The sequence below is a fragment of the Crinia signifera genome, chromosome 1 (assembly GCF_055691185.1).
Source record: "Crinia signifera chromosome 1, ASM5569118v1, whole genome shotgun sequence".
Lineage (NCBI taxonomy): Eukaryota > Metazoa > Chordata > Amphibia > Anura > Myobatrachidae > Crinia > Crinia signifera.
Window position 1 is genome coordinate 182,057,968 of NC_139217.1, and position 229,986 is coordinate 182,287,953.

Here is a 229,986-nt window from a genome sequence, read left to right on the forward strand (position 1 = left end):
CAGTACGAATAATGTCCTTCTCCCCCATTTCTATGGTCACCCAAAGGGCCTCAGTTTTTTCTTCAATGTTTTGTATTAAAGTAGCATTTATGCTTTTCTTTACATACATTGCTACCCCTCCTCCGATTCTTCCCATTCTGTCCTTCCTAAATAAATTGTAACCTGGTATAGCTATGTCCCAGCCATGGTTCTCATTACACCATGTCTCTGTGATAGCCACAATGTCTAGGTCATCCCTTGTCATTATTGCAATTAGATCAGGAATTTTGTCTCCTAGGCTTCTAGCGTTTGCACACATAGTTTTAAAAAATTTGCCTGTGCATCTGTTATTCCTAGCCATGTTCATACAGTACAAAATCAAAATCTAAAGTTGAAATTACCTGTTTTATGATGTTGTTCAATGTCTGTTTTTATTTTTTTACTGTTCAGAAAAGCTGCAGGTCACTAATTCTAAGAATATAGTGAGTCTGTTCAGGTCAGGCTACACCTGAACACTAACGGCCAAATGGTCAAAGGAGATAATTTGCACTGTGTTTGAGTAGACATCAGGCAGAATGCAACACTAAACTATGCTTCACTGAACAACGTCCCCAAACAAGTAATAATAATTACATCAATTCATTAAATCAGAACTTTTCAAATCATACAAGAGTTTGCATAACACAGAAATAAAGAGAGCATATTGGAGATGAATTACATACTCTTGAGGTATCAATGCAGTCCATGTGTGTTTTTGTTGATTTGTAGTAGTTTGCCTTCAGTTTTCCTTCGGTGTAACGCAGGTATAACGCTCGTAGTTATGACTCCGTTTTCGCACTTTAAAACGGCCCACTTCTATACAGGGCCACAGCTAAACTATGGCCACAGCCTATCCGGCCACAGCCGTATGCAATGAGAACTTATACTCTAACAATGCCTTCTTCCCAATTTCCAATAATTGGAATCTACACCCTCAGTCCCCACCCACTGCTATACAGAGCAATAAAAGTGGCTTACAAAAACAGTTCTGGCATTCCAGGATACTATATCTCATTTAGAATAAAAAATACATGCCTCACTACACACAGGCAAGGTACTGTTGTTATTTACACAAATCAGATATTTGGTTGAATTTACCTATAAAACAATCCCACACACAAGGGATGCAATGTTCTGCAGTGAAGACACTTGGTTGCAAATGTACCCAGTAGAGTTCAAAAGCATGTGGATGTTACAGCAGAGAGAGATAGTCTGCACGTATGCCTGTGATAAAGTTGAATTTACCTATAAGACAATCCCACACACAAGGGATGCAATGTTCTGCAGTGAAGACACTTGGTTGCAAATGTACCCAGTAGAGTTCAAAAGCATGTGGATGTTACAGCAGAGAGAGATAGTCTGCACCTATGCCTGTGATAAAGTTGAATTTACCTATAAGACAATCCCACACACAAGGGATGCAATGTTCTGCAGTGAAGACACTTGGGGGGGACATTTACCAAAATGGATTCGTAGAAAAAAGGTGTATTCGTAGGGAGAAATACACCTTTTTTTTACGAATTTGTATTTTCGGGATTTACAATCCCAAAAATACAACAATTCGTATTCCTAAAGATGGAACATTCGTATTTGTATTTACAAATACGAATGTCTACACTATCGATAGGATACGACAGAAATCACCATTCAAAAGAATGGTGGTTTCTGATTTACTAAGCAGCCGTACTGATAATACGGCTGCTTAGTGGTGTAAAACAGGCATGCAAATACGACAGGAAAATAGAACACCATTTTCCTGTTCTATTTGCTTTAAGCCTGCACGGATCAGTCAGATCCGTGCAGGCTTCAGTGTAAAAAAATAGAAAAATTAAATAAATAAATAAAAAAAACGGCGTGGGGTCCCCCCCACAGCCGAAACCAGCACCAGGCTGAAGGAGCCGGGGCCGGTAATTAAAAATCAGGGAACCCGACAAATAGGGGTTCCCCGATTTTTAACAACCAGCCCCAGGCTCCAGGTCCGGGGCTGGTTCCCAAAATACGGGGGACAAAATGACTAGGGGTCCCCCGTATTTCAAGAACCAGTCCCAGGCACAACCAGCCAGCAGGGTAATGTCACAGCCGGGGTACACTTATAATATAAGGTCCTGCGGCCAAAACATTAACCCTACTGACCAGTCAGCCTGACCAGGGGCCCTGGGGGAGTGGGGACCCCCCCAATGAAGGGGTCCCCCCCCTCCAGGACTTACCTGACCAGGCTGAAGCCTGGTACTGTCCCCGATGCCCCTGGGCGGTGGGCATCGGGCTGATTATGGTGTAAAAAAAAGACTAATCTATTGTTTTTTTACTGTGGCACTACAAGTGCCAGCAAGCCTCCCCAGCAAGCTGGGACTTGGAGAACCACAAGTCCCAGCCTGCTGGGCATTAAAGGGCCCGCTGGCACTTGTAGTTCCACAGTTAAAAAAATAGTACACAAAACACACTGACACACTTTTAAAATAAAACTTTAATACATACAAAGCCCAAACATACTAATACTTACCTATCTTCTTTCCTTAGGTATCCCTGGTCCTGTGTCGTCTTCTGGTCCATGTCGACGTCTTCTGGATCCATGTCGTCCTCGCTGTCGGCGGTCCGGAGTCCGACGAAATCCATGGAGGAAGCTGTGGAAGGAAACCATACTCACCTGTCCCAGCGCGACGTAGTCCAGGTAAGTGTCTTGGCAAAAAAACAAACCGAACACCCCGAAACCAGCCGGACTGAGGGAGTCGCACAGTACTCTGTGTACATCGTGCGGCTCCGCCTCCCGAATGCCGCTATTGGCCGCCTTGCGGCCTAGCGGCCAATCAGGAGCCGCTAGGCCGCAAGGTGGCCAATAGCGGCATTCGGGGGCGGAGCCGCACGATGTAAACAAACACCATGCGTCTCCCTGTCCGGCTGGTTTCGGGGTGTTCGGTTTGTTTTTTTGCCAAGACACTTACCTGGACTACGTCGCGCTGGGACAGGTGAGTATGGTTTCCTTCCACAGCTTCCTCCATGGATTTCGTCGGACTCCGGACTGCCGACAGCGAGGACGACATGGATCCAGAAGACGTCGACATGGACCAGAAGACGACACAGGACCAGGGATACCTACGGAAAGAAGATAGGTAAGTATTAGTATGTGTGGGCTTTGTATGTATTAAAGTTTTATTTTAAAAGTGTATCAGTGTGTTTTGTGTACTATTTTTTTAACTGTGGAACTACAAGTGCCAGCGGGCCCTTTAATGCCCAGCAGGCTGGGACTTGTGGTTCTCCAAGTCCCAGCTTGCTGGGGAGGCTTGCTGGCACTTGTAGTGCCACAGTAAAAAACAATAGATTAGTCTTTTTTTTACACCATAATCAGCCCGATGCCCACCGCCCAGGGGCATTGGGGACAGTACCAGGCTTCAGCCTGCTCAGGTAAGTCCTGGAGGGGGGGGACCCCTTCATTGGGGGGGTCCCCACTCCCCCAGGGCCCCTGGCCAGGCTGACTGGTCGGTAGGGTTAATGTTTTGGCCGCGGCAAAAAAACAAACCGAACACCCCGAAACCAGCCGGACTGAGGGAGTCGCACAGTACTCTGTGTACATCGTGCGGCTCCGCCTCCCGAATGCCGCTATTGGCCGCCTTGCGGCCTAGCGGCCAATCAGGAGCCGCTAGGCCGCAAGGCGGCCAATAGCGGCATTCGGGGGCGGAGCCGCACGATGTAAACAAACACCGTGCGTCTCCCTGTCCGGCTGGTTTCGGGGTGTTCGGTTTGTTTTTTTGCCAAGACACTTACCTGGACTACGTCGCGCTGGGACAGGTGAGTATGGTTTCCTTCCACAGCTTCCTCCATGGATTTCGTCGGACTCCGGACTGCCGACAGCGAGGACGACATGGATCCAGAAGACGTCGACATGGACCAGAAGACGACACAGGACCAGGGATACCTACGGAAAGAAGATAGGTAAGTATTAGTATGTGTGGGCTTTGTATGTATTAAAGTTTTATTTTAAAAGTGTATCAGTGTGTTTTGTGTACTATTTTTTTAACTGTGGAACTACAAGTGCCAGCGGGCCCTTTAATGCCCAGCAGGCTGGGACTTGTGGTTCTCCAAGTCCCAGCTTGCTGGGGAGGCTTGCTGGCACTTGTAGTGCCACAGTAAAAAACAATAGATTAGTCTTTTTTTTACACCATAATCAGCCCGATGCCCACCGCCCAGGGGCATCGGGGACAGTACCAGGCTTCAGCCTGCTCAGGTAAGTCCTGGAGGGGGGGGACCCCTTCATTGGGGGGGTCCCCACTCCCCCAGGGCCCCTGGCCAGGCTGACTGGTCGGTAGGGTTAATGTTTTGGCCGCGGGACCTTATATTATAAGTGTCCCCCGGCTGTGACATTACCCTGCTGGCTGGTTGTGCCTGGGACTGGTTCTTGAAATACGGGGGACCCCTAGTCATTTTGTCCCCCGTATTTTGGGAACCAGCCCCGGACCTGGAGCCTGGGGCTGGTTGTTAAAAATCGGGGAACCCCTATTTGGCGGGTTCCCTGATTTTTAATTACCGGCTCCAGGCTCCGTCAGCCTGGTGCTGGTTTTGGCTGTGGGGGGGACCCCACGCCGTTTTTTTTTCCTTTTTTTTTAATTTTTTTTACACCTTGCAGCCTGCACGGATCTGACTGATCCGTGCAGACTGCTACAAATAATTCGTATTAGCAGCCGTATATACGGCCGCTAATACGAATTCCTACGACATCGGTGGGTTACAAAGCAGTCGTATCTGACTGCTTTGTAAATGACCCTCCGGAACACGACTTTGCATACGACTGAAACAGTCGTATGCAGTCGTAGGGAAAATACTAATACGAAAAACTCGGTTTTTCATATTAGTAAATTTCCCCCTTGGTTGCAAATGTACCCAGTAGAGTTCAAAAGCATGTGGATGTGCTCCTTGTCCTCATGCACCAGCTGCTGTTCCCAGGAGGCTCTGAGTGGCCACAGTCAATACACTGGAACCTTTTATATTTGTATTGTGACAGATCTCACACACACTGGATAAACATAAGTAATTTTCTTTATTTGTATCAGGTAGTCAGCATACAGGTTCGACAGCACGCAGTGGCAGCCCGTACCTGGGCTGCCTCTGGCCGCATCCCCAGCCGCCGTGGGGGTCCTAGGATGCAGGCACCCCCCCCTCATCTCCGCCGCCGGCGCTGCTCCTGGTCCCTGCTGTAGAAAGTACCCGGCACCTCTGCAATGAATGATCACTGATCGAATGCGCAGAACACCTGTACTGCGCATGTGGCCAGCTTCTATGGGCTGCTTCGGCAGCAGCCCACAGAAGGGAATCATGGTCCCGGGGGCTGTATAATACAGATAACAGGCACCGGGACCAGCGCATGCACAGTACTGATATAGGTACTGCGCATGCGCAATCGGGGACTGAGCACGGCAGCCCACAGAAAGGCATCTCGGAGGGAGGGAACACCTCCCAATGGGACTGCCTTTGTGAGTGGCAGGTCGGACTTCCAATAGGAAGTCCCTGCCAGTCACAGTGAAGCCAGTGCAGTTTCACAGGCTGCATCTGGGTTCACTTCAGTGGCAGATTTTTCCTGGGTAAAAACCATAGGTAAAAACCGCCACTGACAGCATGGCAATTCACAGGCTACAGCACAGCAGGTTTTTCCAGAAGGCAATACACAGGCTTCACAAATGGGTACAACGCTCCAGAGGTCCTAGCATAATCCCCACACACCAAGCCTATTGCCCAGCCACTAACTGGCATTGGAAACTCTGACAAATTGGCCCTTAGCAGACATTTAGGGGGAAATTTACTAATATGAAAAACCTAGTTTCTCATATTAGTATTTCCCCTACGACTGCATACGACTGTTTCAGTCGTATGCAAAGTCGTGTTCCGGAGGGGGATTTACAAAGCAGTCATATACGACTGCTTTGTAATCCTCCGATGTCGTACTAATTCGTATTAGCTGGCCATATATACGGCCGCTAATACGAATTAGTAGAGGCAGTCTGCACGGATCAGTCAGATATTTTTTTCCAATCAGGAGCCAACTTTCTTGGCTCCTCTAAACCCTGATCCTGCTGTTCCACATAAACTTCATGTAGAACTATGCTGTTCCTGCCACAGTATTTGTACTGCACAAGTCTTCTGCCCCAGAATCGCTGTTCTATATTATATGATTATTAATGAAAACATCTGTAATGGCAAAAAAGTATTATAGTTAACCAGTGGCAGTTATTACTGTATATTTCCAGGATTACCGAAATCTCGCATTTCTAGGCTCTGCTAAACAATTTTAACTTTGACAGGCCAGGGAAATGTTATACATTTATTGTGTTACAATCTTGTTGACACGCTGTATAATGTTACAGCATGGGAAAAAGGTAGATTGGGAAAAAGAACCCGTGCACCAGTACCACTTTAAAATTGTGTAGGTTGTGTATATGGTATATTTATATAGTAAAGTCCACTATTAGATAGTATCAACTATGCGTTATGCATTGGTAGGTAATGTGGAGGTGCTCCCCTGAGAGTAAAAAATGATGCAAGAAGGGAAAAGAGAAAGTACTCTCTGTTTTTGGGGGCACGCTTTTAATTTTAAAACTTAACGTTTATTTATTAGTTCATTAAAATAAATTTAGACATAACAGGACAGACATACAAAAAACATGTACAATTCCTGAGACTCCAATACACAGAATTCTCTGTTAGTTATTGAGGTACCACAATATATGGAGTGGACCGCGAATATTTGTTATTATGGTAAAATACCTTATTTAGCACCGGAAAATCTTTAGTTTTTCAGGCCATAAGAGTTTTCTATTGACAGGAAGATTTTTGATGTAAGAAAAAAGAGAGAGAAAAGGAAAAAGAAAAAGGGGGAAAGAAAGAAGAAAAGGAAAAAAGGGAAGGGAGGGAGAGAAGAAACGAGGCAAAGAAGAAAGAGAGTACAAAGAAAAAGTAGATAATAGCCAATAAGGTGTCAGTACACCCCTGCAGTTTGTTTGTTGTCACGGTGACTGCTGCTGATTGCTCTGTATGTCTGGCTAAACCAGACTGTGCAATTGAGCGGGTCTTACCATGCGACAGTTGCAGATAAGGGTGTTAAATAGTTGGACTTAATTCCCTCTCTGTTAGAGTGGGCGACTCCCTGATTGGCTGAGCCCTTGCAGGGAAATCTACCCTCAATCAGTGAGGTTTTGAGCCCAGAAAGTGTGTAGTTTAAGAGAACAAAGTTAATTGCTTTGTAGGGTGTATGTGCACGCTGCTATCTCCCACTTGCTTTACAGTATTGGTGGGCGATGAGCGGTGAACACCACCTTTGAAGACAATTTTGGAATTTCCCAGTTATGTAGAAAAAGATATTTTTTAGAAGATAAAAGAATTTAGATAACAGGTGAAAGCAGTGATATATATAGTATGTGATATCACCAAGGATCAAGGGAATAGTCCTTCGGTCACAGTATCATTATATACACCTGTATATCAAATGAAAACTATCATACATAAAATTAATAACCTGTGTTTCCAAACATGGAAAATATTCCTGTCACTAATTATATAATTTTTACTAAGAAAAAGTAATCATGAATCTCATCCCTAAACATAAAGAGTATCACTCTAGGTGATTTTAGTGGTTCTAAACCAATCAGAGCAGATAACGACAGAACAAGAAGGGAAACCAATGTAGCCCTTTTCCAAAAAATGATGGAAAAACAGTATAGTTTCTATGGGGTCGTATACACAATTATATACAAATGGTTTGTAATGTTAGCTACCCCTTAATAGGGGTCTTACCACCACCCAGATAGTTGTCTGCTCTAATCTCAAGGACAGTCCGTCTGCTGCCAAGGGAAAGAGATTTTTTCTTAGGTATGGACCTGATTGTAGTAAAGGGGAGTCTGGTATCTCCTCAATAGCTCAAGGTGCAAAGAAATGGTTGTGGGATAATTTGTTATTATGGTAAAATACCTTATTTAGCACCGGAAAATCTTTAGTTTTTCAGGCCATAAGAGTTTTCTATTGACAGGAAGATTTTTGATGTAAGAAAAAAGAGAGAGAAAAGGAAAAAGAAAAAGGGAGAAAGAAAGAAGAAAAGGAAAAAAGGGAAGGGAGGGAGAGAAGAAACGAGGCAAAGAAGAAAGAGAGTACAAAGAAAAAGTAGATAATAGCCAATAAGGTGTCAGTACACCCCTGCAGTTTGTTTGTTGTCACGGTGACTGCTGCTGATTGCTCTGTATGTCTGGCTAAACCAGACTGTGCAATTGAGCGGGTCTTACCATGCGACAGTTGCAGATAAGGGTGTTAAATAGTTGGACTTAATTCCCTCTCTGTTAGAGTGGGCGACTCCCTGATTGGCTGAGCCCTTGCAGGGAAATCTACCCTCAATCAGTGAGGTTTTGAGCCCAGAAAGTGTGTAGTTTAAGAGAACAAAGTTAATTGCTTTGTAGGGTGTATGTGCACGCTGCTATCTCCCACTTGCTTTACAGTATTGGTGGGCGATGAGCGGTGAACACCACCTTTGAAGACAATTTTGGAATTTCCCAGTTATGTAGAAAAAGATATTTTTTAGAAGATAAAAGAATTTAGATAACAGGTGAAAGCAGTGATATATATAGTATGTGATATCACCAAGGATCAAGGGAATAGTCCTTCGGTCACAGTATCATTATATACACCTGTATATCAAATGAAAACTATCATACATAAAATTAATAACCTGTGTTTCCAAACATGGAAAATATTCCTGTCACTAATTATATAATTTTTACTAAGAAAAAGTAATCATGAATCTCATCCCTAAACATAAAGAGTATCACTCTAGGTGATTTTAGTGGTTCTAAACCAATCAGAGCAGATAACGACAGAACAAGAAGGGAAACCAATGTAGCCCTTTTCCAAAAAATGATGGAAAAACAGTATAGTTTCTATGGGGTCGTATACACAATTATATACAAATGGTTTGTAATGTTAGCTACCCCTTAATAGGGGTCTTACCACCACCCAGATAGTTGTCTGCTCTAATCTCAAGGACAGTCCGTCTGCTGCCAAGGGAAAGAGATTTTTTCTTAGGTATGGACCTGATTGTAGTAAAGGGGAGTCTGGTATCTCCTCAATAGCTCAAGGTGCAAAGAAATGGTTGTGGGATAGACAGCTGTTTCGCGGAGGTCCCGCTTCCTCAGTATCCTACTGCTGTCTGGTTTGTGCTAGGTTTTATTTGGTCTTACACCTAAGATCATGACACACCTATAATTTCTATTGGTGATAGATCCACCTTACGTCATGACACACCCACATCTCTCATTGGTGTAAGACCAAATAAAACCTAGCACAAACCAGACAGCAGTAGGATACTGAGGAAGCGGGACCTCCGCGAAACAGCTGTCTATCCCACAACCATTTCTTTGCACCTTGAGCTATTGAGGAGATACCAGACTCCCCTTTACTACAATCAGGTCCATACCTAAGAAAAAATCTCTTTCCCTTGGCAGCAGACGGACTGTCCTTGAGATTAGAGCAGACAACTATCTGGGTGGTGGTAAGACCCCTATTAAGGGGTAGCTAACATTACAAACCATTTGTATATAATTGTGTATACGACCCCATAGAAACTATACTGTTTTTCCATCATTTTTTGGAAAAGGGCTACATTGGTTTCCCTTCTTGTTCTGTCGTTATCTGCTCTGATTGGTTTAGAACCACTAAAATCACCTAGAGTGATACTCTTTATGTTTAGGGATGAGATTCATGATTACTTTTTCTTAGTAAAAATTATATAATTAGTGACAGGAATATTTTCCATGTTTGGAAACACAGGTTATTAATTTTATGTATGATAGTTTTCATTTGATATACAGGTGTATATAATGATACTGTGACCGAAGGACTATTCCCTTGATCCTTGGTGATATCACATACTATATATATCACTGCTTTCACCTGTTATCTAAATTCTTTTATCTTCTAAAAAATATCTTTTTCTACATAACTGGGAAATTCCAAAATTGTCTTCAAAGGTGGTGTTCACCGCTCATCGCCCACCAATACTGTAAAGCAAGTGGGAGATAGCAGCGTGCACATACACCCTACAAAGCAATTAACTTTGTTCTCTTAAACTACACACTTTCTGGGCTCAAAACCTCACTGATTGAGGGTAGATTTCCCTGCAAGGGCTCAGCCAATCAGGGAGTCGCCCACTCTAACAGAGAGGGAATTAAGTCCAACTATTTAACACCCTTATCTGCAACTGTCGCATGGTAAGACCCGCTCAATTGCACAGTCTGGTTTAGCCAGACATACAGAGCAATCAGCAGCAGTCACCGTGACAACAAACAAACTGCAGGGGTGTACTGACACCTTATTGGCTATTATCTACTTTTTCTTTGTACTCTCTTTCTTCTTTGCCTCGTTTCTTCTCTCCCTCCCTTCCCTTTTTTCCTTTTCTTCTTTCTTTCTCCCTTTTTCTTTTTCCTTTTCTCTCTCTTTTTTCTTACATCAAAAATCTTCCTGTCAATAGAAAACTCTTATGGCCTGAAAAACTAAAGATTTTCCGGTGCTAAATAAGGTATTTTACCATAATAACAAATTATCCCACAACCATTTCTTTGCACCTTGAGCTATTGAGGAGATACCAGACTCCCCTTTACTACAATCAGGTCCATACCTAAGAAAAAATCTCTTTCCCTTGGCAGCAGACGGACTGTCCTTGAGATTAGAGCAGACAACTATCTGGGTGGTGGTAAGACCCCTATTAAGGGGTAGCTAACATTACAAACCATTTGTATATAATTGTGTATACGACCCCATAGAAACTATACTGTTTTTCCATCATTTTTTGGAAAAGGGCTACATTGGTTTCCCTTCTTGTTCTGTCGTTATCTGCTCTGATTGGTTTAGAACCACTAAAATCACCTAGAGTGATACTCTTTATGTTTAGGGATGAGATTCATGATTACTTTTTCTTAGTAAAAATTATATAATTAGTGACAGGAATATTTTCCATGTTTGGAAACACAGGTTATTAATTTTATGTATGATAGTTTTCATTTGATATACAGGTGTATATAATGATACTGTGACCGAAGGACTATTCCCTTGATCCTTGGTGATATCACATACTATATATATCACTGCTTTCACCTGTTATCTAAATTCTTTTATCTTCTAAAAAATATCTTTTTCTACATAACTGGGAAATTCCAAAATTGTCTTCAAAGGTGGTGTTCACCGCTCATCGCCCACCAATACTGTAAAGCAAGTGGGAGATAGCAGCGTGCACATACACCCTACAAAGCAATTAACTTTGTTCTCTTAAACTACACACTTTCTGGGCTCAAAACCTCACTGATTGAGGGTAGATTTCCCTGCAAGGGCTCAGCCAATCAGGGAGTCGCCCACTCTAACAGAGAGGGAATTAAGTCCAACTATTTAACACCCTTATCTGCAACTGTCGCATGGTAAGACCCGCTCAATTGCACAGTCTGGTTTAGCCAGACATACAGAGCAATCAGCAGCAGTCACCGTGACAACAAACAAACTGCAGGGGTGTACTGACACCTTATTGGCTATTATCTACTTTTTCTTTGTACTCTCTTTCTTCTTTGCCTCGTTTCTTCTCTCCCTCCCTTCCCTTTTTTCCTTTTCTTCTTTCTTTCCCCCTTTTTCTTTTTCCTTTTCTCTCTCTTTTTTCTTACATCAAAAATCTTCCTGTCAATAGAAAACTCTTATGGCCTGAAAAACTAAAGATTTTCCGGTGCTAAATAAGGTATTTTACCATAATAACAAATATTCGCGGTCCACTCCATATATTGTGGTACCTCAATAACTAACAGAGAATTCTGTGTATTGGAGTCTCAGGAATTGTACATGTTTTTTGTATGTCTGTCCTGTTATGTCTAAATTTATTTTAATGAACTAATAAATAAACGTTAAGTTTTAAAATTAAAAGCGTGCCCCCAAAAACAGAGAGTACTTTCTCTTTTCCCTTCTTGCACGCTGTATAATGTATCACATTTTATTTTCCACAAAAATTTGATTAATATTAAATATATTACATTAGTTAAATAATATTTTACTATACTAAATTAAGCACCATTGCTTGAAACTTTAGTGCTGGGTCTCTGGCATCTGTGCATTCTCCATTGATACAGTTTTTCAAAAAGCACTTAATTCTTTCCAAATGTTTGATTGTTTCTCATTTTGCATTGATCTGCATATTAAGCGAGCATATCTAGCATGCTCATTTTACTAACATCTTATCTCCTTTACCACTATCTTCGCACCTTCAGCTTACTTTATTTTATGTTTTTCATAAAATACAAAATCAATGAAATGTAAATAAATATGGTGGAATTTAATTAGCTGCAGCAAATTACCTCCAAAGGGCAATTCAATTATCCCAATAGCCATCACTATCAATGATTTTCACATAAGTAATTGAATGACCACTAAAAAGAGGCAGAAAGAATTTACCGCAAATTTTTACTTCAAAAATCTATTGCAAACAATTAAATTCGTAATTAATTCTGTAAACTTTGACAATTTCACATTAGCAAATACTGTTTTTAATTACAGTAGTTATTAGATAATTCTATGCAGATTGGGAAAGCAATGGTAGCATGCATACTGCGCCTGGCAATGTCCTCATCACCCACCAGGTCATATTTGCTGCATACAGAAAGATATACTAAAGCTGTTAGAAAAATTAGCTGCTGTAAGGACAAGAGCAAAGCAACATGTCTTCCTTGGCTCATAAGAAGTAAGCCACCCGTGACCGTCCTCTTACATCATGTGTCAGCAGAATCAGCTGTCTGCTACAGCAGCTACTGGCAGCGATTGTCCTGGATTATTGAAGCAAGAATATTGAACTCCAGACAGACAGGTGAACGGATACAAAATGACTACATGGAGAACAATATCCATAGAGACAAGTATTCTTGTAAAATTCCTGTGAAGCAGAGCAATAAATACTTCAGAAATATACAGTCTGTGCCTATAAGAGGAATGTAAAATATGACAAGGCCCGAGGAAAGGCCTAAATTGTCTGGAACGCTTTCATCTAAAAAAAAAATGATACGCTATAAAAAGTATCATCATCATCAAACCATTTGTCATTTCCTTTAATAAAATATATTTTCTTTGTGATACATGAAAGCCTCCGTACATGATCTTCCGATTCTATTTTAGGCAAACCTAACACATCTCCTACAACTTATACCATACTTGAAACATCAAACTGTTTATTTGAATCTAGTTGTAATGACCTATAAAAGATGAATAGTCATTTGTAAAGAAAAGGTTATAGGCAGACCAAGGGACTTATACCAGACTCCGAGGCACCATTATATGCCTTATCACTATCTTGCTTATACATTTTCCGCTTGTAGAACAAGTAATGGTTTGCAGACCTTTCGGCATACTGTTTACCTAACATTTCTTTTCAAGAACTGCCTTCTCCACGACATGTAGTATGAAAATCAAAAGTTTGTAAAAGAGGACTTGAAAACCAATAATCTTTTTTTTTTTGCTGCACTGTGGTAGAAATAAAGCACATGCTAATTCTGTTTAATATATTTCTCTTTCTGCATTATGGTAGAAATAAAGAACATGCTAATTCAGTTTTAACACATTTCTTAGTCTGTGTCAGAATCAAATTGTCGTATGTTAATTGGTGAATTTAAATAGACAGTGGGGGCTTTTACAGCCTTATACCTTCTCTAGGATTGATTTATTAATAAAACAGACCTTGCCAATAGTTACTCTTAATACTACATTAAAGGTAATACACTTAAATGCAGTTTTCCAACCAGCAGGTGATTAATTTTTTTTTATAAATCATCTTATTATTTATACAGAAGGTTACAATTTAGTGCATTTTTGCTGCCTAAGCTAAAGGCTGAGAAGGGTATAGTTATTATTCTTGAGAACATTATATTCATTATTTACATTTTACACAATTCTTACAGTAAGAAATTTGGGGTTAAAATAAATTCAGAATCATTAAAAGGTTTATATCAGTCAACCCTCCAGAGAGGCATGTTGAACGTTTATATCAATCACCAGTGATTTAAAGTTCTATAAGCTGATCTATAATTAGCACTCAAACTGAAGTTATATCAATCACCAATAAGCTTATTTCAGTCTCTACTGATGGAATTAAACCCTGTTTGATTTTTACTTTACAAACTCAAACACCTTTTCTTTGCCACACTGAGGAGACATGATTAAATGTAATTCAGACTAGGGCAGTATTCAATGAGAATACTCGGCCTGTACAGCAAATCCTGTTTAAGATTTGCTGCACAGTCGCCGTGTTCCGGAGGGCTGGAGCATTCACTGCCAGCCCTCCCTGTCACCGTTTTCAATGCCGCAGGGGCTCGCTGCCCATGACGGCAATTCTTAACCCCTACGGCGTTCCCTGCCGGGAGCCGGACGGCCTCTCTGCCTGCACCGGACACTGTAGGGCAGAAGCAGGGCTCCCAGGGACACAGGTAGCAGAAGCTGCCCCCCCCCCCCCGGAGAGCTAGCAAAGGACACGGGTAGGGAGCTGCTTGCACTGTTCCCGATCCTGCATATGTAATGATCGGGAGCAGTGAATATATGAATATCTAATGAGCGGCTCTCGCTCCCGCCCCCCTGCTGGCGGTTATGTGTAATATATATATATTTTTTAATTAAATATATATTCATGTGCTGTAATTAAAAAAAAAAACACTTTATTTTAAAAGTTCACATTCCAGTTCACCATAAAAAGATGGCGATTTCGATTGCTACACGTGACACACAGCGAAAATCACTTAGAAAGCAATTCCTCATCTGATCATTGAATACACTCACGGCGAATCACATTGAAAAACCCAATGAAAAATCACAGCGAATTGTGGTGACTATCAGACGGTGAATTGTCCGTCATTCACTGTTCGCCATTGGCGAATATTGCACGTTGAATAGGGTGAATCATTTTTTCAGTGAAAAGACTCACCTTAGAGCACATTCGCCGTAGAACATGGCGAATCAGCCTCATTGAATACTGCCCTAAGATACTGCGCAAGTGCAAGTACATTCTTACCCTCATCATAACATTTTACATGACACAGAACAGTTTAGTGAAATGCAGTAGTTTTTAGGACATCACTGTTGTTTCAGTATGGCCTCAGGACAGGGCCGGTGCTAGGGTGTTCGGATCCCTCCTGCAAACTATAAATCTGCACCCTCCTATACTTTAGCATAAGAAAGACAGAAAAAGGACTCTCTCTTTTTTAGGGGCACAACTTGTTAGTAATGTGATTTGAATTAGTTAAAAATTAACTTTTATTATTTTTAGTTAAAATATATGAGCCGACTTATAACACACAAACGTTTACACATACCAAACATTAAACATATAAATACTTGCCAGGGTAAATATCTTTCCCTATTTGGAGCAAGAAAGTTAGAAAAAGAGCAAGATCACCTATTATATCTTCCTGCCTCTATAATTGGTTTCGGGCAGGTGGGCTAGCTCTTACTAATGAAAAATACAGCGAAATGTTACCTTATGTGTTCCTCGGATGTCTGATTATGCTCCTCTAAACTTCAATTGGGAGTCTTACTTTAGTAAATTGTTTGATTCAGACATACCCAATTACACCCAACATAAATTTCTTATGAGTCACTATAGTTAACACATGGCGTACGTTTAACTAGAAATAAACAGTGTTCTTTGCGTAAGGGTAAATAGTTGATAAAAGATAAATGTAAAGGAGAGGAGAAAAAAGAGGAATCTCCTTCCAATCTGTAGCTACTGCTGCTGCTTGCTGTGTTTGAACCGATACCTATGTGGCAAGTGAGCGAGTGCTTTCAGATTAATCGCCCACTAAAGGAGTAAGCGGGCTTCTGCTGTTGGGGCCCGAATATGTGCAGCCGCTTGGTTAACCGAAAGGTCCTTGCAGGCGAGCTACACACACAAGGAATCCAATGAGAGAGCCCGGAAATTAGATATAGGATATGTGGGTGATCCCTCTTCCTAACCCTAGACGCTGCTATTCACCCATTTGCCTGTGGCATTGATGGGAAAATGAGCGATCCTGGGTAGGAGGTGAACACTCGGAAGGATTGGGACCTAGTTATGGTCTCACAAGTAGTTTGAGATAAAAAGAGTGGGAGCAGAAAAATAATTTAGAAACACTCGCCTAGTGCTTGAAGTTAGTGAAGAGAATATTAAATTTTACTCATTCTTATGGCTTTTAATTGCATCTGAGATATATATGCTGGGCTATCTGTTTCATTACAAATACGTGGTTACTATCACCCACTATTCAGAAAGGAGATTGTCAGATACAGGGCTGCTTCCCTGTTATGGCTAATCTGCCCTCAATAAATTAACACAATTTAGTTAACCACAATTATCAAAGGCTGCTTGTGGCTGATTTAGAGATTTTAGTGTCTTCCAAACCGTCCATCTGATGCAGCCCGTCTGTAGTTAGCTTTGTAACTCAATATTCTAGAACATGTGCACAAAATTCAGCATATATCCAAACAATAATTAGTGTCCTGCTCTTAAAGGTAAAGGCTTAGTCTAATCTAGCCCAATTAAACCTGTTAGCACAGTGTTATAAGCCGTGTATCTTTCAGGCTGTCACACAAATGTGGTAAGCTAGTACTTGGCCCAACGACACAGTGCTATCGCACAGAATACAATGTCAGCCTAGTTACTATGCATATTAAGGAAAGTGTTATCAATCACAGTTACCATTGGTCAGACATTGCATAATTTTTCTGCCCTATATCTCTCAGGCTGCTTGTTCTTATGTACCAATTATTAGAGAAAAAAACGTTTATTAGCTGGGTACAGTCTCCCTCACTCAATCCCTTTCCAGGGGAGAGTATGAAGACATTAATTAGCCTCCTATACTTTACAAAGGGACAGCGCACCCCGAAAAAAAGACATGTGATCTCACAAGGAAGGGGCATGGCCACACAATAATAGTACTCCCATTCCAAATTACACCACACAGTAGCACAACAGAACCAGTGCCGTAACTAGACATTCTGTTACCCTGTGCCAGAAAGGGAATTGATGACTGCCCCACCACCACAGGCAAAATAGAGAGAGAGTGCGCGCCAAAAATGTAGGAGCATGGCTTCATGGGGAAGTGGTGCGGCCATATACAAGTTATCATAACACTGTAATGCCCTAAACACATTATACCACAAACAGTAATGCCCATTATGCCACATATCATGATGCCCCTTACACAATATGCAGCCCACCGTAATGCCCCTTACATAATATGCCACACACCATAATGCCCGTATGATATAATGACACACATTATGCTCCACACAATGCCCCAAGTACTCCTGCATCTGCCTGCAGTAGTAGCGCTACTTATACATAACGCCCACAGTTACCGACAGTAGCAGCACAACTCATACTGTACATAATGCCTATACCAGTTGTCCACAGTAGTAGCGCAACTTATACATAATGCCCACCCCATTTGCCAACAGAAATAGCACTGCTTATAGGCAATTTCCACACCAGTTGCTGACAGTAGTAGTGCTGCTTATACATAACCCCCACACCAGTTGCCGACAGTAGAATAGCTGCCTATACATATGCCCACACCAGTTGGAGTGCACTATTATTTCACTCACCTAGTTCAGGCTGGCAGCTCATACTCTCCTGCTTCCTTTTTTCATCAGTCTTGCTCCCCATGTAGCTCCACCCCCTCCATCAGTGTAGCTCTGTCCCCTCTGTCCGTGTAGCCCAGCCACTTCTCTGTCCCTGCTGCTGACCTGATGGTTAGAATCCTGGAGGCAGCTCTGTGCTGCTGGCGCCACTACCTGTCATGCAGTGTGACAAGCACAGCAGCACCCGGCAGCCACAGAGGACAGCAGGGGATGTAGAGCAGGGAGAGCGCCTCTACTGCCAGTGGCGTAACTACATTTTGGGCGCCCCCCCGCCGTTAAAGGGAGGGCGCCCAGCCACTCACCCGCCCCTTCGCCCGCCGCACCAACCCCCGCAGTCTAGATGTTCAGATCCGATATATCTGTGGGTACCTGGGGGAGCGGCAGGCGAGGACCGCAGGCGGCGCAGATGGAGACCGGGGCGCGGCGGGAGAATAGGAAGAAATCCTATTCAAAAGACCGGGCGGCCGCTGATTGGCTGAGCTCTCAGCCAATCAGCGGCCGCCCGGTCTTTTGAATAAGATTTCTTTATATTCTCCCGCCGCGCCCCCGGTCTCCATCTGCGCCGCCTGCCGCTCCCCCAGGTAGCCGTCAATGCAGGTGGGGGGGACGCTGCGAGGCGGCTGGGGGGACGGACGCTGCGGGGGACGGACGCTGCGGGGGACACAGAGGCGGCAATTATTTACAGCTGAGCCGGGCAGGGGGAGCCGGGAGCTGTCACTGTCAGTACGGAAAAAAAAAGCCCATACAATGATTCGGCAGCCTGTGATTGGCCGAGCGCTCTCTCAGCCAGTCAGCAATTGGCTGAGAGAGCGCTCAGCAGCCAATCACAGGCTGCCTATTCATTGTATGGGCTTTTTTATCTTCAGTACATACAGCTCCCGCCTCCTCCTGCCCGGCTCAGCTGTAAGTAATTGCCGTCTCTGTGTCCCCCGCAGCTTCCGTCCCCCGCAGCGTCCGTCCCCCCAGCCGCCTCAATGCCCCCCTGCTCCCTTCACATTGCAGCTAACGTAACTATAGCACTGCAGCCCCCGGCGCCCGCACATGCATAGCGCCCCCCCCCGCGGTCGCGGGGGCTGCGGTGCTATAGTTACGCCCCTGTCTACTGCCCAGTGCCTCCCTGCCCTGCATCCTCTGAAAAAGAAAAAAAAAAAGCCATCCACTGATAAAGTTGCAAGATTTTTTTTCTTTTAACAAAAGTTTATAATATAGCGCACACATATTCTGCAGCGCTTTACAGAGAATATTTGAACATTCACATTAGTCCCTGCCCCCAGTAGAGCTTAAAAACTAGGGGGTTAATTTATTAAGCTCGGTGAAGTGATAAAGTGTGTGGTTTTTATCACCATCCAATCAGCTCCTACCTGTCATTTTTCAAACCAAGCCTGTCATTTTAAAGTTAGGAGCTGATTGGCCGGTGATAAAAACCAGACACTTTATCACTTCACCGAGCTTAATAAATCTGTCCCTAAATTCCCTACCACATGTACACACACACACAGACATTCTAGGGTTAATTTTTTGGGAGCCAATTAGCCTACCAGTATATTTTTGGATTGTGGGAGGAAACCGGAGTACCCGGAGAAAACCCACGCAAGTATGGGGAGAATATACAAAATACACACAGTTAGGGCCATGGTGGGAATCTAACTCATGACCTCAGTGCTGCGAGGCAGTAATGCTAACCATTACACCATCCGTACTGCCCAAGATGATTGCTTTTGAGTGGTTTTCAGAATTTTGTGTGTGGGAGACGATTCCTGGAAGACAAGGAGCTCTGCAGACAAATTATGTTCATTGTTGCTGCCATGAAGACCATAGTTGAGCCAGATGGAGTAGATATGCATTTCAACATGAACCATTCATACTTCATGAAAAGCTTGGCAAGAGCAAAGTTTCTGCATGCTGGGTGCTGCATCATCTGACTTTAGAGCAGAAGGAGGCTCGTAAGATTTGGTGCCACAGCATGCTGACCAGGTTTGATGGAGGCTGCTCATTCTCTGTTTGGGAGATTATTAGTGGTCATGAATCTTTGATCTACAACTGAGATGCCACAAAAGTTCCTCCAAGCAGATGTTGGCTGGTTTTATGGCCAAGACTGCAGTGCACCATCACTGGGGACTGGAATGCCAACCAATGGCTGCAACAAGAGATGGAAGCCAAAAACTAGTGCTCCTGATGCCCTTCTCCATCACTACAATGCACCTGCCCACAATGTCCTGGAAAGTGGTGGATTTTATGGCCCATAAATGCATCCAGGAGCTTGGTCATCCACCATACAGCTTAGACCTATCCCACTGTGACTTCTTTGTGTCCCCACAAATCAAGTGCAAGATTCATTTTATGCGTAGGCAAATTGATATTTTAACCATTCAATATACTGGGTCTAAGGTTTACCCCCACATCCAACACAAATTTTATGTAATAAGGGCCATTGGCATCTATATCAGAAGTCAAAATTTGCAGTCACATGGTTTGGGATCTACAAAATCATAACAATTCTGAAGAAGATTGCTGGGAAATATTTTTCCTGTCTGTAATGACATAAGTGTCTAAGATACAAGAACTATATATCCAATGCAATTAAGATTATTCCACAATAGTAACATTTTTAGGTGTGCTGAAAGTAAAGCTACAATGCTAGGAGACAGAGGAGTAATAGTGAAAGATAGCTTAGAGCAGGGGTGTCAAACTCAAATTCATCGGGGGCCGCATCAGCAGTTTGGTCACCCTCAAAGGGCCGGTTGTATCTGTAGGACTATGTGTCCACTCTTTATTATCATAAATTATTGTCACTGCATTCAATTATTGTATACTCAGCAGTAGCATTTCCCTCCTGCTATTGCTGTGAACTGCAGTGCATTAGGGCACACGCTGCCTGCACAGGGGGGCAGCACTCAGTCTTAGTGCATATGTCCTGCTTATTATCATGGGACACAGCAATTAATGATGGGCTGCAATGTGCCAGTGCACACACACACACACACATAGAAAGAGAGTTTGACACTTACCCGCTCTGATGCGTCTACTCCAGTCTGAGCTGCTCCACCACCAAGGACACAGCTGCGGTCTCACACAGACCCTCCTGTTAGTAGCGCTCCTCGCACTATCTATCCAGGAGTGGGGGGCAGCGTGCTCCTGGTCACTGTGCAGTGCACACTCAGCAATAAGTGACCGGGAGCGCACAGCAGCACCATTCACCACGACGGACCTGCTCTTTCCTCTCTCTGGCTCCTATACAGCAGGTGGGAGCGGAGGAGGGGTTGACGACCGGCGGCACTGCGCTAGAGGGCAGACGTTCTCTGGCTTGTAGGCTGCCATGCATGCGCTGAAGAGGCGGCTTTCTTTTTTTTTTTGCAACATTTCACGTACAATACATATATTACATACATTACACTCAGAATTCATGAATATAGTTTATTCCTATACCGTTATTCTAGGTGGTCGCACCTATCTTCTCTCTAACTAAAATCTCTTATTTATCTATTTCTTTGAAGCCTCATTTGAGCCCTGTAGAAATCTCCTATTATTTTATTTTTTTATTACTACCATGTTGACATTTATTTTTCTGTCCTTTCTCAGAATGGGTCTCTTCCTTTTAAAGTCACCTCCTCGTTATACCATTTTGTTAATGTAATTGCCTTCTTCAGCAAACTTTTTGTATATGGGGATAGCGTTTTGACATAAGGAAGCCATAGATCAAAGAATTTTTTGATCTTTTTCTCTTTATTATTATTCATTTCTATCCAGTCCATTTTAAATAGATATTCGATTCTAGGAGTTAGTAGTGTTAATGTTAATGTGTCTCTCAGTATCCACTGAGAGAGAATTGTTTTTCTTGTTGCTGCAGCAATTTTAGCTATAAAAAGCTGCTGTCCCTGAGGTAATTTTGTTTGACTATAATCTGGGTCTATATCCCATATTGCCCATTCCGGCCTAAGAGGAATTTTAATATCATATGTGTATCCCAAAAATTCTTTACCTCCCCGCAACCCCACATACAATGTAATAAGTTTGCATCTGGAGCTGAGCATTTAAAGCAATTAGCATCTGTGGCTATACCCATTTGGTGTCTCCTTTTAGGAGTATAATACACTCTATGCAGCAATTTATATTGCATTTCTATGTAAGATGACTCCACCAAGGACACAGCTGCGCTCTCACACAGGCGCATTTCCCCCTCCCTCCTGTGAGTAGCGCTCCTCGCACTATCTATCCAGGAGTGGGGGGCAGCGTGCACACTCAGCAGTAAGTGACCTGGAGCGCACAGCAGCAGCAGCACCATTCACCACGACGGACCTGCTCTTTCCTCTCTCTGGCTCCTATACAGCAGGTGGGAGCGGAGGAGGGGTTGACGACCGGCGGCACTGCGCTAGAGGGCAGACGTTCTCTGGCTTGTAGGCTGCCGCGCATGCGCTAAAGAGGCGGCTTTCTTGTTTTTTTTTTTTTTTTAATAAAGTTTTTTTATTTTGCAGGTAGTAAATACAGAGCAAAACAGCGAATCAGACACTGTGCATATGAATCAATTGGTCCAAATCAGTCAAAATAAAACATCAGAATGTACATTGCGTTCACATACAGTATTGTTATTTTACAAAAGAATACCTCAACTAATTAATAAAGGATAAAAGTAATTTCGCCAATTTTCTCTGACTGAGTAGCCTTCTTATTTTCTATTTTTTAAAGATTACATAGTTAAAGAGGCAAACAATAGAGGGAAGAAAAGGAAAGAAGAAGAGAAAAAAAGTGGATAGAAAGTAAAGAATCTTTAGTCACTAATGAGTGTGCATATATGGGGGTTCGGTTTCACCCAGAATAGCATGTCAGTGGGCATCATTGATTACATCGTACTTAGATGGATATTAGCCTTATGGTTATCAGCATCCACATCCCGCGATATATACTGGCCCTGGCTTCATCGAGTATGAGCGGAGTGCGGGGATTCCAACCACCTGCCCCATATCTTGTCAAATTTAGGAAGAGTGCCCCTAGACATGTATACGTATTTTTCATGCTGTACTGTGGTGTTGACCAGTGCCCTCCACTCCGCCACCGTGGGTCCCAGGTCAGCCATCCAATGCCTAGCTATGACAACTTTAGCAAGGGAACATAAGTTGATCACATATTGACCCTCAGTGTTGTTTAGTGAAGTGCTTGCTTTACTACCCAGAATACACATCTTAGGGGTCAGGGCCTGTCCAGATACTCCAGTAGATGTTATAGTCAACTTAACCGCCACCCAAAATGAGCTAACTAGGGGGCATTCCCAGAGGGGATGCCACAGGTTCCCCTGCAGATTCCCACACTTTGGGCAGGCCGAAGAAGCCCATCCTCCAAATTTAACCAGGGTGGATGGAGTCAGGTATGTTCTGTGTGTGATAAATATCTGAACCTGCTGAAACCTTGCGGAGACCGTGGCATGCCGTGACGAAGCCAATGCCTCCTCCCACTCCTCCTCCTCAAAGGTTCCAACATCGTTCTCCCACTTGGCCCTTAGGGCGGGAAGTGAGTCTTTATGTATGAAGGACAACAGGAATGAATAGGCCAGAGAGATGGTTTTGACTTGTCCGAGATTGACCAGGAATATTTTTGCTGGGGAAGCTAGTAGTTCAGGAGGGCCATTGTTAAACTGGGTATTTAGGGCATGGCGTAACTGCAGGTACCTGAAGAAGTGCACCCGGGGCAACCCAAACTCCTCCCTCAACTGCTGGAAGGACTTCAGCACAGCTGCCTCATATATTTGTCCAATCGTCACTACTCCCCCAGACGACCACAGACTCCTACCCGACAAGCAGGCAAGTTCAGGTAATTTGGAGGAATGCCAGAGGGGGGCTCCAGGGTCTATAGCTGTGTATCCCATCAAGGATTGGACTTCCTGCCATATCTTAACGGCCTGGACCACCAAGGGAGGGGCGCCCCTTGGCACCCTCCCACCCAGTAATAGCTGTGTGGGTGTGATACCGGGGCATATTTGGTGCAAAAAAGTGATCGGGAGTGAACTTTGATCGGTGTCCTGCGCCCAATGCCTAAGGAGTGAGAACTGGCCAGCATAGTAATATAGTCTGAATTGTGGTAGAGCCAGGCCCCCTTCTGCCCGTGGCCTGGTAAGGGTGCTAATACTAATTCTGGGGCGTTTATTGGCCCATATCAATGAAGACAGTAAGCTGTTTAAGTGTCTGAAAAAGGAGGCAGGCACGTACACCGGGGACTGATTAAGGACATACGTTATTTTAGGCTGTAGGATCATTTTGACCAAATTGACTCTACCAATAACATTTAGGGGTAACTTGGTCCATACCGACAGTTTATCCTTAACCATGGACAGCAACGGATCTAGATTCCTAGGTATAAAATCTTGACTAGTATTAGTGATAATAATCCCCAGGTACTTGAAGTGGGAGACCCAACTAAGTGGAAGAGGGGTGCTCATGGTCACAGGTGGTGGACCTCTCAGGGGCATGATGGAGGATTTGGACCAGTTCACCGTAAGTCCGGAGAAGCCGCCAAAGTCCCCCATCAGTCGCAGGGCAGTCGGCACAGACAATCTATAATCTTTTAAAAACAGGAGTAGGTCGTCAGCATAAAGTGCTACTGTGTCCGTTCTCTGACCCAGTTGGAGCCCAACTATATCTCGGTGTGTCCTAAGCAGACAGGCAAGTGGTTCTACTGCTATGGCGAAAAGACCAGGAGAGAGGGGGCATCCCTGTCTGGTGCCCCTTCCCAGTGCGAAGGGAGGTGAAACATGACTGTTGACAGAGATCCTGGCCATCGGGCAGACGTATAACAACTGGACCCACCTTAAATATTGTGGACCGAAGCCCATACGTTTCATTACCTGCCATAGATAAGGCCACTCGACAGAGTCGAAGGCCTTTTTTGCGTCGAACGAAACAATGGCTGAGTAGGTTTCCTCACTATGGGTGGCCTGAATATGAGTGAACAGCCGTCTTAAATTTATACTGGTGGACATACCCGGCATGAAGCCGGTTTGATCCGGGTGGATGATTGATAATATTACATTATTTAACCGAATGGCCAGGATCTTTGCCAAGATTTAAACATCCGTGGTAATCAAGGAGATGGGTCTGTATGAGTCAGGGTACTCGGGGTCTTTCCCGGGCTTGGGTATAACCACTATAACCGCCTCGGACATAGAGTCCGGTAACACATTGAGGTCGAAGAGCTCGTTAAATAGCTTCAAAAGCTTAGGGGCAAATGAGTCTAGATGCGTCCTGTACAGTTCCACTGGGACTCCGTCCACCCCCGGGGCCTTACCCCCGGGGAACGACCGAATCGCAGTCTCTATCTCAGTAGTTGTGATGGGCGCCTCGAGGGAAGACTTAGCCTCCTCAGACAGTGTGGGTAAGTCAATATGGTCCAGGTATTCAGTGAGTTCCTCCTGCGTGCATGTTAGGCGTGTGCGGTACAACTCCCTATAGAAGTCTAGAAATACATCTGCTATTTCTTGGGGGGATGTCCTCAGTACTCCGTCAGAGTCAAATATTTGGGCCACAGAGTTTGCGGGGCGATCCAGGTGTACCAGGTGAGCCAGGAGGCTGCCTGTTTTGTCGGCATTCATGTACAGTCTATGGGATCTAAACAATAGACTACGAGCATTGCGCTCCTCCAAGTGAGAGACCCAGGTGTTTTGTGCTAGCTCCCATTTTGCCCTGGACTCCTCTGACCCCTCCTCCAAATGAGTAATCTCTGTGTTCCGACATTCGTCCTCCAGTGCAATACCCTTTGCCTTATATGCTCGTTTAGTGGAGGCTATTTTAGATATAAGGGTGCCTCGTAGGTATGCTTTAAATGCCTCCCACACTATCGGGGCAGGGGCCGTGCCTGTGTTCATGTCAAAGTACCCGTCCCACAGGTTCTGGAGGTCCGAAGATTCTCCAAACTGCAGTAGCCAGGAGGGATGCAGCTTCCAAAAGGACTGTCCCCTCTGGCATTCCATCTCCACCGTCAATAACAGAGGAGAGTGGTCTGAGACGCCCCTTGCCTTATAGCAAATGTTCTGGAGCCTGGGCAGTACTGAGGGAGTGACGAGGGCCAAATCAATACGCGAAAAGGAGTGGTGAGACTTTGAAAAGCAGGAGTACTGGGTGACCGCCGGGTGTTTTAGTCGCCAGGCATCTCTGTAGCCAATTGACTCTACATATTTAGCAAAACCTGTGGAGCGGTCATCAGGGGGGACGGAGTCGGGGGGCCACCATCTGTCTAGCCTTGGATTCATTAGCTTATTAAAGTCCCCGAGACATATGACTGGCGTGTCGGGGGATTGAGCCACATAGGCAGCCGCTTGTTTTAAAACGTCATAGTTGAAAGGAGGTGGGACGTAAACCGCTAGAATAAAGAAGGGCTGGGAGTATAGCTTACATTGGAGGAAAACGTATCTGCCCAATGGGTCGGTCTTAACGTCAATCAGCACAAATTGCACAGACTTGTTTATTAGTACTGAGACCCCTCTAGAGTGAGTAGAGTGTGAGCTATGGTACACCCACCCCACCCAGGGCCTACGTAGTGACATTAGTTTGTTTCCTTCCAGATGGGTCTCAATCAGGCAGGTGATGTCCGATCTATACTGCTTAACCATTTTGAGAACTAGAGAGCGTTTAACTCTATCATTCAACCCCCGGACATTCCAGGCTAGAATATTAAGTTGCGTCATGTTGGAGTATCGGGAATGGGCCGTGCGGAATTGTGGTGGTGACACTGCCACTTTGCGGGTCTGAGTAAACTACAGCTAACATCTGGGCAAACCTCGTATCCTCCAATTTCATGCAAAATAAGTCATAGCATTTAGTGTGACTAATAGAAAGAAAGGGAAAAGAAAAACAAGAAAAAATGGAAAAAACAATCCCAACATAGTACACCCCCTCCCTGTATACCTCCCCCAACCTAGGCATACTTATATCCCTAAACCTTGTACCTAAGAAACTACCAAACTATGGGAGCAATCAGTTAATAGCTACCAATGCAAGCTCCGGGGCCCCCTGGCCATCTGTTGTCTATACTTGCCTACAACATTATATGTGCGAAGAGAAAAACAGATACATAGTATATATCAATGTATCCCCCCTGCCTCCCCCCCCCCCCACCCCGTCTATAGTATAATATATTAATCAATAACACAGTTCTATTCATATTCACGGTAATCAGCAACAACAGCTCCACTCGGGTGGCTTGGGACCGTCTGATGAGCTCAAGTGAAATGAGAGAAATGTCTAAATAGATGAGGATTAATTCTTGCTTCTGGCAGCTTGGGGTATCAGGCTGGGGCCATCTGGCGGGCACCTGGTGCAAAACGATCAAGCCATGCTGCCACCTCACGAGGACTATTGAAGAATTTAGTCTCTCCCTCTGCTACCACCCTTAGCCGGGCCGGGAACAGCATAGAGTATGGGAGGTCCAGTTCGCGTAATCTGCGCTTCACGGGAACAAATGAGGCCCTCTCCTTCTGCACTTCGATAGCAAAGTCAGGGAATGTGGAAATGGTAGCGCCATTTCTATTCATAGGGCCTTTGGTGCGGTTCAGGCGCAGGATTGTGTCCCGGTCCTTATAGTGTAGAAGTTTAGCTATGAGGGTTCTGGGTGGAGCGCCCGGAGGGAGTGGGCGAGTAGGGATTCTGTGTGCCCTTTCGACAGCGAATTGGGAGGTAAAAGATTCTCTGCCAAAAGTCTCAATAAGCCAGGCCTCCAGGAATGCCTCTGGCGCCGTGCCCTCCTCCTTTTCTGGCAGGCCTACGAAGCGGACATTGTTTCTCCTCAGACGGCCCTCCATGTCCATTAATTTATTCTGGATGCTTGTGACCTGTTGAGTCAGTGTGGATACCGTGGTTTTCATAGGATCAATTGCATCCTCCACTGTTGAGACCCGGGTCTCGACCTCCCCCACCCGCTCCCTAATACGCTGCACATCCTGTCTAAGGAGGGATAGATCACACTGTACCTTCTCCATTTTGTCAGATAAACGTTTCTCAGTGCCAGCAATGGCCTCCAAGATTTGTTGGAGAGAGGGGGGTGCAGGTAAAACATCGTCACCAGGAGGGGCTTCAGAGCCGGTTGAGTTGCCAGAGTTCTGTCCGGAGTCCCCTGGGGGTGGCTGTGGGCCCTGCGCCTCTTGTCCTCTTGCAAATTTGGCCAGCTTTGCTGCAGAGGTACTGTGGTTCTGTTTCACCATAATTAATAGATGTCAGGCTGGTATGTCCCTTCTCCAGCTAAGGCAAAATCTGTTGATGTGGATTATATCGCTTGCTCAGGAAGTGGGTTGCTAAGAGAATGCAGTGCAGGGCAATGGGTGTTCTGTGGTGGTATATACAGGGCGGTTCAGCAGGGGTGAAATATAAGGCTCCACTCAGGGGCTACAACAGGCCTGTGTCCCAGTGTGCTTGTGTGTGCACTGATGATCACGAAATGGCGCCCGTAGCACAGGGCTCAGCTAGCCTCGGGGTAGCGGAAGCAGGCTGTCCAGCCCCCTGGAGACACCCTTTTGGGTGAGGGGTGTCCACTGGTCTGCGGATCTGCGTTGCCCTCAGCTGGGCATATAATGAAGGGTAGTGGCAGCTTATGGTGGTGTTCCCTGGGCGGGTGCAGCGGGCTGGGGATGCGGAGTCTCGCTGGAGGGGTCTCTGCGGGCAGTGTGCTACCAGCGCCAAGATGGCGGCCGCAGCACAGAACTCACCGCGCTCCAGACAGGTGCTGGGACTCAGGATTTCCCCCTCGTCGTGGGCGCCGCTGGTAGTTGCCGGCGGGCGGGTGCTCCAAGGGGATCTCCTCCGCTACGCCGTCTCAACAGTAGGCGTGCGGGCAGGCGCAGGCTGTATGGCGTGGGGAGGTAGGCCGCAGTCCTCACCTCGGTCCGGCGGGCTGAACAACGGCGCCGGGACCTGATTTTCCGGGCGGGCTGCTCGTGCGGGGTGTTGTGGGGTCGCCTGGCAGCTATCTGCGGTGGTGTTGGGTGAGTTAGTAGGCACAGGATGGGTATTCGGATGGGCAGCCAGGGAGCTCCTGCCGGACACGTCCTACCCGCTCGCCGCCGTAGCCACGCCCCCCGGCTTTCTTGTTTAAAAAAAAAAAAATTGAGAATAAAAGGTGGCTGCGCGGGCCACATGAAGCGGTCTGGCGAGACGGATTTGGCCCGCGGGCCTTGTGTTTGACACCCCTGGCTTAGAGCATGGAGCTACAGTATGCAGTAGGTAGATAATATACTTAGCCATCAATGATTCCCTTTTGTTTAGCCCGTTGAGTGCCAACATCTGTGAGAGATGTTCAAAATATTGAAATAAAATTCAAAAAATGCCAGTGTTGCTCACATTTGTTATATAAATTCAAATATATATATATTTTTTAAAAGATTATATTTAATATATAAGGTAAACATTACAGGTCATTATGATGAATAAGAATGTTTTCTTGGCAATTTTTTTACACCTATTTAGACAAATTAACTTGGCTCTCAAAGGCTTAAGATGGTGAAAGCTACAAAACAATCTATGCTAGGTGAATTTTTGTGAAAGATATATTTTGGGATAGTGTGCCCCCACTCCCTTCTTTGTATGTCTGTGGAGGAAGTTCAGAATTCTACCTAGCAGAACTGTTTTTAAATCAGTTGTAGATTTATAAATATGTTAGATGGGATATACATGGAGTGAGCATGGAGCTTGTAGAGTATAACACATTTGAAAGGTTCTAGTCTTTCCCATTTAGGAAACAATGACCTCCTTAGTTATTCCTGTCTGTTTTCAATATATATACATATATTTATATCCATCTATAGATAGATAGGAACCAAATAGCCACATGGTAGCTATTTGGATTACCCATGACTGAAAAACCATGGTAATGTACAGCAGTTAATATAATTCCCCCTAAAACTTTAAGGTTAGTATTGTATGTGAGTCAATATATAAAGTCAACGTCCTATAACTGCTCATAAAACTAAAAACATAAACTGAATATACTTCCCATTACATGTATAGGCAGAATGGACATTGTCAGAATTAAATAGCTATTGTCCTCTACTCATTTCATGCTCTCACTCTCACGCTAATTACACTAGACATGGTCTTCTATCCCAGATAGCTAGAAAAATTTAAAATACAAATACCAATTATTAGACATTGTTTCCTATAACTGTAGAGAAAGGAATAGCTTGATTAATATAATTAAATTTTACTTTGTGGCACCATTTTATGTTCTATGCTGGCATCCACCACATGGCACTAAATATTAGGAGGATTAAAAGGCCCACTGAGACTACAGGGTCTCAGTAACTGATATCTCAGTTACTGTATAGAACTCACACTGAATGAACTCACTATTTGGGGCTTGTCAAATAAACATGATTTATTTAAATCGAACACTCATGACCTCATTGTTTTAAAATCCTGCATTCCATCTATAAGTCTTCTTTTCCAGTTCAGTGCTTGGATAATGAAAGGCTGACTTGCATAAAGCACTTTACTTTATTTGATAATATACAAAGTATTGATGATCCAATGTAATTTCCATGAGCCTAAAGTGTTACCGTACATCCAGCTATACAATTTTATATTTAAATACTACTAAGGCCAGTATTCAATGCTCTTGATTCACCTCTTTTTTTCAGGGCTATTTTTTCAGCAAAACAGTGATTTTTTTTCACTGAAAATGATATTCACTGTATTCAATGATAACTGTTCACCGAAAGTGAACAGTGAATGCCGACCAATTCACCGTTTGAAATTCGCTGCAATTAGCTGGTGTATTTCAATGGGGATTTGACTCTAATTCGCCAAAAGTGTATTCAGTGCTAAAATGGAGAACTGCTATCACCATGATTTTCACAGAGTTTCATCATTTTGCATTCAACATCTTTTTTTGGAGAACTGAAATGTGTACTTATAAAATAAATGTTTTCTTTTCATTTTTTTGGGTGTAGAAAAATCAGTTTATTTATTATTTGCAGGATCTTGCTATTTTTTTGTGTTTGACAAGCATCACATTAATATATTTAGAATTTGTAGTGGAGGGTGGGGACCCGTTTATTAGACATTCACCGCGCTGGATCCCGCTCATTACATATGCACGGAGCAGCACCAGCGTAGTGCTCAAAGCACCTCCCCTCCAGCAGCTTCATTTAGATGCTCTTGTGTGCTCTGTCTCTCCGCCACCCTCCTTCTCCATTTTCGCCATCATGGGCAGCAAGCCCCTGACGAGTTGAATAAGGAGAAAAGGAGGGGTGGCGGCGGACAGGGAAGACGGTGAAAGTCCGGCGAGCGAGGGTGAAAGCATAACAGTGTTCGCTGCCCCTCTGCTCGCTGGAGCATTGAATACACAACTGTCCGCAGCATGCACATCTGAATTCACCCTCTTGGGCTTACAGCACAGAGCAAGCCTGAAGAGACACTTGAGAGGTAGGAAAGTGTTTCTAACTCTTCTCCTCTATGTAACACTTTAAGCACATACAGTAGCTACTATTTCTTAATGTATTATTTAATAACACTCAAACTACTACTTCGCGCTAGTGTGATGCCTTGGGTGGTTAGGTTGTGCTATGCTGTGGATTTAAACCTCAGGAATGTTAGGGCCCTTCCTGATACCATGGGGATTATTAACTTGATTGATGTTGTTTGAATTCACAAGCTGATCGATTGTCAAATTATTGTGCACAGGTATGGATTGTAGTGTGCATGCACTAGGCGAAACAGCAACAACAAGCGATTATTTTTTTCACAATCCCCTCGCAACTTGAGTGACAAAAGCCGGCGCCATATTTGAAAATCAATTCAGTGCCTCTACAGGCTCTGCTGGGCTCAGGGCTAGACAGGACTGAATTACACAGTGAGCAGTACTGGGGGGCATACTGCAATGGGCACTTCTCTGGGCATTATGTAAGGGGCACTACTGGTGGCATTATGTGTATAAGCAGGAGTACTTGGGGCATTACGCATAGCATAATGTGTGGCATAATGTCATATGGGCATTAAAGTGTGCAGCATATTGTGTAAGGGAAATAACACAGTGGCATAATGTGTAATGGGCATTACGTTGTGTGGCATAATGTGTAATAGGCAGTACTGTGAGGCATAATGTGTAATGGGCATTACAGTGTGTGCCATAATGTGTAATGGGCATTACGGTGTTAATGGTACTGTTATGTGGCCACAACCCTTCCCCATGAAGCCACTACCCTAAAAAATTGTGCGCACCCCCTTTGCAATTGTAGATTTTAAATCTGACAAACAGCATCTCTAAAATGGCAGTTTTCAGACCTCCAATAAGCTACATTACAGCAAAATATACATCAGGAATTTTTTCTCCTTAAAACCAACATTACATTATTACCTCAATCTTACATTTACACTTAAAAAGAATAAAAAGTCTTATCACATGACAATGGATCTAACCACAGTGGTATAACGCAACTGAGCCATACATTGTACATATGCTACCAAAAGTCCTGGACCTACAGTAATAATATCTGAAATGGCTGATTATGGACTAGAAGAAATGTTATACTTATGACTGGTAAGGATCTAAGTTATATAGTTTTCTTCAGGATTAGGGGGATAAAGAACATTTTACTGGTGATGTGCAGCAAATGATAAATATCAGTTTCTTGCCAGTCTACACCACAAATGTAAGTGAATGTGAATTCTATTACCAACCCTCCAAAACCCTATTAAAATATTATTAGAGATCTGTACTGCTTACATGATAATTTTCATATCATTTGATATACAGTAGCTATATACTGTATTGCATATTTGTGGCATTTGAAATTCCTGAGCCATGTATACTGTATCTGCTACTTAAATTTCCTTCTGTCTTATAAAGGCCCATATACACGATTTCACCCTAGTCGAACGGATCGGGCCGAAAATCAGGTAAAAACCTCCTGTACATGAGCTGAATGAGAATCGCAGCCGTCAGTGCACATTGCGGCTTCATCCGATTTCCCTTGGTCTCTCTGGCAGCTCCCCGGAGTCCTTCAGCGCTATTTTAACATGCTAGAAATTGCTGGTAAAAATGGCACATCAAGTGCCAAATCAGATCAAGAGTTGTTTATACTGTATGATTAGGTAATGTGGTATCTATCTAAAATGCACTTTTATACACTTACAAATCATACTAATTTTGAAACAATAAAAGATGCCCACTTTTAACCAAGTCAGAGGTTTCTGTGAGGAGGCACAAACAGGCTGCACATATGGTACACATATAAGGCTCTGGTTTAAGATGCTGTATTCTGAGGCATTACTTTTTGTTTGTATGTGTGGGGACCAACAAGTTACATTTACCCTCTCATCTTCCAGCTGTTCCAGTATGGGTGGTCGTTACAGTAGTGAAGAAAGTGCATGAACAGGTACAGTATGATTGTACATTGTGAATGCCATCGTGAATGGCATATGCTGAGATGAAAATGTGCATTCGAAGAGACGCCTCCACAACAAGGTAAAGAGAGAAGGGATTTGTGACCAGGGTAAGTGAAGGTTTTTTGGAAGGAGGGGAGAGGAGACACCCCCTAACCACACATTTGCCAGGTACAATATACAAGCAATCAATAATTTCTTAGCTTAAGGTAATAAGAGCAATGAATTATTATAAGCAGAATTAGCTAATTATTGACGTTGTATTTGAATAATGAACCGTGTCCCTCAAGCAAATGATTAATACAATGTTCTCATATATACAGCATCATAACTCATCATTTAACATCAGAAAATTTGGCAACCCAACTAAACGTGCATAATATCTGGCTCCGGGCTCTGTCATAAGATGTGGGGTGTGGATAAAGTCCTAAGGTGGGGGCAAGTGGAAGCTAAAACTTAATTTCTAACATAATTAAGAGCTAGAAATCACTGACACCATTATTTTATTACTCCTTAACATTCATTATATAAGATTATAGAAAAATATAGTACCTGTACTGAGGTTCACATAAGGTCAAATCTGACATTTTACCATAATTGGAATTCAACTGACCATAACTAATTGCTTTCAAATAAATTACAGATCATTGCGTACTTAATAATATACTCATAGGGGTAATGAGGGAGCAAGCTTAACCCTTATTACCGCTATTCCATTTTAATAAACGTTATTAAAAATGTATTGTGCAGACTGTATTGTGATGACGGTTGCCATTTAAATCCCAGTGTCCATATTAATGAACAAAAATACAAAAGATTCTAGCAAATGCTAGTGTATCAAAAGATCAAATTAGAACTGAATTGCAATGTTTTGTTGTACAAGCTACAATGCTTTATGTACTAAGAATTAAAGTGAAAAAAATGACCAATCTTTTGGATAACATAGGGCCTCCTTCATACTAGTGATGTCACTGGGATACACCAGAAAATGCATAGGGTAATAAAGGGTTAAAAGAAACCAGCTTTAAATAAAAAAAATATGTAAAAAGAAATATTGTTTTTTTAAACTGTAAACATGGGTGAAATACAAAGAGAAAAAATGGCTAATGGGTGGTGGGAGGAACATGGCAGGCAGAAGATAAACAAAGAAATATATGAGGAAATGCAACTGAGACCAATGGAGGCCAGGGCAACCCAAAAACCTAGGTACAATAAGATCAATTGCATGCACACATGACAGACTTTTGCAGATATATACAGGGTATCAATAGAATTCATTGGCCGATATTCTACTATCAGTGGTAATTTACTGCTGCTAATTGTTTTGCGGCTATCCAATTAGCCCCGATAACCAGCACTTATCGGGGATCAGGCTGTGATAAGCAGCCACTGGAAACGAGATAACACATGGGATCGGAAATTTATCCCACATCGCATGTGTTGGCGCATGATTGAAGGTCTTTTTTTGGCTAATTACAACAGCCTGCATATGAATAGAGTGATAATGACCATAGTTTAAAAATGTCATTAACAGATTGTTTTAAACAGGAGTGCAAATAATTAGATAACCATATAGTGATGGATAAAACATATAGAAATCCAGAGGTCTGAAGACCAAATTCTTGTCAAAATATTCTTTTTCGAATCTATAAATTATTTTTTTCTTTTAATGAAAAAGCCTGCAATGTTCTCACTATTATAGCTGCAGGTATTGTCTCTAGCAATGAAGCCACCCATGGGTTTGGATAAATTAATTTGGCATCACCACTCCTGTGCATGGGAATTCCACTGCTTAACCAGACTTGCAGCGAATAACTTCTTCATATGCTAGTCCCATGTGTACTTGTCAGCTGCAAGTTATTCTAAACACTCTATAATTTCCCCTTGTACAATGGGGTGCAAATCAGAACCAGAGAGAACAGATACTCCTATAACTGCTTGAAATAAACAAAAACAATAGAAAAACATTATTCTGTGGAAGAAGCATAGGCAGTAGGCTGTATCTTTATTTGTAAAGTTTAATATCTCATTATGTAAATATATATACATTTGCATTTTGTTAATGAAAATGAAGATTTTACATGACCATTCTTTTAGCTGCCTTGACATACAAATAGAACACAATAAAAACAAATGTTACCGCTCTCAATTTTTTAAATATTTAGTTTGTCGTGATAGATGGGAAGTCCAAAGCAAGATAACCCACATAGTGGACAATTCAATTCATTCCAATGGCCAAAGTTGCTCGTGTTCAGAACATTCCCTCAGAAAACTGTAGTCACTATCACAATATAATTTAATTCTCAGAGCAAGTCTAATGCTAGCCACATATGGAACAAGTGCCAAGCTCAAAATGTTTAATTTGGCATCACATGTATGTATCCAAATTACAGGAGTTCTTCTGTCCCTCAGGCTGTGTCACCACCTCCAGGCCTTGTTTAGGGTAGGAAAATGAGGTATCCGGACTCATGATAGATTGACATTAGGTCGACCACTAATGGTCGACAGTGGGTCGGTTGACATAGACACCAAAAAACAGGAAAAACTCGTGTCCACCATGTCTATGTCAACCTTGAGTATGACGACCATCTAAAGGTGTCGACCTACCCATTGCCGACCATTAGCGGTCGATCTAATGACTGTCACCCTAGAGTCAATATATGATTTATACCATAACTGGAAAATTAATGTAAACAGATGAATAGTTGTTGTCTTCTGACCTTGATATGGCTGATTTTAATTGGATTATTGTTATACAATTGTTATACAAAAATAATTAACAGGGAGACCCCACAATCAAATTATTCTTAGGTGAGCAGCTTTCTGGTTCCATTGAAATAACCATGGCTTTGTAGCCGCATTGTTCAGCAGCCCATGCGCGATCCAAATCCACCAAACCCATACAATGTTTCCCTGTGGTACAATACATAGAGAAAATTTGGGTTAAGTTATTAATAACAAACACATATATAAGCTCTCACGGGCAGGGCCCTCTCTCCTCATGTGCCTTTCTTAGAATATATAAACCACTGCCACCCTGATAATTGCTTCAGTGTCCTGTCCCCTGATGCAACTATCTGTATTAACCATGTACTTGTCCTAAACTGTCTTGTAATGTAATTTTGTTTTGTGTTTGCTCATAACTATGCTCTGTAGAGCGCTGCAGAATTTGTATGCGCTATATAAGAAACTGTTAATAAATAAATAAATAAATATACCTTGCTACATACACAATCTATACAGATAATTTAAACGGAATCTTACATTTAAAAATAAAATACATTAATTTTGGCATTGGAAACAAAGTGCTAAATTACTATTTAACATCAGTATAGAATAAAAAAGGAAATTTGTGAGTGTGAATAAGAAGAACGAATCTATACAGTTTCAAAACAGAATGGTTATAAGTTAAACATATGCGATTACATTGAGTGGAGTAAGCTTATTTCAGAAAAAAATAATCAAAAAAATAAAAGATACAACAGATATGGTTTAAAAAATTATAATATTGCTTTAACTAAGGTAAAATGTACCTTTGCATCCAGCATTGATACTGTCTAAGCACAAGCATAGCTGCAGTTCAGTGATTGGTCTGGGCAGAAATTCATTTGACACTGATTTCATATAGAACCAGTCTATCCCCGACTATCTATTTTTTTTTGCATAATCTTGGCCAAGATTATGGGCTTACCTACCACATACACATAACCTTATTGGGTAAATAAGTCCCTAACATTCTAAAGCCCCGTACACACGGGGGGATATATTGCAGAGCGATATATCGCTCAGTGTCCCGTTTGCATCAGCGACCAGAGATGGTCGCTGATAAAAAAGAAACTGCCGGGGGGAGCCCGGCAGTGGAAATCAGCTGGTCGCAGGAGCATGTTCCTGCGACCAGCGATCACTACGGGGGAGAAAACGGGAGTGCGCACCCGGCGATATATCGCGGTGCACACTCCCATCGCGGGAGTCCCTAAGCCTCCCCCGCAAGCTAGGACTTGGAGAACCACAAGTCCCAGCCTGCGGGGCATTAAAGGGCCTGCTGGGTCTTGTAGTTCCACAGTAAAAAAAATAGTTAAATAAATACACACTGACACATTAGAAAAATAAAAGTTTAATACATACATTACACAAACACACTGATACTTACCTATCTTGAGCCCGTTGGTAGGTCCCAGGGTCCGGTCCGGTGGCTTAGTCCCGGGACCTTGGTTCCGGGCTCCAGGGCTGAAGAGTCCGGGGTCCAGGATCCGTAGTAATCCAAAGGAGTACCTGGGGAAGGAAATCCTACTCACCTGCTCCTCTGGCGACCACCCCGGCATCTTCTGTTCAAGTCGCGCTGCTCCCGGCTGCTGGTACCAGCTCCGCCTCCGCTGGACACTGGAGAGACACAGAGACCCTTCTTCCTCTGCGTCTCTACTCAGAATGATTTCTGGCCAATCAGGAGCCGAGAAAGTCGGCTTCTGATTGGCCAGAAATCATTCTGAGTAGAGACGCAGAGGAAGAAGGATCTCTGCGTCTCTACAGTCCAGTGGAGGCAGAGCGGGTACCAGCAGCCGGGAGCAGCGCGACTTGAACAGAAGATGTCGGGGTGGTCGCCAGAGGAGCAGGTGAGTAGGATTTCCTTCCCCAGGTACCCCTTTGGATTGCTACGGATCCTGGACCCCGGACTCTTCAGCCCTGGAGCCCCGGACCCGGACCAGCCCCGGAACCAAGGCACCGGACCGGACCCTGGGACCTACCGACGGGCTCAAGATAGGTAAGTATCAGTGTGTTTGTGTAATGTATGTATTAAAATTTTATTTTTCTAATGTGCCAGTGTGTATTTATTTAACTATTTTTTTTTTACTGTGGAACTAGAAGACCCAGCGTGCCCTTTAATGCCCCGCAGGCTGGGACTTGTGGTTCTCCAAGTCCCAGCTTGCGGGGGAGGCTTGCTGGGACTCATAGTTCCACAGTTTAAAACAATAGTTTTTTCATCTACTTTTTTTACACCAGTATCAGCTCGATGCCCACCACCCAGGGGCATCGAGGACAGCACCAGGCTTCAGCCTGGTCAGATAAGTCCTGGAGGGGGGGGGACCCCTTAATTGGGGGGGTCCCCACTCCCCCAGGACCCCTGGCCAGGCTAACCGGTCAGAGGGTTAAATGCTTTGGCCGGGGGGACTTGTATAAAAAGTCTCCCCCCGGCTGTGGCATTATCCTGCTGGCTGGTTTGGCCTGGGGCTGGTTCTTAAAATACGGGGGACCCCTAGTCATTTTGTCCCCCTTATTTTGGGAACCAGCCCCGGACCTGGAGCCTGGGTCTGGTTTTAAAAAATCAGCGAAGCCCTATTTGTCGGGTTTCCTGATTTTTTAATACCAGCCCCGGCTCTTTCAGCCTGGTGCTGGTTACGGCTGGTTTTTTAATAGGTAAAAGGGTGACAAAAATGTTTGCTATAATTATGCCCTAACCCAGCTCATTATGATAATTTTGGACACAGGTCACGTGTCAATAGCCCAAATCGAGACAGTGTGTACGGTGGTACAATCTTTTTATTGCGACTGTTTGGACGGGAGTACATCGGACGTCGCAAGTAAAATTGTACAGGTGTGTACACGCATGATCGGCTGTTGTTTGTGGACGGTCTGACAGGAGTACGGTCGGCCGAGCGGTTGCAAGAAATAGGGATTGTATAGATGTGTACCCAGCTTTACTCAGACTGCATTCTGAAAAAATGGCATTGGGAGTCTAACCTTATATATCTCATTTTTGTCCAAATATTTTTTTATCCTGTCAAAAAACATTAAAGGAACTTTGGGGATGTGGGTAGGTCCATGTGACGTCATAACATTGTATTGAAAAATGTATTACCATTCAGATTAGTAACATTTGAATAGTGCACCTACATCCCTTTTGTGTCATTATAAGCCTCAGCAAGGTAGCACTAATTACATAGAAAAAAAAGGCATATTAAAGCATAATTATTCTCCCAAACTAAAGCTTCATTAATCATAACATGAACAAAATACATTTTTATGAAACATAGAAAATGTCAGACATGCTCAGCTGCATGTTATATTTCAGATACATTTTGAATTAATCAAAAAAGAGATGGAGTTAAATGGTATTTCATGGAATAGTTGCCAAGTACAGATGTGTCCTCATACATCAAGCCCAGTGGTCAGGGAACTCGGTCCTCATTACCCCACGCAGTGCATGTTTTGCTGGTCTCCTCACAGAATCACAAGTGAAATAATAAACTCCACCTGCGGACCTTATAAAATGTGTCTGTGAGTAATTAGTACACCTGTGCACCTGCTGGGTTACCAGCAAAACATGCACTGTGTGGGGTAATGAGGGCCGAGTTCCCTGACCACTGATCTAGCCTAAGTGAGCTGAGAGGACCTGTGCAACTCCGCTAGCATCAGGTGACAAATGTAACTCAGATGCAGATATGTTTTTAAGCAGGGAACCAGCATGGACTGCACTGAGACAGTGGGCAGTATTCAATGAGGATAATTCGCCCTGTTTCACTGCGAATTTGTGCTACTTTCGCGTTGGAAGGTGATTTTTTTGGGTCAGAAAGCGAATCACCCTATTCAACGTGCACTTCTCGCCATCTTTCTGTAGTGATTTTCGCCGTGTGTCACCATGTAGCAAATCTCCATCTTTTCATGGTGAAGTGGAAAGTGAACTTTTAAAATAAAGTTGTTGTTGTTTTACATTTGGTGTAAAAAAATCTGGAATTTTATTTTGTGAAGGGGCATGCTATTTTTATTCATGTGCTTATAGCACATGAATTCTGGGGCAGGCAGGGAGACTTCCATCTCCCTGCCTGCCACCGTCCTCAGGCTCCCTGTGGTGTCCGCCGCAGGGGTTCACACTCGCCGTCAGGGGCAGTGAGCCCCCTGCGACGTTGAATAGGGGGGGCGGCGAGGCTCCGGAACACGGCGGGCAGTGACGAGTGTGCAGGATTCGCTGCACGCTGTCAATATTCACATTGAATACGGCCCAGAGGCATAATTCCAAGTAAGTCCTATTTATTTGTACATAGTGTCAGAAAATTTGGGGTTAGCATCTGGGCGTGGGGGCCCCCGGGCTCCTCTGGCTGGACTGTCTCAGGGCATCACAACTTAAATACACAGTCACTTTTTACATCATGTGTGTCTATTATTTATGTATGCACTCTTTATTTCACATACTCTACCTCCATGTTTCGGGGTTCCCTGCGTCCCAGGTGGTGACCCCATAGTGTTAGGGACCTGCTCGACAAGAGTTGACCTGGACGATTGGTGGGCAGGCCAATATCACTGGCCAATGATATACCAACAACCTCTTATTATATATTATATATTATAATGTAATGATTGCATAGTGCATTTGCACCCTCTCTCTCTGTGTAAACCATTTTATTCTCAGCAGATGGCACCTTTCATTACTGAGGGTGTGCAATTTACAGCCACTGTTCCCAACTCCGCTAGCATCAGGTGACAAATGTAACTCAGATACAATGTGATGTGACTAGAACGCACCAGGGGACTGTGCTGCTTAATTTGATATGACACTTGCACAGTATATCTGTGTGACTGAGTCTATCAGTGTTCCTGATGAAGACTTGTTAACACGTCAAAACGCGTTGAGCTACCATCCGTTTCAGCTCCAGTTGCACCTGTTACCAGACCACCTGGACAGGCTTCAATAACCTACAGGATTCCACAGTCTCAGTTTCTGATGCAGAGATCAAGTTGGGTGTACTGATACCATCCAACCCGAAAAACCGTGCTATTCCCTCTGAGTTAATCCGGATCCAAATGCTGGACAATTCTCCGGGATCTTCCTAAAATCTCCTCCAAAACATAGGAGATGTACCATCAAATTCTACATCTGGTAACTATCCAATCAATATTGGTGCATTTGAACTGTTGCTTTAACCATACCCACTGTAGCAATACTTACTAAGACTGTTTTTTATACCCCCCATTTTTTATTTCCTATTCATCATGAGAATTCTCTATAGATAGTATTTTTAATTGTCTTGTTTATTGGTGTATAATAAATGTATGGTACTTGTGTATTATCACGGCGCCCACCTTTTCCATCGTAGGGCATTGTACAACCAAAAAATCGCATCGCATTGGACCCGATCGCACAGGCACCCAGATGCCTGATTTAACATAGACATTACCCATCAGGGTGGGTATACAATTAAAAATCGGGTCTGGGGGGCATTTAACATGGGAATAAGCCCAAATCGGGCATGATCGCGTTGCATCGCATGACACGATTTTAAAATTGTATGATCACGCCCGGGAAAAGGCTGAAATCGGGTCCCATCGCATGCATCGCATACCTTAATTAGTGGCATGCGATGCGATGTGATGGGCGCCGTGATAATACACAAGTACCAAATGTATTTATTGGTTAATTGTGTTAGCCTTTTTCATTCAGTCAAACCCTAGTGCTGTATAATTCTTCTTCTTTGTATACTTTTTATATAGGGAGCTTTACACACTCCCATATACAGCTGCTTTAACTGTACTGTGGTTCTCCAGTTCTCTATCGAAAAAACAGCGTGCTGCATTGTCGCACTTCATATGCAGATTTAGACTCAGATACACAAGTGGCAAATACTAATCAGCAGTATCTCCTTCTGCTTCTTACCCACATCACATTACGAATAAGATTTATATTTGCAAAAAAGAAATGCAAAAACCATACAGTATAATACTCTACTAGCAGAGTATTTGGGGACCTGCTGTGGCAAGAAGAACTGTTTGTTTTTTATGTACCCCGTGTCTTTCCCTGTTGTGTCCTTTATCTCTACTGCTACTTGTATTGCCTATCTGGCAGTTGCAGCGACCAAGTGGCACCGCTGAATGGCTGCCTTGGTGCTGTGCAGCTCAGCAAATATATGTTCCCCATGTCCGTGTTCTAACCCTCCCCAGGGTACATATCTGTAAGTGTTAGATATACTGTATATCTGTACTGTCACTGTTTGCTTGTTACCTACCTGGCTTTGCACAGCAATCCAAAACAAATTCCTAGTATACTGTACGTAAGTATACCTGGCCAATAAAGCTGATTCTGATTGGCGTGACTGTAGTACAGATGTATGAGGACATTTGTGCACTTCAAAAGTATAAACTTCTGTTTCAGTATATTACAGCTTGAGTATTATCAATATAAATAAAATAATTAAAAACAGTCTTTATATTTAAATAAAGTTGCTAAGTATGCTATCCAACATATTCTCTTGCTCAAAGATGACTTGCCGAATTAGCGAGTTACCACTGCCACTGGAATGGTTAGAAATTGCTGTGTCTCTAACAACCCTGGGCATAGTAAGTAAATTTGATGGTCACCGACCATCGAATGATTTTTACCCTATTCGCACATCTAAGTCAGTCTGGACTGAAGTAGTCTTGTGGTGTCCTGGTCCGAGAATGGGGCCCCCTGCCCTCCTTCATCCGCCCCCCCTATGCGAACACAGTGAATTAACATTGGTCCCCGATGGGAACACACCAGGCACCATTCAGATTAGAATCAGGCTCTTTGTCTGTTTGCAGTATTAGATAACAAACCCAAAAGAGTCTGTGACTCGGTGACTACTCAGTGTGACCTAGGAATCCTGTGATATCTGGGATTAATGTTTATAATCTTGTGTATTCCCTGTCCCAATCCCTAGTTCTGATGAATAGAAGTGCTTTCCACTCCAATAGCATGTAACATACAAACTATAAGCAAACTACACAGCAGATGCATACCTATCATCCTTCGCTCTGGGGGAAGCTTGACCTCAGTCTGATCCGCAAATCTACACAGAACCATGTGTTCCTGAAAAGCACAAAGAACATCCACTAAGAAACAAGTTACTTCACTAATTCATCATTTCATGATAAATCGTTCCGCCCCCATCGCCACCCCATATCTATTTAAACTGTTTATAAATAAATAAACATCACTATGCTATGAATACTAAATATACAAAGTTTCTTATATAGCACAGCATATTCCGTTGCGCTTTACAATGGGAGACAGCGATACAACAAACCAGGTATTTACAGATAGTCAAAAAGGTAGAAGGGCCCTGCTCGCAAGCTTACAACCTATTTTTTTCACATGTGAAGGGGTCAACGTTTGTGCCTTTTTTCGGGGTGGACCTCTTCATATTTATTTGTCTTCTGTGTAATAATTTGTTTTATTAAAAGCTAGGAAATATTTATTTTTGTGAAATAAAATATGATTTATGCATAAAGTTTGGACTGGGGGAGGAAGGGGGTGCTACGAAATATCTTGCACTTCTGAAGAGACGTTAGTATCTTATGTTTGTGTAGAAGTCTTCATATATAGCAAGATGCATATTTTCCTGGGCGCATTTAATTGTTTGTGCTTATATGCAAATTGCATCTACCTCAATAAATACCAATATATTTTTCTTAAAATATAGAAGGTAAAGGCATCTTAGTACACACCTTGCAATTCATTCCAAATAAATTGTAATTTGCATTATTGATGGACTACAAATCTACTGAAATTCACAATTCTAGCAAATTCACAGGCAATGTCTACCAATGAGCTATAAGACAGTGTTGAATTCTTAGTTGCCCATTAATTGGCCTAGAAACATATAAATAAGTCAAATCCATTTAGGCAAAGAAAATATTCAGGAATATGTCTGAATTGCTTGCCACTCTCTTCTGAAGAGTAGGAATAAAGAAAAATCTTTAATCTGTGTAACTCCATCAAAGTAGGGTTTAGTATAGGTAATTAACAGACAAGAGGACTAAATCTGCATGGGCCAGCAGGAAAACAACGTCTAGCTATTACGCTGAACATGGTACAAGCAGCTAATTATCTTGGCTAAGTGCATAAACAGGACTAGTAAAAGTACCAGAGATCCCTAACTGACTATTGTCTGTAGATTAAGACATTCTTTTCTGCAGACTGACCCTCTCCATATTTGTGTAAATAGCGTCTAAAGATAGATTTATAGAGAGAACAAGGAATGTGCGCAATCTAAACTCACAATACAAACGAGATTTTTCTTCAACGCTCATAAACTGAAATGAGGAAAACTTGGCAGCAGTTACCATTTGCACTTTTACTCCTTACATTTTTGAAGACAAATATTAGCAAATTGTCTTAAAAGTGAGCTTTGAAGTTGGTAGCTGACAGTAATAATGAATTCCTGCCACACTTGTTATGTTTTCTGGAAATACGTGGTAGCATTCTGTATAGGCTATTAAGTTAGAAGCAAGTAAAACAAATTTACTCAGGCAAATAAATAATGTGCACCCTTATCTTATTCTATTTATCAGGTAGGCAATGTTTTTCTGTGGAAGCTTAGGTGGAAGACACATTTGAGGGAGGGAGTCCATTCCTATATGGTGAAGCACACTAATCTTTAAAAAAAAAATTTTTTAAAAGATTCATGGAAATAAATTAGATTTTAATGAAAGGTTATGGTATATATTGTGTGGAATACTTTAAGACTTAAAAAGTACATATGATATACCAAATTAAGTTAAGATTCACCCCTCTTTCAATAGAATCACCCCCTTTTCTCTTTTTATTGTGTAGCTGTGCTACTCATGTTGACTATGCTACTAACCAATCACTGATCGAGAATGTAACATGACATTATTATCACACAGCAGCAATTACTTGTTTAGATAATTGGATTCTACATGGCCACATGTGACAAGACTACACACGGTGAGATTTCACTTTCTATTCGACCCCTATCCGATCTGGGTCTGTGACTGGATCTAGGTTATTTAGTGTTCACATTATATTTTGACTAAGTAGTACAGATCAGTGCTATATAGTCTTGCCTGCCAATACTATTCTTCTATTCGATTCACACCACACAGAGCGTGCATCGGGATCGAATCTGCATGGAATGTAGAAAAACCATTCAATGCCCATTCGATTTTCTATTAGATTCAATTTTGCTTCTATAAGCAAAATTAAATAGAAAAATATTGGAAATCTCGCAGTGTGTACCCTCTATTAGTATATTATCATGAAAAATAAAAAATATATATATCCACGGAGGCTTCTACCTTCCATCTTATACAAATTACTGAGATATTGCGTAGAACACATTATGATGCCGATTTAGAGTTAGGTGCAAATCCAACTACTGGACTGGACTTCAGAATTTAAGCTGGATGCAAAGAGCATAATGTACTTCTCTTCTATGTATGTGTATAATTTTATGGGGGTATTATGGGAGAACCTAAACTGCTCCCATGGGAAGCTATATACAGATGGAGAAGCTTGATCGGGTTTGTGCAAATTTCTATGGTGCGACTGATGGAAGCTGACAGTAAGCATATCTCAGTCTTTGCACATTTAAGGGCTTTATACTCAAATTATTTTCTTTGAAAAATAAGAGAAGAGCATGCAACCTAAATTGCATGCACTTGGCGCTGATGTGCTTAGTATATATACAAAAATAATAGACACATAAAGTGCTACAATAGCACAATTTATTTAAAATAAATTAGCATAAAAATAAGAAGTGCACTTCAATTTACAATATTCAATAAGGACAAACAAGACACACAACATAAAACATATAGAGGCTTTTATCGATTAGATGGCTGGTATGAGGATGAGAATAGGCTCGAATCTATAGGCATAAGAATATCATATTATCAAGGCATAGAACATAGTTAGAAGTCCCACATAATTTAATGGGTCATCTTTAGTGGCAGTAAAGGTTGTATTCCCCTGGTATGTCGATCCTCTATGAATTGGGTCAGGATACAAGAGTCCTCCCTCTGTTTTATCAGAGGTGCTTTTCCAGCTAATTGTTGGAGGGAGGTGTCCGCAGCCACAGATGTAATTTTAAGAGACCGCTTCTAATTAAGAGTCCTTGCTCGGATGGAAGAGTAGGAAGCCATGTCCCAAAAGCAGTGTCTGAAACAGAGGCAGAAGAGGAGGTGCTGGAGAGTGTTGTGGAGCAACCTGCTGCATCTGACCCTGGCAAGACCAGGTCAGGCGGCAATTTGCAGTTTTCCTATAAAGAAAACTGTACAAAGGCTATTGCAATGGTGCAGGTTAAACCACACCTGCTGGGTGACCAAGTGTACAGAACTTCTGCTTCTCAGAAGTAGGCCATGTTGAGGATGGTCCTGGACGCAGTAAATGTGGTCAGCTCCAGCCATCGGGACATCAAAGAAGAAGAGGGACAGGACATCAAACCTGTCCTGGAGGCTAAGATGGCTGCAGTGCACCACAAGGGTTGCAGGACAGGAGGGGGGGAAGAGCTGCACCGATCCACTACATGGGGTTGGAGGGTGCTCCCAGGAGAGCATGTGGTGGACACAGACCACCCAGCGTTTACACCTCATCCTGTTCAGTAAATTTAAGAAAAATTCCCTTAAACTGTAACCATCTATGTTGTGTGCGGGGTTTAAACACACCAACCTCTTGTTTTGTGTTGGCAAGGCCGGTACTTATGTAGTATCTGGGCGTCCGATTTAGAAATCGGATGGATCGCATCGCATCGCATGCGACCAAATCGTATGCGATGCGATGGTCAAGATTTTTCCATAGGATTCAATGTTAAAATGGTCTGAGTCCATTTTAACATATAATTCAATGGGAAAAAGGGGTCCTTTTCCTTTCCCCACTATCCAAGTGGGCATGGAGTTGGATATAAACCTGTGGCGAGCGTAGCGAGCCACCGAGCCCGAAGCGTGGCGAGCCCCGCGAGGGGACACAGAATACTTTTTAAGAAATATGCGTCCCCTCGCGGGGCTCGCTGCGCTCACCACGCTATATAAAATCAACTCTATGCCCACTTGGATAGTGGGGAAATGAACAGGACCTTCTTAACATTGAATCCTATGCAAAATCGCATCGAATCGCATCGCATCTGATTGTATGCCTTAAGGTAAGGCATACAATCACAAAATCGGACGCCCAGATACTACATAAGTACTGCAAGGCCATTTGTACATTATGTAAATAATTATTTAGACTGTATAATGCTTTATGAAAAAATGTGCTTTTAAATAATAATAAAACTTGAATTTGTATATTCTCCCCGTATTTCCATGTGTTTTCTCCAGGTACTCTGGTTTCCTCCCACAATCCAAAACATATACTGTTAGGTTAATTGGCTCCTAACAAAAATGAACCCTAGAATGAATGTGTGCATGCATGTGGTAGGGAATATAGATTGTAAGCTCCACTTAGTGGCGGAACTCCGGGAGACAACGGAGGCACTAAGCCCTGTAGGGGCACTTCTGCTCCACAGTTCTGGACGGCTCAGAATGTTATTTTTTATTTGTATTTAATATATTGCCGCCGAGCTGTGTGGGTTAGGCCGAGGGTGAAGTTATTCTATAGCAGAGGGACCTGCTGGCGCTGGACTGAGCCGCTCTGTGAGGAGGGAGGGAAGGGTATCTCGCAGCCGCTGTGCGGAGCCGCTCTATAGCGGGGGAGGGAGGAAAGGGGGTACTGCAGTTGATGCAAGGAGCTGCTCCATGGGGAGGGAAGTGGGACCTGCACTCGCTGCAAGGAGCCGTTCTGTGGGGAGGGAGGGGAGCAAGCTGCTCCATGGTGGTAGGAGATGACTGGCTGCTGCTGCCTATCGACTGTTGAGTCAATGGAGGAGGAGCCGCTGATTCTGCCAAGAGCCACGTCATAGAAGATGCTATAAACTGCTGTTGGATACCTGGTGATGGTGAAAGCCCTCCCTCCTCCCCCCAGCCAGTCTATTTGTCAGGCTGTCCAGTGTCCCCCCATATGGTGATCTGTCTCCCACCCTTCTGTCAATCTATTCTGCCTTTTCCCCCTATCTGTTTGTCAGTCTGTCCCCCTATATCCTTGATGGCTAACCTTGACACTCCAGATGTTTTTAAACTACACATCCCAGCATGCTCTGCTTCAGTTTTGCTATTTTGGCCATGCTAAATCCGATGCAGAGCATGCTGGGATGTGTTGTTCAACAAAAGCTGGTGTCAAGGTTAGCCATCAAGGCCCTATATTATACTCTGTCATTCTGTCTAAGCCCCCAATCTTCTGTCCATCTATGCTGACCCCTTCCCTTCGGTATGTGCCCCCATATGTGCTCTGGCTGTCCATCCATACTCCCCCTGTCCATCTTTCAGTTTATGCTCACATATGGTGCTCTGTCCCAGTCCGTCTATGCCCATCACCCATCAGTCTCTTTCCACCTATGCCCCCATATGGTGTTCGGTACTTGTGTAGTTTCACGGCGCCAGCATGGCGCCGTGCTACTTCCGTTTTCTACGCTCTGCAAACTATCTAAAATAAACTAACTTAACTCCATGCCAACATGGATAGTTCATACCCCCACTATCCATGTTGGCATGGAGTTGATTTTAGATAGCGTGGCGAGCGTAGCAAGCCACCGAGCCCGCAGCGTGGGCGAGCGAAGCGAGCCCCGCAAGGGGACTCAGACACTAGATTTGGTCCATCTGTCCACCCACCCCCCCCACATTAATCCGTTCGTCTGTCAGTCAGTCTATGCCCCCATATTGTGTTGTTTGCCTGTTTGTCTGGCCTTTTTCCTATCCACACTGTCTTCTCTCTCTCATCCTCCCTCCCACTCTTTCTCACTGAGGTCTCCCTAACTCTTTCCCTGTCTCTGCCACATTCCCTCTCATTCACTGACACCCACTCTCTCTCTTCCTAGACTTGACACTCTCAATATCTCTTACTGCCCTCTTTCTCTCTCCCTCTCTGACATTCTCTCTCACCCCAGCTAGCACTCCTCTCTCTCGCTCCTTGCTCCCTCTCTTTCTGACAACCTCTCTCTTCCCTCTCCTCTCATTTCCTCTTTTTTTCATAAAGCTTTCTTTCTCACTGACCACCAATCTCTCTCTCACTTTACTTATTCTCTCTCTTTCCCCAATACCCGCTTTGTCTGTCACTTTGTCCCTGGGCCCCCCGTCACCCGCTGCTGATCACAATGGCAGGGCAGGAACTGTTGTGAGGTCTGGATGGCATATACAGCAGAGCCAGCTGCACATGGTGGGAAGACGTCTGCGGCCGAGCACACAGAGCGCTGAAGACACAGGGAGTTTTGTTGCTCACTGCAGGTCCTGCGGCTGCCGTGACACAGTGGCTTCAGCGGTGCCGCTAAGGTGAGGGCTGCTGGCGGGGGTCTTGCAGCAGTACCCTCTCCCATCAGGTAACTCTGGCATGCATGTTACCGACCTGACCCCGCCCCCTTCTCTCTGCCTCACTCCCTCTCTCCCGCTGCCTGACCCTTCCTTTCTCTATTTGCCTGACCCCCCTCTCACCCCTCCCTCTCTCTGACACTCCTCTCTCTCTCTCTGCTTGACCCCACTCCCCCCTCTCTCTAGCTCTCTCTGCCTGACCCTGCTCTCTCACTCATCTCTCTTTGTCTAACCTCCCCTCTCTCTCTCTCTGCCTAACCCCCACTCTGACACCCATCTCTCTACCTGATCCCCCTATTTCTCACTCATCTCTCTGTCTGACCTCCCTTCTCACCCCTCTCTCTGTTCCTGACGCCCCTCTCTCTTATCCCTTGTCTCTATCCCTTAAAACCTCTCTCACCCTTCTCTCTATCTTTGACACCATCTCTCTCACACCCCTTTTTCTCTATACCCGACTTCATCTCTCACCCCCTCTCTATACCTGACACCCTCTTACCCCTCTCTATCCCTGACACCATCTCTCACCCCCTCCTTTCTTTCTTTACATCTGACACCCTCTCTCTCTCTTTTCCTGACATCCTCTCTCACCCCTCCTCGTCCAACTTCCTCCTCTCTTCCCCTTCTCTCTCACCCCCTAACCTGTCTTTCTATCCATGACACTGTATCTTTCACCCTCTCTTCTCTCTCTCTCTATCCCCGGCACCCTCTCTTTCTATCCTTGACACTCTCTCGCTCACCTCTTTCTATCCCTGACACCCTCTCTCTTTATCCCTGACACTCTCTTGCTCTCCCCTCTCATTTACTTACTTTCGCTGACTCCCTAGTATCGCCCTGAAATTCTTTCTTTCTCTCTCTGACACTCTCTTGTTTCTATCTTTCTCCATGATTTCTGATCTCTCAGTCTCTCTCTTTTTCCTCCTCTCTTTTTCTCCCTTATTCCCCTATCTCATTCTCCCTCTCTCTAGCTATCTATCCATTGGGGGGGCACCAACTTTTATGTTGCTTTCAGGCAACATGAACAAACTTATGCCACTGGCTCCACTAGTGCAAGGACTGATGTGAATGTTCAAATATTCTATGTAAAGCGCTGAGGAATATGTGTGCGCTATACAAATAACTGTTAATAAATAAAATAAACATATATATATCACACTAATACATATTTTTGATTTGCATATGTCTTGAGGAGTTATACATGATTATTTGAGGATAAGCACCTGTAACTATAAGTGTTTGTGTCGAGTGTCAGCATAAAGTGGACATATCTATATATATATATATATATACAAAACGTACGAGGTCACTCACAAGATTTGAAATGCTGCACGGCGGCAGACTTGCAATAAAACAAACAATTGACACAAGGCTGTGTGAGTCAACGTTTCGGGCTGGTAACCCTTTATCAAGACATGTCTTGATAAAGGGTTACCAGCCCGAAACGTTGACTCACACAGCCTTGTGTCAATTGTTTGTTTTATTGCAAGTCTGCCGCCGTGCAGCATTTCAAATCTTGTGAGTGACCTCGTACGTTTTGTATATACCCATCCTTCCTGGATTGAGGTGCACCCAAGTCTTTGTCTTTTCTGCCGAGTGCCTGGACTCCCCATATATATATATATATATATATATATATATATATATATACACACACACACACACACACACACACACACACAAATATCCTGAAAAAAATAGAAACAATATTAACCAAGCTGGTATATTTGCCTATTTTATAAAAAAACTCTCAAAATAGCAAACTGGTTAATACTGTAACAAGACCATTTTCCCATGGTGCCTGCATATCTGGCAGCAGTATTGCGTCATTAGAATAGTACTAGGTGGAGAAACGCTTGGCTACACATAACTGTAAGACACAAATCCTATGAGTGTAGTAACTGTGAGAATATGACCTGGGTGACTTGCTAAGACAACAACAAAATAGCTTAAGCTGCCTAAAGAGCTCCTCGTTTCAGAATTAATTAGCCAGAAGGTTGCTGACCCTACAGGAAAATGAAACCTCCCACACTGCTTTAAAGGATTAAAAAGAAGCCTGCTCTGACGGTACATTTTTCTTTTAATTATATATTCGGGGAGGAATTATGTTCATTAAGCTATAATTGTGTAACAGAGTTTGACCGGAGATACAATTTAAACCACAATATTACAGCTATGGATTGAGCGTTTGTGTGGAAAGCATAGATTACTTTGTAAGCTATTAAATGTCCTATATGATCAACTATTAAAACAGTTGTTTATTAATAAATATATGGTCACGTGTTACTGTAGGTAGAATGGTATATTTGGGACAGGGAAGGCTTATCAGGGATTGCTAGTGCCCCAGACTACTCATTACTGGTGCCACAAGTGGGCTCTGGGGCCCGGAGCAGAGTTACACGAGTAGCTTTGTGGACAGGGCTTGTGTATTTCAAAAGGTGCATACTCCATATCCAAGCTCACTCATCTACTGGTGATTCAGTCATCCGTAGCGCAGTTTCATCTACACTGGGAGCGGATAGAATGTAGCTAGGTGGTTATGGGAGTATGTAGGCTGCTTAGTGAGGGTGTGTAAATGGAATTATGCACTATAAACAGTTGGGCATACACAATTGTCCATGTGTTTTCAGATGGATCTGCTGCAAGTGCGCACAGATAATTATGACAGCAATTAAACCAAATGTATGTAGAACTGGAGAAGTCAACAATAATTCAGGTGAATATCCATCTTTAGTTACAGACGGAGCTCCCCGCCATCGCCGTCCCCCACCGCCACCCCGAATCCCCCCAGCGGAGACGGGCAGGGTCCCGCTGCCCAGCCGGCGAGAGACTGGGACATGCGTGCGCGTTCCAGTCTGATGGAGTCCCTGTGTACAATACAATTTGGTGCTCCCCAACCGTGCGCACAGCAGCCTATCTAGTTGTGTAAAGAGGGTTTTTCCCTTTTTAATTACCGGCCCCGGCTCTTTCAGCCTGGTGCTGGTTACGGCTGTGGGGGGGGGGGGGGACCCCACGCTGTTTTTTTATTTATTTTTCTATTTTTTTTTACAAACTGCAGCCTGCACGGATCTGACTGATCCGTGCAGACTGCCTGCACTAATTCATATTAGCGGCCGTATATATAGCCGTTAATATGAATTACTACGACATCGGAGGGTTACAAAGCAGTCGTATATGACTGCTTTGTAAATTCCCCTCCGGAACAGGACTTTACATACGGCTAAAACAGCCGTATGCAGTCATAGGAAAAATACTAATACGAAATTCTAGGTTTTTCATATTAGTAAATTTCCCCCATATGTAACTGGCACTAAATATTTGCAAGAAAATGATTGCTTGGCATTCACATTTAGTATCGGAGATAGAACACAAACTTTGTTTCATGTTCTGGAACCTTGTATTATGCACAAATAAAATACATTTGTATGTATTTCATGTGTTTGTACAACATAAATGCAAGTTACCTCAAGATACCTCATTGAAATATAAAAATATTCTGAAATACTGATTAATCCGGTATCCAATATTCTTCCAGTCCCAAGAATTTTGGATAAGGGATACTCAACCTGTATAGTAATAGTAGACAGATTACATAGGCTACTATCAATTATTTTACACACAGTTTTACACACATGTCTAGCTGTGCCAAACTACTGGATATCAGGTTATTTGCCTGAATATGAAATCACAGGACAAGGGCCTTTTCCTTTTATATATGTGCAACTATGTTTGTTCCTGATGGCTATCACCTGGGTGGGTCCTTTGGTGACTACACTCTTACCGGCTGCATCTGGTTGTGCACCACACCTACTTCTCTTTAGCATGACTCATACCCCATTCACACCAGCCTAAATTCCCGGGTTGAATCCGGGAACAACCCGGTACTAGCGCTGGTGTGAAAGGTTCCCGGACAAAATCCCGGGCTAATTTGCCGGCAATCCAACCCGGCTAGGTACCAGGGTTACTCCCGGGTCCTTCCCGGACTACTGGCTGGTGTGAAAGGTGCAGGGACATGTCACTGCTTCCCGTGTTGCCTCTGCTGATGTCAGCTAACGCTGATTTGCTAGCAGGGCAACTTCCTGTTGTGCTGGACGCTCCCAGACACGCCCAGAAGCAGCAAACAGCGTGCAGGGAGATACAGCGTGAACGTGCTGTGGGCAAAGTGCATTTTAAACCCTGCAACTCGGGCAAAGTGGGTTTTAACCCTTGCAAGTGTGGCTGCCATGTCTTGGACGAATGAAGAGGTGAGGGAGCTGTTAGCCATCAGAGGGGAAGAGGAGATCCGGCACCAGATTACAGGCACTGTGAAGGATGCCCAGATATACCACAACATTGCCAAGGCCCTGGCATCGCGGGGCTTCGTCCGCAGCCAGCAGCAAGTGGTGAACAAGTTAAAGGGGCTGAAGAAACAATTCCACCGCATACATGACCGCAATCGGAATAAGAGCGGGGCTGCAAGGCAAGATTGGATCTTTTATGAGCTGTGCACAGCATGTTTTGGCCACACTGCGCTGAGTGACCCCGTCAGCCTGTTATCCTCCAGCTTGGTCACTCTCTCATCGGTGGTTGATGAAGACAATCAGTCGATGGACAGTACCCAACCTGGGCCAATATCACCTGGGCCAACATCACCGATACTAGTCCCAGATGACACCAATTTAAACTCCTCCGTTAACTCCTCCGTTAACCATGCAGATGACAGCATAAGCGGCACCAGTGTAGAAACCATCCAAGAGAGTGATGTGCCCGCCACACCCAAAGCGACACCCCAGAAAGTTCTCCCTGTGATGCGCACCAATAGTAAGTATTTATCCTTGCTTAAATGTCCTAAGCACTTGCATTCCAATACACAGTAATGCTGCACTATAGGCCACCATAACCATCCACTGCAAAGTTTGGTGTCGCAGAGTGTATCAAGTGTAGGTGGGAGTAGGCCACAAACACATACGATCACACCACTGCTTTTTCTTATGCCTTTTTCTCCTTCTTTTACTCCCCTTGCAGTATATACAGTTCCACCGCGGAAGCGCAAAGCCACCAAAGTAGAGCTCGCAGCACGGGAAATGACCAGGGTGCTCTGTAAAGAACTGCGCGACATGGACAACAACAAGCAGACAGGCGGATGCCGGGCAAATCCGTTTCATCGAGGCGGAAAGAGAGGTGCAGCAGACCTTCATAACGCAGATAATGGGTCGCCAAGAGCGCATCTTGCACAGCTACCAAGACAGTCAATTCCAGTTCCTGGAACACATCCTGCCTCGCTTTGTGGGTAACAACATGCTCCCAGCTAACCAAGGCCCTATTGCCCCTGAGCATAGCTACCAGCCGTATTCCAGAGGTCAATACTATGATCCTCCTAACCCGCCACCATCCTCGCCTGAATACCCTGTATACAGACAATTGCAATAGGCAGTTTAAAATAGTATTGCTGTTTTAAGGGCACATTTCATTTTGAAATAGTATTGCTGCTTTAAGGGCACTTTTGTAGGTAGGGGGGCGGGGGCACTTTATATGCCTGTGCACTTAACAGGTTTGATGTTTACAATGGCCGACCGATGTTTGCCGAGCACTTTTCAAGTTTACAAAAAAGTTGTCCTGATTCATAAGGTCAAAAGTTATGTTCCTGTTTAGGGGGCGGGGGGGATGTTTGATGCTTGTGGGGGGCAGGGGCGGGGGTGGGATGTTTGATGATTGTGGGGGGCGGGGGTGGGGGGGTTGTTTGATTTGTGTAATGTGCCTTTATATTTTTTGTATTTATCTTGCACTATTGTGCCTAGAAATAAGCAAAGTTTTATACTTTTATATATGCCTTCTCATTTGTTTTCTTGAAGTAAACAAGGTTGAAACACTACAACTGTTTGGTGTCTAATTTTTAATAATCAATAATGTAATGTGGGCCTAAAAAAGGCCATTTTCAATGATAAATGCAGGGTCAACCCGGGTTTGGTATGAAAGGTACCGACCCGGGTTGTCCCTGCTTCAAAAGCATGTGTGAATGTCCCTGCTTGTCCCGGGTTTGTCTCTGCATTTCTGGTGTGAATGGGGTATCAGAGAGGCATGTTAAACCCTAGTAATTACGTTACATGTTCTGAAGTAAAACTGGATTTCGGGCATGTATGCCGAGTTGGCGGTATCATACAGCATCACACCCATCATCATCACCGCACATGTGTAGCAACTCTATCAAGAGATGCTGCACACCTCTGCATACACTCATTAGGCCTAATTCAGACCTGATTGCTGGACAATTTTATCCTCAAAATAGGCAAAACCATGTGCACTGCACGGGGGTGGGGGGCAGATGTAACATGTGCAGAGAGAGTTAGGGTAAATGCAGGGTAAATACTGGCTGCTTTATTCTTGTTAAGAAAAACTTTGCCTGCAATCAAGTCTGAATTATCTTACAATTAAAACAACATGACCATAGGAAACTTATGCTTTCCTCCCTTTGACATCCAGGGCCAGATTTATTAAGCTGGGTGAAGTGATAATGTGGCTGGTACTTTATCACCGGCCAATCAGCTCCTAACTGTGAAGTTACAGGCTTGGTTTGAAAAATTACAGGTAGGAGCTGATTGGCCAGTAATAAAATACCAGACCCTTTATCACTTCACCCCCCAGTTACATGCATCCACAAGTGAAGATACAGCATACTGTATATGTGTATTAACCTTTATTGCCTCTAATAGCTCAAAGTTGTGAATTTCAAGATACAGTACCAGATATACTACATGGTGTTTAGCTCTCTCAGGCTAAACATGCTATCAGTACTCAATATTTGTCTGTGTGTATAAGTACTTAAAGAAGCAGAAAGTTCTATTTGCTAATCTTGTAAATGATAAAACTTACACAGCCATTAATAAGAAACAGCTGTTGTACATTCACACCTCAGAGGACTGTTGTTAGCAGGTCTTTGCAATATACAAGGCTGCCTTGTGACTGACTGATGGAAACGTGGGTGCCACATACTTATTAAATAATATATAGAGAGGGTAGGATGTATTAAGCTTGAAAAGTGATAAAATAGAGAGTGATAAACCACCAGCCAATCAGCTGTTAACTGCTATGTTACAGTCTTTGCAAAAGGACAGGTAGGAGCTGATTGGTTGGTGGTTTATCACTCTCCGTGTTATCACTTTTTAAGGCTAAGTAAATCTCCCCAAGAGAGACAGAGATATTATTTTAGCAGTGATAGATAAGTTTCTATATCTCCATCCCCTCTATGTAACCCATAAATTACATACATAATGTTGTTTTGTGGAGTTATTCTATACTGCAAGCTGTACGCAGAAAGGGGAAAGCCTTTTTTATGTATGGACCATACTGTACAATCATCAATAGCAATACATAATCACAGTGTATAAATCAATAATACAGTTATGCACATAATAAAAAGGAAAATTACCTTATAAGATAGAGCTTTCTGAAAGCGGGAACTGAAATGAAAGATAAGTAAAATGTAATGCATGAAAAATGTTAAAGTGTATACTTTATAATCAAACATTAATACATATAAAAACCGGAGTTAATGAACACACATTACTGAACATACTGTATGTTAGAATGGGAAATATATCATTAGCGCACATGGTGCTACTGCTTTGTCCTGTCAATCAAATGCTAGATTAGTCATTGCTCTGTCTCCTACAGTATTTCCAAAAAAGTAAACCTATATTTATGTCCCAGCTGAAAAATGTACATACATATAACTTTTGTCACTCACACTACTTGGAAATGGCCCTTACAGGATGTGCCCATTAGTTTTAAACAAAATCCCAAGAAAAGACTAATAAGTATCCTATAAGGCAGTGGCATGAAGCCCATGAGGAAACGAATACCCATAATGGCAATAAATGTTTTGGGTGACTAAACCCCTCTTCCCCTACTAGCAGACTAATGATACTCAATATAAGCAAGGTGCGCACTAATGGGGGTTTCATGTTGCCCAGTATATCCCTAATGTGTGCATCATGTCCACCTAGATACATAGAAATGGTTAGTATTTACCCCTGTTGCTCCTTTACAGGTGACGCCTGTCCTGCTAAAAAGAAAAATCATTCATCGTAGCTCCCACATCCAACCATCTAAATTTCAGTGGTACCGCACTACATACCCCGGGACACATTGAAAGACTGTAAGAGTGTGATAGAGTCATAATTGAACCTGCAATCATAATGAATTAATTGGGGAAATATGTGCTGGGAGAGCATGAGAAATATCAAAGAGAGGGAGGGGGTCACCTGTGATCTGGATGAGAACAAAGTGCAGAAAATTTGGAGCGTCAGGTTTACTATCACACCAAAAGGGGTTTGCAGGGGTCAGATATGATCTAAGAGTAAAATCATTGTGGTGTAGGGATCAGCTTTGATTTGAGGTGTAAATACCTGAAAGGGGTTGTCCCACATGATATGAATGGGTTGGTGGCTGAGCATCCAAGATTTAGTGGAGAATCATTTAGAGGCATTGCATATTAATCGCTTTACAATACTTTTTATAAATTGCCTCAGTTATTCTAATCCAAAGACCATTTTGGTAAAGGGTACTAAGGGGAATATTGTTTTCATTTTGTATGCTACAGTATATGGAAAAAGACATGTGGAAATATATTTTATGTGGCCTGCATTTCAGCTGTTAAGTGAAGAGGCATCCTGTATTTCAGGTAGTATAGGATGGCAAAATTTGTAATAATCAGAATTATTATACCACCGACGGATCTGTACCAATACCCTCTGCATGACCCCCGTATGCTTTGGTCTCCTACTACCGAAATTGCATTCTCCATCCATATACATGTTTTTGCTGATAAAGTACCAAATCAATGACATTTTTGAAAACTTGATTTAGCATCTCACAGCTATTCATTTTGTGGATTTCCTACAAAGGCATAATTGTGCTTTTTGCTTTACACAGACTTCACAAACATCATACTAGTAGTGATAAAAAAAAATAAAAAAATTACATTAAATGAAGATACATTTTTTATTTTTACCTCCGTGGAAATGTAGTCTTGACGGTATTTTGGATAAAGCCATAGCAGCATGGGCAGACGATGAATGCAGCTCTAGAAATGATGCAGTGGTCAATGACCATATCTGTTGCTACTCCGCATGCGTGCAGGGCTACCTAAAAAGGAGCAAACACTTCCATTTATTACAAGTTCAATAAAACAATGAAGGTAGTCCAAATGAGGAATACAGAAATAATCCTCATTTGGACTACCTTGCAGTAAATATATCTACATCACACAACTAAGGAGACCTTGTTGCTTTTCCGGAGAATTAGGCGGTACACTAGGAATGGGCCATTGATTGTAGGCAGCTAATTTATTTAGGTGCTGGTGTAAATGTTTATTTTAATATGTATGTGCACTATATGTCTTTATTAAATTTGTAAATTTTATTATTGTTCAGCGCTAGTATTTTTTTGTATTTTTGTCTTTTCCTAAGGGACTCTCAATCCCTTGATTAGTACCAGCTTCACATCACATCCCATCCCACTACAGCGCCCATCTGTGTTGTTTTTACAACCACCTTTGCCGAAAGCATTAGGTCTGCTTATACATAAAACCCTAGGCTGCCGACAGCAGTACTCTCGCACCTACTTTTTTTTACCTTACTCTGGCTGACCGCTCATTCCCTCCTTCTTACTTTCAGCAGCCCTGCTCCCCTTTAGCCCCGCCCCTTTATCCCATGTAGCTCCCCCCTACCCCCGCAACTTTTTCAGCCCCTGCTGCTGATGCTGCCACAGCCACACTTGGAGCAGGGAGTGGGCTTCATGCTTCCAGTGCCGCTGCCTGTTATACAGAGCAACAGGTACAGCTGGCAGCCACTGAGAACAGCAGCGGGGATGCAAAACGGGGACAGTGGCTTACCTCTCTGCACTGCATCCTCTTATAAGAAAAGTGACTTTTGGAAAATGGCTGCCCCCATACGAAAGACAGTTTTTTTAAACAGGTTTTCCTATGGGGCAGCCATTTTCTGAAAGACACTTTTTTTTCATAAGTGCTTCCGACCACACTGAACTGCAGTGCCGGGATCCACAACGGAGGTACCGGCTGCACGGGGGGTAGGTTGACGCGGGGGGGATCGACACGCGCGGGGGGAGGGGTGTCGACATGGGGGGCGTCGACGCGTGCGGGGGGAGGGGTGTCGACACGCGCGGGGTCGGCACGCGCGCTGGGGGAAGGGGGGAGTTGCACGGAGGGGAGGGCTGAAGGCTGCACTGGCTTTGACCCTGTATTTGGAAAGTTTCCAAAAACGGGTCTGCCAGTGTCAAAAAATCGGCACTTAAACGGTAATATTCCGTTTAAGAGCTGCGGTGTGAAAGGGGTTTTATCTGGCAGACCCGTTTTTGGAAACGTTTTCAAATACAGGGTCAAAGCCAGTTATGCGGTCTGAAAGCAGCATTACAGGATTATGCCAAATGCATAGCATAGTGCGGTGCGCCAGCCCTATGTAACAAAATAATAGCTCTGGGATTCATGCTGAACTCTTTAAGCAGATAAACGCATGTTAACTATTCATAATATCCAGGGACAGATACCCATTCTGTATATTTGGTGTCAACTCACAACACTATCTGGTATTCTGATTTAGAACACAACAGTGATTATAAAAGTATTTTAATGTTAAAAACTGCAGCATAATAATATTCAGGATTCATTAGTTGTGTCCATATCAGTGAATTACACAAGATATAAAATAGTATATTTGGAGTTAATATTGGGCTCCAACAGCTACAATGCTGACAGCAGCATCCCGATGGTTAAAATCCCAACAGGGTGAATGCGTGCGGCACAAGTCTTGTCTACTTTCCTGGGGGCTGGGAGAGTCAACTGATTTTTTGAAGCCTACCAGCCAGTCCTGTTGAGTTAGCAAATTGATTTTTTGGGAACCTCTGTGGATGTATTTGAAGCTTTTCTAGATCATTGATCATACCACTAGGGATTGCTATGATTTCAATCCATGCAATATAAAAGAGGAGGAGGAAGTCTTTAGATCTGACTTGCTCATTATAGTGCACTAGCACATATATATATATATATATATATCAAACATAAACTCACATGCACGATGGACCATGTGATCTATATGCTCACATGTCCCTGTGGACTGTACTATATTGGACTTACGACCCGCAATTTTCGTGATCGGATGGCGAACCACAGATTGTCTATAAGATCTGCCTTTGAAACTGGTAACTCTGATAAACCTGTCGCCCGCCATTTCCTCAAACTCAAACACCAGACATCATCTCTTCGGTGCATGTTAATAGATCATGTGCCCAAACCGCCCAGAGGTGGCAATAGAGAACTAATTCTCAAAAAGAAGGAAGCACGATGGATCTTTACACTCAACACTATCGACCCTAATGGGTTGAATGAGAATAACCCCCTTAATGTGTTTTTGCAATAGTTGGTTTAGTTGGTAGGCAACTGGTCTGTAGACACACCACACATGGCCTCCCATCATTTGCCACGGTTCCCTTAGTGGCATGTGGGGTGTCATGTGTGATTTTTAATATATACATGTGATGCATTATTTTGTATAACACTCCTACTATTGGTGTGATATTTGTATATACTGCCATAGTGCACCCATCTTTACCTGGCGTAGTTGAATTATTATAGCTGCCCCTATACTATATGCCCCATTTCAAACTCTGTGGGTGAATCTATGCAACCCCCCCTGTGCCAATTCTTTTATCATGCGTGCTGTCTATGTTCTATTATATTTAGTGATGCTCTGTTCTGTTCAAGTGAGAGATGCACCTACTTGTGGCCATATATATGTTTTATGTTGTCTGTTTTTACTTTAGAAGTATGTCTTGCCCTTAATATCCCTGGATGACGATTGGCTTCTATTATGCCTATACTGACTCGGTAGTAATGACACGGTGATTTGATATATCAACCGTTTGTGGTCTGAATCCAGACATATTGGAGTCATACAACATATGCACATGTTCTTTTTATAAGTATGTCTATTTTCTGAAATAATAACAGACTTGCGGGTGTTCATTGAGGCTGATGCCGCTGACACGCAAATGGACCGCAAGCCCTAACACTGGGTGGACGGACGTCATGTGATTGAACCCAGCTGACTCCACTACCCAATCCGCCGTCCGGGACAGGTGGAACGCAGCTGATACGCACACTTCCGGGTCCGGGTGCCGTGTGTGATTGCGTGCGGCCCTGGACGCCGATGGTACTGCGGCAGAGTGCGTATCTACACGATCTCGGCGGTTATGGTAGTATACACTTATATTTAACTTCTTCTGTGTTTTGTTGTACGTGAGATGACTGGCTGCTGTTATTATCATATGGCTAGAAGGTGGTTGGTTGCTGATTCACGTCACAGGCGCAGTCTAATGACTGTGGCCTATTAGAATTGCCACACGCACCTGATGGATAAATAATTAGTGGGAGTTCCTTTCCCTGATTGGCTATGGTATATATGGGGCACTTTGGCAGACTCAGTGTATGCTTGGCTTACCTGGGTGATACTTTGAAAAGCATATCCTGTCTTGACAAAGACCCTTCGGGGGTCGAAACGTCGACCATGACTTTACGTTCCTAATAAAAGCATCTATTTTATCTGCAAATTGGTGAGTGCCCTCTCTGGTTTATAAATCAGGACTTTGTGAATAAATATATATATATATATATATATATATATATATAGCTTTGTGGGAGAAAAGACCATGACAGATTGCTTTCATCACTGAGCTAAAGCACAATGTAGGTCAGCATTCCTCCAACATCTCAGAGCACTATGTTTACCCAAGCCAGGCCTCAGATGAGAAATTCCACCTTGAAATAAGGGTGCACATCACCGGCTGAACAACACAAAATAAATGTTTGTTTTTCTTTACAAAGTAAAGAAACTCTGCTCTGCTATGTAAAAATGTCAAGTATGTCTGTAAAATACATACACTTTTCAAATTGGTTGTTTTGCAATGTAGAGAACATTTTTGGCATATAATTTGTAAAATCTTGTGTAACATTTATTGTCAAGAAATTCCATGAAGTAAAAATGAAACTCCTCAATGTACTTCTATTCTGAGCTACTAAGCAAACAATAGAAGGAATGACATAAGGGACTAGATCCATTTCACCTGCTATCTTTTCTGTTATACTATTCTGCTGCAGGTGTGATATGATGTCATTGAGGCAAATACGTGATGGGAGGTCTAGATGTGTGTGTGATTATAAACACTGACCAGCAGGACCTGCTTATTGAATATACTTTATCACACAGGAGGATTAGACAAATGAAGCATAGCTGGTTTAAAAGACAATAGCGATACTACATTTTATCCTGAGTTAATGTAGGCCAGTTCTAAGATTGAATGTACTCATGATAGTTACAACTCTAGAGCTGCATACTATATGAATTTAACTTTTTACAGTTGTGTATCCCTTATCCAAAATGCTCGGGACCAGAAGCATTTTGGATAATGGATTATTCCGTATTTCAGAATATGGTACTTGTTTCCTAGCAGGGCGGCCAGTACGCATTTAGCGTACTGGGCTATTCACCGTAGTGAAAACGCATCGAATCACATGCCGCGTTATAGTAGCATGCAATGCGATGTCCATATAAAGTGCACAGGAGTGCTTATACAATGAAATATCAGTGCACCAAATGCAATATTTCATTGTACAAGCAATGAGATGTGATGGTATGAGATGTGTGCATAGTATGAGATGTGATGGGTGCTTACAATTGTAAGCACCTTGCACCTATGCCATTGTTTAGCATCAACCCCAGTATCAATGCCACCCCGAAGCGTGGCGAGTGCAGTGAGCCCCGCGTGGGGCAGCGGAACGTGTCCTCCGACCTCTTCATACCCCCACTATCCACGTGGGCGTGGAGTTGATGTTATATAGTGTGGTGAGCGCAGCGAGCCACCTAGCCCGAAGCATGGTGAGCGCAGTGAGCCCCGCGAGGGGACGCAGAATACATGTAAAGTAATCCGCGATAGATGTATGAACTGTAGATCAGGGGAATATGCGGTTTCCCCATGCATTATGGCAGGGGATAGCACTTCCCCTGATTGGCTCAGGTATTATTTAAATAGTACCTCTAATGTATGAACCGCTGATGTGCATGCCCATATCGCCGTCGTCTTCACCATCTTGATGTGGCGCTGTGGGTTTCCAGCCTTCTGTGGGGCTTGCTGGTCTTCAGCGTCTTGAAATTAAAACAGCGCATGCACTGTTTTAATTGCAAGACACCGAAGACCAGCAAGCCCCACAGAGTGTTAGAAAGCTGGAGACACATCACACATCTGATATGGGAGAATGCGTATCCCCACTGGGGGGGGGGGGGTAAGTTAACTCACTCACATAAATAATACATTCAGCCGATAAAACGACCCTCTTCACCACGATAATGTGGTGAAGCGGTTCCTGATACTTAAGGAATGAAAGGTCCCTGTTAATAAATTTAACCCTAAGTGAACAATGGGGTGGACGAAGCAACATGGGAAGGTGGGCCCCTCTCAGCTTTGGGCCCCATAGCAGCTGAACTCCTTGCACCTATGGTAGTTACGCACGTGTTTATTGTTACAGTGATAATCATTAAATGTAATCTTATACTTATTCTGTGTATGTTTTAGCTAGTGATGCACTTTCTTCAGGTTATGAGGGAAATGAATCAACGCTTGGAGAGAGATAAATTGGATAGAGATAAAGTACTAATCAGCGTCTGTGTCGTTTTACAGGCTGTGTTTGAAAAATGACAGGAGCTGATTGGACGGTATTTTATCTTTCTCCAAACTCTGAAAAGAATCACTATATCTTTGATAAGTACTTTACCTAAGTAGGAACTACAACAATACAATTCAGATACTGCATGTCCAGGCCACTGTACCAATGTTGACACAATGCGATTTAGACGATACAAGGCTGGTAACTTGTACATCTTTGGCATTGTCACGCTCTCTTATTATCTGCATTTTCTAGCTCTTGAAAGATGTAGATGTTAAAATCTATGCACAATGCTGATTCCACTGTCAGGTTTTTGCAAGGAAGACGGAAAAACAGGGGCAAGAGAAAGGAAAGGGTGGAAAGGGAAAAGGGTGGACAGAGATAAGAAGTGAAAATCAAATAAATAAATTATGGCATACTTTATTTGAATTGACAATTTTTAATTATAACTTATTATCATATGTTCTAGAACAATGTGTACTGTGATTGACATCTGAATGCTGTAAGTATCATATATATATTCATTAAAGTGAACCAGTAACCATGATACTGCACAACCAAGTTAAATAGTATTTTTTTTAACACAAAACACTATACTACTATATATATAATTTTTAAATGTTTTGTTGTTATTATTATCATTATTATTATTATCTGCCACTTGCCTGGATAATTGCAGTTCAAATGAAAAAAATTCCTAGTAATTTATACTTGTTCCATATACTCTCATTTTAGTTTACTGCCTCAAATACTTTGGCTCAGCAATCCAAAATCTATTAATTCTTGCAAAAGGGATCAAAATGCATCTGTTACTCCTTCTTTCGAGGCTTAGCACTGCTCAATCGCCTTAAATATTGGCAAACACCACAAAGTTAACCACCATGCCCATTGACATCTTCCCTCTAGAAACAACATCAAAAACTCGGAGTAAATTGTATGTTATTTCCACATAGGGCCTGTTTCAGAGTTGCTCGCTTATTCAAAAAGTAGCAGATGACTGTGGGCAGTTAGCAGCCACCCAGACAAAAAGAAAACCTGCCCCGTGCAAGTCTGGGAGTAAATTGCTAAATTACTGAAAGAGTTTCCCAGTTTGCGCAAATGTAAGCCTGACCTTCCACAGAGGCATGTTGATCAAGGCCAGTGCTGAAGACACATACCCTCCCTGAAAATGCCTCCCTTTCACTCCCAGAAAATGGCAGGTCACCACTCCCAAACACTGAGTTCCTGTCAGACAAATTGCGAGGGGATTTATAGATTCTTTTCCTATTTGGGCTTGCGCATGCACGCAGCGATCTGTGCACATGAGCAGTCATACGATAATTGAATGGATTGTGAACATCGATCAACTTTGGATCAGGCCCATATTTGCTTATGCCCTCCCCATCCCCCCCTTATATTCTTGAATCCTTTCCTTTGTATGCTAAAAATGTCTTTAATAAAAAGATATTTGAAAAAGATCCCAAAACTCTACACTTACAAATATTGAAATAAGAAATATGTTATAGATCTGAATAGGCAAATGCAGGGGGGTTTCTGGTTGCCTAGAAACCCCCTCCTCTTGTCAAGTGTCTCAAATTAGTAATAGTATATAATAAGATTACTAGAGCTACCGCCACATCATGCAGTATATGGGACAGGGTAGAGCTGCTGCATATGACTGGTGGTAGTAGCTTCTGCTACCAAGGAGACCAGGGAGTAGCTACCAGGAAGAAGAGACAGGAACCTTACCATGAGGTGGGAGTATATGTGCTTAGAAAGTGCAATACTGGTTCTACAGCATTATGTTTGTGTATTTATTATGGTATGATTAACCTTTTCCTGACCACTTATTTATATTATTTAAATGTTTGATACAGCCAATACTATAGACCATTTATAGTGTTAGCTATTATTACTGTATTCCACAGGTTCTCAAAGTCGGTGCTCAGGACCCCATACAGTGCATGTTTTGCAGGTCTCCTTACAGAACCAAGTGAAATAATTAGCTCCACCTGTGGATCTTTTAAAATGTATCAGTCAGTCAGTAATGAATGCACCTGTCGGGTGACCTGGATAACGTGAACTGTGAGGGGTCCGAATGTAAGAACCACTGCTGTATTCAGGATCCAGTGTATATAAAAAAAAATTTACATTAATGTCCAGGATCGCTACTGATTCTTCTACCACTCTACCAGACTCCCACACTTGTATCGATGTTCTGTAGAGTGGGTGATTGTGGACTATATTTGGGAACCCCTCTCTAGAAATCCTGCATTTGCCACTGCCTATGTAACAATTAGCTAGTAAGTGTGATCCTAATTTGAGTCATGATGCCTGATTATGGGACACACTTTCTCATGGGTATGACTATTAAATGCCTGAGTGAACCTCAGAAAAGGACATAACTACAGTGTTTGCGGTCATACAATTGGGTTCCACCTGCATTGGCTCAAGTTACTACAGTGTTTTCCTTGCTTAGAAGGAAAATTGGGAAAATGCAAATATAAAATAATATTATTAAAAAGAATACTATTAATGAGGATCTTCAATACATAATATCTTCAATAGTACATATATATATATATATATATATTTATATATATATATATATATATATATATATATATATATATATATATATATATATATATATATATATATATATATATATATATATATATATGAAAAGCACTTACCCCCCTTGGTTGTAGAAGGATAGGAACCGGCACACGGGTGGATGGTGAAGAAAAGTTGATTTATTGTACAAACATGATTGCACACAACGACAGCTGTACACCTGACAGCTGTTTCAACCGAAATAAACGGTTTTCATCAGAGGTGAGGCACACAGTAAAAGAGCCTGCTTAAATAGCTGAAAATTGCGCCAAAATGCATATGTAAATTGGACCAACCAGGCCTCCACTGATTAGCAGCTGACTTCAATTACAGTGAGTGACAGCTGTAGTGGGGGGCGCGGCTCAGGCAGCATCATTGGGATTTCCCAGAGTGTAAGCACTAGGCTAGCTCCAGGAGTCCCATATCTGCCAGTGTGTGGCGGACGGCAGCTGTCTGTGTGCGTACAGACAATGCCGCTTGACACGCCAAGAGAGGTGGTGACGGGGCTGGTGGGGACAGTGGGTGTCAACCGTGGTGTTGGGCTATAACACCGCTGTACAGGACCACCTAGGTCTGGTCCTGGGGTGCGCGCAGTATTGGTTGTCCATTAAACATTGACAGTGTGTACAGAAATAAACATTGCGTGGGTGTGTAGACAGTTTAGCATGTCGACTACCATAATAATACATGGTATTTGTAGACTCTGAGGCATCTCGTATTAGGAGACATAACAATGGCATATGAGCAACATGTTTTGCATAGATGAGCCGTCAACATGGATGCATGCCGGCTATATACTCTCAGCCTAATAGTATCTTCGTGTTCACTCAATTGAATAATATATGCATGTAGCTCCAGGCTCCAGGGCACTCTGAGCCTTAAAGTCTCCTGATCACTCATATGAGTCATACTGTGTCAACACTCATGGTATGTCGACCATGTAAAAGCTACAACACTGTGTCAACACTCATGGTATGTCGACCATGTAAAAGCTACAACACTCGGCGGTGTCGGAAAACCGTTACACAGGATCTTTAATTCCACAATGACTACAACACTCGGAGGTGTCAACATACACTTATAGTCAACTATATGGATGCTTGTACAACCTGCATAGAAGGCGCTAGGTAGCGATATGAACAGATGTCAATATACAATAGTATATTTATGCATGATCTCAATCATGCCAACAGAGATAAATAGCACTCGGCGGTGCAGAAGATAAACATATACAATATATACAATAAGCCACCTCATTAGCACACGGCGGTGCATGGTGGTGCAGATATATATATGATGCAATAGAACAGTTCTGTTAATGGAAAGTCCACAGTCACAGAAAGCAGCCCATCTTGAAGTCTTCATTCAAGCCCAGCGGGGCTTGGCACTTCAATTTAAATATCCAAGAGAGCTCTCTTTGGAGAAGTAGTCTCTCTCTGTCGCCACCATATCTTAGTGGTGGTATGTGGTCAAGGATGGTGCACTTTAAATCCACAACCTTGTGGCAGCGTTCCAAAAAAGGTCTTGCGACAGGGAGATTCTTAAGGTCACTTTGGGCAATGTTGGGGTCAGTACTTTTCTTGATGGACGACCGATGTTGGTTAAGTCTCTCCTTTAACATGCGGGATGTCTTACCCACATATAGCATTTTACAGGGGCACTGAAGGGCATAGACGACAAACTTGCTGTTGCAATCCAGGTGGAACTTTATGTTGAACTCTTCGCCATTAGATGGATTTGTGAATTTACTGCCAGTCAGTAGGAACTGGCAGTTGACACATCCCCCACACTTGAAAGTACCTTTTCTTAATTTGAGCCAGTTATGTCTAGAACCCACGCTGGGGTTAGACTTAGTCTTGACCAGTAGATCCCTGAGGTTAGGGCCTCTTCGGTAGGCAAATCTGGGTGGTCCTGTGATCTCTTTCGAAAGGACCGGATCACTCGACACTATGTGCCAATGTTCATTAATTTTCTTTCTAATCTGCTTGGAGGCCACCGTATAGGTGCTCACGAAATTCATTCTGTCACTTTTCTCTTGTGTTGTGGTCTCCTTAGCCTTCAGGAGATCATCACGTTTAAGCTTCAGGACTTTGGTGTATGCTTCTTCCACTTCTATGGTGTCATATCCCCTCTCCAGAAACCTCTTTTTCATCAACTCCATGGCTGTTTTGGCATGTTCTTGATTAGATGTAATTCTGGCCACTCTCAATAATTGTGAGAATGGTAACCCACGTTTCAGTGGCTCAGGGTGGTAGCTTGATGCAAGAAGTAGGGTGTTTTTGTCGGAGTCCTTATGATAGATTTTGGTGGCTATCAGGCCTTTCTCAATCATAACGGTAACGTCCAGGTAGTTGATGCATTTGTTGCTGAAGCTGTTGGTGAATTTAATGGTCCCTGGGACAGCATTAAGATAGTCAATAAATGCCAGAAGCTTCTCCTCTCCTCCAGTCCAGATCAGGAACAGATCATCTATATACCTTACGTACAGAGAGATGTCCTTGCTCACTGCACTGTTGCCGCTGATATGCTTGTCCTCATAAGCCGCCATCACAATATTGGCATAAGATGGCGCCATGTTAGAGCCCATGGCGGTCCCCTGGCGCTGTAGGAAAAAGCGGCCCTCAAATAAAAAGTAATTTTTAGTGAGAATTGTTTCAATGAGCAACAGTACAAATTCTGTCGGAGGACCAGTATATGCTTCGCTGGTGTGTAGAGCTTCTCTGCATGCTGCAAGACCTAGCTCATGGGGAATGTTAGTGTAAAGACTAGTTACATCAAGTGTAACTAGTATCGCTCCCTCTGGTACCTGCTTGATTGCCTGTAATTTCCGCAAAAAGTCACTTGTGTCGGAGATGTAGCTCTTGATGCCCTTCACGACTGGCTGGAGGTAGAAATCTACCAACTGTGATAGAGGTTGGCACAGTGATCCCCTGGCCGAGATAATTGGCCTCCCTGGTGGTGTAGTGAGGGATTTGTGCACTTTAGGTAATGTGTAAAGAAAGGGTATACGTGGATGAGGTTGCGTCAGGAATTTCGCTGTATCCTCGCCGATATGTTGGTTAGTTGTGCCCATTTTGATGATCTGGTCGATTGACTGCTTGAACCTCCAGGTGGGATCTGAGTCCAGTTGCTGGTAGCAGGTGGCATCTGATAATTGTGTCATTGCCTCGGCAATGTAGTATTTTCTATTCAGTAGGACAATCCCACCCCCCTTATCCGCGGGTCTGATGACAAGATCCGCATCTTCTGATAGGGTTCTAATGGCAAGCTTTTCTTCCTTAGTGGTGTTATGGAAGGAGATTTTTTGCTTTTCGATGAAGGCATTGGTGTCCCTCTTGAGGACCCTGTTAAATGTATTGATCGAGGAATTGATGGACGGGGGGTCAAAGGTGCTTTTACATCTCAGGGCCGGCTTATTGGACAATGTGTTGTTGACTGTCGTGTTGACAACTGGGTTCCTGATGAAGTGGTCCCTCAGTCTCAATTGTCTGCCGAGACGATACATGTCTATTTGCCACTGAAATAAATTTTGTGTCAGAGTGGGGACGAATGACAGTCCGCGTGTTAGGATCTCCTGTGCCACGCTGTCTGGCGAGACACCACGTGACACTGGCTGGAAGGAGATAGTGACAGGACCAGGGCAGCCTCGCCAACCTGACTCCGTTGTACTCAGATGGAGTTGACGTGTGTGTGCGGGGTGCTAGGCTTCACCAATAATAGCCGCGTTCGTGGGAGCCCGTTAGTCAGGCTCCCACCTCGATGCCACCTGGTCTTATGTTAAGGACAACACACACGCCAAGGCCAGTGATGAACAAGGGGAAACCTATCTACAAACAAAGAGGCGAGAACCACCCTGCCCTGCGGAGAGGGGTGCCAGTGGATAGCACTCTAAACTGGAACCCGCTATGCTAATGCTAAACAGGTGTAACCATACACAGTATGCTGACACACTAAGAACTGCTGACGGGTGTATCAATACACGATATGCTGACACACTACGAACTGCTGACGGGTGTAACAATACACTATATGCTGACACAATAAGTACTGCTGACAGGTGTAACAATACACTATATGCTGACACAATAAGTACTGCTGACAGGTGTAACAATACACTATACGCTGACACAATAAGCAAATGATTAGTAAGGAGACAAAGAGGGGGAATCTCCCAACTTATCTGAACACCGAGGGATATCAACTTAGCTGGAGCTGAGATGCTGCGGACAAGGCAGGGAACCAGCCGAAGGAAGCACCACGCTGGAGAAGGGATCCCACAAAGACCAACAGGAGCTGCAGGGACCGGGAGACGGATAAAGGACGACACACGGACACCGGGAGGACAGGAGACTGAACGGAGGACACAGCTGGGAATCAACGACAGGATGCAGGATGACAGGGAACAGGAACCAGGAATAACGGAAGACTGGGAACCAGGAACACTTGAGACCCTGAGGTACAAAAGCTATAACCGGCATGGGCCTGAATAACCAGAGGGTTTATATAGTGAGCACAATGTGGTGCTGATTACACATTGCCTAAAGGTGTGCACTGCAGGCTAGGAGCCTAATCAAGACACCTGAGTCCAGAACACACAGTACTGAAAGTAACCTGCAATGGCCCAGGCTGACCACTGGATGCCACTAGCGAGTAAACACACACACACAGGCTGAGATAAACCCAGGGAGAACATGAAACTACACACAGAATATGTGAATCTGCGCATAACACAGATCCGCTGGAGGCGGATCCTAACAGTACCCCCCCCTTGAAGAGGGGTCAAGGGACCCCAATACCAGGTTCTCCACTACATGGAGAATACCAAACCCTGGAATGGGGGTATCAACCAACAACAGGAACAAGCTGTGACTGCAGCTTGTAACAGTGCCCCCCTCTCAAAGGTGGCCTACGGACACAACAAAACCAGACAAAGAAATATGACAAACAGGACAAAGCACAAGGTCAGTGCATATACTTCTTTTTCCTTCTCTTAGAATGTTTGGTACGAGAAGATGTCCCTGGTTTTAAACAGGCTTCTTCATAAACCATAGGGCCTGTATACACCGGATACCCATCAATCTCAGACACAAATTCTGAGTCTGAATCTGAGAAAGCATCAAACCTGGATACCAGTGCTCTAGGTGGTAATAATTCAGGAAGATCTCTGTAAGAGGGAGACAAAAAGGCACACCCAGTGGTAATAGCTATGGGCTGGGCCCTTTGTATTGACTCTCCTAAACATGGAGTCTCTGCAGACAAGATGGTCGGCCCAGAGGCATCTACACCAGTTTTATTGGGACCAAATTTTTTCACTACAGCATCACTGAATGCTGGGAGATTCTTAAGAATGGGATCCTCAGATTGAAAAAATTTGCATGCCCATTCGAAAGGTTCACCTCTGAAGCAGTAAATTAAATAGAGCACCACATTATCTGAAGTGATACCTAAAAATGGTCTGGACTCCAAAATAGTGACAAAATGGTTAGTGAGCGCAACAAATTGGGTTAGGTCCCCATCAAAAACTATAGATGTAGAGATATCGTTCAAAGCATCAACAGTAACTTCATTATCAGCTAACTGACTGGACTGTATAGCTGGAATTATGGCCCTTGAGGCTGAGACTTTAAGGACCCCCTTAGAGGTTATGACCTCTTCCAAGTCTGATGGTCTTTCTGGTTGGGCAGCACTATGATGAGTCTCTGGCTGATCATCACTGTGACGCACTTCTAAGTGGGCAGCACTATAGTGAAACTCTGGCTGGGCAACAACAAAAAGACCAACAGATGGTCCCTCCATGTTACCGACATAGCTGGAACTCTGTTCAGAGACAGGACAATCAGAATCCCTCTTAGGGACTGGATGGACAGAGTCCCCATCTGGGGCGACACAGGCTTGAACCCCCTCTGGGGAGACACAGGCTTGAACCCCCTCTGGGGCGACACCAACTTGAACCCCTTCTGGGGCAACACCAACTTGAACCCCTTCTGGGGCAACACCAACTTGAACCCCTTCTGGGGCAACACCAACTTGAACCCCTTCTGGGGCAACACCAACTTGAACCCCTTCTGGGGCAACACCAACTTGAACCCCTTCTGGGGCAACACCAACTTGAACCCCACTCGGGGCTGCGCACTTCGGAACCCCACTCGGGGCTGCGCACTTCGGAACCCCACTCGGGGCTGCGCACTTCGGAACCCCACTCGGGGCTGCGCACTTCGGAACCCCACTCGGGGCTGCGCACTTCGGAACCCCACTCGGGGCTGCGCACGGGACCCCACTCGGGGCTGCGCACTTCGGGACCCCGGCATCTGACCGGCTCGGCGGGCCCCCGGCATCGGACCGGCTCGGCGGGCCCCCGGCATCGGACCGGCTCGGCGGGCCCCCGGCATCGGACCGGCTCGGCGGGCCCCCGGCATCGGACCGGCTCGGCGGGCCCCCGGCATCGGACCGGCTCGGCGGGCCCCCGGCATCAGACCGGCTCGGCGGGCCCCCGGCATCAGACCGGCTCGGCGGGCCCCCGGCATCTGACCGGCTCGGCGGGCCCCCGGCATCTGACCGGCTCGGCGGGCCCCCGGCATCTGACCGGCTCGGCGGGCCCCCGGCATCTGACCGGCTCGGCGGGCCCCCGGCATCTGAGTCAATCACCTGGGTTTTCCCCTTAAGGGTTTGCAACTCTGACTTAATATGAACAGAAATCCCATCATGCGGGGAGCACCTCCTCTGCTGATTATTAAACCCAAAATGGGGACTCCCAGCACTTGGACCAACCGTATTAATCAGAGCGCTTTTACTGGGAGACTCAGAGCACTCCTCTGCCACAGTGTAGACAGGCATAGATCTGACAACCTGCCCCGACTTGGCCAGAGGAAACACCCTGTTGCCACCACTGGAGTTGCGCAAAACACAAGTTTGCACAAAGTGGCCTGAATCTCCACAGTATAAGCATAGATTCAAGTCTCTACGCCGCTGACGCTCCTCCAATGGGAGCTTCGGCCGTAGAACACTTCTATGCATTACCTGAACCTCTGGGTCTGAGGACTTGCTGCCTAATACCTCCTTAGGCAGGGTCCCATTAGGGGCTGAATGAACCCCTGTGACCTCTGGGAGGATCAGAAAAATTTCTGTGAGGAGTTTTTGCAACTGCAGTAAGGACTGCTGCAAAACCTCTAACTGCCCAGGTTTAAAGGCAGAAAATGCCAAATTTAGAGCCGCTAAAGTTTCTTGCATGGCCTGCATGATATAGCCGTGCAAGGTTACAGACCAGACACAACAAACAATGACACGACAAAAAGTGGCTCGACAAGGACAGTGACAAAACAGATACTGTGACAAGACAGGAAAACTGCAGGACTGAGAGGGCAGAACTCAGCTCCAGAGTTATCTGTTATGGCCGGTTATAATGTTAGGATCTCCTGTGCCACGCTGTCTGGCGAGACACCACGTGACACTGGCTGGAAGGAGATAGTGACAGGACCAGGGCAGCCTCGCCAACCTGACTCCGTTGTACTCAGATGGAGTTGACGTGTGTGTGCGGGGTGCTAGGCTTCACCAATAATAGCCGCGTTCGTGGGAGCCCGTTAGTCAGGCTCCCACCTCGATGCCACCTGGTCTTATGTTAAGGACAACACACACGCCAAGGCCAGTGATGAACAAGGGGAAACCTATCTACAAACAAAGAGGCGAGAACCACCCTGCCCTGCGGAGAGGGGTGCCAGTGGATAGCACTCTAAACTGGAACCCGCTATGCTAATGCTAAACAGGTGTAACCATACACAGTATGCTGACACACTAAGAACTGCTGACGGGTGTATCAATACACGATATGCTGACACACTACGAACTGCTGACGGGTGTAACAATACACTATATGCTGACACAATAAGTACTGCTGACAGGTGTAACAATACACTATATGCTGACACAATAAGTACTGCTGACAGGTGTAACAATACACTATACGCTGACACAATAAGCAAATGATTAGTAAGGAGACAAAGAGGGGGAATCTCCCAACTTATCTGAACACCGAGGGATATCAACTTAGCTGGAGCTGAGATGCTGCGGACAAGGCAGGGAACCAGCCGAAGGAAGCACCACGCTGGAGAAGGGATCCCACAAAGACCAACAGGAGCTGCAGGGACCGGGAGACGGATAAAGGACGACACACGGACACCGGGAGGACAGGAGACTGAACGGAGGACACAGCTGGGAATCAACGACAGGATGCAGGATGACAGGGAACAGGAACCAGGAATAACGGAAGACTGGGAACCAGGAACACTTGAGACCCTGAGGTACAAAAGCTATAACCGGCATGGGCCTGAATAACCAGAGGGTTTATATAGTGAGCACAATGTGGTGCTGATTACACATTGCCTAAAGGTGTGCACTGCAGGCTAGGAGCCTAATCAAGACACCTGAGTCCAGAACACACAGTACTGAAAGTAACCTGCAATGGCCCAGGCTGACCACTGGATGCCACTAGCGAGTAAACACACACACACAGGCTGAGATAAACCCAGGGAGAACATGAAACTACACACAGAATATGTGAATCTGCGCATAACACAGATCCGCTGGAGGCGGATCCTAACACCGCGGTTCAACAATGTCGATTCTGCAGTGGTCAAGTTGTGCCTGGACAGGTTGAACACCACTGTCCCACCCCCTAGTTCTGGGGTCTTCTTTTTTCTCCTCTTCCTCCCACCCCTGCGGGTGGGTAGTAGAGGTTTTTTGGCGGACGTCTGTTTCTCTCGCCGCGCGCCAGGTATCGCGGAGGTTGATTGTCAGTTGCAGCAGTTTCGGAGTCGCTTGCAGAAGTTTGCGATTGTGTCTCGATATCAGTGTAGTCTGCAGGGGGTCTTCTCGCACCGCCCCTGCGCTGTTGTGGACGGAACCTTCTGGGTTCAATTCTGGAAAACCACGGGTAGACTCTGCTTTCCTTGTAGTCCTGCTTGACTTGCTTATACTTCTGTTTTTTAAATTTAAGAAGGTTGGTTTTGAATGTCTCAATTTCTCGGTCAAGCTTGGGTAGTAAACTGCAGTCAGGCGCCTCGAGTCCTTTATAGGGCACCGATGTCTGTAATTCCGTGATCTCTGCTTTGATGTTTTCCAGGTCCACTCTTGTCTGTTCTATCACTAGCAACATTAAATCATGTGAACATTTGTTTAAAATGTTGCACCATCTGCTGCAGAAATCGTTATTATGCCTCCCCAACGTTGGCTGGTTGTACAAACAAAAGCCCCGGGGGATAAGTGCTTTTTTATAATATTGGGAAAGAGTCTGACCGTGTAGGGACAGCTCAATCTCACGTTTTTTCAATTTGAGCAAGTCGCCATAAATTTCCTCAGGGGTGTCCTTGTCAAATGTCAGATCATCGGTATCCGCAAAGAGAATTCTTTCTGCATCTGTAGTGCTAAATTATAATGAAGCTGCTGCCTCATTGCTGGCAGATTGCGACATTGGTATCCAAAGTGACTCCCGTGTTTCAGCGTACACTGAGTGACTGTACCACAATGTGCAAAGCAGTAAAATTGTAATAACGTTGGTATGTAGATAATATTCTAGAGGTTAATAAAAAAGGTGCTCAATCCAGATAGAAATGAAAGATATAGACTTTTGGTTTGCAGGATGGCACTCTAAATAGAAAAAAATCCCGGTGCCAGGAACATAAAGTTTTAGGACATGAAAAGCACTTACCCCCCTTGGTTGTAGAAGGATAGGAACCGGCACACGGGTGGATGGTGAAGAAAAGTTGATTTATTGTACAAACATGATTGCACACAATGACAGCTGTACACCTGACAGCTGTTTCAACCGAAATAAACGGTTTTCATCAGAGGTGAGGCACACAGTAAAAGAGCCTGCTTAAATAGCTGAAAATTGCGCCAAAATGCATATGTAAATTGGACCAACCAGGCCTCCACTGATTAGCAGCTGACTTCAATTACAGTGAGTGACAGCTGTAGTGGGGGGCGCGGCTCAGGCAGCATCATTGGGATTTCCCAGAGTGTAAGCACTAGGCTAGCTCCAGGAGTCCCATATCTGCCAGTGTGTGGCGGACGGCAGCTGTCTGTGTGCGTACAGACAATGCCGCTTGACACGCCAAGAGAGGTGGTGACGGGGCTGGTGGGGACAGTGGGTGTCAACCGTGGTGTTGGGCTATAACACCGCTGTACAGGACCACCTAGGTCTGGTCCTGGGGTGCGCGCAGTATTGGTTGTCCATTAAACATTGACAGTGTGTACAGAAATAAACATTGCGTGGGTGTGTAGACAGTTTAGCATGTCGACCACCATAATAATACATGGTATTTGTAGACTCTGAGGCATCTCGTATTAGGAGACATAACAATGGCATATGAGCAACATGTTTTGCATAGATGAGCCGTCAACATGGATGCATGCCGGCTATATACTCTCAGCCTAATAGTATCTTCGTGTTCACTCAATTGAATAATATATGCATGTAGCTCCAGGCTCCAGGGCACTCTGAGCCTTAAAGTCTCCTGATCACTCATATGAGTCATACTGTGTCAACACTCATGGTATGTCGACCATGTAAAAGCTACAACACTGTGTCAACACTCATGGTATGTCGACCATGTAAAAGCTACAACACTCGGCGGTGTCGGAAAACCGTTACACAGGATCTTTAATTCCACAATGACTACAACACTCGGAGGTGTCAACATACACTTATAGTCAACTATATGGATGCTTGTACAACCTGCATAGAAGGCGCTAGGTATATTTATATATAGTGAACAGAAATTGTGAGATCATCTTTTTGGGTTTTAGCTTATTCAGTAAGCTGCACATAAGTGCTAAAATTGCAGAATGTATTCAGTAATGATACACCTATACATGCTTGTTAAATTTAATGTAATCTTGAAGCACGGTGCAGATATTCAGATACACAAAACAAAATGCACATTAGTAGAATGTGCTCACTTTTCTGAGAAATTTAAATCCTATGTGAAAAACTATAACAAAATAACAAATAGTATAACTTACCCCTATATTAAAACTGCCTGTAAAATAGTTGAGATTTGCTTGAATGAACCAGATGTTTGTTAATCCTAATCCATTACTTCTTTCCCTAGCACGCATCAAAGATTCTTCCTTATTCTCTATCAGAACAATCTGGAGTCAGAGAAGACAAATGGATGATGTTAATCGAATACATTATTATCCTTGTTTTAAGACATATAAACAATTATATCAAATCTTTAAGATTTGGAGAAATCAGAGTTAATAAGTGGTGCATATCAAATTATTCAGCACAGTCTCCTGTGTGACTAAGGGCCTTATTTTGGTTCATTCTTTCTGACAAAATCCTTCTTAGATGGGCAAAACCATGTGCACTGCAGGTGGGGCAGGTGTTACTTGTGCAGAGAGAATTAGATTTGGGTGGGGTTTTACTTCAAAGTGAGATCTATATTGCAGTGTAAAAATAAAGCAGTCAGTATTTTCCCTGCACAGAAACAAAATTACTCACCCAAATCTAATTCTCTCTGCACATGTTACATCTGCCCCCCCTGCAGTGCACATGGTTTTGTCCATCTAAGAAGGATTTTGTCAGAAAGAATGAACCAAAATAAGGCCCTAAGACACAATTTCTAGAAAAAAGATGCCCAACGTTAGTGGAGTTGTCCCCCACCAGTGTAGAGGTATACAAAATAAATGAGTAACGGATACCTCTTTCACACCACGGCAATAACACAGGTTATTGCTAGATCGACTCGTGTCGAGGAGCGGTGTGAAAGCACCAAGCATAATACACCCGGTCGACCAACGAATCAATTCAACCTGGTTTATAAGAAGGATTTAACCTGGGTTGCCCTGTGTATATTGTGAAAGTGTCGGACCCCGGTCAGGACCAGGATCAAGATCCTGGGTCTGATCAGGCTTTGCAATGTGAAAGCGGTATCACAGTGTGCATTTATGAGTATACATGTATGTATGACTGATGGTGTAATGGTTAGCATTACTGCCTTACAGTGCTGAGGCCATGGGTTAATTTCCCACCATGGCTCTAACTGTGTGGAGTTTGTATATTCTCCCCGTGCTTGCGTGGGTTTACTCCGGGTACTCCGGGTTCCTCCCACAATCCAAAAATATACAGGTAGGTTAATTGGCTTCCACATGTGCGTGTACATGTCGTAGGGAATATAGATTGTAAGCTCCACTGGTGCAGGGCCTGATGTGAATGTCCAAATATTCTCTGTAAAGCGCTGCGGAATATGTGTGCACTATATAAGAAACTATTAATAAATAAATATGTATGTATGTATGTATGTATGTATGTATGTGTACATAATACAGGTGGGGGGACGGTGACACTCAAAAGAAAAACACAGCAGGCAGAACATTCTCAAGCATCTTGTTAAAAAGGCTGCCAGGCTTTGAAATGTCAGGTATACCTGCCTGCTGTGTTTTTGTTTCGAGTGCCGCCGTCCCCCCACCTGCATAGATGTGCGTAGCTCATCAACTGCCACTGCGGAGGGCGCTGGTTAATTGACTATAGGGAGGGTCATACTGCTACATTGGAGTGCCACCCCAGGATCTACTATATAAATACATAAAATATATATCCCTATAGATTGTAAGCTTGCAGCAGGGCCCTCTTATCTCCAAGTCTGTCTGTTGTTGCCCAGTTTGTTTTATCACTGTTTACAATTGTAAAACGCAACGGAATCTGCTGTACTATATAAGAAACTATAAATAAATAATATAAAATCGCAATTTTCTCTTTATGCTGCGGTGCCTTCCCAGGATAATGGTCAATCCAATATATGTATAGAACAAAAGGAGGCTCTCCCTCAGACTTAGAAACAAAAGGAGGTGATCAGTGCGCTACTATCTGCAGCTGGTACTAGGACTTGTCAGGTCCTCAAAGTGTCAAGTCGGAAGAAAAAAGGGGGGTGTACCAGGGCTGGCTGAGGTATAAAATATAAGCAAAAATTTGCAGAACGGTATCCTATACAATATATATAATTTATTAAAATGTTTGCTTATATTTTATACCTCAGCCAGCGCTGGTACACCCCCCTTTTTTCTCCCTCAGACTTGTCTTCAATTTAAAAATAAGCCTTTAATGGTCAATTTAAAAGATTTCGGGCCGCAATCGCAATCCCATTTTCAATGTCCTTGAAAACACGGTTGAGGCCCCAAAACACTATTGGTGCCTCCTTTTGTTTTATACGTATACATACATATATATTCATTCACACATATAAAGTAGCATTTACAGTACTTATTTAGAGAGACTCACGCCACTGCAAATTTCTGTAGTTTTTAACAAGTAAAAAATGTAATGTTCCCATCAAACAATGGAGCACTTCCTTTTATATAAATGTTTACGTATTGTTTTTATCACATGTAATCATTGCGATGTTATTTTACAAAATGTTAGTCGAATTGTTTATAATAAAAATATTGCTTCAGATGGCATACACTAATACTGCGTTGTTATTCTAGCCTTGTAAATGAAGAGTCCACATATTTATTTCATTGTATAGGATAGAATGACTCTTTGATTGGCAGAGGATTAAATCCCTCACCTGTGGCTGACTCCATCCGGATTTCCAACCCAGCTTCCTGATTTTTTTCCCCCTACACAATGATTGATGACCACATGTTTTTTTTTTTTAAACATGTAGAACATTTTTTTTTCTGTTTCATGGAGGAAATGAAAAGCTGACCTTTAATGGCACATCTCCATTCTCTTACATGAATACTGTGTCTCAAATCATCAGAGACCATCAGCTATTTCGGTACTTGTGTAGTATCACGGTGCCCATCGCATCGCAGACCATAAGGCATGCGATGCGACGAGATTTCCCCCGATGTCATACAATGTTAAAATTGTATAGCATTGTATATGGCATACAATGCCATACAATGCGATGCGATTTTAGGTACTTGTGTATTATTCACATAGAGCTAAATACTAGGCCTTGAATGCTCAGTCTCACCTTTACATCATGGAGAAGCTTACCTGGCAAAATGGCAGCAAATAAGCCAGAACAATCCCAACATGACCCTGTAATAGAGAAGAAACAAAGAATGAGTCTCTACCATCCTACAGTTGGATATAAATGATTCTTACCTAACAGTAGGCTTATTAAATCAGCTAACAGCGTGTACATGACAGTAGGTGAATATGTACCCCACTATCCAAGTATCATACTGTGCAAAATTAGAATTAATTTACAATATTGATATGTACAATTTTTTTTAAAGTGAACCTTTTTGAATTGAAAAAAGAAAAAAATATATATTCAGGCGCAAAAAGAAAATGAATAATAATATATGAAATAACATCCTGATATCCCTGAACACTAAGTGCTGCTCCCAGGAAGTACAGATGTGCCCTCATACATATAGGCCCCTATTCTGGTTCACTCACAAAGGCAAATTCCTTCTCAAATGGACAAAACGATGTGGACTGCAGGGGGGGGGGGGGGCAGATTTAATATGTGCAGAGAGAGTTACATTTGGGTGGGGTGTTACTTCAAACTGATATCTATACTGCAGTGTAAAACTAAAGCAGTCAGTATTTTTCCTGCACAGAAACAAAATAACTCACCAAAATCTAATGCTGGCCACACATCAGACCAACTTTCCTCCAACCATCCAACTAGTTGCTTAGATGGAATACAAATATGGCACTGGATGGGAGCAAAGTACAATCAGAAATGTGCTCACAAACCCAGGAAAATGGACAAAAACATTCAGTCAAATTGTTTAACTCAAACAGGTTGAACTACAGTACTGTGTTTGAGCAACAGTTTTTGTCCTTTTCCAGATTTTGGGAGAAAATTTCTGAAGTAAATATTACATTTGCTCCCATCCAGTTCCATATTTTTATTCCATCCAAGCAACTAGTTGGATGGTTGGAGGAAAGTTGGTCTGATGTGTGGCCAGCATAATTCTCTCTGCACATGTTACATCTGCCCCCCCCACCCCTGCAGTGCACATGGTTTGGTCCATTTGAGAATAAATTTGCCTTTGCGAGTGAACCAGAACAAGGGCCATCCACAGTTGCCTGGCGTGAGTGAGCTGGAAGTTCCTGTGCAACTCTGCTAACATTGGCTGTCTTTTATTTTCACTTTGCGAATAAGATACACAAATCAGTCTATGCTGATTAAAATTATATGCAGCATGCCTATCTTGTATGTGTGACTGCAGCTTTATCTGCATGAGCAATGATACAGTATGTTAGTTTTCCACTAAAACAACCAATATTGTCAAAGTGTACCTTTTAATTTATTAATAAATTTTGATACTTCTAACCATTTATGCACTCTCATAATCAAACTTTAACTTTAGCATTATTTCATTCTTTTTAGGTGGAAGCTTAACATTTAATAATGTAGTAATGTGACATTAAGCTTCTAGCTTGATTTTATTGTGCTATATCTTAAAATATCCATCAGTGAATTTAGGGGTCAGGCCACTCCTATTCATAACATGAATTCACCTCCTACACCCTTCTAACAGATGCAGATAACACTGGCTTCAACTTAAAGGGCGCATATGCCTACATAAAGGCGAAGCAGCCAAACCTTGTCCAGTTTTAGGTTGCTATGCAGTGTACAAGACAGGAGAGACACAGGGGTACATATGGCTGGGTGGCACAGTTCCTAGGCAGCCATCTGCGGCGCCATCTTGATCAGGTTCTCAAAGGCAGCAGTAAAAATAATAATTTTATTTATATAAAACTTTTCTTCCATAGCTGGCACACCCTGCCAGCTTGTTGCTGGCAGGTTGTGCAACCAGTGATGGTACAGCATACAGTGGGGGTGGAGGTACATGGAACAAATCATGATAAAGAAACAGTAAACAAAATAAGTAATACATAGCTTTCATCAGCTTAGAGGCTGGGAGAGATGGTAATTGGTGAAAAATAAATAGATGTGTGGGTTTAAGTCCAAATCCAGTCCAAACTTTAGTCAAACTCATGCTTCAGCTGACATGCTTGAGATGCAGACTAAGATGGCAGGCAAACCTTGAGCAGGAGTCCAAATATTTCCAATTTTGAAGGAAAGTTTTGGTCAGCTGGTACAGGGGGAGGGGCTGGTGTTTGAACAAATTGCTCAGCAAGCTAATTAATAGTGGGGGAAGTTGCAGGCTCCCAGAACAAAACTATTTACATGTGGCACGTATATTTTTGTACTAGATAGCATTGCATGCTTTTTGTACTAGATGCGATGCAATCTAGTACAAAAAGTAGGGAGAACACTGCTTTGTGTATGGGCACCCATAGTATTTCATAAGAAGAGTGTTAATAAGGGTATTGTAGCATGTGTCCTGATAGAGGGGAAGGACAACAAGAAGATAGCCAAAGAGCAGGACAGAGAAAGCTTACAGAGCTCCAGCTTTGGACCCCGGTAGAGCAAATGCAGGTATATATTATATACAGTAATATGGCGTGCCAGGGGAAGAGTATGTCAGTCAGACAAAACACCATTGGTGGAACTGCTCCCATAACAGGGGTGTGTCTGCAATGTTGGTCCACCATTCCAAAGCTCTATGGTTCTGTGTTTCACTGCAATGGCACCAGTGGAATTATATAGTTAATTCACATTGTTTATGAATTTGTAATAAGTGCTTTTAATTGATGTACTGTATACCTTATAAAAATAGTAAACCATAAAAATGACATAATTATACAGTATATATACACACACACACGTATATATAAATAATTATACACACACACATATATACACTGGAATAACATACACTGGATATAGATTACATTACCGTCTTATCACCCAGCAACTTTTTAGCATTGGGAGAAATGATCTCCTGCCCTGGACACACATATAACAGGGTGCTATAGGTGCAGATTATAAGCCAAACCTTGATCACATCAGTTTAGGAAAGCTGGACTGGATCTAATTTTCCTGCTGCTGCTCTAAAACACCCTCATGTGGAAATATTCTGTCCCTCCTGCAATATATATACATACACACTGTAAATAAACACAAAAATGATACATTACCCCTCCACTGCAAAAATCCACAATAGTGTTGCCTGGTTTAGCCATATTAATCACTACTGATAAGAGATTATTTAGCTGCTGTTGTTTTCTTAGTGCCCGGTCATTGGACATTTTACCTAAGAATAAAAAATAAAAAAACATTTCATTATACATTGTGTGAAAATAACTGTGCTAGACACAATTTACTGCGCTATTACTTTTGGTATATTCAGTGGAAACACTATAACAATTATTCAGCTCTATTTAAGTCATCATTATTTAAACCATCATTTAGTTAATCTGTATCGATTGTATAGCAGCCTGAGTTACCAAACAGAGTGGAATATTACCTGTAACTTGAACATTAGAGGAAAACAGTTATAATAGCACCAAAGAAACCATTTTACATTGGGCCGGATTCAGATTAGTACATAAAGCTAAAGGTTTATGTACTAGTTCCGATGTTTGTTGGTCTATGTACAGTATGTGCAAAATGGGTGCTGCACAATCGCTCGCAGCCCATAACCGCAGCATGACTGGGATGCTGAAGCTTTTTGGGTGGCAACCACGATCATCTACAAAACAGGGACGTGTTGCCCACATTTTGCAGATGTGTCGAGCACAGGGACTGCACCAGACTTCCTAGACAAAGTGGTTCCAAGGGTCAGTCTGCGTGAACAATATGCCGTTCCGCCAGATCGGATGGCATATACCTCAGTGTGTACCCAGCTTTCATCCAATGGACAACACTGCAAAAAATAGATGTCTCACTTCAAAGTATCACAGAGTACTGAGCAGACCAACTAGTTTCCTTCATAAAGTGAATGTTTAATGAAATAATTTGTCATACCTACCCGTACAAATCTTATACAAAGTACAAAATAATCTATGTGCAAACCATTGAATGTTAAAAATCAACAGATGCGGCCCCCCTACCCCCCCCCCCCCCCGGATGCTCTGGTACACGTACCACAGCCCTTACCCCTACGTCACCATCATCTTGGCCAATCAGCAGCGGGGGAGTTGTGTGAATGTTACCTGAGAGTTAAAGGGGATGCATTGGTCCGTCACCCGCTCCCCCTCCAGCAGTTGTGGCATCCAGTGGAGAATATAACCAGGAGGAGTCACTGCTGGGGTCTCCTAGAGATTACTGAGTTCTGTGTCCTTTCCACATGTCATGCGCTAAAAACTGGTATGGTTTTTAGCCGGTATAGAACGTAAAAAAAACAAACGGTACTGTACCATCTAAATCGGTACAGTTGGAGACTATGGCCCTTATTCTGATCTGTGCGGCCGGAGCCGCATACGTTGCTCCGGCCGCACAAACCAATCCCCGCCTACAAGAAAGATCGCCACGGCCGTCCGTACGCGGACGGCTGGCGATCCGCATGAAAATGGTGGGGCGTACGCCTCCACCATGGTGGGAGCTGCCCCCTGCATTCGATGGTCGACGACCATCGAAGGCAGGGCCGCACGCTCCACCAGCTCACGCAAGCTTAGACCACACGGACAATCGTCCGTGTGAAAGCTTGTATGGGGGCGGAGAGCTGACATCCGGCGATGTCAGCTTTCCGCCCCCATCACTGGCGTCATAGCCTCATTACCATGCATACGCCCCGCGTTTGCATGGGAACGCCCATGAAACGCGGGGCGTATGCATAGGGAAATGAGGGTATTAAGCCCCTCACGCCCCTATACGCCCCCTTTGCGGCGTATAAAATTTTTGTGCGGCGATTTCGCCTGCACATGCGCAGAGTGACCTCTGCGCATGTGCAGAGTGAAAACATCGGCGGTACGGCCGCACGCGGGCCGTACCGCCGAGATCAGAATAAGGGCCTATGTGCCTTATTCTAGTTCAGTCTTTCTGACAAAATCCTTCTTAGATGGACAAAACCATGTGCACTGCAGTGGGGTAGATGCAACATGTGCAGAGAGATTTAGATTTGGGTGAGTTATTTTGTTTCTGTGCAGGGTAAATACTGACTGCTTTAATTTACACTGCAATATAGATCTCACTTTGAAGTAAAACCCCACCCAAATCTAATTCTCTCTGCACAAGTTACATCTGCCCCACCTGCAGTGCACATGGTTTTGTCCATCTAAGAAGGATTTTGTCAGAAAGAGTGAACTAGAATAAGGCTCAATGTTATATGGTGCTTAATCTAATATAAAGCAATGGAGTAATCAAAATTTCTTAAATCTAACTGTGCATTCGTGATCCACAAAGCCGCATTTCATTGAATGTCATTAAGTGGTACTGTGCATGTTAAAGCAGTTTGCTTTAAACTTGTCCAGGAAACTCCCAAATATCAGGTGGCTTTCCTGAACTCTGGAAGTTTCCCACAATTCAATGCTACGTCCCTACTACCTTGTCATTGAGAACACATTTTGTGCTGAATTGCATCATTAAGGCATGTTTCCACCACCACAAGCACCGTACCACCCATCACTTCCACCCAGCCCGCGGTGATGTATCCACCCCCTGGCTGAGCTGTCCTGGCTGTTCTCCTGGAGAGAACAGACAGGTAGTCGGCAATTATGGACATCCCCCCTCCCAACGATAAATCTGCACCTTTTAATTATCCCTCACCTGCTGCGCAATCTGATATTTGCCAAGGTGTAAAGTTATTATATTTTATATAGTTTGCACCCAACTCATAATGAATCTGCAAAGTGCCTGCATTAGACATTTTTACATTGAATAGATCGATTTCATGCTTATTTTGTTTCAGTCCCCAGTGCCCAAAACTAGCCAGCTTGTGATTTGCTATGTCCAACCCTAAAATCACAGGTCCTTTCCCTCTTACAAACTTATTCATTTACTTTATTTCAAATGATCAGCTATAAAATATATATAAATGAAGTATAACAAAGATGAGGGGCACGCTTAGAAAGCAATTACATTAATCTTTGGCTTCTTAAAATATGCTTATACAGTCGGCCACTACAAGGGTTAACATTCTTATAAATATCTTATTTTGAGAGAGAGGATCACAGTACAAAATTTAAAACTTTAAATAGATACATATAAGCACATAAGCAGCAATTTTACAATGTGTGTTTGCTCTGAACCAAAAAGCTTTCCCGCTAATCATTTGTTAGTTGGATCATTAATTATTCTGTCCTACATTCCAAGGGAGTTTCGTTGGCGCTTCGGTAATGATCTCAATGATCAGTGTGCCTTTAAGTGTGCAGGAGAGCGAACAGCTTGAGGCACATACATATCAACATGATTCATAGATACAACCTCAGTGTAAACATAAACAAGTGCAGTCAGGAACGGACATGTACTATAGCGTAACCACACACAATCTCCCCACCTCTCTTTCACCTTTTTTTTCCTAAGTAAACTGTAGATAGTAAAATTGGTGAATGCATTTCTGTAAGAAAGATGTTTTAGTGAAAGCCATTTGTATGTAACAGATTTGTCTGGCATGGTAGGCGTTATTTTTAAGCCAAGGTTTATGGGCTTTCAACACCTGAACAATGACAATCATGGCTTATATGGCCATCCTCTCATTCATTCATATAGTCAGAGCAACGGATACATCTGTCTTTTTGTTTTCACAGGTCACCTATCCAGTTCCAGCTAGATGATTTGTTACTGGTTTTGGTTTTATTCAATAACGGGCACTTTTAATTCCAATAAGTTTTTTTTATTAAGAATACAATAAGTAGAAATTGACAACAAATACATTGAATACGTGTAGATATAAATTGAAGTATTCTGCAAATAATGTATACATTTTGCAGAATAAAATCACAAATTTCTTAATAAACTTGTCTTGAGTGTCACTTGTTTCTGTCACTAAATGTTGACAATAAAAATAAAAAACAAATGGGTACTTGTGTACTTTCACAGCTCCCATCGCATGTCATCGCATGCCATATGTAGTGGCATGCGATTTTTGCCGTTTTATGCCATTTTTAAAAAATCGCATACAATCGCATGCGATTTTTTAACAGAAATGCATCCAAATGCATTGAAATTTGTATCAAACATGTTGGTACTTCTGTACTTTCACGGCGCCAGCATGGCGCCGCGCGTCAGAGTCCCCTTGCGGGGCTCGCTTCGCTCGCCCACGCTGCGGGCTCGGTGGCTCGCTACGCTCGCCACGCTAATTAAAATCAACTCCATGCCAACATGGATAGTGAAGGTATGAACTATCCATGTTGGCATGGCGTTAACTCCGTTTATTTAACTTAATTAGTGGCGAGCGTAACCCGGAAGTACGCGCGGCGCCATGCTGGCGCCGTGAAAGTAAAGAAGTACCAACATGTTCAATGGCCCCCAAATGTCATTTTTCAGGCTGTACCACCCCCACTATCAACGCGAACCCGAAGCGTGGCGTGCGCAGCGAGCCCGCGAGGGGCGGCGGTACGCGTCCTACGACCTTTTCATACCCCCACTATCCACGTCGGCGTGGAGTTGAGAATAGAAAGTTTCTATTCTCAACTCCATGCCGACGTGGATAGTGGGGGAATGAAAAGGTCTTTGATGCGTACCGCCGCCCCTCGCAGGTTGATACTGGGGGTGGTACAGCCTGAAAAATGACATTTGGGGGCCATTGGACATGTTTGATACTAATTTCAATGCATTTGGATGCATTTCTGTTAAAAATCGCATGCGATGCGATTTTTTTACTATGCGATGGACATCGTGGGAGCCGTGATTGTACACAAGTACCAACAAATGTGACAAGAAGGAAAACAATTTAACACCTTCAGTGTTTTTTTTTTTTTTTAAGGAGCGCTCCCTACTGGGCGAGTTTTTTATGGGAAGTGCTCCCTTAAAAAAAAAACACCACACTCTCCCTGGGTCCGGGCAGCGCCGCTGAACTGTGAATCAGCCGCTGCCCGTCCCTGCTCCCGCCACCCCGTCCCTGCTCCCGGCAGCCGGCTTGTCATAAGTCGGCACCGGACAGGACAATACAAAAGCCGGAGGGGAGGGGGGAGGAGGAGGCGCCGCAGAGGGGAGGGAGCCGGGCAGCGCCGGAGCTGCCTGAGATCAGTGAGTGAACTCAGCAGCGCTGACCGGCTCTAAACAGTGGTAATCCCAAGAATTTTCCAGGCTTGCCAGACTGGGCACTGAGGCACAGCCCAGAAAATTCTCGGGATTGCCACTGAAGGGGTTAAATTCTAAATATAAAAAAGAAAAGTACAACTCTCATTAAATTACGTTATGAGAGTAAGAAATTTGAAAAACATATCTATGTGGGGGAGGGTTGGTGAACTGTTGTAGCAAGCCGGGGCCATGAAAGAGTATATGAGGCCATTTTAGTTTTAATTGGGGTAACTATTACTTACTTAAGGCCCGGGAGAGGAGTGTTGTGATAGGAATACCAAGGAAGCCAAACAGAGTGACATTTTCTGAGGGCTAGTAATGTATTCCATCTTTGCCACAACCTTTTAGAAGATCTTGGTGACTGGGGCAGTAGAAACTTTCCAATTGCAGGCAATTTGGTATATGGCTGAGCAAGATATATGAAGGAAGAGTTTGTTAGTTTCCCTAGGAATTTAAAGGAGAACATACTATAAGAGGAGGTTGGAAGGCGTGGGAGATTGAGGGAGCACAATGATTTGTGATATAATTGAGCATACCATGTCCCAGTAAGGCTGGAGGTTTTGGCAGGACCACCATATGTGACAAAATGTGCCATGCTGACCACAATTTCTCCAGCATAGGTTGGAACAGTTCGATCTGGGACTAAAAACCACCTGGTATATATTTTGTAGGAATCTTCTAGCTACTCTTATTGAGCATTTGGAAATTGTAGATCAAATTGTGTCCCATTCCTCATCATCAAAATGTTGCACCAAATCTAGCTTCCAAGCTTGTTCATAGGGTTCAAGGGACAGAGGATTCTTTATCAGTGTTAAGTTATACAGTATAATTTGGAAATCATTCCCGAATCAATAGGTCGACATATGCAATGTCTCTCAATTAGGAAAGGTGTTTGATGTGGGGTAGGGAACAAGAGAAGAAATGAAGTGGCGTCATTGAAGATATTGACAGTGTAGAGAGTTAAGTACACCGTATTTCTCTTGTAACCGTAAATTATTTTGATGCAAAACTGCCTGATAAATGATGGAGCCTGGTAATTCCCAAAGATATCCATGGAGATGCCATTGCAGGAGAGAGGCCAGGTGTGAATGCTGGGTTGTTCCAAAAAGTGGAGAGTGGGGATGGATGTCTAGATTTTCCCATCTTCAAAGAGTTACAGTAGGTTAACAATGGGTGATGGGAAGGAAAATTGGTGGTGAGATTTACATGGGAGTCAGGATAGTTTCGAGATTGAGGTAACGCCAAATAGGTCTACCCACCATTAATTATTTCTCGGGGAGTGCCAAGCTATCATTTGGCTTTGTCTTGTGGCATATAAGTAACGTTAGAGAATTGGTAATCCAAGACCGCCAGTCTGAGAGCATTTGGCTAAAATGCTCTGTGAGATTCTTCATTTTTTTATGGTTCCAAACAAATTTGCCCAATGTGGACTGAAGTGTGGTAATAGTGTTTGAAGGAATTGGGATCAGGAAAATTTGAAAGAGGTAAAGTAATTTGATGGCATTAATATGACCAATCCATGATATGTAATATGACTGCCATTGCTGGATATCTTTAATTATAGATCTAAGTATGGAAGGAAATTAGCTCTATATAGAGAATAGTATGATTAATTAACTGAACTCCTAGGTATTTTATGAAGTCCTTATTCCGTGTAAAGTTAATATAAGATTGTAAAGCGCAACGGAATCTGCTGCGCTATATAAGAAACTGCAAATAAATAAATAAATAAATAAATTAAAGTAGTGTTTTAGTATGATTTGACAGGTGAAGAGGAAGGGCTTGAGATTTAGTGATGTTCATTTTGTATCCTGCGATAGAAAATTGAAAAATCAATTAGGCAATAAAATGAGTGGTTTAGTTAGGGTGCATAGATCATCACTGGCAAATAATTAGATAGTACAGTATATTGTGAGTGCTTGACTTGGATTCCCATGATATCTGAATTAGCACGTATGTGTTAGGGGTTCGAGCAAAAATGAGTGGGGTTAAGGGACTACCTTGTCTTGTTCTAATGGTAATTGAAAAGGGTTCAGATTGAAGACCTCCTGCCTGCACTGTAGCTGATGAGTTGTGATACAGTACTTGTTTGGCTTGGAGGAGAACATTTCCCTGAAAACCAAATTGTTGGAGAGTTTGATTCATAAAACCTCAAGATACCCTACTGAAAGCCTTTTCTGCATATAGAGCAAGCATACTGTAAGTGAAGGGATTTTGTTAGTGTTGATGTAATGAATACGGTCTATGATAAGCTGAGTGTTGTCTAATGCTTGTCTGGACAGGACAAAGCCAAATTAATTAAGATTAATAAGTTTAATGAGAATTGGGTTTAGAATGTTGGCAAGCATTTTAGCGAAGATGTTGAGATCAGTGTTAAGGAGTGATATAGGATTATAGTTAGTTACATATTGAGGATCTTGTTCGGGCTTAGGAATGACAGTGGTCATGGACTTGGTGGTTTCCAAATAAAATGGGGAAACTTTTGAGTGAGGTGGGGTAATAAGGAAATCTGAAATGTTTTGTAGTAGGACATCGGTTAGCTATTTGGTCCGGGTGCTTTGGATGGTTTTAGTGTGGCAATGGCTGATAATACTTCTTTAGCAGTGATGGGTTTATTGAGGCATGTTGATAAGTCAGGGTCAATTAAGGGGATATTACAAGAGGATAAATAATTGGTGATCGATAAATTGGATGGAGGTAGAAGATTTAAAAAGTCTTTAAGATTATAGAGACATTCATAGTATGTTTTGATTCAACAATTTTTTTATTGTTTTTCAAATGTAATTCATAGTATGTTTTAAAAGGGGAGTTAATAGTGGTGGGGTTGTACTGCAAAGAGATGCTTTCATCTTTCAAAGCGGATATGGCCGTAAGAGCCTTCCATGCCTTAAGCCTATGGGTAAGTAAGATGTCAGTTTTATTGCTATTTTGTAGAAACAATGTTGTAGCCAATGTAGTGATCTATCGATTTTCTCTGCCAAAAGAGCGTTAAGAAAAGCTCTGGCTGAGGAGAGTGCATCATAAAGAGAGCGAGAGGTGTGTTTGTGTCGAGACTCACGTTCATGTACTTTGTCTGTGAGTATATGCACTTTTTGTTTGTGATCTTTATTCCTGTGTGAGGCATAGCTAATCATGTGGCCTTTAATGACTGCTTTATGGGCTTCCCATGCCAAAGGGGAGCAAGGTGAGTTGTTGGAGTTGAGGGAGAAGTAATCACTGAAAGCTAATTTTATTGTGTCCTGGAAACGAGGGATTTTTAAAAAGTATTTTTGAGGCGCCAAGGAGGCTGTGTGATTGATGAGCCATAAAAAAAAAATCAAACGAGGTGGACAATATGCCTATACGTATCAACTGGCCTTGTGCCCAATGTGTTGTAAATGCTGAGAGTTGGAGATCCACCGCGAGAGTACAGGGCTAAAATAATGTAAATGACATCACTTGCTCCTCCCCCTTCATATGGTAGCATTCCCTTGTTAACCTCCCCATTTTGCCCACTTCATATGGTCAGGATGGAGAAGAGCAGACCACTCTTCTAAAGGTGTGGGGGGCTGCAACTTCCGGAAGACTAGGTAAGTGTATACTAATTAGTGGGTTCATATTTGTATATGTTATACATTGGTTAATACCTGTATATCTATTATATTTAGCACCAATAATCTCTCATGCTAACAGACTTTCTCACAATATATAAATAGATGGGAGTAAGCAGCAGAATTACATAGAACTTAAGCCAGCACAGCTAAACTTCTCATATTTTTAGCAGTCAATTTATATAGCCCAAGTATATTTAGCAATGTTATACAAAAGGTCAACTATTATATTCATTCTTACAATTATAATTTTTTATCAACCTATATCTAAAAATAGCAAAAAACAATACAAAATATGGAGTGTATTTGTGTTACCTTTCTCAAAGTCTGGGTTCATTTCTGATAGATAAAATAAATAATAAGGCCACGGCAGAAATTAGGTGACAGTCACTTTACCCACTTTCCTGAGTGATATTTATGGAAATGTCGAGCAGCTTTTATCTGCTTCTTTTTAAAAGGTCTTCTGTGGCCTACACCAAGTCTAGACCAACAAAACCTGCATTTCTTTTTTAGACTAAAGCAAATCTCATAGGTACAGTAGGTCTCCAATATCTCATGTTGGTAGATACTGGGAGTTCAAAAAAATCCCTCCACAGAGAATGCGTGCCAAGTACTGTAATATGACAACATAATTGATTTAAACACTTTATTTACGAATCAAGTATAATTTGATTCAAGTATCAAAAATAAAGGGAATTGAAATCAAGTCTTTCTATAATTTTTTCCTAAGAACCGGCTGTTAATCTGCAGTGAACCCCATCACATCACTTATGAAATTTACACTGCCACTGTTTATTTAAATTTTTTATCCACATTGCTGATTTATAACTGTCTTGTCTAGAACAACTTCTTGAGGGATTTGAATGTGAAATATTGGAAAATGTTATTCTTCGAAAGTTCACCATTTAAAAATGCTTTAAGATGTTTATGTGCGTCTAAAGTAAAAGGAGATCTAAAGCATCAAGATACTGTAGGAACATTCGCAACCCTCAGACTCATTACATAAATTGCTTCGGATTTAAACTACTGCGATTTCCTATTATACTGTAATGCGATTTGTGTCTTTATCCTGTAATATTATTATGTTCAATCTACACACATCTGTATATAGATATAAACATGACTATATGTATAATAGTGTTTTTGGTAAGATTTCCTAAAAATAATTTTTATAGAAAGGTATTACAAAAAATGGAGTGATCAATCATGCTGTTTTAAAATCAGAGATGGAAACTAAAAAGTGAAGGCTTCCATCTTCCTCAAAACAGGACAAAATGTGTGGTTACTGCTTGACAAAAAAAGAGTGCAAGCTCAAAAGAGCAGGGCCCTCTTCCCTAATGTTCATTCACATACCATTACCACTACCAACAACAGCACCACACATTTATGTGCTCATCTAGGTATCATGACTGCAGCTGCAACAAGGTATTTAAATCTTGTCAATGTTCTATACTCTAAGTACATATCAGGATGATTGGAACATCTAAAATGCAGCACAACCTTACTGTCGGCAGCTGGAAGTGCGCAATCATGGGTACACACAGAGCAATATGGATGAGATATCATTCTGAACTGTGCTGGAATATTATATATCGTCCAATATTTTTCCTGATGCGAACCCAGCCTAAGTAATATTTTCATGTTTTAATCATAGTGATTCTGTGCTCTGTTAGGCGCTGTGGACTCCTTGTGGCACTGTATAAATAAAGGCTAATAATAACAACTAAAGTCAAACTTCACTGCTTCTGTGTTTAGGAAGTCATCAGGTAGCGTGACAAATGTACATTCCTTCTATTTTATAGAAGAATAGCTCAATACCTTTAAAATAAAATTCCATTCCCTTTTCTATGAAAATACTACCACCCACTGTGGGCTTTGCAGGAACAAAACAGTGTACAGAAATGCGTGTACACAGTTGTTATGATCGGAATACATACATTTGTATTATACATAGAGCAAAAATGTTTTGAAAGAATGATCTGATTTCTCACGTGAGAAAAGGAATTCTTCATGTTGTGCTTTCTGATAAAACAGATGTGCCTAAAATAACGCAGTCTTCCAAGATTAGCCAAAAAGTATAAGCTATTTTGTCTCAAATTAATTTTTCCATAAAGTAATAAAGAAAGTTTGATAATTCCTTTCCAATTGTTTCCAATCCCAATATATTGTCAGGATTTCCTTCAACCGCATGAGTTTTGGGCAATTACTCATGCGAATTTTAATCAGAACAGCGAATAAATCACTTCTCCCAATGCAGTTTAGGAGATTCTGTGCAGGAAACTTCTCAGTGAATTACAAAAGAAAAAAAGAAAAAATGGACTTAGCGAAAATTCACTAATTACTTTCAGTCTGCAGCTGCTAATATTAAGGGGTACTCATCACCTTATATGTGGAAAAAGCAGAAAACAGTAGTAGAAAGCAGCGCTACTGAAAGTAATAATTTATTTTTTCGTTATATTAAAACTATGATTTAATATAATGAAAATATAAATTATTACTTTCAGTAGCGCTGCTTTCTACTACTTTTTTCTCAGTGAATTACTCTGTTTTTTTCTACACCAATTCATCTCATGGAATTTCATTTTGCAATAAAATATTGTTAAGAAATTAAGCACAGGGAACAAGGATGTAATCATATGCACATTTACTGTAATCTAGCATGAAGTTATGTATGGACAACTATACATCTTGGTGTATACAGTATATCTAAAAACAATATTAGGTTTTTGTAATACAGATGGGTCTGTTCCCATCCTTGCTGGCGGGTCGCCAGAACGTACGCGCTGGCGACCCGCCAGCAGCCTCGCCAGCGAGGAGACTGAGACGCGCGTGCGTCTCACGCGCACGCGCGTCTCAGTCTCCGTCGCTAGCGCGGTGGAAACCCTGTTCGTCTCCGCCTCAGGGAGACGGACGGGGTTAGGGGGGATGCGGGCAGGCGGCGGGGACCCCGGGTTACCGCCGGCAAGCCGGCGGGGACCCGGGGAAACGTATGGAAGCGCCGTCGGAAGGGGACGCGCGCGCCTCTCGTGCGCGCGCGTCCCCTTCTCACGATCGCCATGGCGCTGGCGGGGGATGGCGGCTGGCAACGCCAGCGCCCTGCCAAGATGGGAACAGACCCATCTGTATGTAGTATATAATACCCCTTTCACACCGCACTTGTTAAACAGTATATTGCCGTTTTTTTTTTTACATTTCAAAACATTTAAGGCTGCAGTGGGAAAGCGCCAGAGTTGATTTACCGGTTAAAGATGACCGGTATTTCAAAACGTTTAAAAAGCAGAGTCCTACACGTTTCAGAGCCGTTTTTTATGCAGTGAGAATGGCTCTGAAACGGTATTTAGTAAAAACAACAGATTACAGACCTGTGATAGGCTGTCCCCTGTATTCTGCCTTGAAACATGTTCAGGGGATTAAACGGGTTGACTGATGTGAATGGTACTTAAACGTATTTAAAATGGTAATCTACTGCAATGTGAAGGCTCAGACCCATTTTAAATACTTTTTAAAAATACCGTTTTTTAAACGTTTTGGCAGTGTGAAAGCGGTATTAAATTAATTGGTCTGCTTGTTTGTTTCTCTGTCCGGTTATGCAATTGAACACCCCTACAACGATTGGGATGAAACCAATGCAGGTGGTCCAGTTGGATTCTGGCCAGGTTTTTTTTTTTTCGGGGGGGCTGGGGGTTTAAAGTCACAGTCGGACCCCCTTTGGTGTATACTGGGCAGAACTTTGACTTTGGATGAAAACTTTAATGTATTGACATAATCAAATGACCTGAAATAACTGACAAATACAATACATCATATATATTATAATCAAATATATATATATATATATATATATATATATATATATATATATATATATATAATAACTGCCAGAAATGGAGGTGGGAAGACAAACACTTTTTTGTACCCAAAATCCATGCATAGCAATACTGATAACAGAAGGACAACTTTAAACCTATCTTAAAATGGAGAAAGTGTTTATAAAACTGAACAGAAAAGAAAGCAGGCAATTAGGGTAACTAACAAACAAAAACTACACTGGGTAGCCACCTCATAGTTGTGTTGAAAGAGTTATAATTGCTAATTATTTTTGAAATTGTGACAGTTCATTCATTGAAAACTTAATCAATTAAATATTTAAAACCAGGGGATGCTTGTTTGTAAAAAATAAAAAGCTGAGTGGTATATGTACCGAGGGTTCTGGTAGTAAGTTTTAAAATGGCAATAATATTAATTGCAAAACACTTATGGTTCTATAAGTACTATTATTGGCATGATAAATCCAGGGACCAAACCTCTTCGTTTATGATAAAATAAATATAAGATTAACTAAAAATAAATAAAATGAAAAATATCTCCGAAATTAATATCAAAATAGGTCAAGTATTATGTTGTCACTATTGTTCAATACTTTGGGCTTTACTGTATTTTGGGAAGTGTGACTTTTGTAAGCCACTGCTCCGGGTCAGGATGGAGGTGTAAAAGTGGACTGCACTCACAGATAGTGTAAAACACGCTGGTTTAAGTTTTCAACACCTGGAAATGGCTGCTTTTGTAAATAAAGCCCTAAGTTTAGTATGTATTCAAGGATTAAGTATATTTTTTTACAAATATGAAAGCTATATGAAAGCTCCTAAGAAATCTATCATAATATAAAAGTGAATTATGAAATCAAACATTATGATAGGTTGTGATTTTCTAGGAATAAGTTGATACATTTTATAACTTAATAGAGATTACAACATGCCTTCCAACTGTATGGATTTTTGCGGGGTAGTCATGATTTTTTGTGACTGTCCCACATCCCAAACATGGCCAGCAGTGTCCTGTGGTGAAGATGCAGTTGTGAGTCTTCCTGTCTATAGCCGCTCTGCTCAGGAGAGCAGTTGTGAATAGACGTTGTGTGCATGTGCTAACTATCTATTCTGTGGGAAAGAGGGTAGGGGTCATGGTCAGCAGCTCACACAGTGCTGGCCTTGCCCCCTCAGTGACAAAGATGGGTGTGCAGGGAGGAAAGTTGGGAGGTATGATTACACCCATTTTAGAACTTAATACAAATATGATTGCACATTAATTTATATGTTTAACAACAATAATATGTTACTATTGTAATTAATATTAAGAAAATTAGTTTTTGGAGTGTACTTTTATGTTTTATGTAACACCAGTATTTGTCCAATTTACATTTAAATTCCAAGATAGTTAATAAGAGTATATATAATCGGACCCAGGTCTCTGGAGGGGATGTATCAATGTTTTCAGGCCACTCTTATTGTGGGGCTCCACTAGCAACTGTATCAGCCACTTTGCAGGTAGCTATTCTAATGACAGTCTGCTTGTGACCTATATAATTCTCCCGACAAGCATTTAATTACGAAGGGGGTATCTATTTACCCCACTTAAAACATAGGGAGTGGAAAAGGGCCAATGTTGTCACATTTTTATTTTAATACAAACTTCATTGACAGGACTAGAGTACAATACAAAACGGACATATGCAAAGGTCGCAAAAAGAACGCAAACATGTCCAACATTATGTAAAGATGATGCATAAATGCTCATGTGTGATTATGTATGTAGTCTTATCCTTTTTTAATCAAATAAAATAAACTTTTCAATAGAAGTCAAAGAGAAAAAGAAAGAAGAGAGAATGGAAGTGAAGAAACAGAAAGGAGAAGAAAAGGGGGAGGGGGAGGAGTGGTAAAGGTGAGACTCTATATGACAAATCTACTGACATGTAATTGAAAATACAGTATGTGGAGTAAATCTGGAACTTAAATAAGCAGGCTAATTAAATGCCAGAGGGACCTGAAAATGAGAGGTCCAGATATCCTACAGTCTTGGCGAAGCTCATAGAAAAACTACATAGGACAATTGTTGTGTATTCCATGGACTGGCTATGCCATACAGTATTTTGGTTATAATTTCACAACATTTTAGTTCTTCAGTTTGTTTCCAGGCTGAAGCAATAATAATCTAGTCGCCAATACCATGTGACAAAATAATTTAGGTTGATAGCGGGTTGCATTAGGTACACACAATGGTAGGAGAAAGCTGAGGTTACAAATTGTATTTTGGAAGTAATCTACAGTATCTCCTCCATTATGGAATCTGCAGCCCAAGAACTAATCAAATCAGAGCACCCCTATCATGGACATTAATGGCACTGTATGATTGCTCAAATCAAGGGTGCCGGCAGCTCTACCAGGCCCCAGTACTGGAGGGGGCTTGGCCAAAGGGACCTCTCAAAAAATAAATTAAAAAATGTAACTTTATGTGTGGGCTGGGGTGAGTGCGATTTCCCCCCACATCACACAGAGGACTGCATATGCTGAGCTTCGGGGAGATGCTGCTGCAGCATCTGCTGGGCCCGTCCAGTGTGCCTGTACATGTAAAAATAGAATCATTTTGTCGCCTCCCTCTCTGTGCCACTGGCTTGGATCAGGTAGCAGAGACTGTTAGTGCACACCTGGAGCACATTCCCTAGACCTCATAGCATATGCAGCACAGATGGCAGGAAGGAAAGGGGCCACAGAATCAGAACAAAGTTACAAAGCAGAGGTACCACCCTCAGAAATCAGGGACATGAGTTGCCTCCAGTCCAGGTGGCCCCACTAGCACCTTGGCTTATAGATACAAGTCTAGGTAGGGCACACGGCTAATGTACCTAGACAGAACTCTGCTGTAAATTTCCATTCAGAATACATACACTATGTCACCAGTTGAACTGTAAACATACAAAATGTCAACTTTTGTACATACTGTTTCTATGACAGATACTGAATGTCAACAGTTCACGTCAACATATTCATCCTGTCGACAACTTGTATGCCACCATGTTGACATCTAATTGTAAAGGTATGTCAACATTTTGTCAAAGTCAGCATTTTCCAGATAACATACTGTACGTAATTCTGGTATTAACATCATTATTGGCGACGTTGTGTATGTATACCCTCAATTCAAAGACAACACAGAAATGATCAGGCAGCAAATGCTATTTTTATTTTTTTCTGTAATGTTCCAACATTTTAATTCTCAGCAAATATTTTAGTTCTGAAATCCTACTGGTGAAATTCAAAGTGTGATTACATTTGCTGTAGCTTATCTGAAGCTATTCAATAGTATAGTTACACACTGTGAACAAAACTTAAAACAGGCTCTTGTCACAAACTTCTGTTTGTGTTGTTTAGTGGTGTCATTGCAGTTTAATACTAATTTAAGAGCCCATATACAATGCTAATACAAAACTTTATGCTATTCCAATACAAAACATATACAGATACATATGTATATGTAAATACATAGCAAACCTAAAATAAAAAAAAAAACCAATGTTTAAAGATGCATTTAATACAGAAATGAAATCATGCAGCTAGCATATATTTAATAAAACACACAGCTAAATGTGTATTTTTGGTACTTGTTTCCTAGCACGGCCACACCGATTTCCATCGGGGTGGTCGTGTCGGAAAAATCGCGTCGATCGCATCGCATGCGATTTGGTCGCATGCGATGCGATCGACGCGACCGACCCGATTTTTTGATTGAATGAAATGTAAATCGGGTCCCTGGGACCCGATTTTACATTGAATTCAATGTAAAATATTCCCAACCACCCCCAAATTTAACGGCGTAAACCCCACCCCACGATAGACGCCAACCCGAAGCGTGGCGAGCGCAGCGAGCCCGCGAGGGGCGGCGGTGCGCGTCCTCCGACCTTTTCATTCCCCTACTATCCACGTCGGCGTGGAGTTGAGAATAGAATAGTGTGGCGAGCGCAGCGAGCCACCGAGCCCGAAGCGTGGCGAGCGCAGCGAGCCCCGCGAGGGGACGCGTATACCTGTGAAGTTATACGCGTCCCCTCGCGGGGCTCGCCACGCTTCGGGCTCGGTGACTCGCTGCGCTCGCCACACTATTCTATTCTGACGGGGACATCTATAATGTGAAATGGGTCATATTGGCCCATTTCACATTTTTCACATTTTCTCACGATTTCAATGTTAAAAAATATTTTAACATTGAAGCCTATGGAAAAATCGGGGGCATCGCGTCGGTCGCGTCGGGACCAATGTTAATGGTCCCGACCGACGCGATGCCCCCGATATTTTACCTTTCCTGACACGATCCTCACGATTTCAATGTTAAAATATTTTTTAACATTGAAGCCTATGGAAAAATCGGGGGCATCGCGTCGGGACCAATGTTAATGGTCCCGACCGACGCGATGCCCCCGATATTGTGCCTTAGCCGGCAAAATGGACCTGATTTCAAAGGAAATCGGGTCCATCGTGTGGATCGTGTACCTTAACTTAAAGGTAGGTACACGATCCACAAGATTGTGGCCGTGCTAGGAAACAAGTACCGTATTTTTATTTCACACAAAATAATAGAAATCTAACAAAAAAACATGCAATTAAAGCAACGAATGATCTTCAACATTTGTGTTTGTGAGTAAACAAAAAAAAAAAAATCAAGTAACCTTGTGCCTGGAACAAACCATAATGCCATGCAAGGGAAGCAAATAATGTTAGATTTATTTGTGGAGGATAAATACTGCCTGCTTTTGAATGTACATAGCCGTCCTTTTGACTACGTCTGATGTTGGTGATTAAGTGCAAATAAAAGGCTTCCATAAAGAAAATGATAACCAAGACAAACATATTTTTTTCTTTATTCTACTCTTCCAAAAGGGATTATATGATACACATATAGATTATATATAGATCATAATGAGATGCTCTATATTACTACAATATATAATATTACATAAATTAATCAGGACTTCAGAGAGCTTAGGTAGTCAACAGTGTGCAATATAAACATTAACCCCTTCCCGACATTTGACGTACATGTACGTCATGGTCGGGAAGTACTTCCCGACATTTGACGTACATGTACGTCATGACTTCAAACTGTCACTGCGTCTAGAGACGCAGTGACAGTTAGGTGATGTCTGCTGTCCCTGACAGCAGACATCCCCCCTCGTCGCCCAGGGGGGGCAGGGGTGCCCCCCCCGGTCGGCGATCGCTGTGATTGGCTGTTCAAATCTGAACAGCCATTCACAGCGTTTCCTGTGTTACCGGCGGCTAAGCCGCTCGGTAACACAGGGATCGGTGGTGATCGGTGCAGCACCGATCACCACCGAGCGGCAGCACCCCCCTCCCACCCGCCGGGCACTCACCCGGCAGCAGCAGCAGCTCCAGCGGCTCCACCGCTACGTCCGGAGCGCACGCTGCGCTCCCCTCCTCCCCCCTCCCCCCCGCAGCAGCAGCAGCAGCAGCATCATGCTGCTGCTGGAAAAGTTAAAAAATAAAATAAAATAAAAAAAAATGTGCAAATGTGTATATATATATATATATATATATATATATATACACACACATATATATATATATATATATATGTGTGTGTATATATATGTATATATATGTGTATATATATATATATATATACACACATATATATATATATATATATATATATGTGTGTGTGTGTGTGTGTGTGTGTGTGTGTGTGCGTATACCGCACCGATCACCTACGATCGCCAGCCCCCCCCCCCTCCCACCCGGCAGCCCCCCTCCCTCCCACCCACCCGGCTGCCGCAGCGCCAGCACCCCTCCCACCCCCCCGCCAGCCGCAGCGCCAGCCCCCCTCCCAAAGCTGGTGACCAAAATGGGGTCACTTGTGGGGGGGTTCCACTGTATTGGTGCTTCGGGGGTCTTGCTAATGCGACATAGCACCCGCCATTCATTCCACCACCAAAAATCACTCCTTCCCTTCTGAGTCCTGCCATGCACCCAACTGGTATTTTTTGGTCACATGTGAGGCATTGCCGTACCCGGGAGAAATTGGGGCACAGATTTTGGGGTGCTTTGTCTCCTTCATTCCTTGTGAAAATTAAAAATTTTGAGCCAGAACTGCATTTTTGTGTAAAAAAATAAATTTTTTTACACAAAAATGCAGATCTGGCTCAAAATTTTTCATTTTCACAAGGAATGAAGGAGACAAAGCACCCCAAAATCTGTGCCCCAATTTCTCCCGGGTACGGCAATGCCTCACATGTGACCAAAAAATACCAGTTGGGTGCATGGCAGGACTCAGAAGGGAAGGAGTGATTTTTGGATTTTGCAGCACAGATTCTGGTTGAATGACCCCCGAAACACCCATACAGTGGAACCCCCCCACAAGTGATCCCATTTTGCAAACTACACCCCTCAGGGAATTCATCTAGGGGTATAGAGTACATTTCAAACCCCCCGGGGTTTCACCAATTTTGATACAACTGAGCTGTGAAAATGAAAAATTATTTTTTTTCATTTTCACTGCCCAGTTGTACCACAATTGGTGAAACCCCTGGGGGTTTGAAATGTACACTATACCCCTAGATGAATTCCCTGAGGGGTGTAGTTTGCAAAATGGGGTCACTTGTGGGGGGGTTCCTAACTTTTAGCATCTTATGGTGCCTAGAAACCTACATGGTGCCTAAAAAATAATCTCATAAAAAGGAGGCTCCAAAATCAAGTAGGTGCTCCTTCTATTATGAAGCCGGTGGTTTGGTCACCGTGCACACTAGGGCCACATATAGGATATTTATGAAAACCAAAGAATTGGGGGAATCAATTTTTAGTCACATTTCTCTAGTAAAATCTACTGTGTTCCTTAGAAAAATGTATTAAAATTGAAAATCCGAAAAAAAAATGAAATTTTGAAATTTCACCTACACTTTGTTTTAATTCCTGTGAAACACCTAAAGGGTTAACAAACTTCCAAAATGCTGTTTTGAATACTGTGAGGGGTGCAGTTTTTGAAATGGCATCATTTATGGGGGTGTCTCACATACAAGTCCCTCAAAGTCACATCAGAACTGAACTGGTCCCTAAAAAAATCAGTGTTTGAAATTTTCTTGAAAATTTGAGAATTTGCTATTTATATTGTAAGCCTCCTAGTGTCCAAAAAAATTAAAAGGAAGTTGAAATAATGATGGAAATATAAAGTAGACATATGGTCTATGTTAGTTATTAACTATTTTGAGTGGTATGATTATTTGTCTCACAAGCAGAAAATTTAACATTTTGCAAATCGCTAAATTTTCCATTTTTTCACGACATTTTGGTATTTTTCACAAAAAAACACAGACTGTATCGACCCAAATTTACCACTAATTTGAAGTACAATGTGTCACGAAAAAACAATCTCAAAATCACTGGGATAAGTAAAAGCAAAAAAAAGTTATCCCCACTTAAGTGAGACATGTCAGATTTGAAAAAAATGGCTCTGTCAGGAACGCAAAAACTAGCTCTGTCAGGAAGGGGTTAAGGAAGGTGAGACTGCATAAAATAATGTGCCTTTAATAACTGATTCAACGTACAAATGTTTGAAATATTTATGATTTACCAATATAATACTGATTTTAACCAAGTTTAAAACGCAGGTACAGGTAAAACAATTGAGAAATAAGTTAAATATAATAAACTATGATTACATATTTGGCCTACAGCAGACAAAGCACGTTGTTTACTTAGATCTGGGGGGATTCAGTAGGTGTTTGGTCCCAAAATGCATGTGAATTGCTGAGAACTTGGCAAGCTTTCCATGTCATGGGTACTGAAGGGGATTGAGCTGGTTTCTCAGCACAGTAATTGTTGCACGATAATCATCTGCAACACATTTCCTCATGAAATGTGCAGCATGCTTAGGATCATTATCTTGTTAAAAACTCCTTTTTGTTCCCTTAAACATAGCTTTGTCACTGATAGCATTATATTTTATTCCAAAGACTTTATATTCTTTTGCAGCCATGCAGACCACACCCAGGGCATTATAAAATGTACGACTATGAAGGGGGGGGGGGTGTATCCAATGACCCCCATAAGGCAATGGGATCGAAAAAAATGAAATAAGCCTTATACAGGCCGTAGCAGATGTCATACAACTTCTGCTACAACGCTTGGGCACGTCTGTGTTTTCCCTAAGCAAGCTTGTGGTTTATTCAGTCATGCCTGCATTTTTCTTGGCATTTCCAATAAACGGTTGGATACCACCCCGGCTTCTTGACGATCACTAAATGAAAAAAATTAGCAGGATTTCATCCCCGGAAGGCGTTGCACACATGAACAGCGGCCCAGGCAGATGCAAATTTGCATGTTAGCGATGAGGTCTGAATGGAGCCCATAGTTTTATAAATATGGGTCTTCTAAAACTACAGCCTCTTATTTTGAAGCTATATAGGCATAGGATAATTTCTCAGCTTGCAGTTCAAAAATAGTATTTTCCTGACATATCTCAGTATACTGTGGATTTGGTTTGTGGAAATTTTTGTTTATTTGATTGCTTCATGGGAATATTTTTACAAGTGATTCCCAGTTGCTCAACTACAGGCAACCATTTTTTTTATTGCTGTGCACAGTGACCTGCTGTCATCATGCAATGCTGAACATTTTCTGTGCTGAATTACTTTAAATGACTAATCAGGTTGATTGGTGATTAATTACATATTCATTACTTTTTTTTAGGTGTTTCAGGGCAGGAAATACGACTATAATTTGTGTTAGGAGATTTCATAGGTGATTAACCGCACAAAGCAGCACAGTGATTTCCAAGCAATTTTTAAATGATTAAACTCATGAGAACTAATTGCAAACTGAAAATCGTAAATTTAATGTAAGCCTAAAGCAGGTTACTATATTCCCAGCAATCAATTTAGCTGCTTGTCATCTTGATCACTACAGCACAGTTTAAACAAAATAGCTGATGTAAATTAGTTATAGCAAATCAGATTTTTCCTGTGAAAAATAGGTACATATTTAATACTTGGCCCATTTATTATTGAGCGATAACCCCTAAAAATCAACAGTTTTTGCTGAAAAAATTTTAATTTCCCAACGTGAGAGTTAAAAATCTGAGATCTCTCTCCAGCCATCTATGATGGTAAAGTGGGAACTTCTCCTCCAGTAGATGCATCTGTATCTCGTTTGTCCAAAAAGACATGGCTGCTGGTTCCGGGGTGATTTCCCTTAAGGATCTGTCAGATCGCAAACTGGAAGTGACAGTTAAGTTAACCTATACTGCAGCAGGTGTTTAATACCTCTTTTATACTAAAAAGCTGTGTCGCACCTGGGATTTTAGACTTCGCTCCAAGCCAGTGTGACCCCTTTGGACTCGCCTCCCAACCTGGCATAATGGGGGGTGACGTCACCGGGGAGGGTGGGTCCTGGGCCAGTGCCGGAAAATGTGAGCATCTCCCACTGCCACTTTTCCATTACAATTAACGGGTCCTTAGTCACATCAAACCAAGTTACCTGTTTACAATGCCCCATCACCCAGGTTCTGACCGTGTTCCATACTGGTCAGGACCTGGGTAGGCTTCTCAGGGAAATGGACTTGGGTATTTTTTCCAACTTACAACAAGAAGAGAACATGGTTTTTATAGACATCAAAGATGCCTACCGCCACATTCCAATTTGGGAACTGCATCAGGGGTTCCAACATTTGCAATCTAACAGGATCATTATCAATATCTGGAGATTTTTGGATTGTCGTTGGCACCTCATATTGCTTAAAGGTCATGTTGGTTATAATTGATAACCAAGATCTCTGAGGGTTACCACAGTCCCTTATTTGCTCAAGGCATCAACAGGTAATCTTCTAGTCACAGTGGATCATGCCTTAACATATCAAATCCTGATTCAACATGTTTGGATAATCAACTTTGGTAGTGACCTTTGAAGCTTTACAGCTCAGTCGTTTCCACTTCACACCATTTCAACTAGACGTACTGTTCTAATGGTTGGGTAAGCATCTACAAGAGATGGTCCAACGGTCACCTCACACCAGACTGTCTCTAATATGGTGGAGTCAGATCAAGAACTCAATGGAGGGATACAGGTTCGGGATTTGGAACTGGATCATCTTGACGAATGATGTAAGTCTGAGATGCTGGGGAGTGGTAGCTTAGGATGCTAAATAACAGTGATGTTGGCCCATTCATGAAAGTCAGTTGGCAATAAATGTATTGCCGCTCTCCCAGTCGGTGAACAGTCCAACAACATGACAGCTGTTCTGTACATAAACAGGCATGGCAGCATTCGTAGTCACATGGCAATGCAGGAGGTCTATTGAATTCTACGGACAGAGCAGCTTCAAATAGTATTCTCAGCAGAATTCATCCTGGGAATGGACAATAGGGAGGCAGACCATTTAAGCTGACAAGATCTTTACAACAGAGAATTTTCTCAGCACCCAGTTTTCAGGCCCTGGTGTGATGGGGGTTTCCTCAGGAGTATCTCATGGCATTGAGACTCAGCCACCAAGTGCCCACGTACATGTCGAGGACAAGAGACTCAGCAACTGCAGCAATGGATGCTCTAACCATTCCTTGGCCTTACAAGCTGGTTTATCTCTTTCCCCCAATTCTGCTTCTTTCTTGAGGTGATAAAGCACATCCAACGCAATTCAGCAGCTGTTCTTATGATCCCTCCAGGTTGGCCTCACATCTGCACCTGCTGCTAATGGAAAAGCTCTGGACCTTGCCTCTTCATCTAGAACTTCTTCAACAGGGTCCGTCCGTACATTATCTGCATCTGGCTTACTTATATCACCTGGTGTGCTAATCATGGCTTTCCATCTCGAATATTTAGGTTGTCTTGCTTATTGCCCTTTCTTCGGGTGGGGCTGGATGAGCGTCTCTATTTGGGGTTATTGAAGGTTCTATTGGGCACTATCCATTTTCTTGCAGTGGAGATTGGCCCTCACTTCAGAGATGCAGACTATCCTTCAGGGTTGCTTAGAGCGCAGCCTCCATTTGACCCACGTAAAGAACCATTGTATCTTAAAATGGTGCTACTTTTCCTGCATTCTCCTGTGTTTGAACTGCTGGAATAGGTGAAGTTGAAGTTCCTGTCTTGAAAATTCATTCTTCTTTTGGCATTAGCCTGTTTTATCTCTGAACTGGGGGAGCTTTCATGCAAACCCCCTTGTGTTTAATGATGTCCTTTTGGGATGTCTTGAGACACTCTACCCTGGATGTGGTGAGAGCCTTGCGCATATATGTCTCCAGGATGGCTTCCTTGTATAAAACTGATGCATTGCTTATTCTTTATGATGCTATTCTCAGGAGTTGGTCTGCCTCAAAACAGACATTTGCTTGTTGGATCTGCTTAGCTACTCAGCAGGCATACTGTAGGTCAGAAAAGCAACTGTCTCAATCCATTTCTACACATTCCATCCAATTGGTGGGGGCATTCTGGGTGGCTTACCTAGGGGGACTCTACTTTATAACTTTGATGTGCGGCAACGTGATACATGGTTAATGCTTTCATCAAGTTTCATAAATTTGCATGCTCCCACACATTGTTAACAATGATTGATCTCATTGTTAATATTGGCCATGGCCAGGTCATCTTAGGATGGGCTAGTGTGTATGGGAAATGAAGCGCTGTAGATCCCTTGTAATCAGGGCCCGATTACAGGTTGCAGGTGCCCTAGGCTAATAACAAATGTAGCTCTCGTTGTAATGCTGCTAAACACACATGTATGGGCACTCAAAGACTCGCCATTCATACTGCCCATGTGCATGTAATCAGGGATATACAACTGGCATGTAGGATATAATGCTTTGGCTGGTGTTGTAGCACAATGTACATAAAGTCATGGTTCCATCAGTGAGTTACAATAGCACAGCCATCTGGCAGTCACCTTGATAAATTTACCCCTTGTAGTACATCGGTACAGGTGATTGCTATTAATTTATTTATTTACAGTTTCTTATATATTGCAGCATATTCCGGTGCGCTTTACTATTGGAATCAACAGTGATAAGACAAACTGGGTGATTACAGACAGACATAGAGGATGGAGGGCCCTGCTCGTAAGTTTACAATCTATAGCTAAGAAGCATGGAATAAATTAGGCCGTAATGCAATCCCTCGGCTGTCGCTTGTAGAGTGCCCCCCTCTCGGTCCTGGTGCCCTCGGCTGCAGCCTAAAAAGCCTATTGGTTCCTCAGGCACTGCTTTTAATATATAAATAAAGGATAATAATGAGGCAGCTTTACGTGCAGGCTCGATGTGTAAATAATTGGCTGTTTTTCTAAGTGAAGAAATGCGACATGTACAAATACCAATTTGACGTCAATCCTAGGACCAATAAATACATCACAGGCCATGAATGAAGGTGGAGTAAGCAACTGTATTTACTAGCAGAATGAGAAAGACAAGATGAACCTGCCTCTTTAAATGACTTGTAAGTACAAGACACAGACAGTATAGTTGTACAAGTCCATGTGACGCTTTGCAAAGTGATGGATAGAATCCCCTCCAATACTGAAGGGGCTTAAATAGACAAACACAAAAAGTAATTCTTAACAAACCTATAAAAAGTGTGCTAATGGAAAAGCTAACAAAGCTCTCTCACTAAACCCATGTTGATTGATAAATATTAGAAAACCCGAATTACTATGCTAGGAGAGGATTAATTTTATCGAGCTGTCCCTCCCTACTAGGAACATTCCTAAGGCAATGGAATGACAGATTTACAGTAAGCCCTTTGTTTTTATCTGTCAAGTAATGTGCCGTGAAGATCTGCTTCTTATCATAATACTGTCAGCTGCTGCTGCCACACCAGCCTTCTCCCCTACACCTCTGCATTCATTTCTACCTTCAGCTAGATAAACACTCTGGCGGTAGGCCAGAAATATATACACTTATAGCCTGTGGCTTGTATTTCTTGCTTTCATAGAAAAAAAAAGTAATCTAAATAATTATAGGAAAATAGCTACTGGGTTTACTGACATAATTAATTAGATGATTTTTGTTCAATGTGTTCCAGTACGAGGTGTACAGTTAGCAAAGACTATGCACCCAAGCTGGAAAAGAAAATACATTAGATTTGCCTGATAGTGTGAGAGCATGGACTACCTCATTATCCCCCAATGCACAAGTTACTGCCTCTCATTACTGTTTATCTTAATATAGATGATTCCAATACAACATACAGTAGTCATTTGATAGTGATGCAGTACACTCTACCTTGATCAGTTCTAATAGAGGAGAATCTCTCTCTAGTGTTAGAGCAGTTATGCTATAGTGCTTGCATATGTTATTATAGTAATACATAATTAGGACAGAAAAAAGTAGAGAAAGATCAAAAAAAAAAAAAAAAAAAACAGCACTTGTTTATATGGGGTGAAGTAGCAATGGTCTTGAAGAGGTCAAGATAAAACAGAAAAACATTACATCATAAGTGGTTCAGTGGCTGAAGTATTACCGTAAATCAGTGGTTACCCCTGAGGGTACACTGAAGACCGGTTGGGGGTACTTGAATACTTAATATTGGTAAGGGCAAAGAAGAGGGAGAAGTATCCCGATGGCGGAAGAAGTCTTCCATTGCCTGTGCTGACACGGGTGGATGAAGCAGTGGAATTAATCCTACAGATGTTAGCAGAACCACAGAGACAGTACACAGCCACCAGCAGACACAGAAGGAACGGTTTCCTGATCGCACACTTCTCCTCTGCTACCCATTAATATAAGGACACAGATAAGGACACACATACCACTCACTTCCACTCCACTTGTAAGTACTGTGGGTATTTCAAATTCAGAGGGGGTACTCATTAATGAAAAGCCTTTTTAACGGGGCACGGGGCAGAAAAAAGGTTGGGAACCACTGCAGTAGATTGCAAACTATATAACATTCTGAGAGGGGTATTCAATCTGGGCCACTATTTACGATGGGGGAAATAGCGGTGAACGCCTATTCAATGCTGTCTTTCCCAACAGCATTGAAGAGGCAGATCAACAGAATGGGCCCGACTTTAAAAGCAGTCGGGCCCGTTTTGTCGATTTCGGCCGTGAATTGTCGCGATCGTGGCCGAATATAGACAATCTACGGCCATTTACGCAGACATGCCCCCTTTTTTGCCGATCAAAAAGTGGGACATTGAATCGCACCTGGCGATCTGTAGTCGAACAAAATGAAAACAGGCCAGGGTCATGGCTGTTGGGCCAGATCGACAGTCGTGACCCAGGATTGAATACCACCCTGAGACTCCTCTTGAAGCTGGTGTTTTTTTCCATCATATAATGGCGATGGCAGCAATAAAGCATAACTACAATATTTTGCACTACTTAAACCAGGCATGTCCAAAGTGCGGCCCGGGGGCCAATTGCTGTCATTTCAACCGGCCCGCAGCCTCCAGCCAGAAGCGGGTGGAGCATCAGATGCGGGACACACAGCACTAAAGGTGGGGCCCCGGCAAGTGTGCCTTTACCTTGCTGTCTGCAGCAGTGAGGAGGTGCCGGCCGCCACAGTGAGATGTTTGGCATCTTTCAGGTGAGTATGCATCCAACCCCTGCAGCTGCAATTGTATATCACCCTCCTCCGCAATCACAGTGACAGCAGTGTTTGGAGAGGGGGTGCAGCAAGGGGAAAGCTTGCTCCCGTAACATGCAGAGTGGAGGAGGGTGGCAGCGGGAGCCAAGCATCTCCTGTCCTTGTAGTTCCTGCTTTGCCTCTGTCCGCTGGCTCACACAAGGGGCTGGGAAACATACAGAGAAGGGAGGGGGCAGGCAGGGGAACATACAGTCAATGGGGGCAGAGTGGGGGACATACAGTGAATGGAGGCAGTGATGGACATTCAGAGAAGGGGGGGGGGGCAGGCTGTGGGACATAGTGAATGGGAGTCATAAAGTGAATGGGAGTCATACGGTGAATGGGGGCAGATTTGGGGACATACAGTGAAGGAGGGTCAGGCTTTGGGACATACAGTGAAGGAGGGGAAGGCTTTGGGACATACAGTGAATGGAGGCAGTGATGGACATTCAGAGAAGGGGGGACAGGCTGCGGGACAGAGTGAATGGGTGCAGAGTGGGGAACATACAGTGAATGGTGGACATATAGTGAAGGAGGAGCAGGCTGGGGGACATACAGAGAAAGATGGTCAGGCAGGGGAATATACAGTGGGGGACATACAGTGAATGGGGGCAGGCTGGAGGAAATACAGAGAAAGGGGGGGCAGTCTAGGGAATATATATCGAAGGGGCAGGCTGGGGGACATAAAGTGAATGGGAGGCAGAGTGGGGGACCATTCTGATTAATTATTCAAACAATGTAAGGCTGAATGGTCGGCCCCCTCACATTTTCACCTCACCAAAACTGGCCCTCATCGCAAAAAGTTTGGACACCCCTGGCTTAAACAGACCCAGGCCATCATCCCTATACCGGTCTATGGGAACAATGATAAGCAAAGCAAAAAAGGTTATCACAGCAGTAATTAAACATAAGCTGAGATAAGCCTGAAAAAAAAAGTTTCTGAACGTTACAGAAAAAAAAAGTGAACACCTTGATTCAGCCGCGCTTTTCAGCAACATGATCTTGCTCAAAAGTGTTTGGTACACCATAGGATTAAAGCATTTAAGGGTACAAATTGACCAGTCGAAGGCTGCGAGTTGGGCTGCCACTGCTAGTGTTTAAAGTCCCCCATACACTTGGCAAATTCTCTGAGGGGAGAAGTCGCATTCAGTTCCCCCGTAAGTGGCCCGGCAGCTTTTTGGGAGGCTCACATGCAATTTGGCACTTCCGTCGGAATCGGGTGAAATTGGGCCCAAAACGCATAGTGTATAGTCTTAAATGCTGCAGCAACGTCGATTTGCCCCAACAGAATCCCCCTCTCATTTTATTTATCCATTTAACGGTTTTCTTTGAAACTGCAAAACTATTAACTTTTTGCAGTCTAAATAGTTTTTTGCAATTCATACAGTCTGGTTTAAATGTTTAAATGACTGTACTTGTAATTTTTATTTAATTTAATAAAACAATGGTCTATATTAAATGCTGAACAATGTTAATGTTGTTATTTTAAAGTGGCTCGCCATTGGATCTGCTACTAGAGCTAGTTCTGTTAAGCCTGACTAGATGTTGGACTTGAAAGGGTTAAAATTTAAATAATAGTCATTAAAATAAAAATAATACAATATATTCAAATCTCCCAGACTCAAAATAATTTTATATAAATGAATATAGACAACAACATAATGTACATATATATTTAGACCTTTGAACAAGACAGTATTTTGAGTAGTTAATAGGTAAGATATACTGAAACCTCAGAGTACACATGATGTAATGTATGAGTATTTGAATCTTGTCTGCCAAGAACATTAAGTAAAACCTGTGAAAAGAAATGCATTTGACAGCTTGAAGCATGAGGAATATGATTTATGATTAAAGACTGAGTAGATCTGCATTTGAATTTTCCTCTCCATTTGGCACCTTAGGGGCTAAGCAAATCAAGGAATCAGATTATTGAATTTGATGTAGAATTCCTCTGACATAACTTAATCTGTAAAGTTAATCGAACAAAGTAATGCATATAGGGTCTTGTGTACAAACCATATTGCATTTGGAATTCCTGTGCCACCCATGAGACAAAAATTGGTCACATACTTTAAGCACCCTTAGAAGCTGATGTGGAGTAGACCTCCAGAGTGTGTGTTTGTGGGAAAGGGAAATAGGGATGACTTGTTCACAAGCTATAAGATATGGCAGAAGTATATAGGTATTTCCACAATAAAGTAATAGTAAAGGTAGGGAGAATTGCCTCCGATAAAGTTTCTCAGTGTCACAGAGTGTTTCACAGAGAGACAATACTGTAACCTAAAATAGAATGAAAGAGCAGACACTCGCAGTCATACGTAGAATTTATAAAATGTAACTTTTGATTTATCAGATTCAGAAGAAATGATTTCCCATATCAAGGACATGTATACATAGGCATAAAAACACACAAAACAACCTGTAGACACACAGAGAATTAGAACACTCATTTATGGAAAAATCAAAGATCAAAAAAAGTATATATGGAAATCTTAATCAGTGCAGTCTCGAGGAACCAAGTAGTTGGTACTAGTGAGATGTGTATCCAACAATGTACATATTCTGTAATAATGTTGAAAGTTGTAACAAGAAGAGAGTTCCCTATTAGTTTTAGAGAAGATGGAGATCCCAATCTAAATATTACATATATATCCCTGAGATATTTCATATATTGCTCAATTTTTTATATACATTTTTGATGTACCACCCCCCCCTTTATGTTATGTGATAGATGTACAGCAATTGTGTTATTAATTATTAAATATTAACCTTTGAGAATCGTCTTGTCTATATTATTGGAACAGCTAGCACTGGCACATCCTTTGTTTTATTTCTCTACATATCTTTGGGTTTGACAACCCAGTGCCTGCTGCTATTGATGGCGCACCACTCCACTCCCACCGTTTTCAAAGTTACTAAAATACTGGAAAGCAAATATCAGTTGATGGTCTTTAGTGGCCATGAAAAACCCATAGTCAGGTTCCTATAGTAGTCACTTTAAAGCCCAACCAGAAACAAGAAGTGGTAGACTTAGTAGCACAGTACCAGAATGTTATTGGTCATCCCGGTAAAATATAAAATCATATTACATGATATTATTACTCTGTCCAGAGTGGTGGTTACAGAGGAAATGTCGCATACATGAGGCTAAAAGGGGCAGCATTAACAAAGAAGGTAGAGGAGATGCTGCATCTAGGGGTCATAGAGTTGAACAGTGAATGGAATATTCCCATGGTCTTAAGTGCCTCAGCCTTCAGGAGCTGTTAGACTCCAGAATGATTTTTGGCATGTTACAAAAAGTTTCTTAGTTTAACTCCTACATTATACCCCAAGATGAGTAGTTAGTGAAAAATTTAGCAAGAAGTCAGTGTCTCACTGCAAATTTCCAAAGAGCTATGAACAAGTGTATCTTGTCTCTTTCAGAATATGCCATGGCATATATAGATATTGTAAATTTTTTAGATCTGACCAGGAGTCAAACTTTTAGAAGATGGAAGAAGTGATACAGTCTCTATGGGCACAAGACTTCACAGCCAATCCTGAGAAATGTGCCAATGGAAGTGGAAGCAAAATATTTATGTTATATTGTAGGCAGGGGAAAAGTTAAGCCTCAACCTAATAAAGTAGAAAGTGCTCACATGGACTAAACCAAAATGTAAGTCCCAACGCAGGACATTTTGGGGTCTAGCAGGCTATTTAGATTTATTCATGATTTTGCCACTAGGGTGGCACCACTAACTGAGTGCCAGAAGAAAAAGTCCCCAGACAAATTAATATGGTCAAGGCCAGCAAAGGTGGTATGGCAGGATTTAAGGAATGCCTTCTGTAGAGATCCTGTTTTACAAACTCCTCATTTCAAGAAGCAGTTTATATTGCAGACAGATGGGATTCTAGGGCAGGGTTAGGGACAGTCCTTTCACAAGAGGTAGATGGGGGAAGAGAAAGACATCCTCTAACTTAGGGGTATATTCAATAGATGTCGAAACCGCCGTCTTGCCAAAAAAGACGGCAGTTTTCGGCATTAGCTCGGAAGGGGTTCCGACCTAATCAGTATTAGTTGTTTATTTTCGGCAGGTTGTAATGCAGCAGCTTACATGGCACAGTGCTCCGGTCTGCCGCCTCCCGTAACCCACCCGTCGCACTCACCTGTCCCCCCCACCAGGCCAGGTGAGAGCAGCTCACCTGGCCCCTTCCCCCGCTGCCTCCTACCACCGCGCTCACACGGTCCCCGCGCATCAGCGGCCAAATCTGACATCCGGATTGAATAATGAATTGCATTGAATAATGGATGACTGATACATTCCATCAAAAGAATTTTGAATTGGATCCGGCATCCATTGAATATAACCCTTAACCGGAAATTGCTGACCAGAGGAGTGCTTGTCGATTAAATGGGCAGTAGAAATCACTAAGGTATTATTTGTTGGGCAAAAATTCTTAATAATCACAGACATGAAAAATGAAACCCATTGGTTTTTGGCCTTACAACCAATTAAAGGGCAGCATCATCCTGGGAAGCAACACTTGAATGTAGATCAAGAAAAAGGGGGCATGAAGAAGGTGTGCTAACTGCGACTATCCACTGACAACTTGTGGACACTTGCAACCTTCTCCATAGGAACCCTCTCTTTAAAAAGCACTGAGAGGAATTCCGTGGTGCATACAGACTTGCAAAAGTCACCCAGGTCTACCCATTCCAAGAACCTGCTGAAAGAAATATACACTGTTCTCCTAATCAGGGTCCCTTCCCATGATATGCCTGCAAATTTTGGCCTTTATTCAGATCTGATTGCAGTACAAATTTGTTTGGAAATTGGGCAAAACCATGTGCACTGCAGGTGGGGCAGATGTAACATGTGCAGAGAGAGTTAGATTTGTGTGAGTTATTTTGTTTCTGTGCAGGGTAAATACTGGCTGCATTATTTTTACACTGCAATTTAGATTTCAGTTTCAACACACACCACCCAAATTTAACTATCTCTAACATGTTACATCTGCCCCACCTGCAGTGCATATGGTTTTGCCCATTTTCCAAACAAATTTGTACTGCAATCAGATCTGAATAAGGGCCTTTGTCTCACTATTGTGCAAGTGCTCTGCTATATAGTCTTGCTGCAAGTCCAGTCATTATATGGCTTTGTTTCGGGTCTGGACAAGCTGGCATTGTCCAGATCACACCCCCTATTGTCCCTGAGACTGCGGTTCTAATGAGTCTGGGCAGGCAGGCGGGCCCTGCTGAAGGGTTCGTGGACCTCTAACATCACTGAGCAGCCACACAACCACTGCTGGTGCTAAGTGCTGCTTGGCATAAATAAGTCAATAGCACAATGTTGGGCCTTAAATCCTGAGATCGGCCTCCCTGCATACAAGTGTCCCATATCACATTAATCTGCAGTCTCCGTGTGCATCCTAGCAGCATTGCATTGCGATTAAGATGCATTAGCAGATGTTAGTTGAGCCGCGCAGAACCTGGTGACTCACTCCAGTCATGGTCGAGCTGCATGGAGTATTGAGGCTTAATGTATGAGGACACATCTGTACTTTTCAGGTTATGTTCAGCCACTGGCTTATCCACATCCCGGTGACAGTGCTTTTTCACAGTTGACAACTTTTCTCTGTGTCAGTAGTACAGGTTATAATATTCACAAAATGTTATTAAAAGAAGTAAATCTTGTTATGTTCCATTTGCAAGATTGTAATTCTTATTCTGTGCTTAGCCCTAGGATTTGTTTAAAACACCCTAAGAAAAATTCCTCTTAAAGCAATGATGAAATATCTGAGTTTTACAAGTAAAATCCTGTGCCAACAGTAAGGAGATATGTTTGCCAAGAAGGTTCATTAGGATTCAGCCTACCCCAATAATCACTCAGCATCCCAGTCAATAACCTGTGAGTTCACAGCTTTACAAGGGATTAACACATACAGAAGTGGTTTACTTAGGTCAAAGACATAAGCATGTCCCTGTACGATAATATGAAACGGAAGCTTTTAACTCCATCAGCTGTCTGTTTCAAGAAATAAATGCAAGTACATTTAAAGATATACGTATAACTGAGGACAAATATTTTTTTTTTTTTATGCTTCTTTAACATATATTTTACATTATAATGTTTAAGTGAGCTGCATTGCAACAATAAGTTCTTTAGTTTAAAAAGCGACACAACAATGACATGTGTATCGTCAAATGTGCTGACTATGGACCACCGGTACTCCGATAGGGGGGCAAGCGCAAAGAAGCCCCTTATTGCACTCGCCACAGGTTCTATTCTCCCTCTATGCCCCTGTCAGTCAGGACACCAACTGTCAGGCATTTGAACAGTTGGGATTCCGATGTTGGTATACTGCCCGTCAGAATCCCGACGTCAGTATATCAACATCAGTATACTGACTAACATACGATGTTATCCAGCACTAAGTCACAACTCCTATGCAAAGACCAGACCCTCCGGCTCGGGGTAATAAGGAATGTGTGAGAGCATCCCATCTTCTATTCAGTTATTATGAAAAGCATAGAGACTGGAAAAGCAGCATTCTCGGAAGTCAAACCGCACAAGCACTTCAAGGATCTATATAACATTCAATGATCTATAGTAGTAGTTTACAAAGAGCCTATTTGATGACATTCAATTTATTTTCCCTAAATGGGGTGAAATGTATCATAATATGCCAGTAGAGCCAGATGCTATCTCATCAGTTGAAAGCGACCTGCACCAAAAAAAGAAAAAGAAAAGGGAGACCATGTACCTGATACATCAAAGATTCATAAAATGTAAGCTGAGTACACACTGAGTACTATGTAGCTCCATAAGGTGGATCGGACTGGTACAGTATATCGTTTAGTGTGTACGATCAATATGCGCCCTCTTGTGGTCACATTCACTGTTGTCAGGTTTGATGTGCTGCACATCACACTTACCAATATCGCTGGCAATTTGGTGAAAATCTTGCAGTGTGTATGCCAAACTCGAAAACAAAGTTATTTCGGTCTGATTTGACGTCGCACCAGAACAACCAAGGCTGTTCCAATGCGTACAGGAGCAATGATAAATTTTAAGCAACCGAAAAATGTTATATACTGTATTGTCCTGTCTTTAACATAAACATGCGTATAAGGACCTAAAAAGACATAATGGAAAAAAACTTAAAATGCACCCAAATGGCCAGTTTGAAATATTGAATATAGTGATCAATATGTAGCCAAATACATTTAAACATGAGATCAAGACCATTCTGGAACAGAACATACGTTGCTTTCAGGAGTCTGTGCTGCTACAGAGTATCAGCAGCTCCTTGTCTTATGGCTGAGGTTCAGATTCAATGTGCATGCTATATGTCAGCAGGGCAGTATGGGGTCACTGGTCTGGTACTGTGAGGGTCCAGGTTTGAATAAACTGGTATATGGCTTGAATAGTGTGGCGAATGGTGCAATCAGTCTTTAGATGGCATTCCAACATGTGCAAGCAGAGCTGCCACAATTACATAACACTACTATGCTTAATCACAATAGCAATCAAAAGGAAACAATACTGAAATGCTGAGTTAATCAGGCTTTTATATGCTACTACATAAAACAGTTATACATCAAACACATGAAACAGTAATAATCACTTCTACAATTAAATAGTGCACTGTTAATAAACAAATATTGTCATTTTTATTTTTGCGTAAAGTTGCCATCCTTTTAGGCTATTTACACAACATTGCCAATTTGTGGAGAGACTGAGCACTTTGGAACACACATTTGCAAAGTTCTGTGTATGCTTTTAGTGTGCTTTGCACCAAATGTGTTTGTACTGTAGTGGTTGAGATTCATTTTTGATTGTTGTAATAATGAAATTAATCTGTGTCGTTTAACCGAGATTATACAGATGTGCTCTCTCAATCTGGAATTAATCCTTTTAAATTTACTTCTGATGGCCTAATCTATATCAGTTCTGCTGAAGGCAATTTGCCAGATATGCAAGCCACAAATACTAAGTGCAAGTCTTACCGGTGCAAGTTCATTTTAATTTGCATTATGACTTCTTATACTTAAGCATTGTACTATGTTCACTGACCACTATTCATGAGCTATTCAATCTATAAAAAAAAAAAAAAAAGTTATATCTTATATAAGTGAGTGGCAATTAATTCTTTAACTCTCGTTCTATAATGTTCATTGAGGCTGCAGAGGCGTGGGTTGCCTGGGGATACACCATTAGTTCAGTGGCTATGGAGTATGGTTGCCCAGGAGGTTAGATGCTTGTTAATGCAGCCATGGTACTGGGGGTTGTTGGTTGGCTGGCTGGGGTAGCTGCACAGAAATGTAGGTGGGGAGGGCTGATTTGTCTGGAGGTATCCCCTAATGGTGCCCATACATGGTACAATAAATGTATGCGTTATGGACTAGATCGCGATGTGATCCAGTTCAAAAAGTATGTGCAGCACATACTTTTTGAGCTGTGCGATGGGATATGGGCGGGAGCTCATATTGCACACAAAAAACCGCACAGTGTATGGGCACCTTTAGTTATATGGTCATGGGGGTCGGTTTACCAATGAGGGGGGGAAGCTGCCGAGTAACTTGGCTGCGGTAGGGGGAGGAAGTAAAGTTATTTACTTTTTTTATAGGGACAGTGGTCTGGTGCCTTCACTTTCATACTGGCTCCTAGATTTTACAAAGCCAATTTAGATAAAATCTTGACCGATTGTATGTAAATCGGCCATGTTTTGGGCCATTTCGCTGCCCTTTTGATGCAATCCCGAACTGATGCGCGGCTCCACGGGTCATTAGATCTTTTATGAGATCCTACCTGCTACAGGTAGGATATCAGAAACGACTATTGTAGTGGGTGCAGGTCGCGATCGGATCTCGATTACATCAGGTGCTTTTCCTGTGATGGTCGTTGGCGGCTCCTTCAGCTAGTGAGCGGGTCATACGTTCCTGTGACGACCCGCTCATGAGCAGGATCGTCCTGGTGTGTACCCAGCATTAGAAAACATGCTTGCTTTGTATTTAAAACCTTGGAACAGATCAGAGTAGATAACAGTATATATGAAAAGAATTTAAATGGCAAAGTAGCATTTATCATTTAAGTCAAACAATGTTAAAAGTGAATTCCTTGTTTGGTTTACAGGAGATAAGGTATAGATAACATCAAATAACTAATGTCCTCAACTCTGAGACTTAAAAACCAAACATCTATTCATGATTCCAAGTACATTTTACATTCAGAGAATTTAAGACTTGTTTCATACTCATGGAGCCCTTGATTCATGATATTTGTATCAGGCACTACTAAGTTTGCACATTCAGCACTAATAGGAGTGATAATTTAAGAATTCCAGAGTCTCATGAGAACTTTCTCTGGAAGGATATCCATTGCTTGTTGAAAGATTTAATAACACAATAATACAGATTAAAGCAGTGGTTCCCAAACTGTGCTCCTAGGCTCCCTGGGGTACCTCAAGCCACTTGCAAGGGTGCCTCGGGTTGGTCGTCCAGGACCAATTCAAATTATTTATGATCAATTATTTCTGGACAAAACCAGTGCTGGTGGCTGCCAATCATAAAATGTGTACAATCAGAGCCAAACCCTGCCCTTTACCACATAACTGAACCTAAGAAGCACATATAAACACAATCTACTTCATTTGATATATATTTTTGGGGGCCTAGGGGTGCCGTGGAAAAATTCTGATACTCTAGGGTGCCGTGATTAGAAAATGATTGGGAACCCTTGGTTTAAAGGATTATTAGAAAAGAAGGAGATGACAATAGGGATTTATAATAACAATATTAATTTTATGGAGAAATTATATAGATGGGGTCGCATCTGTGAAATCCTCAATGTAAGCACCATTTGGTGTCAGATCTTCTTACTATTTGTAAAATTGTCTTCTGGATTGAAAAAATATGTACTAATGTGTTGAATAAAACCATTTTTTTTTTAATTGTGTGTAAATTCTGAGGTGAAAAGTACAGAGGGTGCACATCTATTCTTTGTTTTTTTCTATATCTATTTCTGGTGCCTTTAGTAACAGCAAGGTATGCGATGGGACCCGATTTTCGGGTCCTAAGAGCCGCACTGTTCAATTTTAATATCGCGTCGCATCGCATGCGATGCGATTTGTAATTGTACAGGCACCCTGATGGGTGATTACTATGTTAAATGCACCCCCATTGTTAACGCCACCCCCACTATCAATGCCAACCCGAAGCCTGGCGAGCGCAGCGAGCCCACGAAGGGCGGCAGTACGCGTCCTCCGACCTTTTAATACCCCCACTATTCACGTCCGCGTGGAGTTGATTTTATATAGTGTGGTGAGCGCAACGATCCACCAAACCCGAAGCCTGGCGAGCACAGCGAGCCCCGCGAGGGGACGCGGAATACATGTGAAGTAATCCGCGTCCGCTCGCCACGCTTCGTGCTCGGTGGCTCGCTGTGCTCACCACACTATATAAAATCAACTCCATGCCGACGTGGATAGTGGGGGTATTAAAAGGTCGGAGGACGCGTACTGCCACCGCTCGCCACGCTTCGGGTTGGTCTTCATAGTGGCGGTGGCGTTAACAAAGGGGGTGCATATAACATAGTAATCACCCATCTGGGTGCCTGTACAAAAAAAAAATTGTTTTGATCGCATCGCATGCGATGCGATCAAAACGATGGCATAAGATTAAAATCGTGGGCGCCGTTCTAGGAAACAAGTACCTATTTTTTTATTTTTAGCCAGGAATACGAGATTGATAAAGACTCCATACCATGGACTGGCTCCCAAATGCTTATGCCTACTGTGACCAACTTCTCCATCTTTATTCTTCAAACCCCATAAAAGGTTCAAAAACTACAGAGCACATACCGTAGTAACACGTGTAACCAGATTGTACAAAAATGTTTGGAAATAAATTCCATCCATACAGTATGACGATTTAAAAAAATAAGGATTTTGTTCAACTTTACACATTATTTATCTATGTGAAATAATTCAAAATTTTACATACTGTATAAACTGCGGGGATAAAATAAGATTTTCAGTATTACATGATTATGTGCTCAATTCATTCCAACCTTCTCCATCGCTTGGCCATGCACTAAAAGTCTTCCTAACTAGATACATTATGTTGACAGTTATGTCAACATGTACTGTATATTGACATGCAATATAGTTATAACATGCTGATGCATCCATAATGTCGACATTTTCATCTGAGCATCAACATTTTGTCCATGTCAACATTTGAGATGTTAAACATAACATTTAACATTCTGAAGACTTTGTGAATGCATACATTATGAGACACAATGCACACGAGAAAAGTCCTGACTGTCATAACAGAATTGGGATTGGCTAGCCTAAATCAGATGAGAGGTGTGCACTTATTTCAGGTACATTATTTAGCTCAGTAATATAAACCTACACTTGAAGTATGGAGATTTCCACTCATGCTGATTATGAATAATGCCACTGACCTTCTGTTGGGCTCACTGCTGGTGGGAGTTTCTCCCAATCAATGGTCTTGGTTGGGCAGGGATGAGAAGAAAAAATTGCCTCAATACCATTCTCCTGTACAAAAAAAGAGGTTTTGGTGAATAGTTATCAAAAATATCAGCGAATGTTATGTAAACTGGTAAAGGAACTATATAAACCAACTGAATTACCTTATTGGAGTCAATAGTGAAAAAAACATTATCTTTAGCCTTCCTGACTAAATTTACTAAAGTGTGATTTTTTTTTTTTTTTTTTTTTTTTAGAAATGACAGATATAAAGGATAACAGCTAGAATCATTTTGGTTGATATGGGCAACATGTCTCACTTCTAAAAACTCACACTTTAGTCAATTTTCCCTTTTGAATATAGCTCTGGTTTCTCTGGCTAGAATCATTTTGGTTGATATGGGCAACATGTCTCACTTCTAAAAACTCACACTTTAGTCAATTTTCCCTTTTGAATATAGCTCTGGTTTCTCTGGCTTAAACTGATTTGCCCCAATACTCAGAGAAGCCTTGAAAGAGGGCTTAGGGCTTACCCATGTATTTGCAAATATATGTAACCAAGATCTCTGAATCCTACTACCATGGGGTTTTTTAGGGGTACATTTATTAAACTCGGTGAAGTGATAAAGTGTCTGGTCATTATTAGTTCCTACCTGTCATTTTTCAAACCAAGCCTGTAACTTCACAGTTAGGAGCTGATTGGCCGGTGATAAAGTATCAGCCACATTATCACTTCACCAAGCTTAATAAATCTGACCCTCAATCTGGTTACAGATATATTTCAGTGAGCTGGGGGGAAACATTTTTTTTTCTTACTCAGTACTAAACCTGCCTTTCATGCACCTGAGTGATATCACTTACCCCTTCTTCATTCTTTTGAGTGTGTTTCCGGTACTTGTTTCCTAGCACGGCGCCCACGATTTTAATCTTATGCCATCGTTTTGATCGCATCACATGCAACCAGATCGCATGCGATGCGATCAAAACTATTTTTTTTTTAGTACAGGCACCCTGATAGGCGATTACTATGTTATATGCACCCCCATTGTTAACGCCACCCCCACTATGAACGCCAACCCAATGCGTGGCGAGCGCAGAGAGTCCACAATGGGCGGCGGTACGTGTCCTTCGACCTTTTCATACCCCCACTATCCACGTTGGCGCGGAGTTGATGTTATATAGTGTGGCGAGTGCAGCGATTACTTCACGCGGATTACTTCACATGAATTCCACGTGCGCTCGCCACGCTTCGGACTCGGTGGCTCGCCACACTATATAAAATCAACTCCACGCCAACGTGGATAGTGGGGGTATGAAAAGGTCATAGGACGCGTGCCGCCACCCCTCGCGGGCTCGCTGCGCTTGCTGCCTGTACAATTACAAATCGCATGGCATGCCATTGTAATGGCATGTGATGCGATATTAAAATTGTACAGTGTGGCTCTTAGGACCCGAAAATCGGGTCCCATCCCATACCTTAATTAGTGGTATGCGATGGCATAAGATGGGCAACATCCCATTTTCAAAAGAACTCCCATCTTAGTAAATTATCCCCAAAGACTCTAATATGCACTTGAAGATGTGTATGCAACTCACAACACAAGCAGAGTTTATTAAAACTATTAGATCTGTCCACCCACGGAAATTGTGTTCAACTCAGAATCAGGATCAGGCTGTAAGTGTTTAGGAGCAGTGGGCTATATATGATATCCAAATCCCATCTTCTTTATGAAGTCATTAAAATACCTACCAACTGTCCAGTTTAGTGGTATACTAAAGTGCAGGTTTACAAAAGTGGAGATGTTGCCTATAGCAACCAATCAGATTCTGGCTATTATCTTCTAAAAGTTGGTGAATAAATGATAAAGTAGAACCTGATTGGTTGCTATGGGCAACATCTCTACATTTGAAAGCCTTGCTTCAGCAAATATACAGTACCCTAAGGCTGGATAGTTCACAACTGATGTCTCCATCTCTCCAGTCTTGTGGACCATTAGGCTGTGCATTATATACAGTTCAATCATACTCTACATGCCATGGTGTACGCTGCTGCTGCGACAGGTGTTTATAAGAGAGGGGGTTAGGACAGAGGGCAATCCAGTGTGTTGAAAGTGCTGGATCACACTTTCTTCTCATGTGACTGTCAAAATTCTCCTACCTTAAAAGGCATATACACTATGTGCATAGAGAAAGTTTTCATGTGTATAGAGCAATTTTCCATCACAGACCAGCATGCAGTATGTGTGCAGAGAGCGTTTCCATTACTATGGTTTGTACGAGGTTTCATATTATTGTCCTTGTAGATTTCAGCTTTCTACCATAATACACTTGCAGTGTGAGCCGCTGTCATGGTGTACCTTTTACTGTGTTTACTTGAATGTGATTTTGTGGGAGTTTCAATTCCCATCAAATGCGCAGGTCACAACTACGCAGCCAAAGTTCCCTAATATTAACATTTATCTTCCTAATCCAATATTTATTTTACTGTGTTTCAAGTTACAGCCAAAAAGTACATTGGTGGAAAGCAAGGAATGCAGTGCACAGATTGCTTTCATTAGCAGCTGGTTAGGAGTTGTGATTTAACAAAACAAAGAAATAGAACTTCTGGTGTATACACAGGTCAGAAATCACGGCTCAGCCATAAACCAGACTTGAAACAGATTCAACGCTTAGGAGCCTTTCACTATAAAAGGCAGCATCAGCCCTACTTCTGTTATAAACACTTCCAGATTAATAATAATAATAAAAAAATGCTCCTTGGTTTTGAAGCTACTAAATTCAGAAAGTGTTTGCATCCCACAGATAAATGTAATCCTTTCAAACAGTTCATTTTGTAAGACTATGGTCTTACAATATGAAGCATGTTGTGATTCTCCAGTTGTTGGTCCATGACTCATGGGCGTATATCCAATGCGAGGATGGCTTGTTTTTGGCTAGGATCGCCGAAAACAAGCCATCCTCGCCATTAAACCCTCTCGCTCTATATGTTCCAGGGAAATTCTCCCCCCGAACGGCGAGTTACCTCGCTAATGCAGCGAGTCCGTAGCATATAGCCATGAGCTTCGTCATTTTGACGGCCGCACTTGCCGTTTTCACCTTGCCTTTAAGAAACGGAGCAATGGAAACTGCGAATTCTGGGGGGGGGTGTTGAATACTGAGGGCGGGCTATGACGGTGAGCAAAAGGCACTGCTCGCTGTCATAGCTTCATAGCTTGCCTGTTTGGCATTGAATATACCCCATGGAAATACATCTCCAATTTTGCAAACCATGCACAGGTAAGTAACACTTCTAAATCACAGAAAGAGAGCTATGCCCTGAAAATGTAGATATTATCCTTTAAATATATAAATATAAATCCCTTAGGCACAGTCTTTCTTTTTCACACAATAAGACTTTTGCCTCAGATGTTCTTTATAGTAGTTTAAAAATAATAATAATAGAACAGTAGAGGGAGAACCAAACTTTCTTGAATTACTGGACCATAAAGTATTAGCTCCCCTTGGCCAATAGTTTCTTATTGAGAACAGGAAAAATTAAATCACTAAATTAAGGTGGTCATTCTGGTTGACACACAAAGCTGCGAAATTTACATCTTTGTGTGTCGTTTAAACGGCACCCGCATGAACGCCTGCCCCGTGAATGTCCCCGCATGCATGCCAATGGAGGTTTAGCATAAACCTCCATTCACAGCTTTTGTGCACAGAGGAAATCATTTGGTCACCAACCATTGAATGATTTGTATACTGCACACAGAACTATGGGGCAGAAGAGATAAACTGGAGATAAAGCGGAGAAAAGGTAAAAGGAGATAAAGCACCAACCAATCAACTCCCAACTGTCTTTTTCAAACACAGCTGATTGGCTGGTGCTTTATCTCCTTTTACCTTTTCTCCGCTTTATCTCCAGTTTATCTCTTCTCCAAGCTTTTTTTTTTTTTTAATTGGGTACATTTTTATTGAAACAAATGAAGATGAATGTACATCTGTATTATGAACAGGCAGTATTGTCATTGAACAATTACATCGATTTATGCATAGAGAGATAATAAAACATTTGCAAACATTCCAATACCAATCAGTCTCTGGGTGTTCTTTGTGGCAAGGTTAAGCGTCCATAGATGATGTCGAGCAATGTTTAATGGTAACACCGATGTACATATGTAGGTATCATATAATTTTTTTTTCCCCTTAACAAACTATCCCGGTACTCACGTTTTGAGTACCATCTCCCCTCCCACCAACAAATAGAGAAGAGATAAAGAGAAGAAGAAAAGAGAAGATAAAAAAAAGGAGAATTAAGTAAATCTAGGAAGGAGAGTTGTGTAAGCAAGTAGCACGCCAACCGCTGAGAAGACAGCAGGGTATAGTGTAATAATCATCCATCATCTCAGGTAGGTGGCATTCTCAATGTGCTGAGGTAGACGAGGATGCCGTGACACGGATCATAGTACAGAGGGAGGGGGGGGGGGGGGAGAGCAGGCGCCATCAAGGCTCCGCTTGCAGATGTTCAGCGAGCTGTATGTTTATGTTGGGGGAGCTGCGGGCAGGGCCAGCCTAGAGGAGGTCCATCTATCCCACTTAGCAGCATAAGGAACGAGCGAGCCCCTTGACCTGTAGGTAAACCTCTCGTGGCCCACAACTTCATTGACAAGCGCCCTCCAATGGTAAATATTCGGGCATGACACGTCGAACCATTTCCTGGCTATGAGCACCTTAGCAAGGGCAGTGAGGCAGAGGACATATTTATAAAATGGGGGTGAGTGAGACTCCTGAAGTCCCAAAGCAAACATGCAGTATCTCGAGTCAAAGGGGGGGAGTGACGGTTCAGTGAGGAGTACGTCGGCCCAGACCGCCTCCCAAAAGGCCAGAATCGGTGGGCAAGACCATAACATGTGCCAGAAGTCAGCGTCAGGTGACGCACATCTGGGGCAGGCGTCATCCGGTCTAAGCCCTGCTCGCAGCATGGAGACTGGGGATCTATAGGCTCTATGTAATATATAAAATGACACTTGTTGGTATTTTAAGCAGGGGGTGGCGTACCTGACCGAGTCAAGGATCTCGGTCCACTGTTCCCCATCCAGTTCCCCAATACTGAGCTCCTATTTAGCTTTAAGGTGGTCAAGGCTATTAGTGTCTGTTCGGCTGATAATACATTTATAAATGGTGGAGACTTGCTTTGTGGTGGCCAGGGACTGGAGGAGACTTTTAATTGGGGAGTCAGAGATAGAGGGGGGGGAGTCACCGAACTGGGCCCGGGCCGCATGCCTGAGTTGTAGGTATCTGTAAAAAGATCTATTAGAGATCTGGAGCTCCCCTGAGATCTGTTGGAATGTTTTAATAATGCCCGCAGAGAAGAGCTGTGAGATTGATGTGAGGCCTGCCCTCAACCAGAAACCATCGGAGGAGAGCTGTTTGAACTCCGGGTATGCCCTGTTGAACCATAGGGGAGTCTCCCCATCTACCCCATCCCAGCCGCATATTTTGTGGGATTGGCGCCAGATGAGTAGCGCCTGCCTAAAGAGAGGGGATAGAGTAGGCTTAAAGGGGGAGGAAAGAAGGAACTGAAGGGGGGAGAGGCGGGACCCCACACACCCGGCAAAGGAGCCCTCAAAAGTAGGGCCTGATCTCCCCATTATCCAGTCTGATATGTGTGCCAATTGGGCTGCGAAGTAGTAGAGCCTGAAATCGGGGAGTCCCAAACCCCCGTCCACCCCTGGCTTAGTGAGGGTCTTGATTGCGATCCTAGGGGGCCTGTTCGCCCATATAAAGGAGGAGAGGAGCGTGTTGATGGCAAGGAATACATGTTTGGGAATATAGATCGGGGAGTGTTGAAGTAGGTATAGATACTTAGGGAGAATAGACATTTTGATAAGGTTGATTCTGCCCATAACTATCAGGGGGAGTTTCTTCCATAGGTGTATTTTATTCTTTAATTCCCTGGTGACCGCATGTATGTTGAGCTCTACAAAGTCTGCAATGTTAGGGGTTACCCAGACCCCCAGGTATTTAAACCTGAGGACCCACTGGAGTGGAGAGGCAGTTGGTAGCCTGTCCGGTATTACGCCGGACAGGGGGAGTATACTAGATTTCCCCCAATTGACGAGGAGTCCCGAAAAGGTCCCGAATGATTGTATTATCCGCAGCATCTCCCCCAGGGAGGCCGCAGCATCGCTTAGGAAGAGGAGGGTGTCATCCGCATATAGCGCGACAACATCCTCCCGACCACCCAGGGGGACGCCCCGGACCAGCGAAGAGTCACGAAGCATGATCGCCATGGGTTCAATGGCAAGGGCAAATAGGGCCGGTGATAGTGGGCAGCCCTGCCTGGTGCCCCTGCCCAGTGGAAACGCCTCTGTCACATAACCATTGACTGAAATACGGGCCACCGGTGAGGAGTACAGCAGCCTCACCCACTTTATGTATTTAGGACCAAAGGCAAATTTGCGCATCACCTCCCAGAGATAGTCCCACTCCACCGAGTCGAAGGCCTTGGCAGCGTCCAGAGACACCACCACTGCCTCCGAACGGTCCGCGCCGCCCCCCTGCAAGTGGCAGAATAGTCTCCTAAGGTTACGAGTGGTGGAGCGGCCCGGCATGAAGCCAGATTGGTCCTCGTGTATGACTGAGGTTACTACCAAGTTAAGCCTGGTTGCAAGTATTTTAGCGAGTATTTTTACATCAGTGGCAAGGAGAGATATGGGGCGGTAAGAGTCCGGGAAGGAGGGATCCTTCCCAGGTTTAGGGATCACGACAATGATTGCCTCCGCCATGGACGGGGGCAGGACACCCGCCTCCCCCAGTTCGCCATAGAGTTGAAGGAGATAAGGGACAAAGTAATCTTTATATTTTTTATATATCTCCATCGGTATACCATCGCTACCAGGGGCTTTTTTATTAGGGAAGGAGGTTATGGCTGCCTCAATCTCAGCAGATGTGATGTCAGCTTCCAGCAGGGCAACAGATTGCTGAGAGAGGTGAGGTATATTGACCCCCGAGAGGTACTGAACTAGCTGTTGCGAGGAGTATGTCGCCCGGGATGAGTACAATGAGGAGTAGAAGGCCAGGAAGATTTGAGCAATCTCCGGCGTGGTATAATGTTCCTCCCCCTGAGGGTCACATAGTTTTTGTATGGAGCAGGAGGATCTTTCGTCCCGAGCGAGATACGACAAATAGCTACCTCCTGCGTCAGATTGGGAGTACCTGTTATGGGCCGAGAAGAGGAGTTTACGTTTGGATTTGTCGAGTAGGTGGTCAGTCCACAGTTTACGCGTAACGTCCCACCTCAATCTATCTTCAGGGAGGCCAGATCGCAGGTACGCAGCCTCACTCAGTGAGCACGCCCCCTCCAGCCTGACCTCCTCCTCCCGCCCAGCCCGTTTAATGTTTGCTATTCTCTTAAGGAGGGAGCCCCGGATGACTGTTTTAAAGGTCTCGTGTCTTATAACCGGGTCCCGGCATGAAGCATTGTCCTCGTGGAATCCGGACCACTCCCCCACAAGCACCTCATTGTCAGTAAGGAGAGTGAGCCAAAAGGGGTTGAGCCTCCAGGTGCTAGCGCCACGAGGGGGCATCAAGTCCAGTGTGACAGACAGGGGAGAGTGGTCCGAAATCCCCCTCTGGAGATACTCCACAGCAAGGGTTCTAGGAAGCAGGTCAGGGGAAACCATCGCAAGATCAATTCTAGAGAACGATTGATGACCCGGGGAGAAACACGAAAACTGCCTGTCAGTGGGATGTCTATGTCTCCAGGCATCAATTAGGTTCAGTTCAGCGGTAAGTTTAGCAAACGGGGTGGGCGAGGGACCAGAGGGGGGGGGAGGGCGTCCCACAGCCGACCATCTGTCAAGGGATCTGTCAAGAATGTTATTGAAGTCCCCTATGCAGGCCGTGGGGGCCGGCGGGAAAGAGGCAATAAATGCCACTGCCTTTCTAAGGACATCATTACTGTAAGGAGGGGGTATGTATATTGCTAATATATTCATAGTGGTGTGGTTGATATATGCCCTAAGGAAGACATATCGGCCATATTGGTCGATTTGATGATGGGTGAGGTGAAAATTTATAGTTTTTTTGATTAGGATCGCAACCCCTCTAGCATTATTGGAAAAGGTGGAATGAAACATATGACCCACCAAGGGCTTCTTGAGAGACAACGTTTTAGTGCCCGTCAAGTGTGTCTCTGAGAGACAGGCTATATCCACGCCATGCTTTTTGATCTCAGCCAACACCAGCGAGCGTTTGATACGGTCATTGAGACCCCGCACATTCCAGCCGAGTATGTGGAGGCCCGCCACAGCATTAGGGGGAGGCATAGATTAGGGTGGAGAGAGGGTAAGAGGGGGGGGAGCGCCCATCATCAGAGCACGGGGCAGACGCATATGTTCCCGGCCAAAGCGGGGGCATACGAGATATCGGGCACTGGCTCTGGTATAAGGGCCCACCCACCCACGACCCATCCCAGAAGCGATTGGTGGATATAAAGTCACGGTCCCCCACCCCCGGCCCAACCCGGCCACAGCACATACATTCAATCAGAATAGAGTAGCATGTCAGCGTACACAACCTTGCATTTATAGACAATAAGGAAAATAAAAAGTAGAAAACATAGTAAAAGATAGACATAGTCATCCAAGAAAATCCCAACATCCCATCCCACCCGGTATACCTACCAAACATTAGATATACTTGGATCCCTATAACAGTTAGAACTAAACTTGCCTAATTAGACTATGAACTGTGTTAACTACGGGGTATAGAGACTAACGGTCTACTATAAAAGATGAAACTATTTCCTAGCATATATTGAGCTCCTTTAAGTGTAGTGCATCCTGAGCTAAACGGATAGATTTATAAAGCAACAGAGCCCGACAAAAGAAAAGGAAAAAACGGTTAGGTGTCCCACCAGTGGTATATTAGGATCATTTTGCTCACGATAAGGATGTCAGTTCGGGTGCCGTGGTCTACGGTCCAGCCACTGCTCGGCCTCCTGGGGTGTGTTGAAGAAATGGGTGGTGCCATCCGCCACCACGCGGAGTCGTGCCGGGAATAACATAGAGTATTGCACCTGTCTGTCACGTAGTTTGCGCTTGACCTGTAGGAATTGGGCCCTGGACTTCTGGACGTCGGCTGCAAAATCCGGATATGCCGCCACCACCTGGTTGTCGATCTTAAGTGGGCCGCGTTCTCGGGCAAGCCTGAGGACAGCATCTCTGTCCTTATAATGTAGAAAGCGGGCAATAAAGGTGCGTGGCGGGGCCCCCGGCGGTGGGGCTCCAGTGGGCAGTCGGTGGGCCCTCTCCACGGTAAACTGTCGGCTGAAGTCGTCAGGGGAGAATGTCTCTAGCAACCATCTCTCGAGGAATTTCTCAGGGGAGGGGCCCTCCGCCCTTTCCGGGAGGCCAACAAAGCGCACGTTGCGACGTAAACGCCCCTCCATATTTGACATTTTAGACTTGACAGATGCCATTTGCGTGGTGAGATCCGCCACTGCTGCTTTTAGGGGGTTAGTCACATCCTCTAGGTCAGATATTCGGTGTTCAGCCTCCCCCCACCCGTTCACGAACCTTCTGCATATCGTGTCTGATAAGGGAAATGTCCGATTGCACCTGGCCCATTTTATCCATGACTCTTTGCTCGGTAGCTGCTATGGCCATGAGAATTTGCTGGGTGGACTGGGCTGAGGTTTCGGCAGGAGGGGGGTCCTCCCCCTCATTCGGGGATTGTGGGGAGCTGGAGGATTGTGCAGACTGTGCTGGGGGAGGGGGTTGGGAGCCCCGGGCAAATTTTTCAAGCCTGGACGCGGCAGTTGCTCCCCCAGTTTTCCCCATGATTAGGACCGCTGGGAGCTCGGATGTAACCAGTACGCACTAGGGGGCTGGGTATCAGTGTAATCGCAGCAGAGTTCTGGAACTGCAGTTGGACTGAGGTCAGTGTCACAGGTGTTAAAGGCACGCTTTCCCACCAGTTCCCAGAGGATGTCAGCCGTGAGGGGTGGTAGGGTCCCAGCAGCGACTTTAGAGAGCACTCAAGTCACAAGGGTAGGGGGGTGACCCTCCGGTGTGGGCAAAAAACAGGTGAGGGTGACACTTATGCAATATCAGAGAGCAGAGAGTCACTGAGTAGGAGGCAGATCTCCCAGCGCAGGTCAAAATGAATGGTGCAATATCAGAAAGCCAAAGTTACTTATTCAGAGTGCAGTTCCTCAAGGGGTGCCTGTATCAGGTGGCAGTTTCACAGTAGCAGTGTCCAGGGACAAGGTCACTACCTATAGGAGTGGTTATTAGAGTTGCTGGTATTAGGTTACAGGGTCTCAGAGATAGTGCGAGAGTAATGGCACTGCGTGGACTGGCAGCTCACACTGAGGACCCCAGGAGGGCCCACTATTTGTGTCTTCACCCACCAGGAGGGCTAATTGCAGGAGAGGTGGTGGAAAGGCAAGGGTGGTGGAAGGGCAGGCTGTGTCCCCAGTGCCCTGCTGATGTCTCAGGGGCTGAGTGATGGGTGGGCAGATTATGGCCCCAGCTCCTAGTTGGTTCTTTCAGGGCTGACAAATTTATGGGGTGATGGTAGGGCTCAGCGCTCACCCAGTGTCCCCAGGGCAGGCAATCCAGGTGGAGGGGAGCGGTGAAGGGGTAGGTTGTGGCAGCAGCGGTTGGTGGAGGTTCCCAGGCAGGTGGTATGGGGGGGCCTAGAGTGACGCCGTTCTCCTCCTCACTGCCGGACACACCGGCCTGACTCACCCGTATGCTGCGCCTCCGGGGGGGACCGCCACCTCCCGATGGGTCTGTAGCTGGCAGCCGCCTACTGGTGTCCAATACCGAGCGGGGGGACGAGGCCGCAGGCGTGCGCCAGTGCCGGGCGCCGGAGCTGTCGGGCAGAGAGGCGTCTTGTCAGCCGACGTTGAGCGGGTGTAGATGTGCACCCGGCCGCGGCGTGCACTCAGGGGAGAGGGTGCGGAGGGAGTCGGGCAGTCGGGAGCAGCCGCTATCCGGGCCGCGGCGGTCAGACAGGGGAAACGGCACCGACAACAGCATCTTCCTCCAAGATGGCGGCGGGCGCGAGGGAGCCGGACGGAGAACCAGACCTCCCACCAGCAGGCACCCGCGGCCAGAAGGAGCTCCCGGATCACGGCAGCAGGGTCCAGGGGGGACACAGATGAGGTATGGAGGCTCTTAGGGCTAATGGTGGCCCAGGATTTAGTATTTATCAGGATTAATGGGGGAGCTCGATGTGAACGCTTCTGTTCACATGCTCGGCCAAGCCACGCCCCCATCTCTTCTCCAAGCTTAATAAATCTGCCCCTAAGACTCTTTCTAGTCTCTTAGATCAGTGTGCTCCCTGCACATGAAGAGGGCAGGCATCTGACATCCCCTGATGTCAGCTGCACGCCCCTGCACTAGCATCATCACCGAATTACCATGGGAACGCCCAGTGTTTTAATGAAATGCTGGGCATTCCCATGGGTGCAGCCCCTCACCACTGCCCCACACCCCCAGCCCGCACTGTCCCATGCGAAGTATCTGCGACTATGCAAGTCGCCGTGTCTGTTTGCCCAGGGACCCTGCACATGAGCATACATCAGTATGCACATGCGGGGACTGCAAACATTGCTCCCCTGTGCAAACGCGCAGAGGAGCGATTCATTCAGAATGACCCCCTAAATACTTTGTGCCATCCTTCAGTTATGTGGTGGTGGTGGACAGGGTTGTTGCAATATCTCCATGTTTCTTTTGCGACCTCCACTTTACTGAATAGTAACGCTCCTAATGAATATCCAAATCTGTACTAAGAATATGTATGTATAAAAACCTTGTTGCATGCGCAGTACAACACATGCGCAGATGGAGACAAATATTGTCCTTTTGTCTGAATATCGGCAACACAGAATCGAACCCAATACAAGTTTTCAAACAAGAAATAGTTACTGACAAATAAAAATGATATACCTTATAGCAGGGGTGTCCAAACTTTTTGACGAGTGCCAGATTTGGTAAGGTGAAAATGTGGGGGGCCGACCATTCAGTCTGACATTCTTTGAATCATTAATCACATCAGAATGGTCCCCCACTCTGCCCCCATTCACTCTATGTCCCCCAGCCTGCCCCTTCACTGTATTTCCCCCAGCCTGCCCCCATTCACTGTATGTCCCCCATTCACTGTATGTTCCCCACTCTGCACCCATTCACTCTGTCCCACAGCCTGCCCCTTCTCTTAATGTCCATCAGTACCTCAATTTATTGTATGTCCCCAAGCCTGACCCTCCTTCACTGTATGACTCCCATTCACTGTATGACCCCCATTCACTATGTACCCCACTCTGCCTCCATTCACTGTATGTCCCCCAGCCTGCCCCTGCTCCCCCTTCTCTGAATGGCCATCACTGCCTCCATTCACTGAATGTCCCCCAGCCTGACCCTCCTTCACTGTATGTCCCCCAGTCTGCCCCCTCCCTTCTCTGTATGTTTCCCAGCCCCTTGTGTGAGCCAGAGAAAGCAGAGTCAAAGCAGGCGCTGCAAGGACAGGAGATGCTTGGGCTCCCGCTGCTGCCCTCCTCCACTCTGCATGTTATGGGAGCAAGCTTCCCCCTTGCTGCCCCCCTCCCCAAACACTGCTGTCACTGTGATTGTGGAGTAGGGTGATATACGATTGCAGCAGCAGGGGTAGGACGCCAAACACGTCTGACTGTGGCGGCTGGCACCTCCTCACTGCAGCAGACAGCAAGGTAAAGGCGTGCTCTCCGGGGCCCCACCTTTAGTGTCCTGTGCTGTGCTTCCCACATCTGATGCTCTGCCCGCTTCTAGCTGGAGGCTGCGGCCCACTTGAAATGACAGCACGGGCCGCAATTGGCCCCCGGGCCTGACTTTGGGCATTCATGCCTTATAGGATGAAGTTAATCTGGTTTTCTGCAATAAGTTTGGCTTGTTGGTAGAAGGATTGTTCACTGTAGCTCTCATTTGTGAGCTATGCATGTGGGATCCGATCAGCATACCAGCGATTAGGATGATGGCAGTCTGAATACTGGTGCCAAAACTCCAACACCGCTCACAATGTCAATGGCGGAATTCTGACTGGTGGCATCACAAATGTAAATATGCCCAGGCAGGTTAGGTGAATTGGCGTGGGGGGTTAGGGTTAGGCACAAGGAAGGAATGGGGCATGTTCCTACAGAGGGTCGGGGTAGTAGGGTTAGAATATTTACAACCGGGTGTTAGGACTCTTTGCATCAGAATGCCACTGTTGCTCTTCTGACTGCCGGCATCTTAAGTGCCGGGATACTGATACCATCCTATACATATGTATAATGATTTACTTCCCTCATTGTTATGATCTACAGTGACTTTTCAATTTGATAGTACAGAGTACCTGTAAAATTCAGTTTTGCCTTGTATGTAGGATGACCGTGTTTTGACTATTTCCTGTAGGTACTTCTCAATATAATGGGATTAATGTGAATTTAATAAGGTCAATTGGAGATAGATGTGTACAACCCAATGGGTGTCATCTGTTTGTTCCTGATCAGTACTACAGTGACAGTGCATCCACCTTGCATTGTGGATGGCAATCGCTGCAGATATCATACAAACCTAAAACTGGGTACATATCTTTATAGATTACAGATTAATCTGTCCAAAAATCTGATAACGTATGAGAGCAAAAGAAAATGGAACGTTTGATCTCCAACACAAAAAAACAGGCAATGATCATACAGAAAAATAGTTAAAACCATTTGATTTACCAAATGTATCAGAAAAATCATGATTTGTTTCCACCAGACAGATTGGACAGATAAATCTATAGGTGTGTACCCAGTTTAAGACTTATAGAAGATCAATAAACGGAGTGGTCTCAATAAATAAAATGTTACCACAGAAAATAGCTGTATCCATATATTTATCATAAAACCTATTAGAGCGCCTTAACCCCTTCAGTGGTGGGTTTTTCTGGGGCAGAAGTACCTAAATAGGGCAGGTTTTTCCTGTCCACTGATGGAGGAGATGAGTCCCAGCGCTCCCCTCCCCTCCTGTGAACCCCCCCAGCCCCTCCGCTCCAGCAGAGGTTCCCCTGCCGCCGCTGCCAATCATACAAGCACACTGACCGGCAGCAGGCGGCAGGCTCGGGGATGTTCGGGGCTGCTCGGGAGGACTTGGGCGCCCGAACACCTGAGCGATCCCGAGTCCCCCGAGTTGTGCTGAACATCCCCAAGCCTGCCGCCGTCTCTCCCATAGTAATGGCGGCGGCAGGGGAGCTCTGTACGATGGCCGGAGCGAAGGTGAGGCGGGGGGGGTTTACAACAGTGGAGGTGGGGAGGGAGCTGCCTGGTGGGGGTCGCTGGTCAGGTGATGCGCCAGTGGTGCACACCTGCAGGTTTGTGGCATGGCCGGAAATTTTCCGGGACTGCCCGCTGGGGTTAAAATATCGAGGGAATGTCCAAATAATGCATCAAATAGTATTGTTCCCTTAAAAATAAGGAAAGAATAACAGTTCTCTAAAACCACTTCTAGGCTTCGCCATTTGCTGCTCAAATAAGCCCAGTCCAGCATGGCAAGTAAAATATAAATCATAACACAGCTGAAAATGAATGCATCTTGCTTGCCTGTATGTAATATAATACAGTGACTATATAAAGGCACATTTCAAAATTCCTTATTATTTCCTTCTGCCTGACTGGAAGCATGAACTTGCTTCTGAAGGTCTCCAGATATATGGAGGGGACAGTGCACTGAATTACTTATTGCAGAGGTTCAAGCTGAGAAGGCAAAATGGGTGGGAATGAACAGGGCATAGAGCACACAGAGCTCAAAGGGGCAACCTCTGCTCCTTGCATCATGTGACTGTAAGTCACAGTAGCACATGACCCTGTGCACAATTATCAATTATTAATTGCAGCCTGAAGAAACAAACCAAGAATAGTGGCAAATACCAAGCTCTTTGTTAAAGCCTGCCACAGTGATCTTTGTTAAGAACAAACATTATTTTTTCATCAGATAGTTACTTTAGGGTTTAAGAGTTACCATTTCTTACTTTTAGCTTGGTCATGGTTGGTCTGGGGCCTCCTAAAAAATGTTTGTCTGGTAAAATGTTTTCTTTGGCGTCTGCGTTGCATGACAGTGGCTGTGGTATATTTTGTGTAGTCACATCAGGAAACTGGAGAAAGGTGATACTGCATGTAGTAGCTGCACTACACACTCCCGGCACCTGCTGGACCCGTTTATACCAGGCAGTTATTAGAGGAAGCTCGTAGGTCTTCTCTGGTGATACTTTGTGCAGAGCAACCTACAACAAAAATAGACATTATTTGTTGACACATTTTCATACATATTTCTCATCTGTATTCTATATGGTTCCCAATATCTAATCAGCAACTTAAAGATTGTAAAGGCATATTTAAATAAGCCATGTACAGTATTTTGTTAAGATGGGATAACCCATGTATTTTGCTAGACAGAACAGGCTTAGGGGGGTACTCAATCCAGGATTCCAACTGACAGTGGGAATCCAACTGTTTTTGCTGTCTTCAGATATGATCTTGACAGTCGGTATTCAATGTTTCAACTATGACTATCGAAAAGTCCGTGGATTGGTGAAAACAGCGCAGTTTTAACAAAAAATGGTCGCAGATTTCACAATACCTGCCCGTTTCCGACAATACATATTCACCTCCATAGGGAGTCTGTAGCCGGCGAGTCACAGCTGGGATTAAATACTGAACAGTCGATATTTCCATTATTATTTTGGAGTGCTATGAACAAAATTATACAATATAACATTGGTACTTGTTTCCTAGTACGTCACCCATCGGGTCCCATCGCATACCTTAACTTGGGCCCGACGGACCCGATTTTCTGGCTTTTTTTTAGGTTTCCCGACAAATGTAAAATCGGGTCCATTGCATGCCATGCAACCGAACCGATTTTACATTGTAAGCATTGTATGTAATGTTAAATCCCTATGTAAAATCTGATTCACTGTATGCCATTATAATGGCATACAATGCGACCAATGCGATGGACCTGATTTTACATAGGAACCAATGTTAAATGGCCCCCCATACGCGATTTTTGATTGTATACCCACTCTGATGGGTAATTTCTATGTCAAAGGCCCCATTGTTAACGCCACCCCACGATGAACGCCAACCCGAAGCGTGGCGGTACGCGTCCTCCGACCTTTTCATACCCCCACTATTCACGTTCGCGTGGAGTTGATTTTATATAGTGTGGCGAGCGCAACGAGCCCCGCAAGGGGACGCGTAATACGTCTGAAGTAATGCTCGCTACGCTTCGGGCTCGGTGGCTCGCTGCGCTCGCCACACTATATAGAAAACACTCCACGCCGACGTGGATAGTGGGTGTATGAAAAGGTCGGAGGACACGTCTGGGGGGCATTTAACATTTGGGCCAATGTAAAATCGGGTCTCAGGGACCATTTAACATTGGTTCCAATGTGAAAAATCGGATCGGTCGGGTCAATTGCATCGCATGCAATTTGGTTGCATGTGATGCGATTGACCCGATTTTTGCGACCCGATTGCATACAATTAAAATCGGTGGCGCCGCGCTAGGAAATAAGTACCATAACATTTAAAGAAAATACCCTTGAAAATCCTCATACTTCCCCTGCCCCCAATAAATTGTGTAGTAATTGCTTCTCGCAATGGCAACACCTATGAGTACTCAGTGCATCTACCACTCTACACCATACAGTTACAATTATAAGGGTTTTCCTTACTTTTTTTTTTGTCTTTTCTGGGTAATGAGTTTTGGGATAAAAAAATACCTTATTGATAACATATGTATATACAGAAGATATAATATACTTCCATCATCATGCATGTATGTTGCATGCATCATTTTAGCTATTTGACAAAGCAAAGTTGATTAATTATTCAAAATGTTAAATATAACTGCAGAAATCAAGAAAATGGATGCCTACTCCAAGTACAGTATATTATGGTGGCATAGTTTGGTAGAAATTATAATTGTTGCACTTCAAAACTTTTGGCAAGTGAAAAGACACATGCTAGGGATAATGAAGATGTACATAATACGTGTGGGTATTCCTAGGCGCTGCACTGCAATTACTTAGTAGGAGAGGTGCTTGGAAAGCATCAATCTGGCTTGGCATCAGGTGATTTGTAGTAAGGTCTTCAAATATCAGTGACATTGCACGCTACTATAGACGAGATAATTGCTTTAAGAGCCTCTTGACATATGTGCACTAGAGCTGCTTATCATTCTAATATTTCAACCAGGTGTATATTTCCAGATGGAAGTAGTATGAATGGGAAAACAGAGTCTTTTCATTTATTATTTTAAAGCATACTACTGTATATGGGATAAAAGTGTGTTTTGAAATTTACGAATTCATTGTGGGCCTAATTCAGCATGAATCGCAATTGCCAGAATTTGCAGCAGACTGCAAGGAGAAAGCTGCCGCCCAGACAGAAAATAAAAACGCAAATTGCTAAATCGCTAGCCATCATCCATTCGCAATTCCCAAAACAATAAAGAGTAGTGCCATCTGTGCAAATGTGTCTGAGACTGGCAGGAAGTAGTTATCTCTGACGTCACAGACCTGCCTCAGAAATGCCTGGGCGCATCTGCTTTTTTCAGACACACCCCAAAAACATCAGGTTTTTACCCCCGCTGCCTGCCCGAGTCACGCGTGCTTCCGCTTTGCAGGCGAGCCACGCAATGGGACTGTCTCTAGCCGGCCGACGGCGCTCATTAGCAAACGGTTCTGCAGAACCGATGCGAACCGGCTGAATCCCACCACTGCTCATAACCCAGACAGTACTGGAGTCTTGGTTTGGCTTATGTTTAAGGCTTTGCGTAATGTGCACCATGCCAAGAATATAAATAGTAACTTGACATATCATAACTACTTTAAATAAGTTGGCCTTTATTAGGAAGAACACAGAGCAATAAATCAACAAACTAAAAGAAGAACGAGGATAAGGGCGAGGGTACGGTAACTCACTGTGTCTTGGTTTACAAATGGTGAGTCACATAAAGGAGAAGACAGTATGAGCCTGAACCCAACATACAGTGATGGCATGCATACAGTATCACATTAGTTTCTCAGGACCTGGAGACAAATAGAACTGTAGGCCTTGGTAGTGTTAGGAGTAAACAAGGAAGGGGGGCCCTGCTCATGACAATTTTTGTATTAGTGCAGGGGTGAACAGTTTCTCAGTGAACAGGGCAAAACAATCGGTCAAAGGGGGTGACAAAAGTGGTGAGTTAGGAAAATGAATGAATGATGACATGTTTTGAGTACGTGTGAAGCTGATGATATTGGTAGAAAATCTGTCTAGGCAAGCAAGTTAGTTAGAGTAGGGAGTTGATCAGTAAAAATATTTTGAGCAATCAACAGGGTGTAAACAGGATGGAGGTGAGGTGACAATAAGTGTAAAGGCCTCCATACATTCGGGTGACTTCTCCCCTCAGAGAAATCATCTGCAAACCATCGCCCCCCCATACCAGCCAAGCCAGCCCGGCTCACAAGCATTTCAAGAGATTGCTTGTGCAGCTGATGCACGTGCTGACTTGCAGGCTCCTGTGTGATGTGCACGGGACCATGCATTGCATTGGACCTGGTGTCATTCACCTGGAATTTGCCTAGTGTATGGAGACCTTAAGAGTGGAGAGTTTGGGCTGGAAATTGGATATATGGGAGGCCACAAAGTGATTTGTACTGCAATGAGTCAGTGAGGAGCTTGCACTGTCTTCCCAGGATGGAAAGTGATCTAGTTCAATAGGTTGCAGAGAGGGACAACAATGCAGCATTCAAGATGGATTAAAGTAAAGAAAGGTGAATAAGGAGGTGGTCAGAGGAGGAGGTGAATGTGGGAGATGATGAATGCATGGATTGGCGTTTTAGATGTATCAGTGGAGAGAGTCAGACCCCAGGGATGTGGCCCAATTAAATGATGGAAAAGCAGTCCGAAAGCCCAGTGTTAAGGGTGTGGGAGGGGAGACAAGAAGTTTGGTTTTGGATAGGTTACATTTTTGAAAGCAATGGATTGTGCAATGTACTAGGCATTAGTAAAGACATATTTTCTAAATCTCATTATTACTGATTTATTATTCTGTACTGGGTGTCATTATTAGCCTACTAATGTGCATTAGTTATGCAGTGCAACTTGGTATCTCTTTGGTAGTATATTATATTGGATATTTGTCCTGTATATTATATTATATTGGGCATGATTACATCTTGCTAGGCAATATATTTGCCCTTGTACATCTATCTGCTTTTGCTGCTAGTACAAAATTATCTAGTGTAGTGAAGTAACTGTCACTAGAGGCATACATGCTAATATAACATCGCTCCCTTTGTAAATCTCGCCGGTGTAATATGACCAGAATATTTCACATTCCTGGGAATGACTCCAGGCACATTACAACATGCTGGTGTAATATTAGGGGAACATTGCGGATTGTTGATGTTCACTACTAATGCCGGTTATATCATCTTGTTGATCATTATTATTGGTAATCTTTTTTTTTTTTTTTTAATATGGCGCCACAAGGATTCCGTAGCACCTAATAAAATACTTAAGCAAATAAGAACACAATAACTGATGCTGGGTACACATTGTACAGTGTGTGCACCCAGCAACATCTTGCGTGACATGACCCAGCAGAGTGCTGGCATTGAAACGTGCATAAACACTTGCCAATGCTGGCCACGATACGGGGAGGGAGTGGGGGGCATGCTACAATCCGCTACCGAAATCTTTCATTGTCCTTCATGTACAGACGACAGTGGATGTTGCTGATGACGCGCAGGTCCCCAAACCTGCCTTTTTTGCCCCAGGAATTGTGACCTGGGTTGATCCTTTCACACAAGAAAAGGACCCGTGTAGAAATATTTAACCCGGAAATTTGCTTTTCTGTGTAAAAGTATTATTAAGAGATGATGCAGGGCTTAAAGAGCTCATAATATATACTTTCATTCAAAATAGAGTCAAACATCAAATACTAAGGGGGATATTCAATCACCGGCGAGCATCTCCCGTCGGGGAGATGCCCGCCGGGCCCTATTCAATGCTGTCTTCCCCTACAGCATTGAGCAGGGTATCTCGGCAGAACGAGCCAGACATCATAAGCTGCCGGGCTCGTTCTGCCGAGAACGGCCAGGAAGTGACGAGCTGCCGGCTGCAGCTCGCCTCCTCCCAGCCGCAACTAGCGGCCACGCCCCTTTCTCATCCTGCTGAAGGCGGGACATTGAATCTGCGAGCTGACCGAGAACAGGACTGGGTCATGGCAGTCGAGCAAGCTCGACTGCCCTGACCCCCGCATTGAATACCCCCCATAGACTACAGACAGAGACTAGTGGAACTTGTCTCTGCACTTCATTGGACTATTAACACTGGCTTGTGTTTTTTGACCAATTTCGTTCATTTCGGCCATTCTGAACAAAATTGGTCAAAATATCTTTCAGTGTGAATGCGATGAATGATGATGCGCACACGCGCCAGTTGTTCATCAAGGTTGCTTGTCAACTGTGCATGCAGCTCAGTTTATATATATATCTTTCAAAAAGAGCCTATAAACTCAGTGGCGTAACTATAAATTTTGCTCCCCCCTGCCAAAATGTTTGTGGTGCCCGCCACAGGCATAATGGAGAAGCTGAAGCAGGTGAGAGGAAAAGAGACCATCAGACACTGCTGCTTTCCTTGGCTCCAATGCATCCCAGGCCACCCTAGAACACCCATCCTCACCTATCCTGTACACAGTAGCCAATAGCCGGGTCTGTGTACAATCAATTGAATCAGTGGGGGGATTTGTCGTCTCTGCCATGGCCGCACCTGCGCTGCAACGGACTCGCCTCCGGTGCTCGGCCAGTGGGCAGCGGCAGGCAGCAGCATGTCAGTGCATCGAGCGGGTGCCGGTGCCCACACAGACCCTGCTGCCACTTGCTCCCCCAAGCGGCAGCTGGGGCTGCCTTGCTAGATCTTTCATCTTTCGTCAACATCTTTCGGCCAGGACACTGGGTTCAAAGGAAATTGGTCATCAATGTCTTTCAACGAAATTGGTCAAAAACATTGTACAGTGTATATGCACCTTAAGAGACATATGAGGGACTTTTAACCCTACTGGGATGCCCGTGTTTGGTATTTAGCCTAAAGAGACTGTGGAGACTATTGGTGACGGCACTTTTTCTAATCCTTTGCACATTATTGCTAGCTATGGGCCTTATTCTGGTTCACTCTCAGAGGCAAATTCCTTCTCAAATGGACAAAACCATGTGCACTGCAGGTTAGGTAGATGTTACTTGTGCAGAGAGAGTTAGATTTGGGTGGGGTTTTCTGCAAAGTGAGATCTATATTGCAATGTAGAAATAAAGCAGTCAGTATTTTCCCTGCACAAAAACAAAATAACTCACCCAAATCTATTTCGGTACTTGTGTAATAACTGGGCGCCCGATTTTTTCATCGGGTCGGAAAAATCGGTCGCATCGCATGCGATCCCAATTTTAACATTGGATCCGCGAGGGGCGGCGGTACGCGTCCTCCGACCTTTTCATACCCCCACTACCGTGTTTCCCCGATAATTAGACCTACCCCGATAATAAGCCCTACCCCAGGTTTTGGACGCTGGTCCAAAATAAGCCCTCCCCCGAAATTAAGCCCTATCATTTTCCCCATGTAATTTTATGTATTCGATATGTGTAGCCCCCGCTGACTCCCGCTGACCCCCGCTGCCCTCCGCTCACCTCCTCTAACTCACGCCCGCTTACCTGCAACACCGCAGCTCCCGTTCCCAGGGATGCATTGCGGTAGGCGTGACGTCACGTGTTGCAGGTGAGCGGGCGTGAGTGAGAGGAGGTGAGCGGAGGGCAGCGGGGGTCAGCGGGAGTCAGCGGGGGCTGAGCGGGGGCTACACATATCACGCACTGCAGCGGGGGTCAGCGGGGGCTGAGCGGGGGCTACACATATCACGCACTGCAGAGGGGGTCAGCGGGAGTCAGCGGGGGCTACACATATCACGCGGCTGGCTGGCTGCTGCTCACCACACAGCGCCGTCAAGATACCGTTTAAGTACGGTAATAATAAAACAAACAGGTGGGGGCATGTAATAAAATACATTAAATTATCTGGATCACTGGGATGGCATTTCTTAAAGGCGCAGTGGGGCATTTTGTAAAGGCACAGTGGGGCATGTAACATGGAGCATCTATTAAAATAAGCCCTCCCCCGAAAATAAGACCTATGGTCTTTTTTGAGGTAAAAAAAAAATAAGACAGTGTCTTATTATCGGGGAAACACGGTATCCACGTCGGCGTGGAGTTGATTGTATATAGTGTGGTGAGCGCAGCGCGCCACCGAGCACGAAGCGTGGCGACGGGAACGTGGAATACTAGTCCGAAGCGTGGCGAGCGCAGCGGATTACTTAACATGTATTCCGTGTCCGCTCGCCACGCTTCAGGCTTGGTGGGCTCGCTGCGCTCGCCACACTATATAAAATCAACTACATAACGCCGTGGATAGTGGGGTTATGAAAAGGTCGGAGGACGCGTACCACCGCCGCTCGCCACGCTTCGGGTTGACGTTGATCGTGGCGTGGCGTTAACAATGGGGGGGCATTTGACATAATAATTAACCATCAGGGTGGGTATACAATTAAAAATGGGGTCTGGGGGGCATATAACATAGGGCCCAATGTAAAATTGGGTCTGAGGGGACATTTAACATTGGTTCCAATGTAAAAATCGGGTCGATCGCGTCGTATGCAATTTGGTCGCATGCGATGTGACGGATTTTTCAAAAAAAAAAAAACGGTCTCATCGCATGCCTTAAGTTGTTAAGGCATGCGATAAAACCATCGGGCGCCCAGATATTACACAAGTACCTATATTTCTCTATGCACATATTACATCTGCCCCCCTGCAGTGCATATACATAGACATTATATACATCTTATCAGTAAAATATTTGATGGTTTACTGTATGTATATATTTTCAGTTTAAGTCTTGCGCCATCTCTTAATAAGAAGTGGCTTAACATTATTATCGATTAGAAATGTCCCTAGTACAGTGATTGTCTTCTAAACTATTTTTATTTAATTTGGCTAGCTTTGCTCCACTTGTAGCTAATTATTTTATTTTTATAGATAGTAGTGTATATATAGGGCCGACGGATATTGCCTGCAATATGGACGTATGTGTGACGCAAATCCTGTTAAGGACATCAGAACAAAAGGAAGCAGTCCTCTTCCACATCAGACTAATGGACAGAGAGAATCTGCTTCTAGTGCAGTAGGAGCAACATATTGTAGTTAGAGGCACATGACAGCAAGCTGAACATTTGATATTAGAATCTAATAATTATTGAAGATGGTATCAGCTGTAATTATGGAGCCTCTGTGTCTGCACAAGTTTTTTAAAGCAGACATGCCTGCCCATGTCCTAGTGAGATAACTGAGATAGGATTGGATTTGTCATGTCTCACCGTAACATGATACTCTATGGGAACAGGTATGAAATGATCACCTCTCGAGAACAAAGAACATAGCTATACAACACATATGTACAGTATGTCTACCTGAGATACCAAACAGTTGTCACATTGTATTCAGTCTTGTAGTATAAGCTGTATCACATCACAAACAAGGTTTGCCAACTGCCAGAACACAGTGAAGGCAACAATTGTGTAACTTGAATTAAACACCTTTTCAAGGTTTGGGGTTGGGGGTGGCAGCTGGGGACGCTGACATTGGCACACGTGTGTCAGTTTAAAGAGAGGATAGAAATAAAAAAATGTCAGGAAAAGGCGTAGGGATCTTTCTCCCCAACCCTGACGCATAAGGAGATGGGAGTACTATTGTTTGAGAGTGGAGCCCCCACTTTTAAACAGTAGAGCTTATTGTATTGACTGCTTAAAAATCGTGAAATTCAGCTAATGTGGGAAGATCCCCACAACCTGGCTTTAAAAAAAATGATGAAGCACACATTAGAAATAGGGTCTGCATTATTGCTAACAATGTAGCACCATAGCCATTTTTATCAGGTGATCACCAGATGCTCTATGGAATACATAAGATTGGCATAGATGGAGTAAGGCATCAAATGTGCCCTAGGTCCACCGTATGGGCTAAAACATATGTGCATTTATACCTTCCTTAAAATAGAAAAAGTGACTCCTAATTTAATACTACTACATTGTTCCTAAAGATAATAAGCACATAAATACCGATACAAAAAAAAATATAAAAACAACCATCATCATTTTCAAGTGCATGTTGAATGATCAAAACAATCTGATGGTATTTTTGTAAAATACATAGGGGAATATGCTATTATCAGTGGTGAATCACCATCCAATCAGGGGGATTTAGCCAATAAAACAGCCGCTAATTGGATACTGCCATTTTTATTGGCCAAAGCAACATCGGGGATAAAAGGATATGCTACAAAGTATTCTCAAAAAAAAAAAAAAAAAGCATGGTAGAATTTGTGTGGATATTTATCAGTGATATTTATATAGGAACATGAGAAACATGCAATCATATAATGGCTTCAGCACAGTAGTAAAAACACACTCAACAAAATAGAAAAAGGTCAGTTCAGATGTGTTTTAAGAACATAGTTAATGGGGTTGAAAGAAGACGTCAGTCCATCAAGTTCAACCTATTTATATGTTTAGAATAGAGTTAAGGGAGGCCCTGCTGAAGAATCTATCTTTCTGTATTAAGCAAGGATTTTAAGTTAGAAATCCCAGGGACCCGACTGTTATAACAATTACTTATTCACTTTTATACATTAAAATTAATGGTGTTATCCCTGGATATTTGTTTGTGCTAAAAAATTGTCTAACCCTTTCTTAAATATATTAATGGAGTCTGCCATCACAGCCTTTTCTGGCAGAATATTACAAATCTTAACTGCTCTAACTGTAAAGAATCATTTTTTTCCCTTTGGTATGAAAACTCCTTTCCTCTAACCTTAGGGGGTGCCCGTGTGTCCTGTGCACAGAAGTCATGGTAAACAGATCACCTGACAGTACTCTGTATTGACCCTTGATAAATTTGTATATGTTAATCATATCCCCTCTTAGATGCCTTTTTTTCCAATGTAAACATACAGTACCTGTTATTTTCACATTTTTTACATAACAAGTACCTAAACATTTCTATTCATGAAAAATATGTCTTACCAGGAACTGATGTATACATGGCAATAGGACAACATCAGTAAGCGTAAAGTAGAGGCCTTCAACAAACACGTGCTCAAGGGCAGGGAGGTCTGCATTATTTGTTTTCCTGATGTTGGCAGGCTCTCTTGTGGTTCTTGATGTTGTATCTTGAACACTCAGTTTAGACAGAGCTGCTGCCAATTCCAAGCTGGGGGGCTCCTGAGAGGGTTCAGTCTGCATTTCATCCGGGTCTGTAACTGCATGGGACTTCAATTGCTGCTTCATCTTTTGACGCCGTATCTTATCATCATTATGAACTCTGACCGGCTCTCCTAACTGTCTCTCTAGCTGTACAACTTCCGGGGGAATGATGGCAGATGGCTCCTTCAGGAAGGACTCCACAGCCAATGGGATGCTGATCTCACAGAGCCTGGTCCACTGGCTCACCTATACAGCAAAATATTTCAAATAAAAAGCAGTTTAATTTTCTAAATTATTTATTGCTTAATTTGATCTTCTGAGCTGGTGCCCCTCCTCATATGTAGATCAACTTTTCAAGGATAAAACATAGCTAATACTAAACAACTATTTTGAACAGATAGAACAGAGGGATGAGTTTGGGTTTTGTGTAACAGAATGCACTAAGGGGAACTGGACTTGGACCCAATGCTGGTAGGTACAGGTTAAAGCAACAGCTATACAGCTACAGGTCGAGTATCCCGTATCCGAATATCCGTTATCCGAATTATTCCGAAAAACATACATTCCAGAAAGTGAAGAAAATTTTTTTTTTTTTTTATAAAAACTCACTGGGGACATATGTAACAGCACTACTGGTGACATGATATGTAACTGGCACTATATATGTGCAAGACAATGATTGCTTGCCATTCAAATTCAGTATCTGAGATAGTACACAAGTTTTGTTTCATGTTTTGAAACCTTGTTTTTTGAACAAATAAAATATATTTGTGTGTATTTTATGTGGTAATAAAATATATATGTGTGTATTTATGTGTTTATACAGCATAAATGCAAGATACTTCAAAAAACATCATTGAAATATGAAATATAAGCCGTTATCCAAAATTCTCCTGGTCCCGAGCATTTTGGATAAGGGATACTCATCCTGTATTTCATTATTGTTGTTTCACACTAAACTGTTAATTGTTTAATCCCCAACGGGACATCAAAGTGAATTGAAAATGTTTAAGATTTAGGAAATTTAGGCAAATTTAGGAACCAGTGGTATTCGTCTTGTTTAAACCTTAAATGGCAATGAACTTGAAAACTATATATGCCATCATTTTAATTTTGGTATAGCTTTAAATCTCCAGTTTAACCATGGCCCAAACGTACTTGAGAGCATATTTTATTTATCATACTGTAATACTGTACTATAGTTCTATTTGGAACTGGTTTATAGATTAAGTGAATACAGATGGACTCTAATTATGAAGCTATAGTTACATTTAAAATATTAACACCCATGAAAATTAAATTGTCACCATAAATGAACATTTTCTCAATGGTATATCAAAGAGCACCAACATGTATTCCCAAATGTTCCTGACTATAAGCTTAACCTTTATAAATGTTTCTTCTTTCTTGCCATCATTTCCTGAGGAGCATATGGAAAATAAAGAAAGATTCAGCAGGTACCCTGCTAGTTAATAAGTAAGCTTAGTATCTTAGGGTAAGATAGAAAGGTCCCTTTATATTCTTATATCAGTTAGACACATCTTTATTTGTTATTATTAGAGACAGGATTATATGCAACATAAAAAGCTTGAAATATGCATGCAAATATGCATGAAAAATACTTAAAATATGCATGAAAAGTGTTAAAATATGCTACATTAAATAATAAAAAAGTAATTTTTAACTTATTTATTTAAAAATCAGCATAAAATTAGTAGCAAATAAACCTCAAAAATAGGCCCACAGCATCTGCAGATGTTTAGTGCTGTACACAGCAGACTGCAGCGTCCAATGCTTTTCTTGCATCAACTACACGAACCCTCATCTCCAGCGCCAATGGATCAAATGTCAGCATAGCGTGTGAGGGCGGCGCAGTGGAAGGCTTCCTCCCTGCGCCCCATACTCACTGTGACACATCATTTCCTCCATGCCACGTGATGTAACAACCCTTCTGCCCGCCTCCTCTGCTGCAGAAGTCTGTATCTTGTTGTAAAGTCCCAGGCCAGGAGCTTCGTAATGGCTTCCGCCCCGACTGACTTTTATCAACATGGATTGGCAGCCTAGAGCAGTTTCAGACATAGCGTACATCCAAGGTTCCCCACACTGCGCACATACTGCCCCAGCCTGCACACTCTACCACTACCTGGCCAGCAGCAGCAGGGCAAAGCAGTGCTGTGACTCGCGGGTGGAAAGGGCGCAGGGCCTAAAATATGCACCATTACTAGACTTTAGGTAAAATATGCAATAACCAGTGAGAATGGTCAAAATATGCAAATGCATATGCGAATATGCAAATGCATATAATCCTGTCTCTAGTTATTATATAGAAATCCATGTCGTTTCCTGTATGTGGTCGCGACCAGCTTTGTATGTGGAGCTACAGCGTTAATTACATAGTAAGATTGCTGAAGATACTGCTGCTTTGTTCTGCTAGTGATAGAGGAGGCTATGACATATCTTCACGGTAAAGTTGTCATGGGAAATGTTATAATAACAAACACCTGACATGACCATCCTGTGAAAACGGATACATTCTCAGAAATCCAATACGAAGATTTGAGACTAAATGTTTTCTCTAAATGTTATTCAACATTCTGCGGAGATTAATGCTTGACATCTCAGACAAATGCAAGTGTAGCACACTAGACATAATTAGAGGTTAATTAAGGTACTGTTTTCACAGCACAGGTGAAGTCTGTTGCAACATGTCTGCGTGTATTTTTAACTGTGTACATGCTTGCCGCAGAGCTTCCTGGCACGACATATGCAAATACGTCCCAAGCCACAATGTAGCAACATGAATTTAATCAGATGACTTAATTGTAACAGAAGCAGTGGATCATGAAATATTCTGTAATTAAAGATTTTGGCTCTCACAGGTTTCATGGTATCATATAGCACAGTGGTAGAAAAACAACAACATGTTAAAAACAGCCACTAAACCTTGAAATGTATTCTATGAACAGAGCATTTGAAGAGAGTTCTCAAAGCTTCCCTGCACATGTACTTAAATCGCACACCCAGAGCACCCCTTTAGATTTTACAAGGATTTATGGTTCTGAATATTGCAGGCAACCTCAACATTTGCAAATCCTTAGAAACTTTCATAAGGAAGGGGTTATGCACAGGTCAAGTTTCTTAATTATAATCTTGATAGAGTTGAGTCTGTTACAATAAGGATATCACTCTGTATTAAGTGTATGGCCACTTAAGATTTTACTTGCAAACCACCCTGCCACAAATTTGAATAAAACATATCATTAAGCTCATAATACAATTCTAGCACCCTGCTCCTTGAAAAAATACTTGCAGTTCCTCCTTTCTGCCTAGGGTGTCACTCTCTGCTGGGGTTTTTCTACAACAGTCTGGTTTGTATCTCAACTTTGAGATACAAACCTGACTGTTCTTGAAGTACCACAGCAGACAGCGACACCCCAGGCAAGAAGGAGGAGCTACAAGGATTTTACAAGGAGCAGGGTGCTAGAATGAACACTAGTTAAATAGTGCACGCTATTAAATGTGAGAGTCAAAGCTGCATTATACATAGTTTTGGACACCAGCAAGATGGTATGCATTATTTAAACCGACACAATTATTTCCTCTATGAAAGTACGGGTGTTTTTAAATTTTTTTGATGTTATACAATACAGAACTGTATGGATGCAGGTGGGCAGGGAAAAGAGGGGTTTGGTACTCATGGTTAAATACAGTACGTCTATCTAACACCTTCTGTGGAAACCAAGCAACCATAGGGTATAGAGAGCAATGTGATGAGCCACCACATGAAACTAAACTTGTTCGTAACTAGATCACATCCCATCAGGCCCAATAGAGCCAAGATAATCAGTTTAATCTTAAAAACGCCCATGGGAGACGCTAAAAAAATACTCCATTTGACCACATAAGCACTTCCATCATTGACATAATCTTGGTGAATAGCCATGGAGCAGTAACTAAAACAAAAAGGAAGCACACTGAACTGTAAATGGACATTACTCATCACTAACCCGATAAGGCAATGACCCTCCCAAAATTGGCACATGAAAGTATCTTGATGTCCACAGATAACAGATACTTGTCTTGCTCCATGGCATTTACCAGGCATGGAGAACTTTTTTCCAAGTTGTAGGAGCCTGCAAGGCCTTTGAAAGAGACATGATAAAGAAACATTGGGGTGGACATACATTTACAGTAGGTGTACAATATAATCTTTTTTCTATCGTAAACAGCCTGAAGAATCAGCAACCATAGGGTATAGAGAGCAATATGAGGAGCCACCACATGAAACTAAACTTGTTTGTAACTAGATCACATCCCATCATGCCCAATAGCGCCAAGATAATCAGTGTAATCTTAACAAAGCCCATAGGAGACGCTAAACAAATACTCAAACCCAAGAGTTTAGTGAATGTATCATTTGAGGACCAAACGGCTGTCCTGTATAACTGCTCCACCGATGCATTGTGTTGCACGACCATCGATCTGATAGAAATCATACACTCAGGAACAAGGACCTTGTCAGAGATGTTCCTGACAAACAGTAGTCATGATCCACATGTCCAGGTTTAACAATACTGCCGAACTCTGTTGAGCATGTAAGACTGATGGACTTTGACAACAAAGCCATTCTATCCATATACATTTCAAGAGATAAATTACACAATTTATATAAAAGGAGGGATAAGTTAAATATACTGCCTCAAGCAATGCAGGAACTTCAATGTATTGAATGCCAAAAACTCTGGACACCATCTTCATCCAAAAAAGTGGATCTATTAAACAAAAGAAAAACAAGGTCTACAAGATAAAGTTGCTAATTCAAATAAATGTCTGAAGAGATGACCAACAAAAAGAATACCTTCCAGTTGAGGAATCTGACATTTACTGATTCAAGCAGCTCAAAAGTGGCATTTGACACTTTTGTCTAAATCAAGGTCTGAAGACTCACTCGGTGGAACATAATGTAATAAAACATGCAATACACCTTGAAGGAGAAATTTGAATTTTTGCAACATTTTACAAGAATTATAAGAGGCAAGCCAACTTGAACTCCAAAGTGTCTACATTCTGCTGTAACGCCAAGAGATGTATAACCTCCAAACTATGTGGTAATCCAAAGCACAAAAAAAGCTACACAATGGTACACTGCAAGGATAAAAGGCGTGGTTATTCTGATTCCAATCAAAAAAAAGTCAGAAAAAAATAGGCATAAGCTGTTTGAAGAGGCAGAAAGCAGTCCTGTGATCAAGACACATTTACTAGTACTGATGCGATACTACAAAGACACACTTACTAGTACTGATGCCATACTACAAATCTTCAGTAATGATTGGAGCTCCTATGCTTTAAACTTTGTTAGTAGTGAGGCCATCATGATCACCTTTGGCACATTCCATTGTTGTACCTGTTGACTAAATGCCTTGCTGACTTACAAAATCGACTTTCCCGTTTTTTACATCTGGAATGAATATCACTAATATTGGCAGAATCTATTGCTCTTCCCAGAGAAATAACTTGGTCATCTCCGCCATCCCAAAGAGCTCTGGGAATTTTCACTGGATTCAAAAGTGTGGTTTATGGGTAGAATAGCTTTGCCATGATAACAAATTCCATGAAGGCAATGACCCAGCACCACTGTTTACCAAACCAGGACACAGGCATCTGGATCACAATGGTCCAATTCCCCATAGACAGGATAAGGCATTGGCTTAGTTGATGGCTTCGGTATTTTGTTTAGTCACTACACAAAAAAAGCTACAGGTAATGACAGAAACTCTGAACTGGCTTCCCAGATTCTTGATTGTCAATTGGAGATGGAATTGTGGAAATGTTTTGGACATTGCTTCCATCAGCAGGATATCAAGGTAAGGAATAATGGGGACTCCATTTGACCACAAAAGCACTTCCATCATTGACATAATCTTGGTGAATATCCATGGAGCAGTAACTAAAACTAAAATGAAGCACACTGAACTGTAAATGGACATTACTCATCGCTAACCCGATAAGACAATGGGCGGTATTCAATGTTCTCCGATATTTTTTTTTTTTTTTTTGCAGTTTCTTATTTTTTCGCTCTTTTTCAATGTTCGATACTTTTCACCTATTCAAAGTTGGAATTATGGAATGTCGATACGTTTTCGCTAGTTTTTTAATGTTCGTTTGTTTCACTTAGTTTTCAGTGATAAATTCGCATTGTTCAAGTGATATCTTTCATTTATCGCCTTAGAAAGAGCTCGTTAATTTATCACCTTTTCGATGTTTACTTTATGCAGCCTTCTGTACATTTCACGGTGTAATTATCGCCACCTCTTATCGATTTTATTTACATGCACAATGAAAGTAAAATAACTATTTTATAAATAATAACATAACTGTTATGCTTTTTTCTCCGAATGTTATATAAATCATTTTTAAAGCTGTAACACTTGTAAATAAATATATATTTAGTTTATTCGGTAATATATTTCTACATTAACTTTTACCCATGATGCTCGGGTGCATCATGTGATCTTTTTATACCATTATATATATAAACCATTAATATTGAATCCAAATTCCTGATGATGTCGCAGTAAAAAAACGAAACAGGTGACTGCGAGCTAACTACATCTACGACGCACGTGTCCACAATGACTAAAATCCGCACGTGCATGCCAATATATACCTTTTATCGATGGCGGGAAAGCGAAATAGCAACTCCCACCGTTCGCCTCATAGGTGTTTGATCGCAATTACGCGTTACTCGTCACACAAATTTTGAATAGCGGGAAAAAGGTATTAAGCGATACATTAACGCAATGCGAAACAACCGATAACATTTCATTATCGCCATGCGAAGCAGTGACGGTGCACATTGAATACCGCCCAATGACCCTCCCAAAATTGGCACATGAAAGTATCCTTGCTGTCCACAGATAACATAAACTTGTCTTGCTCCATGGCATTTACCAGGTATGGAGAACTTTCTTCCAAGTTGTAGGTGCCTGCAAGGCCTTTGAAAGAGACATGATCAAGAAACATTGGGGTGGACATACATTTACAGTAGGTGTAAAATATAATCTTTTTTCTATCGTAAACAGCCTGAAGAATCAGCTTTCCACCCAAAACCAAAGCAGATGGACCCCACAAAAAGGATAGAGCCAGCAAAGCTTAATTTTCTGAGTCTGCTTCCCAGACTCAGAAGCCAAATAATTAATCTGACTACAACAGACAAAGAATATATTTGGGTCAAGCCATGGGCTGCATCCAAGCATGCATCACCCATATTAGCCAGGACAACCAAGTTATGGCCAAGCAAAGATAGCAGATCTGATCATGAAGTTCTGGATTGTAAAACAGATCCTGACTGTTCCTCCCATCGATCAGCTGTCTTCTTAACCCAAGCACCCAAACTTCTGATTAAACTCATACTTTATGGATGCTGAATTATCAATGGGAACATTGGTAGCACTGGCAAGCCTGGAAAAGGATATTTGCCTGAGGTATGATTTTTATTTTACTGAAATCTGCAGATGCAAAAGAATAGGGGCAATTAAAACTACCTATTACTTCTGCCATGCCTCTCCCCAAGAACTCAGCCAAGTGGCAATGGATGGCAGAGCAGACTGCCAATTTCTTAGTTATTTTAAGCAAGTCCATGTAGTTTATTTAGTAAGTGCTGCTTTTTAAATCTCAGCACTTCCAATCCTGTTTATTATCAAAATTTCAAAGGGCTCTTTTCAATTTCAGTGATAAACTTGATCAAAAGCCTAAATAAACCCCCAAGTCCTGAAGGACATTTAAATTCAAATCCTTAATGCTGGTCTACTGACAGAGAATCATCCTCCAGATCAAAATCTCACCCTCTTTCACAAGAAAAAGGTCTGAAGCAGACAGGACACATTGTACAAAACAGGAGTAGTAAGGTAGTCTTTGCCTCTGAAACGCAGAACTGTGCAGTGAGACCTTGCCCTCTTTGTGCATGCACTGGGAGATGCATTTTCCCCGTCTGCATTAGGAGCCAAAATGTCTAGGAACTGCCCTGCTTGTAGGGACCGTTAGCTGGTTTGGCTTAACACAGTGTGTCCAGCAGAGATATAGGAATTGCTGAGTGAAAAGCCCGCTAGCAGATTCTAGCAGATCTCTTGAAACTTGAAGTTAACTTTTCCGATCAGAACCATGACAGCTACAGATTTAGAAAGGTTGGTCTTAAAGTATTAAGTCGCAACGCAGGTGCATTCATTACTGACTAACACATTTTAAAAGAGCCACAGGTGTAGCTAATTATTTCACTTGTGATTCTGTAAGACCTGCAAAACATACACTGTGTTGGCGCCTGAGGACAAAGTTTGATAACCTGTGTAGTATTAGAACTGGCTATGGCCTGCTTTCGCTGGGCTTTGAGGTGGCCATTACCAGTCCCCCACAGTGGTTTATTCCCCAAATGAGCAGAGATTAGGAAACCCCCTCTCTCGAAACATATCCCTGCCACCAGTGACAAGTATAAAATCAAAACTCACAAAGCAGCTCCAGCAACTAGAGTGGTGTCCACTCCATGAGCACATTATTTCTCCCACATCCAGCCTTATACCATGGGGATTGGGATGTGGTCTGGAGGAGCCGGCATTATTTCTCCCACACTGCCTTATACCATGGGGATTGGGATGTGGTCTGGAGGAGCCGGCACTTTAAGAAAATCTGTCCTGCTGGCAACTTCCCCTCCCATTCCCCATCAGACTCCAGTCTTTGGAAAAAAGTGTCCGAAGGAGCAGCCACGTCTCTCTGGAGACAGAAGATTTTTTATTTTTATTTTTTGTAGCAATAGTCTACGGTGCCTTAGGGGGGAGCCAGGTCGGCGCTGCTTGCAGGGCACCTCCTGGACTCGGCCACCGGAATTATCTCTTTGAAGAAATCCCGGGGGACCGCCGCAGCTGCACGCAGCTTGCGTTACGGTCCCATAGGCTATCCCACATACCCCTATAGGAATTTTTATTGTTGGTGTGGTCCTGGCATTGCTGGGATATAGGCAGCACCCGGGCCCCGTTCCGACTCGTTGGGGCGAGCGGCGGCACGCTTACCTGAGCGTGTGTAGGTTCTGGCCGGCGTCTTGGTTCCGTGTGCACTGTTCCCGGGGGGAGGTTTACAGGGCGGACGGCTGGCCGGAAACCGGAAGTACGCTTTAAAGCCGGAAGGGCAGTTCACTGAAGTGAGTCTGCCTTCTGGTCGGCATAGGCATACAGTCGATAAGCAGGGCCTGGACTCCTCAGCAGCGGCAGCTCCCAGTGGCAGGGTACCTGCGCTGTTTGATTTGTGTGTCCCTCTCCCATCCTCAAAAAGGTATTGTGGTCTGGGGAGTTGGGATTAGGGGGTGGTAGTAAAGGCAGGGTTGCTGGAGCTTCTCACCTGTTCCCTGACAGACACAGCATAGATTCACTGTGGGTGTGCACTGTGAATGATAATGGTTTCTAAGGCTTCTCTCAAGCGTTATACATGCAAAAAATGCAAAGTGCAGTTAAACAGCATCTAGAAGGTGTGTCTGTTTGTGAATCATGTTATAATGCACCACAGTCTGCAGGTATGCATCAGCAGACGTCGGACTTAACTGCTGTTCTGGCAAATCTAACATCAGAACTGGCAGCGTCTCGCAAAGAAAGGGAAGTTCTGCATACTCAGATACAGTCCCTATCATCAGCCGAGCCTCCCTGGGCGACATCTCTTTTGAGGTCAGTAGATTCTTTAGCAAGATCTTTTCCCTCTGTTTCTCAGGGCTCTCCTAGGATTAGGAGAGCTGAGGTGTTATTTCAGTCAGATGAGGATAATTCCTCGGCTGAAGAAGGTGAGGTTTCTGGAGAATACTTTGAGGCTCCAGTGGAGGAATTTATTGAGGAGGATCCTCAGGGCATGTATGCCCTTATTAGAACGGTAAAAGAGACCTTGGAAGTCTCTGATCCGGAGATCCCGGCTCCGGTGTCCATTTTTGGGAAGATTCCTAAACACCAGGTTTATTTTTCTGAATCTCCTGAGCTGGATAGAATTTTATTAGAGGCTTGGCAGTCTCCAGATAAAAAGTTCCAAGTTTCCAGAAGGATTAAGATTTTGTATCCCTTTGCACAGGATTCTAGGAATAGATGGGAGTCCCCACCTCCGGCGGATACATCTGTGTCCAGGCTGTCAAAACGCACAACCCTTCCTATTTCAGGGGCTGTGGCACTAAAAGAAGCGCCAGATCGTAGGCTGGAGTCTACTCTGAAGTCTATTTACTCAGCCTCTGGTTTTCTCCTAAGGCCCGCTTTGGCGGAGGGCATGGGTGAGTAAGGCGGTTGAAAAATGGGCAGCCCAGTTGGCGGCGGGCCTGAAAGGTGATAGGCCTAGATCAGAGCTGATACCTTTGGCTGAATATATCCAGGATGCAGCTGGATATTTGGTGGAGGCCGCCACGGATTCAGCTACCTTAGGTGCCAAGATTTCTGCATCCTCGGTGCTGGCCAGGCGTTCTCTGTGGCTCCGTTCTTGGCAAGCGGAAGCAGAGATTAAAAAGGCGGTGGAGGCTTTTCCATTTAATGGAGAAATTTTATTTGGTCCTGAGTTAGACAAATTAATTTCCCAGGCCACAGGTGGGAAGTCTGCTTTTTTGCCAACTCAGGCACCAGCTTCCAAGAGGCCTTATGGGGGTCCTTCCTTTCGAGGTGCAGCGGCAAACAGAGGTAGAGGCAGAGGGTTTTCTGCCTTCAGAGGTAAACGCGGCAGAGGAGCAGCCATGTCTTTGCCTCCAGCGTCCTCAGCTCGCCGTCAGGGAGCAGAAGCCCCCTGAGAAGCCCGTTGCATGACGGGTTGCCCGACCATCTGGGGAGTGCCCAGGTGGGTGCAAGGCTGCTGTCATTCGCAGGAGTTTGGCAGCAGGTTTGTTTAGATCCTTGGATTCTCCAAGTTATTTCAGAGGGTTATCGACTGGAGCTTACAGCGTTCCCTCCCAAGAATTTTTTTTCTACAGGTCTCCCGTTAAGAGAGCAAAAGAGAGAAGCTCTCAAGCTGGCAGTAGAAAAACTGTTACAATCAAGGTTAATTGTGACAGTTCCAGCAGATCAACGGGGGCTAGGATTTTATTCGAATCGGTTTCTAGTGCCCAAAACAAATGGGACGTTTCGACCAGTTCTCAACCTAAAGAGTTTAAATCAGTTTATTTTGTACCACAGATTCAAGATGGAATCAGTGCGGTCGGTAGTGGCAAGTCTAGAGCCAGGGGAATTTTTGATGTCCCTGGATATAAGGGACGCTTATCTCCACATTCCCATTTGGGAACATCATCAGCAGTTTCTCCGGTTCGCTATTCAGGAAGCTCATTTCCAGTTTCGTGCTCTTCCATTCGGCCTGTCATCTGCGCCGTGGATTTTCACGAAGATAATGGCCTGCATGTTGGCAGCGCTTCGTTTACAAGGGATTGTAACCATACCCTATTTAGACGATCTACTGATCAAGGCTCCATCGAAGGAGAAGTTGATGTCAGATTCTTTACTCACTTACCGTTTTCTAATACAGCACGGGTGGATAATAAATTTCCCAAAGTCTCAGTTGCATCCAACACAGACCCTGGTGTTTCTAGGGCTGTTATTGGACACAGTCCAACAGAGGATTTATCTTCCTCTGGAAAAAATCTTGTCCCTGCAGACAATGGTGAAGCGAGTACTGGAAGAGAAATTCTTAACGGTTCATCTGGCCATAAAACTTCTGGGGAAGATGGTATCATCTTTCGAAGCCCTACAATACGGGAGGTTCCGATCCAGGGAGTTCCAGTTGGACATCCTTTCTCAGTGGTCGGGGTCTCATCTCCACATGAAAAGACGGATAAGGCTGAAGCCCAGTACAAGGCTGTCCTTGATGTGGTGGTTGGACAGGGACCATCTGTCAGAGGGTCGCCAATTCGGTCCTATGGATTGGACATTGGTGACAACCGATGCCAGCACCAGAGGCTGGGGAGCAGTGGTCATGGGTCATTCATTTCAGGGACGTTGGTCCTGGCAGGAGGCCCAGCTTCACATCAATATTTTCGAATTGAGGGCAGTTCGGTTGGTATTGTTTCATGCATCCCAGCTTCCTCAGGGAAGAGCGATCCAAGTTCAATCCGACAATGCCACAGCGGTGGCCTACCTCAACAGGCAAGGGGGCACGAGGAGTCGTGCAGCAATGAAGGAGGTTCAGCCAATTTTTCAGTGGGCAGAGCGGCACGCCTTGAGCCTGTCAGCTGTGTTCATCCCGGAGGTGGACAATTGGGAAGCGGATTATTTGAGTCGGAAAGATCTTCACCCCGGAGAATGGGAATTGAACCCGGAAGTGTTCCACCAGTTGACGGTCAGGTGGGGGGTGCCTCAGGTCGACCTGATGGCATCCAGAAGGAACAACAAGGTGCCTCGGTATTTTGCTCGGTCCAGAGACCTGGAGGCAGTGGCGACAGACGTATTCTCCGTTCAGTGGCAATTCAAGCTAGCCTATGCATTCCCGCTTCTCCCTCGGTTGCTCAAGAAGATCAAGAGAGAGTCATCAATAGTCATTCTGATTGCTCCAGATTGGCCAAGGAGATCGTGGTACGCAGACCTGCGAGGCTTACTGGTGGACGATCCATACAGACTACCGCAGAGAGAGGATTTGCTGCTTCAAGGGCCGTGCTTTTACCCAGGCTTACGTCGCCTTCATTTAACGGCCTGGCTGTTGAGTCCGAATTACTGAGAAGGCGAGGTATTCCATCCGCAGTAATCCCTACGATGGTGAGAGCAAGGAAGAATGTCACTTCAGCCCACTATCACAGGATCTGGAAGGCATACATTGTGTGGAGCTTCCAAAGGCAGTATTCTCTTTGCCTCGGTTTCTACGTTTTTTGCAATCCGGTTTTTCATCTGGTTTAAGTTTGAGCACTTTAAAGGTTCAAGTGTCAGCTCTATCAGTCTTTTTTCATAGAAGGTTGGCTCTGATTCCAGAAGTGCAGACGTTCTTGAAGGGGGTGCTAAGATTAAGACCACCTTTTTCTGCACCCACAGAACCATGGGACCTTGGTTTAGTTTTGGATTTCCTGCGGTCAGAAAGATTTGAGCCTTTGGAAGTGGTGGATCTACAATATCTGACATGGAAGACTCTGATGCTTCTGGCGTTGGCTTCAGCGCGTAGAGTCTCAGATCTAGGCGCCTTATCTTGACGTTCACCATTTCTAGTTTTTTATCCAGACAGAGCGGAGCTCAGAACTTGACAGGATTTCTTACCGAACGTGGTCTCGGCATTTCATATTAATGAGCCGATTGTAGTACCGGCATTTTCAGGAGAATTGGCATCCTTGGATGTTGTCCGAGCATTAAGATGCTACGTGCGACGTACAGAATCGGTCAGGAGAACTGATTCCTTGTTCGTCCTTTATGATGCAGCAAAAAGGGGATCTCCAGCGTCTAAGGCGACATTAGCTCGCTGGATATGCCTAGCTATTCGAGAGGCTTATTGTTTTGCTTCTCAGTCAATTCCGGCACGAGTGTCAGCCCACTCCACTAGGTCAGTGGGGACGTCTTGGGCGGCAGCCAGAGGAGTGTCCTTATCCCAGGTTTGCCGGGCGGCTACTTGGGCAGGGTCAAATACGTTTGTCAGGTTTTACATATTTGACACTTTTGCACGGCCAGAGGCTAATTTTGGCAGGGCCGTGTTGCAGGGAGAGTAGCGCTGACCCACCCGTGGGGGTAGCTTTGGTAATATCCCCATGGTATAAGGCAGTGTCCCCTGCTGGATGTGGGAGAAAAGAGGAATTTGGTACTCACCGGTAATTCCATTTCTCCTAATCCGCAGGGGACACTGCGCGCCCTCCCAGCGCTTCTTCTTTTTCTCTTATATTTTTGGTTGTTTAATTTACTGCATGGACCAGTAAGAAAGTGTGTCTGAGTGATTCCACTGGTGATGGTGTTTTGTTGATAGCATTAATTGTTGGCTTTTCCTCTCTGAGGTTCCGGGTCTCCTCTCCTCTCGGACACATTTTTTCCGTAAGACTGGAGTCTGATGGGGAATGGGAGGGGAAGTAGCCAGCAGGACAGATTTTCTTAAAGTGCCGGCTCCTCCAGACCACATCCCAATCCCCATGATATAAGGCAGTGTCCCCTGCGGATTAGGAGAAATGGAATTACCGGTGAGTACCAAATTCCCCTTTTATTGATCTGCCAGCTTCTCACAGAGTCATGTATTCACCTCAAGACTGTCAGTGTCCCCAGAATGATCCTGAGAGAAAGTCTCTAATACAACACTTTCTGACACCAATATTTCACATAAAAACCCTTCCCAGTATAGAAATACAAGACTACGAAGGAGTAAGTACCCAGCTTTGTTGAACCCTTTGAGTGCCGAGTAAGTTTTTCAAAATAGGAGTGAAAATTGCCATCATAATGACCTGTAATGTTTACCTAATACACAACATTTTAGAGGATATTTTGCACATCTCTCACAGAGATGTTGGCATTTAAAAGGATAAAGTTTGAGTTTTTCTGTGTGTGTTTGGAGTTTGGAAGGTGTCTTGCTAGAAATTAATCTTTACACATACAGTAGATTTACTAATTATCTACTATACATACCCACAATTATTCAAACATGTAAAATAAGGACAAATTCCTTTTGAACCTTAATGTTACCTACCACCTGGACCATTAGTACATGTGAATTGACCAGTGACTACTTAATATAAAAAAATGCCCTTTAAACTTACTTCTGCACAGGCTTTTAAGCAAGTCTTTTTAAAACCAAGGAGCTCAATGACATCCTTTCTGGAGGGATCACTAAGGTGTGTTTTCTGTATGATGTGTCTCAGCACTACAGCAAGACCTGCTCTGCAGAATGCTCCAGATGCCTCAACAACAGCAGGCAGGCGACAGCTCTGAACAACTGATGGAAGGTCTTTTCTGGAAATGACAGTCACTTTCAGGTTACTTGGTGTAAAACACTCCTTGCGAATACTGTGGATGTCTCTCTCTGCCACCACAACAAAAGTTTGAAATGCTTGACATTCACAGTATGACATCAGGAAGAGCGCAATGGAAGTATGAAGAGGTATGATGTGGTCTTCATGGTCAATGTCAATATCAAGGTAAAGTTGTTCTTCCATGTCCTTGTTACCAACGTCAACCTTCTTTTTATTTTCTCCAGGGTGGACTCTAAAAAACAAAAACCTGCTAAAATTAGGCTGAAAAAGGTTAAATCCTTCAGATCTAATAACAATCTGAACTATGGTCAATTAGGATTAGTGCATCAATAGCTTCAATATTGCTTATCCAGTCCCCTTTCAGCACACTGATTGACCGTTGGAGAAATACTGTACTGTGTTTTAACTCATATTACTTATCTCTGTTCTCACCAATACAGTGATTTGTATGAGGGGTGACTAGGCCATCACAATAACAATGGATGAAAGCATTTGTAAATGTATACTTAATGAGGAAAAACTTACATTGCTTATCATGTAGCTTTCACAACAGATGGTACCTGGCTAAACTACATGCTGTACTATAAATCCAGAAAGATATATAGAGAACTTTTTTGGTAAAGAAAGGACACGTCAGAATTGGAAATTCTATTATACGGAGAAAGGCAGCACATTCTTTCCCTGTAAAATGTAGGTGCTGATCTTAGTACTGAAATAATGTATTCTAGACATGCTTATCAATACAAAGACTGATGCACAAGCTGCAGCTGCATTGTCCTAAAATTGGTGTCTATCGTACATTAAAAACTTAAGCCTCATCATTGCAGAATACAGAAATAGAAGAAGGAATCTGCTCTGCCAGTCTTTGTTTCCCCTTCTACCGAGTGATTATTTGCTTAACTCTATCCTTGTCACCTAGAAGACTATATAAAGGACCTCAAAGATATGGCTATTTTCAAATATGAACTCTGTGTTACTCGGACATCTCAATGCAGCTCTGCTAAAAAGTCAATGAATACTTCTCACTGCATTACAGACAGCATCTCTAGGGCAGCACGGATGGTGTAATGGTTAGCATTACTGCCTCACAACTCTAAAGTCATGGCTGGTTACTAACTCTTAGGCCACTATTCAATGGCGCGGTTCACGCACGGCAGCGAATCCTGTTTAGGGTTTGCCGTGTATTCGCCGATTCACAGCCAGCCTTCCCACCACCCTATTCAACGCGCCAGGAGCTTGCTGCCCCCAAATTTGTACCCCCCCCCCCCTGGCGAATGCAGCACAGAGCCGGGAGGATGGCAGAAGGCAGGGAGATGACAGCCTCCCTGCCTGCGCCGCACACAGCAGCAGGGGGGAGAAGGAGGGCTGGCAGGGAGAAAGGCAGCAGAAGCTGCGGCCCCGAGGAGACAGGGCAGGCAGGGAGGTGCAGGGAGCGCTGCGCTGGTCACGCTCATGCATATGTAATGAGCGAGACCCAGCGCAGTGAATATTAATGAGTTGGTCCCCACTCCCTGCTTATGTGTATATTCATGTGCTGCAAGTTTATAAATAGAAATAGCAAGACCCTTCAAATAATGAAATACATGATTTTTTTTACACCAAAAAAAAAAAAGAAACCTTTATTTTAAAAGATCACATTCCAGTTCACCTAAAAAAGATGTTGAATGCAAAATGATGAAACTCTGCAAAAATCACGGTTAAAGCAGTTCTCCATTCTATCATTGAATACACTCTCAGCGAATTAGAGTCAAAACCCCATTGAAATACACCAGCGAATTGCAGCGACTATGAAACAGAGAAATGTCCGGCATTCACTGTTTGCTTTAGGTGAATAACATTTTTGGAGAAAAAATTCAGTTTCGCTGAAAAACAGCCCTGTTCACTGAAAAAAAGCAGTGAATCAAGAGCATTGAATACTGGCCTTTGTGGTATAATAGCTAAATATACAGATATTAGGCTCTCAACCTTTCTCTCCATTGGTTAAGGGCTGCTACTATATAGTGAGTAATATATTGATACATTAGTGGGATATGCAATCTGCCGGCGCTATTTCCGACGTGGGAAATAGCGGCGGCTCCCTTTTCAATGCTGTCTTTAGCATCAGCATTGATGTGGGATCACGGCAGAACAGGCCCGACTTTAGAAGCTGTTGGGTCCGTTCTGTCGATAACGACCGTGGATTGTCGCGATCCTGGCCGCAGATTGCCAATCCACGGCAGTTTTTTTTTTAATCATGGTTTCTAATTGTAAAGCACAACGGAATATTCTGTGCGATATAAGAAACTATAAATAAATAATCAAGCTGTGCCTCGCCACCGGCTTATTGGGGGATACTTGAATAGCCTACTGGAAACATAATTGCCCCTGATTTATAAACAGCTGGGTAATTAAATTCTGGCCTTAATATGCTTCGGTCCATTGCTGCATAAAATGACACCACTCTCTAAATGGAAGCTGGGGCTGTAAAACAATTTGAAGTGAACCATATTCCTGTAATAATTTCTATTACCTAGTTCCTAAAAAGCAAAATTTGATAAATATTAAAGGTACTCTTTACTTAGAAGGGCGCCCACGATTTTGATCGTGGGCATCGTTAGTAAAAAATCTCGGGCATCTCGGGCATTGAATGCACTAAAAAATCGGGTGCGATCAACCGACGAGATGCCCGAGATTTCCCATAGGGAACAATGTTAAATGTCTCAATTGACCCAATTTTCCTGTTCAATGCCTCAATTGACCCGATTTTTCCATAGGAAACAATGTTAAATGGGCCAAATAGGCCAAATAGGCACCCTGAAGTGTATAATGGCCACCCGAATTGTTAACGCCACCCCGATGCGTGGCGAGCGCAGCGAGCCCGCGTCCTACGACCTTTTCATACCCCCACTATCCACGTCGGCGTGGAGTTGAGAATAGAAAGTGTGGCGAGCGCAGCGAGCCACCGAGCCCGAAGCGTGGCGAGCGCACGCGGACAGCTGTGAAGCCCGCGAGGGGACGCGGATACCTGTGAAGGTATCCGCGTCCCCTCGCCACGCTTCGGGCTCGGTGGCTCGCAGCGCTCGCCACACTTTCTATTCTCAACTCCACGCCGACGTGGATAGTGGGGGTATGAAAAGGTCGTAGGACGCGTACCGCCGCCCCTCGCGGGCTCGCTGCACTCGCCACGCTTCGGGTTGACGTTGATCGTGGGGTGGCGTTAACAATTCGGGTGCCCATTATTCACTTCAGGGTGCCTATTTGGCCTCTGTGGCCCATTTAACCCCTTCACGACATTTGACGTATATATACGTCATGGTCGGGAAGTACTTCCTGACACATGACGTATATATACGTCATGACTTCTAACTGTCACTGCGTCAGTTACAGTGACAGTTAGGTGATGTCTGCTGTCCCTTACAGCAGACATCCCCCCTCGCCGCCCAGGGGGGGCAGGGGTGCCCCCCCCGGTCGGCGATCGCTGTGATTGGCTGTTCAAATCTGAACAGCCATTCACAGCGTTTCCTGTGTTACCGGCGGCTAAGCCGCTCGGTAACACAGGGATTCACTGGTGATCGGTGCTGTCAAGTACAGCACCGATCACCACCGATGTGCAGCCCCCCCTCGAACCCGCCGGGCACTCACCCGGCAGCAGCAGCAGCTCCCCCGGCTCCCCCGGAGCGTCTGGAGCGCACGCAGCGCTGCCCTCCTCCCCCCTCCCCCCCGCAGCAGCAGCATCAAGCTGCAGAAAAAGTCAAAAATTAAATGTACAGTATGCACTGAAAAAATATATTTATATATATATATATATATATATATATATATATACACACACACATATATATATATATATATATATGTGTGTGTATATATATTTGTATATATATATATACACACATATATATATATATATATATGTGTGTGTGTGTGTGTGTATATACCGCACCGATTACCACAGATCGCCAGCCCCCCCCCCCCCCTCCCACCCGGCAGCCCCCCTCCCTCCCACCCACCCGGCTGCCGCAGCACCAGCACCCCTCCCACCCCCCCGCCAGCCGCAGCGCCAGCCCCCCTCCCAAAGCTGGTGACTAAAATGGGGTCACTTGTGGGGGGGTTCCACTGTATTGGTGCTTCGGGGGTCTTGCTAATGCGACATAGCACCCACCATTCATTCCACCACCAAAAATCACTCCTTCCTTTCTGAGTCCTGCCATGCACCCAACTGGTATTTTTTGGTCACACGTGAGACATTGCCGTACTCGGGAGAAATTGGGGCACAGATTTTGGGGTGCTTTGTCTCCTTCATTCCTTGTGAAAATAAAAAATTTTGAGCCAGAACTGCATTTTTCTGTAAAAAATTACATTTTTTTACACAAAAATGCAGATCTGGCTCAAAATTTTTCATTTTCACAAGGAATGAAGGAGACAAAGCACCCCAAAATCTGTGCCCCAATTTCTCCCGAGTACGGCAATGCCTCATGTGTGACCAAAAAATACCAGTTGGGTGCATGGCAGGACTCAGAAGGGAAGGAGTGATTTTTGGATTTTGCAGCACAGATTCTGGAATGACCCCCGAAACACCCATACAGTGGAACCCCCCCACAAGTGACCCCATTTTGCAAACTACACCCTTCAGGGAATTCATCAAGGGGTATAGTGTACATTTCAAACCCCCCGGGTTTCACCAATTTTGATACAACTGAGCTGTGAAAATGAAAAATTATTTTTTTTTTATTTCACTGCCCAGTTGTACCACAATTGGTGAAACCCCTGGGGGTTTGAAATGTACACTATACCCCTAGATGAATTCCCTGAAGGGTGTAGTTTGCAAAATGGGGTCACTTGTGGGGGGGTACCTAACTTTTAGCATCTTATGGTGCCTAGAAACCTACATGGTGCCTAAAAAATAATCTCATAAAAAGGAGGCTCCAAAATCAAGTAGGTGCTCCTTCTATTATGAAGCCTGTGGTTTGGTCACCGTGCACACTAGGGCCACATATAGGATATTTATGAAAACCAAAGAATTGGGGGAATCAATTTTTAGTCACATTTCTCTAGTAAAATCTACTGTGTTCCTTAGAAAAATGTATTAAAATTGCAAATCTGCAAAAAAAATGAAATTTTGAAATTTCACCTACACTTTCTTTTAATTCCTGTGAAACACCTAAAGGGTTAACAAACTTCCAAAATGCTGTTTTGAATACTGTGAGGGGTGCAGTTTTTGAAATGGCATCATTTATGGGGGTGTCTCACATACAAGTCCCTCAAAGTCACATCAGAACTGAACTGGTCCCTAAAAAAATCAGTGTTTGAAATTTTCTTGAAAATTTGAGAATTTGCTATTCATATTTTAAGCCTCCTAGTGTCCAAAAAAATGAAAATGAGGTTGAAATAATGATGGCAACATAAAGTAGACATATGGTCTATGTTAGTTATTCACTATTTTGAGTGGTAAGATTATTTGTCTCACAAGCAGAAAATTTAACATTTTGCAAATCGCAAAATTTTCCATTTTTTTACGACATTTTGGTATTTTTCACAAAAAAACACAGACTGTATCGACGAAAATTTACCACTAACTTGAAGTACAATGTGTCACGAGAAAACAATCTCAAAATCACTGGGATAAGTAAAAGCAAAAAAAAGTTATCCCCACTTAAGTGATACATGCCAGATTTGAAAAAAAGGGCTCTGTCAGGAAGGCAAAAACTGGCTCTGTCATGAAGGGGTTAACATTGTTTCCTATGGAAAAATTGGGTCAATTGAGGCATTGAACAGGAAAATCGGGTCAATTGAGACATTTAACATTGTTCCCTATGGGAAATCTCGGGCATCTTGTCTGTCGCATCGCACCTGATTTTTTAGTGCATTCAATGCCCGAGATGGCCGAGATGGGCACCCTTCTAAGTAAAGAGTACCATATTAAATGATTATATAAATCAGTCTGAAAGAGAATCTAGACAATAATCCCAGGTAGCAAATTCCATGTCCAAGGAGCAATGGAATCATTGTTGCTCTGTTTTAGACGCCTGTTAGCAGCGGGGGGAAACATTTCTTCTTGCAGCTTCCTGAGGTGTAAGAAGAAAGGTGTGCAAACTCCTTAGACAGGTTTAGCGGAGGTGCCTCAGGTACCTCAATACTAACAGGCACCCGAATGAAGAAACAACTGAACTATATTGACAGGCACCTATTTATGGGTGTGGCTTAGCTCACAGACAGACAATGTCTAGCTAGACAGTTAATAGGTCGACATTGACAAAAAAAATCGACATGGATATTGTCAACACATAAAAAGGTTGGCATGAGGTTTTTTTTTAGGTGTCAATGTCGACACTTGAGTACGTGGATCCCCAATTAGCATAGAGCTTCCCTTGCCGTACATTGGACCAGGTGCCTTGTGCATTTAGCCCACTTTACTGTTCCCAATCGGAGTCCATGCAGATGGTAAAGCATGGGGAAAAGCCCAAAATTTATGAAAAACTTATGTCGACCTTTTCCTGTATGACCACTGTCATATCAACCTTCTGTCAATGTCGATCTAGTGCATGTCGACCTTTTAACTCTCTACCTAGACATTGTCTGTGGGCCATCCGGATACCAACAGCATCCACAGTACATGTCCAGAAATATAATGACAATAGTGTAGCACTAACTTAATTAATTGCATGAAAGTACAGTAGCATACATTCTGCAGTGGGATAAAATGACTACTGTACAGTATTTTTATAATTCTGTATGAGATTACACAGGCTGCGTATATAAAAGTGCATTATTCTTGCACAGTTTGACTAGAAATCCCTTCATTGGCATTCTTACACTTGTCACTAGGTGGCACTGTGTATCAGCATTACAGATTGGCAATGAGCACAGATTGCTTTCAAACTTGGGAAATATTCATATTACCATAAAACTACAGCTTTGCCTGTGATAATGGCCTTTTTTATTTTTATGAGACCTAAGAAGCGATACGCATGCAATTCTATTAGTATATGACTATATAGCAGCCTTCTCTGTAGTCTCTATAAAAATGGTTGAAGCCTTCTGCGTTGGGTGTGGTACACTTGAAAGGCAATGTGTAGGTAGACAGTCATTAGATCAACATGCACAAGGTCGACATAAGAAAAAGGCTAACATGGAAAAGGTAGACATGAGTTTTTCAGGTTTTATTTGGTGTCAATGTCGACATCTGAGCAAGTGGACTCCAGTTAGGGTAAATCTTTGCTCGCTATGTTTCCGGCCTTGTTGCGCTTGGCACACTTTACCGCACCCAATCGTAGTCCCACTGTGGCCCTCCAGCTGTTGTGAAACTATACATCCCAGCATGCCATGCCATAGTTTTAGCATTCCCCAATAGCAAAACTGTGGCAAGGCTTGATGGGACTTGTAGTTTCACAACAGCTGGAGGACCATAGTTTGGACATGCATGCCATAGATGGTCTAAGAAATTTAAGAAATCATGAACAACTCATTTAGCCCTTTTTATGTGTTGATCAGTGCCATGTTGACCTGTTGCTTGTGTCAACCTTTTGTCAATTTAAACCTTGTGCATGTCAACCTTTTGGTGTAGATATATTGACTGTCGACATAGACATTGCCTGTCAGCCATCTGGAAACCAACAGATATACTCATTGATATCAGGATTTTGTTTCTATAATCATCACCATTAAATCTGTAAGTGCTTCATTTGCAGAATTTTTCCCACGAGGGGACAGGGCCTAATGAAACACTTATCCTGGCCCCACCCCATTTGCCACTCACCTGCTTCTCCTCTCCGGGCATCTCCTGGAGAGGAACACTTTATTGTAGGCCAGTATGATTTATAACAGATTGTGAATAATGGATGTAGTGTTCACGCTAGGCTGTTTTAGCAGCACCCTGTCCGCCGAGCATGAATAGAGGCCTTGCCCATGCGCACACCATTAACTCACATTAATCAGAGAGCTTGGGGGGGAAGCCCAGCACCTCTGAGAAATGATATAACATTATGGCTTGGGGATCCCACATGCCTAGGTCTGTACTCTTGCTATAGTTGTAACTACCGCATGATTTAAGCTACAGTATTCTGATTTTTCTTTTTTTAACTTCCATAACTTTATACTAAAATACATCAATGGAACTCAATGCATCTGTTAATGTGAGGCTTAAAATGAACATATGTGCATACCACAAAATTGTGGCATGGTGTAGGTCAGCCCTCTTCCAGGTGCTATTATTACCTAGCAAATTATTTAAATTATTCTTAAATAGTATGTCACTTCTAATAGTTCTAGTTGACCTTGCTGAACATAACTTAGAAATGAGACGGAATGGCACAGCTGAGTGAGCCTGTGCAGTAATCCCCCAATGTTATCTGTCCTCAAGGTGGAAAAACATAACGTGAGCCTCATGAATAAGCATATATATTGTGCTAATACAACTGGCTTTGTTTTACGTGTGCAGAATGAATGCAATAGATAGGTTTCCCTTCCATTGGCACGATTATGTCTCACATTGATTTTTCATAAACTCAGCCAATCAACCGAAAGAGGTGATACAGCCTGTTTATGAGCAAGTCAATAGCCTGTCTAATCCAGGAACGTTTATTGTTCAGTTTCATCCAGCCTCCTTTTCACAAGCTCTCTATCTCAATCCACAGCATGGTTGGACTGGGCAAAGAAAAGAAAGGGAACTATAGGCACAAAAAGGTCACCAAATGTTTGGCATTAACTCACAGACATCTTAATCACAATTAGGACCGTAGTAATTCGACAAAAAGGAGCAAAGGAGCGGATCACTAATTCAAAAATTCATACTATAAGGTTTTGCCCAATTAGATTGCTTTCCCAACAATAGCTGGGGCCAGGCAGATAGTAGTTTACATCAGAGATCACTGTTGGTCCATCATTAACAGATAAATGTTCAAATATTTTAATGGGACAAATTTTTTTTTTAAATAACTGATACTGACCATAAATATTTATTTGTGTAACTAAAATAAATTATCTGTGATTTCACTTTTGACTGTTCAACTAAGGATAGTGAATATAAACAGGTTCTAGTACATCTCACAAAACAGGTACACTGCCACTTAAACCAATTCAGACATAAGCCTAAGCACGCTAAGGCACACTGACACTGATCTGGCTGAATGTCTAAAAGAGTCTATCTGGGTTTACAGTCCCGGACCCACGACCCTGCTCCCCATCAGGGTTTTTCCTAGGACTTGCAAACTAAGTTGACCACCCAGTCCCACCTACTACAAATTGATTGGCTAGTTACAGTAGCATTTTGAGGTATCATCTCCAGGTGCTCACTAAATTCCAGAAGACCTGGGTCCAGGCTGTAATGCAGGTGTAAAAAAAGGGTAGCCCAGGCTTCAACCTGTGCTCTATGTCAGAGGTCAAAGCCAGGTTGACATGGGATTTCATGTCTAAAAGGGGTACTACAAATTGACACTAAAATATTCGTGATTAATTATGTTTAATAAATCTGTACTATATGCTGCATCATATCCGTCTCGACTTTGGCAGGGCAACCTCGGTTCTGGAATCTTGTAAGAGGCAGAACGAACATAAAGGGAGTTCAATAAAAATTTTATTTTTTTTAATCATCAAATAAAAAATGGATGGCCTTAGCAAGATTTTCCAAATCTAAATATTGGGAGGTGCACTATCTTGGAACACTAATACCACTTTTAGATCGCAATGCAGCCAGGATCTTCATTCCGGGTCTGGCAATTTTACACGGAACCCGGGCCACCTCTTTATACACAGGGCGACCTAGGTTTAGCCGTTCTTAAAAACCAGGTCGAATTGCTGTGTTGGCAAACCCGGGTTGTTAGATTTGATGCTTTCACACATCACCTCGAACCCGGCAATAACCTGGGTTTTCAGTGAGATCTCAAAGGGGCATAAGAAAAAAGGCAGAGAGAGGGTGGGTATAGGTTCCATATGTCTCCCAAATAAAAGCATGTGAATACTGATGGCGTACATTCTGTACCAAACAATTCTTCATTTTCTGGCACAATGTAAGTGTGCTAGACAATTCCTACTGATGCTACAGGGAGCAACACTTGTTAAAGAACAATAGAAACAGTCTGATTTCATTATACTCAAATAAAGCTTCTGTGCAGAGTTTGCATATTCTACCCATGATTGAGTGGGTTTACTGTGGGTACTCTGCTTTTCTCCCACAATCCAAAAAATATACTGGTAGGTTAATTGGCTTGAAACAAAATTAACCCTAGAATGTCTGTGTGCGCGTGTACAGTATATGTGGTAGGGAATATAGATTGTAAGCTCCACTGGGGCAGGGACTGATGGGAATGTTTAAAATATTAGCTGTAAAGCGCTGCGGAATATGTATACCCTGTATAAATAACTGTTAATAAATAAATAATATATGGCATAGTTGTAAGGATTCATTACATAAAAACTAACCTAAATAATTGAGAAGTGCCTAAAAAAAGACATTTCTGTATCGGTTACATATCACATAACGTGTAAGAGAGGCTAATAGTATATAAATAACCAAATATACATTCGTAATAGGTTCCACAATCTCAGCTTGTAGACGTCGATCCCATTATTATCTAGGACCCAACCAGCAGAACATAGACTGTCAGGCACAGGGGTATTATTAGCACATTAAGAATATTCAGCAGTCAGTGAGCCAAATCCACGCTAATCTGTGATACTTAATTTTACCTGCTGCTTAATGAACCACCTCAGTGCATGTTGTTCACAGCCCACAAAGCAGAAAGAAAAGGATGGAAAACGCTGCAAACCCTCAAGAGAAAAATATAAATTACAATTTAGCATTAAGACTTTAATCCGCCACGACAAGAGAAAAAAATATATATTTCAAAGACAAACAACATGTCAGTGGGTTTAGCTGAACCCCGTGGCTAATTAGAAGCTGCAGTGTCACCTTGGAATCCACTATTGATCCAAACATTTTTTATATTTCCAGGCAACAAGAAATAATCCATAGAATTAAGTAGCTGACTGCCCTGAATTCTGAATGGACAGAAAAATACACATAAAAATGTACTGAGGAAAATGCTGTTTCAAAATATTTTTTTTACACAAATTATGCTGCTAACCAAATATATACTGTGGGTTATGCATATAAGGCCTGATTAAAATGTGGTATTTATTTATTAAAAGTTTCCTACATATTCTGTTGCACTTTACAATTGAAAACTGTGATCAAACAGTAAAAGACCGATATAGAGGTAGGAGAGGTAGGAGGGCACTGCTCGCAATCTATAGGGTTAATAAGAGGAATACATAAAGCATAAGAATCTATAGCATAGCAGTCCCACCAGATTACAAAACAGCCCTAATGGGAAGCAAATAGATATGAATGCTACTGGAGGTTATGTGGGGGTTCCGGAATATGATAAGCTTGCTTTAAGAGGTAAGTTTTCAGGGAACGCTTGTCTGGGATTTTGTTGCACCTGCCTATGGCAGGAGAGGCAATATCCCCGAAAGAGTAAAAAATTTTAGGAAAAAAACCCGGGGTTGTTTCTGGCAAAAACACTGAACCTTTTTACACTAGGTGACTTCTCCCCTGGGCACTTTTCATGCAATTGATCGCCACAATTGCATAAAAGGGGCTAAATTGCATGCAAATCGCCCTAGTGTATGGCCCATACACTTTAGTATATCAGTTGTGATACTGACAAGATCTGTAAAATATGCACTGCTAGGGGTCCCAAAGAACTGGAGAGAAATCATACTCGTTCTCATTTCTAGCACCTCAACGTCTCCTATCTGGCCTTGTTCTCTCCTGTGTAATGCCATGGAAAATAGCGGATTATACTTACGATAATTCCTTTTCTTCGGAATACTTCATGGCAGCCTTAACACTGGGTTTAACCCCTCCTCCTCCTTATAGACAGGTCGTTTTTTTCCCCTAGGATCCTCCCACACCACGTATATAAGCACGCTCCACCCTAACCCCTTAGGCTTTGAATGTCTCCTCCCATGATCCTAGGAAAAAACACAGACAAAAGGGTGGGAATTCATAGGCTGCCATGAAGTATTCCGAAGAAAAGGAATTATCATAAGTATAATCCGCTATTTACTTCTTCCTACTTCATGGCAGCCTTAACACTGGGATATACCAAAGCAGAATAACGGGTGGGCTACCATACCTTACGCCATAACATGGCTAAGAATACGCTCTCCGAATTCACATCCAGAGCGTAATGTCTTGTAAACGTATGCATCGATGACCAAGTTGCTGCTGAACAGATGTCTTTCATGGACACATTTGCCTCTTTTGCCCAAGACACTGCCATTGCCCTTGTTGAATGTGCCTTAATCATTCTAGGTGCTTCTCGTCCAATCTTTTTATATGCAAAAGATATAATTTCTTTAACCCATCTTGAAATGGTCTGTCTAGACCAGTGGTAGCCAACCCTAGCCCTCGAGAGCTACCAACAGTTCACATTTTCCAGACAACCTAGCTGCTGCACAGCTGCACTCATTAATCACATACACATTTTAAAGATACACAGATGGAGCTAATTAGCTCACGTGATTCTGTGAGGAGACCTGCAAAACATGCACTGTTGGTAGCTCTCGAGGGCTAGGGTTGGCTACCCCAGGTCTAGACGGTGCCAATCCCTTCTTGACTCCCATCGGAATGACGAATAATTACTTGTTTTTCCTGAAACCTTCAGTTCTTTTTAAATACATAGAGACTGCTCTCACCACATCCAACGTATGTAATTTTTCTTCTTTCAAGTTACTAGGTTCTGGGTAAAAAGATGGTAGGACTATTTCCTGATTAATATGGAAAGCTGACACCACTTTAGGGAGAAAAAGTGGATTAGTCCTTAACACCAGTCTGTCAGGAAAAAACTTTAAGTAAGGTTATTGTGCCCATAGGTCCTGGAGCTCACTCACTCTCTTTGCTGAAGTAATAGTGACTAAAAACACGATTTTCCATGTCAAGAACTTTAGTTTACATCTATCCAAAGGTTCGAACGGTGGTGACATTAAGACGTTTAGAACTAAATTCAAGTCCCACTGAGGTACAACTGATCTTATCTGATGCCTCATTCTTTTAATGGCCTGACAGAACCTTTTTATAAGTTCATGATCTGCCAATTTTCTGTCCAGAAATACGCTTAACGCTGAGATGTGGACCTTCAGTGTCGCTACTGCCAGACCTTTAGCAAACCTGTCACACAGGAATTGTAGAACATGAGGTATGTCCGCGTTGTGAGCCTGCCATTTATCCTTGGCCCATCTGGCAAAGACCTCCCATATTCTGTAGTATATATTCGAGGATACTTTCTTTTGTGCTTGGAGAAGCACCTCCACCACTTCTGATGACAACCCCTTATTTCTTAATAATCGCCTCTCAATCTCCAGGCCATCAAATTTAGCTTGTGAGGTTCCGGGTAGAGCAGTGGTCCTTGGCATAACATGTTTGGACATACTGGCAATTTCAGCGGCTTCTCCACCGCCATACTCATTACAAGAGGAAACCAAGGTCTTCTTGGCCAATCCGGTAGAATGATCACCACTTGCGCCTTTTCTTCCCTGATTTTCCTGAGCACCCTGGAGATTAGTGCAAACGGAGGGAATATATAAGCCAGTGTGAAGTTCCATCTCTGTGATAGGGCATCTATTCCTATAGACACCTGCACCTTGTACCTTGAGAAGAATTTTGGAAGTTTCTTGTTTTTGGATGACGCCATCAGGTCGACCTCTGGTGTCCCGAATCTCCTGACTATCATGTGAAATAGGGATTCTTCCAACTCCCATTCCCCCGGTAACACCTGATTTTTGCTCAGGAAATCCGCCACCTTGTTCTCTCGACCTGGAACATAAAAAGCTGAAATTGACCTTAGATGACTTTCTGCCCAGTTCATTATATTTGCTATCTCCTTCATGAGCGCACGACTTCTCGTCCCTCCTTGTTTGTTTATATACGAAACCGTGGCTATGTTGTCTGAGAACACTTTCAGGTGGGAGTTTGAAATCTGTACTCGAAACTGCCATAGTGCCAGCCATACTGCTCTTAGTTCCTTCTGGTTGGAAGACATCACCTTTTCTGCTGGTGTCCATGTTCCTTGACATGACCTGTTTGCAGATGCGCCCCCCACCCGATAGCGCTTGCATCTGTTGTAAGTCTTAGAACTTGTGGACTTTCTAGGGACATTGTTTTGAGATTCTTTTGACTGTTTTGACACTCTTACCCAGAAGGACATCGGTTTTAGGGAATATCTTATGATTTCCAAGATGGCATACGCCATCTTGCCCACGGTACTACCTCTATTGCTGAGGACATCATTCCTAACAGGCTTACTGCTGTTCTTAACTGTATACGATCTTGATGCTGAATAAGTAATGCCAGATTTTGAATTTTCTCGCATCTTTCCTTGGAAAGGGATACGACGTGAGTCCAGCGCGATGCCCAGAAACTGAATTCTTTGCGACAGCTCTAAGTGACTCTTCTTCCAATTTATTTACCAACCGTGTTGTTGAAGACATTGTATTACCTCTGCTGCCGCTGCTGATGCTTCTTCCTTCGACCTTCCTGTTATTAGTAAATCGTCTAGATAAGCCCAAACATTGATTCCTCTTTTTCTTAGATGAGCTAATAGTGTCACCAGTATTTTGGTAAACACCCTTGGGGATGACGTGAGTCTGAATGGCAGACATGTAAATTGAAAATGCATTTTTTTCATGCAAAACCTTAGATACATTCTGTCTATTTTTCTTATGGGGATGTGGAAATACGCATCTTTGAGATCAACTGAGATAAGACAATCTCCTCTTACCGCCAGAAGTATGGACTTCAGTGTTTCCATGTGGAATTTCTTTTTCCAAATTCTTACATTCAAGTCTCTTAAATCTAATATAATCCGGAACCCTCCGGATACTTTGGGAACAACAAAAATTTGGGAGTAAAACCCGGTACCTTCTTCCGAATTTGGGACTCGTTCCACTGCTTCGGAATTTACCAGCTCCCTTATGCTCTGCTCTAGAGCTTTCCTTTCTTCTGTAATTACAGGAATTCTCGAAATCAAAAATCTGTCTGCCATTGGTCTGACCGCAAACTCTAACTGGTATCCCAGGGTAACCACTTCCAGTGCCCATTTGTCCTGGATGGTATGAGACCAATTTTCTGCGAATTTCATAAGTCTCCCTGCCACCGGAACCTTTCCCCTGGGAAGAAACACTGTCACTGTCTTTGGGTATTTCTTCTACTGGATTGACGAAAAAATGACCTAGACCCAGTAGAATATCTGTCTCTAAACTGTCTTCCTGGCCTGTAACTTCTGGCTTGGCGGAAGTATTGTCTAGAGGAGAATTCAGGGAACTTTCCCTTTTTATCTTGTGGGAGTCTCACAGATTTCCCACCGGACAATCTCTGTCTTAGGGCATCCAATTTTCCTCCGAATAGAAACGACCCCTCGAATGGAGTAACCAACCGTTTTTTTGAGTGAGTATCAGCCGCTCAATTTTTGAGCCACAGAGCTCTTCTGGCTGTAATACCAGACGTCATGGATTTAGCGGAGAAATCCAGCATATCCAGTGAAGCCTCACATAAATAATCAATGGCTAGCTGAATAAAACCCAAATTTTTACTGATGAGATCTCTAGAGGCTTTGTCACGTACCTCATCCTGAAGGGATGAACACCATAATCTAAGTGCTCTGGACACAGAGGCTACTGCCACCCCGGATTTCATTGCGATTGAACTGGAAATATGCAATCTTTTGAATGCGCTTGTCCATTGCATCATTTAATGATGCTCCGTCTTCAACGGGAATAGTAGTCTTAGTAGTAATTTCGGCCACCGCTGCGTCAATTTTGGGGATAGTACACCATTTAATAAATTCCTAATCTTGTATGGGGTACATGTTATCCACCCCTTTAAACGTAACCACAGGTTTATCAGCATTAGACCATTCCTTTTGTAATACTTCCTTGACAACCTTGTGTACCGGAAAGCATCTAGACTTTTTAGATCTGTCCTCAAATAAAGATACCTCTTCATCTTTAACAGGTTCCTTATAATTTAATGTTTTGTACAATCTCTTTAAGACCATTTCAACCAATTCTAAATTGAAAGATCTATCCTCTTCTATAATTTCTCCAGATTCCGCCTCTGATTGAGTGCCATCATTATCAGACATACATACATACATACATACAGGGGAATGGGTATCAAATTCAAGATCTAAACTTGTTTGAGATCTAGACCTCTTGTTAGTATTAAAATACTCCTCTTTAGAGAGAAAGGTTTTCTTCATCCATTCCATCATATCTGCAATCTGCACAGTTGTATCCACCACAGGAGCAACCTCCTTAACACAATCCTTGCAAACATTCTCATCCTCCAAAGGGACAAAAGCTTTATCACATGAAGGACACATTTTAGAACAGTGCTTCTTTTTGCAAATCTTTTTCTTGGAAATCGGGGGCACACTACAAGAGATAGAAAAGCATACTAACTATCCGAAGTATAATAAAGAATAATGATAGGAAATAACTAACCAGTCCTCATAGAGGACCTACCTGGGCAGCGGTATCACAGATTTAATGGCAGAGGATTCTTCCATGTTGTAGGCAGTGTCACACATCCACCAACCATGCACTCCCATGTTCAAAGAACCTAACAGGTTCTTTATACCTGTTCCACCGTCTGCCGCCGGCTGGAAGTGACTTCAGTAACCCGCACGCCGCGCTGCTGTGGAACGCAGCGCCTGCTTCTGCCATAAATAGCCGCACTGGTATGAACAGTGTGCGCGCGAAGTCCTGCTCCTGAATGCCATACAGCCTCGCGTGTCCATGCTGACCAGCCCGGACCGATGCAGGGTATAGGCGCCGCCACCCTAAGACCGCTACCCAGTCACAGCAGCGCGCAGCTCACCGTGAGTAACGAACCAAAATAAAAAACTCTGACCTGCTGCTATCTAAGAGGAGACAGGAAAAAAGACTAAGGGGTTAGTGTGGAGCGTGCTTATATACGTGGTGTGGGAGGATCCTAGGGGAAAAACCGACCTGTCTATAAGGAGGAGGAGGGGTTAAACCCAGTGTTAAGGTTGCCATGAAGTAGGAAGAAGTAAGACTGATATTCTTCTCTTAACTCTTCACAGTCACTGCTCCACTCAGTCACTATGCACAAACTCCCTATGATCTCTAAAATCCAATTCAAGGGACTCCTACTTCTACCTCAGCTATCTCTATAACCACATATATGGACATTGATACCTCCCCAGTATTTTGAATAGTAAGCATTCTCTAGAAAACCACTTCTTTGTGGTGGTTTGGGTGCCATTTACCCTTTTAAACCATATGTGACACAAATAAGTGTACCGTTTTGCTTACTACACTTCGAGAAATGTGCCAAACTACAAGTTAAAATTCTTGATAGTATTCAAAGTGGATGGCAAATAATAATAAAATTGAAAAGAAAATTCTAAAAAATTGGTGTCAACCATTGTCATGTCGATTATTTGAACCTGTAGTCCTTAGCAATGTCTAGCTTTTACATGTCAACTATTTGTATGTCATACTAATTTATATCAACCAAATGGGGTCAACCTACAGTATTTACTGCTGACCAATCATCTAGACCTCACCATCTTGTAATATACCCTCTGGGTAATACCATTAGTACTTGTTTCCTAGCACGGCGCCCAGATTTGCTACGTACGCAAACGTAGTCAAATCGCATAACGCATAGTACTAGCATGCGATGCGAATGAATGTGCACGTGTGAATGTGTTCCTAAAACACCAGCATTATCCACGCCACCCCGGAGCACAGCAAGCCCCGCGAGGGGGGACGGAACGCGTCCTTCGACCTTTTCATACCCCCACTATCCACGTCGACGTGGAGTGGATTTTATATAGTGTGGCGAGTGGACGAGGATTACTTCACATGTATTCCGCATCCGCTCGCCACATTATATAAAATCAACTCCTCGCCGACGTGGATAGTGGGGGTATGAAAAGGTCAGAGGACGCCGCCACTTGCCACGCTTCGTGGTGGAGTGGATACATGGGGTGACGCAAAACAATGCCAGAGGTGCTTACAATTGTAAGCACCCATCACATGTAATCACATCACATGTCATAGTAAGCACCCATCACATCTCATGGCATGGATTGGTTATGCAGACTGCCCAGTGAGTTCTTCATTACAAATAAACATTGATTAACAATGATGAAAATATATGGATGGGCTCCAGTGTCCTTATGTTTGCATAAGACAGTGTGACAGGGATAATAGCTTTTCCCTGGTTAAAGCACATGACTGCAGTTAAACATGAATCCGGTCCAGGTTTTGATTGAGGTCAGGAATCAACTGCAGCCAAGTTGGTTAGTTAAACCTGTTAGCTGTCTGTACGTATGGGGTCTGAAATCAGAGAAGGGACTCCTGATGCTGAACAAGCCGGACAGGTGGTAGGCTGATGGTCTAGGGTTACATCAGGAGCCATTGGACTGTTAACAAGAATTGTTGGTCAGACCATAGAATGCTACTCTGTAACCTGTTACCTGCTGCTTATCCATGTGAATGTCCTAACTGCTGGAGATAAAATAAAGGTGCTGTGTGACCTGGTTTATGTGAATCGTGTTACATTTGGTGCCCGAACAAGGACAAGGATTGCTGGATGCTAATGCATAGCAAAGGACCCAGGATTGAACCGAGCAACTGATTGTCTAAGTGAAAAGTGAAAAAAGAAGAGTGGAGCGCTATAACGTAAAAATAAATATATATTAAAAAGGTAGATCAATTGGGTATTACAAAATTATATAGAATTTATTAAAGCATGATGTCTCATTAAAAATTGGTATTCAACATTAATATATCAGTAATAGCTTGAGTCTGATATAAGAACAATATTACAGTGCACTTATAAAATATAATAAAGTTGGACTGAGAAATTCTACTTATGGTGGAGTCCCGCTTGTGTCTGGTAAATTCTCCTGAAGTATAAAGATCCACCTGGTTTTCAGAATAAAGCAAGAAGTTGTGATTGGTGGGCATCCATAAAACCTGATTTGGTCTTGAGGCTATGTTGGAGTGTATCTGTCTAGGTGGTTTAGGACAGTGTCACAAGCCAGTTATAAAGCAACCCAAAATTGAGCAGGTGGTGGTGTCCCGAATGCTGTCTTCCGAGAAGGAAAGGTCCTCAGGCAAATATTGTGTAAGGATCTTGAAACATGATTCCAAGCGGGCTGTCCATCTAATAATGATAAAACAGTCCATTTTATGTTTTGGGAATTGACCATACCTCTGTGTGAGCTGCTTAGCACAAGGAACCCATCCTTGGCGCCTACTCTTTACCTTTTGGTAAATACTCTCTTTTTCTGATTGTGTAAGTTGCAGCCAGCCCTTAAATGACAACTAGTTCACAGCTTAACAGAATTTTTTGTGATGCTTTGCAGTTTGAGTGACCAGTGAAACAGAAGTGGGCTACTAAAACAACTACACTGTTTTGTAAAATTGGCACACTAAAGAGAGTCAATTCAGCCTGCTAACTTTGTCTACAAGGAGAAAAACCAGGGTACTGTGGAGGAGGTAATTGAAATGTTTACTGAACTGGCTGCAGGATAGCAGAATCTGGCTGCTAAGCAGCAAGCTCAGATTAAGCTACTGCATGACGAATTAAAGGGCAAGATGGGTTACAAAAGCTTACCACATCTGATGATATTGAGGCAATTTTTTGGCACATTTGAACATAGTAGTAGTTGACTACCACCAGACACCTATAAGCAATACCACTACGTAATATGTAGTCTAGCAGAACTGTCAAAGAATTGCTAGTTTTTGGACCCGATTGAGAATACTCAAAACTAATGAAAGATCTTTGTCATTTGTTATCGGTATTACTACAGATGGCCTGGTTTAGAACATTTACACAAACTTCTATACATATTAAAAAAGGTGATGTCTCAGGATAAGCATGATTTACCATATCTAATGTTTGAAGTTCAAGAGGTACCCCAAGCCACTATGGGGTTCAGCCCCTTCGAACGTCAATATGATAGAAACCCAAAGGAATTTTCGATCTAGTAAAAGAAGAGTGGGAGCAGCAATCACCCCTTAAGAGCCGAACATCATTCAGTTTGTGGCTCAAATATATGACCATTTAGGAAAATAGAGCCACTTATGGATAAGCACACAAACAAGGCTCATCAGCGATAAAAACATACTTATGACATTAATGCAGTTAACCGGTCTTTCAGACCAGGAGATAAGGTATTGATTCTTGTGACAACCACTGAGAGAAAATTGTATGCTCTGTAGCAAGGCCCTTCAGAAACAAGAAGTCATAGACTTAGTGGAATAATACCAGGATATGTTCTGGGCCATCCCGGGAAAAACGCAATTCATACAACATTATATTATTCCACCCTGGGTGTTGAAAAAACAGATGCCATACCTGAGGCAAAGGGGCAGCAATAAAATGGGAAGTAAAGGCGTCTAGGGGTACTGCCCTTTGTTCTGCATGAAGTCTCTGCAACTTTCCAAAAAGGTACAGTATGAACAAGTTGCTTCAGCAGTCATAGTGAATATGCTGCAGCGTATTTAAAGGACATTGTCATTTTTAGTTTTGACTGGGTCATACCTTCTGAAGGTGGAGGCAGTGTTATTCTCTATGGGCACAGAGTTTTACAGCCAACCCAGAGAACTTTGCCATTGGTATCGTGAAAGCAAAGAATTCAGGATATTTTGTAGGAAGAGGGCAAGTTAATCCTCAACGTAATAGAGAAGAAACAGTGCTCACATGGCATAAATCAAAATGTTAGGAGGTTTCTGGATCTAGTAAGCTATTATCGCAGATTCATTCATGATCTTGCCACTAGGGCGTCACTTCTAACGGAATGCTTGAGTCCCCGGACAAAATAATATGATCTAGGCCAGTGGCAAGATTTAAGGCTCCTTATTTCTCTTTCAATGGTCCTGGTGACACAGCTCAACACTGGGATGTAGGAGGGTCCGAAGGAGCCAGGCACCTATCCTAAAGTTTTAGAGGGTAGGCTCCTCCCCTACTGCATCCCTGGACTCTTCAGTTCGTGTTAGGTGCCCACTGGAGTGGGTGCTATTCTAAAGGGCTGCAGGAGCAGCCGAAGAATTAGAGTAGTTAGGGGATTTTTATTATTTTATTAACTTTTACCCTAGCTAGGTAGGCACAGTGTGAGGATTCTCATAGTGAATCCTCACACTGCTTGCGCAGCAGGAGCTGACAGAAGCGCGTCCTGTCAGCTCACTGTGCACAGGGGAGACACTGTCTGGTCCCCCTGTGCAGCGCTTATAGCCTTTTCTAAAAGGCTGCCTGGGCTCCGGAGTGCCCTGAAACCGGCTCCACGCTTAGGTGGGGATCATGGGGGACAGGCACTCCGTGATGGCGGCGGCCATTTTATGCGGAGCTTACACGCTGAGCTCCTAGATGAGAGGACAGCAGCGTTGTGACAGGCATGTTCCAAGTGATCCCCATTTGAGGGGGAGACACTGGAACTAGGAAATCCTACCTAAGGAGCGGCTTGCTGGGGGTGGTTGGCGCCAAAAGGTCACGGACCCCGCAGCAGCAGGGACCGGTGGTCTCTTCCTTCACTCTGACTTTGGCGCCTTTCAGAACGCTTGCAGCGGAGCTGAGCTGGCTTACTGATCCTGGCAGAGTGACTTGGATTTCCTGGGCATCGCTTCCCCGCAGTTGAAACCAACAGACAGATAAGTGATTGGGTGCATTGCCTCTGTATAAACGCTTGTACATTGTTTGCACTGTGTATACTGATAGATATACATTTATCACTTGCGTCATGTCTGAGCATCAGGCTGTGGTTTTGGGGGAGGGAGCCCTTAATGCACTGAGCGCGTGCAATGTTTGCACACAAAAATTTGTCCCTGAGCAGATGGCCAAGGGGGGCTTATGTATTACTTGCGCTGATGTGAGACCCATGGGCAGTGATCCCCATAGGGCAGAGCATATGGAACCTGCGTGGGCCAGGGCCCTAGGCAGGTCAGTAAACGCTTTGGTGCAGCTTTTGGACAGGCAGAGTGATGGGCTGGTAGAATCACAGAGACCTATGCCATCATCTCAGCAGTCGTCTGGCTCCTTGCCTCTTACCCAGGCAGATCCTGCACTTATCCAGGTGATGCAGGATACTGCAAAAGGGATTAACAGGTTCAGTGAAATGCTGGACAAAATGGATGATGTGGCAGGGACCCCTAGAAGGTCTTATGCCTTAACTACTGTGGTAGATGAAGAGGAAGGAGAGTATACTGACATCCCCTGGGATCAGGGTGATGATTTGGAAGAGAACTCTGCTGCTGGTATAGAGGATCTCATTATAGCTGTGAAGCAGGCTTTAAAGCTGACTGTGGAGGATAAGACTCCTGTTAAAGGTGTTTTTAAGCGACAGCGGAAGGAGGCTGTTACTTTTCCTTCAGATGAGGGGTTACAGGAATTGTTAGAAGGGGCTTGGAAAACTCCTGATAAGAGGCTTCAGATGCCTAAGCGATTCCTTAGTCTGTACCCCATGCCAGAGTCTCATGCGGAGCTCTGGGAAAAGGTCCCAGTTGTGGACGCTTCAGTGGCACGTTTGTCCAAGGCTACTGTATTACCAGTACAGGGCGGTGCAGCTTTTAAAGATTCTGTGGATAAAAAGCTGGAGGGAAACCTCAAGGCTATCTTTGAAGGGGTGGGGTTTACCTTACGACCCCTTATTGCTTCAGCCTGGGTTTCTAAGGCCATGATAGAGTGGGCTGGTGAATTATGCACCATGCTGCAGGCTGACCCGGGTGCATTACTGCTGGCAGAAAAGATTAAGGCAGCAGCAGAATATGCAGTTGAAGCAGAGGAGGAAGCTATTAAAATGGCAACCAGAGTGTCCACAGTCTCCATTAATGCCAGGAGAGTGCTTTGGCTAAAAGCCTGGGAAGCAGACAATGAGTCCAAGAAGGCTCTGGAAACATTAGCCTTCAAAGGAAAGGTACTCTTTGGTACCGAATTAGAGGAGATTATAAAACAGGCCACAGGCGGCAAAAGTACATTCCTGCCGGCCTCCTCAGCAAAGCAGACGTCCAGATTTTCTGCTTTTAAGCCGTCCTTTCGGCCCTCCCCTAGAGGTGGTGCGTCCTTTCGAGGACAGTCTTTCAGGGGAAGGTTTCAGCCCTCTAGAGGCAAGACACAAAAGTCAAAATTTGGCTCTTTTCACAAGAAGCCTGCCAATAAAGGAGAGGATAAACTCTCTGCATGACTGTCAGGGGCTTTGCCCGACAGTGACAAAAGTGGGCGGGCGTCTCACGATCTTCAGGGACGCTTGGGCTTCTCTAGACCAGGATGCCTGGGTGTTAGACATCATAACACAGGGTTACAAAATCCCTTTCAGAGGGCCACCTCCGAAGAGGTTCATTCCCACATCCTTACCAAAGGAGGCACGGCTGCGTACAGCTCTTGTGAGAGCAGCGCACTCCCTTTTGGAAAAAGGGGTGGTGACACTAGTCCCCAAGACAGAGTGGAAGAAAGGCTTTTACTCCACGCTGTTCCTGGTGCCCAAACCAGACGGGTCTTTCAGACCAATACTAAATTTGAAGTCTCTAAATGTTCATTTATGGGTAGACCATTTCAAAATGGAGTCTCTACGGTCAGTACTCCTGAGTCTGGACCAGGGAGAATTTTTGGCGTCCATGGATGTCCAGGACGCATATTTGCACGTTCCTATACACCCGGAACATCAGACCTTGTTGAGGTTTGCCATAGGAGACCTGCATTTACAATTCCGGGCGTTACCCTTTGGGCTAGCAACCGCGCCAAGGGTATTCACAAAAATAATGTCAGTAATGGCGGCGGTGCTGAGGCTCAGGGGAATCACAGTAATACCCTATTTGGACGATCTCCTGTTCAAAGCAGAGTCAGCAGCCATGCTGCAGAGTCACTTGGCAGAGGCCATCAGTTTTTTGCAGGCTCACGGCTGGATTTTAAATTTGCAAAAATCTCAGTTGGTACCGTCACAAAGGCTCCAATTCTTGGGAGTCATACTGGACACCCATCTTCATCGGGTATTCCTCCCGGAGGTAAAGGCCAGGGATCTGGTCACCCTAGTCCAGGAGATTCTCAGGGCTCAGAGCATTTCAGTATGGAGGTGCCTCAAGCTCCTGGGGAAGATGGTGGCGTCATTCGAGACGCTTCAATTTGCCAGGTTCCACTCTCGGAGGTTCCAATGGAACATCTTGTCAGCTTGGTCAGGAAACACTTTGACCATGAAATCCGAGATGATAGTGCTGTCTTCGGACACCCGAGAATCTTTGAAATGGTGGACAGAAGTAGATTCCCTTCAGTGGGGTCGGTCATTACAGACCTGGGACTGGTTGATAGTAACTACCGACGCCAGTCTCAGGGGCTGGGGGGCAATAGTCCTGGATCTCAGGCTTCAGGGCCTGTGGACGGCAGAGGAATCAGCGTTACCAATCAACATCTTGGAGCTGAGAGCTGTCTGGAAAGTCATTTCCTTGGCGGGAGACAGGTTACAGAACCTCCCTTTGAGGATTCAGACCGACAATGCCACAGCTGTGGCGTATCTGAATCACCAGGGAGGTACACGCAGCAGATTGGCCATGTGGGAGGTATCCAGAATCTTCCTATGGGCGGAACAGAATGTTCCAGCTGTATCGGCTATATTCATCCCAGGAATAGAGAATATAGAAGCCGACTTCCTGAGCAGGGAGGAGCTCAAGGAAGGGGAATGGAGCTTACACCCTCAGGTGTTTCACCAAATCACTTCGATGTGGGGAACTCCGGATGTGGACCTGATGGCATCCAGGATCAACCGTCAAGTGCCCAGGTTCTATGCCAGAACAAGGGATCCACTAGCGGAGGCAGTGGATGCCATGACTATTCACTGGCAGGGAGATCTCCTTTATGCATTCCCACCAGTACCAATGTTACCGAGACTTCTGAAGAAAATACAGGGGCAGAAGGTTCCAGTGATCTTAGTGGCCCCAGATTGGCCAAGGAGATCCTGGTACTCGAGGCTTCAGAGGTTGTCTGTGGACTCATGGCGTCTACCTCTGAGACCAGACCTTCTAAGACAAGGCCCTTTCAATCACCTGGATTCAGATCGATTGATTTTGACGGCCTGGCTATTGAAACCACCATTTTGAAAAGAAAAGGGTTTTCTGAGGCAGTAGTACAGACTATGATAAAAGCCAGAAAAGCTGTATCTTCGGCAAATTATTATAGAGTCTGGAAGACTTACATTCGATGGTGTGAGAGAAGAAAGGCTCATACATCTCATTTTAAGCTATCAAGAATGATGGAATTCTTACAAGATGGTTTTTCATCGGGCCTAAGCCTTCAGTCACTGAAGGTGCAGATTTCGGCCTTGTCCATCTATTTCCAGAAAAAGATAGCCATTTTGCCGGAAATTCAAACCTTTTTACAAGGAGTATCCAGGTTGAAACCTCCATACAAGCAACCAGTAGCACCTTGGGATCTATCACTGGTTTTGGAATGCCTTCAAAAGGCACCATTTGAACCTTTAAGGTCGGCTGACTTTAAGTTTCTCACGTGGAAGCTAGTGTTTTTGTTAGCAGTAGCATCTGCTAAAAGAGTTTCAGAATTGGGAGCTTTGTCATGTAAATCTCCCTTCTTAATTTTTCATGATGACAGGGCTGTTTTAAGAACAGTGCCTCAGTTTTTACCGAAGGTGGTATCTACCTTCCATTTAAATCAGGAGATAGTTCTACCTGTGTTTCAACCCCCAGAGGGTTCTAAGAAAAGGGACAAGTTGAGAACTTTGGATGTTGTGCGTGCCTTACGCATATATGTGGACAGAGTGAAGAGTGTCAGGAAGACTGACACATTGTTGGTATTGTATGACGTACACAAGATTGGTTGGCCTGCATCTAAGCAGACTATTGCTAGGTGGTTGCGGTCTGTGATAGCCTTTGCATACACCAAAGTGGGTAGACCAGTACCGGCCAAAATAAATGCGCATACCACCAGGTCAGTTGCCACCTCTTGGGCGGTTCGACATGGGGCCACAGCTGAGCAGGTTTGCAGAGCTGCCACTTGGTCATCTGTTCACACATTTGCCAAATTCTATAGATTCCATGAGTTCGCGTCGGAGGACGCATCATTCGGGCGAGCAGTGCTGAGAGCTGCAGACCTGAGCGTACCCTCCCAAAGGACCGGCTCTGGAACGTCCCAGTGTTGAGCTGTGTCACCAGGACCATTGAAAGAGAAAAAGGGATTTTTGTAAGAACTTACCGTTCGAATCCCTTTCTCTGATATGGTCCTGGTGACACAGCGATCCCTCCCTTACGCTCAGTAAGTATGCCAGGAGTTTCTTGATGTTCATGTTAAAATGGTTAAAAGTTAACAGTTTTCTGTTATAAAATGTGCATATAATATGTGCAGGCGTTTGTACTGAGTTAATGTATTCCAGTGGCTTTGAAAGATGAACTGAAGAGTCCAGGGATGCAGTAGGGGAGGAGCCTACCCTCTAAAACTTTAGGATAGGTGCCTGGCTCCTTCGGACCCTCCTACATCCCAGTGTTGAGCTGTGTCACCAGGACCATATCAGAGAAAGGGATTCGAACGGTAAGTTCTTACAAAAATCCCTTTTTCAAAAGTCGGATTATATTGAACACAGATGCCTGTGGGACAGGGCTACGGGCAGTCCTTTCCCAAGAAGTAGATGGGGAGGAGAAACTAATCCTCTACCTACTATAGCAGGGAATTGCTGCCCAAAGAACGCAAATACTGTGTCATGGAAAAGGAGTGCTTGGCAATTAAAGGGCAATAGAAACACTAAAATATTATTTGCAGGGGTGAGAAATTCTGCTAATTGCAGACCATGCACCCTTAAAATGGATGCACATTAACAAGGATGTAAATGCTTGTGTGATATGTTGGTTTTTGGCCTTGCAGCCAACTAAGTTGGAAGTGCAGCAGCATCATCCTGCCTGGGAAGCAAAACTTAAATGGAGATACCCTTTCCAGGAAGTTTGTTAGTCACAATGTTCCTCACAACCTTGTGGTGAAGCTAAGGAAGAGTATGAAGAAGGGGAACTCTGGAGGATAGAGGAGAAGTGTTTTCCCAGGTGGATGGCACAAGTAGAGTTAGGGGAGGCAGACAGCTCGCCTTTAGATGTATAGCTTTACCAAGGTGGTCTAAGCTAAAGGAGGAGTATGGTAACATGGATCCAGTTCAGGTTTTGATTTAGGTCAGGAATCAACTGCAGCCAAGTTGATTAGTTGCACCAGTTAGCTGCCCATAAGAATGGTGTCTAAAGTCAAAAGGGACTCCTGATGCTGGACAACCCGGCCAGGCGATAGGCTGGGGTTACATTAGGAGCCATTGGACTGTTACCCAGGATTGTTAGTCAGACCATGGAATATACTGTAACCTGTTACCTGCTGTTTATCCATGTGAATGTCCTAACCACTAGAAAAGAAAAAAAGGTGCAGTTTGGAATTTTAGCCGGTCTATCTTGTCAAAACACAACTATATTCTATCTTCTGTTAGGGTATACATACGGAAACCCGGCAAACAGGATGCCGGTGGTCAGAGGGCACCCTGACGGGGTTCCCATTAGTACTTACCTTGGGGGGTGTGGCCTTGAATAGCATGGTTTAAGACATGTCTGCCAGCTCTCCCACTTCTATCCTGGATAATTATCCTGAGTATGACCTACGGTGCTGTTTTGACAAACTATAGGGCAACCCTTGACCTGGAGCACCACGTAAAATATCCTTGCGGTGCTTCCCTGCATTTGGTAGTGCATATACTGGCCAGGTGTTTCTGTGGCCTAGCCCCACAGTGTGGATCTGCGTCTATCATCCTGTGCTGTGCTGCCTGCAGCTGTTGTGTCTCTCCTACCCTGCAGATTACAGCGGCCTGAGGGTCCCGATGGCCCACGAATAGATGCATGAAGATCTTCAGCTGTCTGATGCTTACTCCCCTCTGCCTTGTATATAGGGTACTACCCTTGGCCATCTTGTGGACTCGTGAGTCAGCCTCTTCTTTGCGGAGGTGTGGGATGGAGCGGAGCTTCTGAGCAGCATTCTGGGAGCTATAGTTGGCCTATTTTTCTTTTCTATTTTCACTGCCTTTCTCTATAACCCGCAATTTGTAAACATATGTGGAAGAGGTGAGCTGAGTGGCATGCTAGCCGTCACCATCTCACTATTGCTACATATTAGTAGTGGGCCACTGCAACTGTGGTCCTTGTAGTGAGTAGTTATCTACACAGCTCTAACATGGAAATCACTATTTTTGAACCTCTTCAGGCAATTGCACAGGCTGCCTCAGATGCTCGCTAATACACGATTATTGCTCAAAATCCTTCCTTTGATGGAGTTTGGGACTGAGTTTAGTGGTGCCCCTGGAGCTTGAATGAGACTATGGTGTTACGGATCTCCAGAAGATTTCCTCTATGTTCCAGTCTGAGGACAATGGATCCATTTACCATATGCCCTGGGATGGGACTTCTGATTTGCTTATACGACAGAAAGGCTAATATTTGGCCGGATTAATATGTATCTTTAATTGCAAGGGTTGTCCTGTTTTATTCTGATTTTAACTTTTTAAAATCAATATCCTGTTGCCCATATTATTTGTGCTTCTGTGGGGCATGCTACTATATATTAGTGGTACTATTTGCTATTAATCAATATTCTATTTGTTCCTGCAACATGTTACCGTGCATTCTCAATAGTAGGATATATATTGATCACCAATGCAGGAGAGCTGGCCACCATTGCTTAAGGTCATTATATACCTGTTTTTTATTGTTTCGGTTGGATGGGGTGTGCAGGGTTTAAGTAGTTTGTTTATTTAGTGGGATAGGGGTATATTATTTTTAGGGATCCAGGTATACCTAAGTTGGGGATAGGTCATACAGGGTGGGGGGCTTTGGGGCAGGTTTCTTTTTAGGGGCGTTTGTTTTTGTTCTATTTGATTTGTTTTAGTATATAGATGGCCAGGCATATGTGTCTATCCTGGTGGATTATTCTGCTTTTTTCGATCTATGTAAGCAAAACAAAACAGTTTCAATTCTCTCCTTACAAAGGGGAATATATTTGTACTTAATATATATAATTTTTGATATATACTCCTGGATGCCTCTGATACACCCAAATGGCGCCTTCGGGTGGTTGAGACGATGCAGGTATGCGCAGAAAGTGCTTAAAAACTGTCAGGGTTATGTACATTTATCATATGTGTTTTTTTTTTCCATGATGGAATTTTTATGATGCTTTATATATTCTGTATTCTCTTTATGTTGTTTTTGTCTAAGCATACTATAAAAGTCAATAAAAATTATTGAATTAAAAAAAAAAGTACATTTAACTTCCTCCTGCCCCCCCCCCTCCCCCCCTCAGCCTAAACCTAAGCACTAGTACCAAACCCTAACCATCCTACCACGCAGCCTAACCCTGGCCTAGCTCCTTTCACATACTTATGTTTGGGCAGTAGGGATTCTGACATCAGCATTCTCATTAATGTCGGGATTCCACTAGTCCTGTGGTCGCAAGTTGGGATGCCGGCATCTGTAATATGACTGCCGCCATCTCATCTGCAGGGATGTTAACCATATTCTTCTGTTAGATTCCACTATTAAGTCATAGACTGATTCATGAATGTTGCACCGGATTTAAATAACAACCTTATAAACTAAGCGGAAAGTAGAAAGCTGAAAGTAAACCTCAAACACTATAAATCAGAACAAGAAAAACACTGGAATACATTTACTAAAGTTTGTAAAAATAAAAGGAGGTGAATGTTAACCATAGAAACCAGGTTATGGTTATCTTATTCTAGCAATAGAACAAAATGATAGACAGAATTGGATTGGTTGCTATGGGCAACATAACCTCTTTTCATTTTTTTAATAAGCCTTAAGAAATGTACCCCTAGGTCTTTAGTATAGATCATAAAAAAAAAAAAAAGCAGTTTCAAGTCAGTAGGTGCTTTATTGGGTGTAGTATGGTATGTCGATAGTTTTCAAGTCAACATGAGAATGTCATCAGTGACCATGTCAACATTTAGGGTGTTGTATGATCTCCCAACAGTCAGATTCCGATGGTCATTAGACTGACATCAGAATCCTGACAGCCGGGACTCTGACAGGGAGCCGAGCGCTACGAAGTTCCGTGTGGGCTTGCTTCGCTCGCCTCAGGTTTAAATCACCTATGGGGGTTGTGGAGGTCATATGGCACCCTAACATTTATCGGGGCAAGTCAAATGTTTGAGAGAATTAGACCCCATCAAAAAGTGTCTGTAAACTAATTCAATTGGTCATGACAGCAGCATTCTAAAGCTGGATACACACCTATAGATTAAGTGGTTTTATCTATCTGGTTGATGTACAAATCTGGTAATGTAAGGGACCATATGAGAATAAAACATTGGCTCCCAAACACTGAAACAGACAATGGTCATTTAGACAAATTGGCTAAATCAAATTGATATACAAAATTATCCAAACAATCCTTTTTTGTTACATTTCCAGCATTTGGGAACAAATGGTTTATTTGCTCACAAACATTACCAGATTTTTTGCTTCCACCAAACAGATTGGAAAGATAATCTTTAGGTGTGTACCCATCTTAATACACAAGATTAGCTACATATAGATTATATATAAACAAGACAAACTGATTTGAAGCTGCTCGCAGATGGCAACAAATTTAATTTGCTATGCATTTTTATGGAAATTATATGTACAATGACAATTTTTTATTTGTTTATAAGTTTATTAAGATATTGGTAATTTAATAATGTGCTAATGTTTCTTTTACAGAATCAACATGTATTTTTAGCTCCTTGAAACTACCTAGAAATCATTATGATTCGCCATGCTCAAATTCCACATTTCTACCAATTCAGACACTATCCTTTCACTAGTAAGCCTGCTCGGAGCAAATGCTACCTTGTGATTGCCTCTGTGTTTGTGCATGTGTGATAGTGTTCATTCTAGCACCCACTATCTTTGAAAACCCATGCAGTTCCTGTTCCCTGCCTGGGATGTCACTGTCTGCTGTGGTGTTTCTAGCACAGGTCTGGTTTGCCTATCAGTGCTGATATACAGACCACACTGTGCTAGAAGCACTACAGCAGACAGCGACACCCCAGGCAGGGAAGAGGAAATGCATGGGTTTTCAAAGATAGCAGGTGCTAGAATGAACACTATGGGCCTTATTCTAGTACACTCTTTCTGACAAAATCCTTCTAAAGGTGCCCATAGACGGTCCGTTCCCAGACCGTCGTTCTGTACTATGAGATGCACGTTCCCACGCATCTCATCGTACAGTACAAGAAGAATGTGCTGCACATACTTTTTGTACTAGCTGTTCATCACATTGCATGCACAATGCATGCAATGCGATGTGTACTATATAAGTGCTGAACGGATCCGATGAACGGACCGTCTATGGGCACCTTTATATGGACAAAACCATGTGCACTGCAGGGGGGCAGATGTACAATGTGCAGAGAGAGTTAGATTTGAGTGAGTTATTTTGTTTCTGTGCAGGGTAAATACTGGCTGCTTTATTTTTACACTGCAATATAGATCTCACTTTAAAGTAAAACCCCACCCAAATCTAATTCTCTCTGCACAAGTAACATCTGCCCCACCTGCAGTGCACATGGTTTTGTCCATCTAAAGCTGTGTACACAGGGGGCGATAGGGGCTGAAATCGCTGGAAATATGGTCGCAGGCGACCATATTGCCAGTGATGGAAGTGTGCCCCGGTGATAAATCGCCGGGTACGTGATCCCGTTTTCAGCCCCTTTCTAATCGCTGGTCGCAGGAGCTTGCTCCTGCGACCAGCTGATTACCTCTGCGGCTCCCCCGGCAGAGGTTCCCTTTCATCAGCGACCATCTCTGGTCGCTGATGAAAAGGAAAAACTGAGCAATATATCCAGGGGGGCCTCCGCGTACAATGATTGTTAAAGTTTTGAACTTTCGGGACCGAGACTGTATTTTGCGTTTGGCAAGAAACAAGGCAGACTTTGGATACCTGGGCAAGAAAATTGCGGCCTTTCCGGATTTCCCCGTGGAAATTCAGCGGGAGAGAGCTGGGTTTAGAGGGGTTAAGGCAAGGCTTCGGGAGCTTAACCTGAAGTATTCTATGCTTTACCCCTCTAAACTGAGGATTGAAGTTAATGGGGCAACTAAATTTTTTTTTTCCCCAGGTGCCGTGGCGGAGTGGCTGGATGGGTCGTATCCTGCAAAGAAACCACTTGCCAACCAGTAGTCTGTTGTGATCATCATAATTCTTGAGTGTGGGTGCGGGTGGGGGGGGGGGGGGAGGGTTGGGGGGGGATAATGCTGTAAAGTTAAAATCCTGTAGGAGGAGGGTCGGCCACGAATTTGGTGGCCATTAATTAATCGCTCTCTGGGCCCTAAGTAGGGGATACTGGGGTCAGATGTGGGGCTGGGATCCAGGTACGCCGGGGGATAGTGGTAGTACAGGGTGGGGGAGGGGGGGCGGGGGCAATGTTGGGTGTATATGTAAATGTATTAATGTTTTTGTTTGTAAAGATGGTAGTATGTTTTATGTCAGGACAAAGATGAGATATTTGAACAAAAAGAAAGGGGGATGGCAAGAGAGGTTGAAAATGAATAAAGGGGGAAATGGTTAAACTGGTATCCTGGAACGTACGCGGCCTTAATGATAAAGTAAAAAGGTCTCTGGTACTAAACTATTGCAAATCGTTGGATGCGGACATTATCTGCCTTCAGGAGACCTATTTGTGTGGGGACAGATTATCTGCCTTAAAACGTCCCTGGGTGGGCAATGCGTTTCATGCTCCCTGTTCCTCCTCATCGAGGGGGGTCTCTATACTGGTTAAGAAGTCAGTGGTGTTTGAGTGCCGGTCAGTTAAGATAGACCCAGGAGGGAGATTCATCTTTATAGATTCAAGCATTAATCATGTTGGGATTAGTCTATTGGGAGTGTATATTCCCCCCCCATTTTCATACGAAATACTAAGACAGGCTGTGGATTTTACTTCCTCTCTCCCATTGAACCATATAATATGCATGGGCGATTACAACAATACTATATCTCCTTTGTTGGATAGATGGCATAGATCCAGTAATATGGCTAGTAAAGGGGGAACCAGATTTGCGGAATTTATTGAAGGGATAGGGTGGCATGACCCCTGGAGAATCAGGCATCCAGAAATTCGTCAATATTCGTGCTACTCAGCTACTTATAAAGTTTTTTCAAGAATTGACATGATTTTAGTGTCAGATAGTCTATTAAATAAAATTATCGATATAGACTATAAAGCACGTGGAATTTCGGACCATTCCCCGCTGGTTATGAAGTTGGATATGTCAGAACCGAAAGGATATAGACACTGGAAGCTTCAGCCATTTTGGCTGACTCAGTTGAGCCAGCAGGAGATAGAGGATGAAATTCTTCTCTTCCTGGAAGCTAATGAGGGGTCAGCACCTAATGCGGTTATATGGGATACACTGAAAGCCTATACGCGAGGAATACTCATAAAAAAAATCTCATACCTCAAGGGGCTGCACCGTGAGAGGGTGCGGGATCTTGAGGCACGATCTTTGGAATCTGAACATACGTATCAGACCAGCCATCTCGAAACGGATAGGGTCGAATGGCAGAAACGGCAGACAGAATGGCTGGAGTATTTGCAAGGTGTAAACTATCGTAGATTGGGCAATCGGGCGCATCAGGGGTATGCGGGCTCAGATAAGGCGGGTAAATATATGGCCCTACTATTGAAAATGGACAGGCCCTCTAATGTTGTAGCATGCATCCGGACAGACCAGGGAGAGACTCTGACATCTACCGTTAAAATTGTAGATGAATTTGTGGCACACTTTAGCAAGGTCTACCAATCGGTTCAGAGCCACGGTAGGGAGGAACTAAAGGAATTTTTTGCGGGTCTGAGTCTCCCCCAGGTGGGTACGGATGCCAGGGAGGCCTTAGATGCCCCGTTCACCCTGGAAGAAATAGGAAATGTAATCAGGAACCTCCCTCGGGGTAAAGCTCCTGGTCTTGATGGGCTTCCGGGTGAGGTTTTTCAAAAATTTAGTAATATCTTAGTCCCACAGGTGGCGGCCCTTTGTCAAGGGCTGGAACAGGGGGATGAACTACCGGACTCAATGAAGGAGTCCTCTATAGTTTTTATTCCCAAAAAGGGCAAGGACCCTTCTAGCGTTGACTCATATAGACCTATTTCCCTGATGCCGACCGATGCCAAGATCATTGCGAAGGTCTTGGCAAATAGACTAAATAATGTAGTTCATGACATCGTACACCCGGATCAAACAGGGTTTATGCGGGGGAAGTCTACGGCAGTCAACGTTAGAAGGGTCTTTACATATATACAATATATGAAGGAAAGGGGGGTAGGGGCAGCGGTGGCCTCATTTGATGCAAACAAGGCATTCGACTCCGTCGAATGGGAGTACTTGTGGAATACTCTGGATGCCTTTGGGTTCGGACCGGGGTTTGTGCGGTGGCTGAAATTGTTGTATAAAAGCCCCAGGGCCAGAGTCTCCATCAACGGATATACGTCCCAATCATTTCCATTATTTAGAGGAACCCGTCAGGGGTGCCCCCTGTCCCCTGTAATTTTTGCAATAGCTGTCGAACCCCTGGCCTGTCTCTTAAGAACCAAATTGCATCATTGTGATCCCGGTAGGGACATAAGATATAATTTGGTGTCGTTATACGCCGACGATTTATTGGTCGGACTAGCGGACCCTGACAAAGATCTTTCAGTAGTTATTGACTCTTTAAGTCAATTTGGGGAAATGTCTGGGCTTAATGTTAACTGGAGCAAATCAAATCTGCTATATATGGGTAACAGTAGCGGGGGGGAAGACAGGGCATTAGAGGGGTCGCTGGTAGAGGTTCAGGGGTTCACATATCTGGGGGTCAGGGTCACGGCGGTAGCTGAGGACTATATACGGGACAATATTGTAACAACAATCCAGGAAACTAAATCAAGATTGAAATGCTGGGCCAGACTTCCTCTCTCAATAACGGGAAGGGTGAACATGTTGAAAATGGTGATTTTACCTAAAATATTATATCAACTGCAACATTCTCCCATTTTCATCAAAGACGAATATTTCAGAAACTTGGACAGCATAATTTCCTCATTTATATGGGGTAATAAGCGCCCAAGAGTAAAACTAGCGACATTATGTAGAACCCGTGAGGGCGGGGGTCTGGCCCTTCCTAATTTCAAGAATTACTATTATGCGGCCCAATTGGTACATTTAAGGGCATGGGTGGGTCCCGAGGATCAAATGGTAGAACTTAGTAAAATAACTAGCTGTATTGACCCTAGTGTTACACCCCTGCAAATATTACTTGCCAGCCCATGTGGGAGGAAATACCCCCCGATTGTATCTCAAGCTGTTAAAATTTGGAGAGCAGTTTGCAGGTTGGAGAAGTGGCAGGGAGTGGACCCGGAAGCATCCATTATACTGTTCCCCTCAATGAAGGAAGTGATGAGACAGCAGGGGGGGAGATTGTGGTATCAGTATGGCCTTAGCACACTGGGTCAGTTTTATCAGGATAGGGTTCTTAAGTCATTCTCTCAGCTTCAGGCGGAATATGAGCTACCGCAGACTATGTTCTATAGATTCCTTCAATTACGGAGTGCCATAAATGGATGGGGAAGAGAAAGGGATGGGTGGCTAATTGAGACTCCCATTAAGGTGTTTCTTCGAAAGATAACAGGGAAGAAAGCGGTGGCGAAAATATATAAATTTCTTTTCGCTTGTACACCAGATGACGGTCTTAGCCATTTAAGAGTGAAATGGTCCCATGATATACCTGAGATCAATGAAAGTAACTGGTCAATGATCTTAGCCCTTCCAGAAAAGGCAACAAACTCCACTAGGGTGCAACAGGTCCAGTTTAATATTTTACATAGGACGTATATGACTCCGATTAAATTAAAAAGGATTGGAGGATCGGACAACGATAGATGTCCCAAGTGTGGGGAGAATGGGGCAACCTTTTGGCACCTTATCAGAGTGTGTAATAAGGTTGCCTGTTTCTGGGACAACATAGGTATGGCCCTTAAGGATCTGGGGGTGACACAGGTTGCTTTTTCGGATATCAAGTATATCATGGGGTTCTGGCAGGAGGAAATAGGCACAAAGGAGCACCGTTTGTTATTGACGCACTTGGTGGCATTAGCTAAAGTAATAGTGGCACGATATTGGATGGCGGCAGAAGGTCCGCCGTTTATAGAATGGATAAATCTTGTGAATATCACGTTTGAGCACGAGAAATATTATTATGCCTCTAAAGGCCTTAGCACTAAATTTTATTCAATATGGGATTTATGGCATCAGTCATCACACTATCAATTTAAGGGGTAGAGAGAGTACAGAATATATATTCTCTATTTTGTAAGAGGTATTTTTTTTTTTTTTTTTTTTTTTTTTTTTTTTTCTTTTGTCAGCACATAGAGTCTTGGGGACTAGCTCTCCACAAATACAGTACGAGGGGACAAAGGTGGAATCCGTATAGCATAAATAAGTATTTCATATATATAGTGGGGAATGTTTATAAGCAAGTGATGCTTGGTATAGATAGTAGTAATGAGTAGTGTTTGTTCACATTTTTTAAGTAATTATTTCATATATATAGTATGGAATGTCTATAAGCACAGAACACGTCCCTTTTTTTTTTTTTTTTTTTTTTTTTTTTTTTTTTTTTCTTTTTTCCTCCTCTCTTAGACTATAGCCTAGGTTGTAAGAGACTATGGCCTATATAGTAGCCAGAATGAATGCTCCCATAGTGCGTATGACCTATTGTTGGCCCTGGCGACCCCTGTCCCCCATCCTGGGATGTTTTCAGGGTATAGTAATAATTAAACCCTACTAATCTGTAGTGGGAGTTTCAAATAGAGTATTATGTTTTGTTTTTCTCCTTGTTTTTCATTAGGGTCAATACATCGAGCAGTCCTAACGTGTAGGGAAGCATGGATTTAAGCAAGTGATTCTTGGCACAGATAAGTAGTAATGAGTAGTGTTCGTATCTGTTAGGTATCGCTGTGAAGAATGTTGGGGGCAATAGGGTCAGATAGTAACGAATCCACCTCTAGAAGGACCTGTTAGATGGCCTCGTATTTAAAGTAGTTATATCTCTAATCTCCAAAGCAGAAACAACAAAATAAAAATGTCCACAAGCCCTGACTATGTATGTATGTATATGTGTATGTAATTGTCCATGTTATGTATTGTAAAAGTACTTTGGTATTTTGTATGTATTTTAATGACTTGATAAAAATGAAAAATAAAGACTCAATTAAAAAAAAATATATTGCTCAGCCATAGCTAGCAATATATGGCTGAGCAATATATCTCCCCTGTGTGTACGGGGCTTCAAGGTGCGTACACAAGGGGGAGATATATTGCTCAGCAATATATTGCTAGCAATATATTGCTGTTTCTCCTTTTAATCAGCGACCAGAGATGATGAAAGGGAACCTCTGCCGGCGGTGCCGCAGAGGTAATCAGCTGGTCGCAGGCAGCGATTAGAATGGGGCTGAAAACGGGAGCGTGCACCCGGCGATTTATCGCTGGGGCACACTCGCATCACTGGCAATATGGTCCCCAGCGACCATATTTCCAGCGATTTCAGCCCCTATCGCCCCCGTGTGTACACAGCTTAAGAAGGATTTTGTCAGAAAGAGTGAACTAGAATAAGGCCCTATGTGAGAGAGAAAGATGTAGTTTCACTCGCTGCCAGTGTTTCGAAGACACACAAACGGACACTAGACATATAGATTACTATTTTGGTATTTTTTTTATTTTCTTAAACTCTTCCTTAGTTTATTATTGAAGTTAAATTAACAATAGTAGTGACGGGACATTTAAGGCACAGAGCAGAAATCCGTCTAAAGCTGTGGTAGCCAACCCTAGTCCCCGAGAGCTACCAACAGTGCATGTTTTGCAGGTCTCCTCACAGAATCACAAGTGAGCTAATTAGCTCCATCTGTGTATATTTTAAAATGTGTCAGTGATTAATGAGTGCAGCAGCTAGGTTGTCTGGAAAATGTGAACTGTTGGTAGCTCTCGAGGGCTAGGGTTGGCTACCACTGGTCTAAAGCAAGACTTTTAAACATACTTCCATTAGTTTGCACAGGGTTACTAGATATAAGTGGTTAATCGGTGTGCATTTGAGGGCAACATGTGTGATAAGTAATGTGTGCCCATGAATGGTAGAAAAGATTTACATTGGCATCCATATTAGATTTTGCTATGCATATACGTAGAATACACAAAAAAGGCAGAAGGAGCTGAGAAAGGGGTATATACCAGATAACAGGAATATTTATCTATCTGGTGTGATCAGGGGCGAATTTAGGGGTCAGGCCACCCCTAGGCACAACATTTTTGGCCGCCCCCACCCCCTATTTTAATATAATCATTATTAGTCTATCTATCAGTCTGGACTGCTAACTGTATGGAGGACCCGGACGGAGGGAGGGTGAATTAACTTTATGTGCAGTCTCAGTCAGTCTCTCTCACACTGACTGACTGCAGGGAGGTTCGCGCTGCTCAACCTAGCTGCTTTCCCCGCCTGCGGCAGTGAGCCAGAGCAATTCAGCTCAGCTCACCTAGCGGCGGAGCCGGACACGCAGGGGGACCGTCGGAGATAGCCGGTGATGTACTCTGCATGACAGAGCGGGTGGGCATCGGTCGGTGACGAGCAGGGGGACCGTCGGAGATAGCCGGTGATGTACTCTGCATGGCAGAGCGGGTGGGCAGCGGTGGGTGACGAGCGGCATATGATGAATCATGTCGGTGGCGGCGCCGCTTGTCACTTGCCCTTGCCCACCCGCTCTGCCATGCTGCTATTTAAAAGAACGTCAGCCTGCTGTGCCGCCCTTGATTGGTGCCACCCTGAGGCCGGTGCCTCACGGGCCTAGGCACAAATCCGGCCCTGGGTGTGATAGCACTTGCAGGAACTCATCCCTCCGTGTATAGAATCAATTTTGTAACTGAAAATGGGTTTCTAATAAACATAACCTCACAGTTCCAAGATGAATAAAGCACATGCAACAACACAATTAGGGATGGATAACAACAATAGAAGGCTTGAAATCTTCAATGGTCTATGGTTGATTGCAGGTGGTTTTGCCACTGATGGTGGTGCACTATGTTGAGAAAACATTGGTTGAGGTCTGTGCATGTACATAACATCGCAATACAAGTATGTGCCATCACATAATGCCATGGTGGACTCCATATTCTCTGCATCACACACCGCCATGGTGGGTCCTGTCAGACCATACCAGAGCGAATAGTGTACACTGGGACAGATTAAGGGCCAGATGTACTAAGCGAAGTGATAACATGGAGAGTGAAAACGCACCAGCCAATCAGCTCCTACCTGTCATTTTTCAAACACAGCTTGTGACATGGCAGGTAGGAGCTGATTGGCTGGTGGTTTATCACTATCCATTTTATCACTTTTCAAGCTTAGTACATCTGGCCCTAAAGCCCTGTACACACGGGGGAGATATATTACTCAGCAATATATTGCTGAGCAATATATTGCTCAGTTTTTCCTTTTCATCAGCGACCAGAGATGGTCGCTGATGAAAGGGAACCTCTGCCGGGGGAGCAGCAGAGGTAATCAGCTGGTCGCAGAAGCAAGCTCCTGCGACCAGCGATTACAAAGGGGCTGAAAATGGGAGCGCGCACCCGGCGATTTATCACCGGGCCAAACTCCCATCACTGGCAATATGGTCGCGAGCGACCATATTTCCAGCGATTTCAGCCCCTATCGCCCCCGTGTGTACACAGCTTAAGAGCTGTAGGCGAACCCGTTTGCATACAGTTGCTGGGCTGCCCCATCTCCTCTCTGTACTAAATTAATGCTACATGCGGCACCCATACACCAGAGAAGGGTCAGTAACAGGGTGTCCCACAAGCCCAGCAGGTAAGACAGTGCCTGGAAAATGGGACAGTCCAGCTAAAATGGGAACAGTTTGAAGGTATGGACATGATACGGCTATTTGGTGTGGTGATGGGGACCGGTCTACAAATCAGGAGGTGGTGTTACCCGCTTAGTAGTTATGCCAAGGCCAGGGTTAACTCAGATAACCTGGCTCTGGAAGAGGAGTTCTGGCACTCTTTCAGATGGCTGATGACTGCTACTGTTGGTTGCACTGGTGGTCCCATTCTGCATTTTTGTAAGCATTGCTTGGATCTGCAATGCTGGCGGGAGGCGTCTTTTCTCTTATAATGCCACCTGCAACACTAGCATAGTTTTACACTGCAGCAAGTATGACAAGAGCATCCATTACTGAATGACCCCCACTGTTTCACACGTTACACACTACAACTCATCTTTCTGACCAGCATTTCCAGTCATTAATAATTGTGGCAGCAATAACTACTAATATTATATTGTCTCAGCGCCCATTATGACCAGGATGATAAAATCACCTGTAGTAACCTAGGAAAGATGCTTATTACCTAGTTCCCTCCTGTAGCCGGGATATACTGTCTCTTCTGTATCAGGCTCAGCCCGGGTATAGGGGAGGGAAGGCTACACAGCGCACATGTGTTGCAGCACACACACTTCCGGCTGAGCGTTTTCGCACATACACACAGCCCGCACCAACCGGCTCACCGGTCAGCGGCGGCTATATTGCCCTCAGAAACCATTCCTGAGTAGCGCTCAGGCGCCGGCAGGAAGCGCGCAGCACGCAGGGCACGGGAAGCCAGGGGCAGGTGGAACGCTGTGTCAGGGCCGAGGGAGGAGGACAGCAAAGGACGGCGTACCCCTGCACCCGGAAGCGGCCTCTCATCCCCAGCTCCTGTGTGCGTGTGCCGGGTGACTGTATATCAGGTATGGAGTCTCTGTGATAGCGTCAGCAGCAGCACTTGTGGCCCAGCCGCTGCTGCTGCCAGATTGTGCTGTGATATGAGATCCCCTGATGCTGGGCGGTATGCAGCCTTTACCTCTGGGGCTCATCGCTCCAAGTTGATCCAAAATTGTAGTTTCCATACTGTGCACAAGTCTTCAGACACATTCTGCTGCTGTGTGCTATGCTGTCACTGTTGTCCTCCTCTCTGCGGTCCTCAGGACCCCTGGCAGCTTATGATTTCTAGGTTGCCCAACAGTGGCGCCACTGTCACATCCCTGGGTGACCTGGAAAACATGATCTGTTTGGGGTCCTGAGGGCACCCCTGATAGGAATTACTTCTGAGAACCATCAGAAAAAAACAGGTGCCTAATCAGAGACTGTCACTGAAAAAGCGAAGTACCCTAATATACAGCCTACATGTAGCTGCACTTTATTATATCCAGGCATTTGGGTATGGGTAAAAACCAGACAGGACCCCAGAATGCCTGTTGTACAGGCTCCATTCATATATGAAATTCTGGAGCTTGTAGTGTCCAGTCTTGGGGAGGAGGGGGTGCATTGCCGGGGTGTCCCGTCTGGTGGGGCTGTTGTGACACCTGTCTACATCGAGGAGAGAAAACAGCATGGTCCGGGGGTGTACTAAAAACAGGAATGGTCCGGAGGCTATAATCTCCCCTTCCCCATGTCCCTGGTGAAAGCTATCACAGGGACCCCTGGACAAGACACCTCCCAGACCAGACAATGCAGAGTTTGATGTCCGGGTCACGTTTTTTACTTAGTCCCCAGGAATTTACATGATTTTGAAATTTTATTAGGTTAAAATAACAATACAGTTCAACTAATGTGTAGTTTAATCCTATTGGATAGTTAAGGCCCATACACACTGGGCGACTCTGAGCTGAAAGTCGCTCAAAACAGCGTGTTTGAGCAGCTTTCAGTGCAAAGCCACCCAGTGTGTATTCCCCAGCAATGAGCGGTGAGTGCTGCTGCGCCCTCCCGCTTCATCGCTGAGAAAGCCATTCATCTGCTTTGAGGACGGCTTTGCATAGCTCTGCGCTATGCAAAACCGTCCTTCCCCTGCCGTCAGCAGCGGGCAGGGGGGAAAGCTACTCAGTGTGTATGCACTGAGCGGCTTTCCCCCCAGCGATGATAGCGATCATGTCCATACACACTGGGCATAGTCGCCCAGTGCATATGACCATTACCTTGCTGCACCAGACATTCTGGGATATGTATCATTGTCCGTTTACTACAACTTACTAGTTACTTCCATAGTGCCAGTAGTACCTGGTAATTAATATTGTCTTTACAGGCACCCAAATGCCCTCCGGTTCTCACATTACCCATCCTAAGCCCATATACCCACAAGTTCTTTATATTGAACCACACCAAAAACATTCCTTGGTACACTAGTGCGATAAGGGCACTTTTCATTCTATTCCGACAGATCGGTCCAAGAAATTGGATGAAAAGCTTCAAATTGCATATGTTTTTAGCAACTTTTCCGTTCCAATGCTTTTTCCCATGTGCATTGGATCTGAACCAGAGATCACAAGACCTGCATGGGATGCAGTTTAAATACCGGCGGGATTCCAGCGGTCGGGATTCCGGCGTCGGGATTTTGATTGCCGGGATCCCGACCACCGGGATTTCATACTGAATCCACCTGCAGGATAGATTTATCGGATCCTGCAGGTCTTGCTGGGATCACATACTATACATATGCAAAAAGTAGTGCAAACGATGTATCGGTTGTATGCGATCCTGCTACCCTGGAAGCAGCCAGGCAGTTCAAGGGGGATTGTATAGGGCTTCTCCGTTTGGAGAAGTTGCATAGTGTATCGGGGCATTAACCCCAGCCCTCCTCCTCGGTGCACAATGTGGTTGTTTTACCATGATAAAGTAATTGCTGCCTTCTGCCAGAGATATATTTTTTATTTTACAGCAGTACTGTAATAAACATTTTATATCACCCCAATACAATTTGTGTATTAACATTACAATTTTATAAAACAATATTAATCCTACTGTGAAAAACAGAGCAGCTAGGCCAAAAGTTATTCAACTCATCTGTAATTTCTTCAACAGTCCATGTAACTGATGAATCTGGTCAAATGTGCACGTTATCTATTCACATTGAAGAGTGCATAAAAGATTGCAGTGACATTGTTGCATTAATGCTGCCCCCTGTACATTGTCGCCTCTCATGCCCTGTCTCCTGTCTCCTCTACCCTCTGTAATCTCCTTGGAGCAGGGCCCTCTTCTCCCCTGTTCTCTCTCTCTCTCTCTTCAATTACAGCTCTCTCAAACTCAGCGAATGTCTATACCAGGGATGGGGAACCTTCGGCCCTCCAGCTGTTGTTGAACTACACATCCCAGAATGCTTTGCTACAGATTTAGCATGGCTAAATAGTAAAACTGTAGCAGTGCATGCTGTGTCGTGTAGTTCAGCAACAGCTGGAGGGCCGAAGGTTCCCCATCTCTGGTCGATACCCACATCTCCTCACTTGTAATCATTGATGTCTTCCTATGACAACTTACCCATGGACACTACTTTCCTTCCCTACATCTCGACTGTATTGCGTACTAAGAATTTTGCTACAAATTGTTACCTGTGCTGGTTTAGTTGTTCAGTTGCTGTTATGTCTAGTTCTGTGTACTCTGTATAGTTCTAATGTGTGCCACATGTATGATGCTGCAAACCACCTATGACAACTTACAAATAAAATGTAATAACTACCGACTTTGCAAAGGGGGTGCAGGGCTACAATTACATGATCTGCATCGCCATACCCCTGATTGCCCCCTTTTCCTCTTGTATTATGTGTTTATTGGGGTAAGCGAGGGGGGGTATGGCTCATTAGATAGACCAGAACTAGGTCGACATGACCTTTTTTCATTAATATTGAAATAAATAAAAAAAATAAGAACAATAATAAAAATGATACTGTACATCCTGGCCATTGGATCAGCTAACAGCATACGTGCCTAGACTCCCGAGATCACAGGGAAGCTCCTGGAAAATGGGTGGCACTCCCAGCCACCTGGAAAAGTGGGCACGTACCTGCTACCCAGAGGCGTAGCTAGGCGGAGCCGGTGGAGCACAAGCTCCAGGCGCAGGAATGTCACCTGGCGCCGGAGCTGTGCTCTCTGCCGCCGGCTCTCCCGCCCTGCTCCCCTGCTCTGCCCGGCGTCAGACACAGAGTGCACTGTGCAACCGTGCTAGACTCCTGCTGGCACCCACCCGCTGAACCCACCAACCCTGCTTACTGCAGCCAGCCGGCACCACCCGCCCTCACGCCCACACGCTAGCTTACTCCTGTCGCCCGCAAGAGAGGCGCTACCCTTCCCCTTCCTGACACCACTGCTGATTGTCGCCGCAGCCAGCTCCTGTCAAAATATGACAGGCAGCGGGCTCAGCGCGCTGCACATGTAGCGCAGCAGCGGCTCTAATTAGACAGCATCACGGATCGCTCACTGACCATGATGCTGCCCTCACAGTGAGGAGACATGGCTGCAGTGACTGGAGAGGAGACAGGAGCAGAAAGCTGCTGCTCCTACAGACACTTGGAGGACGGAAGAAGCTGGCTGACGGGAGAAGGATCTGGCTGCCGGGAGGAGGCACTGACTGCAGCAGAGGAGGTAACTAATACTAGGGAAGAGGCAGGCAGCTGCACATTTAATAAAAGGAAGTGTCATACAGTATATATTGGACACTATTCTGGGCAATATGGTGTATTGGGCACCACTCTTGGCATTATATGTATTGGGCACTCTGGGGCATTATATGTATTGGGCACTAGAGATAGAGCTCCTGGCAAATAGCGTGCATGTGAGTTAAAAACGCTTGTGTGCCCCATTCCCGGCAATGGACATGTCCTGGCGAACGGCGCACAAAGTCGTCTCAGCATGCCAGCGCACCCGATGGTGGTGGCTCCATTGGAATATGTACTGGGCACTACCCTGTGCATTATCTTTTTTGGCTACTACTCTGGGCATTATGGCATTCTGGTTGACTAGCAAAGGAGCAGTTTCATAAAAAGGCACTAGTACTGTGGCATTAAGTGTATAAGGGTCATTACTGTGTGGTGTAATGTTTATAAGGGGTACTACTGTGCGAAGTAACATCAATAATGGGCTCTACTGTATGTTGTATATAACGAGCAAGGCCAGTCCCCTTGGCAACGAGCAAGGTCAGTCCCCTTGGCAACGAGCAAGGCCTTTTCGCCACGCAAGAGCCCCACCTACTACAAATCGGGGGGGGGGGGGGGGCGCGAAACATGCCCTTGCCCCGGGCACCGTGGCACCTAGCTACACCACTGCTGCTACCCTGTGCTACAACTTGTATACTTCCCCTTGCAGATACGGTCATTAGGTCGACATGCAGGAAGGTTGACATGACTGAAGGTCAACATGGGGTATGGCAACAGGGTCATTAGGTTGACACAAGAATTAGGTCGACAGGATTTTTATTCTGTCCCGAATCATGCTTAGTGCACACTATTTTATTCTCCCACCATTCCCTAGTGGATGTTAGGACATGAAATACCGCCTGTTGGCTCAAATGTCGACCTAATGCTTGTGTTGACCTTATGACCCTGTTGACATAACCCAAGTCGACCTTCCGTCATGTAGACATTCCTGCATGTCGACCTAGTGACCTTATCCTGCAAGGAGAAATATACAAGTTGTAGCACAGGGTAGTAGGTTGCAGGAAAGTTGCCCACTTTTCCAGGAAGCTTTCCTGTGATCCTGGGAGTCGAGGCACGTATACTGTTAGCTGATCCAATGGCCTGGATGTACACTATCATTTTTATTATTGTTCTTATATTTTTATTTATTTCAGTACAGGTATTAATGAAAAAAAGGAATAAATCCATAATTCTGCTGTTTGACTTGTTTCGTGAGTTCTATGAACTCTTGAAGAAAATATCTGACTGTGACAGACATATTTATAACACGATAGCTACTTTTTTTTGTTTCACATTTTTTCCTTTGATTGGCGGGATTTTGTGTTACTTTAACAGACTTAAAAAATAAAAAACTTGTTACTACATTGAACATAGAGAGAAAAACAATTAAGAAAAGACAAGTTCAAGCATTGTAACTTATTCTCATTGAACATGAAAAGATTTTTGTGTTGCATGTGAAACATGGCAGCTGCATTTTATCCTTGGAGTTATAGGGCAGTGACTGTGGTTAAAGGTGCCCATACACGTTGCGATTTTAACATGCGTTTTGAACTTTTAAAGTTCAAAACGCATCGGTTAAAATCGCACCATGTACCTGCGGGGATGCGATGCGCATCCCCGCGGGTACAATATTGTATAGCACAAAAAGTATCTGAAGTACTTTTTGCATCAGTTTTGTAGTACATGCAATGCGATGTCCATTAGGTAACTATAAACTCAAAAAAAAAAAGAGGCTCACATCGCATCGCAGTAGATTGTATCGCATCCCCCTACAAGTGCCAAGAATAATTGATTGACACTATTTACCTTTCAGGTGTTTGAACATGGCAGCTGTGATAAATACTGAGTTGGATCCAGTTTTTCTAAAGGCACTTGGCTTCCTCCATTCGAAGAGCAAAGATTCTGCTGACAAACTGAAGGCTCTCTTGGATGAGTCCCTATGTAAAAGCTTTGACTCTAGCTATCGGGCTCCACAGAAGGTCAGAATTTTCATAAATTTCAAAAAAAAACTTTATACTCCATCCAAAGAAGCTTGTATTCACAGTGTTTTTGTTTTGCTTGTGTTGTTCATTTGAGTGAGTTGAACAATGCAGTAAGGGGGTGATTCTGATCGAATCACTCCCCTGTGCATTTAAACAGGAGTGCAATGTTTTGTGACGGCACATAGACATTTATGCGCATGTGCAGCCGCATTGTGTGAGCGGCCACAGCGAATTGAATATTCGCCGGCCGCTCGCACACAGCAGTGCGGGTGGGGGGCGTGGTGTGGCGGGCTGTGGTCATGCCCATGGGAACGCCCAGCGTTTCATGGGCGTTTCCATAAAAATGCTAGGCGTTCCCGTGGAAATTCACCCGTGATGTGGGTGCGGGCAGCAGGCAGTTGACGTCAGCTGCCAGCCCGCTTCCCGCACAGGGACCCGTAGATCTAAGACACCAGAGAGGTGTCTTAGATCTGCAAGCAGTGTAGAAATCATTCAGTGGTCGGCGACCTTTGAATGATTTTTGCCCCCGCATGCAAGGCTGCGAATGGACGCATATGCTAAACATCCATTCAGCAGAAAACTGTCCAATTTGGACAGTTTTCACATTCGATCCGATGCACGGCCCTTGTGTGCATCGGATCAGCTCCAGAGATCGTATGATCTCCGGATTCGTCCTCTTCCCGGTGGTGTCAAATGGGGTCGCATGTGAAAAGACTGCATGCATTCCTGCCGCCCATGAAGGTCTTGGGTGGCTCAAGGGGAATTTGAAGGACATGGCCACCTTAAGACTCCACATGCTCCACCCATAACAATGCTATAGGACAGAAGAAATACACAATTTACATTCTCAGTGTAAGTTTTAATATGTTTAGTCTATATATATATATATATATATATATATATATATATATATATATATATATATATATATATATATATATATATATATTCAAATGTTATATACTGTAAATGATAAGAAGAAAAACATTGGTTTTATTAAAAGATGTAAAATGAATCATATCAAAGCCTAATACCTTGTGGATTGTTAATGTTAGAAAGCAGGAAAACATAATTTAGCAAGGTTTCTAATACATTCTAATGTTTCACAGTGTTAATATAAAATGCAGAATTCCTGGGGGGGTTTTGCATTACAATATAAATGCGTAAAAAAAGTTTTGACTGAATCAAAGCATATTTGTGCATCTTTTATGCATAGTACATGTGGTCACCCACTAAGGTTAGAGGAGAAGAGGTTTTGCACCCAGTGGAGAAAGGGGCTCTTCACAGTAAGGGCAGTAAAGGTATGGCATACTGCCTGAAAGAAACTTATAGGTTGAACTTGATGGACTTATGTCTTTTTCAACCTCAACTATGTAACTTGAAGTGCGTTATCCAAAAAAGTGTATGTATAATGGGAAGCATCTACTTTGTAGCTTAACGCATGTAAGTCAAAATACAATTGTGAATAAATAAAACTTCTATGGTTCTCTATTTTTTAAGGACCTGGATCAGCTTAAAGTGACACTGCCTAAATCTAAGTCCGATGTAAAGGTGAGCATCAGTGCTCCTGCAAGCAGCATCCTGAGCAAGCCACTGCCCACAGAGAAGGTGAAGAAGGAAGCAGAGAAGAGGACATCTGATAAGGTAAACTGGCCACAGCTAATAAGTCTGGAGATCCTCCTGTACAGTATATGCATATTAATAGAAAGCAAGACTAACACTCTAATGGTGCACAGCTGCATGAGCTCATGTACACAATAGGGGAATCCAGCCAATCTTACCTATATAAGGAACTGTCAAACACCCTTTTTCTACTAGAAAGGAATCTAGGACGTGAGGGCATGAGTTTAGATTAGAAGAAAAAAGATTTTGTTCATCTATAAGAAAAAAATTCTTTACAGTCAGAGCAGTCAAACTTTGGAACTCTCTTCCTGGAGAAGTGGTGTCGGCAGACACTATAAATATGTATTAAAATAAGGTTGGATAAACATTTATTGGTTAAAAACATCCATGAGTATGAATAAGTAACATAATCTGTCTTTAAAATATCATAACATACTATACAACAAGGGATAAGCTACTATAAACATAGGTTGAACTAGATCAGTGGTTCCCAACCTGTGGTACGCGTACCCCTGGGGGTACGCGTCCACCCGCTCGGGGGTACGCGGTGGCCCGGCCTGTAATGGCGGCCGCGGCAGTCCAACGAGACTGAGGGGAGGAGAGTGCATTGCACATCTCTCCTACCTAGGGAATCCGGGGGTCTAAAAAAAACCTCCAGGCACCCCCAACCCGCCGCAGCCTCTCTGCGCTCCCCCTGCAGTGCGTGCCGCCATCCCCCGGTGCATGCTGGATGTTTTAGTCATCCCTCCCTCCCCGGCTTTTACTTCCTGTTGGCTTGATGTAACAAATGACTGCCCCGGCGCGTAAAGTGACTGTCCCGGTGTGTAACACTTGAGCAGCGGCTGGGGGTGAGGGAGAACCCGCTGTTCCAGGAGCACCTCACCTCATTTACTTCCATGGACGGTGTCGGCCGGGTTCGCAGCTTACACGAAGACAAGTCCCCGGCTGCCTTTAAGTTTTCTGTTCTACTGGGACAGGTTAGCGGGGGTGGGGTTGGGTAGGTTACACTTGTACTGGGGATGGCAGCGGGTAGAGAGATATACACACAGGGATACCTCTCTCTCTCTCTCTCTCTCTCTCTCTCTCTCTCTCTCTCTCTCTCTCTCTCTCTCTCTCTCTCTCTCTCTCTCTCTCTCTCTCTCTCTCTCTCTCTCTCTCTCTCTCTCTCTCTCTCTCTCTCTCTCCCCTTTTTAGGCCATGCCCCCTAAAATTTTTCGCGAGGGGGTACTCCTAAATGAAAATCCTAATCAAGGGGTACGGGAGACAAAAAAGGTTGGGAACCACTGAACTAGATGGACGCAAGTCTTTATTCAGCCTCCCCTACTATGTAACATACCTACAGTAGGTCTCGCTTGTAGCAGCAATATATTGATCTCTCATTTATTTATATATATATATATATATATATATATACTTTTTTAAATAAATAAGATATTTGATATTTATTACTGAATGCTGTGCGTGCCGCAGAACCTATTACTTTTTGCTTATCTCTTCATTATTGAAGGCCAATATTGGAAACCAGTAGTTGTACGTATTAACTTTTTATTTCCTTTTTTTTTTTTTTTTTAATGGCAAACAATTGAATAAATTGTGTTACACAAGCACAGGTGTACATTGTGCTATGTCAATACTCCCCGGTAACTGGTTGCATGGCATCCAGGAATTGGCATAAACCATTAGGGATAGACCCACCCCCCATACTCCTATTGGCCGGGTACTAACTGGTACTGTGATACTTAACTGTGTATTGTTTTATGCTGGTTTCCAGACACCGCAAGGCAGGCAGGACTCCGCAATACATTGAATTCCAATATGATCCTAATTGTCATTGTGTTTCTTTTGACAGATGAAAGTGGATATCAGTGACCCTGTTGAATTACCAAAGAAACCTCGCTTGGAGAAGCAAGAGGCTCGCTCCTCCCCAGTTACAGTGCAGATCAGCAAGGACTTACCCATTGCGGATCTCTCCAGCTTTGATGAAACCAGTGCTGATGACTTTGCAATGGAAATGGGACTGGCCTGCGTGGTCTGTCGGTAAGTGAGCATTTCTTTTTCCATCAATATAAATTAATCTTTGCTACTATATTACATTAGCATTAGTATGGTGCGTTCTGATATATGATGCCCAAGCTCACTGTGGTCAAATAGGCTGGGCATTATTTTCTGCTGGTTGACCGCCACAATTTGAGCACGTCTTTACCAGGCAATAATCTTTTTAGCCTGATATCATAATATATTTTCCTTATTCCAGACAGATGACTGTGTTCTCGGGTAACCAGTTGGTGGAATGTCAGGAATGCCACAATCTCTACCATCAGGATTGCCACAAACCACAAGTCACCGATAAGGATGTGAATGATCCCCGCCTGGTCTGGTACTGTGCCCGCTGTACTAGGCAGATGAAGAGGATGGTACGGCTCTCTTCCTTTAGAAGTCTGATACTTGGGCAGCTCTAGTTATAGAGTTTTTCCATTAAGATACAATTGTGGTCACACCTGGCCTGCTACTGATTACATCTAGGTTAATATCTCTGTGGAAATGGGGGATTTTTTGCTTTTGCACATCCCCCTGTTCCTTTTATGGGCCTGATTCAGACCTGTTTTGGGGAAGTTATTTTGGTTCTGTGCAGGCTAAATATACCCTGCACTGGTTGTGTCCATCTGCAGCCTTGCTAACTGGTCTGAATCAGACCCTATATCTCAACAACAGTTGTCAAGGGGCCAAGAGCCCATAATAGTGTTTGTATAATACAATTCCATAAAAATGTTATTACATTGTAATCCCAGGGATGTACAGACGGAGCCGCTCTCCCTGTTGCTGCCAGCTCACCAGATATCAGTATCTAGCGACTGGCGAACGTGGGCGTCCCTTGGCGGCAATGGGGTGTGACGGCAACAAAGAGAGCGACTCCATCTGTAATGCTGGCAAGGATCAACTAGTAACTGATTCTATCTCTATTAGTATTGCAAATAGTGTAAACCTACTGAAAGGCGTCTCTATTTAAAAAGTAACATACCATTTCAATATATCAATCCATATTATGCCTTAGGAACCTTATATCAAAAGTACCCTATACTTGGGAGAACTAAATATAGCGTTAAGTTTAGATACCTTAAGTTCTAAAAGTTACCATTGTTAAAATGTTGGTAAGCTACAGTACAGTACACTCCAGTTTATCAAAGTTGGCTACTATTACTGGATTCCAGCTCTTGGCCCGTAAATAACAGACATTTTCTTTTTGTGTGTTAGTTCAAAACTTATTTTATATTATAAAAAATATTTAAGTAATAGCAGCTGATGATTCCCAGTCTATCCAGTTGTGTCTAAGCAGCTTTACTCTCCTCCACTTTGTCTAGGGCAAGCCAGGGGTGTGACTGTCATCGGTACTCCAGTTTCGCCCCACAATCGATTGGCTCCCACCAAATTAACCCTATAATGTCTGTGTGTGCGTGTACAAGTGGTAGGGAATATAGATTGTAAGCTCCACTGGGGCAGGGACTGATGTGAATGTTCAAATATTCTCTGTAAAGCTCCACACAATATGCTGCGCTACATAAATAATTGGTAATAAATAAATATACACAGGTGAAATGGAATTAGAAAATGTCATCGTATTATGTGTCAAATATCATAGTTTTAATGATTTTCATTTGTTTTTTTTTCTTAATGTATAGGCGCAAAAAAATCAGAAGCCCTCCCAGAAACCAGCCCCTTCAGCCGCATCGATAGTCATGCCGGTCGTAAAGGATCCATCCATCATCAAACCGGAGCAGAAACCCAAAGCAGATTCTGCAAACACATTATTTGCTTTCAAAAGGACAGAAGTTAAGGTAAGGGCTATGTGAGCTCTATAGTACCTGATCGGATCCAGAAAAGCAATTGGGGGGTTGTCAATGATATTTAGGAATAATGCAAGCATCCCAAAAGCTAGGAACCATATATATTTGAATCTGTGAGTTCTTTTACACATTTTCAAATCTCTAAGCAGCTGGGAATGATATATCAAAGGATGGAGACTTATAAAGTAGCAACCAATCAGCTCCTAACTCCTCAGTTTTCAAACACAGCCAGTAAAGTGACAGGAGCTAATTGATTGGTACTTTCTTCTCTCCAACCTTTGCTAAATCTGCCTTACTGTTCATTGACAGTCTTGGATTGTTAAAAAATAAAATAAAAATCTTTTTGATGGCACGAAAGTTCCTCTTGGTCTGTGCTTCTGGTGTCAATGGGTTGACGAAAAAAGAGGTGTGAGTCCATGTGTTATGCTTTTTAAACTATTGGTCTTATATTAAAAGCAGTGGGGCAGATCTATTAAGCTTGGAGAAGAGAAAGTGAAAGGAGATAAAGCACTAGCCAATAAACTCCCAACTGTCATTTTCAAAGACCATTCATTGGCCGGTGCTTTAGCTCCTTGTGCTTTATCTCCAGTTTATCTATTCTCCATCTGCCCCACTGTGTCTTACTGAATCTCAGATTCTCTTATATACCGCAAGTCCCTAAGTGCAACGCCCAATCCCGAAAAATGTATATTTAATTTAACTAGTTGTTCTGATCCAGTTAGTCATGACAACCGGATGTAGCACGGCCGCTGCTTCCAGTTCATTCTGGTCTAGATATGATGTCTATACTGTATATCCCAGATCCAGCATGGCAACCATGCATCTTAATGCAAGCCAGAGAGAAACTTGTATGCATATTATTTGTTTGTGTTCCACCAGCAATTATTCAGTTCCTGAAAGCAATATGAATAATCGCTGGTGGAACACACATTTTGTATTTTTGAATAGTAAATATAAACACTTTTTTTAATCACTCTTCCATACTCATTGTGTATTATTACTTACATGCTGTAATGTGTCCTATATTTTCTTATGTTACCTGAGTTGGGCTGCAAATATGTAATCAGGGAAAGTGCCAGAGTAGAACTACATATACAGTATCTGCTGTAATCAGGAAAAGTGCCAGAGTTAGAACTACATCTACAGTATCTGCTGTAATCAGGAAAAGTGCCAGAGTAGAACTACATCTACAGTATCTGCTGAAATCAGGAAAAGTGCCAGAGTAGAACTCTATCTATCTATTTATTCCTGGATTATTGTTATACCTGATGTCCTTGGAAGGTAACACACATACAGTATAAATGGAACCAATATATTCTTCTTTATGGAAAAGCTGTTGAAAGTTTACATTACCGCTAGTGTGTCATATAAAAAAAAAGATAAAACCTTTTGTTCCGAAACAATTTTATTTTTAATGTTTCAATAAAAGAAGTAGTAGAGGTATATTTACAGTAATGGGAAATGCATTTAAATGCACGACGTAATTAGAAAAACCTTGAAAATTAGGTAAGACATAGTTACGCAAGGAACACAATAGTTGTTCATTTCTGACCAACTTACAGGCACTGATCACCTATTTAAGTAATTTTTTTGCTTTTTCATATTGGCTGCTTACTTGGGAATCATGTCCTAGTTCAGTGGGAATCATTCCTCCGTTTCTCCTCTTTCAGGAAGTCTAAGTCTAGAATACACTTTTTTTACAGCATTAAAAGATACTTCTCATAGAATGAAATAGCTGATTTCCTTGCAATCAGATGCTATTATGCTGTGTTGTTCATGCAAGGCCAGTCCGAGGTGGTCATTGTCATTTTCTGGTAGTGTCTGGCCTGGAATTAACAGCCCACACTGCCAGCTCACCTAATTGCTATATTTAGTTGTGTCATAAATGTGTTAGCTTGTTGCTAAGCCAATAGCTGATGCTCTGCAAAGCCGGGCATGGGTCTGATGCTAGTCTTGTGTATTCAGATGCCGTGCTGTGTTGTAATAAATATTTTATATGCAGACATTCGCATGAGTGCTTTCTTAGGAAAAGGATGGAGCGTCTCCTTGTCCACATGCATTTAAGATTAAAAAGAGGTCTGAACACAGCCCCTGTGAACTGTATATATCATGCGGTCATTTGCTTATGTGGGTCATAGTAGATTATGCATAGTATTGTCTTATACCTATAATGTTTATATTTGGTTTTGTGTTTATGTAGGTATCAGCTGCAGCTTCTGGCAATTCCTCCAATTCTGGAGCATCATCCTCAGCTGGGAGTGGACTTACAGGATGGGCAGCATTTGGGGCAAAGACTGCTACTGCTGCCCCTGTAACCTCTAAGATGGGTAGCGCAGCACAAGCTGGCAGTGGGAAGCCTCCAACACTATCTGCAGCAAGTCAGAAACCTCTGGGCTCAAGTACTCTGGCATCCATGAAAAGTGGATCTACATCTAAATTAGGATCTGGGAGCAGCAGCTCAAGCACCATTTTAATAAAACCCCTGCCACCACTCATATTAGGAAAGACAAGTCTCAGCCGTTCGATGAGCAGTGACAATGTAAGCAAAACAGGCCTGCCTAGCCCAAGCCTGAGCTCCTCTGGAAGCAGTATGAGCAGTCAGCTGAGCAGTGGTAATGGAGGAGGCAACTCTTCTGGGGGCAGTGGGAGCTCTGGTAGTAAAACACCTGTAGATTCCAGCTCACAGCAGTCTGCAACCAAAGGTCCCACATCGCAAGAATCCCAGTTAAATGCTATGAAGCGTCTCCAAATGGTGAAAAAGAAAGCCGCACAAAAGAAGCTGAAGAAGTGACGGTGAAATGTAGACTTTAAAATAAACGTTTGATGTCCTATTGCGGGGTGTGACAATAGTATTGCTGATATGGTTCAGTGTATAATGGATGTTACAACTTGTTCATAGCTTTGTTCAGATGCTTATCAGCTGATATGAAAATGCCTTACAGTAGATCACATTTGAGGGTGGGGGTGTAAATGGATGACACTGTAGATAAAAACTGTAGGTGTGAGTGCATAGAGCCGGCAGGATAAAGGTCATAAGAGGAAGTGGGCATCAGGTCATTGCAGTCAATAGCTCACATGGTCATTAAAGTTTTATTAAAGGTATGATCTTTACTGCGCGTGGGTAACTCGTCTTCGGCTACATTTAATGAACTAATCTTACTTCAGTTTTCATCGTGTTCTTTTCAAATGTTTATTCTACAAACAAAATATTTCCGTGTTCTCCAGCGAGCCCCTATTTCATACAGTGCACTGTATTTTATAATGACACAAGTGTATGTCCTTCTGTATGTATATTGTATCGCCTGCACCTGATGCTGAAAGTTCATTGGAAAGGAAATTATTTATTTATACTGCTTTGTGGGATTTATTTGGTTAAACAGAAGAATTAAACACCTCCATGTGACCCTTGTTTATTCCTAATGTATTTGCAGCTAGGGTTCCATTGATATTTGTTAAGCAACTGAAAAGTTCTGGGCAAGAGTTATCTCGAAGCATTATCACATAGATGCACACTATACAGTGTTCTGCTTGGTGTAATATAAGGTTTATGTACCTGTAGTGATAATGTTGGCAGTGCTGTGATTATTAGCAGTCTGTATTGTGACAGATGTTTTCATTTCAATATCCCGCTATGTACCTGAAAGTTACTTCCCAGCATATTGGACACATCTACCGCATGTGTGAAAGACTCCTCTGACACTGTGTTTGCTCATTGGGCCTTATTCTAGTTCACTCTTAGAGGCAAATTCCTTCTTAGATGGACAAAACCATGTGCACTGCAGGTGGGGCAGATGTAACATGTGCAGACAGAATTAGATTTGGGTGAGTTATTTTGTTTCTGTGCAGGGTAAATACGGACTGCTTTATTTTTACATGGCAATATAGATATTACTTTGAAGTAAAACCCCACCCAAATCTAACTCTCTCTGCGCAAGTAACATCTGCCCCACCTCCAGTGCACATGGTTTTGTCCATCTAAGAAGGATTTTGTCAAAGTGAACTAAAATAACCCCCATTGTCGGATTCTGGAACCGGCTAGATGGATTGCAAAGATCCCTCTCCTGCTTCAATGCTTTCATTGGCTTAAAGTTGTTTATGCCGGCTGTGGATGGTGTAAACCAATCGGGTGAAATGGTACAGATGGATCAGACCATTACACACCCATTGATGATAATTGCGGGCAGAATTCTACAGCACTAATTAGCTTTCTGTAGTAGATTTCTGAGGAATTTCCTGCATCAGGCGTACATATTGGGAATACATAACATTATGCAGAAACTGAAAATGTACACTTTTACAATTTCATTTGTGTGCTTGGCAGTAAGCAATGGAAAAAATCTTCCAGTATGAAAACCTTAGGGTTGTAATATCAGGAACGCAGATGTGTCCTTTTTAATCTAGTCCCAGACATGGTATTGCTGTATTATTATTTTATGTCATCTGCCTTTACCTAGTAGTATTCAATCTCCCTTTTTTCAGGCTTCTCACAGCATGTGGTAGCCACTTTACACAGTAACCGCGTGAATCCATAGCGTTGTAAGGAAAATGAAACTTCCGTTTGTAGGTAACAGATGCATTTTTCTCTTTCAATGGTCCTGGTGACACAGCTTCACATTGGGATGTAGGAGGGTCCGCAGGAGCCAGGCACCTATCCTAAAGCTTTTGGAGGGTAGGCTCCTCCCCTACTGCATCCCAGATTCCTCAGTTCGTGTTAGGTGCCCACTGGAGTGGGTGCTATTCTAAAGGGCTGCTGGAGCAGCCGAAGGAGTAGAGTTAGTTAGGGTTTTTATTATTTTATTAACTTCTACACTAGCTAGGTAGGCACAGTGTGAGGATTCTCATTAGTGAATCCTCACACTGCTAGCGCAGCAGGAGCTGACAGAAACGAGTCCTGTCAGCTCACTGTGCACGAGGGAGACGCTGTCTGGCCTCCCTGTGCAGCGCTTACAGCTTCTTTTAAGAAGCTGCCTGGGCTCCAGAGCGCTCTGAAACCGGCTTCACGCTAGGTGGGGATCATGGGGGACAGGCGCTCCGTGATGGCGGCGGCCATTTTCTGCGGAGCTTACACACTGAGCTCCTGATATGAGAGGACAGCAGTGTTGTTACAGGCATGTTCCGAGTGGTCCCCAGCTGAGGGGGAGATACTGGAACGAGGAGATCCTACAATGGGAGCGGCTGTCTGGGGGTAGTTGGCGCCAAAAGTCACAGACCCCGCAGCAGCAGGGACTTGGTCCCTTCCCTCACTCTGTTTTGGCGCCATTCAGAACGCTTGCAGCGGAGCTGAGCTGGCTTACAGATCCTGACAGAGTGATTGGATTTCCTGGGCTTCGCTTTCCCCATTCTGAAGACTACAGAAAGCTAAGTGACTGAGTACACTGTATATAATGTATGTACATTTAATGCTGTGACTGTGTTATTGAGAACATCATGTCTGAGCAACAGTCTGTGGTTTTGGGGGAGGGAGCCTTTAATGCATTGAGCGCTTGCAGTGGTTGTACACTGAAATTTGTCCCTAAGGGGGGCTTTTGTATTTGTTGCGCTGCTGTGAAACCCATGGGGAGTGAACCCCAGAGGGTAGTGCATCGGACCTTGCGAGGGCTAAGTCCCTGAGACAGGTCTGAAAATGCTTTGGTGCATTACTGGACAGGCAGAGTGATGGCTGGTAATTTCCCTAGACCATGGCCATTCTCTCAGCAGTCCGTCCAGCTCTTTGCCTCGGACCCCGACAGATCCTGACTTATACAAGTCATGCAGGATACTGCTATGGGAATCAGCAGGTTTAAATTACTTGTTTGACAAGCTTTATGGTTATTCTGGGGGGACCCCATAAAGGTCTTATTCAGTGCCATTATTAGCTGCTGATGAGGAGGGAGAGTACCCAGACATAACCTGGGTTCAGGGTGATGTTTCTGAAGAGTCCTCACCCTCAGGGGTGGAGGATTTGATTACTGCTGTAAACAGGCATTGAATTTGTCTGTGAAGTAAAAAAAACTCCTGCTAAGGTTGTTTTTAAGAGACAGCGTGAGGGAAATGATATCTCTCTGCAGACAAGGGTTTACAAGATTTATTGGAAAACCCCTGACAAAAGGCTTTAGATGCCTAATAGATGGTTAAGCCTGTATCCCATGCCTGAGGATCATGCAGACCTCTGGGAAAATGTTCCAGTGGTAGAGGCTTCTGTGGTATACTTGTCAAAAGCCACTGTGTTACCAGTGCAAGCCTTCAAGCAAGCAAGTCCTCTGATTGGCTTCAGTCTGGGTCTCTAAGGCCAGGATTGGTGGGTCAGTGACCTTTGCTCTAGTTGACATACTGTTTTTTTGTGTGTTGTTACTATGCAGAGAGGTCTAATGCTGCTGCAGAAATGTGATTCAGGCTGAGCAGGAAGCTCTCAAAATGGCTGCCAGAGTTTCCTCAGTGTCTGTGAATGCCAGGAGAGTACTCTGGCTTATAGTTGGAAGGCAGATAACAAGTCTAAAAAGGCTTAGAGGCATTAGCTTTTAAAGGAAAGCTGTTATTGGTTTACAACTGGAAGAGATTAATAAGCAGGCCACAGGTGGAAAAAAGCACTTTCCTGCCTACCCCTGCAGCCAAGCAGACATCAAGGTTTTCTGCTTTCAGGCCATCCTTTCGGCCCTCCCCTAGAGGAGGTGCGTCCTTTTGAGGACAGTCTTTTAAGGGATAGTCTCAGTCCTCCAGGGGCAAGGCCCCAAAGTCAAAATTTGGTTCTTTTTATAAGAAACCAAAGGAGAGGAAAAATCCTCCGCATACTGCCAGGGGTTTTGCCCGGCGGTGTTTAAGGAGGGGGGACGTCTGTCACTGTTCATAGACGCAGGGACACTGTTAGACCGGAACGCTTGGGTTAGAAATATAACCCAGGGTTAAAAGATTCCCTTCAAAGTTCTTCCACCGAGAAGGTTCATTCCTTCATCACTACCAAAGGAGGCTCGGCTCCGTACAGCTCTCTTGGGAGCGGCTCATTCTCTTTTAGAGAAGGGTGTGGTAGTCCCGGTCCCCAGAGCGGAGGGAAAAAAGGCTTTTATTTCACTCTGTTTTTTGGTGCCCAAACCAGACGGGTCTTTCAGCTGATCCTAAACTTAAAGGCATTAATAGCCAGTTGTGGGTAGACCATTTCAAAATAGAGTCTCTACGGTCTGTGCTGCTAAGCCGGGACCAGGGAGAATTTTTAGCGTCCTTGAAGGTCCAGGACGCATACTTGCAGGTTCCTATCCACCCGGAACATCAGACACTATTGGGGTGTGCAATAGGATACCTTCTCCTGTAATTACAGGCGTTGCCTTTCGGTCTGGCCACAGCGTCAAGGGTGTGCTTTGACTGAGGGAAATCATGGTTATTCCATTTTTGGACGACCTGCGGTTTAAAGCGGAGTCAGCAGACAAGTGAAGAGTCACTTGGCAGAAACCATCAGGTTTTGCAGATTCACGGCTGGCTTTTAAATTTACAAAAGTCTCAATCGGTGCCGTCACAGAGACCCCAATTCTTGGGGATTGGTTTGGATACCCAGTTGCATTGGGTGTTTCTACCAGAGGCATAGGTCAGGGATCTGGCTGCCTTGTTACAGGAGATCCTAGGGTCTCAGAGCACAGCAGTATGGAGGTGCCTCAAACTGCTGGGGAAAATGGTGGCGTCTTTCGAGACGTTACAGTTCGCCAGGTTCCACTCTAGAGTGTCCCAGTGGAACATTCTGACAGGCTGGTCAGGGAACACTCAGACCATGAGGTCAGAACAAATGGTGTTGTTTTCAGAAACTCGATCCTTCCTAAAATGGTGGATGGAGGTGGATTCCCTTCGGGGGGGTCGGTCCCTGCAGTCCTGGAGCTGGTTGGTAGTCACTACCGACGCCAGTCTCAGAGGCTGAGGGGCAGTAGTCGTGGACCTGCGTCTGCAGGGCTTGTGGACTTTAGAGCAGAAAGACTGATACTTTACAGTCTGCCTTACTGATCAACATCGTGGAACTGAGGGCTGTGTGGAAGAGGTTTTCTCTGGCGGGAGAAAAGATTACAAGAGCTCCCTTTTAGGCATTCAGACCGACAACGTCACAGCTGTGGCGTATCTGAATCACCAGGGAGGCACACACAGCAATCTGGCCATGTGGGAGGTGTCCCGAATCTTCTTGTGGGCGGAACAGAATGTTCTAGCATTATCAGCAATATTCATACCAGGAGTGGAGAATATAGAGGCCGACTTCCTGAGCAGGGAGAAACTGATGGAAGGGAAATGGAGGCTGAATCCACAAGTTTTCCACTAGATTACAATAAGGGGGAAACCCCGGATAGGGACCTGAGGGCATACAGGTTCAACCATCAGGTACCCAGGTTTTATGACAGGACGTGGGATTCACTGGCAGAAGCAGTGGATGCCATGACTATCCCCTGGGAGGGGAATCTTCTTTATGATTTTCCGCCAGTTCCAATGCTGGCAAGAGTGTTGAAAACAATACAGGCCCAGACAATTCCAGTAATTTTAGTGGCCCCAGATTGGCCAGGGAGATCCTGGTACTCGAGGCTTCAGAGATTCTCTGTGGACTCGTGGCGTCTACCTCTGAGGTCAGACCTTCTAAAACAAGGACCGTTCAACCAGCTGGATTCAGCTCGATTAATTTTGACGGTCTGGCTGTTGAAAACGCCATTTTGAGGAATATAGGATTCTCAGAGGCGGTGGTTAACGCAATGAGGAAAGCCAGAAAGTCAGTGTCTTCTGTAAATTATTTTGGGGCCTGGAAGACCTATATTTGGTGGTGTGTAAGACAGAGGTCACGCACATCGAGATTTAAAATGGCTAAATTGTTGGAGTTTTTTACAGGAGGGCCTTTCCTCTGGGTTAGGCCTTCAGTCACTCAGAGTACATATCTCGACTGTGTCAATTTCTTTCCAAAGAAGGATTACGTTAGAACCAGAAGTACAGACCTTCCTGCAGGGGGTTTCTCTATTGAAACCTCCCTACAACCAACCAGTAGCGCCTAGGGAATTATCTCTGGCTCTGGAGTACCGTAAAGAGGCGCCTTTTGAGCCATTAAGGTCGGATGACCTTAGTTTCCTTTCAGGGAAGCTGGTATTTTTGTTGGCGGTGGCGTCAGAGAAAAAAAAAGAGTATCGGAGGATAGCTTTGTTCTACAAGTCTTCCTCTCTTATATGTCATGATGATAGGGCTGCCTTTCGGACAGTACCCCTAGATTTTTACCAAAAGTAGTCTCTGCTTTTCATATAAATCAGGAGATTGTTCTGCCTGTGTTTCAACCCCCAGAGGGTTGTTAGGAATAGGGACAAATTGAGGAATTTGGATGTCGTGCGCGTCTTGCGCGTTTATGTGGACAGAGTTAAGAGTGTCAGAAAGACTGATACTTTACTGGTTTTGTATGACATACACAAACTTAGTTGGCATGCTTCTAAGCAGACCATTGCTAGGTGGTTGCGCTCTGTTATTGCGTTTGCATATACTAAAGTTGGTAGGCCTGTACCGGCCAGGATTAATGCGCATACCACCAGGTCGGTTGCCACCTCTTGGGCGGTTCGACATGGGGCAACAGCTGTGCAGGTTTGCAGGGCTGCCACTTGGTCATCTGTTCATACTTTTGCCAAATTCGATAGGTTCCATGAGTTCGCGTCGGTGGACGCATCATTCGGGCGAGCAGTGATGAAAACTGCAGACCTGAGCGTACCCACCCAAAAGGACCGGCTCTGGAACGTCCCAATGTGAAGCTGTGTCACCAGGACCATTGAAAGAGAAAAAGGGATTTTTGTAAGAACTTACCGTTCGAATCCCTTTCTCTGATATGGTCCTGGTGACACAGCGATCCCTCCCTTACGCTCAGTAAGTATGCCAGTGTTCATGATGTTTCATGTTATAATTGGTTGAAAAGTTAAATTTAAAATTGTGCATATAATATGTGCAGGTGTTTGTACTGAGTTAATGTATTCCAGTGGCTTTGAAAGATTGAACTGAGGAATCTGGGATGCAGTAGGGGAGGAGCCTACCCTCCAAAAGCTTTAGGATAGGTGCCTGGCTCCTGCGGACCCTTCTACATCCCAATGTGAAGCTGTGTCACCAGGACCACATCAGAGAAAGGGATTCGAACGGTAAGTTCTTACAAAAATCCCTTTTTTATAACATAACTAAACAAACAGTGGTAACAGAAGTAGTGTTGCTCCATGGATGTGCCTACATCTCTGTTCTAATAAATCTGCAGGCAGAATTCTCATGCATACAATACATACACCTTTTAGGTGACCGAGGGATCTAATCACTATGTCGATATTGTTGAAATGTTGACATTGGAACAGGTTGACATCTGCAGAATGCTGAACTTGTTATCCTGTGACAGCGGAGTGTGAGGCACTAGAGGGAAGATATTGGGTTATTGATATTCTTTGCTGAAACTGCTGCATGAGTACCCTAAAGTCCCTGTCAGATGACCACCGGACCTGAAAGACACTGCTGGACCCAGCGAGCCAATAAGCCACCACTGGACCCGCAGGAATATTTTGGCATGATGAATGTCAACAAAATATACCAAACCTGGCGACAGGTCCCCATTAAAGTTTCAGGTTTGTAGGTGTATCACAATCCTGCTCTATGAGCACATTTTGCAGCAGAGAAACCGGTAAACTGAAAAGAATAACCTAAGCCAGTAGTTCCCAAGCCGTGTGCCGTGGGATTACGGGAGATCTACAATGCCTAGGTCTACAGTCAAAAGGTTGACCACTATTGGTTGATAATCAAAGGGTCGACAGTCATAAGGTCCACATTCAAAAGGTCAACATGAGTTTTTCATTTATTTTTGGAGTCTATGTCGACATAGGTCAGTATGGACACCTTCTAAGTGTACCATGTCCCCTCACATGGCTCTCTATGCTTGGCACACTATTATATTCTCCCACCACTCGGTAGTCGATGGTAGGGAATGAAATACTGCCTGTCAACACATGTCGGCAAAATAAAAAACTTATGTATGTTATTTCATGTTGACATATTCAATGTTGACATTTTGACTGTCGACCAATAGTTGTCGACCTTTTGACTGTCGACCTAGACACTGTAGATCTAATGACTGCATACCATGGGGTGCCTTTGGACACTTGCAGGGGAGCCCTGGTTTGGTGCTCTAGGACTAATTCAAATTATATATTGTTAAAGTAATATGCAACACCAAGGCTGGTGGCTGATGGTCATACAATGGGGGTAATTCAGTACTGTTCGCTGCTTAGCGAGCAGTTTAACCACTCCCTGGCCAAACATCCCCCCTCTTCACCACTGAATCCCCTCGTTACCATGCAAGGGGATGTGTAGGAGAACACGTCCCCTCGCATGCAGCCGCTAGCAGGAGAAATCATTGGATGGTCTGAACTGACTCTTTTTTTTACGAGCGCTAGGACGAAGACGGGGCAGGCGGCTGACGTCCTGTGACATCGGCCCACCCTCATTCCAAGGGAATCATCCAACATTTTTATGGGGGCGGCCTTGTGTCAACCCCAGGCCCTCCCACCCCACCCTGCAACGAACGGCCCGGCGAGTGTGTAACTCGCGGAAGCCGTTCACGGTCTTGGTTTGCACATGCGCAAACCCCGACCAATGGGGCTGGGGCTGAATTTGGTTTGCTACACGCAATCCTGAATCAGCCCCTATATGTGGACAATCAGAAGCAAATTGGATCCCTTACCACATAACTAAACATAAATATGGCATATGAAAACTAATAGATGTAATATTTTGGAATAAGAAACTCTTGGCCTAGGGGTGCCATGAAAATAATTCTGATACACTAGGGTGCCCTGATTCATAAAAGTTTGAAAACCACTGGACCAAGCAATAAGACCAGACAAGATGCTGGACCAGACAAGTCATGAAGACACACACGCTCATACACGCCAACAGTGCAAGCAGGTAACTTGGAATTCTAAAGAATTCAAGCTATAAAAGGTATATTAATTCTGCATAGTCACAAATAATCTGTTTGAGTCACCAATAGATGTTAATAGACAAGAGTCAATAAACCCTGTAACATACGTTGCTTTTGAAATTCTTGGTGTATACAAGCCCTAAATATAATAAAATCTATTTTGTGTTGAGGAGGTGTTTTTTTTTTTCAAATAAAGAAAAACACAAATGCATCATAATTCATATATAAACATTTATTATATATTAAAATCTATGCATAAATCAATTTTTCATAAATTTCTATCTGTACAGTTGTCTTTAATAAAATAGAACATACTGTATAACATTTCATTAAATCTATTGCCATCATAAAGGTTTACAAATGTTCACCCGTCTTGCAGGATATTTCTATAAAGGAAGTGTAATTAATATAATGACACTTATCAGATGATCAATTGGTAGCTGCCCATCTGCGCATTGTACATACTGTACAGTATATACATACATAACATTCACAATGTGCTTCATGCTGGCAGTTATATCAGCAATCCATTCTATTCACACATAAGATAACCACATTTGCAAATTGATGACTCACCAGGACAGACAGGCTGTCTGTCCTGGTGAGTCTAGTGCCAGCCTTTTTAAAGACCATAGGCTGAAAAGTCTCTTAACAAAGCAGCTTTGACTTTGTGCTATTGCCTGAAAAGTTCATTTATAGCCATACTGTGCTGTTAATCATGGTCTATACAACATGTCATAACAAGAATAGTCTAGAAATTAATACCACCTAGTAGGACACCTTAATTTTGTGGTTTCCTTTCTTTAAAGATGAAATGAGTGTCCATGCCTTTATGGACATACAGCAGATATAACCAACATATAACATATACTCTTAACACAATCATTACCTCCTCTTACCGAATGTGACTGTACGCTGCACCTGCCATCTGTACTACCTGTAGCAATACTACAGTGCATGTTTGCAACATTAGGCATGATTCATAGTAGTAGACAAACCTTATAGCGAGTAGATTGCGAATGTGCATGAACGGTTTTGTGCCCATCTCTGAATGACCCCCATGGCAGTACAATTATTCAGTATGCACAATCACCCGCAGAGCTGGCTGCTGTGATTAAAGGGAAATGCACGTAGAAAAATGGGGTAGACTTGAGATTCTCGCATTTTTAAACTTTGGCTATTCAATAAGAGCCCTTTTGTATGCCTGATAAAATGTCTGTTTCCAAGTGAAAACACATAAGAGGAAATAGTTCTATTTCACATTTGATGTTGCTATGTGGGGAGGGGGTTCCAAGCAGTCTGCCCTCTATGGATGTGTGGCAAAAAGGGTGTAGCGTCCCATTCACTGTGGAGGAATGCTCCCCCCCCCCAGCTAGATTAGAAGTTATGTCTAATGGATGATATTATTGGCAGGGTGTGTTGCTCTACTGGGAATATATCTGTAGGTGATATTCCCTTAACAATTACATTTCTTTTTTTGACAAAATACTATCCCAGCTGTGTTAATATGAGAAAAGTCCCTCAGAATAGTAATTATCTACCAGACACTGTAATTGCTAAATGTATACAAGTAATGGCAATATGCTTCCTCATGTATCTGTATAATACAATGTTCAATATGAGCCACTTCAATTTGAAAAATGGGCTAAACATGATTTACCACCTTGGTAAATTTCCTTTTGCAATAACTGATACAGATTTTAAATACTATTACCTACATTTGGGCTTCAAATAAAAAAAAAATTAAATTGAAGAAGAGAATTAGATTTGTGTGGATGTTAACTAAATAACAATTTTTAAAAAAAATCCACCAATACTATTCATTAAGTTCTGTACTACTGCTTTATGTAAAATAATAAAAATAAGATAAAATAGTTGCATCACAGTACTTTGGCTAAAAATATAAAATATAGTGTATATGAAATTTCTTTAATTTTTGAAAGATTACATACAGATTTAGCCATGTTCATCTTTCTTGTTGGTCCGCCATGGATTCCTTGTCCCGTCATGATGACAAACGGAAGGTTGTTGCCTAGGCAACTGACTGGGCGCTGTCAAGGGGTATGTTGCAAGAGCAGCTACTTGGGAGGGCAGAGTTTCTACTATGGCAGGTTGTATACCAGGCATTCCCAACCACGGTCCTCAAGGCACATCAACAGTCCAGGTTTTAGTGATATCCAGGCTTCAGCACAGATGGATTAATCAGAATCCCTCAGATACTAATTAAGTCACCTGTGCTCAAGCCTGGATATCTACAAAACCTGCACTGTTGGTGTGCCTTGAGGACCGTGGTTGGGGAAGCCTGTTGTATACTATGGCGAAAGCATGTAATTGCACTACTTTGCAGCTAGGTGGCGATTGCTCCACTAATGAAAATGAAAAGTACAGTACCATGGATGGATATATGAAGTGCAATCATCCATTCACCGGCCACCTTTGCATCACTTTACCTTTGTTTAGCTACATAGGGGTGGGCTCCCTAGTAGATAGTCTTGGCTTGCTACTATGTTGCACATTAATTACAGTATGCTTCGTAGTCAGCCTGAGGGACTCGGTAGGGAAATGTATGCCGAGCTTAGCTCTGTAATGGCAGGCTTAGCTTGGCAAACATTTCCCCACCGAATGTGTGACTACATAGTATACTGTACTGTATGTACTGTACAAATGGAGGCGGAGCGACATTATTGGCCACTAGGGAGCCCCCCCTTGTGTAGCTAAGTTCAGTTTAAACAAGTAAAGTGGAAGCAAAGCATAAATATACTGTGTACACATTTTGCTGTACAGTACCAAGAAAATAATCAAACAGTGGAATTCCAAAACATGGGTTCATCCTGAGTGGTATCCGAACCCTAGGATTAAATACTGTGGCCTTAATCGGTAGGCCATTACAGCCACTGGCCTGTCAGCGCATTCAGATCTGATTTCATTCAGAACCCTAAAATCTTTAGTAATTACTGTAGGCAGCCGTTAAATGCTGCTGGTACTCAAGACTGCGCTCAGGGTTAGTCACAATGTACGCAATATTATTGTATATAAATAAAATATTTGATGTAAAAGCTGCAGTAACTATGTTAGTAGTGTCATCCAGGTGCTATTTTTGAAATCCCCTATGTAATCGCACATTCAGCTCCGGGGACCCTGAGGAGAAATGTAGGCCAAACTCAGCTCTGTAAGGATAGGCTCCTTTGTGGCAGATCATTTCTGCCAACCACAATTGTGTTAATATGCTACGTAGTCCCAAATTCAGACCCGGGAATACAGTATGGAGATGTAGGCCAAGCTTAGCCCGCCTTTACAGAGCTAAGCCCGTTATACTGTACATGATCTGCATTTAGCAATACTTAGCCCAGTGCTCATCTGTAAAGCATACTGTATATTACTGCATGCGCAATGGTGATTTTCAAAAGCGACATCTGTTAAATGAACGTAAGCATTACACTCAACTGCAATGCCTTACACCACACTAGCCACACTGTGCAATGCTGTGCAACGCTTTGCCACACTGCGACATGCTGCGGTATGGATCGCTTTGCGATAAGACCTCCATAGGTATGATAGATGAGTGTGTCTATATCTTTAACTTAACTTAATTTTGCTCATTAAAAATCATGTACCCTACTAATGACATTTGAAATACTAATCCTGCCTGAAATCGACCAGTTAAAAACTCAGGAGACACATTGATGTCATCTGCCAACAACAATAAGAAAACGGAAATATGAATGTGAGAAAGCAGCATGTGCATTATTAGTAAAACCAGTCATTTGCATGTTTCTATAGGAAGAGGTAGGTGATAATGTATATTGCCAGTTCACAGATCACTGGTAAGATAATGCCATGAAATGTTGACAG

The 229,986-nt window shown here is 43.5% G+C and overlaps 2 protein-coding genes across 4 annotated transcripts; one reads left to right on the forward strand and one right to left on the reverse strand.

Moving 5' to 3' along the window:
- Positions 1-35,027: 35,027 nt before the first annotated feature.
- GSTCD (glutathione S-transferase C-terminal domain containing) lies at positions 35,028-203,052 on the reverse strand. 3 transcript variants are annotated; one of them, XM_083178790.1, is made up of 12 exons: positions 202,687-203,048; positions 162,025-162,469; positions 147,144-147,569; positions 137,002-137,253; positions 121,956-122,049; positions 83,486-83,601; positions 80,474-80,518; positions 77,488-77,616; positions 58,153-58,286; positions 56,569-56,599; positions 42,771-42,840; positions 35,028-35,936 (listed from the first exon to the last, which is right to left on the reverse strand). In XM_083178790.1, exons 2-12 carry the CDS (start codon positions 162,418-162,420, stop codon positions 35,800-35,802), a joined length of 1,830 nt encoding a protein of 609 aa, XP_083034916.1. In that variant the 5' UTR covers positions 162,421-162,469; positions 202,687-203,048; the 3' UTR covers positions 35,028-35,799. The 3 variants fall into 3 exon arrangements, with proteins under 3 accessions (XP_083034916.1, XP_083034924.1, XP_083034934.1); XM_083178798.1 differs by having other exon boundaries at positions 162,025-162,484; XM_083178808.1 differs by lacking the exon at positions 147,144-147,569 and having other exon boundaries at positions 202,687-203,052.
- Positions 202,770-217,623, forward strand: INTS12 (integrator complex subunit 12). Its single transcript, XM_083178821.1, has 7 exons — positions 202,770-203,062; positions 208,587-208,752; positions 210,256-210,399; positions 212,228-212,415; positions 212,633-212,792; positions 214,056-214,211; positions 216,421-217,623. The coding sequence occupies exons 2-7, from the start codon at positions 208,597-208,599 to the stop codon at positions 217,009-217,011; spliced, it is 1,395 nt and encodes a 464-aa protein (XP_083034947.1). The 5' UTR covers positions 202,770-203,062; positions 208,587-208,596; the 3' UTR covers positions 217,012-217,623.
- The last annotated feature ends 12,363 nt before the right edge of the window (positions 217,624-229,986 follow it).

What these genes read in the sequence shown, in the direction of transcription:
- GSTCD (XM_083178790.1), bottom strand. Translation starts at nt 162,420, where the DNA reads ATGGAAGAACAACTTTACCTTGATATTGACATTGACCATGAAGACCAC. An exon ending in AGCAGTGAGCCCAACAGAAG is followed by an intron (nt 83,602 to 121,955) that starts GTCAGTGGCATT and finishes TTTTATTCTTAG; the next exon opens with GTAAAATGTCCAATGACCGG. An exon ending in CAGGCAGTTTTAATATAGGG is followed by an intron (nt 58,287 to 77,487) that starts GTAAGTTATACT and finishes GCTCCTTTTTAG; the next exon opens with GTAGCCCTGCACGCATGCGG.
- INTS12 (XM_083178821.1), top strand. Translation starts at nt 208,597, where the DNA reads ATGGCAGCTGTGATAAATACTGAGTTGGATCCAGTTTTTCTAAAGGCA. An exon ending in AGAAGAGGACATCTGATAAG is followed by an intron (nt 210,400 to 212,227) that starts GTAAACTGGCCA and finishes TTCTTTTGACAG; the next exon opens with ATGAAAGTGGATATCAGTGA. An exon ending in CTAGGCAGATGAAGAGGATG is followed by an intron (nt 212,793 to 214,055) that starts GTACGGCTCTCT and finishes CTTAATGTATAG; the next exon opens with GCGCAAAAAAATCAGAAGCC.